The sequence below is a fragment of the Capra hircus genome, unplaced genomic scaffold, assembly GCF_001704415.2.
Source record: "Capra hircus breed San Clemente unplaced genomic scaffold, ASM170441v1, whole genome shotgun sequence".
NCBI lineage: Eukaryota > Metazoa > Chordata > Mammalia > Artiodactyla > Bovidae > Capra > Capra hircus.
In genome coordinates, this window is record NW_017189607.1 from 1 (window position 1) to 218310 (window position 218310).

Sequence of the window (218310 nt, forward strand, 5' to 3'; positions counted from 1 at the left end):
ACAATAATAAGTGGGAGACTTTTAATACCCCACTCACACCTATGGACAGATCAACTAAACAGAAAATTAACAAAGAAACGCAAACTTTAAATGATACATTAGATCAGTCAGACCTAATTGATATATATAGGACATTTCACCCCAAAACAATGAATTTCACTTTTTTTTCAAGTGCTCATGGAACCTTCTCCAGGATAGATCACATCCTGGGCCATAAATCTAAACTTGATACATTCAAAAAAATCGAAATCATTCCAAGCATCTTTTCTGACTATAATGCATTAAGATTAGATCTCAATTACAGGAGGAAAAACTATTAAAAATTCCAACATATGAAGGTTGAAAAACACACTTCTGAATAACCAACAAATCACAGAAGAAATCAAAAAAGAAATCAAAATATGCATAGAAACTAATGAAAATGAAAACACAACAACCCAAAAACCTGTGGGACACTATAAAAGCAGTGCTAAGAGGAAAGTTCATAGCAATACAGGTATACCTCAAGAAACAAGAAAAAAGTCAAATAAATAACCTAACTCTACAACTAAAGCAACTAGAAAAGGAAGAGTTGGAGAACCCCAGAGTTAGTAGAAGGAAAGAAATCTTAAAAATTAGGGCAGAAATAAATGCCAAAAGAAACAAAAGAGATCATAGCAAAAATCAACAAAGCCAAAAGCTGGTTCTTTGAAAGGATAAATAAAATTGACAAACCATTAGCCAGACTCATCAAGAAGCAAAGAGAGAAAAATCAAATCAAGAAAATTAGAAATGAAAATGGAGAGATCACAACAGACAACACAGAAATACAAAGGATCATAAGAGACTACTATCAGTAATTATATGCCAATAAAATGGACAACGTGGAAGAAATGGACAAATTCTTAGAAAAGTACAATTTTCCAAAACTGAACCAGGATGAAATAGAAAATCTTAACAGACAATCACAAGCACGGAAATTGAAACTGTAATCAGAAATCTTCCAGCAAACAAAAGCCCAGGTCCAGACGGCTTCACAGCTGAATTCTACCAAAAATTTCGAGAGGCGCTAACACCTATCCTCCTCAAACTCTTCCAGAAAATTGCAGAGGAAGGTAAACTTCCAAACTCATTCTATGAGGCCACCATCACCCTAATACCAAAACCTGACAAAGATGTCACAAAAAAAGAAAACTACAGGCCAATATCACTGATGAACATAGATGCAAAAATCCTCAACAAAATTCTAGCAATCAGAATCCAACAACACATTAAAAAGATCATACACCATGACCAAGTGGGCTTTATCCCAGGGATGCAAGGATTCTTCAATATCCGCAAATCAATCAATGTAATTCACCACATTAACAAACTGAAAAATAAAAGTCATATGATTATCTCAATAGATGCAGAGAAGGCCTTTGACAAAATTCAACATCCATTTATGATAAAAACTCTCCAGAAAGCAGGAATAGAAGGAACATACCTCAACATAATAAAAGCTATCTATGACAAACCCACAGCAAACATTATCCTCAATAGTGAAAAATTGAAAGCATTTCCGCTAAAGTCAGGAACAAGACAAGGGTGTCCACTTTCACCGCTACTATTCAACATAGTCTGGAAGTTTTGGCCACAGCAATCAGAGCAGAAAAAGAAATAAAAGGAATCCAAATTGGAAAAGAAGAAGTAAAACTCTCACTGTTTGCAGATGACATGATCCTCTACATGGAAAACCCTAAAGACTCCACCAGAAAATTACTAGAGCTAATCAATGAATATAGTAAAGTTGCAGGATATAAAATCAACACACAGAAATCCCTTGCATTCCTATACACGAATAATGAGAAAATAGAAAAAGAAATTAAGGAAACAATTCCATTCACCATTGCAACAAAAAGAATAAAATACTTAGGAATATATCTACCTAAAGAAACAAAAGACCTATATATAGAAAACTATAAAACACTGATGAAAGAAATCAAAGAGGACACTAATAGATGGAGAAATATACCATGTTCATGGATCGGAAAAATCAATATAGTGAAAATGAGTACACTACCCAAAGCAATTTACAAATTCAATGCAATCCCTATCAAGCTACCAGCAACATTTTTCACAGAACTAGAACAAATGATTTCAAGATTTGTATGGAAATACAAAAAACCTCGAATAGCCTAAGCAATCTTGAGAAAGAAGAATGGAACTGGAGGAATCAACTTGCCTGACTTCAGGCTCTACTACAAAACCACAGTCATCAAGACAGTATGGTACTGGCACAAAGACAGACATATAGATCAATGGAACAAAATAGAAAGCCCAGAGATAAATCCACACACATATGGACACCTTATCTTTGACAAAGGAGGCAAGAATATACAATGGAGTAAAGACAATCTCTTTAACAAGTGGTGCTGGGAAAACTGGTCAACCACTTGTAAAAGAATGAAACTAGATCACTTTCTAACACCCCACACAAAAATAAACTCAAAATGGATTAAAGATCTAAATGTAAGATCAGAAACTATAAAACTCCTAGAGGAGAACATAGGCAAAACTCTCAGACATAAATCACAGCAGGATCCTCTGTGATCCACCTCCCAGAATTCTGGAAATAAAAGCAAAAATAAACAAATGGGATCTAATTAAAATTAAAAGCTTCTGCACAACAAAGGAAAATATAAGCAAGGTGAAAAGACAGCCTTCTGAATGGGAGAAAATAATAGCAAATGGAGCAACTGACAAACAACTAATCTCAAAAATATACAAGCAACTTCTGCAGCTCAATTCCAGAAAAATAAACGACCCAATCAAAAAATGGGCCAAAGAACTAAATAGACATTTCTCCAAAGAAGACATACGGATGGCTAACAAACACATGAAAAGATGCTCAACATCACTCATTATTAGAGAAATGCAAATCAAAACCACAATGAGGTACCACTTCACACCAGTCAGAATGGCTGCAATCCAAAAATCTGCAAGCAATAAATGCTGGAGAGGGTGTGGAGAAAAGGGAACCCTCCTACACTGTTGGTGGGAATGCAAACTAGTACAGCCACTATGGAGAACAGTGTGGAGACTCCTTAAAAAATTGCAAATAGAACTACCTTATGACCCAGCCATCCCAGTGCTGGGCATACACACCGAGGAAACCAGAATTGAAAGAGACACATGTACCCCAATGTTCATCACAGCACTGTTTATAATAGCTAGGACATGGAAACAACCTAGATGTCCATCAGTAGATGAATGGATAAGAAAGCTGTGGTACATATACACAATGGAGTATTACTCAGCCGTTAAAAAGAATTCATTTGAATCAGTTCTGATGAGATGGATGAACCTGGAGCTGATTATACAGAGTGAAGTAAGCCAGAAAGAAAAACACCAATACAGTATACTAACACATATATATGGAATTTAGGAAGATGGCAATGACGACCCTGTATGCAAGACAGGGAAAGAGACACAGATGTGTATAATGGACTTTTGGACTCAGAGGGAGAGGGAGAGGGTGGGATGATTTGGGAGAATGACATTCTAACATGTATACTATCATGTAAGAATTGAATCACCAGTCTATGTCTGATGCAGGATACAGCATGCTTGGAGCTGTTGCATGGGGATGACCCAGAGAGATGTTATGGGGAGGGAGGTGGGAGGGGGTTCATGTTTGGGAACGCATGTAAGAATTAAAGATTTTAAAATTTAAAAAATAAAAATAAAAAAATAAAACATTTTAAATCTTAAAAAAAATAAATAAATAAAAATAAAAATTCCAACACACTTCTGAATAACCAACAAATCACAGAAGAAATCAAAAAAGAAATCAAAATATGCATAGGAACTAGTCCTCATGCTCACAGAGAGGGATTCCCACTCACGGGGCAAGAACCATCAACTGCACATGAATGGGTCCTCAAGGCTGTATGCTGCCCTCAACTGCACACCAAGGGTTCCCCACCTGTGGGCTGTGCGCCCTCAACCACGCATGAAGTTGTCCTCACCACAAGGCTGTTCACCCTCAACTCTCATGAAGGAAGTCTCCACTCGTGGATCACATGCTCTCTACTGGGCACAGTGAGGTCCCACTTGCAGACCATGAGCCCTCAACTGGGCACGGAGGTGTTCCCACCTATGCACTGGTGCCTTCAACTGCTCACGCAGTGGTCCCCACCTGCGGCCTGGGCGCCCTCAACCGCACGTGGAGGGGACTCCACTCTCGGGCCATTGACCCTCAATTGGGCATGGAGAGGTCCAGACCCCTTGGAAACACACAGATGGGTCCTTACTCGTGGGCCTGGCGTCCTTAGCTGCACCGGCAGTTGTCCAGACCTACGACTGGCCGTTCACCCCCAATTCCCACGAAAGGAGTCACCTGCGGCGGCCTGCACTCCGTCAACCTTGCGCGGAGGCCCACCCGCGGAGCACTCAAATGCGCATGTAGGTGCGCCCTGAAAAAACGCACAGACGTGTCTCTACTTGGGGGCTGGCCTCCTCACCCACAAACGGAGGGAGCCCTACTCGCGGGCTGCGCGTCAGTCCAACTGCCCTCGGAGGGGTCTCCACCTGCACAGTATGCGCGGGCCCTGAACCACGCACGGAGTAGTCCCAGGCCATGTGCCCTCACCTCCCCAAAAGGGGTCCCCACGGGTGGGCCGGGTGGTCTCACTCGCATACCGATGGGTACTGCCTCCTCCCCCGCCCTCACCAGTTGCGTGCAAAACCAAGCAGCTGACCAGGTTGCAAGCCGTGGCGGCCTGCACAAGGCGCACGGAGGCGAGCCGAGGTCGGTGGCGACCCCGGGACGCGGGCCGGCTCGGGGACGTGGGCCGGCTCTGGGCCGCAGCTGCAAGAGGCCCAGGGCCAGCGGAGTGCGCTGCTTCCCAGGCACAGCGGCTGGAAGGCCCGCCACTGGAAGCCCAGCGCAAGTTACATGGCAGTGTCCCACGTGGGGCAGCAGAAGGTGCCCAATTGCAGACGTGCATGGCTCCGGTCTGCCAGGACTCTGAGAACTGGCCGGGCGGCCTGAGTGTTGTGATGGGCGAGGGGCCCCAGGTCTCCCACTCTCAGCTTTACCAGCTGAGTCGCCAGGAAAGCCCAGGAATAGTGGAGTGGGTAGCCTTTCCCTTCTCGAGGGGATCTTCCTAACCTAGGGATTGAACCCATATCTCCTGCACTGCAGGCAGATTCTTCACCAGATGAGCCACCAGGGAAGTCCTGTTCTGAAGAGGCCGCGAGCTGCACGGTCTCTATGGCAGTTACCCACCACTGCCCTGGGAGCCCCAGAGTAGCCACTGGCAGAAGGTAACTGAATGGATGAGGTATGGTACCAATAAAGCTTTATTTAGAAAAAGAGACAGCCACATGCCACAGGGCATGTGGTATCTTAGTTTCCTGGAGATCTCACTTTCTTTGCGGGGGAATCCATGCCCCCTGCACAGAGTCTGAACCACTGAACCACCAGGTAAGTCCCCATCTAAAACGATTCTAAAATGTAAGCAACTGTATTGTTTTGAAAGCCAATCACACAATAGTTCCTGCAGGCTTTCTACAAGTCTAATTGTGCAGAAGTAAGAAATGATAACCTATGCAACTTTTAGAAACATGCTATGTGTGCCCAGAAGTCTCTCCGTTGTAGTAAAAATTCCACCACCTTTCAGACAGCGGACCTAGGTCATTTCCTGTTATTTCTACCACTAGTCAAATACGGCTCCATTCTTTGAAGGGGGGTCACATAGACTCAGTTGAAAGAAATGTTTTGGCCAGCGGCCAATGAAGGAGTTTCCAGCATCCAAAGCAACAACCCTCGAACACCAAAGAAGCAGAGGCTTCCTTTTCAGTGTCCTGCTTCCTGTGAAGGCCTTGAATTACCAGCTTTAAGGATAGATGACAAGTCCCTTTGGTATGTGTGCATGTGCGTGTGTGTATGACTGTGACTGTACTGGGAGTGAGAAGGAGGAAATGGGATATTCTTTGCGTGTCTGTGCTAAGTAGCAATCTTTGTGACCCATGGACCATAGGCCACAGGGCTTCTCTGTCCATGGGATTCTCCAGGCAAGACTAGTGGAGTGGGGTTGCCATTTGCTTCTCCTCTTCTTCTTTCTTCAGGGGATCTTCCCAACCCGGAGATAAACTTTATTGTGGTATAAAGGTATCTGGATTCTCCTGACTGTCATTTTATTCCCTGGTTCTTAACAATGTGTTGTCAAATGAACCAACAGACTCAGCACTATACAGAGAGCTTGTTAGAAATTCAAGTTCACCATGCCTTCCCTAACAACCTTTTTCTTTCTTATTTTTTTAAATCCCTTGTTACACATTTTTGGAAGGGGAAAATGCCTTTATTTTTTATCTTTTGATTATGCTGCACAGTGTGTGTGATCTTAGATACCCTGTGGGTGCTAAGTCACTTCAACGGTGTCCATCTGTTTGCGATCCCATATGTTTGCTAAGTCACTTCAGTCCTGTTCGACTCTTTGTGATCTCATGGACTGTAGCCTGCCAGGCTCTTCTGTCCATGGGATTTTCCAGGCAGGAATACTGGAGTGGGTTGCCATGCCCTTGAGTTCCCCTGAGCAGTGATCAAAGCTGTGCCCCCTGCATTGGCAGCATGGAGTCTTAACCAGTGGACCACGAGGAAAGTCCCATCTAAGAATCTCTTACAAGTATCTCTATTGGATTTTTTGGCTTCTCAGGTGGCCCAGTGGTAAAGAATCTGCCTGAAGGAGAAGCAGTTTCAATCCCTGGGTCAGTAAGATTGCTTAGAGAAGACAATGGCAACCCACTCCAATATTCTTGCCTGGAGAATCTCATGGACAGAGGAGCCTGGCAGGCTACCGTCCATAAGGTTGCAAAGAGTGGAACATGACTTACTGACTCAACATGCACTCACTGTTTTTGTTTTTCCCTAAAACGTGCCCTATGAAGCTAGAAAGGCATTTATTACATAATCACCCAAGTGATATCATAGCAAAGGAGCAGAAATTTCATTCTGCCTTTGGGAAAAGCAATACACTTGTGGTTATCTTGCTGAAATCTCAAATGTTTAATCTTTTTTTGCAGCTTTGTAATTGCTTGCCTTGATTTCCACTAGAACTGCCTTGATGACCCTGGTGTCACATTTTCATCCAGCAATTTCACTGGCAGAACTATCCCCAAGTTACGAGCAGGTTGGATCCCAGAAGGTGTGCAAGATTTGAAAGAGACATTCCCAAATATAATACAAGGGATGGAGGTAAGGGTGCCAGGTGGGCATCAGAGCTCCTGTGCTCTCAGGAGCCTTGAGCCTGCACCCTGGCCAGAACTGTGATCTCCAGACCCTGACCTCAGCCGAGGGTACTCCTGGAGTGGTGACCATCGCCCAGGCTAGGGGTCACTTCATACATCTTCTTTATCCATTCATCTGCTGATGGACATCTAGGTTGCGTCCAGTCTTGGCTATTCTAAATAAGGCTGCTATGAACCTTAGGACTGCATGTATTTTTTTGAATCATGTTCTTCTCTGGATATATGCCCAGGAATGGGATTGCTGGATCATATGGTAACTCTGTTTTCAGGTTTTAAAGGATCCTCCACAATGTTCTCTGTTGTAAATGCACCAACTTACTTTCCCACCAACAGTGTAGGAGGTTCCGTTTTTCCCTACCCCTTCTTCGGCATTTATTACCTGCAGACTTTTTAATAATAGCCATTCTGCCTGGTGTGACGTGATACCCCAGTGTGGTTTCGATTTGCATTTCCTTTTATTGGTGATGTTGAGCATTTTCTTGTGGCCTGTTGGCCATCTGTATGTCTTCTTTGGGGAAATGTCTGTCTAGGTCTCCTGCTGGTAGGTATCCCAGATCTTGGAGAAAGCAATGGCAAGCCACTCAAGTCTTCTTGCCTGGAGAATGAATAATAGGTTGGTCATAGCTTTTCTTCCAAGGAGCAGGAGTCTTTTAATAGCATGGCTGCAGTCACCATCTGCAGTGATTTTTGGAGCACCCCCAAATAAAGTCTGTGACTGTTTCCATTGTTTCCCCACTTATTTTCCATGAAGAGTGATGGGACTGGATGCCATGATCTGAGCTTTTTAAATGTTGAGTTTTAAGCCGACTTTTCCCACTCTCTTTCACTTCCATCAAGAGGCTCTTTAGCTCCTCTTCACTTTCTGCCATAAGGGTGGCATACTCTGAGTATCTCAGGTTGTTGACATTTGTCCTCAATGTCTTAATTTCAGCTTGTGTTTCATCTAGCCCAGCATTTTGCATGATGTATTCTGCCTGTAAGTTAAATAATCAGGGTGACATTATACAGCTTTGATGTACTCCTTTCCCAATTTAGACACAGACTGTCATTCCATGACTCATTATAACAGCTGTTTCTTGACCTGCATACAGATTTCTCAAAAGGCAGGTAAGTTAGCCTGATATTCCTATCTCTTGAAGAATTTGCCACAGTTTGCAGAGATCTACACAGTCAAAGGCACTGGCAAAATCAATACAGCAGAAGTTGATTGTTTCCTGGAGTTCCCTTGCTTGTTCTATGATCTAACGATTGTTGGCAATTTAATGTCTGATTCCTCTGCCTGCTCTAAATCTAGTTTGAACATCTTGGAGTTCTCAGTTCATGTGCTGTTGAAGCCTTGCTTGGAGAATTTTGAGCATTACTTGGCTAGTGTGTGAGATGAGAGCAGTTGTGCAGTGGTTTGAATATTCTTTGGCATTGCGTTTTCTGGGATTGGACTGAAAACTGACCGTCAGACTGGAAAAGGTCAGTTTTCAATGGAGTGTTACTCAGTCATAAAAAAGGACACATTTGAGTCAGTTCTAATGAGGTGGATGAATCTAGAGCCTATTATACATAGTGAAGTAAGTCAGAAAGCTAAAGATAAGTATTGTATACTAATGCATATATGCATGCAGAAGGTAATGGCACCCCACTCCAGTATTCTTGCCTGGAAAATCCCATGGATGGAGGAGCCTGGTGGGCTACAGTCCATGGGGTCACTAAGAGTCAGACAGGACTGAGCAACTTCACTTTCAGTTTTCATTCTCATGCAGTGGAGAAGGAAATGGCAACCCACTCCAGTGTTCTTGCCTTGAGAATCCCAGGGAAAGGGAGCTTAGTAGGCTGCCATCTATGGGATTGCACAGAGACGGACACAATTGAAGTGACTTAGCAGCTTATATGCAGCATCTAGAAAGATGGTACTGAAGAATTTATTTGCAGGCCTGAAAATGAAAAAGAGAAATAGAGAACAGAAAAAAAGATTTGGGGAGAGGGAAAGAGAGGGTGAGAAGTAGTGAGAGAGTTACAGGGAAACTTACATGAATAGGGAGCAATTGGATTTTGCTGAATGCCTCAGGAAGCTCAAACAGTGGCTGTTTATCAACCTAGAGGGGTGGGATGGGCACGGAGATGAGAGGGAAGTACAAGAGAGTGGGGATATATATATACATACATATATATACATATATATATACATATATATACATATATATATACATATATATACATATATATATATATACATATAGCTGATTCATTTTGAGGTTTAACAGAGAAAAACAAATTTCTGTAAAACTATTACATTAAAATTCTATTTACATTTTATATAAAAGCTGTTAAAGTAAAAACAATAAAATTATTAAATTATAAATAAAGTTTAACAAGAAATAAATTAAAAAGAGAAAAAAACAATTGAAATGACTCAAATGTCCATCACCTGTTGACCGAATAAGTAAATCATGCTATGCACTATTATTCAGACATCAAATAAAAGGAATTCTGATACACACTATAACATGCTACAGTTCTGAAATGACTATGTTAATTAAAAGAACCCAGATACGAAAGGTTGCATATCGTGTTATTCCATTGATATGAATGAAATTGTCCCAGATTAGGTACCTCACTAGACAGAAAATAGAGGAGTGGATGGCAGGGCCCAGGTGAAGGGGTAAATGAAAAAATCTAACAACTGGACAGTATTTCCATTTGGAATGCTGAAAATATTTTATGATGATGGCATGATTATTGCTATGCAACTCATGAAGAAATAAATAAATGAGTTATATAATTTAACTGGTAAATTCATGCTACATGTACAACATGTCAATAAATAAAACGTTCTCTTAAAAAAAAAAAAAACTACTGAACTTTGCTTCAGTGTCCAGGAAAATAATCTTTCATCAATAAAGGAGAAGCAGATATTCTCATATGAACAAAAACTTGGTAATTTATTCTCAGCAGATATCTGGTCTGTAAGAAATGTTAAAAGGAGTTATTTACACAGAGTAAGATGGTATTAATAAAACTGGAGCTGATTATACAGAGTGACGTGAGCCAGAAAGAAAAACACCAATACAGTATTCTAACACATATATATGGAACTTAGAAAGATGGTAATGAAAACCCTGTATGCGAGATAGCAAGAGAGACACAGATGTATACAACAGACATTTGGACTCTGTGGGAGAGGGAGAGGGTGGGATGATTTGGGAGAATGGCATTGAAACATGTATACTGTCATATAAGAAACAAATCGCCGGTCTAGGTTCGATACAGGATGCAGGATGCTTGGGGCAGGTGCACTGGGATGACCCAGAGAGGTGATACGGGGAGAGAGGTTGGACGGGGGTTCAGGATTTGGAACTCATGTACACCCGTGGTGGATTCATGTCAATGTACAGCAAAACCAATACAGTATTGTAAAGTAAAATTAAAAAAAAATAATAAATGAAGGCAAAGGAAAGTTTTTTTCCTTATTATTAATTGGTAAAAGATAAATGCTTGCTTAGCCTTTTTTTTGGGGGGGGGACTTTTTTCTTGGATTTATAATTTTATTTTATTTTTAATATAAATTTATTTATTTTAATTGGAGGCTAATTACTTTAAGTACTGTATTGGTTTTGCCATACACCAACATGAATCTGCCATGGGTGTACACGTGTGCCCCATCCTCAACGCCCCTCCCACATCCCTCGACATACTATCCCTGTGGGTCAACCCAGTGCACCAGCCCCGAGTATCCTGTATCATGCAGAGAACCTGGACTGGTGATTCGTATCACATATGATATTATACATATTTCAGTGCCATTCTCCTGCTTCATCCCACCATCACCCACTCCCACAGAGTCCAAAAGACTGTTCTATACATCTGTGTCTCTTTTGCTGTCTCACATACAGGGTTTTCATTACTATCTTTCTAAATTCCATGTATATGAGTTCAGTTCAGTTCAGATCAGTTCAGTTGCTCAGTCGTGTCCAACTCTTTGTGACTCCATGAATCGCAGCACTCCAGGCCTCCCTGTCACCAACTCCTGGAGTTCACTCAGACTCACATCCATTGAGTCCGTGATGCCGTCCAGCCATCTCATCCTCTGTTGTCCCCTTCTCCTCCTGCCCCCAATCCTCCCCAGCATCAGTCTTTTCCAATGAGTCAACTCATCGCATGAGGTGGCCAAAATACTGGAGTTTTAGCTTTAGAATTATTCCTTCCAAAGAAATCCCAGGGATGAACTCCTTCAGAATGGACTGGTTGGATCTCCTTGCAGTCCAAGGGACTCTCAAAGAGTCTTCTCCAACACCACAGTTCAAACACATCAATTCTTCGGTGCTCAGCCTTCTTCACAGTCCAACTCTCACTGCTGGAAAAACCGTAGCCTTGACTAGATGGACCTTAGTCAGCAAAGTAATGTCTCTTCTTTTGAATATGCTATCTAGGTTAATCATAACTTTTCTTCCAGGGCTAAGTGTCTTTTAATTTCATGGCTGCAGTCACCATCTGCAGTGATTTGGAGCTCCCCAAAATAAAGTCTGACACTGTTTCTACTGTTTCCCCATCTATTTCCCATGAAGTGATGGGACCAGATGCCATGATCTTCATTTTCTGAGTGTTGAGCTTTAAGCCAACTTGTTCACTCTCCTTTTTCACTTTCACCTAGAGGCTTTTTAGTTCCTCTTCACTTTCTGCCATAAGGGTGGTGTCATCTGCATATTTGAGGTTATTGATATTTCTCCCAGGAATCTTGATTCCAGCTTGTGTTTCTCCAAGTCCAGCGTTTCTCATGATGTACACTGCAGAGAAGTTAAATAAGCAGGGTGACAATATATAGTCTTGAGGTACTCCTTTTCCTATTTGGAACCAGTCTGGTGTTCCATGTCCAGTTCTAATTGTTGCTTCCTGACCTGCATACAGGTTTCTCAAGAGGCAGATTAGGTGGTCTGGTATTCCCATCTCTTTCAGAATTTTCCACAGTTTATTGTGATCCACACAGTCAAAGGCTTTGGCATAGTCAATAAAGCAGAAACAGATGTTTTTCTGGAACTCTCTTGCTTTTTCCATGATCCAGTGGATGTTGGCAATTTGATCTCTGGTTCCTCTGCCTTTTCTAAAACCAGCTTGAACATCAGGAAGTTCATGGTTCACGTATTGCTGAACCCTGGCTTGGAGAATTTTGAGCATTACCTTACTAGCATGTGAGATGCGTGCAATTGTGTGGTAGTCTGAGCATTCTTTGGCATTGCCTTTTTTGGGACTGGAATGAAAACTGATCTTTTCCAGTCCTGTGGCCACTGCTGAGTTTTCCAAATTTGCTGGCATATTGAGTGTAGCACTTTCACAGCGTTAGTATACTATATTAGTGTTTTTCGTTCTGGCTTACTTCACTCTGTATAATTGGCTCCAGTCTCATCAACCTCATTAGAACTGATTCAAACTTATTCTTTTTAATGGCTGAATAATACTCCATCGTGTATAGGTACCACAGCTTTCTTATCCATTTGTCTGCTGATGGACATATAGGTTGCTTCCATGTCCTAGCTATTATAAACAAGGCTGTGAGGAACATCGGGGTATACGTGTCTCTTTCAATTCTGGTTTCTTGGTGTGTATGCCCAGCAGTGGGATTGCTGGGTCAGATGGCAGTTCTATTTCCAGTTTTTAAAGGAATCTCCACACTGTTCTCCATAGTTGCTATACTAGTTTGCATTCCCACCAACAGTGTAAGAATGTTCCCTTTTCTCCACACCCTCTCCAGCATTTATTGCTTGCATACTTTTGGATCACAGCCATTCTGACTGGCGTGAAATGGTACCTCATTGTAGTTTTGATTTGCATTTCTCTGCTAATGAGTGATGTTGAGCATCTTTTCATGTGTTTTTAGCGATCTGTATGTCTTCTTGGGAGAAACATCTGTTTTGTCCTTTGGCCCATTTTTTGGTTCAGTTCAGTTCGGTTCAGGTGCTCAATCTTGCCTGACTCTTTGCGACCCCATGAATCGCAGCATGCCAGGCGTCCCTGTCCATCCCAACTCCCAGAGTTCACTCAAACTCACGTCCATCGAGTTGGCGATGCCATACAGCCATCTCATCTTCTGTCGTCCCCTTCTCCTCCGTTCCCCAATACCTCCCAGCGTCAGAGTCTTTTCCAATGAATCAACCCTTCACATGAGGTAGCCAGCGTACTGGAGTTTCAGCTTTAGCATCATTCCTTCCAGAGAACACCCAGGACTGATCTCCTTTAAAATGGACTGATGAAATTGGCTCGTTTATTTTTCTGGACTTAAGCTGCAGGAGTTGCTTGTATAATTTTGAGGCTAGTTCCTTGTCAGTTGCTTCACTTGCTATTACTTTCTCCCATTCTGAATGATGCCATTTCCCCTTGTTGTGCAGAAGCTTTTCATTTTAATTGGGTCCCATTTGTTTATTTTGCTTGTATTTCCATTATTCTGGGAGGTGGGTCATAGAGGATTCTGCTGTGATTTGTGTCAGAGAGTGTTTTGTCTATGTTCTCCTCTAGGTGTTTTTACAGCTTCTGGTCTTATGTTTAGATCTTTTATCCATTTTGAGTTTGTATCATGTTAGAAAGTGTTCCAGTTTCATTCTTTTACAAGCGTTTGGCCAGTTTTCCCAGCACCACTTGTTAAAGAGATTGTCTTTTCTCCACTGTGTATTATTGCCTCCATTGTCAAAGATAAGGTGTCCACAGGAGTCTGGATCAATTTCTGGGCTTTCTATTTTGTTCCATTGATCTATATTTCTGTCTTTGTGCCAGTACCATACTGTCTTGATGACTGTGGCTTTGTAGGAGAGCCTGAAGTCAGGCAGGTTGATTCCTCCAGTTGCATTATTCTTTCTCAAGATTGCTTTGGCTAGTCAATGAGGTTTTTTGCATTTCCAGAAAAATCGTGTAATTATTCTAGCTCTGCTCACTTTCCCTTTTCACTTTTGTGCGTTGGAGAAGGAAATGGCAACCTGCTCCAGTATTCTTGCCTGGAGAATCCCAGGGATGGGAGAGCTGGTGGGCTGCTGTCTGTGGAGTCACACAGAGTCAGACATGACTGAAGTGACTTAGCAGCAGCAATGGATCTATGCAAAACCGGAATATATGGCAGACTGGTGATAGAAGCAAGATCCGATGCTGTAAAGAGCAATATTGCGTAGGAACCTGGAATGTCAGGCCCATGACTCAAGGCAAATTGGAAGTGGTCAAACAAGAGATGGCAAGGGTGAACGTTGACATTCTAGGAATCAATGAACTAAAATGGACTGGAATAGGTGAATTTAACTCAGATGACCATTATATCTACTACTGCGGGCAGGAATCCCTCAGAAGAAATGGAGTAGCCATCATGGTCAACAAAAGAGTCTGAAATGCAGTACCTGGATGCAATCTCAAAAACGACAGAATGATCTCTGTTCATCTCCAAGGCAAATGATTCAATATCACAGTTATCCAAGTCTGTGCCCCAACCAGTAACGCTGAAGAAGCTGAAGTTGAACGGTTTTATGAAGACTCACAAGACCTTTTAGAACTAACACACCAGAAAGATGTCCTTTTCATTATAGGGGACTGGAATGCAAAAGCAGGAAGTCAAGAAACACCTGGAGTAACAGGCAAATTTGGCCTTGGAATGTGGAATGAAGCAGGGTAAAGACTAATAGAGTTTTGCCAAGAAAATGCAAACACCCTCTTTCCAACAACACAAGAGAAAACTCTACACATGGACATCACCAGATGGTCAACACAGAAATCAGATTGATTATATTCTTTGCAGCCAAAGATGGAGACGCTCTATATAGTCAATAAAAACAAGACCAGGAGCTGACTGTGGCTCAGATCATGAACTCCATATTACCAAATGCAGACTCAAATTGAAGAAAGTAGGGAAAACTGTAAGACCATTCAGGTATGACCTAAATCAAATCCCTTAGGATTATACAGTGGAAGTGAGAAATAGATTTAAGGGCCCAGATCTGATAGACAGAGGGCCTGTTGATCTATGGAATGAGGTTCATGACATTGTACAGGAGACAGAGATCAAGACCATCCCCATGGAAAAGAAATGCAAAAAAGCAAATTGGCTATCTGCAGAAGCCTTACAAATGGCTGTGAAAAGAAGAGAGGTGGAAAGCAAAGAAGAAAAGGAAAGATATAAACATCTGAATGCAGAGTTCCAAAGAATGGTGAGAATAGACAAGAAAGCCTTCTTCAGTGATCAATGCAAAGAAATAGAGGAAAAGAACAGAATGGGAAAGACTAGAGATCTCTTCAAGAAAATTAGAGATACCAAGGGAACATTCATGCAAAGATAGGCTCGATAAAGGGCAGAAATGGTCTGGACCTAACAGAAGCAGAAGATATTAAGAAGAGATGGCAAGAATACACAGAAGAACTGTACAAAAAAGATCTTCATGACCCAGATAATCATGATGATGTGATCACTCATCTAGAGCCAGAGACCCTGGAATGTGAAGTCAAGTGGGCCTTAGAAAGCATCACTATGAACAAAGCTAGTGGAGGTGATGGAATTCCAGTAGAGCCATTTGAAATCCTGAAAGATGATGCTGTGAAAGTGCTGCACCCAATATGCCAACAAATTTGGAAAACTCAGCAGTGGCCACAGGACTGGAAAAGTCAGTTTTCATTCCAATCCCAAGGAAAGGCAATGTAAAAGAATGCTCAAACTACAGCACAGTTGCACGCATCTCACACGCTAGTAAAATAATGCTCAAAATTCTCCAAGCCATGCTTTAGGAATACATGAACCATGAACTTCCTGAGGTTCAAGCTCGTTTTAGAAAAGGCAGAGGAACCCGAGATCAAATTGCCAACATCTGCTGGATCATGGAAAAAGCAAGAGAGTTCCAGAAAATCAGCTATTTCTGCTTTATTGACTATGCCAAAACCTTTGACTGTGTGAATCATAATAAACTGTGCAAAATTCTGAAAGAGATGGCAAGACCAGACCATCTAACCTGCCTCCTGAGAAATCTGTATGCAGGCTAGGAAGCAACAATTAGAACTGGACATGGAACAGCAGACTGGTTCCAAATAGGAAAAGGAGTACGTCAAGGCTGTATATTGTCACCCTGCTTATTTAACTTCTATGCACATGTACTTTCATGAGTACATCATGAGAAACTCTGGGCTTGGAGAAACACAAGCTGGAATCAAGATTGCTGGGAGAAATATCAATAACCTCACATTGGCAGATGACATCACCCTATGGCAGAAAGTGAAGAGTAACTAAAAAGCCTCTTGATGAAAGTAAAAGAGAGGAGTGAAAAAGTTGGCTTAAAGCTCAACATTCAGAAAACGAAGATCATGGCATCTGGTCCCATCACTTCATGGGAAATAGATAGGGAAAGAGTGGAAACAAGTGTCAGACTTTATTTTTTGAGGGCTCCAAAATCACTGCAGATGGTGATCACAGCCATGAAATCAAAAGACACTTACTCCGTGGTAGAAAAGTTATGATTAAACTAGATAGTATATTCTAAAGCAGAGACATTACTTTGCTGACTAAGGTCTATCTAGTCAAGGCTATGGTTTTTCCAGTAGTCATGTATGGATGTGAGAGTTGGACTGTGAAGAAGGCTGAGCGCCGAAGAATTGATGCTTCTGAACTGTGGTGTTGGAGAAGACTCTTGAGAGTCCCTTGGACTGCAAGGAGATCCAACCAGTCCATTCTGAAGGAGATCAGCCCTGGGATTTCTTTGGAAAGAATGATGCTAAAGCTAAAACTCCAGTACTTTGGCCACCTCATGCAAAGTGTTGAGTCATTGGAAAACACTTTGATGCTGGGAGGGATTTGGGCCAGGAGAAGAAGGGGACGACAGACGATGAGATGGCTTGTTGGCATCATGGACTCGATGGACGTGAGTCTGAGCGAACTCCGGCAGTTGGTGATGGACAGGCATGCTGCAATTCATGGGGTCACAAAGAGTTGGACACGATTGAGCGACTGAACTGAACTAAACTGAGTCACAGCTATAGTTTTTCCAGTGGTCATGTATGGATGCGAGAGTTGGACTGTGAAGAAAGCTGAGTGTTGAATAATTGGTGCTTTGAACTGTGGTGTTGGAGAAGACTCTTGAGAGCCCCTTGGACTGCAAAGAGATCCAACCAATCCATTCTAAAGGAGATCAGTCCTGGGTGTTCTTTGGAAGGAATAATGATAAAGCTGAAACTCCAGTACTTTGGCCACCTCATGAGAAGTGTTGACTCATTGGAAATGACTCTGATGTTAGGAGGGATTGGGTGCAGGAGGAAAAGGGGATGACAGAGAATGAGATGGCTGAATGGCATCACTGATTTAATGGATGTGAATTTGAGTGAACTCTGGGAGATGGTGATGGGCAGGGAGGCCTGGCATGCTGCGATTCACGGGGTCGCAAAGTATCGGACATGACTGAGTGAGTGAACTGAACTGAACTGAAGGGTCTCATCAGCTCCCCAAAGGCTCTAACTACAATACCATCATTTGGGGAACTGATTTTTATGCTGCATGCAGATGACTTTTTAAAGGTTTTAAAGAAAAAAATTTAAGTTTAAGGTACACTTAGAGAGTGTGTGTGTCTAAGCTGTAAAGTATGATCAATTTTGATAAACTTATTGTGGCCATTTTACTAGCACCCGGGTCATGAAGTAAAATGTTAGGTACAGATACAAACCTAAGGCCCTCTTTCAAGGCTTTAGGGCACACATACTATATTCCACAGTATTAATTTGCACCAATTTCTGTATCTATCCTTCTGGTTATAGGCATTTGAGTACTTTCCAGTTTGAGTCCAAGGTGTACACTTGCCAGCGTGAGGAACCCTGCCCATGGCAAAGGTAATGAGGAAGGAAGCCTGACAAAATGCAAGGCTGTGATCAGGCTTCAGGGGGAACCCCTGAAATTTCCTGAGCATCCACCCCCAAAACCAGAGTCTGCCTGCCATACTACATTATGCTTTTCATCCACTCTTCTAACATTAACAGGGGACCTATCCCCCCACCACCTTTCTCTGGGAAAGGTTAATTTAGAGCTTTTAGATAATAAGTCTCCTAGGCATAATAGAGTTTTCCAATCCAGACCCCTCTGATGGCTGTTTAGCCTGCCTGCAGAACTCTTACAGCTGCACATGTGATTGTTTGTGGCCTCCTGACTGAGAGGTACAGGAAGCTTAAAACATCCTAGGAATGCAGGGGCTTCTGAGGAGTCAAGATCATTAGAATAAAACTGATAAAGTGTCTTATTGTTGAGCCAATACTTGCTGCCAAATCTTCATATCTTTTATTTGTTGATATAGCTGGTATATAGAAAAAACAAGAAGCAACATAGATCTTTGAGTTAAGTACCATCTTTGTTATAACCCACTGCACCTTTGTTCTATAGGGATATAACTTTAGTGCTTTAAGGAGATGCAGATTAAAGAAGAACACTTCAGGGGAAATGAGATTAACATTCACTAAGGAAGAGAGCCAAAAAGTGTTAATAAGCCTCTTGGCCAGAAGATAATGTACATCACCTGAGACCTTTTGTATACAAAAAGATATAAAAAAGAGTCAGGACTGCTGCCCCTGCATGACTCTGTATCTTCCATTATGTAAAATTTAGGGTATATAAACACCTTGTATATAATAAAGTAGAGGAGAGGCGTGTTTGCACAAGCCTGGCCTCCACCATGTCGATTCTTTCTCTTGCTCCCTTTCCATCCCTCCCTCTCCTTTTCAGGCTGATCCCTTGGAACACGGAGGCTCACTGAATCTACTTACTTGCCCGGGCTTCTGAGACCCACGCGAGAGGGAGCCCAAGGCGGGGCACCCTCTGTTATTCAAGTGGGCACCTGTGGCCCAACGTAGACGGTGCAAGTTCCTTGTCTGGAACGTTATTTGTTTTCCACGTAAACAAAGTTAACCAGCATTTTCTCTCCACTCATTTTCCTTCTACACTATTTTTTCCTAATCTAATCTTATATTTCTAATCAAATAAATCTCTCCTCGCCGACTCCATCCACCCTTCGAATTACCCTGGATCCACCAGGGTTGGACCCCGGCATACATTACTGCTGTAAAATCTGTGTACATGTGTTATTTTGTGCATATTTTGCATTTCTGTTGAGTGTGTAAAAGAATAGGGTGAATGTATTGTAAGGAGTGCACTTGTTAAGCTCTGATAGAAAAATGTTAGTATTCCAAAATGGCTTTACTATCAACACTGCTGTTATTTTTCTTTCCTTGATTAGATTACCAATTAAATTGGAAAAAATGTAGAGAATAGGCACACACAAAAAATTTATTTTCCCGCAATTATGTATTACATGAGCAAACATAGACCTGGGAGAATATGTTGCTTACTTGATTCCTTGCTGCAAACTAAGGTTCTATCGAGACAGTTTCTTATACTCTCCAAAGAAATGGAAGCTTCTGTATATACATGCGCATATAAAAATTTCTAAGCAGACAAAAATTTGGAGAAATGTCTGAATCATGCTTATTATAAAATTGTTTTTTTAAATATAATGCATCTTTTAATAAAATGGGTCTTTAAATAATGAAGAATTTTTGCAAATCAATAAGAACAAAAGAGGATTGAAGACAAAATGAACAGATATCATGGTCTTTCAGTTTTAAACGTCATTTCTTGTTAATAATTAGACTGAAATGACTTAATAGCAGTAGTAGTAGTAGTAGCAGAGTCTGTTAATAACTTTTGAAGAGTGATTGATGCCTCCAGGAATTGCCTTGAACATAAATATGACTAGTTGGGTGTTTTCTCTTGTAAAAGACTCTGATCTTGAGATGGTAATTAAATATTGTTGACTGAATAGCAGTAGGTCTAAAGAGAGGAGATGGAAAGAAAAATATAGTGAGAAATGGAGAAAAATAGGAAGACAATCGGATTTGTGGTACTGAAAATCTCTCTCAAGGGCACTAGGTGATTTACTGCCAACACCTATTATGTAATTGTGTACACTGTTACTACACTGTCTGTGTTCAAATCTCAGCTCAACATATATCGTCAGAGTCATCTTGGCTTGCATTAGCACTTACATGTCTAAATTTTCTAGTCTTAAACATGGAAATAATTAGTACCAGCCTCGTAGAAATGTCAGGAAGATTATACAAAGAATGCATTGTCAACCCTTCACAATATCCACTGATCTCAAAATACTAAATTAAGATTAACGATGATAGTAATACTGTACATTATATCCGAATAGGCAAAAGAGTAGATCTTAATAGCTTTCACTACAAGAAAAACATTCTGTAACTATGTAGTATAGTTAGATATTATATAGATTTGGAATGGTGATCATTTCTTAGCATATGTAAAATATAAAATCTTTACATTGCAAACCCCAAACTAATATAATACACATGTTAATATACATCAACAAAAAGAAAAATGTTACATATAAACTGCTGCTGCTGCTAAGTTGCGTCAGTTGAGTCCGACTTTCTGCTACCCCATACATGGGCAACCCAACAGATTCCTCTGTCCCTGGGACTCTCCAGGCACGAACACTGGAGTGGATTGCCATTTCCTTCTCCAGTGCATGAAAGTGAAAAGTGAAAGTGAAGTCGCTCAGTTGTGTCCGACAATTAATGACCCCATGTACTGTAGCCTACCAGGCTTCTCCATCTCTGTCCTGTCCTTGGTCAATCCCCCAGGAAACACTCCAGATCCCGCATCTCTCTCTCTGCAAATGAACAAGGCTGCGACATGTCTTTGTGCAAGACCCCAACAAACACTCCTGAGCCCACCTCTCCATCCCTGCACTGACCATGCTCTGTCCTGCCCTTGTTCCAGCCCATGACTAATACTCCTGAGCCCACAGTTTCGTCCCTCTACTGAACCAAGCTAAGCCCTGCCCACCTTGAAGCCTCAACAAATCCTCCTGAATGGACATCTAGGTACCTGTACTGCACAAGGTGGAGTCCTGACCTAGTGCAAGACCCTTGCAAACAATGCTGAGCCACAAGCTTGGTCCCTACCGCAAACCAGTCTGGGTTCTGCCCTTGTTCAACTCCAGCAAATGCTCCTGAGCCCCATTTCGCTGCCTACACTGACCCTGCTGAGTCCTGCCCTTGTTCAAGAGCATGATGAATACTTCTGAGCCCACTTCTCAGTCCCTGCACTGAATCAGGCTGGCTTCTTCACAAGTCCAAGCAGGGACAGACAACCGTGAGCCCAAATCTCGGTTCCTGCATGAACGAGGCTGAGTGCTACCCATGTCCATGACCCCTGAAAACAGGCCTGAGCCAACATCTTGAGCCTAGCGCTGAAGTATTTTGGGACCTGGCCCTGTTGCACCCCAGTACACACTCCTGAGCCCACATCATGATCCCTGCGCTGAACCAGGCTGGGCCCTGCCTTTGTGCAACCGCCGACAAACACTCCTGAGCCCTCTTCTCTGTGCCTGCACTGAACCATGCTGGGTCCTGCCTTTGGTTATGCCCCCAAGAAACACTCCTGAGCCCGCATCTCCATCCCTGCCATGAACCAGGCTGGATCCTGCACATTTTCAAGGCCCCGACCAACATCGCCGAGCCTCTTTCTGACTCCTGTCCTCATTTCTGGCCTTAATCAAGCCACCGGCAAGCAATCCTGAGCCGACACGAAGCTCCATGCCTCGGAACTCTGGTGTATCCTGTCATTGTTCAATCCCCCAGGAAACATTTGCCATCCCACATCTCACATGCTGTACTGAAGAAAGCCCTGGTTATGCCTTTGAGCAAGACACAGATCAAAACTGCTGAGCCCCACAACTAGGTCCCTGCAGTGAACCAGGCTGAATCTTGCACTTGTTCCAGCCTCCGACAAACAGTCCTCAGCGCATATTTGTGGTCCATGCTTCTGACACATTGTCCAGAGCCCACCTCTAGGTCCATTCGCCGAATCAGGCTGGGTCCTGCCCTTGTAAGAGACACCTACAACACTTCTTAGCACACATGTGTGTCCCTGAATTGAACCAGGCTGTATCCTGCCCCTGTTCAAGCCCCTGAAAAATACTCCTGAGCCAACACCTAGGTCCCTTCACTGAACCGGGCTGGTCCTGCGCTTGTTCAGACCCCGAGAGACACTCATGAGCCCACATATGGTCCCTGCACTGCACCAGGGTGGGTCTTGTCCTTGCACAAGCCCTCGACAAATATCCCTGAGCCCACATTCTGGTCCCTCTACTGAGCCAGACTGGGTCCTTCTCTTGGTCAAGCCCCAGACGGCCCACACTGCAGTCCCTGAACTCAATTATGCTGGGTCCTGCACTGGTCCAATGCCCCGACCAACATTCTTGAGCCCATATCTCACTGCCAGAACTGAGGCAGGCTGGACCTGGCCTTTGTTTGAGCCCCGACAAACACGCCTGAGTCCACCACGTCATCTCTACACCAACCTGCACTTGTTCACGGTGCCAGCCAACACTGCTGATCCTCTCTGACTTTCAGACTAGTCCTGGCCATATTCTAGCCACCGACCTAAAATCCTGAGCCCGCAACTCACTCCCTGCCTCTGAGCTAGGGTGTGTCCTGCCCTTGGTCACTCCTCCAGGAAACACTCCCGATTCCACATCTCACTCACTTCACTGAATGAGGCTCAACATGTCTTTGTGCAAGACCCCAGCAAACACTCCTGAACCCACATTTTGAACCCTACACAGACCATGCTTTGTCCTGCCCTTGTTCAAGACCATGACAGATACTCCTGAGCCCACATCTTGGTCCCTGTACTGAACCAGGCTATGTTATGCCCTTCTTGAAGCCTCAACGAATACTCCTGAATCGACATCTAAGTGCCTGTACTGAACGAGGCTGGGCCCAGACCTTGTGCAAGAGACTTGCAGACACTGCTGAGCCTCCCTCTCAGTCCCTGCACCAAACCAGGCTGGGTCCTGCACTTGTTCAACCCCAACAAGTACTCCTGAGCCTCCTTTCAGTGCTTACACTGACCAGGCTAGGTTCTGCCCTTGTTCAAGCACCGACAGACAACCCTAAGCCCAAATGTCAGTTCCTGCCCTGAACGAGGCTAAGTGCTGCCTAGGTTCATCACCCCTAATAACAGGCCTGAGCCAACATCTTGAGCCTGGCACTGAAACATTTTCGGACCTGCCCCTGTTTAACCCCCAGCAAATGCTCCTGAGCCCACATCATGGTTCCTTCACTGAACCAGGCTGGGCCCCGCCTTTGTTCAAGCCCCCAACAAACATCCCTGAGCTCACATATTGGTTCCTGCACTGAACCATACTGGGTCCTGCCTTTGTTTATGCCCCCCAAGAAACACTTTGTGCTGGAATCTGTGACCCTGCCATGAACCAGGCTGGGTCTCGCACTTATTCAAGGCCCTGACCAACATAGCTGAGCCTGTATCTGACTCTCATCCTAGTTCCTGGCCTTATCCAAGCCCCAGCAAGCAATCCTGAGCCAACAAGTAGCTCCACACCTCGGAACTATGGTGTGTACCGCACTTGTTCAATCCCCCAGGAAACAAGTCCGATACCACATCCCACTCGGTGCACTGAAGAAGGCTGTCTCATGCCTTTGAGTAAGACCCTGACAAAGTCCTGAGCCCACCACTAGGTCCCTGCCATGAACCGGGCTGAATCTTGCACTGGTTCAAGCCTCCGGCAAACACTCCTCAGAGCACATTTGTTGTCCAAGCTTCCGAAAAATACTCCTGAGCCCACCTCTAGGTCCGTTCACGGAATCAGGCTGGGTACTGCCCTTGTGCAAGATACCTACAACACTCCTTAATGCAAGTCTGTGTCCCTGAACTGAACCAAGCTGGACCCTGCACTTGTTCAAGCCCCTGAAAAATATGCCTGAGCTCACATCTGGGGTCTCTTCACTGAACCAGGCTTGTCCTGCGCTTGTTCAGACCCCTAGAGACACTCATGAGCCCACATGGTCCCTGCAACGAACCAGGGTGGGTCCTGTACTTGCACAAGCCCTCGACAAATATTCTGGAGCCCACATTTTGGTCCCTTTACTGATCCAGACCGGGTCCTGATTAATGATGAATTCACGAGCATTCTGGCTCAATCACACTGAGCTGCGTTTGCTTCCTGTTCCCTGGATATGTTCTTGTTTTCCAATGTTTAGAATGAAGATTGAGTGTCTCCATTGTGTTGCCCATGAATTGGAGTTGATATTTCTTCCTGTGGGTCTGCCTATGCCTCCTGTCTTCTTTCATGTTGCACTCATGCTTGGGCCATTATGCACTGCTCTGCTGCCATAACTGTCTGAGTTCTTGTACGTCCCTATTCAACATACATGCATTGTGTTGCTCATATTCACTCATTTTTTTGTAAAGTTTCTGTATCTTTGTTAGATTGCATGTGAATTTGGCCCTTTCTTTCATTGCTGGATCAAGTGCTTCCAACATCTTGAATTGTGACTTTCTAAGACTTCCATGATATTTGTGCCCATCAAGAAATGCTGTATCACAAGAATAGTTAACAGAGACCCCCATCTGGAAACAAGAATACCCACGCACTTACAGTTAATGCCTGATGGGCAAGAATATCACTCTTTGAAGTGAGAATATTAATTAGGATCACAGAGAGCAAAGTTTTTTCAGAAAAGCATCTGTCAGGAAATTTTTTTATCTGTCAGGAAAGATTTCGGGTTGACTTGTTAAGTGTTCAATAAACAATACTGTAGCATTGAAATACATTGACTTTTACCCCTACCCATGTATTCTTGCATTGATCATTAAACTGACATTGCCCATGCAAAATTTCTTCATGATTGTCAGTAACTCATCACCCAGGTGATATGAATTGGGGCTGCCTTTCTGTAAAGAAAAAGTTGTTAAAGAATTCTTTTCCCAGAGAAAAGGTGTACATGATCAGTTTCAAGTTCAAAGTCCCTTGCTATTTCTGTGTCTTTCTGGAAGGAAAGCACAGGGAATGGAATCACTCCAACCTGACTGGTACTGTGAACCAGTCCAAGGTGATAGGAGTGGAGAACACAGGCACACATAACTCAACTGTCCACAGTGAGGACTGCCAACTGTGCCAGCCTCTTTGCATGTCAGTCCCCTTCTTGAGCAAATCCCATTCACCTTCCAGGATATATCATAAAAGTAGAAGAGGACACTGACTTGATCAACTAGTGAGTGAAAAAATTAACTGGGACAAGAAAAGAAGGCTGTTTACCAAAGCCCATTATACTGGACAAGTAAACCGATAGTTCCTCATGTGTGCAAGTTCATTTCAGAACTGTGTGTTTGTATGTGTGTGAGTGTGTACACACTCATGTGCACTGGCAAAATGTGTGGTGAGCTCTCTGAACTGGCCTGGCTGGGGGATGGATGAATGGACACTGAATGCATGAAAGAGCTTGTGTGAGGTACAAAGTTCTTGGGGCAGCAGAAGCAGTGACACTCTGGAAAAAGGCCTAGGGATCTCACCAACTGAACAAGCTGTACATGTGAACAGCATGTACGTGTAAACATGGATCCCTGAGCAGAAAGGAGAGGCAGGCCAAAAGCACCTGGAGGCAGTCACGGAAGATGTGAAGGAGCAGAGAGACAGAGTGGGCCAGATTCCCAGGCACAGAAGAGGGGCTACACGCAGCCCCTAGACACCCGGCTACAAAGGGTTTTCTGTCCTCAAGTGAAGGAGCATTCTTTCCGTTACATGACCAGCCATATGAACACAGCTTGCCCTTTTCTGTAAGATTTGGGAGACTGATGGCCCTGTAGCATAAGCAGCTGCTACATTCAGAGTGTGCCAGGTTGAAACATCACTCCTTAAAAGGATGTCTTAGGTTGATCCTCTCACCCCTCCCAGTCCCACAGGCCTGGGCTGATGGTGGTAGGCTGGGGTGTATTCTCACTTGGAGGCTGGATGAGAACAGAACTACTTTGAAAGAACCTGTGTACAATAAATGGGCAGATTTCAATTCCTCTGGCACTGGTGAGTCATGGCTCTTAGTGGGACGCTCTACTTAGCATCTCTCTATTTAGAGATGCTTCATCACTAAATCTTTCTCTACACAGAGAATTTCATCTTTGTGTCATATTTTGACACGTAGGCAAAAGTGTCCCACATGAAACATGGAACTCGGTGTTCGTGTATGAATATGTGCATAAAGCTTTCCTGAATGAAATGTGGAATTCTCTATATTTCTTTGGAAAACTCACCACAAACTTTCTTAAACAAAAATGGAGATCTCTATATTTTATATGAAAATGTATGCACATATTATTTCCTACTTGAAATATGAAATTCTATATATTTCACATATGAAAAACTGAGTGCTGACTTTTCCACATGAAATCTGGAATTTTGTATATTTCATTTATGAAAGTCAGGCCATTGATTTTAGTACACAAAATATGGAATTTTAATGATTTCATACAAATATTTGGGGGCACTGATTTTCCTCTTTGGGTATGGATTTCCCTATATTTCACATAGGAAAATCTTGGCAGAGAACTTAGTCCATGAGATAATGAATTTTTTACATTTCATTTAGGAAAATCTGTTTCGTGATTTTCCTACATGAAATATGCAGTTCTCTGTATTTAACTAATGAAAATCTGGGCACTGATTTTTATACCTGAAATTCAGATTTCTCTACTTTGGCATTTGAAACTCTAGGCACAGAGGTTTCCCCCATGAAATATTGAAATTCTTGTATTTCATGATGAATTGAGAATAAACAAGGTAACATGAAATATGGACTTTTTCATATTTCTCATTTGGAAATCTGTGTGCTGACTTTCCTTCATGAAGTACAGAATACTGTATATTTAACAATGGAAAGATTTGGCATCAATTTTCCTACAAGAAATATGGCAAAACCAATACCATATTGTAAAGTCTACCTACAATTAAAATAAATAAATTTATATTTAAAAATATATATGGAATTTTCTATTTCATACATAAAGTGATTTGCTTGCTTGAGGTATGAAGTCACCACAAATAAAAACATGAAGTCAATCCTAGTTCAAGGTGATGAACAGGTAAGTCAAAAACCTTGAGGACACAACCACACCTAACAGTTGAACCCTTCCTGTTCTGAAACTCTGAGACTTGAAAAAACCCTTCTTTTATTTAAAATGGGGGGACAGAAATACTAAAAAAGAGACGTAACCCTAAGAGTTGGATTTTATCTCTTTAGCCACACTGATTCTTCAGTGGGGTTGCTTTAAAAAGCCACATGTAAAAAGAATCAGTTTGTGGACACCAGACAGCTGTGGTCAGCAGGCCTGGTGTTAGCTCAAAGCCAGAAGAAGAAGGTATTCTAGATCCTGGCTGTTACCATTCAAATGCCAATTAGACATTCACAGATTATGTGACCCTGGACAAGCTGTGTGATCTGGCCAGATCTCAGTGTGCTCATCTATAAAATGGGTGCGAGGACATCCCCGGAAGTCCAGTGGTTGAGATCTTGCTTTCCAATGTGGGGGTTATGGCTTTGATTTCCTAATCAGGGAGACAAGATTCCACATGCCTTGTAGTCAAAAAACCAAAATATTTTAAAAGAAGGGAAATAAAGCAATATCACAACAAATTCAATAGAGACTTTAAAAATTGTACAAATTAAGAAAATAAAAATGTTTGTTCAAGCTGGTTTTGGAAAAGGCAGAGGAACCAGAGATCAAATTCCCAAGATTCGCTGAATCATTGATAAAACAAGAGAGTTCCAGAGAATCATCTATTTCTGCTTTATTGACTATGTCAAGGCCTTTGACTGTGTGGATCACAATAAACTGGAAAATTCTGAAGGAGATGGGAATACCAGACCACCTGAACTGCTTCTTGAGAAACCTATATGCAGGTCAGGAAGCAACGGTTAGAATTGGGCATGGAACAACAGACTATTTCCAAAGAGGGAAAGGAGTACATCAAGTCTATATATTGTCACTCTGCTTATTTAGCTTCTATCCAGAGTACATCATGAGAAACACTGGGTTGAAATAAACACAAGCTGGAATGAAGATTGCCGAGAAAAATGTCAATAACCTCAGATATGCAGATGACACCACCCTAATGGCAGAAAGTGAAGAGGAACTAAAAAACATCTTGATGAAAGTGAAAGTGGAGAGTGAAAAAGTTGGCTTAAAGCTCAACATTCAGAAAACGAAGATCATGGCATCTGGTCCCATCATTTCCAGGGAAATAGATGGGCAAACAGTGGAAACAGTGTCAGACTTTATTTTTGGGGGGCTCCCAAATCACTGCAGATGGTGACTGCTGCCATGAAATTAAAAGACACTCCTTGGAAGGAAATTTACAACCAACCTAGATAGCATATTGAAAAGCAGAGACATCTCTTTGGCAACAAAGGTCCATCTAGTCAAGGCTATGGTTTTTCCATTGGTCATGTATGGATGTGAGAATTGGACTGTGAAGAAAACTGAGCACTGAAGAATTGATGCTTTTGAGCTATGGTGTTGGAGATGACTCTTGAGAGTCCCTTGGACTGCAAGGAGATCCAACCTACCCTTTCTGAAGGAGATCAGCCCTGGGATTTCTTTGGAAGGAATGATGCTACAGCTGAAACTCCAGTACTTTGGCCACCTCATGTGAAGTGTTGACTCATTGGAAAAGAGTCTGATGCTTGGAGGGGTTAGGGGCAGGAGAGAAGGGGACGACAGAGGATGAGATGGCTGGATGGCATCACGGACTCCATGGACGCGAGTCTGAGTGAACTGCGGGAGTTGCAATTCATGGAGTTGCAGAGAGTCGGACACGATTGAGCGAATGAACTGAACTGAACTGAAAAAGCCCAGTGAAACGGGCAGGAACTTGCTTTTATTCTACAACTATGTAGCAGTTACTGTTCTAGGCCCCAGCTGGGAGCAGAAGGGACTCCCCAAAGAGCTGTAATTCTAGTGGGGATTTTTACTCCCTGGGTTCTACAGACATGAACCTGCACATTACTCCATAGCACTCTCATCTGACTGCAAGAAGATCTGTAAGCTTTACTTGCCCAAATTCAACAGTGAAGATTAAAGTGTTTGGCAAATTAAGAGAGAAGTAAAGAGGAGGGCTGGGGTGGTGGATGTGACACATTGGGAATCTGGAGTTAGCAGATGCAAACTATTATACATAGAATAAACAACAAGCACAGGGAACTAGAATCAATATCCTGTGATAAACCATAATGGAAAGGAATATGAAAAAGTATACGTGTATATAACTGAATCATTTTCTTATACAGTAGAAATTAATACAACATTGTACATCATCTATACTTCAAGAAAATAAATTTCAAAAGACAGACGACAGAAACTAATTGAACAGTGTGCCAACAAGTGAACACAGAGCAGGCAAGCCTGCCCACTGCATCCCTAACAAGGAACATGCCAAGAGGACAGGTGAGTTGGGGAGGGACTCCACCACTTCCCAGTGCCCTTTAATTCCTGGAAAGACCCAAGGCTGGCCCTCACCTATCCAACCACTGGCACTCACATTGATAGTGTACTTGGCGGTGTCTGCAGCGACATTAGCTGAAGCAGTGGTGATGGGCAGGCTAACCGAAGATGCAAGGGTGCTCATGGATCCTGAGCTGGTGACCAGGGGCAACAAAAAGTTGCTCATCACCAGGGTGATGGTGGAGATGGGTGGGTTCTGTGTGATCTCTTTCTGCTGGACAGCTGGGAAAGCGAAGTTTCATGGTCACCCCACTTCCTGGGGAAGGCTGGCCCAGCTGGAAACTGTGGTGGGAGCAAGGCCCAATCCACACTCTTCGAGTTTCCCTGCTTTCAGGAGACAACGATTCTCCCATGGGCCAAACTTGAGCAAAACTCCACGGAGCCTTTTTTCAAAAAAGCCTCCAACTGGGTGTTTAAGGACTAACACAGTTTCCAACAGCTCAAGGCTGCATCCTAGGATGACCACCACCCCTTTAAAACTAAGAAAACTCAAGGCTGCCAATAGAATTGCCTATTTGCTTCAGTCAACACCTAAGGAAAGGTCTCATTGCCCAGTCTCTATGGATGGGCAGAAGCCTACCTTTAAGATGTTACAGAGTTACCAAACCCAGATATTTCACCCCCTTCCCACTTTGTGTAAAATGTCATTTTCTGACTCTATAGAGTTCCCATGATTCCCCTCCATATTCCCAAATTCCCCCCTGAAAACCTCAGTCCCCTGTGTACACATTGGAGTTGACTTCAGTTCATGCTGGACATTTTGCCCTACTGCAGTAGTAAATAGCAGATTAAAATCTATCCTAACAACTTCAACTAGTGGTCAGTATTGTTTATCCTTAACAGGACAATCTGGGAATTAGGAACCATATCATCAATCCTTCTTGGAATTAGGAACCATCATCAACCATGTCATCATCCTTCTTGCCAGCTCTCAAGTAACCTGGAAGGCTCATTAAACTTAAGGGCTGTGAATTCAGGGGCCTGGAACTGCCCATCCCAACCTGAAAGATCCCAGACCCAGTTCTGCCCTAGCAACACTTCAGACAGCAGGATCAATCCGGCTGTAATCCCATACTCTGTGTTCAATCTTTGAGTCTTTCTCCACCCCAATCTTTGAAGAGTTTCACTGGGGGCAAGTTCCATCTCTGGCTACTCTTTCATTTCACAGCCTCCTACAACTCTTACCAGTTCTCCTCCCAATAGTAAATTCAGTATGTGAGAGTTTTGATCCAAGAGCCCAATAATGAAGGATCTCAATGCAGGTTTCCCCATGAAACAAGACCAGTATCAGCCTTCATGAGAACCAGACAAACTAGTCCCCATCAGATCAGCACTTTGTTCCACTTTTGTCAGCCCAGAAAAAGACTCCAGCTGGGAGCTGTCATTCTGCACTTCAGCAACGGTTCTTGATGCTTGCTCTTCTTGTATTGCATGGTGGGTGCTAATCCCTAGTTATTAAGGTATCCTTTACCATCCACTTCTCATACTGTACTCTTTCAAAACTAATGCCCAGGTGTTCATGGGGATGCACAGGGAAACTTATGCAAAGGTATTTATTGTAGCACTGCTTACAACAGGTGAAAACTGGAAGCAACCTAATGTCTATCAGGTGAATACTTTATTAATAAGCTGTGGAATATTTCACATCTACCCAATGGAAGCAGGGAGTGTGTGTGTGTATATATATATAAATAAATATATAGATATTTATAGATATACTATATATATCTATATTTATATAGATAAATATATATCTATATATCTATATATATCTATATTTATATAGATAAATATATATGCATACATGAATTAGAAAAACATCTTATGGTTAATAATACCTCTGAGAAAGGGTAGAGAATGAAATAGAAATTCAATAAAGACAACAGAGTTTTTTGTGTCCAGGCATCCATTTCACCCGTTTTAAGAAGACGTGTGTATAGCGTTTATACAATGAACAAGAAAAAATAAAAGTAGAAAAGCAAGCTGCAAAATAATTTAAAAAAATAATGCCAAATGGAATGTGTCAGGCTTCCAGGATACAGTGAGCAGGCAATCAAGTGGAACTAAACAAGGAAAACAAGGATTATTTTCCTCCTGTCCATGTGGCTAAAAAGTAGAGGGTGCCATGGAGAACAGAGCGGGGAGGCTTGGTACCTTTCACTGCCTGTCGGTTCTGATATCTCGTCCCCTGGGAAGACTGACGCTGCTGCTGGCTTTGCTGCTGTTGCAGGCACTGCATCTTCTGCATGTGACACTTTCAGGAGGGCGTTTGAAACTTCCCTGATGATTTCCACACCACCTACTGCATGGCCGGGGCAGTCTCCTTCGGCAAAAGCGGCCTCTGCTTTTTCATTGGTTTTCCCATGGTGCTGGCGGTAGTGATGGTGGCCATGCAGGTGGTGATGGTGGTGGCCATTATCCCAGCCCTGGAAGTTTGGGAGGATGAGCGGTTGAGGACCAGCATTTCGGGGGGAGACTGGCTGCCTGCTGTTGTGGATGGTGGAGCTTTACCTACAACTGAAGCCAACACATGAGGAAAAAAACAACAACAACAACAACAGAAAGTAGATAAGACTCAGGCTGACCTGCAAGATCTCCAGGCCAGTGAGTTCTAGGCCACCATCTAGGCTACCTGGTGAAGGACCTCCCTGTGAATGAGCAAATTTTCACTTTATATACTTAGACCTCTTCTACAGCATGTTCTAGCTTAAAACATCAGCCTCCCTGGGTTATGTGCTTGCTCACATTTGAGATATTTGCCAAGGCCTCTGGGGGACTGAGGCCAACATGACCCAGCCTCTGGCCTGGAGTTGCCCACCTGCCAGTCGATGACCCAGTGGATGAACAGAATCATTGCAAGTACCTTGTTTTACAAAGTTAGAGTTTAGCAAGCACTTTGAGAAAGACCTAGCCAAAGTCTATCTGGTCTTTAACAGGAACACTTTCCTTGGCAGGGAAACCTACAGAGTATGTACCCCAAGAAATCATACACATCCCCAATGGCCAAATCACTGAATAACACTGAATCACCCAGAAAGAAGAGTATTGTCTTTCATCTCTTCTATTCCTTCCAGAATAGTCTCAGCGTGGTCCTGGCACCTTGCACCTAATAGTCAAAGTTACCCCGCACCAAAGACAGAACCATCGCCAGCACAATGGTGCTTATGGAGAATTTAGAAGCCTTCTTTTTGTTTTGACTGCAGTTATCTATATTGTATCTTTTATGCAGAACACAAAATACGGTTTTACCTACTGTCTGGCAGTCAAGTTTAAGTCCAAAATGGAATTTTTTTTTCAAAGAACTTCTGCTTCAGATAAAAAAATATATTGAGGCAGTAATTGTACCAGCAGGTTGGGAATGTTAAAAAAAATTACGAGTGACTAGAGTTTGAAAAACGCTGCCTTTCGGAGTGTATCTACTGGGAGAAACTGGGCTATGAGTGTGGAGGGCAGGATTTCAACAGGCAGCAGGGAAAATTTGGAGAACAGTTTTAGCCAAGACATGGCCAGGAATAGGCAGAATTTTGGTTAGTGAGGACAGGCAGTGAGAAGGGCTGGCCAGAAGGCAGGTTAGAGCCAGAAGCAGTGAGCAGCAGAAAGAGGGTGACCATATGAGTCACCCTCCACCTGTGAGGGGAAGGGGGTCAGTTATGCCTGCATGGGGAGGGATGAACATACATCCCCAGAGAGGGTCCTCTCGGGTTCAGATGAAAAACACTGATGCAAGTCAGCATCCTTGTTCTCAGATGATGTGCCTGGACACATCATCAAAAATTTTAAAAAGGAGTGAAAGTGAAGTCGGTAAGTCGTGTCCAACTCTTTTCCAACCTCATGGTCTGTAGCCTGCCAGGCTCCTCTGTCCATGGGATTTCCTAGGCAAACATGCTGGAGTGGGTTGCCATTTCCTTCCCAGGGGATCTTCCCGACCCAGGAAAGAAAGCTGGGCCTCCAGGACTGCACGCGCATCCTTTACTATCTGAGCCACCAAGAAGCCCTTAATGACAACACCTCTTTTAGGGCCCAGCATGCTTCTGCCGCATGACTCCATGCCTGTCACTTTTAGATTTCTATCACCCAGAAAAGACAGGAGTTCTTGATTATTCTAGGGGAAAGTTTCAGTTAACTGTGGGTCCATGACAACCAAGGAGTGAGAAAGGAAAAGTGTGCTGACAGGCTGATTTTTCTGCCTGGGTGTGGGTTGTCTTTGTCGTTACACAACTGACTGGCCCTCTTGCTTCTCTGGGGAAGAATTCAGCCAACGTCCTGGGCAGGAACACAGAGTGGGGCTGGGAGCAGATCTCTACCTAGAGTGAGGAGCCCCCATCCTTGCCTAGGACACTCTTTCGGATATCAGTCACAGCCACTGCCCCTTCCCCTTGCAGGGCAGAAGTGGCTTTGAGTTTGGCCCTTCTAAAAGGCAGAGATCCCACAGGCAAGGCTTCTAACCTGCAAAACCAACTTTAGTGCCTTTCTTTTCTGCCATATGATTAAAAAAATATACTGTTGTAGTTGATTAGCTAGCCCAATACCTCCTTGGGCAAAGGGCAATCACAGATAGGTCCTTTTCCTCCCTCATCTTGCAAAAGCAAATAGCTGGCTTTGTAGCTTGGTTACTGCTTTGATAGAGTCCCACTGGAGTTCTTTTCCATATTAAAAGAAACAACAAACAACAAAAACAAAAGTATGCAATCTGAAAACATTCCAAGCTTGACACATTCTTGGGGAGTTTCAATTTAGACACTAAAACATTTTAATTTCTAAAGGATTCTGATGGTTTACTTGGGGCAGGGGGGTAGGAAACGCCATGGAAAATTCCATTTGTCCTAAAATTTTGGGAGGATATAATCACCTACAGTCTCATAAAGAAGTGAATTTCTTAAAGATCAACAGTCCAAAAGTGACCCCACCCAACTAGCCTGCATAAGTAGTAGTATCAGACTTAGGTCACTGTTTTGTACATTAAAAGAGAAGTTTTTAAGAGAAAGCTGGAAATACTGATTGTTATGCCCAAAGTCCGCATCCCCAAAACTGAGAGAATAAGACATCCACAGGAATGCAAATGCACCAAGGGGTTTTATTTGCTAGCTCGAGCTAGGGCTTAGGGCTCATCCAGGGCAGTGGAGTCTTGACAAGAGCCCTGAGCTCTGAATCACATCTACTTTTATACAGACGGTTCTCTGTTCCTGTAACAGCATAGTTGATTGGCTAAATCGTATGCGTGTGTGGGACTTTTAAACCTCGCATCCCTAACCGGATTGGTGCAGGCGGGGTTTTCCTGATTGGCTCAGGCTGAGGCTACAGTAATTCCTTCTGATTGGTCTAGCTACACTGCCTGTGGGAGTTCCCAGTGCCTCAGCTTTCCTAGAGATTAAAAACTCAGGCCTAGCCTGTCCCTTAGAGCCTGTCTTTGCTCCTGTTTGGTCCCAACATCCCCCCCACCCACCCCCCCGACCCCCGTCTTTTGAATCATACAGAGGAATCTTCCTCTTTATTTTGGGGCAAGGCCTTTAAGGCAGTGGGGGTAGTAAGAAGAACAACATAATGGCCCTTCCATCTGGATTCTAATGTTTTGGACTGGTGCCATTTGACCCAAACCCAGTCCCCCGGGCCAATGTCATGTGAAGGGATTGCCCCCTTGTCCTGGCCCTCGTGGATTTCTTTGACCAAAGCCCAAATGTGCGTATGCACCTTACTCAAAGCCATTAGAGCTTTTTGGAACAGCCACAATGAAGGAGGCAGCTTGATTTTTCCCTCCAAAATAGGGCATATGGGAGGGGGACCCCCATTAACAATTTCAAAGGGGGTCAGATTTAGCTGGCTCGGGGATCTGCAAAATAGTTTCTTTCATGGCCTCTCTTAGCCATCTCTGCCCCTGCTTTATCTCATACCCTAAGGAAGTGATCTCCTGTCTAGCTATGTGGGCTTTTTTCACATTGGCCCTGTATCCTAATGTCCCCAAAGTCTGGAGGAGATCACCTGTTGCCTCTAGGCATGCCTCCTTGGTAGTAGCAGCCAACATAAGGTCACCCACATACTGCAACAGTACGACATTGGAGTGATTAGCCCGGTACTCATGGAAGTCTTCACCCAAGGCCTCGTTGAACAACGTTGGTAAGTGTTTGAATCCCTGTGGGAGGTGAGTCCAGGTTAGCTGTCCTGTGGTTTGGCCGTCCTCGTCGGCCCATTTGAACACGAAGATCTCTTGGCTCTTAGGGGCCAGAGGTAAACTGAGACAAGCATCTTTCAGGTCCAGAACTGGTGTACCAGACACAGTCCAGTGGCAGGCCACTCAAAAGAGTGTACAGGTTGGGGACTGTGGGATGAATGTCACTCACCCATTTGTTGACCTCACGAAGATCCTGGACTGGCCTGAAATCCATTCCCCCGGGCTTTTGCACCAGTAGTAGGGGTGTATTCAATGGGGATTGACCTTCTGAGAATTCCTGCCTTCAGGAGCCATTGTATGTGTGGTGCAATGCCTCGTTGGGCCTCATGACTCATGGGGTATTGCTTCACCCGTATAGGGGTGGCATCCACTTTCAATTTGACAATGATGGGGGGATCTCCATTTTGCTAGTCCTACCCCTGCTGTTTCTGCCCAGGCCAAAGGGTATTTTTGAACCCAAGGTTGCACAGTAGGGCCCACAGCGGGGGTTGGGGGGGGGGCTTCCCGGCTGGTACAGTCAATATACATTTTCCAATGTGAGGGACGGGACGTGAATTGGATGTCCGGTTCCATCCGTAACCGATATCCCCCTGTGGGTGAAGTGGATCTGCGCATTGACCTTGGATAACACATCCCTTCCTAGCAAGAGTGCTGGGCACTCCGGTATCACTAGAAATGAGTGAGACACTCACCGGGCCCCTACGTCCACCTGACGTTTAGTAGTCCAGCAATATTGTCTTGTCCCAGTGGCTCCTTGTACCCAGCTAGTCTTTTTGGACATCGGGCCCTCTTTGCGATTGAGGACCGAGTGCTGGGCTCCCCTATCTACCATGAAGCCGACCGGTTTCCCGTCCACATAAATAGTTACCCAGGACTCGGGGAGGGGTGCTGAGTTTTAACTCCCCTAATCACTATTTTCTCCTGCATATAAAACGTGGGCTCCCAGGGAGGGTGCCTCTCTCCTGGGTGGTCCCCGCACTTGGTTTCTCTTAGGGCACTCATTCTTCCAATGTCCCTGCTCTCTGCAATATGCACATTGGTCCTTTTTCAGAGCCTGCCTGGCTGGTCTCCCTTTATCCTTTAACCTGGTGTCCTTAGTTCTCTGGGGATCAGGCCCCTGTCTGGTCCCCGCCAAGAGAATCTGAGCCAGTTCTTTCTGATTCTTCTGGTTCTCTTCGGCCCTATATTCCCTTTCTTCCCGTCTGATCTGTTCCTCCCTCTCCTGGGGAGTCTCCCTATTGTTTAAAACCCTTTCTGCCACCCTCACTAGATCTTGTATTGATTGCTCCCCTAGCCTGTCTATTTTCTGAAACTTTCTCCTGATGTCTGTCTGATCCACAAATGCTAGTATAACCGCTGCGTGTGATTCATTGGCCTGTGGGTCCATGGGTGTGTATTGTCTGAAAACTTCCATTAACCTCTATAGAAAGGCTGCCGAGCTCTTAGTTGGTTCCTGTCTAACTGAATTTACCTTGGCCAAATTTGTTGGTTTCCTGGCGGCTGCTCAAAGGCCAGCCATGAGTCTGGTGAAACACTCGGAGACACTCCATACCTTCCGTGCACTCAAAATCCCAGGGGTGTTGAGTCAGTGGAAATCCCTCATCAATCAAATTAGGCTGCATCATGGGTCTTCTGTCTACCCCTGGAACGTTTTTCCGTGCTTCGACAGAATCCGTTTGCATTCCTCTGCGGTGAAGAGCACCTGCAACAGCTGCTGACAATCATCCCAAGTGGGGCTATGAGTGAATAGGATAGATTCTAGAAGGTCAATGAGGCCCTGGGGTTTTTCTGAGAATGAAGGGGTTGGAGTTTTCCAATTATACAGATCACTAGTGGAAAAGGGCCAGTACTGGTATGTTCGTTCTCCATCCAGGCGGGCCATCCCCGCCTGAACGGGGAACACCTGGACCATTGAGATGGGGGCCTCTGGGTCACCATCGTCAGCCAAGCCGAGGACCCCCCGTGGTCCTTCTTCGAGTCCCCTGAGCAGGGTCCCCTTCCTGGGATGGGGCTGAAGTTTCAGTGTCTCTTCATGTTCCTCCGGAAGATATCTGTGGTACCTGAGGGAGCAAAGGCGGGTGTACATAAGGGGGTGGGGAGAGATCGGTTTCCAGGTCAATTAGGTTAGGATATAGTGAGGATTCCTGGAATACTGTCTTCGCCTGGCCATCGCGGTCTTTATGCTCTTCCTCTTTAGATGTCTCCATGACAAATACCTGTGGAACTAACGAAGTGGGGGAAGCGGGGAACAAAGGGTTTCAGCCAGGCCGGTGGATTTTCCACCAGATCCTGCCAGACTAAGATGTAGGGTGTCTGGTCCGGATGTCCGGAAGGGCTAGGAGTGAATACCTTTTCTTTAATGGCCCAGATGGTAGGCAGGCTAAAAGTCCCCTCTTGCGGCCATCCGACGTTAAGAGAGGGTCATTCAGAAGAGCAAAAAGTTATCAACCTGCTCTTTTTCATGAATAATGATAAGTTTTGTGCCCTAGATTTGAAATCAGAAAAGTGGTTAGTCATGATGGATAATGGAGTAGAGGCTCCCTGACTCATAGTCACAGAGTCAATTACAGGAAACAAAAGGAACACACAGAGAGCAGAGACAATGCTGGCACACAAAAAGACACGACAAATGGAGGACAAACAGACGTTGGCCGAGAACACAACACTAGGTTTTCTTTGGGCCTCCTGAGTTTTCTTGCCTCCTAAGGTTACCTTACAGAAGGGCATCCACTGCCCACCAGATTTGGGATCGAGAGAGAAGCACTCTCCCTCTCCCCTGCAAAGCCAGCTGCCTTCCAGCACATCTGCTGGAATTTGGCCTTACACTAGCTAGGGAGACTAACCCGCCTCTGACCAGACCTGACACCGGCGTTCGGATACCTTTCCTCCAAGTGAGGATACCCCTTCTTCCAGGAGGGAGTTATTCTTCCCAGTTGAAGGGATCCCAGATGAGCCCCCAAATGTTATGCCCAAAGTCCACATCCCCAAAACTGAGAGAATAAGACATCCACAGCAATGCAAATGCACAAAGGGGTTTTATTTGCTAGCTCGAGCAAGGGCTCAGGGCTCATCCAGCGCAGTGGAGTCTTGACAAGAGCCCTGAGCTCTGAATCACATCTACTTTTATACGGATGGTTCTTTGTTTCTGTAACAGCATAGCTGATTGGCTAAACTGTACGCACTCGTGGGACTTTTAAACCTCACATCCCTATCTGGGTTGGCACGGGCAGGGTTTTCCTGATTGGCTCAGGCTGAGGCTACAGGGATTCCTTCTGATTGGTTGAGCTACGCTGCCTGTGGGAGTTCCCAGTGCCTCAGCTTTCCTAGAACTAAAAACTCAGGCCTAGCCTGTCCCTTAGAGCCTGTCTTTGCTTCTATTTGGTCCCAACACTGATGTGACACATTTTAAGTTTAGTCATGGTCACAACTGATGCAAGGGCTTCTCGTTGCAGTGGGGTTTATGGTGGCCACAACTCTGTTCTTAGAAAAGAAGGAGCTGGTAAAGTTCTGGGTCTGGAGCTGTCTGTACCATCCCACCACCCCACTGCCACCCCCACCCCACTCTTGCCCCACCCAGAGGCCTGGGAAGTGGGTCGTTAATGTCCTAGAGTTTAATTTGGGGGACCTGATTTCTCCCTTCCTGCCTCAGAAACAGGTTCTAAGGAAATGCAAAAATGTTTAGGGTCTCAGCAGATGAAACCGACAAGAAGATGGAGGGTCCTGAGAGAGGGATTCAGGTGAGGGAAAGCTTAGAAAGCTTTGCATATATCATCCCAGCATCCTGAAAGGCTCCTCCTCTTGCCCAGCTCTTTGAACTCATCCTTTTCCAGCCTCAGCCTCACTCCAGAGGAAGCATTCCTTCCCAGCTCACACTCCTACCTTCCAGCTCCATTAGGCCTGCTTTCACTTCCCTCCCCAACTCCCCATGTTCCTCCTCCAAGGCGTTATCCCCTCTTGTCAAGAAAAAGTTGCCTTGGTGTATGTGGCATCATCACCGACCCTCCACGTGGAGTGTAATACCATTAGCTGAGCACCTACTATGTGCTGACCTCTCTTGCACAGTCGCTGCACATGGGCAGTGAGCAGAACACACTGGCCATCTCACCCCTCACTCAGCTCACAGCCTGGGGACAAGCAGTCAGCACCTACATGTAACAAGTGTGTCAGTTGACCACGAGAGCTTTGGAAAAAAATAAAGTGGAGAATGGAGAACAGAGGAGGCTCTAGGGGTGGGCAGGCTGGGAGTGTAGGTGGTGATCAAGGCCTGCCTGGTTTCGAAGTGACAGCAGAACAAAGGTGGGAGCAGAGGAAGTAAGCCAAGTGAGCATCAGAGGGAGGGAATTTTTGGAGAGGAACCAAGGAGTTCAAAGATCTCAAGGCTGAAGCTTACTGTGGAGAGCCAGAATGCCCTCAGGGATGCAAAAAGCAAACAGCAGGGCAGGTGGGGGCAGTGCAGTCATGGTGGTGCCTGGGGCCTTCAGAGGGACTTCAACTTTTAGTCTAAGCACTTCTTTTTTAAACAGATTCCTTTAACTTTAAAATTGAATTGATTTAAACTGACTTTGTTATCTGGCTGTCCTTAACAGGGGTGGTTCACTGGCCACAATACAGGGACACGTGTTTGATCCCTGGTTGGGGAACTGAGATCCCACATGCCACATGGCATGGCATGCATTCAATTTAGAGGAGACAACATTAATAAGAGCTATAAGGGTGACCAGGAGAAAAGCTGAGCACTGAAGAATTGATGCTTTTGAACTGTGGTGCTGGAGAAGACTCAGAGTCTCAAGGACAGCAAGGAGATCCAACCAGTCCATTCTGAAGGAAATCAGTCCTGGATATTCATTAGAAGGACTGATGCTAAAGCTCCAATGCCTAGGCCACCTGATGGGAAGAAGCGACTCATTGGAAAGGACTCTGATGCTGGGGAAAGATTGAAGGCAGGAGAAGGGGACTACAGAGGATGAGATGGTTGGATGGTGTCACCGACTCAATGGACATGCATTTGAGCAAGCTCTGGGATTGGGTGATGGACAGGGAAGCCTGGCATGCTACAGTCCATAGAGTCTTAAGTCGGACACCACTGAGCGAGTTAACTGACTGATTGGGTGATACAGCATTATCTGACCAACACAGTGTAGTGAACCTCATGAATTATCACATGAACCCAGAACTGGTGTGTCAGGTCAAGAGCTGGTCTCTGGTGAGCCTACCTGAAGTCCTAGTTGTGGTGGAAGTGGGAGTCTAGAGCCCCTTTACCAAGTACAGATCTAATTGAGAAGAACCTCTGCCCTGTGCATGTGACAGTGATCAAAAGAAACTAACTTTGCTTCTATCAAAGTTAGATTGAGAACCTGCTTAGGCCTCTGGTCGTGGGCATCTGCCTACATGCCCTCTCATTCTTACCTGGAGAATGAATGACAGAGGAGTCCATGGAGCTGTCACTGATTTTCACTTGCCTTCTCATGTTAAAGGGGGTTTCTTAGGATGGTGTAGCAGACCTTTTGAAATGATCATTTACTATCCTGAAATGAAATACTAATGGATAACAAAACCTCCTTAAAACCAAAATGTCCTACCCCAGGAAAATTTTCAATCAGGAGAAAAAAATACTGTCCCAGAGATCAACATCTAGGAACACAAAGAGAAATAGGGAGTGAACTCCCTGGTCGTCCAGTGGTTAAAACTTCACTTTCCAATGCAGGGGGTGCAGCTTCTATCCACAGGGAGCTAAGATCCCACATGTTTCAAGACCAAAACAAAATATGGTATGTGATACGATAACAAATTCAATAAAGAGCTCAAAAATGGAAGAAACTAGATGTCCATCAGCAGATGAATGGATAAGGAAGCTGTGGTACATATACACGATGGACTATTACTCAGCCATTAAAAATAGTACATTTGAATCAGTTCTAATGAGGTGGATGAAACTGAAGCTGATTATACAGAGTGAAGTAAGCCAGAAAGAAAAACATCAGTACAGTATACTAACACATATCTATGAGATTTAGAAAGATGGTAATGATAACCCTGTATGCCAGACAGCAGAAGAGACATAGATGTATAGAACAGTCTCCTGGACTCTGTGGGAGAAGATGAGGGTGGGATGATCTGAGAGAATAGCATTGAAGCATGTATGTTGTCATATGAGAAACAGATTGCCAGTCCAGGTTCGATGCATGAGACAGGGTGCTCAGGGCTGGTACACTGGGATGACACAGAGGGATGTGATGTGGAGGGATGTGGGAAGGGTGTTCAGGATAGGGAACACATGTACACCCGTGGCTAATTCATGTCAATGTATGGCAAAACCACAACAATATTGTAGAGTAATTAGCCCCCAATTAAAAGGAATACATTTATAAAAAGAAAACTATGTTGCAAAAATATGAGTAAGACAATAAAAATAACACAGTGAGGAAAAAAATTGTCCACATTAAAATAATTTTTTTTTTAAGAAATAAGAGAAAGTCATTTATACTCAAGGGTTCCTCAGGTGGCAGTAGTGGTAAAGAATCCACCTGCTAATGCAGGAGACGTTAAGAGACACAGGTTCGATCCCTGGGTCAGGAAGATCCCCTGAAGGAGGCCATGGCAACCCACTCCAGTATTCCTGCCTGGAGAATCCCATGGACAGAGGAACCTAGGGTCTATAGGATCACAAAGAGTTGGACTCGACTGAGAACACACATGTATTGATATTCACAATAGTGCTTGCTCCAGTAGGTAAATGTATGAGCACACAGCCTTGCACCCAAATGTGCCATCACTGAGGATTCAGCCTGGCAAATGCAGGAGGACACAAGTGTGCAGCCTCATCCATTCACAAACCCATCAAGGTACTGTGGCCATAATGTGATTGCCACAAACTGCAAAGAAGCCCATGGTTAGGCTCTGAATAAGAAAAAATATAGACTTCTCCAGTCTACACAATAATTGAAGCCCTGGAAAACGTTTATTAAATTTAGATGACAAAGTGCAAATAAAGGTTATTATGAACAACCCAGGTTATTATGAATAGGTTTGTACTTACTTAACTATCTGGCAGAACATTTGAAAATCATTCAAGCCTAAGGCATGTGATGCAGCAGGCACCTGCCCCCATGTGTAGTGCTCCCCATATCATGACATAGTCAAAAATCACACCCCTAGAATTTTTCACAGTCAACTCGTTCTTCTTCAAGAATTAGGGTCGCCTAGTCTAGGGTTGCCCTCCCTTAGTGAGCCAGGAGGAGGTAGAGCTGACAGAGATGCCTCTTTATAAACTAAAGTGAAGTGAAGTGGAGTCTCTCAGTTGTGTCCGACTCTTTGTGATCCCATAGATTATACAGTGCGTGGAATTCTCCAGGCCAGAATACTGGAGGGGGTGGCCTTTTCCTTCTACAGGGGATCTTCCCAACCCAGGGATCAAACCCAGGTCTCCAGCATTGCAGGCAGATTCTTTACCGGCTGAACCACCAGGGAAGCCCAAGAATCCTGGTGTGGGTAGCCTATCCCATCTCCAGGGGATCTTCCAACTCAGGAATCTGGCGTCTCCGGCTTTACAAGTGGATTCTTTACCTACTGAGTTATGAGGAAAGCCAAATAAAGTTCTTTTTCATTGATATCTTAGTTCTCCAACCAGAGATTGAACCCATGCTCCCTTCAGTGGAGGCACAGAGTCTTAACCACTGCACTTGCTGGGAAGTCCTGGAGGTGCCTCTTTCAATTTTATGTTTCGGGTGCCTCCCTCAGCTCACCCTACTGCCACCTGGCTCTCACAGAAACAGGTGACCAGGAGAGCACATTTTGCCCTAAATCCCTGCTCTGCCATTGTTGGCTATGTGGCCTTCAGCCAGTGGCAGCCCTCTCTGAGCTGCCTTTTAAACTGTCACACCTTCAGAGAACAGATCCCAAGGAGGGGCAGCAGAACTGTGCAGAGTTAGCCCTCAGTAACCCAAAGCCAGTGTGGTTAATGCTCCCTGTGACTGTGGGGGATGTGGGGCTGAGGGAGAAATCTAAATCCATCTTCAGAAACTCAGAGGAGGGTCTCTCTCCAGGGAAGCCAGCAGAGAAAGAACACAGGAGTCTGAATTTGCACAGAACAAAGGGGAAAGTCTGAATGAGCAAAGAATCTAATTAAAAATAAAGCAAAGAAGAGGGTATTCCTATTCCCCTGGTGGCTCAGTGGTAAAGAATTCACCTGCTGATGCAGGAGACACTGGTTTGATCCCTGATCCAGGAGGATCCCACATACCATGGAGCAGCTGAGCCCATGCATCACAACTATGGAGCCTGTGTTCTAGAACACCAGAGGCTTAACCACTGAGTCCACTTGGCCTGAGTCCATGCTGGACAACAATAGAAGCCACTGCACGATAACCCTGCATGCGATACAGCAAAAGAGACACAGATGTATAGAACAGTATTTTGGACTCTGTGGGAGAAGGCGAGGGTGGGATGATTTGGGAGACTAGCACTGAAACATGTATATTACCATATGTCAAACAGATCACCAGTCCAGGTTCGATGCATGAAACAGTGTGCTCTGGGCTGGTGCACTGGGATGACCCAGAGGGATGGGATGGCGAAGGAGGTATGAGGGGGGTTGAGGATTGGGGAGAGATGTATACCCGTGGCTGATTCATGTCAATGTATGGCAAAACCACTACAATATTGTAAATTAATTTGCCTCCAATTAAAATAAATGAATTTATATTAAAAAAAAAAGGAAACCGCTGCAATGAGAAGCCTGAACACCACAACTAAAGAGTAGCCCCTGCCACCTTCAAGTAGAGAAAAGCCTCATGGCAATGAAGACCAACACAACCAAAGATAAATACATTTTTTAATATGGCAGAGAAGTTATAAAAGAAAACAGGAGAAGTCTGACAAATAGAAAACACAAAGTAAACTGATATAGAAATAAAACCAAATTTCATCACAATATATGGGAATGAAGCAAAATTTCAAAGTCAGTGATTTTCTGACCACTTTTTTTTTTAAGCTGGCTGAATGTGAAAGATTCCTAATACATAGAATAGTTGAAAAATACAGAAAAATTTTTTATGCATATACTAACAATGAATTAATATTAAGGAAATGGATTTTAAGGTGAAAATCATTACTAAAAATTTAGAAGTATAAAAGTATTCATTTGAGCTAAATTTGCAAGAACCTAATAAAATACTTCAAATAAGGAAACAAAAACAAAAACAAACAAACAAGAAAAACTGCCCACATAATGAAAACTCACCTCAATGTCTTGTTTCGGCAAAGTCCGTAGGAGTAGTGTATCACTGAATCAAGGCTATGGGAGTGGATGAGGTAGTCCCCAGCGAGGCCAGGTTTTGTGCAATGGAGTTTGTGTTGCCCGAGATGCCGACCAGCAGCTTAAACAATCGAGAGCTGTCTCTGTCTCATTCGCTGCCCATAGAGCTGGGACAGCCCCAGGGACCCAGGCCCCTTCTGTCTTTGTTGCTCTTCCAATCCAAGTACTGCTCTTACCACACAGTCTAAGCTGCCCTCTCACCCCCTCAACCTCTGCAGTCCCCCTAGACCAGGAAAGTAAAGGGGGAGGGAAGAGGGACTGACTCCTCTTCCCTGTAAGAGCGCAGTTGACACGGGACAACATGACTGCTGCTCAAATTCATTTGGCCAGATTGTTGAGTCAGAAAATCACACCTTGCCACAAAGGGAGCTGAAAGATGTAGACTTTATTCTCAGCCACTCCTGCCTAGCAAGGAAAGAAACAAATATGGGAGCATTTTATGAGAGAGAAGGGAAAAACAAATGCAGGGAGCCAGGCAGCAGTCTCCATCACAGCCAGCAGGTGGTGGGGCTGTAACTGCCACCCTACCTAATCCCAGGCCTTACCCACTACTCTTTATTACTGATGTCATCATTTTATTCAATCCTCTAAGCCCTCCCCCCACAAAGTGGGTACTATCCCCTCTCATTTTATAGAGGACATGTTTGAGACTCAGAGAGGTTAATTAATTTGGTTAAAGTCACACAGCTGGTACATGTAAACTGCTATGTGTTTTGCTGCAAACACCTGGTAGGAAGGAGGTGGACTTAGGAATTTCAAACACTGTTGTTCCGCACCCCTGAGCTGGTAAGAAGAGTGGAGTCCACCAAAAAAACTAGGATACACCACCCGCATATGCCAAGCTCCCCTGAAAATTCCCACCAGTGTCTGAAGCAGCAGCCTCAGCCCATTAATGAGAAATTCTGGGCTCCAGCATCTCCCGTGGCCTGATGGATGGGCCTCATTAGCCCAGGCTGTGGACACCTGAGCAGTGTGAAATGCCACGACAGGACAGGGTGCTTTGGCTGTTCCAGCTGACAGTGTTGTTAATATCTCCATTTTAGCAGGTTATTTGTCTCCACCTCTCCACCAGTGATAAATCCACCTGGGCTCTGTAGCCACCAGGCCTGGGAGGGAAGCTGCTGAGACAGTTCCTTCTCCTTTGCTCATTTCCTCCAAGAAGAATAAATTACTTTGTTTAAACATGGACTAGATTGGCCAGGCAGCCACTAATATCCACCATTGCAGAGAATGAAAGGCTCAGCCAGGCTGAGGAGAGGAGAGTGGGGGAGCTGAAAGGCATGAAAAAGATGGCATCTGTTGCCCATGATGGGTCATTTTCTGCTTCGTTTGGGCAAAAGAGAAAAAGATGTGTCCACTGAGGACTGCTTTGAGAAACTCACCTTCCCTCTTTTTCTCCCTCCCTTCCTTTTTTCATTCATTCCACAACTATTAAGTGCACGCTGTGGGCCAAGAGGCATACTAGGCAGCAGTGAACATGACTTTCCAGGCTCAAACCCTCCTCAGGGCCTTTGCACTTTCTGTGCCTTCACCCTTGACTACCTTCCCCCACATTTGCATGGCCCCTGCCTTCCCATTCTCTGGGGCTTACTTAAATGTCACCCCTCCAGAGAGGCCTGCCCTGACCCAGCTATCAAAAGTATAGAGCCCCCAGAGGCAGGAAAGGGTTTTTTTGTGCTCCTGGAACCAAAATGACACTTGTATAGTTTCTACCCTGTAGGCATAGAACCTCACAGGGCAGCAGATACACCACTGTGTATATATGAAATATACACAAATACACCACTGTAGAGATGTGGAAGTGGGGGGACTCATAGATATTCTTCAAGCACCCCCTTCACTCAGGAAATAATTGAAGGCCAGTGACTGTCTTGAGGAGGCTCAGTATCTTTTAGCTGCAATGAAGACTTAAACACTTGCTCACCTAATAAGATTAGAAGTGGGTGTACCTTAGGTTGTTTCAGTTGGCCCCAAAATTCACCAAATATCACTTTCCATCATTTTACTCTACCTTTCTATACATCTTTGGCTGTTTCATTTCTGCTATATTGCCTCATGATTTCAAGTGCTGCCACAGCTCCATACATCACATACTGACATGCCAGCATTCAAATAAAAAGTGAAAGTATGGGGGAAAGAGATCTCAAGGTACTCTGTCTAATCATGGAGGAAAATCATTCCCAGACACCCCCAGCCAACTTACTCATTGGCTGCAATGGATCCCAAGTCAGAAGGTTCAGTTCAATTCAGTTGCTCAGGTGTATACAACTCTTTGTGACCCCAAGAACCACATCATGCCAGGCCTCCCTGTCCATCACCAATTCCTGGAGTTAACTCAAACCCATGTCCATTGAGTTGGTGGTGCATTCCAAACATCTCATCCTCTGTCGTCCCCTTCTCCTCCTGCCTTCAATCTTTCCTAACAGTAGGGTCATTTTCAATACTTAGCTCTTCACATCAGGAGGCCAAAGTATTGGAGTTTCAGCTTCAACCTTAGTTCTTTGAATGAACAGCCAGGACTGATCTCCTTTAGGATGGACTGGCTGGATCTCCTTGCAATCCAAGAAATTCTCAGGTGTCTTCTCCAACATCACAGTTCAGAAGCATCAATTGTTTGGTGCTCAGCTTTTTCTATAGTCCAACTCTCACATGCATACATGATCACTGGAACAACCATAGCCTTGACTAGACGGACATTTGTGGTCAAAGTAATGTCTCTGCTTTTTAATATGTTGTCTAGGCCGTCCAAGGAGTAAGCGTCTTTTAATTTCATGGCTGCAATCAACATCTGCAGTGATTTTAGAGCCCCCAAAATAAAGTCAGACGCTGTTTCCACTGTTTCCCCATCTATTTGCCATGTAGTGATGGGACTGGATGCCATGATCTTAGTTTTTAGAATGTTGGGCTTTAAGCTAAACTTTTCACTCTCCTTTTTCTGTTTCATCAAGAGTCTCTTTAGTTCTTCACTTTCTGCCATAAGAGTGGTGTCATCTGCATATCTGAGGTTATTGATATTTCTCCCAGCAATCTTGATTCCATCTTGTGCCTCCTCCAGCCCAGTGTTCTCATGATGTACTCTACATATATGTTAAATAAGCAGGGTGACAATCTATAGCCTTGACATACTCATTTTCCTATTTGGAACCTGTCTGTTGTTCTATGTCGAGTTCTAACTGTTGATTCCTGACCTGCACACAGATTTCTCAAGAGGCAGGTTAGATGGTCTGGTCTTCCCATCTCTTGAAGAATTTTCCACAGTTTACTGTGATCCACACAATCAAAAGCTTTGGCATAGTCAATAAAGCAGAAGTAGATGTTTTTCTGGAACTCTCCTGCTTTTTTGATGATCCAGCAGATGTTGGCAATTTCGCCTCTGGTTCCTCTGCCATTTCTAAAGCCAGTTTGAAAATCTGAACTTTCACAGTTCTTGTATTGCTGAAGCCGGGCTTGGAGAACTTTAAGCAGTATTTACTAGCATGCGAGATGAGAGAAATTGTGCAGAAGTTTCAACATTCTTTGGCACTGCCTTTCTTTGGGAGTGGAATGAAAACTGACGTTTTCCAGTCCTGTAGCAACTGCTGAGTTTTCCAAATTTGCTGGCATATTGAGTGCAGCACTTTCACAGCATCATCTTTCAGGATTTGAAATAGCCCTACTGGAATTCCATCACCTCCACTAGCTTTCTTCATCGTGGTGCTTCCCAAGGCCCATTTGGCTTCACACTCCAGGATGTCTGGCTCTAGGTGAGTGATCACACCATCGTGATTATGTGGGTCGTGAAGATCTTTTTTGTACAGTTCTTCTGTATATTCTTGCCATTTCTTCTTAATATCGTCTGCCTCTCTTAGGTCCATAACATTTCTGTCCTTTATTGAGCCCATCTTCGCAAGAAACATTCCCTTGGTATCTCTAATTTTCTTGAAGAGATCTCTGCTGCTAAGTTGCTTCAGTCGTATCCGACTCTGTGCGACCCCATGGACTGCAACCTACCAGGCTCCTCCGTCCATGGGATTTTCCAGGTAAGAGTACTGGAGTGGGTTGCCATTGCCTTCTCCTAGTCTTTCCCATTCTATTGTTTTCGTCTATTCCTTTGCATTGATCGCTGAGGAAGGCTTTCTTATCTCTCCTAGCTATTCTTGGAACTCTGCATTCAAATGGGTATATCTTTCCTTTCTCCTTCACTTTTCACTTCCCTTCTTTACACAGCTATTTGTAAGGCCTCCTCAGACAGCCATTTTCCTTTCTTGCATTTCTTTTCCCTGGATTGTCTTAATTCCTGTCTCCTGTACAATGTTACAAACCTCGGTCCATAGTTCATCAATGATTCTGTCTATCAGATCTAGTCCCTTAAATCTATTTCTCACTTCCACTGTATAGTCATAAGGGATTTGATTTAGGTCGTACCTGAGTCGTCTAGTGGTTTTCCCCACTTTCTTCAATTTTAGTCTGAATTTGGCAATAAGGAGTTCATGACCGGAGCCACAGTCAGCTCCCAGCCTTGTTTATGCCGACTGTGTACAGCTTCTCCATCTTTGGCTGCAAAGAATATAATCAATCTGATTTTGGTGTCAATGATCTGATCATGTGTAGAGTCTTCTCTTGTGTTGTTGGAAGAGGGTGTTTGCTATGAGCAGTGTGTTGTCTTGGCAGAACCATATTAGCCTTTGCCCTGCTTCATTCTGTACTCCAAGCCCAAATTTGCCTGCTACTCCAGGTGTTTCCTGACTTCCTACTTTCACATTCCAGTCCCCTATAATGAAAAGAATATCTTTCTTAGGTGTTAGTTCTAGAAGGCCTTGTAGGTCTTCACAGAACTGTTTAACTTCAGGTTTTTCAGTGTTGCTGGTCAGGGCATAGAATTGGATTACCGGGATACTGAATGGTTTTCCTTGGAAATGAAGAGATCATTCTGTCGTTTTTGAGACTGCATCCAAGTACTGCATTTCCTATTCTTTTGTTGACTATGATGGCTACTTCATTTCTTCTAAGGGATTCCTGCCCACAGTAGTAGGTATAATGGTCATCTGAGTTAAATTCACCCATCCCGGTCTATCTTAGCTCAAGGATTCCTAGGATGTTGATGTTCACTCTTGTCATCTCCTGTTTGACCACTTCCAATTTGCCTAGATTCGTGTACCTAGCATTCCAGGTTCCTATGCAATGTTGCTCTTTACAGATCGAACCTTGCTTCTATCCTCAGTCCCATCCACAACTAGGTGTTGTTTTTGCTTTGGCTCCATCCCTTCTTTCTTTCTGGAGTGGTTTCTCCAGCAATCTCCAGTAGCATATTGTGCATCTACCGACCTGAGGAGTTCATCCTTCAGTGTCGTATCGTTTTGCCTTTTCATACTGTCATGGGGTTCTCAAGGCAAGAATACTGAAGTCCTGCCATACGCTTTTCAGTTCAGGAGGGATACACAACAAATCCCTGACAAGCAGGGTTGGGGTTTCATAGCTTACTTAGGTGATTATAATTCACCTCATCTACCTCTCTGGCAAAGTGCTGCCAAATTCAGGATGCTGGAAGTAGGAAGACGGAGGACGGCTGTTGGACAAGTAACAGCTTTAGTCAGTGGTTGCATTTTCTGGTGATGAATATGCAGTCAAATTTTTTCTCTGGAGTCACAATTTCTATGTGCTCCAGTCTCCTCATTTGTAAAACAAGATAAATATAGTATACAGCAAGTATTGGCCGCATTTTAAAGACAAGCAGCAGAGAAAATCACCCAAGATCACCTAGCTAATTAAGGTTGAACAGAGCCTTGACAAGTACACTCTTAAATATTTAACCTTCACTCTATGGCAGTGTTTCACAAATTTCTCCTTTCACATGAGTGACTTCTTTCCATAATCAACATAGCAGGTTTTACACCAATGACAACTTCTGCTGTATCTGCATGCTGCCTGTACTATCATCTACTTCATGTGTCCCTTTAAGTCAACGCATTTAAGTTTAAAATGAAAAGCTTCATTGCATGACAATAACACAGAGCAGGCATCACCTGCTGTAAAGAAAAGATAAAAACAGCCTCTGGGACCAGACCTATCTGTCCACATGGATATTAGTGAGTGTTAGGGAGGGGTTGAAGATACAGAAGCATCTAGCCAAGACTTTCTATCTGAAATGTCATGAATGAGAACACATTTTAAGATGGAATAGATTTCCTGCTGTGTGATTTGATGCCATGTTAGTGCACTGCTTCCCTGGTGGCTCAAATGGTAAAGAATCCATCTCCAATGCAGGAGACTCAGGTTCTATCCCTGGGTCGGGAAGATCCCCTTGGATAAGGAAATCGCTACCCACACCAGTGTTCTTGCCTGGAGAAGTCCATGGACAGAGGCGTATGACAGGATATAGTCCATGGAGTTGCAAAGAGTCAGGCACAACTGAGTGACTAACACTTTCACTTTCAGCACACCAGGACATACAGCACACAGTGGTTGCAATGGAGGGGAAAGGGGTCAGTCAGTCCACATGTCGGACAGTGCAGGATAAGCTATCAGAACAGGCTCAGAAGGAAACTTCCCTGGTGGTCCAGGGACTAAGACTCCACACTCCCAATACAGTGGACACAGGTTCCATTGCTGTTGGGGAACAAATATTCCCCCATGCCACTGGGCAATGGCAAAAAAGAAAGATAATAATAAATAAATAATAAAATTTTAAAAAAAGCCTCCAAAGAAACAGAAAGGATGACCAGAACAATAGGTACTGACCACATGGGGATTCCACCATGATGTTTTGACTTGGTGACTTCTCCTAAAGCTCTCACCACAGGCATCGGATACAGGGAGTCTGCAGGAGGTACCAGCACAGCTGTAACGGCGTGTCTGACGTTCTATGTTCCAGCACAACACGCCTTTCTGTAGGCTATCCTGCCATGAGGACCTGAAGGTGCAGAGGCACTCCCTGGAGCAGGATTGTTTATAGCAGCACCCACGGCCTCACCATCTCCCATCAGAGATGCAGCCCACCAGCCCAGACCCCTGGTTTTCCTCGCCTCCCCCAGCAGATGATGGACACTAAGCAAGGTCCCTACAGCCAAGAGGTGTCCAGTGACCATCTCAGAAGTTGTCCTTTGAGTCCCAACATGGGTCCTGAGAAACAGTGCACCCAGCAGTGATTTTAGAATATTTAACTTTGGGGAAGAGGGCTGGCTTGGAGTCCAGACTTTTCTACAAGACTCACAGAATAAAAGCAAAGAAATGCTGATTTGGGGGAGGGCTGGTTGATGAGAAAGGACCAGGCTTTGGGTTTTTTTTCTTTTGTCTTTTTCTTCTTTAATATATGGACTAATCTCATTACTCTGGTATCATGCTCTTGAAACTGTGTGTTGCTTTCCTTAGCTGTAGATAATTTCTCAGCTGGCACAGGAGTGGTGCACAGTTCTAATTGAAGCCTCTCTGCTCTGAGTTGTGCTTTGGGGGAACTAGCAAGAGAGGCAATTCGGGACTGTGGGGAAGACTGTTGCTTACTTTGTTTTTAAGGACCTAATCTGACATCATGTGAACAGTGCATGTGTCTTAGGCTGTCATCTTGTTTTCTGGGAAGAGAGGACCCTGGGGAGGAGTGGTATTTTGCAACAGAAAGAGGCATTAAATGAAACATTATTTACATTTTGAAATGGAGGAGGGTGTCACTACTTGATGACTACCTTTGAGGCTTCTGAATATGTTGATCTTTTCCTCTTTCACTGCAGAAGTATAAAGTCCAACTAAAATTGGCTTAAGCAAAAAAAAAAAAAAAAAAAAAAAAAGAAAAGAAAAAGAAAAAAAAAGTGTCTCCAGGAACTTTAGTTCATATATGTCTTTAGGCATAGCTGGATCCTGGTGATCAAGTGATTTTCTCCTGGGTGGCTTTACTTCTCTGGTAGGCTCATCCTGTTGTGCCAGAAACGGCTCCAACAATCTTTCAGCAAAACAACATCAGTAGAAAGAACTGCTTCTGCCTCGAGGTTCTAACAAGAGACTGGATTGTGTCTCATTGGCCAAACCTGAGTCCTGAGCTACCCGTGGAGCTGAATTTAGGGTTCATTCTCTCATGAGCAGAAAGTTGGAGACTGCTGGTTTCCCAAAGGAGGAATCAGTAAGCTACTACTAAGAGAACTTGGGGGCTTGTATGGAAACAGAACTAACTTCCATGCCAATGGTAGTAGTTTATTTTCTAGTGGATGAACCGAGAATTTGGTGTAGAAAACAGGAAGGGAGCAGTTCCAAGGACATCTTGAGCTCTGTTGTTTGCCCACAGAGTTGAAAGTAGAGCATGGATCCATTTGACTGGATGCTAAATCTAAGTATAAGCTCCTCCCTCTATTCATATTGGTAAAATCCAGGGTCTTCAATGGGTTGGCATCCATGTCAGTGGAGATGGAAAAATAACCTGATGATTGGAGCCTCAGAGCTAGAATCTGAAACATAGAAAGCCACCACCAATGGTGAGACAGACTCCTCGCTAGGCTCTGAGCTCCCTGGGGGCAGGTGCTATTTATTTCATCTGTGTTTTCCCCAAAATCAAGCATGGAATGATGTTCTTGGAAGCAATCCACAGAGTGGATACTGCCACAAAATGGAATCCCATTATAGATGAGGTTCCTAGGACAAACCTACAAAGTATATTAAAAACATTACTTTGCCAGCAAAGGTCCATTGAGTCAAACCTGTGGTTCTTCCTGTAGTCATGTATGGATGGGAGAGTGAAAGGTTGTTGTTAAATCACGTGAAGACACCGGGATTCTTGGCCCCCAGAGGAGAAGAGTTCAATCTGGGGCCAGAGACAAGGCTTGATCGCAGAGCTTTTGTGTAATAAAGTTTTATTCAAGTATAAAGGAGATAGAGACAGCTTCTGACATAGGCATCAGAAAGGGGCAGGAAGAGCACTCCCCTGCTAGTGCTAGCAATGAAGTTATATACTCTAATGAATCCACAGAATGTCTGGAGGTTGTAAAGACCTCACCAGACCTACTCCCATAATTTACATTTTAAGATAACAGAATTAGCCAGAAGGTTTAATCCAGAGACTGTTCTCAGGCAGGATACATTATTGTTATATAATCCTAAGGAATGTAGAGAAGGGAAAAAAAGTTTGTCCTTTTTTCCTCCTTGAGAATTCCAGAACCTTCTCTCCTTGGGGGCCCCTCGACTTCTTATCAACCTGCCTAAGAAATAACCCTCTCAACAGTTGGACCATAAAGAAAGCTGAGCACCAAGAATTGATGGCTCTGAACTGTGGTGTTGGGGAAGACTCTTAAGAGGCCCTTAGACTGCAAGGAGATCCAACCACTCAATCCTAAATGAAATCAGTCCTGAATATTCATTGGAAGGACTGATGCTGAAGCTCCAATACTTTACCACCTGATGCAAAGGACTGGCTCACTGGAAAAGACCTCAGTGATTGAAAAGGTTGAAGGCAGGAGGAGAAGGGGATGACAGAGGATGAGATGGTTGGATGGCATCGCCAACTCGATGGATATGAGTCTGAGCAAGATCCAGGAGTTGGTGATGGACAGCAAAGCCTGGAGTGCTGCAGTCCATGGTGTCACAGAGTCGGACACAACTGAGTGACTGAACTGAACTATAGATGAGATAAAAGGATGATGAAAGTATCATTGAAATCATAGTCAGTAAGCTAATTGGTTAGGTGAATGGGATATTTGTAAAAATGGATGAATAGATATTTAAAAATTGGGTAGGTGGATGTCTGTTTAGGTAATTGGAGAATGGGTGGATAAACGGATGCATAACTCTTGGGATGAGTAGATAGATGGTTGTATAGATTATGAGTGGTTGGGTGATTTGATGGATAACTGAATTGATGACCAAATGGCAATATGATGAGATGGATGGATGAGCGAATGCTTGTCTGGATGAGTGAATGGTTGCATGGGGAGATGGAAAGATGGATGGATGTTTAAGTGGGTGAATGAGTGGCTAAATGGATGGGTGGGTAATTGAGTGAGTAGTTGGATAGAATGACTAATGGTTAATAGGTGCTTGATAGTAATACTGCGATGGTTGGATATGTAGTCACAAGAATGGTATTACAGTTAGATGGACAGATGGTTAAACGAAGGTAAAGAACCCCTAGAGTTAGCTGCCAAAAACATGGGTCCACCTCACTATAATCTGCCGAATTAGGTTTCTTCTAATGCATGGAAGAGTTGTAGTGGATGAATTGACATCTGGCTGGAGACGAAAAAGAGACTGGAGCAGAGCCACCCAGGGAATCAGTGATGTGAATGCTCCTGAATCCTCCCTGTTTTCTCAATTGTTTGGTACTCTAGCCACTTAGGTACCCACTTGAAATCACATGCTATCCACGCTTCCCTTCCAGCCACCATCACAACCTGCTCTCAGATAGAGAACAGAGTTGTGGTTGCCAAGGATGGAGGGGAGAGGGATGGGCTGGGGATATGGGGTTGGTTGATGCAAACTACTACATTTACAGTGGATAAACAACAAGGTTCTAATGTGTAGTACAGGGGACAATATTCAGTACCCTATGATAAACCATAATGGAAAATAATGTAAAAAAAGAATGTGTATATGTGTATAACTGAGACACTCTGCTGATTTGCAGACTGGGACAGCACTGTAAATCAACTATATATATATTTTTTAATTTTAATTTTTACTTTATTTTACTTTACAATACTGTATTGGTTTTGCCATACATTGACATGAATCCACCACGGGTGCACATGAGTTCCCAATCCTGAACCCCCCTCTCACCTCCCACCCCATATCATCTCTCTGGATCATCCCCGTGCACCAGCTCCAAGCATCCTGTATCCTGTATTGAACATAGACTGGCGATTCGTTTCTTACTTGATAGTATACATGTTTCAATGCCATTCTCCCAAATCATCCCACCATCTCCCTCTCCCTCAGAGTCCAAAAGTCCGTTCTATACATCTGTGTCTCTTTTGTTGTCTCGCATAGAGGGTTATCATTACCATCTTTCTAAATTCCATATATATGTGTTAGTATACTGTGTTGGTGTTTTTCTTTCTGGCTTATTTTATTCTGTATAATCGGCTCCAGTTTCATCCACCTCATTAGAAATGATACAAATGTATTCTTTTTAATGGCTGAGTAATACTCCACTGTGTATATGTACCACAGCTTGCTTATCCATTCATCTGCTGATGGACATCTAGGTTGTTTCCATGTCCTGGCTATTATAAACAGTGCTGCGATGAACATTGGGATACACGTGTCTCTTTCAATTCTGGTTTCCTTGGTGTGTATGCCCAGCAGTGGGATTGCTGGGTCATAAGGTAGTTCTATTTCCAATTTTTTAAGGAATGGCCACACTGTTCTCCATAGTGGCTGCACTAGTTTGCATTCCCACCAACAGAGTAAGAGGATTCCCTTTTCTCCACACCCTCTCCAGCATCTATTTCTTGTGGACTTTTGGATCGTAGCCATTCTGACTGGTGTGAAATGGTACCTCATTGTGGTCTTGATTTGCATTTCTCTGATAATGAGTGATGTTGAGCATCTTTTCATGTGTTTGTTAGCCATCTATATGTCTTCTTTGGAGAAATGTCTATTTAGTTCTTTGGCCCATTTTTTGATTGGGTCATTTATTTTTCTGGAATTGAGCTGCAGAAGTTGCTTGTATATTTTTGAGATTAGTTGTTTGTCAGTTGCTTAACTTGCTATTATTTTCTCCCATTCAGAAGGCTGTCTTTTCACCTTGCTTATAGTTTCCTTTGTTGTGCAGAAGCTTTTGATTTTAATTACATCCCATTGGTTTATTTTTACTTTTATTTCCAGTATTCTGGGAGGTGGATCATAGAGGATCCTGCTGTGATTTATGTTGGAGTGTTTTGCCTATGTTCTCCTCTAGGAGTTTTATAGTTTTTGGTCTTACGTTTAGATCTTTAATCCATTTTGGGTTTATTTTTTGTGTATGGTGTTAGAAAGTGATCTAGTTTCATTCTTTTACAAGTGCTTGACCAGTTTTCCCAGCATCACTTAAAGAGATTATCTTTACTCCATTGTATATTCTTGCCTCCTCAGTTGAAGATAAGGTGTCCATAGGTGTGTGGATTTATCTCTGGGCTTTCTGTTTTGTTACACTGACCTATATTTCTGTCTTTGTGCCAGTACCATACTGTCTTGGTGACTGTGGCTTTGTAGTAGAGCCTGAAGTCAGGCAGGTTGATTCCTCCAGTTCCATTCTTCTTTCTCAAGATTGCTTTGGCTATTCGAGGTTTTTTGTATTTTCATACAAACTGTGAATTTATTTGCTCTAGTTCTGTGAAAAATACCGCTGGTAGCTTGATAGGGATTGCATTGAATCTGTAGATTGCTTTGGGTAGTATACTCATTTTCACTATATTGATTCTTCCGATCCATGAACATGGTATATTTCTCCATCTATTAGGGTCCTCTTTGATTTCTTTCATCAGTGTTTTATAGTTTTCTATATATAGGTCTTTTGTTTCTTTAGGTAGATATATTCCTAAGTATTTTATTCTTTTCGTTGCAAAGGTGAATGGAATTGTTTCCTTAATTTCTTTTTCTACTTTCTCATTATTAGTGTATAGGAATGCAAGGGACTTTTGTATGTTGATTTTATATCCTGCAACATTACTATATTCATTGATTAGCTCTAGTAATTTTCTGGTGGAGTCTTTAGGGTTTTCCATGTAGAGGATCATGTCATCTGCAAACAGTGAGAGTTTTACTTCTTCTTCTTCTTCTTTATTTTTCCAATTTGGATTCCTTTTATTTCTCTTTCTGCTCTGATTGCTGTGGCCAAAACTTCCAGAACTATGTTGAATAGTAGCGGTGAAAGTGGGCACCCTTATCTTGTTCCTGACTTTAGGTGAAATGCTTTCAAATTTTCACCATTGAGGATAATGTTTGCTGTGGGTTTGTCATATTTAGCTTTTATTATGTTGAGGTATGTTCCTTCTATTCCTGCTTTCTGGAGTGTTTTATCATAAATGGACATTGAATTTTGTCAAAGGCCTTCTCTGCATCTATTGAGATAATCATATGACTTTTATTTTTCAATTTGTTAATGTGGTGAATTGCATTGATTAATTTGCAGATATTGAAGAATCCCTGCATCCCTGAGATAAAGCCCACTTGGTCATGGTGTATGATCTTTTTAAAGTGTTGTTGGATTCTGATTGCTAGAATTTTGTTGAGGATTTTTGCATCTATGTTCATCAGTGATATTGGCCTATAGTTTTGTGTGTGTGTGTGTGGCATCTTTGTCAGGTTTTGGTATGAGGGTGATGGTGGCCTCATAGAATGAATTTGGGAGTTTACCTTCCTCTGCAATTTTATGGAAGAGTTTGTGTAGGATAGGTGCTAGCTCTTCTCGAAATTTTTGGTAGATTTCAGCTGTGAAGCCGTCTGGTCCTGGGCTTTTGTTTGCTTGAAGATTTCTGATTACAGTTTCAATTTCCGTGTTTGTGATGTGTCTGTTAAGATTTTCTATTTCTTCCTGGTTCTGTTTTGGAAAGTTGTACTTTTCTAAGAATTTGTCCATTTCTTTCACGCTGTCCATTTTATTGGCATATAATTGCTGATAGTTGTCTCTTATGATCCTTTGTATTTCTGTGTTGTCTGTTGTGATCTCTCCATTTTCATTTCTAATTTTATTGATCTGCTTTTTCTCTGTTTGTTTCTTGATGAGTCTGGCTAACGGTTTATCAATTTTATTTATCCTTTCAAAGAACCAGCTTTTGGCTTTGTTGATTTTTGCTATGGTCTCTTTTGTTTCTTTTGCATTTATTTTTGCCCTAATTTTTAAGATTTCTTTCCTTCTACTAACTCTGGGGTTCTCCATTTCTTCCTTTTCTAGTTGCTTTGGGTGTAGAGTTATTTATTTGACTTTTTTTCTTGCTTCTTGAGGTATGCCTGCATTGCTAAGAACTTTCCTCTTAGCACTGCTTTTATAGTGTCCCACATGTTTTGGGTTGTGGTGTTTTCATTTTCATTCCTGCCTATGCATATTTTGATTTCTTTTTTGATTTTTTTCTGTGATTTGTTGGTTATTCAGAAGCGTGTTGTTCAGCCTCCATATGTTGGAATTTTTAATAGTTTTTCTCCTGTAATTGAGACCTAATCTTCATGCATTATGGTCAGAAAAGATGCTTGAAATGATTTCGAATTTTTTGAATTTATCAAGGTTAGATTTATAGCCCAGGATGTGATCCAGCCTGCAGAAGCTTCCATGAGCACTTGAGAAAAAGGTGAAATTCATTTTTGGGGGAGGTGAAATGGCCTATAGATAATCAATTAGGTCTAACTGGTCTATTGTATCATTTAAAATTTGTGTTTCTTTGTTAATTTTCTGTTTAGTTGACCTGTCCATAGGTGTGATTGGGGTATTAAAGTCTCCACTATTATTGTGTTATTGTTAATTTCCCCTTTCATACTTGTTAGCATTTGTCTTATATATTGCGGTGCTCCTATGTTGGGTGCATATATATATATATTCATAATTGTTATATCTTCTTCTTGGATTGACCCTTTGATCATTATGTAGTGGCCTTATTTGTCTCTTTTCACAGCCTTTGTTTTAAAATCTATTTTATCGGATATGAGTATTACTACTCCTGCTTTCTTTTGGTCTCTATTTGCATGGAATATCTTTTTCCAGCCCTTCACTTTCAGTCTGTATGTGTCCCTTGTTTTGAGGTGGGTCTCGTGTAGGCAGCATATATATGGATCTTGTTTTTGTATCCATTCAACCAGTCTTTGCCTTTTGGTTGGGGCATTCAACCCATTACGTTTAAGGTAATTATTGATAAGTCTGATCCCATTGCCATTTACTTTAATGTTTTGGGTTCAGGTTTATACGCCCTTTTTGTGTTTGCTGTCTAGAGAATATCCTTTAGTATTTATTGGAGAGCTGGTTTGGTGGTGCTGAATTCTCTCAGCTTTTGCTTGTCTGTAAAGCTTTTGATTTATCCTTCATATTTGAATGAGATCCTTGCTGGGTACAGTAATCTGGGCTGTAGGTTATTTTCTTTCATCACTTTAAGTATGTCTTGCCATTACCTCCTGGCCTGTAGTGTTTCTATTGAAAGATCAGCTGTTATCCTTATGAGAATCCTCTTGTGTGTTATTTGTTGTTTTTCCCTTGCTGCTTGTAATATTTGTTCTTTGTGTTTGATCTTTGTTAATTTGATTAATATGTGTCTTGGGGTGTTTCACCTTGGGTTTATCCTATTTGGAACTCTCTGGGTGTCTTGGACTTGGGTGATTATTTCCTTCCTCATTTTAGGGAAGTTTTCAACTATTATCTCCTCAAGTATTTTCTCATGGTCTTTCTTTTTGTCTTCTTCTTCTGGGACTCCTATAATTTGAATGTTGGAGCGTTTCATATGGTCCTGGAGGTTTCTGAGATTGTCCTCATTTCTTTTAATTCATTTTTCTTTTTTCCTCTCTGATTCAATTATTTCTACCATTCTGTCTTCTATTTCACTAATCCTATCTTCTGCTTCCATTATTCTACTATTTGTTGCCTCCAGAGTGTTTCTGATGTCATTTATTGCATTATTCATTATATATTGACTCTTTATTATTTCTCTAGGTCAGTCCTTGTCTCCAGGCTATTTATCTGTGATTCCGTTTTGATTTCAAGATTTTGGATCATTTTCACTATCAATATTCGGAATTCTTTCTCAGGTAGATTCCCTATCTCTTCCTCTTTTGTTTAGTTTGGTGGGCATTTCTCTTGTTCCTTTACCTGCTGGGTATTCCTTTGTCTCTTCATCTTGGTTATATGGCTGCGTTTAGGGTGTCCTTTCTATAGTCTGGGAATTTGTGGAGTTCTCTTTATTATGGAGTTTCCTCACTGTGGGTGGGGTTGAATCAGTGGCTTGTCAAGGTTTCTTGGTTGGGGAAGCTTGTTTTGGAGTTCTGGTGGGTGGAGCTGGATTTCTTCTCTCTGAAGTGCAATGAAGTGTCCAGTAATGAGTTATGAGACGTCAGTGGTTTTGGACTAACTTTGAGCCGCCTGTATATTGAAGCTCAGGGGTGTGTTTCTGTGTTGCTGGAGAATTTGCATGGTATGTCTTGCCCTGGAACTTGTTGGCCCTTGGGTGGTGCTTGGTTTCAGTGTAGGTATGGAGGCATTTGATGAGCTCATATCGATTAATGTTCCCTGGATTCAGGAGTTCTCTGATGTTCTCAGGATTTGGACTTAAGCCTCCTTCTTCTGGTTTTCAGTTTTATTTTTACAGTAGCCTCAAGACTTCTCCGTCTATACAGCACCAATGATAAAACATCTAGGTTAAAGATGAAAAGTTTCTCCACATTGAGGGACACCCAGAGAGGTTCACTGAGTTACATGGGGAAGAGAACAGGGAGGGAGTATTTAGAGGTGACTGGAATGAGATGATGTGGGATCAAAAGAGGAGAGAGCAAGCTAACCAGTAATCACTTCCTTATGTGCGCTTCATAGTCTGGACTGCTCAGAGATGTTCACAGAGTTATACAGGGAAGAGGAGAGGGAGGAAGGAGACCGAGGTGGCCAGAAGGATAAAAGAGGGAAATGAAAAGAAGGGAGCCAGATCCAGCCAGTAACCTGTTCCCTAAGTGTTCTCCACCGTCTGGAACACACAGAGATTCACAGAGTTGGGTAGAGAAGAGAAGGGGGAGGGAAGAGACAGAGGCCACCTGGTGGAGATAAAGGAGAGTCCAAAGGAGGAGAAAGTGGTCAAGCCAGCAATCTCACTCTTAGGTAAAACTGGGTACTGAAGATTGGGTTTTTAAATGTACAAAATTGACAACAACTACCAAAAAGCAAAGATTAAAAATCTAGAGTAGAGGTTGGATTTTCAAAAAAAAAAAAAACAAAAAACAAAAAAACAACAAAGAAAAACACAATATTAAAGAAAAGAAAAAGAAGAACAAGGAGAAGAAGAAGAACAAGGAGAAGAAGAAGAAGAAAACCAAAGCCACAAGAATTATTAAACAACAACAACAACAACCACAAAAAAATATACTGCATTTGCTTTAAAAATAGGGTCTTTTTTTTTGAAAAGTAATAGTAGGTTATAACAATTAAAGGAGAAATAGAGGACTTAAAATTTTTTTAAGTTAAAAAAAAGAAGAAAAAGAAAAGAAGAAAAAATAATCGCACAACAACAAAGAAAGAATGATCATAAAAATAGTAAAGATACATCTGGGACTTTCTCTGGTGGTGTGGGCAGTGTGGTGTCACTTCCAAGGTGGTTCCCTCTGTTTAGCTTCTTCTGTTTGCTGGTCTCTCCAGTGTCTGATTTCCACGCTGACACAAGGGGGGCGGTGGTGGACTTTTTTTTTTTTTTTTTAAGGCCCACTTGTTCAGTTGCGCTGTGGGGAGGGAGGAATGCTGCAAACAAATAACACTGGCGTGTGCTCGCCAGTGGGGCCTGCCATGATGGGCCTGCCCCTGCTCACAGCGCACACTGCTCAGGCTCTACGTTGCTCTGCCGGGAACCGTCTGCGGCCGGCTCTAGGCTGCATGCCTCTCCCCAGTCTGAGCTGCTCAGGTTTGGCACTCAGGTAGCCCTCAGAGGCACAGATTCGGTTGGGCCTGTGTCTTGCGCCCTTCCCAGATCCGAGTAGGTCAGGGGTTTGGTGACTGTGGTCGCTGCGACTTATCACCTCCCTCATCCCTGCTGCTCAGTTTTCTGGGTGTACTGCTGGCGTCCCTTCTCAGGCAGATGATGACTGTCCAGAACCCCAAGAAGTCTTAGTTAGCAAAGAAGCCTGCTTGCAGTTTGGTAGGTAATGTCTCTCTTGGGCTGCGATTGCCCCCTTCCAGCACTTATGGCTCTGGCTGCCTGTCACAGGAGGGGGATGGTCTGCAGCCGGCTATTTCTGTTCCATCCATTGTTCTGTGCGCAGTCCTGGCAGTGTCTATGTTAGAGCTTTTTGTGTGGTAGCTATCCCACAGTCTGGTTTGCTAGCCCAAGTTAGTTCACTCTGGTTACGCTCAGGGCGTTCCAGCCTGATTCTTAAAAAGCACTGCAGCCTGAGCCTCCCTGCCCAACCCCCACTTGGTAGTGGCGGATGCAGGCATCTGCACTGCTTCTCCGCTGGGGGAGTTACCATTGGGCTCGTAATCTGTTGGTTTTAATTATTTATTCATTTTTCCTCCCTGTTGCCGTCTGTGCTTCCAACGCTCACCACAGACTCAGAAGCGAGAGTGTTTCCTGGTGTTTGGAAACTTCTCTCTTCTTAAGATTCCCTTCCTGGGATGTGACTCCCTTCCCGGCATGGGATTCTCTTTCTGGGGCGGAGCCCCCTCCCTACCTCCTTTGTCTCCTTTTTCATCTTTTATATTTTTTCCTACCTGTTTCTGAAAACAATGATCTGCTTTTCTGGGTGCCTAATGTCCTCTGCCAGCATTCAGAAGTTGTTTTGTGGAATTTACTCAGCATTGAAATGTTCTTTTGATGAATTTGTGAGGGAGAAAGTGGTCTCCCCATCCTATTCCTCTGCCATCTTCAGACCAGTCCTCAACTATATTTTAAAATTAAAGAAAAAAGAATAAAATATCCTATCTCCAAATACTAAATAAACAAACAAGCAACAACAACAACGATAAGAAAACCCTGCTGTCAAGGAAACTTCTGTTGAGAGTTAACAAAGAGTAAATTACTTATAAAAAGGAAATCTTATTTTAAAAGGCTTCCATTTGTGGCACTAGTAGTAGATTCTTTCACCTGTCCACACAGAAAGAGGTTTGGGGTGAAACAGACTTGTCCCTTAATCCTGAAATTAACTACCCAGGTGGTCAACTACTTTTCTATTGTGATGACTGAATGTTGAAGGCTGGTGCTGATAGTCCACAGTCTGTAGATGTTTCATTCTGAATTCTGGATGACTTGGAGATCTCCGTGGGTAAAGATACTATCTTTCTCATTCTGTAAGAGAGAGCAACTAATAAATGTTGGATAATAGATCCATGGATGAATGGATGGTGGATGGACTGGTGGATGGTGGGCAGATGGATGGATAAATGGATGCATGGATGGATGAGTAACTAAGATTCATTGGTCCCAGGCTTCTTGCTGTCACTGTTTATCCAAAAGTATCTTTCAGCCCTCTGGAACCCTCTTAGAAGTAGAGTGGCTGGACTATGCAATACTCCCAGAGAAAAACCCTTTGGCCTTCTAGGAGTCTGAGCATGACACCAGAACTTCCTGGGCAGCTCAGGAGAAGGACAGAAAATCAAAGAAGTCTTCAGGTCAACCTCCAGGGCTGACGGTTTTTGTTTCATAAGGGACTTAGAAGTCAGAGAACTAACATGGGAATTTGTCAGCTGCAAATAGCATAAATACCACCAAAGTGGCTTAAAAGAAAAAAAAAAAAGATATTTGGCCTACTTGACTGAAAGATTCAGAAATGTGTGATCTCAAACCCCGTGACCACCAACACCCCAGATGCAGAATTCAACCAGTATCTTTAAATTCTTTTAAATTCAGTCTCTGTCTCTTGTGGGGCCCTACGTGGGAAACCTTAAAAAAAGGGGGCTAGCTTTTGTGGTTGGAAGCCAAGATGGTGTCCGTGGTCTATGTTAAAGTTTTGGATTGGCTCTCTTAACTTCCATACACGTGGACAGTGCGTGATTACCGTAGACTCCTGTTAAGCTCATGATGACTTGACCTTATATGCATATTATAATTTGACCTTTAATGTGATTGATGTAACTATGGCATATTATGACTTTACCTTTAATGTGATTGGTGCAACTATGGGAGGTCCCTCACAGAACTCCCTTGCTTGCTTATATAAACCAAGAGTTTGTGGCAATAAAGTGGAACTGCTCAGATGGAACCCCTGTCATGTCTGATTGTCTCTCGCTTGCCGAGGGGCTGGGCTGGTGGACAGCAGGCTCACCTCTCCTCAGGACCCCTTGGCTTTGCTGAGAGAAGTTCCACTGCCTCTCTCTTTCTGCCGAGCGCCCCCTGCAGTCTCTATCCCTGCGTATTGTTTCCTCTAACTTGGATTCATTTGTAGACAATAATCCACATGGGGTTAGGAGTGATTCAACAAAGATTTCTATTGATTGAACATTGGTTAATTCTTAGAAGGATAATTGCTTAGAAAGATTGGTTAAATTTATTATGTGAGATTAAAATGTCCTTATGGTTGAAATATCTTGAGTTCCTTCTTCCTTGGTTATTTGCAGCCAAAAGCATCTCAACATATATAGTACATAATAAACCATAGTCATGGTATTATACCACATGGACTCAGTTGTCTACTCAGGAAACCAATCATTCAAGTGGAATGGATATTTTTTCCATCAGATATTACTTGAGCATCTATAATGCACTGGCAGTGTCCCGGGCACAGCAGACACATATTTGAATAAGACATGGTGCTTGCAAGACAAACAAACAAACAAACAGACGAGCAATCTGACCACCTTAAAAAACTACAAAACATAAGTAAGTCTTCCCTGGTGGCTCAGTGGTAAAGGAGCTGCCTGTCAATGCAGGAAATGCCAGTTCAATACCTGGTTTAGGAAGTTACTACATGTCGAGGGGCAACTAGACCCATGCACTACAACTTACTGATCCTGTGTTCAGAGCCCAGGAGCCCCAACTACTGAAGCCCACTTGCCCTACAGCCTGTGCTCCACAACAAGAAAAGCCGCTGCAGTGATAAGACCGTGCACCACAACTAGAGAGGAGGCTCACTCTCCACAACTAGAGATAAGCCCCAGCAGTAATGAAGAGCCAGTACAGCCATAAATAGATACTTATTATAAAAATAAAAAACATGAGACTAAAGTCAAATTGAAATTCAAATCACAGACAACAGTAAGTGTTAATCCCTCTCGATATATAAAAACCTCTTAGAAATAAATAATAGACCAACAACACAAGTAAAAAACGATCAAAGGGCATGAACAGACATCTTAATATTTTTTTTTAAGTGCAACTGGTTCTTAAACATATACAAAGTAGTTCAAGTTCCCTCATAGTAAGAGAAATGCAAATATATTGAGACATCACTTTTCACACCGGATTGACAAAAGCTTGAAAGTTTTAGGACTCACAGTGCTGGTGGAGCTGTGGGGCTTCATGCATTGCTTGTGAAAGCTGAAATTGGCACAGCTCCTAAGGAGAGAAGGTGGGCAATATTCACCCAATTTGTAAGTTTGACTCAGTAATTCCACTTCTGAGAATGTATCTACAGATATATTTATGTAAGCATGCATGTTCTGTATAGTTATTTTTTACAATACTGTCTGTTATAGCAAAGAGTGAAAACAAACAGAATATCCATAAGCAGAGGGCTGGTATTTACTGGCTGTGGGACTTTTTATTCTGTTGGACGTTGCATCTTATTCCACATCCAGTGAGATGATGCCAAACAGTTTAAAGCAGGAGAGATGCATAATCTGACTTCCATTTTTAAGAATCATGCTGATCTGGGCGATGGGTACCCAGGTATAATCATCTGTAAGAAAATATGATGCACGCTTGAGCTTTCTTCAATAATGTGTGTAGGTTATAAAATGAGAAAACACCTTCACGATCATGAGAATGCCCATGACCAGCTGTTTAGGACCAGACACCCTGCCTCCATCCCTCCGGCTGGAAACCGTTCTCCCCGAAGCAGATGAGGAGGGACAGCGTCCCTCCTAAAGGGAGGTCCCCTAAAGGGCCCCTCATGGTCCTTCCTCGCGTCTCCCCGGCCTTCCACCTCTCCTGATTTCAGTCACCTTAGATCTCCAAGCTCCTATAAATGGACCCATACAGAAGGCAGCTTGGCCTCTTTACTCACAAGGATTTGGGTAGACAGACAGTTCTACCAAAGGGGTAGAGGGAAAAGGGAAATCTGAGTTCAGAGGGCTCAGGTGTTTTTCCGCCGCGTACACCCCACGGACGGTTTTGCAGGCTCAGCACCCGTGAAGCTGTGCTCGCTAGTGACCACCAGAGGGCAGTGCGACACCGCCATTAGCCCGAACTGACAGCAATTCAGTTCAGTCGCTCAGGCCTGTCAGATTCTTTGCGGCCCCATGAACCGCACCACACCAGGCCTCCCTGCCCATCACCAACTCCGGAGTCCACCCAAACCCATGTCCATTGAGTTGGTGGTGCCAACCATCTCATCCTCTGCAGTCCCCTTCTCCTGCTGCCCTCAATCTTTCCCAGCATCAGGGTCTTTTCCAATGAGTCAGCTCTCTGCATCAGGTGGCCAAAGTATTGGAGTTTCAGCCTCAACATCAGTCCTTCCAATGAACACCCAGGACTGATCTCCTTTAGGATGGACTGGTTGGATTTCCGAGCAGTCCAAGCGACTAGCATCTTTTAATTTCATGGCTGCAGTCACCATCTGCAGTGATTCTGGAGCCCCCCAAAATAAAGTCTGACACCGTTTCCCCCTCTACTTGCCGTAAAGTGATGGGACCAGATTCCATGATCTTAGTTTCCTGAATGTTGAGCTTTGAGCCAACTTTTCCACTCTTCTCTTTCACTTTCATCAAGAGGCTCTCTAGTTCTTCACTTTCTGCCATAAGGGTGGTGTCATCTACATATATGAGTTACTGATATTTCTTCCAGCAATCTTGATTCCATCTTGTGCTTCCTCCAGCCCAGTGTTTCTCATGATGTACTCTACATATAATTTAAATAAGCAGGGTGAAATATACAGCCTTGATGTACTCCTTTTCCTATTTGGAACCAGTCTGTTGTTCCATGTCCCTAACTGTTGCTTCCTGACCTGCATACAGGTTTCTCAAGAGGCAGGCCAGGTGGTCTGGTATTCCCATCTCTTGAAGAATTTCCACAGTTTATTGTGATTTACACAGTCAAAGGTTTTGGCATAGTCAATAAAGCAGAAGTCGATGTTTTTCTGGAACTCTCTTGCTTTTTCCATGATTCAGTGGATGTTGGGAATTTGATCTCTGGTTCCTCTGCCTTTTCTAAAACCAGCTTGAACAACTGAAAGTTCACCATTCAGGTATTGCTGAAGCCTGGCTTAGAGAATTTTGAGCATTACTTTACTAGCAGGTGAGATAAGTGCAATTGTGCAGTACTTTGAGCTTTCTTTGGTATTGCCTTTCTTTGGGATTGGAATGAAAACTGACCTTTTCCAGTCCTGTGGCCATTGCTGAGTTTTCCAAATTTGCTGGCATATTGAGTGTAGCACTTTGAGGCCTGGGGTCAGATCCCAGCTATTTCTTTTCCCGTTTGTGGGAACTTCACTCTCAGAACTTCAGCTTTCTCTCCTGCAAAATGGGATTGAAGAGAAAAGCCACCTCACAGCCAAGTTTCCATCATTGAGTGCATTCAGACATGAACAACACTTTGTTTGAAAGCTTCCTTTTCAGTCTCTCTGTATAAGAAATGCATATTGCATCAAGACCCAGTTTAACACAGATATATGTGTATATGCATATTATGTGTGTAAAACTGAAATATGTTCCACAAAGCAATGCTGACCTATAATACTATGACACATCCTCTTATTTTCCATCCTGTCCTGTTTTCTATTTGAAAGATCCAGGTTGACTTCATGACCCACTGTTTAGAAAATATTGGTTTAGTAAAAGCCTCTGCAGACCATGTTGTTCTCAGAAGCCCCATTTTACAGCAGGGGAAACTGAGGCCCAGACAGTGTCATTTGCTTCGTCTGTGACCCCCACCTGCTGGAAGGCAGCAGAACCCAGACCCCCCAACCCAGGATCACCGATGCCTAAATTCAGGCTCTTCCACACAAGATGCACACTGGCAGCTCACAGGCCAGAACTGACCCACAGAGAAGCTTGACTAATCTTCACAATACGTTTGCAAATTTATTGCAACTATATAAAACATATAGTTGGAAGACATAACACAAAATATGAATTTTCAACTTTTCACTAAAAGTGGGCAATCTGGCAACACGGGCACTAAGTATGCACCAGACCAGCAGGTGCCACACCAGAGCTGCCACTTTGAGCTGCTCTCCAGGTTCCTTAGTTTGCCCCAGTCCCCACCGTGCATGGAAAGAGGAGCCTGGTAAGTTACAGTCTCAGAGTCAGACATGAGTCTCAGAGTCAGGTCTCAGAGTCAGACACGACTTAGCAACTAAAAAATAACAATCACCATGCCATTTTGTGACCCAGACCCTGAAACAAGCCATCAATTGCCATAGTCTGTGATTTTTCTAAGAATGGAGAAATATTTTCAGAATGGAGGGGAAAAAAGGAAAAACAGGACTTCCCTGGTGGCTCAGTGGTTAAGATTCTGCCTGCCAATATAGGCAACACAGGTTTGACCACTGATCTGGGAAGATTCCACATGCTCTGGGACAACAAAGCCTGTGAAAACTACTGAGCTTGCATTCTAGAGCTCATACTCTGGAACAAGAGAAGCCGCCACAAGGAGAAGCTCTTGCGCTGCAACTAAAGAAAGCTCTCTCATGGCAACAAAGATCCAGCACAATCCAAAATAAATATATTTTTCAAAAAAGGCAAAACAAAAACTAAGGCAAGGGACCTACATTAAAAAAAAAATAGATGCACAGATCTTTTCTCACATATTGAAATACAAATAAAACACAGCAATATCAGCTTAAGCCCAAATCTGTTCCACTTGTTCTATTCCCTGACTTGTTTAGAGTTTACAACCCTCATCTTAGCCAATACCTTTATCTATCTCCACATGTTTTGCCCACCATCATGTCCCCAGCACCTGAAACTGCTCAGCCAAGAAAAAGTGCTTAATTAAGAATGAGTGGCTTTTAGACAAAAGCTTCTCCCAATATTAGCAGATATACAGTAATGGTGAGGAGCAGGCATTCTTTGGTCAACAGGATAGCTCAAGTCCAGCTTCTGCCAGAAGTAGCTGTGTGACCTCAGGCAGCTTCCTCAGTCTCTCTGGGCCTGATGTGTCCTCAGCTCCAAGATGTAGGTGATGAGGTACCATGTACATAAATGACCAGGAATGTGGATAAATGCTGAATAAATGAAGTTCCCTTCTCCTCCTTCATTTCATCAAGGTGAACCAAGGTCCATAGTCCATCATGTTAACAAGTCATCTGGTGATCAGTTAGCCTGGACTTGGATTATCTGCAGGGCTAGGGAGGCAATTGTCTCCCGTTAACATCATGGCCTGTAAAGGAAGCCCTGGGCCAGATGGCAACATCAACGATTCGATCCCCAGGCACATCTCTGGGTGAGAACTGGCTTTTCAACATCCAAGCATTCCTCTTGCTGCTCACCCTCCTGAACTGAAGAGGCCAGAGAGCTGAAAATTCAATTTCCCAGACTCCCTTGCAGCCAGGGATCTGAAGCCTTTAAGGGCCCACTCATCAGCTGTGTCCACGAGACACCTGTACTTATGCAGAGTTAACAAAGGAAAAAGGGCTGGGCAGAGGACACTGGCCTGCAAATGAGTAGGGCCTGCTGATCATGTGGCAGTGTTCCCTTGGGGCCCAGTCCTACAGTGTGGCTTCCTCAGCCCTCCTGTGATTCTGTAAATACTCATACTGTTATCTGTCATACCCCAGGAAATTTGAACAAACTCAGGGACAAAGTGGAGGAGAGAGGAGGCTGAGGTATTGCAGTCCACTGGATTGCAAAGAATTGGAAAGACTTAGTGACTGAAGTCGGAGAAGGCAATGGCACCTCACTCCAGTACTCTTGCCTGGAAAATCCCATGGACAGAGGAGCCTGGTAGGCTGCAGTCCATGGGATTGCTAAGGGTCGGACACAACTGAGCGACTTCATTTTTACGTTTCTCTTTTATGCATTGGAGACAGAAATGGCAACCCACTACAGTGCTGTTGCCTGGAGAATCCCAGAGATGGGGGAGCCTGGTGGGCTGCCGTCTACGGGGTCACACAGAGTCGGACATGACTGAAGCGACTTAGCAGCAGCAGCAGTGACTGAAGGACAATCAGTCTCAGGCAATCAGGGAAGCAGCTAGATCCAGCCCATGTGTTTGGGGTTTGGTAATAGTGATGAAGAAGCTGCGTGCAGAAGATACAAAAGATGCGAGTTCAATCCCTGTGTGAAGAAGATTCCCTGGAGGAGGACAGACATGGCAACCCACAGCAGTATTCTTTCCTGGAGAATCCTATGGCCAGAGGAAGCTTGGCGGGCTACAGTCCATAGGGGCGCACAGAGTCAAACATGACTGAAGCGACTTAGGACACACACATGCATGCACAATTTATTATGGGAATTATTAATAGGCCTCATAGGTCAGCTGTGGGAGGAGGTTGAGAAGTGAGGTCTGAAAAGGGAGCCACCAACCAGGTAAACTGAGAGGCCATAGGGTCTAACTAGTCACCAAAGTGAAGCTGCCGAGGGCCAACAGTAGAGAAATGGATAGGGAACCACTGCCTCTGCAGCCAAGCGTCCGGTGACAGGCCAGGTGCTGGTGCCCAGGAGTCGGGAGGAACTTTTGGATGCATCCCAGAGGACAGCCAGGACACCCCAGAACCTGCCGGCATGTCTGCAGCTACTTGTCACCACACAGAAACCTTGCAAGAGGAGAGACTGCTGCTCCCTTTCCACTTTCAAACTCTCTCCCAAGTTACCCTTTTGGTCAGTTCTACCTCGGAACTTGTTCATACTTTTCACGGGGTTCTCAAGGCAAGAATATTGAAGTAGTTTGCAATTCCCTTCTCCAGCAGAGATCACATTTTGTAGAACCCCATGAACAGTATGAAAAGGCAAATAATAATAGTAGGACAGCGAACTATGAACTCCCCAGGTCACTAGGTGCCCAATCTGCTACTAGAGATCAGTGGAGAAATAATTCCAAAAGAATGAAGGGAAGAAGCCAAAGAGAAAACAACACCCAGTTGTGGATGTGACTGGCGATGGAAGTAATGTCCAATGTTGTAAAGAGCAATACTGTGTAGGAACCTGGAACATTAGGTCCATGAGTCAAGGCAAATAGGAAATGGTCAAACAAGAGATGGCGAGAGTGAACACCGACACTTTAGGAATCAGAAAACTAAAATCTACCTGAATGGGTGAATTTAACTCAGATGACCATTATATCTACTACTGTGGGTGAGAATCCCTTAGAAGAAATGGAGCAGCCATCATAGTCAACAAAGGAGTCCAAAATGCAGCACTAGGATGCAGTCTCTGCAAGGACCAATAGATCTCTGTTCATTTCCAAGGCAAACTATTCAATATCGTGACAACCCGAGTCTGTGCCCCAACCAATAATGCTGAAGAAGCTGAAGTTGAACAGTTCTATGAAGACCTACAAGACCTTCTAGGATTAACACTCTCAAAAGATGTCTTTTTCATTATAGGGTACTGGAATGGAAAAGTAGGAGGTCAAGAAGTCCTTGGAGTAACAGGCAAAGTTGGCCTTAGAGTACAGAATGAAGCAGGGCAAAGGCTAATAGAGTCTTGCCAGAAGATTGCACTGGTCATAGCAGATACCCTCTTACAGCAACACAAGAGAAGACTCTACACATGGATATCACCAGATAGTTAATAGCGAGATCAGATTGATTTTATTCTTTGCAGCCAACGAGGGAGAAGCTTTATATATTCAACAGAAAGAAGACCTGGAGCTGACTGTGACTCAGATCATGAGTTCCTTATTACCAAATCCAGACTTAAATAGAAGAAAGTAGGGAAAACCACTACACCATTCAGGTATAACCTAAATCAAATTCCTTATGATTATACAGTGGAAGTAAAAAATAGTTTCAAATGATTAGATCTGACAGAGAGCCTGTAAAACTATGAACAGGGGTTCATGACATTGTACAGGAGGTAGCAATTGCGAGCATCCCCAATAAAAAGAAATGCAAAAAAGCAAAATGGTTGTCTGAGGAGGCCTTACAAATAGCCATGAAAGGCAAAGTAGAAAAGGAAAGATGTACTCATTTGAATGCAGAGTTCCAAAGAATAACAAGGAGAGATAAGAAAGCCTTCCTTAGGGATCAATGCAAAGAAATAGTGGACAACAATAGAATGGGAAAGACTAAAGTTTTCTTCAAGAAAATTAGAGATAGCAACTTTGCATGCAGGAACTTTTCATGCAAAGATGGGCACAGTAAAGGACAGAAACGGCATGGACCTGACAGAATCAGAGGATTCTAAGGCGAAGTGGCAAGAATACACAGAATAATACCCAAAAGGTCTTCATGACCCAGATAATCATGATGTTGTGATCACTCACCTAGACTCAGTCATCCTGGAATGTGAAGCCGAGTGGGCCTTAGGAAGCATCACTAAAAACAAAGCTAGTGGAGGTGATGGAATTCTAGTTGAATTATTTCAGATCCTAAAAGATAATGCTGTGAACGTGCTGTACTCAGTAGGCCAGCAAATTTTTCCACAGGTCTGGAAAAGATCAGTTTTCATTCCAATCCCAAAGAAGGGCAATGCCAAAGAATGTTCAAAGTACTGCACAATTCATCTCACATGCTAGTAAAGTAATGTTCAAAATTCTCCAAGCCAGGCTTCAATAGTATGTGAGCCATGAACTTCCAGGTGTTAATCTGGATTTTGAAATGGTGAAAGAACGAGATCAAATTTCCAACATCCATTGGATCATCGAAAAAGCAAGAAAGTTGCATAAAAACATCTGCTTCTGCTTTATCGACTATGCCAAAGCCAAACTGTGGAAAATAATCCAAGAGAGAGGAATACCAGATCAGCTGGCCTGCCTCCTGGGAAACCTGTATGCAGGTCAAGAAGCAACAGTTAGAACATGGAACTGGAACAGTTAGAACTGGACATGGAACAACAGGCTGGTTCCAAATAGGAAAAGGAGAACATTAAGGCTGACACCCTGCTTATTTAACGTATATGCAGAGTACATCATGAGAAACACTGGACTGGATGAAGCACAAGCTGGAATCAAGATTTCCAGGAGAACTATCAATGAGCTCCGATATTCAGATGACACCACCCTTTTGGCAGAAAGCAAGAACAAAAGAACATCTTGAGGAAAGTGAAAGAGGAGATTGAAAAAGTTGGCTTAAAACTCAACATTCAGAAAATGAAGATTATGGTATCTGTTCCCATCACTTCATGGCAAGTAGATGAGGAAACAACAGGAACAGTGACAAATTATAGTTTGGGCACCAAAATCAATGCAGACCATGACGGCAGCCCTGATATTAAAAGATGCTTGCCCCTTGGAATAAAACTTATGAGCTGCCTAGATGGCTTATTAAAAAACAGAGACATTACTTTGCCAACAAAAGTCCACCTAGTCAAAGCTTTGGTTTCTCCAGTAGTCATGTGTGGATGCCAGAGCTGGAGTATAAAGAAAGCTGAACACCAAAGAATCGATGCTTCTGAACTGTGGTGTTGGGAAAGACTCTCGAGAGTCCCTTGGATTGCAAGGAGATCCAACCAGTCCATCCTAAAGAACATCAGTCCTGAATATTCATAGGAAGGACTGATGCTAAAGTTGCAACTTCAATACTTTGGCCACCTGATGTGAAAGACTGACTCATTAGAAAAGCCCCTCATGCTGGGAAAGATTGCAGGTGGGAAGAGAAGAGGACAGCAGAGCGCGAGATGGTTGTATGGCATCATCGACTCAATGGACATAAGTGTGAGTAAACTCCGGGTGTTGTGATGGATAGGGAGGCCTGACTTGCAGCAGTCCATGGGGTTGCAAAGAATCAGACACAACGAAGCCACTGAGCAGACTGGCTGAACTCGAAATCAAGGAAAGGGGTTCTGGGAAATGTAGTCCCAGCCTAGCCAAATTAACACAGCGGAGCACAGACCATTTGACTTACTAAACCCTTCTGCTTTCATTAGTAGGGTGAATTTACCTTTGGAAAACTGACCTGACTGATAAACAGACTTTGGAGAAGTCTGCAGTGAGTAGTGCATCAGGGCTTACCTGGTAGCTTAGAGGATAAAGCGTCCACCTGCAATGCAGGAGCCCCGGAAGACTTTTTAGTCAGTGGTTTAATTTTTCATCTTATGAGCCCGCACTAGAAACAGCCTGAATCTCATTTTCCCAACCTCCCTTGCAGTCAGATGTAACCATGCGACCTAGGCTCAATCAATTAGATGCACCTAGATGGTACTTAAGACTCAATTACTTACAACCACATGGAATGTAGGCTTAGCCAGTGGATACACCTACTGGTTTTAGAAAAGGCAGAGGAACCAGAGATCAAATTCCCAACATCCACTGGATCATTGAAAAAGTAAGAGCATTCCAGAAAAAAACATCTATTTCTGCTTTATTGACTATGCCAAAGCCTTTGACTGTGTGGATCACAATAAACTGTGGAAAATTCTGAAAGAGATGGGAATACCATACCACCTGATCTGCCTCTTGAGAAACCTATATGCAGGTCAGGAAGCAACAGTTAGAATTGGACATGGAACAACAGACTGGTTCCAAATAGGAAAAGGAATACCTCAAGGTTGTATATTGTCACCCTGCTTATTTAACTTCTATGCAGAATACATGGGGCTGGAAGAAGCACAGGCTGGAATCAAGTTTGCTGGGAGAAATGTCAATAACCTGAGATATGCAGATGAAACCACCCTTATGCAGAAAATGAAGAGGAGCTGAAAAGCCTCTTGATGGGAGTGAAAGACGAGAGTGGAAAAGTTGGCTTCAAGCTCAACATTGAGGAAATGAAGATCATGGCATCTGGTCCCATCACTTCATGGGAAATAGATGGGGAAACAGTGAAAACAGTGTCAGACTTTATTTTGGGAGGCTCCAAAATCACTGCAGATGGTAACTGCAGCCATGAAATTGAAAGACACTTACTCCTTGAAAGACAAGTTATGACCAACCAAGATAGCATACTGAAAAGCAGAGACATTACTTTGCCAACAAAGGTCCATCTAGTCAAGGCGATGGTTTTTACAGTGGTCATGTATGTAAGAGTTGGACTGTGAAGAAAGCTGAGTGCTGAAGAATTGATGCTTTTGAACTGTGGTATTGGAGAAGACTCTTGAGAGTCCCTTGGACTGCAAGGAGATCCAACCAGCCCATTCTAAAGGAGATCAGCCCTGGGTGTTCTTTGGAAGGAATGATGCTTGAAGCTGAAACTCCAGGACTTTGGCCACCTCATGCAAAGTGTTGACTCATTGGAAAAGACTCTGATACTGGGAGGGATTGGGGGCAGGAGGAAAAGAGGGAGACAGAGGATGAGATGGCTGGATGGCATCACCTACACGATGGACGTGAGTTTGAGTGAACTCCGGGAGATGGTGATGGACAGGGAGGACTGGGGTGCTGCAATTCATGGCGTCACAAAGAGTCAGACATGACTGAGCCACTGAACTGACTGACTGACTGACTGACTGATGGCAGTTCTATTTCCAGTGGATTTTTTTTTTGAAGGAATCTCCACACTGATCTCCATAGTAGCTCTACTAGTTTGCATTCCTACCAACAGCGTAAGACGGTTCCCTTTTCTCCACACCCTCTCCAGCATTTATTGTTTCTAGAGTTTTGGATAGCAGCCATCTGACCAGCATGAGATGGTACCTCATTGCAGTTTTCATTTGCATTTTTCTGACAATGAGCAATGTTGGGCCCATTTTCATGTGTTTGTTAGCCATCTGTATGTCTATTTAGGAAAAATGTCTGTTAAGTTGTTTGGCCCACTTTTTGATTGGGTCGTTTATTTTTCTGGAATTGAGCTGCAGGTGTTGCTTGTATATTTTTGAGATTAATTCTTTGTCAGTTGCTTCGTTTACTATTATTTTCTCCCACTCTGATGGCTGTCTTTTTCGCTTTGCTTATAGTTTCCCTCGTTCTGCCAAAGATTTTAAGTTTAATTAGGTCCCATCTGTTTATTTTTGCTTTTATTTCACCTACTCTGGGATGCGGGTCATGGAGGATCCTGCTGTGATTTATGTTGGAGAGTGTTTTGCCTATATTTTCCTCTAAGAGTTTGATAATTTGTGGTCTTACATTTAGATCTTTACTCCATTTTGAGTTTATTTTTGTGTGTGGTCTTAGACAGTGTTCTAGTTTCATTCTTTTATGAATGGTTGACCAGTTTTCCCAGCACCACTTTTTAAAGGGATTGTGTTTTCTCCATTTATATTGTTACCTTCTTTGTGAAAGGCAAGGTGTCCATAGTTGCATGGACTTATCTCTGGGCTTTCTATTTTGTTCCACTGATCTATGTTTCTGTCTTTGTGCCAGTGCTATACTGTTTTGATGACTATAGTTTTGAGGTATAGTGTGAAGTCAGGTAGGTTGATTGCTCCAGTTCCATTCTTTTTTCTCAAGAATTCTTTGGTTATTCGAGGTTTTTGTATTTCCATACAAATTGTGAAATTATTGGTTCTAGTTCTCTGAAAAATACCGTTGGTAGCTTGATAGGGATTGCATTGACTCTATAGATTGTTTTGGGTAGTATGCTCATTTTCACTATATTGATTCCTCCAATCCATGAACATGGTATATTTCTCCATCTATTTGTGTCCTCTCTGATTTTCTTCATCAGTGTTTTATAGTTTTCTATGTATAGGCCTTTTGTAATGTTTTATAGTTTTCTATGTATAGGCCTTTTGTTTCTTAAGGTAGATATATTCCTAAGCATTTTATTCTTTTTGCTGCAATGCTGAATGGAATTGTTTCCTGAATTTCTCTTTCTGTTTTCTCATTGTTAGTGTATAGGAATGCGAGGGATTTCTGGGTGTTAATTTTATACCCTGCAAATTTGCTATATTAATTGATTAGCTCGAGTAAATTTCTGGTGGAGTCTTTAGGGTTTTCTATGTAGGGGATCATGTCGTCTGCAAACAGTGAGTTCTACTTCTTTTCCAACCTGGATTCCTTTTATTTCCTTTTCTGCTCTGATTGCTGTGGCCAAAACTTCCAAAACTATGTTGAATAGTAGTGTTGAGAGTGGGCACCCTTGTCTTGTTCTACTTTAAGGGAAATGCTTTCAAGGTTTCACCATTGACGATAATGTTTGCTGTGGGTTTGTCATATGTAGCTTTTACTATGCTGAGGTGTGTTCCTTCTATTCCTGCTTTCTGGAGGGTTTTTCTCGTAAATGGATGTTCAATTCTGTCAAAGGCTTTGTCTGCATCTATTGAGATAATCATATGGGTTTTATTCTTCAATTTGTTAATATGCTGTATTAAATTGATTGATTTGTGCATATCAAGGAAGACTTGCCTCCCTGGGATAAGGCCCACTTGCTCATGATGTGTGATCTTCTTAATATGTTGTTGGATTCTGTTGGCTAGAATTTTGTTAAGGATTTTTGCATCTATGTTCATTGATATTGGCCTGTAGTTTTCTATTTTGTGTGGCATCTTTGTCTGATTTTGGTATCAGGGTGATGGTGGCCTCATAGAATGAGTTTGGAAGTTTACCTTCCTCTGTAATTTTCTGGAAATATTTGAGGAGGACAGGAGTTAGCTCTTGTCTATACATTTTTGGTAGAATTCAGCTGTGAAGCCGTCTGATCCTGGGCTTTTGTTTGCTGGAAGATTTCTGATTACAGTTTCAATTTCTTTGTTTGTGATGGGTCTTACAAGATTTTCTATTTCTTCCTGGTTCAGTTTTGGAAAGCTATACTTTTCTAAGAATTTGTTCATTTCTTCCAAGTTGTCCTTTTTATTGACATATAGTTGCTGATAGTAGTCTCTTTTCATCCTTTGTATTTCTGTGTTGTCCGTTGATTTTTCTCCAATTTTATTTCTAATTTTGTTGACTTGAATATTCTCCCTTTGTTTCTTGATGAGTCTGGATAATGGTTGGTCAGTTTTATTTATCTTCTCAAAGAACCACCTTTTAGCTTTGTTGATTTTTGCTATGGTCTCTTTTGTTCTTTTTTGCATTTATTTCCACCCTAACTTTTAAGATTTTGTACCTTCACCTAACCCTGGGGTTCTTAATTTCTTCCTTTTCTAATTGCTTTAGGTGTAGAGTTAGGTTATTTATTTGACTTCTTTCTTCTTTCTTGAGGTAAGCCTGTATTGCTATGAACCTTCCCCTTAGCATTACTTTTACAGTGTCCCATAGGTTTTAGGCTGTTGTGTTTTCATTTTCATTCACTTCTACACATATTTTTATTTCTTTTTAAATTTCTTCTGTGATTTGTTGGTTATTCAGAAGAGTGTTGTTCAGCCTCCATATGTTGGAATTTTTAATAGCTTTTCTCTGACACTGAATCTTACTTCACTGTGGTCAGAAAAGATGCTTGGAATGATTTCAATCTTTTTGAATTTACCAAGGCTAGATATATGGCCTGGGATGTGATCTCTCCTGGAGGTTTCATGTCCACTTGAGAAAAAGTTGAAACGCATTGTTTTGGGGCTGAAATGTGCTATAGATATCAGCTAGGTCTAACTGGTCCATTATATCATTTAAAGTTTGTGTTTCCTTGTTAATTTTCTGTTTCATTGAACTATCTATAGGTGTGAGTGGTTATTAAAGTCTCCCACTGTTATTGTGCTATTGTTAATTTTCCCTTTCATACTTGTTAGCATTTGCCTTACATACAGTGTTGTTAAATGCCCACCTATGGTGGGTGCATATATATTTATAATTGTCATATGTTCTTCTCAGATCAATCTTTTGATCATCGTGTAGTGACATTGTCTCTTTTCACAGCCTTGATTTTAAGGTCTATTTTATCTGATATGAGTATTGCTACTCCTGCTTTCTTTTGGTCTCTATTGGCATGGAATATCTTTTTCCAGCCCTTCACTTTCAGTCTGTATGTGTCCATTGTTTTGAGGTGGGTCTCTTGTAGACAACATGTACAGGGGTCTAGTTTTTGTACCCGTTCAGCCAGTCTTTGTCTTTTGATTGGGGCATTCAACCCACTTCCATTTAAGTTAATTATTGATAAGTATGATCCCATTGCCATTTACTTTGTTGTTTTGGGTTCGAGTTTATACTTTCTCTGTTTCCTGACTAGAGAAGATCCTTTAGCATTTGTTGAAGAGCTGGTTTGGTGGTGCTGAATTCTCTCAGCTTTTGCTTGTTTGTAAAGCTTTTGATTTCTCCTTCATATTTGAATGAGATCCTTGCTGGGAACAGTAATCCGGGTTGTAGGTTTTTCTCTTTCATCACTTTAAGCATGCCCTGCCATTCCCATCTGGCCTGAAGAGTTTCTAGTCAAAGATCAGCTGGTTTCCTTATGGAAATCCCCTTGTGTGTTATTTCTGGTTTTTCTCTTGCTGCTTTTAATATTTGTATTTTTTGTGTTTGATCTTGTTAATTTGATTAATATATGCTTTGGGGTGTCTCACCTTGGGTGTATCCTGTTTGGGACTCTCTGGGTTTCTTGGACTTTGGTGACTATTTCCCTCCCCTTTCTAGGGACGTTTTCAACTATTATCTCCTCAAGAATTTTCTCATGGCCTTTCTTTTGTCTTTTTCTTCTGGGACTCCTTTCATTTGAATGCTGGGGCATTTAACAGTGTCCCAGAGTTCTCTAGGGTTGTCCCAATTTTTTATATCTTTTTTTCTTTTTTCCTCTCTACTTCATTTATTTCTATCATTTTGCCTACAACCTCACTTATCCTATCTTTTGCGTCCTTTATTATACTGTTGGTTCCCTCCAGAGTGTGTTTGATCTCATTGATTGCATTATTCATTATTGATTGACTCCTTTGTATGTCTTCTAGGTCCTTGTTAAACATTTTTTGCCTCTTCTCAATCCTTGTCGCCAGGCTATTTATCTGTAACTCCATTTTATATTCAAGATTTTTTATTATTTCTGAGTTATTTTTCAGGTGGACTCCCTATCTCCTCTTTTGTTTGGTTTGATGGGCACTTATTATGTTCCTTTACCTGCTGATTTACATGTTCTAAATCCAGCTTTGACTAATGTCAGTGAATCACACACTTAAAAATGATGAAAGGGACAATTTTTGATACATCCCATTTATCACAATAAAATAAAATGGAAACTACCCGAAGCACTTATACCCTTTAAATACTATCTCAATACAGGTTTTTTAAAATGCCAACCACCCTGGCTTCCCAGTTCCTTCGGATCATAATTCAACCTCCATACCCCTCGACTGCTCTTCATTCTCTGATCTCATCAGCCCCATCTCCAATGCTAAATCCCTCATTCTGGCCTCAGTAGCCTTTCTCCTCTTCTTTGAAGATCCAGACGCCCCCTCAGGCCTTTTTTATTTGCTCTCCCTTCTACCTGGGACGTTCTTCCAAACAGGGTACAGGCTCTGAGATCTAGCTGCCCAGCAGAATCACCCGATGAGTTTATGGATGCCCCAGCCCCACCTCAGAGAGTCAGATGCCATTATTTGGGGAGAGAGGGTGGCACCTGGACATTTATTGTTGGTTTAAAACTGCCAGGTGCTTCTAACATTCATCCAGCATTAGAAATCACTGCCCAAGACATCATGCTCAGTCCCCACCATCTTTAGGTTTCAATTCAAAGGCCAGTTGTACAGGAGGCTGTCTCAATCACACCATCTACCTCCCTACCATCCTCTACTTATTTGATTATATCCCACCTAGGATTCTATCATTTACAGACCTGCTTCCCAGTGAGAATGTCAGATGGCTGGAGCCAGTGTCCTCAGTGCTTGGCTCACAAAGATGCTCAGCACACAGCTGTTGCCTGAATGAACCTCCACTGGTGCCCTCCTGGGTCTAGTTCCAGCTTTAAGGGCTGGGGTTTTCCATGAAGACCATGAGGTGGCAATAGTGCCTGGCTGCATTAAAGGTCATCCCTAGACCCACCCCTGTGCAGGGCTGGGCGGTGGGGAGAGGTGGGTGGGTGGGGGAGTGGTGGCATCAGGGAGTTGTGGGTGCCCATCCTGCCCTGCACCCAGCCATTGTTCAGGGACAGGAGCAAGGACCATGGCAGACAGCATAGTGGCCTCCCTCTTCTCATTTCTAGACTCTGAGCCACCGAGCCCTGAAAACACCCAACTCAGGCTAAAGTCAGAGGGAGAAGGCCCTGCCTCACACTCTGGAACCTCCAAGTCCTTCCCCTCTTACCTGGCCAGTCACTGAGCCCTGGAAATAACCTCCTGGGATGAATCCCACAGACCCCTCACCTAGCTCATGACTCACACACAAGGCTGGTATGCTGGCTGTGGCTGGTGTCTGTAGGCAACTTGAATATCCATCATTCGGGGGCTGTGACACGACCTGTCACCTTCCACGTGGCAGGCTCCCATACCCAGAAAGAAGAACAGGGAAGCTCTTGTAAAGTCCTCTCTCAATCAGTCCCATTCCATTCCTTTTACAGCACCAACCAGGGATGGCCTGAAGGGCCTATGCCCTGCTTTTGTCCAGCCATGGAGCTGAGGAGTGTTCACATGTTTAAATGATTGAAAACAAACAAACAAACAAACAAACAAAACCAAAACACTTATGTGACCCATGAAGACGAAATGACAAGGGTATGCCTGGGCAAGGGCAAGGTCACATGTTGCCCACAGAGCTCCTTTCAGCCCAGGCTGCCATCTTGGCCACCGAGAGACAAATTCACTCCCTCCCAATGTTCTTCTGAGAGTGACCCAGGATTTCCCTTCTGTCTCCATCTCTTTCAGTAAATCCCCAAGAACTGGACTTCCCAGGAAAGCTCCCAGTGGGGGCCATTATTTATAATGTGGAGAAAAATGTTCCTGACCTCATGTGGCCCCGTCTCCATCTTTGGTCCAAACCTGATACAGCCATCCCGAACAAATGGAAAATTGCAAATTCGAGGATGACCAAGGCATTTTTTTTCTAAAACAGTTTAATTTAAATAAGGTGAAGAATTTGAAAAAATTAGGGCGTGGGGAGAACCCGAAAGAGCATACCACGTGAATCCACTGGTTCAGACACAAAGAAATACCATCATCAAAAAAGATATTTAAGTTTAATAAAAATGTTATATGAAGAAAATAAATGCTAAAAGCCATTATGCTTCACAAATAAGGCCAGCTAGGCTAGTTTTTTTGTTTGTGTGCTTTGTTTTTTGGTTCTTTTGACAACTGCAATTGACAGATGTTCTTTCCTGTTTCCTCCTAGTACTTTCTTTTTTAAATTTCTTTTCTAATATGAGTAACTAGCTGGAAACTGTAGAGTTTACATCCTCTTATCAACAATGAAGAGAAAGGAAACAAAACTAAAATGTACAACAAAATGTAATGGAATGATATTGTACAATTAATTTTTCTCATATACATACATCACCCTTTTGTTTTGTTCAATGCTGCTTGTTTTACACAACACACAAAATGGCACGACAGTACATGTAATGTAACAGCACAGTGGTGGTCTCCTTCTTGTCAAACTGCCTTTGTTTCATGCTGACATGAAACCATAAAATTCCACCGTATAAATATTACATACATACTTCATCTCAGGCTTAAATGTCCTCTGCGTGTGTCTCGCCTTTGACTTCTCACTTTTGTGAAGCATGGTCATCTCTTACCAAGAAGTTGTGAGTGTCTTTAAAGGAACCACAAAGCAAAGAAAAACTGTTTCAGAGCTTCTGACTTGAATACTTTCGACGGTCTTCTCTTCTGCAAACTGAGCTGAGTGGGGCTTGCTTCTAGTTAATCATCTGTAAACAAGGATGTGGAGTGTTTTTGTTTTTTCTTTTTTTTCCCTTTATTGAGTGGAGTCATCATGGAAATCACATCAAATTAATGAGCTCCTCCATGTACCCTTCAGGTCCAGAGAGCTTCCCTTTTATAGCATGGTAACATAGTATTTCAAAGGGGCCAATGGGTACACGTTGATGTGTCCATAGCAGCACTGAACTCTGTGCTGCAAATTCCTGATCCCAATATGCTGTGTACAGACATACAGATGGAAACAGCTCACAGGGCATCATAGAGGAGGAGCTGTGCATTCCAAAGTGAACCCTGTGCCCTCTTCTTACCCCTGTGACAGACGGCTGGCTGGCCATGCTTTCTCCAGCATCCAAACATCCTTTCTGTTGTTGGGTGTGTTTTTTTGTTTTTTATTTTCTCTCTCTCTGTCTCTCTTTTTTATAAGTTAAAGTTAATACAAATGTGAAAAGGGGAAGGTACTCTAGGCTTGATGACATCCACAAATTATACATTTATTTAGTTAGTTTAGTTTAGTTTAGTCGCTTAGTCGTGTCCGACTCTTTGGGACCCCATGAATTGTAGCGTGCCAGGCCTCCTTGTTCATCACCTTCTCCCAGAGTTCACTCAGACTCACGTCCATCGAGTCTGTAATGCCATCCAGCCATCTCATCCTCTGTCGTCCCCTTCTCCTCCTGCCCCCAATCCCTCCCAGCATCGGGGCCTTTTCTAATGAGTGAACTCTTCGCATGAGGTGACCAAACTACTGGAGTTTCAGCTTTAGCATCATTACTTCCAAAGAAATCCCAGGGCTGATCTCCTTCAGAATGGACTGGTTGGATCTCCTTGCAGTCCAAGGGACTCTCAAGAGTCTTCTCCAACACCACAGTTCAAAAGCATCAATTTTTCGGAGCTCAGCCTCCTTTACAGTCCACCTCTCACATCCATACATGAACACAGGAAAACCCATAGCCTTGACTAGATGGACTTTAGTCGGCAAAGTAATGTCTCTGCTTTTGAATATACTATCTAGGTTGGTCATAACTTTTCTTCCAAGGAGTAAGCGTCTTTTAATTTCATGGCTGCAGTCACCATCTGCAGTGATTTTGGAGCCCCCCACAATAAAGTCTGACACTGATTCCACTGTTTCCCGACCTATTTCCCATGAAATGATGGGACCGGAAGCCCATCGTTTTCTGAATGTTGAGGTTTAAGCCAACTTTTTCACTCTCCTCTTTCACTTTCATCAAGAGGCTTTATAGCTCCTGTTCCCTTTCTGCCATAAGGGTCGTGTCCTCTGCTTCTCTGAGGTTATTGATATTTCTCCAGCAATCTTGATTCCAGCTTGTATTTCTTCCAGTCCAGTGTTTCTCATGATGTACTCTGCATACAAGTTAAATAAGCAGGGTGACAATATACAGCCTTGACATACTCCTTTTCCTATTTGGACCAGTCTGGTGTTCCATGTCCAGTTCTAAGTGTTGTTTCCTGACCTGCATACAGATTTCTCAAGAGGCAGGTTAGGTGGTCTGGTATTCCCATCTCTTTCAGAATTTTCCACAGTTTATTGTGATCCGCACAGTCAAAGGCTTTGGCATACTCAATAAAGCAGAAATAGATGTTTTTCGGGAACTCTCTTGCTTTTTCTATGATCCAGCAGATGTTGGCAATTTGATCTCGGGTTCCTCTGCCTTTTCTAAAACCAGCTTGAATATCAGGGAGTTCCTGGTTCATGTATTGTTGAAGCCTGGCTTGGAGAATTTTGAGCATTACTTTACTAGCATGTGAGATGAGTGCAATTGTACGGTAGTTTGAGCATTCTTTTGCATTGCCTTTATTTAGAACTGGAATGAAAACTGACCTTTTCCAGTCCTGTGGCCACTGCTGAGTTTTCCATATTTGCTGGCATATTGAGTGCAGCACTTTCACAACATCATCTTTCAGGATTTGAAACAGCTCAACTGGAATTCCATCACCTCCACTAGCTTTGTTCATAGTGATGCTTTCTAAGGCCCACTTGACTTCACTCTCCAAGATGTCTGGCTCTAGATTAGTGATCACATCATCATGAATATCTGGGTCGTGAAGATCTTTTTTGTACAGTTCTTCCATGTATTCTTGCCACCTCTTCTTAATATCTTCTGCTTCTGTTAGGTCCAGACCATTTCTATCCATTATCGAGCCTATCTTTGCATGAAATGTTCCCTTGGCATCTCTAATTTTCTTGAAGAGATCTCTAGTCTTTCCCATTCTGTTCTTTTCCTCTATTTCTTTGCATTGATCGCTGAAGAAGGCTTTCTTATCTCTTCTTGCTATTCTTTGGAACTCTGCATTCAGACGCTTATATCTTTCCTTTTCACCTTTCTTCTCCACAGTAAGGCCTCCCCAGACAGCCATTTTGCTTTTTTGCATTTCTTTTCCATGGGGATGGTCTTGATTCCTGTTTCCTGTACAATGTCACGAACCTTATTCCATAGTTCATCAGGCACTCTATCTATTAGATCTAGGCCCATAAATCTATTTTCCACTTCCACTGTATAAGTATAAGGGATTTGATTTAGGTCATACCTGAATAGTCTAGCGGTTTTCCCTACTTTCTTCAATTTATGTCTGCATTTGGCAATAAGGAGTTCATGATCTGAGCCACAGTCAGGTCCTGGTCTTGTTTTTATTGACTGTATAGAGCTTCTCCATCTTTGGCTGCATAGAATATAATCAATCTGATTTCCGTGTTGACCATCTGGTGATGTCCATGTGTAGAGTTGTCTCTTGTGTTGTTGGAAAAGGGTGTTTGTTATGACAAGTGCACGTTCTTGGCAAAACTCTATTAGTCTTTGCCCTGCTTCATTCCGCATTCCAAGGCCAAATTTGCCTGTTACTCTAGGTGTTTCTTGACTTCGTACTTTCACATTCCAGTCCCCTATAATGAAAAGGACATCTCTTTTTGGGTGTTAGTACTAAAAAGTCTTGTAGGTCTACATAAAACCGTTCAACTTCAGCTTCTTCAGCATTACTGGTTGGGGCATAGACTTGGATAACTGTGATAGGGAATGGTTTGCCTTGGAGACAAACAGAGATCATTCTGTCTTTTTTGAGACTGCATCCAAGTACTGCATTTCCTATTTAGTACATACATTTACTTACATCTTAAGTAAAGGTTCCATATGGGTGGAACAGTCTTTATCAAGGGAAATGCCAGACATGAGGCAGTGTGGCCTGCCCTGCCTACCAGGTGCAGAGGCCAAGTATGACGGTGGCGGTCCTCCTGTTTCACGTCTTTTTGCTGGTACTGGTTTCTCTGGTGTCTGGGTTGTTCCTCTCCGCAGGATGGGTGGCTGTGTCCCAGCATGTCCTGAGTCTCAGAACGTGTCCAGATGGGACTTTTTTGGGATGCGGCTCTTTGAACTGGTACTAGTGTTATGCTCAGAGAAGGCTGACCCTTGCTTCTCCTCACTGCCTCTCCAACAACTGGATTTACTGCTCTGGAAATGGTCTGGGCAGGAGGGAAGCCAACGGGAAAGGGGGGTTTAGCATTCCTGCCCATCCCTGGCCATTCCTGCCCACCCCCTTCTACTTGATCTGCACCTGCTCCCCCAGGAAGCCACCTTCCTCTCCAGACTCCCCCCAACCCACAGGGGAAAAATCCTGCCACCACTTACTGACCTGAATTTTGGGGTCTTTAAGGATTTAACAAGAGCTGGTTGGAAAAAACAGAAGGGCATCATGCTCAGAGGAAATAAAGAGTGGGAAAGGTACTAACACATTGAGGAAGATGTTTCTTATGCAGTGCTTGTTTTAGGCACTCTTGCTGCATGAGCAGACATTAAGTACCCCAGGCCCTTGTTATGCTCAAACTTGGGCACTAAAAAAGGCACTGAGATTTGGCGTTCTCTATTTACTTCTGTTAATGGAGTTTCTTTCATCATTGTATAGGCAACTTGAAAACAGACTTATACCTAAACCAGCCAAAGGAAAAGGAGGGAGGACCAGAATGGTTGAACCCAGCTGGTTTAATGGTTAAGATCTACTGGCTCCCAGTAAGGAAAAGCTACAGGGCCAACTGAAGGATGAAAGAACCAGAGTAAGACCTAAGGGAGCTACAAGGACATGTGCATTGTAAGGAGCTACACTGTGGATGAGTAAGATGTAACAACACTGAAGGAAGAGCCAAATGAGTTTTCCGTCCAGCTGGGAGACGGCCCAGCCTGCAGGCTCAGTAGGGTGGCTGACTCTGAGACCCATCAGCACATGACTAAGATCCCATCATACCTTAGATCATTTACCAAGTTTAGACAGATTGGGACAAAACATTTTTTAACTTCTTGAGGTGGGATGATAATATTTGAACAAAAGAAGTTGGCTTCATTGACTATACCAAAGCCTTTGACTGTGTGGATCACAGTAAACTGCAGAAAATTCTGAAAGAGATGGGAATGCCAGACTATCTGACCTGTCTCCTGAGAAGCCTGTATGCAGGTCAGGAAACAGTTAGAAATGGACATGGAACAACAGACTGGTTCTAAAGGAAAAGGAGTATGTCAAAGCTGTGTACTGTCACCCTGCTTCTTTAACTTCTATGCAGAGTACATCATGAGAAACCCTGGGCTGGAAGAAGCACAAGCTGGAATCAGGATTGCTGGGAGAAACATCAATAACCTCAGATATGCGGATGACACCACCCTTATGGCAGAAAGTGAAGAGGAACTAAAAAGCCTCTTGATGAAAGTGAAAGAGGTGAGTGAAAAAGTTGGCTTAAAGCTCAACAATCAGAACGCAAAGATCATGCATCTGGTCCCATCACTTCCTGGGAAGTAGATGAGAAAACAGAGGAATCAGTGTCAGACTTTATTTTTGGGGGCTCCAAAATCACTGGTGACTGCAGCCATGAAATTAAAAGACACTTTCTCCTTGGAATAAAGGTTATGACCAACCTAGATAGCATATTGAAAAGCAGATATATTACTTTGCCGACTAAGGTCCGTCTAGTCAAGGGTACGGTTTTTTCCAGTGGTTATGTAAGGATGTGAGAGTTGGACTATGAAGAAAGCTGAACGCCAAAGAATTGATGCTTTTAGTGTGCCTTGGACGGCAAGGAGATCTAACCAGTCCATTCTGAAGATCAGCCCTGGGATTTCTTTGGAAGGAATGATGCTAAAGCTGAAACTCCAGTACTTTGGCAACCTCATTGTAATAAAGAGTAGTGGGCTTGACTCATTGGCAAAAGCTCTGATGCTGGGAGGGATTGGGGTCAGGAGAAGGGGATGACAGATGATGAGATGGCTGGAATGCATCACAGACTCGATGGACGTGAGTTTGAGTGAACTCCGGGAGTTGGTAATGGACAGGGAAGCCTGGCATGCTGCGATTCATGGGGTTACAGAGAGTCGGACATGTCTGAGCGACTGAACTGAAGTGAACTGAACTGACTGAACTGCGAAGCTTAGACACAGAATCAGAGTGAGGCAGCAAGGGACCAGACCATCACCTAGAAGGGTGACTACTCTTATCATCACCTAGTGATAGGCAGGCATGGTGATTTCCTGAGCTCTGGCTCTGGAAGAGAAGAAGCAAAGACAGTGATAAGGACCTCCCAAGTTATATATTCACTCAGGAGAGAACGCTTCCTCATCACTTCCATCTGGGACCCAAAGGGGGTGTTATTGTGGAGGGCAGAGCTGGGGTCCATGGTCAAGCTCTCTTATGGTTCTTGTCCACCTCTTCTTACATATTCCTCCCTACTCATGACACCTACACTGTTAGTCCTCTGGAAGGTCAGTGATGCAGCTGGTCATCACAACATGGAAACTCTGACAAAAATGCAGTGAAGTTACATTCAGTCTCCCCAGCTCTGTTGAAGGCAGAGACCAGCTGGACATCAGGGCTTAGCTTACTTAGCACAGAAGCCACATCCCAGAGCCAGGCTGGCCACCTGAGTAACTGAAGAGCCTGACCTCTCCCACGGACAGGACAGGACACGCTGGCTGGTTCAGCCAGTCACTGTGGAGGACAATGGGTGTTACTCCATGGTGCATCATGAAAAGAGCAAGGACGGAGCTCCTTCAAGAAGCCAGATTGGGAATTCCCTGGTTAGGGGAATTGGTGCTGGTTTGGACTTGATGCTTTCAACCAGGTGCAAGTCCTGGTTAGGATTTGGTGCTTCCACTGTCAAGGGTACAGGTTTACAGGTTCAGTCTATACATGGGGAACTAAGATCCCATGAGCTGCTTAGTCTGTTTAAAAAAAATGAGAGAGAGAGAGAGAGAAAGAAGCCAGACTATCCGTCCTCACTCTCTCATTTCCTACTTCAGCTTCCAATGGCCATCAGAGGCACAGCAAGGAAGAAACCAGGCACAGCCAAGACCCATCCCTCAGGAAAAGACACACCAGAAAGAACAGACACATACACACAGACACTCACAAGACGAGCTCTTTGGCTGCTGGGAAAAGTTCCCTGTTGGCCATGAGGTGGGTTCATACTTATACTTCTGGGCTGGTTAGTTTCGTTGAGGCAGGTCATCCATAGTGGTTGGGACAGAGGTACATTGTGTATCACACCTGTTGCTAACTGAAGACATAGCACAGCATCCTCAGAAACTGGCAGAGAGCTACAGTCTGGAAGAGAGCTTGAGTCTGTGCAACCCCAGCAGCTCTCTATCCTGGTCTCCTATAGGCTAGTGATCTTAGCAATGGAGAGCTGGTGGGTCAGTGTCGCCATTTTCCAACTTAAGGCATTCAAAGAAGGCTAACGCTTTTAAAAATGCATACTAAACCATGAGCAGGATCACTGGACACTGCACAAGATTACAGGTGGAAATAAGGACATCAGTTCAGTTCAGTTGCTCAGTCATGGTGCAGAGGGTGGAGTGGGGAGAAGAACGTCCCAGGGAGACTGATGACTGGGGTGGGGGGCTTGGAGGGGTGGGGGAATATCCTGAATTGTCAGTATTAGGGAGTGCTTCAGTATTACTCTAGAGTGTGAGCTGAGCTGGAGGTCTCTCGAGGCCTGTCCAGGACTGTGAGCTCAAGCCTTTTCATTTTCCCCCTGTTTGCACTCCACAGCTATCTGGCTGAAGGGTTGTGTCAAAGCAGACAGACCAGCTCATGTCTGACTCTCTAGGTCATCCCAGTGCACCAGCCCCAAGCAGCATGTCTCATGCATTGAACCTGGAATGGTACCCAAATTGTGGGGGAAGGGTTTGGAGGATTAAATAAAATGATGACATCAGTAATAAAGAGTAGTGGGTAAGGCCTGGGATTAGGTAGGGTGTCAGTAACAGCCCCACCACCTGCTGCTGTGATGGAGACTCCTGGCTGGCTCGCTGCATTTCCCAGGTCACTAGGTGTGAAATATGCTTGGAACTACAGACAGAGGTTTGTAACACTCTACGGGAAGAAGTGATGAAAACCATCCCCACGAAGAACTGTAAAAAGGCAAATGGTGGTCTGAGAAGGCCTTTCAAATAGCTGAGTGAAGAAGAGAAGTGAAAAGCAAAGGAGAAAAGGAAAGATATATCCACCTGAATGCAGAGTTCTGAGGCAGAGCAAGGAGAGAGAACATAGCCTTCCTAAGCATTCAATGCAAAGAAATAAAGGAAAATCATAGACTGAGAAAGACTAGAGATCTCCTCAAGAAAGTTAGACATACCAAGGGAACATTTCATGCAAAGAGGGGCACAATAAAGGACAAAAAACGGTATGGACCTAACTGAAGCAGACAATACTAAGAAGAGGTGCCAAGAGTACACAGAAGAACTACTGACAATGACTGGGATAACCACGATGGTGTGCTCACTCAGCTACAGCCAGACTTCCTGGAGCAAGAAGTCAACTGGGCCTTAGGAACTACCACTATGAACAAAGCTAGTGGAGGTGATGGAATTCTGGCTGAACTATGTCAAATCCTAAATGATGAGGCTATGAAAGTGCTGTACTCAATACCCCAGCAAATTTGGAAAACTCAGCAGTGGCCACAGTACTGAAAAAGGTCAGTTTTCGTTCCTATCCCAAAGAAACAGCATGTCAAAGAATGTTCAGACTACCAACAATTGCACTCATCTCACACACTAGCAAAGGAATGCTCAAAGTCTCCAAGTCTTCAACAGCAAGTGAACCAAGAACTTCTAGATAATCAAGAGGGATGTAGAAAAGGCAGAGGATCCAGAGAGTATATTGCCAAAAACCGCTGGATCACAGAAAAAGCAAGAGAATTCAAGAAAAACATGCAGTTCTGCTTCACTGAGTATGCTAGAGCCTCGGACTGTGTGGATCACAACAAACTGGAAAATGCTTAAGGAAACACCAACACTAGAACAACTTACCAGACCCTGAGAAATCTGTATGCAGGTGAAGAATCAACAGATAGAATCGGACGTGGAACAAGGGACTGGTTCCAAATTGGAGGAGAGGAGTATGTCAAGGCTGTTGACCTTGACAACAAACAAAACAAAGTATTGCCACTCTGCTTATTTAACTTCTATGCAGAGTACATCAAAGGAAAGGTCGGATTCGATGAAGCTCAAGCTGGAATCAAGATAGCTGGGAGAAATATCAACCTCAGATATGCAGATATGCATATTTCAAATGTGCAGACGACAACCTCAGATATGCAGATGACACCACCGTTTGTCAGAAAGCAAGGAGGAGCTGAAGAGTCTGTGCTGATGAATGTCAAACTGGACAGTGAAAAATCTGCCTTAGAACTCAACATTCAAAAAACTAAGGTCATGGCATCTGGTCCCATCACTTCTGCTGAATAGAAAGGCTAACAGAAATATGTCCTGAATTTCCAACTGGTGACACTGCACTTAGTCTAGTCTGGCATCAGTTCAGTTCAGTTCAGTCGCTCAATCATGTCCGACTCTTTGCGAGCACATAAATCGAAGCATGCCAGGCCTCCCTGTCCATCACCAACTCCTGGAGTTCACTAAGACTCACGTCTATCGAGTCTGGTATGCTGAGGCACTAAAACCGTAAACGCTCGGAGGGCAGTGGCCACATTTTTTTTAAATTAAATTTGGCAATAAGTCCCCAAGCCCTGCAGACATGTCTGAAGCAGCTCCTACCACCTCAGGAAGTCAGATCATAGCTCAGAAATCTCTCCTTCATTCTCCTTTCCAAATTCCTCCATCATATCACCTGCCTGTAGCAGATTTTCTGTCCCTGGCCTGGTAAAGATTCTCTGTTCTTAGAGTCTTCACTGAATTCCATGAGTGCCCATCCGTTGTCCATATTTTGAGCTGCCTGCTGACTGACTGGCAACATCTGAGGAATGGAAATGAGAGGCTGAAGATAGGCCAGCATTGAGATTAATTAAGTTCCAAAGAGGGAACCTGCACTTCCTTTTAGCTAAGCTGAGTGTTGTTAGTGATTTGAATCCTATTGATCTGATCATCTGGGAGATGAGCATTTTCTCTCTGAAACTGGCATTAAAGGCTTCTATATGGCTTCACTTTGGGTGTTCGTCTTCTCCAAGGCCTACTGTACCTTACTGTTACCTCCAATATTATTTGAGCATGGCTTGGTCCTGATGTGCTGCAGTAGAGACTCTTCCAGGCGTGGCTAACATCGACGGTTGAGAGGTCTTGCTAGCACAGTTTCTTGAGCTGGTAGAGGACTTTAAGTTTATACCCTTTATCAGTCCTGGGGATGTGCCCCTGGCATGGCTGAAAGTGTTAATGGTGAGCCTGCCTGGAGCTGTGGCTTTGCTGCTCACAGTGGCCCTTGTTGGGGTTGAGGACCATGTACCTCTCCATGGGTTGGGGCCCTTCAGTCTGGACTGGATTGTCTTCCTGTTTTCTCCATATATGTAGTTAGGAAGCTAGAATGGTGGCCTCTTTGGGGTCTCAGGAATCCAGAGGACTGGAGAGAAGAGTGCCGGCCATAGACAACAAACTCTGCTGTGGACAAGGTGACACCAACACGCCCACCTGGCCAACTGTGTGTGGGGCAGGCCCAGGCGGCTCCAATGGTTTGAGAAGACTTGTAATCCTCTAGGCTGCCTCATGGCTACTGCAGCCTACTGTCTTGGTGAAGGGAGGTTTAGGGAGGCCTAGACCTCCCTCCTTACCATGATGTCATGGTGACCATGACATCACAACTTTGTGATTTAACTAATGCAATAGGCAGCAATGCCTTGGTCACTACCATTTGCCTCCTAGGATTTAAAAGGAGAGGGCTGTATCTTTTTAATGAGGTCAGACTGCCTTCCTGATGTGCTTATTTTCATCTACCACTGCCTATGAATTATGCTCAATCTAATAGATCAACTTGACCTATGAAAGAGGAGTACGTTCTAGCCCAGCTGAATCTCTAAAATGACAGTGAAATCTCTTAGGGAGCACGCGGAATCCATGAGGATTATCAGTTGATGGGAAAAAGAGCTCTTTTGCATTTTCCATTCCCTGAAAATATATGTATGACAGAGCCAATACAATATTGTAAATTAATTAACCTCCAATTAAAATAAATAAAAATTTTTAAAAAGTATGAAAACGATGCCTGTTTTGGAACTGACAGTTTCTTTTCCAGAGAAAGTGCATGTACTGGTTTGCTAGTGTTGCCATAACAAAGTGGCCCATACCAGGTAGCTTCAATAAATGTCTTCTCCAAACCCTGGAAATCCAGTCAGTAATCAAAGAGTAGGCAGATTTGTCTTCTTCTAACGTCTCTTTTGGATTCTGACTGGCCATTTTTTTGCCTTTGTCTTCACATAGTAATGTCTCTGTGTTGATTGTGACTGATCTCCTGCTCTTATAAAGTGTCAGTGGTATTAACCCAACTACCTATACAGAGACCCTATTTCCAAAAGGGGTCAGAAATAAATGATAATTTATGCAGTTTGACTATACATAAAGTACTGTTAGAGCTTCAAGATACACATTCTGAGAGAATACAATTTATTCCATAATATCGAGTTTCTTCTTTCCACTTGGTACTGCTGTATCTTTCTCTCTCTGTTCACTCCTATGAAGTATGTCTCCACAACACAGAAAACAACTGGTTAAGAAAAACGGATTGTCCAGGGGTAATACAGATGAAGAAAAAATTCAGAATTTATAATCAATCTAGAAATTCTCTCCTCAAAGACGTAATGGGAGGAAAGCATTTCTATCTTGGAGTAAGTGTTAAAATATAATTTGATGCACACTCAATAAGCAAACTACTAAAAGACTGACAAGACAAAAGATATACTTTACATATGCATCCTAGAAAATCAGCTCATTACAAAATTTTCAAAATAGTACGTAGTCTTTGAGGAAGACCAGATGACAACCTTTGTCACACTTGGTCCTAAATTCACCTGGTAATTGGGGGAGCTATCAGTCTCTGCTAATTTGCTTTATACAGAAGGAAAAACTGCTCGTACTTTTCTGAGTGTATGTGGTTTTGAACTGAGTCATTCTCTCAGAGAGCCTGTTACCATCCATAGACTTGAAAGATAACTTGCTACTGTAACAAAATACCCATGCAACCAACATCCTTAGGCCAAGCAATATTGAAACACTGGAGTTTAAAGCAGAGATATGCTTTGTTGCAGAGCCATGCAAGGAGATGGGTGGCTTATGCCTTTAAAAATCACAATCTACCTACAGAAACAAAAGACTTTCATATAGAAAACTATAAAACACTGATGAATGACAAAAATAGATGGAGAAATAAACAGTGTTCATGGAATGGAAGGACTAATATAGTGAAAATGAATATACTACCCACAGCAATCTATAGCTTGAATGCAGTCCCTATTAAGATGCCAAGGGTATTTTTCAGAGAACTAGAACCAACACTTTCACAATTTGTATGGAAATCCAAAAAACCTCCAATAGCCAAAGCAATCTTGAGAAGGAAGAATGGAACTGCAGGAATCAGCCCGCCTGATTTCAGGCTATACTACAAAGCAACAGTCATCAAGACAGTATGGTACTGGCACAAAGACAATAAAATATAGATCTATGGAACAAAATAGAAAGCCCAGAGCAAAATCCACGCACCTATGGACAAAGGAGGCAAGAAGATACAATGGAGGGAAGACAATCTCTTCAACAATTGATGCTGGGAAATCTGGTCAACCACTCATAAAAGAATGAAACTAGAACACTTTCCAACATCATGAGCAAAAAATAAACTCAAAATGGATGGAAGGTCTAAACCTAAGACCACAAACTATAACACTCCTACAGGAAAACATAGGCAAAACATTCCCTGATGTAAATCACAGTAGGATTCTCTATGACCTACCTCCCAGAATAATGGGAATAAAAGAAAAAATAAAACAAATGGGATCTAATTAAACTTAAAAGCTTTTGCCAACGAAGGAAACTATAAGCAAGGTGAAAAGACTGCATTCAGAATGGGAAAAAATAATAGCAAATGAAGCAACAGAAAAATAACTAATCTGAAAAATATATCAGCAATTCCTGCACTCAATTCCAGAAAAGTAAGCGACCCAATCAAAAAATGGGCCAAAGAACTAAACAGACATTTCTCCAAGAAACACATACAGATGGCTATCAAACACAGGAAAAGATGCTCAATACAACTTATGATCAGAGAAATGCAAATCAAAACCACAATGAGGTGCTACATCAGGCCGGTCAGAAAGGCTGCTATCCAAAAGTCTACAAACAATAAATGTTTGAGAGGGTGGGGAGAAAAAGGAACTCTCTCACACTGTCGGTGTGAATTGAAACTAGTACAGCCATTATGGAGAACAATGTAAAGATTCCTCAAAAACCTGGAAATATAATTGCAATTCCTCTGCTGGGCATACACACCGAAGAAACCAGAATTACAAGATACGTGTGGCCCAATGTTCATTGCAGCTCTGTTTACAACAGAGAGGACATGGAAGCAATCTAGATGTCTATCGGCAGACAAATGGAGATCAAATTTGTGGTATATATAGACAGTAGAATATTACTCAGCTATTAAAAAGAATGCATTTGCATCAGTTCCAGTGAGGTGGATGAAACTGGAGCCTATTATGCAGAGAAAAGTAAGTCAGAAAGGAAAATCAATGCATATATATGGAATTTAGAAAGATGGTAACAATGACCCTATATGTGAGACAGCAAAAGAGACACAGATGTAAAGAACAGACTTTAGGATTCTGTGGGAGAAGGCAAGGGTGCGATGGTTTGAGAGAATAGCATTGAAACATGTATATTATCATATATGAAACAGATATCGCCAGTCCCAGTTCGATGCATGAGACAGGGTGCTCAGGGCTGGTGCAAGGGGATGACCCTGAAAGATGGGATGGGGAGGGATGTGGGAGGGAGAATCAGGATGGGGAATGCATGTGATTCACGTGAATGTATGGCAAAAACCACCACAATAATGTAAAGTAATTAACCTCCAATTAAAATAAAATTTTAAAAAGAGGTAAAAAATAAAGAAAGATTAGAAAATATTGTAACTGAGTGAGAATAAAACCACAGCATATCAGAATTCGTGAGATGCACTTCTAGAATTCTAGAAGTGCTTATAACTTTAAATGCTTGTATTAAAAAAGAATAAAAGCCTAAGTCAATGCAAAGAAAAATCGCAAACTCCCTCAAAGCTTTCAGCAAAGGCCACATGTAGGAAACGTGAGGGAGGAGTGTGATTAGCTGTGGCAAACTTCTTGCTGTCAGATATTGTCTTCTTGAGCTAAGGAGGTGGTCAGCTAACTGTGTCCTGTAATCCTCAAGGGAAACAAATATTATTCCCTATGCCCTGAAAGGAGATTCCAAAGATTGACTTTTACCCTCCAAGGTCCTGGTTGCAAGGAGGGGGTCCCTGTATAGCCTGGTTATCCTGTCTGAGAACATTCATCTAGTACTCAATCTTGTTAATTCCAGGAGTGCCTAGTACCAGCTGGAAGAGGCAGATCTCAGTTCTCCATGCCCTTCCCTTACCAAGGGCCCCACACACTGCCCAGCCACCTTCAATGAGGGAGCCAGGTACCCAGCATGCAGCTGACCCTCAGCCTCCTCAGTCTACCCAAATGGGGAGCTGGGTCCTATACACTGTGACCCATGGAGATTGCCACAACCATTCAGACACAGAGGTGGGGATGGGACACATTGGCCATTGCTTTGAAATCTGGGCCAGGCCAGTGAGTGGGTCCAGCAAGGGCTCCAGGACTCTGCAGGACACAGCCTGTCTTCAAGCTTGTCCAAGCTCCACAGTTCATTACCCAGCCCAAGGCCCAAGGGCCTGGAGGGCCCTGTGGGAAGGCTGTAATATATCTTTCAGTACATTCTGCTGAGAGGTTTTCTGTTGGTGGTGTTGGGTTTTGTAACTTCCCTAGTGGTCTTGGGCTGAGGCCTGCAGCTCTGTTTTCCATCCTGCCTCTATTACACTATCTTCCTTATGAGCTTATTGAACCTGTAAGTAAAAGTTGGTAACCTGGGCCATCATGGGCCATTTCCACTAGCCTGAGGACCACATTCTAATCTGTTTCTATAACACAGGGATATGAACTTGACAATGTCATGTGATGTAAAGGCTTTTGTCTGCCTCTAACTCAAGTATTTAACCTAGCATAATGTCCTCAAGGACATATACTGCAAACGGGGCTACTATTTATTTATTCACTGCTGGAATTATAGTTGACATGTAATGTATTTCCAACAATCATATTTGGACTACAGTTGCATAACAGTGTTGCTTTAGTTTCTGCTGTACGTATGTCACACTGAATCAATTTTAGGTGTACATCAGTTCAGTTCAGTTCAGACGTTCAGTCGTGTCCGATTCTTTGTGACCCCATGAATTGCAGCACGCCAGGCCTCCCTGTTCATCACCAACTCCCGGAGTTCACTCAGACTCACGTCCATCGAGTCAGGGATGCCATCCAGCCATCTCATCCTTTGTTGTCCCCTTCTCCTCCTGCCCCCAATCCCTCCCAGCATCAGAATCTTTTCCAGTGAGTCAACTCTTCACAGCCAAAGTACTGGAGTTTCAGCTTTAGCATCATTCCTTCCAGAGAAATCCCAGGGCTGATCTCTTTAGAATGGACTGGTTGGATCTCCTTGCAGTCCAAGGGACTCTCAAGAGTCTTCTCCAGCACCAGAGTTCGAAAGCATCACTTCGTCAGTGCTCAGCCTTCTTCACAGTCCAACTCTCACATCCATACATACATCCCATCAATTTTGGATTTCCTTCCCATTTATGCCACCATAGAGCAGTTGAGTCCCTTTCTTCTTTTACTTTTCTCAAAACATAGTAGTTTTTAAAATTTAACTGGGGGTTAATTACAACACAATATTGTGATGGTTTCTGTCATGCATCAACATTAATAAGGCATAAGTGCACAGGTGTCCCACCCATCCTGCAGCCGCTCCCACATCCCTTCCTACGCTATTCTTCTGGGTTGTTCCAGACCACTTGCTTTGCATGCCCTGCTTCATGCAGATGAAAACATGGATGATGATTTTTCTACACAAAATATGTAATTTCCTCTATTTCACATGTGAGAAAATGGGTGCAGATGTTTCTACCTGAAATAGGAAATTGCTATTTCACATTTGAAAATGTACTTGTATAATTTTCTTCATCATATGTGGAATCTTGTCTGTTTCACAGATGTATATCTGTGCACATGTTTTCCTACATGAATGGGGAATTTATATATTTTAGATATGAAAAGTTGGATACACTTCCCTTCTTGAATTATGAAACTGTATACATTTCCTATATGAAAATCTCAATGAAATTTTACTGACATGAAGTGTGTAATTAACATCTGGGGAACCAATATGGAATTGAAATTATCTCTATTTCATAAATGAAATTCTAGGCACCACCGTTTCCTTGTGAAATACTTAATCCTTTGTATTTCTAATGTATAAAACAAGGGCTGTCCACCATGAAATATGGAGTTCTCTATATTTCCTGTATCAAAATCTAGGCATTATTCTCCTCCATGAAAGTTGGACGTCTCTATATTCCATATCTGAAGACCAGAATGAACATTTCCCTGTGAGAAATAAAGAAATCTATGCATTTCATGCGAACCACTGGTTCTTCAGTCTCTGAAACACCTGCTTGCATTTGTGTCTCTGTGTGTTGCACACGTGTGTGTACCTGTGTGTACTTGTGTCACCTGTTTGTGTGTGTGGGTCTGTGAGTGTGTCAGGCCTAAGGTAGGTGCTCAGTGTGAAACACCAGACATCCTAGGAGACAGAGCGTGAGCAATGGAAACTGTCCAGGCACTTAACCTGAGTGTGCCCACCTTAGCTATGGAGCAGGGAGGTACGAGTAACTAATGGTCAGGAGGAGCACTTTGGGCCACTTGAAACACTTACAGGAATAGCTCTGTTCCTCTGCAAAGTGCATCCACAGGCGCACATCCTTAACTACCCAGGTGCCTGCTCTAAGCCGCAGGCCGGGGGGAAATGCCAAGAGCTGACAGAGTGTAAGCCAGGGCCTTCAGTGGGGGTTGGCTAGGGGCTGCACTGTGGGGTTCAGACAGCTAGCGAGGAAAGTGCTCTTCTTCTTCCTCAGAGGATGGCTGCATTCTTGACACTGCTCAAGCCTAAGGCACAAGTTTAGGGATGACTCTAAAGCACGTGCACATTGGTGAGGTTGGCATAAGCCCTCCCCCAGCCCGCCCACCTTCCCCCACCCACTCCACCGTGCACTCCCCTCCCAACCCCCCAACCCTGCCCCCCTCCCTCCTACTCCCCCCACCCCCAACCCGTGGCTTGCAGTTTGGATCGGAAGTGAGCAACTCTGTCTCTGACGTACCCAGGAAACCTGTCTCAACTGTGTGGATCCCTGAGCTCATGGAGTCGCCCACTGCCCCAGGGGCAATTTCAAGCTTGAGGATGATTGCAGCGGCAGGTGGCCTGGCTCTCCCAGTTGCTCCTCAGGCACTGCTATATTGTTAGGCATGCAAATAGCTTGCGAGGACACGCCCCCTTTGCACTGGGCTGGGTTTAGCGGATCTTCACCTGCTGCCAGAAGGCCCAGAATTCCAAGGGGCGTGTCCAAAGAGCTAACGCCTTTAGACTCCATTTGATTGGTTCTGTGATGAGGTCTGGAGGTCAGGGTGGAGAGTTCAACCCCTTCCCGCCGCCGTATTAGACGTGGGTGGTGGCACAGGGTTCTGCGCATGCGTCTCTCCCTTTCCCTGTTCGTTGGCTGTGGGCAAGTAACCCGTTGGAGTACCAGGTATACTGCGGCCAGTGGGTGGACTGTGAGGGCTGTTTGCTGTGCTCTAGTGTCCAGCTTGTTTGCAGCTCGGGGCTACGGTGAGAACAGAATGGAGAGACAGGGCCAGAGGAAGGCGGCAGCACTCCAGGATCCTGGATCTTAGTTGTGAGCCCGGGTTCTCACGAGGGAGGGGCCCTGGGGCCTACCAGCCTGGTGGGAGCGGCAGAGGCGATGCAGGCCCCAGGTGGTGTGCCAGGCTAGGAGGCCGCCCTTTTCTGGGTGGAGGCAGTGGAAGAAGGTGCGACCCTGGAGGAGGGGGAGGTGGCAGGAATCGGGCAGGAGTTCCAGCTGCTGGTGTGGACGTCATGGAGGACGCGGAGGTGGTGGTGTACCAGGAGCAGGAGCAGGTGTCCTCGGAGGAGCAAGGCCAGGAACATCCAAGGCCCGGAACCCCGAGTGACCGGCCTGCACTAGAGGCACTGGTGGCCCTGCAGCTGGAGTTGGATCCCGTGAATAAGAAAGCCCAAAGGGCGCATGCTCGCCTGAAACATAAGAACTGCCAGAGGCGGAGGGTGCATCTAGAACACAGAAGTGCCATCATCCAGGGAATCCCTGGCTTCTGGGTCGAAGTTGTATCCCTTGGTGTGGTGCTTGTGAATTTTTTTTTTTTTTAAACCTGGGCTACTGCAGGAGCAGTTTACAGATCTGGCAGTTTTGGTACAAAATTTTCTTTTTTGGATGATGGGTCCTGCATATCTGTTCCTGAAAGTAGGTGTGATGTCCTAGCATTCTGGTTAGCACAAACTGATACTTGGGCTTTATTTACAGAGGTCTCAATCAGAATTGTCATTAGCACCAGGGACTCTTCAGAGAAAAGGCTTGTCTGGAATCCATTTCTTCTCCAAAAAGCTGAGTGAATTTGGGGCGAGGTTGTGTTGAGTAAGTGATGATACTGGTTCTAGCTAGAAGTGCTGGTTTTCCACAGGTAAGCTAACTTTCAAGGGGCTATGATGAAGCTTATGCTGTTAGGAACAGAACCTCCTGGTAGTGCATGGATAGGCACAGCCTTGGACCTTATTCAGCATTCACAGTTTGTGTCAAGAAATGTGACGAGTTAACTAGTAGCAAGTTGAAGTCAAACAGTACCATTCTACTCTTTAGGCTAGCTTTGTTTTTCCAGCACTTTTCCCTCTAGCATCTAGAGGCTCCTTGACTTAAAGCAGTTTATGAACCACCCCCAAATGTCAATTTTGATGAGCAACCAAGATGAGGACATGCTTCACTTCATGACCAACTTGAAGGTCAGGCAGGGGACACTGATAATTGTGGATGGGAGGTTACTGGGCGGGGACATGGTTTATCCCTAAAACATGGAAGGACAGCTCTTCTGTAAAGGGGTTGCACACCTACCCCACCCGCAAGCTCCCCACACTTTGTCCTGGCAGGTGGAGGAATACAGGCATCCCACCCATCACTGCAAGATCACATTGTCCTTTTGGAGGAATAGGTATTTCCAGAATGAAGGGATTGTTAAGGAGTATCTGATTAACGTCACTGGTGAGAAGCAGCTCCCTGGATTTGGGAGGTGGGGGCAGAATAATGCAGGTTGAATTGGAAAGTGATTTAGGTCTTTCTCCCATATGCCTTTTCCTGCAGGATACCAAGCATCTTGTTCGACTCCAGTTCAGTGGTACCAGGGGTTTGAACGTAAGGCATACAGCCGCAGGCACCATGACAGCAGCATTAACTTCTTCAACTGGTTCTTTGACCACAACTTCTCAGGGTCTGACTGGATTGCTGAGGTGGGGTCCCATGTAGCCACTGGGCCAGAACTGATGATACATGTTGGAGTTGGTGGTGGTACATGGGAGGGCTCATGGTCTGGCCAGCCCTGTGCTGACCTTGCTCATTTCCCTGGCAGATCATTGTAAAGGATCTGTGGCCCAATCCTTTGCAGTACTATGTGAAGAAGAAGGCTCCACCACAGGTACCGGGAGGACAAGAGGTGAGGTGCCCAGGGTCTGAGCACTGGCATACGTGTTGTCCAGGAACTTGGGTCATTAATTTCACTTGTGGAGAAAGTGAGACTCTGTGGAATACAGAGTGACACCAGGGCATGAGGGAATCAGCAGGAGACAGCAAGGGTACAGAACTGTAGTGAAGAACAGGTTCTAACTAGAGAACTTGAGGCAGAGGAAGTGGCCTGGCCAGGCCAAAGTCACTCCAGTTTAAGTCAGCTGCACATCTCTGAACTGTCATTCCATGGCCAACAAGTCCACCGTCAGGCTCCTCTTAAATTGGGACCCACCTACTATTCCTCATGAAGTCCCCTTTCCTAAAAGATCTGTGAGTCTCCTTTGTGCAAGGCGGTTCCCCCACTGACCCATCATTTGATTCCATTTTGATCATCACACTTGTTTTGTGTTTTAATTTTCTTTTTCACCTTTTTCACCTGCTACCCTCATTCTGAGAATAGTAACCACTGTGCAGGATTATGGAGAACAGTCTTTTATTTATTTTAACTGGAGGATAATTACTTTACAATACTGTGACAGGTTTTGCTCTACATTGGCCAACATGTGTCCCCCTAAATGCTGAACCCACCACCCACCGACCTGCCCTACCTGTCTTTCTGGGTTGTCCCACAGCATGACTTTGGTTGCCTTACTTCATGCATCAAACTCGCACTGGTCATCTATTTTACATAAGCTAATGTAAATGTTTTAGGGCTATTTTCTCATGTTAACCCACCATTACCATCTCCCACTGAGACCAAAGTCTGTTCTTTTTGTGTCTGTGTCTTATTTGCTGCCCTGCATGTTGGATGTTCAGTACCACCTATGAGGTCCTCAACTCCATATATTTGTGTTAACATACAGTGTTTGTTCTTCTCTTTCTGACTTACTACACTCAGTATAATAGGCTCCACATTCATTCTTTATACGTCTCTTATTTGCTGCCCTGCATGTTGGATGTTCAGTACCGCTTACAAGGTTCTCAACTCCTTATGTTTGTGTTAACGTACAGTGTTTGTTTTTCTCTTTCTGACTTGCTACACTCAGTATAATAGGCTCCACATTCATTCCATCTCCTTAGAACTGACCTAGATGTGTTCGTTTTTAGAGCTGAGTAACATACCATTGTGTGCCTGTACTCCAACTTACCCCTTCATCTACCGATGGACATATAGGTTGCTTCCATGTCCTAGCTATTGTAAATAGTTCTATGGTGAAGACTGGGAAGCGTGTTTTTTACTGTGTTCTTAGAGGAAATGTAAAAGTTTACAGACACTCTCCCCTGGGAACTGACTTGAAAGATTCAAGGTGTCTTTAGTGTTTTTAGAGAGGGTAGGTTTACATATTTCTTTCTCTGTATGGAAAGGAACCCCCTCCCCTCAGATTTTGAGAAACTTATGATGGAGTGTCCCCATTTACCTAAAATAGAAAACCAAAGAAGCTGCTTCACTTGAAGATCAATGGCCAGCATAGTTCTCTTGGACGGGAAATTAATGAAGAGTGGTCTGGTGCTGAAATGGATTGAGCGGGAGACACAAATAAACCTGAAATAATTGTGAAGGATAAATAAAAAGCATCTACTGCGTGTGTCTGCGTATTGTTTGGGCAGGATTTCAGGACAAACACTTCAGCTGCATGTAGGATTCTTAGTTTACTGCATGTGAATTACCAGTCCATGGAAATTTGTAGAGGGGGTTAAATCATATGTTGGGGTTGTGTCAGGGATGCAGTTCTTCCTATGGGGTCTGGGTTGGAGAGGATGGAGAAAGAAGGTGAGGGGCCCATTAACTGTGTGTCTGGAAGTTTTACAAGAGAAATGTGGATGTTCATGGAGAGGGTCTGGTGAACAAGGACCAGAGATTGAAACAGTGGAACACAATTTTGTTGGAAGGTGGTGACCCAGGTATCTTCTCTGTCACATATCATCATAATTTTAAGAGTACAGAACAAGGAAAAGGCCTTAACATTCAACTCACTATGAACCTAAGAGGCTATATGTATAAGAGCAATTATATGAGTGCACGGTCAGCTTTGCTGAGAGTCCGCTTCCCAGAGCTAGGTTTCCAGGTAGCATCTTAGGGGATCAGGTATAAGGTATACAGAGGGGGCCTGTGGCCTAGGGAGAAAGTGAGGGGTGGGAAGGCAGTGAGGATATTAGTTTCGGGTAAAAGTGGCCAGGGGAAAAGATAAATTGCAAGGAATCAGATAAAGGAAAACAAATCCCATCATAGATGTTTGAGGTCATGTGAACTGTGTGTTTTAATTTTTTTTTCCCCAGGAACTCAGTTTAGGTACAAAGTGTGCAGGGGCAGAAGTGAGGGGAATGAGGATGTTAGGGCCAACCTACCCAGCCATGTGCTCTGTGTCCCATGCTACTGCTGCTGCTGCTGCTATGGCTCAGTGGTAAATATTCCTTTTTTCAAGGAAGGCTTAAGCTCTTTGCCCAAGGGCCTATATCAAGCCAAGGTGTAGAAATAACACTTTTCTCATGAGCCCTCTGGTGACAGTTTCTCTTCCTTGCTGACTGGCTCAGCACAGAATGTTTTCAACCACAACAGACTTGTCCTTCATCTAGGGCTTTGTCACTACTCTGTTCAAGGGCCAGCGGGAACACCTGGAGCATATGGAGCTCACTGAAGGACTGGTCAGCACTTAGGGTGGTCCTGAAGTAGATGACTGCTTTCCAGAATTGTGTCCACTTCTTGATTAGGCAAAGGACAGACTGGCACAAATGGGGTAGGAAGAGTTCAACATCTGTACCCCAAGTGTTGCCCTCTCATCCCAGATAGAATGGCTCCAACATGGGCATGCCTGAGGGTGTTGTCCCACATGAAGTTCTGTCCCACATGGAAGTTCTCTACAACTTTTCTCCCTGAAGCAGCATCTCTTTTGACAGCAAAGGGTAAATGTTGAATGTCAAAGTTCACGGGTTTATGGATGTTCCCTTCAAGATGTCCTGAATGAGATCTCCTGCTCAGGGCCAGCTTTTCCATTTGAATATCTACATCCCAGCTTTGCTCCTACAGAGATGCATCTACAGCTCGAGAAGGCAAGGCTTGGCCTTCTCTGGGTGGTTTCTGAACAAGCAGCCCAGGAGACACTGGAAACATGTCTTCTTACTTTCTTAATCTGTAAACTTCAAAGAATCCTTAGGGCTCTGGCAGGCTGGTACCTGTCTTTCTTAGTGCTAGTTCAAAACAAGACAAAGCAGAAACGACGGTGTAGTAAGTCTACAGCAGGTGTGAGATAGCATATTGGGGCATGGATCTCGGGACCTTAGACTGGGTCATTCTAGGGACTGCATGGCATTTATCCACATTCAGAAGTTTTAAGCATCGCAAAGATAAAGACAAGAAAAGTTTAGGACAGTGTCCCCCCAACACCTAATATTTCCTCCCAGTGCTTCAGGACCAGGGGTGGCTTTAGCTCTAACCTGTCCTGCAGTGAAGTGCAGAGATAGTCATGGATCAGTTAGTAAATCTGAACTGTGGATGGTTGACTGGATGGTCATTCTCTGGAAACTTGCCATGACTTGTGCCCAGACTCTTTAGGGCTTTCACTTGGGCCCTAAAGTCTAGGTGGTATTAGATTTGACTGCACACTCGGATGTTGTGTAAGGTTTTCTTCCACCGAATATCAATGCATGTGAGACTCGGTGGATTAGTGATGAATTCATGGCCTTCTGGCTCAATCATCCTGAGCTGCATTTGCTTCCTGTGCCCTGGATGTGTTCATGTTTTCCTATGTTTAGAATGAAGACGGGGTGTGTCCATTGTGTTGGCGCATGAGTGTGAGTTGATATTTCTTCCTGTGAGTCTGCCTATGCCTCCTGTCTTCTTTCATGTTGCACCCATGCTTGTGCCATTATGCACAGCTCTGATGCTATATCTGTGTTGCACGTTCCTATTCAACATACATGCGTTGTATTGCTTGTATTTACTCCTTTTTTTAAGTTTGTGTATCTTTGTTGGACTGCATGGGAATTTGACCTATTCTTTCATTCCTGGATCAAAGGATTCCAACATCTTGAATTGTGACTTTTTTAAAGACTTCCATGATATTTGCGCACATCAAGAAATGCTTTATCACAGGAATAGTTAACAGTGACCCACATGTGGGAAGAAGAATACCCAAACACTTACCGTAATGCCTGATGGGCAAGAATATCGCTCATTGAAGTGAGAATATTAATTAGGATCACAGAGGGCAAAGATATTGCAGGAATGCACCTGTCAGGAAATTTTTAATCTGTCAGGAAAGATTTGGGGTTGTCTTAAGTGTTCTAAAAACACTACTGCAGGACTGAAATACATTGACTTTTACCCCTACCCATGTATTCTTGCCTTGATCATTAAACTGACATTACCCACGCAGAATTTCTTCATGATTGTCAGTAAATCATCACCCACGTGAGAGAAATTGGGGCTTGCCTTTCTGTAAAGAGAAAGTTGTTAAGGAATTCTTGTCCCAGGGAAAAGGCGTGCATGATCAATTTCAAGTTCAAAGTCCCCTGCTATTTCTGTGTCGTTTCTGGAAGGAAAGCACAGGGAATGGAATCACACCAACCTGATTGGCACTGTGAACCAGTCCACAGCGACAGGAGTAGAGAACACAGGCACAGGTCTCTCAGCTGTCCACAGTGAGGACTTCCAAGTGCCGCCTCCTTGCATGTCAGTCCCCCTCATGAGCAGATCCCATTCACCTTCCAGAATATATCATAGAAGTAGAAGAGGACACTGACATGATCAACTAGCGAGTGAAAAATTAACCGGGGCCAAAAAGAGAGTGGTGCTTACCAAAGTCCATTATACTGAATAAGTAAACCAATAGTTCCGCATGTCTGCAAGTTTCTTTTCAGAATTATTTGTGTGTGTGTGTGTGTGAACGTGTGCTTGCCAAAATGAGTGTGTGAACTCTGAATTGGGCAGGCTGGGGGATGGAAGAATGGACACTGAAAACATGAAAGAGGTTGTGTAAGGTACAGAGATCTTGGGGCAGCAGAAACACTGACGCCCTGGAGAAAAGCCCAGGGATGTCACTCACAGAGCAAGCTGTACACGTAAACAGGCATGTAAGTGTGAACACGTATCAGAAAGGAGAGGCAGGCGAAAGGCACCTGGGGGCAGTCACAGAGGATGCGAAGGAGCAGAGGCAGAGAGGGCCAGATTCCCAGGCACAGAAGAGGGGCTACACACGCCCCAAGACACCTGGCTACAAAGGGTTTTCTGTCCTCAAGTGAAGGAGCATTCTTTCCGCAACATGACCAGCAACATGAACACAGCTTGCCCTTTTCTGTAAGGTTTGGGGGACTGATGACTCCGTAGCATAAGCAACTGCTACACTCAGAGTCTGCCAGTTTGAAACATCACTCCTTAAAAGGGTGTCTTAGGTTGATCCTCTCACCCCTCCCAGTCATACAGGCCTGGGCTGATGGGGTAGGCTAGGGTGTGTTCTCACCTGGAGGCTGGATGAGAACAGAAATACTTTGAAAGGGCTTATGCACAATAAATGGGCAGACTTCAATTCCTCTGGCACTGGTGAGCCATGGTCTTAGTGGGACACTCTTCTTAGCATCTCTGTATTTAGAGATGTTTCATCTGTAAATCTCTCTCTACACAAAGAATTTGTGTCACATTTTGACATGTGCCCAAATGTATTCTTTTGAAACATGGAACTCTATTTCACGTAAGAATACACACATTAAGTTTTCTTGAATGAAATATGGAATTCTCTATATTTCACCTGTGAAAATCTCACCACAATCCTTCCAAAACTTAAATAAAATTCTTTATATAAAAATGAATGCACATGTTACTTTCCTATATGAAATTTGGAATTCTATGTATTTCACATATGAAAAACTGGGTGCTGACTTTTCCACATGAAATCTGAAATTTTGTATATTTCACTTATGAACATCAGGCCACTGATTTTAGTACACAAAATATGGCATTTTGCTGATTTTATGTATGTAATTTGAGGCAGTGTTTTTCCTCTGTTGAGTACGGATTTCCTTATATTTCACATAAGAAAATCTTGGCAGAGACTTAATCCATGAGATAATGTACATTTTATATTTCATTTAGGAAAATCTGGGTTGTGACTTTCCTACATGAAATATGCAGTTGTCTGTATATAATGAATGAAAATCTGGGCACTGATTTTCCTACATGAAATTTGGATTTCTCTACTTTGGCATTTTAAAATCTAGGCACAGAGCTTTTTCCTATGAAATATGAAATTGTTGTATTTCAAATTGAATCATAACATGAAATATGGAATTTTTCAAATTTCTCATTTGAAAATCTGTGTGCTGACTTTCCTTCATCAAGGACAGAATACTGTATATTTAACAATGGAAAGAATTGGCATCAATTTTCCTACAATAAATACAGAATTTTCTATTTCATACATAAAGTGATTTTCACGCTTGAGGTATGAAGTCACTATAAATTAATGTATGAAGTCAATGGTAGTTCAAGGTGATAAACAGGTAAGTCAAAATCTTTGAGGATGTGACCACACCTAATAGTTGAACCCTCCCTGTTCTGAAATTCAGAGACTTGATAAAAATTCTTTTATTCAAAATGGGGGAACAGAAATACTAAATAAGAGACATACCCCTAAGACTTGGATCTTATCTCTTTAGCCACACTGACTCTTCAGCGGGGTTGCTCTAAAAAGCCACATGTAAGAACAATCAGTTTGTGGACACCCGAGAGCTGTGGTCAGCAGGCCTGGTGTGAATTCACAAGTCAGCTCAAAGCCAGGTCAAGAGGGTATTCTAGATCCTGGCTGCTACCATTCAAATGCAAATTAGACATCCACGGATTATGTGACCCTGAAAAAGCTGTTTAACCTGGCCAGATTTCAGTGTGCTCATCTATATATGGGTGTGAGGACATCCCTGATATTCCAGTGGTTGAGACTTGCCTTCCAATGTGGGGGACACAGCTTCGATTCCCTAGTCAGGGAAATAAGATTCCACAAGACTTTATTTTATTTTATTACTTTTATTTTTACTTTATTTTACTTTACAATACTGTATTGGTTTTGTCATACACAAGCCTTGTAGTAAAAAAACAAAAACGTTTTCCAAGAAGGAAAATAAAGCAATATTGCAACAAATTCAATAAAGACTTTAAAAATTGTGCACATTAAACAAGAATGTTACTGGTAAGAAGCCCAATGAGACATTAGACTTTCATTCAAAAGACATTAGATTTTCATTCAAAAACCTGCTTTCATTCTACAACTATGTGGCAATTACTGTTCTGGGCCCCAGTAGGGAGCAGAAGGGATTTCCCAGAGACCTGCAATTCTGGTGGTGATTTTCACTCCCTGGGTTCTACAGACATGAACCTGCAACTCACTCCAGAGCACTCTCATCCGACAGCAAGGAGATCTGCAAGCTTTACTTGCCCAGATTAAACAGTGTGCATAAAAGCACTTGGCAAATTAAGAGAGAATTAGAGAGGAGGGCTGGGGTGGCAGATGGGACCCTTTGGGAATCTGGGATTAGCAGATGCAAACTATGATGTATAAAACAAACAACAAGGTCCTTCTGTATAGCACAGGGAACTACAATCAATATCCTCTGATAAACCATAATGGAAAGGAATATGAAAAAATATGTGTGTATATAACTGAATCATTTTCTTATATAGTTGAAATTAATACAACATTGTACATCACCTATACTTCAATAAAATAAGTTTTAAAAGACCGAAGACAGAACCTAAATGGAGAATGAGCCTACAAATGAACATACAGCAGGTAAGCCTGCCCACCACATCCCTAACAAGGACCATGCCAAGAGAACAGGCAAATTGGAGAGGGATTCCACCACTTCCTGGTCCCCTTTAATTCCTGGAAAGATCCAAGGTTGGCCCTCCCCTATCCAACCACTGCACTCACATTGCTTGTGTACTTGGTGGTGTCTGCAGTGACATCAGCTGAAGCAGTAGTGATGGGTGGGCTGACAGAAGGTGCAAGGGTGCTCATGGATCCTGAGTTGGTGACCAGGGGCGACAAATAGGTGCTGGTCACCAGGGTGATGGTGGAGGTGGATGGGTTCTGTGTGATCTCTTTCTGCTGGATACCAGAAAAAGCAGTTTCTTGGTCACCCACCACCTGGGGAAGGCTGTCCCAGATGGAAGCTGTGGTGGGAGCAGGGCCCAATCCACACTCTTCGAGTTTCTCTGTTTTCAAGGGACAAAGATTGTCACATTGGCCAAATTCGAGCAAGGCTCCATGAAGCGCTTTCTCAGTAAGCCCTCCACCTGGGTCTTTTGGTTTCTGACAGCTCAAGGCTGCATTCTAGGATGACCCCGCTACCCCTTTAAAGTTCCCATCTAAGAAAACACAAGGCTGCCAATAGAATTGACTATTTGCTCCAGTCAGCACTTGAGAATAGGGCCCATTGCCCAGTCTCTAGGGAGGGCAGAAGCCTACCTTTAAGAGGTGTTAGCAAACCCAGATATTTCACATGGACCAACACCCCCTTCCCACTTTGTGTAAAAGTGTCACTTTCTGACTCTATAGAGTTCCCATGATTCCCCCTGCCTATCCCCAAATTCTCCCTTTAAAACCCCAGTCCCCTGTGTACACATTTGGGTTGATGTCAGTTCATGCTGGACATTTTGCCCTACTGCGATAGTAAATAGCAGATTAAAATCTATCCTAACTACCTCAACTCGTTTTGGACAGTTTTATTTATGTTTAACAGCACAATCTGGGAATTAGGAACCATACCATCAGTGAGCTCCTTCTTGCCAGCTCCCAAGTTCCCCTGGAAGGCTCATTATACTTAAGTGTTATGAATTCAAGAGCCTGAAACTGCCCATCCCAATCTGAAAGATCCCAGACCCAGTTCGTCCATAGCAAAACTTCGGACAGCAGGATCAATCCGGCTGTATTCCTGTACTCTGTGTTCAATATTTGGGTCTTCCTCCACCCCGATATTTGAAGAGTTTAACTGGGGGCCAGTTCCATATGTGGCTACTCTTTCATTTTACAACCTGCTGCAACTCTTACCAGTTCTCCTCCTGATGGTGCACTCAGTATGTGAGAGTTTCAATCCAAGAGCCCAGTAATGAAGAATCTCAATGCAGGTTTCATCATGAAACAAGACCAGTATCGATCCTCATGAGAGCCAGACAAACTAGTCCCATCAGATCAGCACTTTTTTCCACTTTCGTCCACCCACAAAGAGACTCCAGCTGGGAGCTGTCATTCTGCACTTTGGCAATGGTTCTTGACACTAGCTCTTCTTACACTGGGTGGTGGGTGCTAATCTCTTGGTATTAAGGTATCCTATATCATCCACTTCACACACTCTACTGTTTCAAAAATAATGCCCAGGGGTTCAGTAACATGCACAAAGAAACTTACACAAAGGTATTTATTGTGCATTGTCTTACAACAGATAAAAACTTGAAGCAACTGAAATGTCTATCAGTAGGCAAATGTTTTATTAAATAAACTGTGGAATATTACACACCAGTCCAAAAGAAAAAGAGTTATATGCACTCAAATGGATTGACCTCCAAAACATGCTGATAGGCGGGGGAGAGAAAGGCAAGGATAGTACAATTTTTATGTTTTTGAAGAGAAAAAAAAGTAATAACTTTATGAAGTCATTTATGTATATATATATGTATATACATATATATGTGCATTTATGTGTGTGTATATATATATATAAACAGGTAGATAAATATATATGCATACATGAATTAGAAAAAGATCTCATGTTTAACAATACCTCTGAGAAAAAGTGCAGAAAGAAACAGAGAGTCAATAAAGAAAACAGATTTTTATGTGTCTAGGCATCCATTTCACCCCATTTTAAGAAGATGTGTATATATTGTTTATAAAATGAAAATGTAAAAGAAAAAAGCAAGCTGCAAAATAATTTTTAAAAATAATGCCAAATGGAATGTGTCAGGCCTCCAGGATACAGTGGCCACGCAAACAAGGGGAACTAAGCAAATAAAACAAGGACTAATTTTTCTCCTGTCCATGTGGCAAAAAAGGAGAGGGTACAATGGAGAACAGATCGGGGAGGCTCGGTACCTTTCACAGCCTGTCTCTTCTGATATCTTGTCCCCTGGGAAGACGAGGCTGCTACTGCTGCTGGCGCTGTATCTTCTGCATGCGCCACTTTTAGGAGGGCGTTTGAAACCTACTTGATGAGTTCCACACAACCTGCTGCATGGCCAGGGCAGTCTCCTTCGGTAAAAGCGGGCTCAGCCTTTGCACCAGGCTTCCCATGGTGCTGGTGGCAGCACCAGCTGCTGAGCCGTGACTGTGCAGGTGGTGATGGTGGTGGCCGTGACCTCAGCCACGGGAGTTTGGGAGGATGAGTGAGTGAGGACCAGCATTTCAGGGGGCGACTGGATGCCCGCTGTTGTGGATGCTGGAGCTTTACTACGACTGAAGTCAATACATGAAAAAAACAAAACAGAAAGTAGACGGGACTCAGACTGACCTGCAGGATCGCCATGCCACTGAGTTCTATGTGGCCATCCCAGGCTGCCATGCCAAAGACTTCTCCATGAATGAGAACATTCTCACTTTATATCCTTAGGCCACTTCTGCAGCATGTTCTGTTCTGCCTTAAAACATCAGCTTCGTTGGGTCAGGCGCTTGTTCACATTTGAGATACTTGCCAAAACCTCTGAGGTTCTGAGGCCAACTGACCCAGCCCCTGGCCTGGAGTTGCCCACCTGCTAGCCGATGACCCAGTGGATGAACAGAATCATTGCAAGTACCTTATTTTACAAAGTTAGAGTTCAGTAAGCACTGAGAAGGACTAACCAAAGTCCATCTGGACAATAACAGGAATGCTTTCCTTGGCCAGGAAACCTACAGAGCATGTACCCCAAGGAAACTGACAGCCTCCCAATGCCCAAAGCACTGAATAACAATTAATCACTGAGAAAGAAGGGTATTGTTTTCATCTCTTCTAATTCCTTCCAGAATAGTCTCAGCATGGTCCTGGCACCTTGACACCTAACACTCAAGGCAACTCACACCAGAAACAGAACAATCCCCAGCAAAATGGTATTTATGGAGAATTTAGAAGAGTTGCTTTTGTTTTGACTGCAGTTATCCACATTGCATCTTTTATTCTGAGCAAAAATACTGTGTTAACCTACTGTCTGGTAGTCAAGTTTATGTCCAAAATTGAAATCATTCTTTTTTTTTTTTTTTTTCAAAAGAGCTGCTGCTTCAGATAAAAAATATATTAAGGCAGTAACTGTATGATCAGGTCTTGGGAATGCCAAAAATAATAAATACAAGTGACTAGAGTTTGAAAAACACTGCCTTTCAGAGTGTATCTACTGTGAGGAACTGGACTATGAGTGTGGAGGGCAGGATTTGAACAGGCAACAGGGCAAATTTGGAGGAGAACAATTTTAGCCAAGACATGCCCAGGAATAGGCAGAATTTCGGTGAACAAGGACAGACAGGGCGAAGGACTGGCCAGAATGCAGGTTAGAGCCAGAAGCATTGAGCAGCAGAGGTGTACAAGAATATTCATCTGTGAGGGGAAGGGGGCCAGCTCTGACTGCAGAGGCTCCAGGAACTGGAGAGATGAACATGCATCCCCAGAGAGGATTCTCTCGTGTTCACACACAAAAAAAAACAACAAAAAAAAAACCACTGGTGCAAGTCAGCATCCTTGATCTCAGAAGATGTGCCTGGACACATCATCACACATTTTTAAAAAGGACTGAACGTGAAGTCGCTAAGTCATGTCCAGCTCTTTTCCAACCTCATGGACTGTAGCCTGCCAGGCTCCTCTGTCCATGCAATTTCCTAGGCAAGAATGCTGGAGTGGGTTGCCATTTGCTTCTGCAGGGGACATTTCTGACCCAGGGAAGAAACCTGGGACTCCAGGATTGCATGCACATCCTTTACTATCTGAGCCACCAAGGAGCCCTTAATGACAACACCTCTTTTAGGGCCCAGCATGCTTCTGCCGCATGACTCCATGCCTGTCACTTTTAGATTTCTATCACCCAGAAAAGACAGGAGTTCTTATTCTAGGGGAAAGTTTCAGTTAACTGTGGGTCCGTGACAACCAAGGAGTGAGAAAGGAAAAGTGTGCTGACAGGCTGATTTTTCTGCCTGGGTGTGGGGGTGTCTTGGTCGTTACACAACTGACTGGCCCTCTTGCTTCTCTGGGGAAGAATTCAGCCAACGTCCTGGGCAGGAACACAGGGTGGGGCTGGGAGCAGATCTCTACCTAGAGTAAGGAGCCCCCATCCTTGCCTAGGACAAGCTTTCAGATATCAGTCACAGCCACTGCCCCTTCCCCTTGCAGGGGCAGAAGTGGCTTTGAGCTAAAAGGCAGAGATCCCACAGGTAAGGCTTCTAACCTGCAAAAGCAACTTCAGTGCCTCTCATTTCAGCCATGTGATTAAAAAATATTCTGTCTTTGTCATTATGCTAGCCCGATAGCTCCGTAGGCAAAGGGCAACCATGGAAAGGTTATTTTCCTCTCTCATCTTGCAAAAGCAAATAGCTGGCTTTCTGGCATGTTTACCACTCTGATAGAGTCCCACTGGAGCTCTTTTCCAATTAAAACAAACAAACAAACAACAACAACAGAAACAGAAATACGCAATCTAAAAATATTCCAGGCTTGACACACCCTTGGGTGGTTTTAATTTAAGCACTAAAATATTTTAATTTCTGAAGGATACTTGCAAACTTCTTGTCCCAGAGTTTTATTGGCTTTCCCTGTAAACCAAGTTATTCAGCCTCTTTTCTCCATTAAATTTTCCTACTATACTATTTCTTCTTAATTTCTTTTATATTTATAATTAAATAAACAAGCTTTCCTCGCCTATGCCGTTCACCCTTCAAATTTCCCTGGATCCACCGGGGCTGGACCCCGGCAAGTGACACCCGGAACAGGCTATTCGAAGGTAGCTTTTTCGGAGCAAATGCTCCCCCCGGAGCACTCTCTGTTGCTCCCCCTGGAGTGATTTAATCACTCCCCCTGGAGTACTTTGGTTACTCCCCCAGTGTTGAGTTTTCGGGATGGCTAGGACCCCACTCAGGGTGCTGCAGACCCCCTCTGTAGTATAGACAGGGTGCGTAGGAGTGGGAAGTGTTGAAGGCTTTAAGAGAAACCTGGTTCTGTAGAGGTTGAAAGAAACCTGCTTTCTTCTGGTTGAAAAGAAAACCCCCCTTGCCAAAGGTAAAATGCTTGACGAGGCAGACTTTTCCATAAGACTTAATTTTCTGACATGGGTAACAGTGAATCAAAAGAAAGACAGCTTTTTATAGGAGTAATCTTGCAGCTGCTAACTAAATGAGGAATTAAAGTTAAGAAATCCAATATTCTTTTTTTTTTTTTTTTTCCATTTCTACAAGAACAGTGTCCTTGGTTTCCAGAAGAGGGCACTGTTAACTTAGATACTTGGGAGAGCATAGGGAAACAATTAAAAACTTACCATGCTGAACATGGCTCAGAAAAGGTGCCTACTGATGCCTTTTCCTTATGGAACATAATTAGGGACAGTCGAGACCCTGCCCCTGAATCTGAAAACGTACATCTTAAAGAGGAAAGTGCAGAAGAAAAGGTATCTGTCAAAGAGGAGGGTGAGGAAAAGGAGGCTATACCTAGCCATTGGCAGTTGAACAAAACGCTAGCTGCAATGACTGCTCAGGAAAAGGCCAAAGATAGAGATGAGAAAAAAAAGATCAGTTTTTAGATGAGGAAGATTTCGAAGAAAAAGTAACTCAATACCATTCTAATGAGGATTGGCCTTTATTAAATAAAGATGCTCCAAGGAGTTTAAGGGAAACATCCCCTATCAGACTAAGAGACTTCCCCAGTTAGGCCTTCTGCTCTCAGGAGCTCAAGAGAAATGTCTCCTATCAGGCCATATGCCCCTAGGAGCTTAAGGGAGACACCTTCAGTTAATACATCTGTAAGATCCAAACATCAGACAGTTAAAAGATCTTTAAAATATGAAGACAAAGATATGGCATATTCTGGCCCTCTTCTGCCCCCCACCTCCCTATAGGGGTGAAGGGCCCCCCACTAGAAGTTCCCAGAAGGGTCCTTTTGAGCCCTAATGACGATTTTGATCCTCACCTGGAAGCTTGCTTTCCTGTAATATTTGATAGCAAGCAAGGGGAAAAGGCAGGAGCCATCCAATGGGAACCCATTCAAATGAAAATGATAAAAGAATCAAAACATGCTTGTGCTTCGTGTGGGTCTACAGCCCCATACACTTTACAATTATTAGAAATTTTAGCAGCCAGCTGGATGACACCCTAAAATTGGAAGGCAGTTGCTAAAGCTTGCTTATCTGGAGCACAATTCATACTTTGGAGAACTGAATCTGAGGACCTAGCCCCAAAACAGGCTGATAGCAACTTAATATATGGTCCAAAACATATTGTAAAAAATATGTTGATAGGGAATAATGAATATGCCTTACTTCCAGACCAAATGAAACTAGATAAAATGACCCTGCAACAAGTAGCCGCCCGCGCTACCGCGGCTTGGCGATCATTGCCTGAAGGAAATGAATCAACCTTCTCCTTCTCTAATATCAAACAAAAACCTGAAGAGCCATATGAGGATTTTCTCTCGCGGCTAACAGAAGTGGTAAACAGAGTAATTTCTAATTCTGAGGTAGCTAATATAGTGACAAAACAACTGGCATTTGAAAACGCTAACTCTACTTGCCAGGCTATTTTATGTCCTGTAAAGAAAACTGGAATTCTAAAAGATTATATCAGGCAATGCGCAGACATAGGACCCTCAATGATGCAGGGCGTTGCCATAGATGCAGCAATGAAAGGAAATTCTTATCAGCAGACAGTACAATCCTTCTTTACAAATAAAAATAACCCAGCACAGAGCAATTTCAGTAACCAACGTAGAGATACCTTCCCTAAAACCTGTTTTTCCTGTGACCAAGAGGGACATGTCTTCCGTACCTGTCCTCAAAAAACAGCCGATTCTTATCAGCCAAATTCTGCCTGACCGGCTGTTTCCACTCTGCAAAGTTTTCCCGTCCCCAAATCCCCTTGTCCTCGTTGTCCAAAAGGATATCATTGGGCAAAAGAATGCAGGTCACAATTTCATAGAAAAGGAGCCTTTTGGGGCCCTAAAGCAGTCGGGAAACGGATTGAGGGGCCAGCCCCAGGCCCCGACAACAATTGGGGCAGCCTCACTGAACCCATTCATTCCCTTTGTTCCATCGCAGAACTCATCAGAGCAACCCCAGGCAGCTTAGGACTGGACCTCGGTTCCATCACCTCAACAATATTAACACCAGACAGCCCCACTATAAAAGTCCCTACAGGAGTTAAAGGCCCATTAGCGGCAGGCTTGATGGGAATTATATTAGGCAGAAGTTCCTTAGCTATGCAAGGTCTCACAATTATCCCTGGAGTAATTGACTCAGATTATACAGGAGAAATTCAGATAATGATTTCACCCCCAACTAAAACTTTCCAAATCCATCAGGGACAAAGAATAGCACAGCTTTTACTTTTGCCTCACCGCGCTGCCTTAGGGCACACAGCTACTCAGACTGAAAGGCAGGAGAAAGGATTTGGGTCTAGTGATAAGGTTTTTCGGATAACAGAAATTACTCAGAAACGTCCTATGAAAACTATTCTGATCAATGGCAAGTCTATTGTGGGGTTATTAGACACAGGAGCAGATGTTTCTTGCACTTCAGGAAAAGACTGGCCCAGCTTTTGGTCCACACATACTACTGAAAATGACTTGGTGGGGATAGGAAGAGCTCCTACAGTAGCTAAAAGTGCAAACATTTTAGATTGGCAATTTCAGGATACCTGTGGACCTTTCCAACCTTATGTCATTCCTTCGCTCCCCTTTACACTGTGGGGGAGGGACGTGCTGTCTCAAATGGGAGTGTTACTTTTCAGCCCTGATGATAAAGTGTCCTCTCAAATGCTGCAAATGGGCTATGATCCATCGAAAGGATTAGGTAAACAACAGACAGGAATAATTGAGCCAATTTGCCCAACTCCTCGACAGTTACGTACTGGATTGGGCTATCCAAATTTATAATGGAGGCCATTGTTTTTGCTGCTGACCCCATTACATAGAAATCTCAAGATCTGGTGTGGGTGGAACAATGGCCTCTGCCTAAAGAAAAATTACTGGCAGCTAAAGCGTTAATCTTTGAACAACTAGAACTGGGACATATTGAGCCCTCCAATAGCCCCTGGAACATTCCTATTTTTGTTATTAAGAAAAAATCTGGCAAATGGTGGCTTTTACAGGATATAAGAGCAATTAATGCCATCATGGAGGACATGGGAGCCTTACAACCTGGGCTCCTATCCCCAGTAGCCGTTCCAGAGGGATATAATATAACTGTGATTGATTTACAAGATTGCTTTTTCACTATTCCCTTAAATCCTGAGGATAAAAAGTGATTTGCCTTTAGTCTTCCATCAGAAAATCTTAAACAGCCTTACTTATGGTTTCAGTGGAGGGATTTGCCTCAGGGAATGAAAAATAGCCCCAACCTATGCCAGAAATTTGTTAATGCCACTCTAGAAGAAACAAGGATTAAATATGAACAGGTATATATGATTCACTATATGGATGATATTTTAATAGCTCATCCTGATAGAGCTCATTTGCAATCTGTCCTCCAATATTTGATCCAGGAATTGACAGATAAAGGTCTAAAGATTGCCCCAGAAAAAATTCAAATCAGTCCACCCATAACTTACTTAGGAAGAGTCATAAATTCAGAAATAGTGACTCATGCCCCGCTACAATTGAGAAAAGACCGTCTTATTACTTTAAATGATTATCAAAAACTCTTAGGTGATATAAATTGGGTTAGACCATATTTAAAATTAACCACTACCAAATTGAAACCTCTTTTTAACATTTTACACGGGGATCCTGATCCAACCTCTGAAAGACAATTAACTGCCTTGGCTTGAGAGGCCCTAGGCAAAGTAGAAGCAGCCTTATCGAATAGTTATGTAAAAAGAATTGATTTGACGGTGACTTGGCAGTTCCTCTGTCTAGCTACTCCAACGGCACCTAAGGGAGTTCTGTGGCAAAGTGGCCCTCTAGAAAGGGTCCATCTTCCTGCCCAAGCTAAAAAAGTCGTGGCTTCTTATCCCGGTCTAATTGCCACATTAATACTAAAAGGAAGGAAGCAGAGCATTGAATTGTTCGGTAAAGAGCCATCAGAGATTGTAATTCCATATAATAAGGAGCAGCTTGATGCTCTTCCAATGTTTGATGAAGACTGGCAGATTGCCATAGGGAATTATTGTGGTCAAATTTTGCATCATTTACCCTCACATGTTTTGCTAAACTTTATGTCCAAACATCCAGTTATTTTTCCTGTTAGATGTAAACAGTTCCCTATTCCAGATGCTCAAATAGCCTTCACTGATGGGTCACCAAACAGTAAAGCCTCCATAGTTACAAGAAATCATCAAAGTTTTGGAAACACAAGAAACTTCAGCTCAAAGAGCTGAAATCACAGCTCTTATAGAGGCCTTTTTATGTTTGCAGAGGAGGAATTTAACCTTTACTCTGACTCTCAGTATGTGGTCAGGCTGTTTCCACACACTGAGACTGCAGTTCTGCCAAAAACAAAACTGCTGTCTTCCATTTGTTAACTAGATTACAGCAGCAAATTTAGGAAAGAAATCGACCATTTTTTATCGGCCACATTCGGGCTCATCCCAGTCGGCCTGGCCCTTTAAATGCTTTCAATGAATTGGCAGATTCGCTAACCAGGATTTCAGTGGTTTCTCTTTTCAAAGAAGCCCGAGCTTCTCACTTACTTAGTCATCAGAATGCTACTGCCTTACGATACCAGTTTCAAATTCCTTGAGAATCTGCTCAAGAGATTGTTTGTTCTTGTTCACGTTGTCCTACTATCGTGAATACTTTGCCTCTGGGAGTTAACCCTCATGGTCTCAAACCTAGTGCACTCTGGCAAATGGGTGTAACTTATGTCTCTTCATTTGGAAAATTTTCTTTTGTTCATATAACTGTGGATATCTTATCTCATGTTATTATTGCAACTGCTCGTACAGGGGAAGCAGTTAAAGATGGAATACAACATCTTTTTATGTGTTTTTCATATCTGGGCCTGCCAGAAGCTTTAAAAACTGATAATGCCCCTGCTTACACTTCTAAATCTTTTCAGCAATTTTGTACAAAGTTTCAAATTAAAACATAACACCGGCATTCCTTATAATCCACAGGGACAAGCCATTTTGGAAAGAGCACATCAAACACTAAAGATCCATATTCAAAAACTAAAAGAAGGGGAATTTAAATAAAGCTTCCCCCATCAGATTTTGCAACATGCTCTTTTCATAATAAATAACTTAAATGCTGACTCATCCGGAAACACTGCAATGCTTTGCCTTTGGTGCCTGGAGCAATCGAATGCAAAACCATTAGTAAACTGGAGGGACCTCCTCTCCAGACAATGGAAAGGTCCCGACCCTTTATTAACCAGCGGTCAAGGGTATGCTTGTATTTTTCCACAGGATGCAGGCTCTCCGATTTGGGTTCCAGACAGACTGATTCACCATGTCTCAACTCCCCGAATACCAGACTCCCCTGCAACTGCAGTCTCTAAAAAGGAAGAAGCCTCCTCTAACCCTGCTTCCTCCACTGGCACGGAACGTGCTGCTAACCCCGGGACAGCTGACATCAGAAATCCTGGATGAGCAAGGAACGGAGCCACCCACCAGACAGATGTCACAACTTCATATACGGGATATTGCTTCCCCTAATTCTTTGCCTCGCAGGAGACCACCAGGATGCCCAGCTCAGTCAACTCAACTAGCCTCCGTATCCACCTGGGGTCAGATTAAGGCGCTCTGTCACCAGGCACAGGGGATAGTTTCCCTACAGGGGTCTTCAGTCTCTCCTGAAAAGGTGTTTATTGCCATGCTTGCTTTGCTCTCTTGCCAGGTAAGTGCCTCTCCCATTCCAACCAAATATTGGGTGTTTCTCCTGGATCCTCCAACTTTCCAAGTTGTTACTTGGAACAGTGACCCCATACGGGTTAATACAGACCAACCTCACCTTTTGGGAGGATCTTATACTTTCTATATAAAAGATCAATACTCTATTAATTTCAATTATACCTTTAAGGGACTAGCAGATGATTTTCCTGTTTGCCTTAATTTTCCTTCTGGCCATACAGGAAACTTTGTTACCAAGAAAGGATGTGTTGGAGCCTCTAAAAAAGCAGTTATGACAGACTCCCCAACCTCTAAATTTGCGTCTAAAGGGGATCGGTCTGTTTGGACATTACAAGCTCCGATGCCTGGGGTCCTTGACCCCTATAGGTCCTTGTTTCTCAAAGCTCCACCAGAATATCCAAATTGTGATGATGTTGCTCCCTCAGATGTCAAATGGAAAACTATAGATGATCATTTAGGATATCCGACTTGGAAATCTTGTACTTATAATGTGAGAATTGCTTACAGAATACCAGAAGGAAGAAATTATACAATTCAGGACTGGAGCAACCCAAAGCCAGGTCAGGACCCAGTGTCTGACGATGACTTTATCAATAGATTGGACAATCGGAAAGAATATTCCGTGTCTTGGCAATTAGCCGCCACTAGATGGCATCATAATCAATTCGTTCCCCCTATGCCGTCTTATACGGCTAAAGGCAAAACCTTTTGGCAGCCAGAAATTTGGAGAGCCCTTGCTGCTACGGCCCGTATTACTTTAACATGACCGAAAAATAACTCTATTTACTCTGTTTTAGCTTGTCTACCCTCTCCTTATGTTTTTCTTTTTACTAATGACTCTGGAAGACTTAATATATGATTGAATTATACAGGTGGACCCAATGTAGTATCTTGTGAACAATGTATGCTTTCATCTTGTTTAACTCCTCAATATAATGTTTGTTCTTTTGTGATTTTAAAACATCCACCCTATCTCATGGTGCCTGTAACTGTAACCATGTATTGGTATGATAACCATGGCCTTGCTGTACTGCAACAGTTGCTACAAGATTTAATGTGGACACGACGGTTTGTGGGCTTACTTATTCTGGGAATATCAGCTTTGATAACTGCAATTACTTCTGTTACTGTGGCAGCAATATCATTGACTCAACAAGTGCACACTGCCCAATATGTTGATACTGTGTCCAAAAAATGTTTCTTTAACGCTGGCAACACAAGAAGTTATAGGTAGGAAACTAGAAATGAGTGTTGATGGCCCAGAAGAAGCAATAATGCATATTGGGACTGAATTACAGAGTCTAAAATTAAAAATGGCTCTTTCATGTCATGCTGACTACCGGTGGATATGTGTTACATCCCTGAAAGTAAATGAGGCAGATTTTGAATGGGAAAGAATCAAACATCATATTTTGGGTGTTTGGAACAGCTCAGATATTAGTTTAGACTTAGGGAGACTTCATAATCAGACACAGACCTTGGAACACTCCCAGTTAGATTTTACTGCCGCAGGAGAAGCCAATGACTTTTCCCACACCTTCTCTAACTTCATTTCTGGAAAGACTATTCTGTCTACTGTTTTCAGCTATGTTGCTAAGGGTGCTCTAATCTTGCTCCTTATAATCATTCTTCCTTGTATTGTCAGGATTCTTTGGCAGAGCATTTGGAATCTTGCAACTGAACTGCACCTGACTGTTTTAAAAAATAAAAAAGGGGAGATGCCAGGAGCCAGCATGGGAGAGCCCACCCATGACAAGGTCATGCGGAGAGGCCTGATGGGTAAGGCGAGTCAGGATTCAGGGGTTTCCCCAGGACTTTCCTGAACATCTACCCCCAAAAAAACAGACTCTGCCTGCCTTATTGTGCTGTGCTTTTCCACTCTTCTGACACTCTCTGGAAAAAGTTAACTTAGGGCTGCAGTCTTCTGTATTTGAAAGGAATGTTTCACCTCAAACCTTCGCTGATGCCTCTCCAACTTGCCTAATAGGTTCCCCCGGACTTTTTTCTTTTTTTTTTTTTTTTTACAACTTGTGAATTGTTTATAGCCCCGCAACTGCGAGAGGCACGAAGCTTAAAGCATCTTAAAGATACAGAACTTTTTCTAAAGAGCTAAAAATCATATTGGTGATGGGTTTTCACTGTTGAGTCAATGAGTGCTGCCAGGCCTCCATATCTTTATCTTTTAGGCACCTTAAGGATATTAATCAATGTAATTGGGATATAGAAATAGGAATATAGTAGTTTTGGTGTTAGCAACACTATACTTTTGAGTGAATTACTTTTATTTGTTATAAATCACTGTACTCCATTTACTTGTTATAAATTGTTGTGCCTTTGCTATGTAAGAATGTAACTTTATTTAGTACTTTCTGAGACTGGCATCAGACTTTGGGAAGAACAACAAAAATAAGTCTTCTGGTTGACAAACCCTTATCAGAGAAAAGGCTGTAAAATGCTAATTGGCTGTCTGGTCAGATGATGTAAATGACCTAAGACTTGTGTATACAAATAGGTAAGCAGAGAGGAAAGCCTGGTTTTGATAAGAGTTGGGCCTGCTGATGCTGTGTAACTTTGTATTACCTATTGATCTCTATGTACAATCAAAAGTATAAAAAACCTTCTGAACAATAAAGGATGGACTGGTTTCTCAGACTAGACACTCGAACTAGTTTCTTGAAAATCTGGCTTCCCCCGTGTCTCTCTCTCTCTCTCTCTCTCTCTCTCCCTTCCTCTCCTGTTTTGGCTGAATTCCCATCTGGAGTGGGGAGGCTCACCACGTATACTAACTTGCCCCGGCTTTTAAGTCCCGTGAGAGAGGGAGCCAAAGGCGGGGCACCCTCCACTATTTAAATGAGTGCCAGTGGCCTAACGTAGATGGTGCAGACTTCTTGTCCTGGAGTTTTATTGGCTTTCCCTGTAAGCCAAGTTATTCAGCATCTTTTCTCCACTAAACTTTCCTACTATACTATTTCTTCTTAATTTCTTTTATATTTCTAATTAAATAAATAAGTTTTCCTCACCTATGTGGTTCATCCTTCGAATATCCCTGGATCCACTGGGGCTGGATCCTGGCAGATACTGATGGTTTATTGGGGGCAGTGGTGGCAGGTGGAGGAAAGGCCATGTAAATTTTCATTTGTCCTAAAACTTTAGGAGTATATATCACTGCAGATGATGACTGCAGCCATGAAATTAAAAGACGCTTACTCCTTGGAAGGAAAGCTATCATCAACCTAGATAGCTTATTCAAAAGCAGAGACATTACTTTGCCAACTAAGGGCCATCTAGTCGAGGCTATGGTTTTTCCAGTAGTCATGTATGGATGTGAGGGTTGGACTGTGAAGAAGGCTGGGAGCCGAAGAATTGATGCTTTTTGAACTGTGGTGTTGGAGAAGACTTTTGAGAGTGCCTTGGACTGCAAGGAGATCCAATCAGCCCATTCTGAAGGATATAAGCCCTGGATTTCTTTGGAAGGAATGATGCTGAAGCTGAAACTCCAGTACTTTGGCCACCTCACGTGAAGAATTGACTCATTGGAAAAGACTCTGATGCTGGGAGGGATTGGGGGCAAGTGGAGAAGGGGACGACAGAGGATAAGATGTCTGGATGACATCACTGACTCGATGGACGAGAATCTGAGTGAACTCCAGGAGTTGGTGATGGACAGGGAGGCCTGGCATGCTGCGATTCATGGGGTCGCAAAGAGTCGGACGTGACTGAGCGACTGAACTGAACTGAACTGAAGCATTCAATGCAAAGAATTAGAGGAAAACCATAGACTGAGAAACACTAGAGATCTCTTTATGAAGGTATACATACAAAGGGAACATATCATGCAAATAGGGGCACAATAAAGGACAAAAACCGTATGGACTGAACAGAAGCTGAAGATACTAAGGCGAGGCAAGAATACACAGAAGAACTATTGATAATGACCAAGATAACCACAATGGTGTGCTCATTCACCTAGAGCCAGACTTCCTGGAATGAGAAGTGAGTTGGTCCTAAGGAACCACCAATAAGAACAAAGCTAGAAAAGGCGATGGAATTCCGGCTGAGCTATTTCAAATCCTAAATGATGAGGTTGTGAAAGTGCTGATTCAGTAGGCCAGCATACTTGGAAAACTCAGCATTGGCCACACTACTGGAAGAGTTCAGCTTTCATTCCTATCCCAAAGAAACGGCATGTCAAAGAATGTTCACACTACCAACAATAGCACTCATCTCACATACTGGAAGAGGAATGTTCAAAGTCTCCAAGTCTTCAACGGCAAATGAACCAAGAACTTCAGGACACTCAAGCGGGATTTAGAAAAGGCAGAGGAACTTAAGAGCAAATTGCCAACATCCGCTGGATCACAGATAAAGGAAGAAAATTCCAGTAAAACATGCAGTTCTCCTCACTGAGTACAAAACAGCCTTGGACTGTGTGGGTCACAACAAACTGGAAAATGCTTAAGGAAACACCAACACCAAAACACCTTATCTGCTGCCTGAGAAGTCTGTATGCAGGTGAAGAAGCAACGGCTAGAATTGGACTTGGAAAAATGGACTGGATCCAAATTGGTGGAAAGCAGTATGTCAAGGCTGTATATTGCCACTTTGCTTATTTAATTTATATGCACAGTACATCATATGAAAGACCAGCTTCGATAAAGTGCTACCCAGAATCAAGATAGCTGGGGGAAATATCAACCACAGATATGCCTATGAGATGTGCATATGACAACCTCAGATATGAGGATGATACCACCTTTAGTCAGAAAGTGAGGAGGAACTGAAGAGTCTGTGAAGAACCGATGTGATGTGAAGAACTGATGCATTGGAAAATGGACAGCGAAAAAGTTGCCTTAGAATTCAACATTTAAAAAATGAAGCTCATGGCATCTGGTCCCATCACTTCATACTGAATAGAAAGGCACACAGTGGAAACACTGACAGACTTTACTTTCCTCAACTCCAGAATCACTCCAGATGCTGAATGCAGCCATGGAATTCAAGGACACTTGCTCCTTGGAAGAAAAGCTACGACAAACCCAGAGAGCACATTGAAAAGCAGAGACATTAATCTACCGACAAAGGTCCATCCAGTCAAAGCTATGGCTTTTCCCACAGTCATGGATGGGTGTGAGAACTGGACCATAAAGGAATTGAGCGCCAATGAATTGATGCTTTTGAATTGTGGTGTTGGCCAAGACTCTTGAGAGTCTCCTGGATTTCCAGAGCATCAGCCAGTCGATCCTAAAGAAAATCAGTCCTGAATATTCATTGGCAGGACTGATGCTGAAGCTCCAACAGTGTGGCTGCATGATGTGAAGAACTGATGCACTGGAAAAGATGCTAACCCTGGGAAAGACTGAAGGCAGGAGTAGAAAGGGATGGCAGAGGATGAGATGGTTGCATGGCATCACTGATTCAATGCACACGAGTCTGAGCAAGCTGGTGGGGAGCTGGTGATGAACAGAGAAGCTTGTGGTGCTGTAGTCCATGGGGCCACAAAGAGTCGGACACGACTGAGCGACTCAACTGAACTGAACTGAATAATGCTTATGAGATCCAACCACTATAGCTGAGTCCTGGCTCCATCGCTATGAAGTATTCAAAGTGTTGGAACAAATCTGATACAGCAAGTCTCTCACAAGTTCCACAGAACTCCCTAAATATCCTAAATTTCTAACTGGTGACACTGCACTTGGTCTAGTCTAGTACGCTGAGGCATTAACAGTAAAAGTTCAGAGGCCAGTGGCTACATTTCTTTATTAAATTAGGAAATATGTCCCCAAGGCCTGAAGACACGTCTGAAGCATCTGCCACCACCTCAGAAAGCCAGATCATAGCTCAGAAATCTCCCCTTCATTCTGCTTTCCCAGCATATCACCCACCTGTAGCATTCTGTTCCTCGCTTGGGAAAGATTCTCTGTTTTGCAGGCTTCACTGAATTCCACGAGTGCCCATCCATTGTCCATATTTTGAGCTGCCTGCTGACTGACTGGAAACATTTGAGGAATGGAAATGAGAGGATGAAGACAGGCCTGCACTGAAATTTATTAAGTTCCATAGAGGGAACCTGCACTTCCTTTTAGCTAAGCTGTGTGTTGCTAGTGATTTGAATCCTATTGACCTGATCATCTGAGAGATGAGCCTTTTCTCTCTGAAACTGGCACTAAAGGCTTCTATATGATTTCACTTTGGGTGCCCCTCTTCTCCACAGCATAAGCATATCTATCTTGGAGCATGCATTAAACCATACTGTGATACACATGATAAGCAAACTACTAAAAGACTGACAAGACAAAATATATATTCTACATTTACCACCTAGCCAATCAGCTCATTACAAAATTTTCAAAATAGTAAGTGGTCCTTGAGTAAGACCTGATGACAACTTTGTCACACTTTGTCCTAAATTCACCTGGCAATTGGGAGAGCTGTAAGTGTCTGCTAATTTTCTTTACACAGAAGGAAAAAACCGCTCATACATTTTCTGAGTGTATGTGGTTTTGAAATGAGTCATTCTCTCAGAGAGTCTGTTACCTTCCATAGACTTGAGAGATAACTTGCTACTGTAACAAAATAACCATGCACCGAACTTCCTTAGGCCAAGCAATATTGAAACATTGGAGTTTAAAGCAGAGTTATGCTTTATTGCAGAGCAATGCAAGGATATATGTAGCTTATGCCTTTAAAAATCGCAATCTACCTACAGAAACAAAAGACCTATATATAGAAAACTATAAAACACTGATGAATGACAAAAATAGATGGAGATATATGCCAGATTCATGGAATGGAAGGGTCAATATAGTGAAAATGAATATGCTACCCACAGCAATCTACAGCTTGAATGCAATCCCTATGAAGATACCAAGGGTAATTTTCGAAGAACTAGAACCTATAATTTCACAGTTTGTATGGAAATCCAAAAAACCTTCAATAGCCAAAGCAATCTTGAGAAAGAAGAATGGAACTGCAGAAATCAGCTTGCCTGATTTCATGCTATATTACAAAGCAATAGTAATCAATACAGTATGGTACTGGCACAAAGACAGAAACATAGATATATGGAACAAAATAGAAAGCACAGAGAAAAATCCACGCCCTATGGACACCTTATCTTTGACAAAGGAGGCAAGAATATACAATGGAGAAAAGACAATATCTTCAACAAGAGGTGCTAGGAAAACTTGTCAACCACTCGTAAAAGAATGAAACTAGAACACTTTCTAACACCATACACAATAAACTCAAAATGAATTGAAAATCTAAATGTAAGACCACAAACTATAACACTCCTAGAGGAAAACAAAGGCAAAACACTCTGATGTCAATCACATGCTGAGAGATGAGCATTTTCTCTCTGAAACTGGCACTAAAGGCTTCTATATGATTTCACTTTGGGTGCCCCTCTTCTCCATGGCATAAGCATTTCTATCTTGGAGCATGTATTAAACCATACTGTGATACACATGATAAGCAAACTACTAAAAGACTGACAAGACAAAATATATATTCTACATATACCACCTAGCCAATCAGCTTGTTACAAAATTTTTAAAATAGTAAGTGGTCCTCGAGTAAGACCTGATGACAACAAAATGATCCACTGCCCAGAATAAAGGCAATAAAGGAAAACTAAAAAAAAAGGGGGGGGAGGGGGATCTAATTAATCTTAAAAGCTTTTGGACAACAAAGGAAACTATAAGCAAAGTGAAAAGACAGCATTCAGAATAGGAGAAAAATAATAGCAAATGAAGCAACAGACAAAGAATTAGTCTCAAAAATATACAAGCAGCACCTGCAGCTCAGCTCCAGAAAAGTAAGCGACCCAAGCAAAAAATCGGCCAAAAACTAAACAGACATTTCTCCAAAAAGACATAGAGATGGCTGACAAACACAGGAAAAGGTAATCAATATCACTCATTACCAGAGAAATGCAAATCAAAACCACAATGAGGAACCATCTATTTATTGTCACAAACATCTATTTATTTTATATTACCAAACATCTATTTATTACTACAATGAGGTACCATCTATTTATTGTCTACAAACAATAAATGCTGGAAAAAGTGTGGGGAAAAAGGAACCCTCTCAGTGTGAATTCAAACTAGTACAGCCACTAGTGGGGGCCAGCACGGGACAAGGTCATGAGGAGAGACCTCACAGGGCAAGGCGAGTTAGGTCTCAAGGTGTTCTCTTCCTGAGCATCTACCCTGAAACAAAATCTGTCTGTTTACTGACTGTTGTACTATACTCTTCTGACATTACAGGGGGCTATCCCTGACCACCTTTCTCTGGAAAAAGTTAACTTGGAGCTCCTACTGGTCTCCTGCATATGAAAGGAGTGTCTCAGCTCAAATCCCTCTGATGGCTCTCTAACTTGCCTGACAGTTAGAGAATTTTACAACTTGTGATAGTTTACAGCCCCCCAACTGTGAGAGGCACGAAGCTTAAAACATCTTAAAGATTAGAGCCTTTTCTAAAGAGCTAAAAATTATATTGGTGATGGGTTTCACTGTTGAGTCAATGATTGCTTCTAGGCCTCCATATTCTTTATCTTTTAGCTACCTGGAGGATATTAATCAATGTAATTGGGATATAGAAAAAGGAATATAGTAGTTTTGATGTTAGCAACACTAGACTTTTGAGTTAGTGAACTTTCTCTTTATTATGAATCACTGTACTCCTCTTTCCTTGTTATAAATTGTTGTGTCCTTGCTATGTAAGAATGTAAACTTAATTAGTGCTTTCTGAGAGTGGCACCAGACTTTGGGAAGAACAACCCTTTTAAGGTAAATAAGTTTTCTGGTTGATGGACCCTTAATCAGAAAAGGGCCATAAAATGCTTAAGGCCTCCTGGCCAGAAGATGATGTAAATCACCTAAGACTTGTGTATACAGATAGGTAGGGAGAGAGAAAGCCTGGTCTCGATAAGAGTCATGGCTGCTGATGCTGCATAACTTTGTATTATCTATTGATATCTATGTACAACCAAAAGTATAAAAAGTTTTCTGGACCATGAAGGATGGGCCAGTTCCTGGAAAGACTAGTTCCCCAATGTCTTCTTTCCTTTCTTACTCTATTTTCTGGCTGATTCCCATCTGGGGCATAGCGGCTAACCATGTCTCCAAATTTGCCCGGGGTTCTAAGACCCACGTGAGAGGGAGCACAAGGCAGGGCACCCTCCACTATTCAAGTGGGCGCCTGTGGCCCTATGTAGACGGTTCAAGTCCCTTGTCTCAGGGCTTTATTGGCTTTATATGTAAACCAAGGAATACAGCCTCTTTCCTCCTCTAAATTTGCCACTACATTATTCTCTCCTAATCTCTTTATATTTCTAATTAAATAGTCCTTTCCCAGATGCTGACTCCATCCCAGCTTCGAATTCACTGGATCCACTGGGGCTGGACCCCGGCAGGGAGCAACCTAAAGATTCCTTAAAAATCTGGAAATAGAATTGCCATATGATCCAGCAACCCCTCTGCTGGGCATACACACCGAGGAAACCAGAATTACAAGACATGTGTTCCCCAGTGTTCATCACAGCACTGTTTACAATAGATAGGACATGGAAGCAACCTAGATGTCCATCAGCTGGTGAATGGACATGAAAGTTGCGGTACATATAGACAGTGGAATATTACTCACCTATTAAAAAGAATGCATTTAAATAAGTTCTAATGAGGAGGATGAAGCTGGAGCCTATTATGCCGAGCAAAGTGAGAAAGAAAAATTAACGCATATATATGGAATTTAGAAAGATGGTAACAATGACCCTATATGCGAGATAGAAAAAGAGAAACAAGATGTAACCAACAGACTTTGGGTGAGACTCTGTAGGAGAAGGCAAGTTTGAGATGCTTTAAGAGAATAGCATTTAAAGATGTATATTATTGTATATGAAATAGATTGCCAGTCCAGGTTCCATGCATGAGACACGGTGCTCAGGGATGGTGCACGGGGATGACCCTGAGGGATGAAATGGGGAGGGAGGTGGGAGGGAGGGTCAGGATGGGGAACGCATGTACACCCATGGCTGATTCATGTGATCCTATGGCAAAAAACACCACAACAATGTTAAGTAATTAACCTCCAATTAAAATAAAAATTTTTAAGAAGTAAAAAATAGAAATATTAAAAAATATTTTAACAGAGTTATAATAAAAACAGCATGTCAGAGTTCGTGAGATGCATGTCTACAAGTGCTTATAATTTTAAATGCTTGTATTAAAAAAGAATGCAAGCCTAAGCCAATGGCGGGGGAGGAATCACAAACTCCCTCAAAGCTTTCAGCAAAGCCATATATAGGAAAGGTGAGGGAGGGGTGTGATTAGCTGTTGCAAAGTCGTTGCTGTCAGACATTGTTTTCTGGAGGTAAGGTGGTGGTCAGCCAATTATGTTCCTGTAATCCTGTGGAGGAGGAAATGGCAACCCAGTACAGTATTCTTACCTGGAGAATCCCTGGGAGCCTGGTGGGCTGCCGTCTATGAGGTCGCACAGAGTTGGACATGACTGACGTGATTTAGCAGTAGCAGTAATCCTCAAGCGAAACAAATATTATTCCCTATTTCCTGAAAGGAGATTCCTAAGATTGATCTTCACCCTCCAAGGTCCTGGTTGCGAGGAGGGAGTCTCTGTGTAGCCTGATTACCCTGTCTGGGAGCATTCATCTAGCACCCAGTCTTCTTACTTCCAGAAGTGCCCAGTTCCAGCTGGAAGAGGCAGTTCTCAGTTTTCTGTGCCCTCCTCTTGCCAGGTCCCCCATACTCTGCCCAGCCACCTTCAATGAGGGAGCCAGGTACCCAGCATGAAGCTGGCCTTCAGCCTCCTCAGTCTACCCAAATGGGGAGCTGGGTCCTGTACACTGTGACCCATGGAGATTGCCACAACTGTTTGGACATGGAGATGGGGATGAGACACATTGGCCATTGCTTTGAAACCTGGGCCAGGTCAGTGAGTGGCTTCAGCAAGGAATCCAGGACCCTGTAAGACACAATCTGTCCCCAAGGTTGCCCAAGCTCCACAGTTTATTACCCAGCCCAAGGCCCAAGGGCCTAGAGGGCTCTGCAGGAAGTCCGTAATATATCTTTCCATACATTCTGCTGAGAGGCTTTCTGTTGGTGGTGTTGGGTTTTCAAACTTCCCTAATGGTCTTGGGCTGAGCCCTGCAGCTCCATTTTTCATCCTGCCTCTATTACAATATCTTCCTTGGTGAGCTTATTGAACCTGTGAGTCAAAGTTGGTAACTTGGGCCATCATGGGCCATTTCCACTAGCATGATGACCAAATTCTACTTGTATCTATAACACAGGGATTTCAACTTAAGAATGTCATGTGAAGTAAAAACTTTCATCTTCCTCTAACTGAAGTATTTAACTTAAAATAATGTCCCCAAGGACATATATTGCAAACAGGGCTAAAATTTATTCACGGCTGGAATTATAGTTGACATGTAATGTATTTCCAACAATTATTTTTGGGCTATAGTCATATTACAGTGTTGCTTTAGATTCTGCTGTATGTATGTCAAAGTGAATCAATTTTAAGTGTACACACATCCCATCAGTTTTGGATTTCCTTCCGATTTAGGTCACCACAGAGCAAAGTCGAATCCCGTTGTTCTTTTACTTTTCTCAAAACTTAGTTTTGTTTTGTTTTGTTTTAATTTAACTGGGAGTTAATTCCTATACAATATTGTAATGGCTTCTGCCAGGCATCAACATTAATAAGCCAAAAGTATATAGTGGTTCCACCCATCCTTGAACCACTCCCATATCCCTTCCTATGCTATTCTTCTGGCTTGTTCCAGAGCACTTGCTTTACATGCACTGCATTGTGCAGATGAAAACCTGAAAGATGATTTTTCTCTATTTCCCATGTGAGAATATGGGTGCAGATGTTTCTACCTAAAACTGGACACCTGTATTTCATGTTTGAAAAGCTACGGGTATAATTTCCTTTATCATATATGAAATCTTGTCTGTTTTACATAGGGATATCTGTGCACATGTCTTGCTACATGATGGGGACTCCTATATATTTCAGATATGAAATTTGAGCATACACTTCCCTGCTTGAATTCTGAAATTGTATACATTTCCTATATGAAAATCTCAATGCTATTTTACTGACATGAAGTATGTAATTAAGATCTGGGAAACCAATATGGAATTGGAATTATCTCTTTTTCATAAACGAAATTCTGGACACCACTGTTTCTTTGTGAAATACTTAATTCCCTATTTCTCACATATAAAACAAGGAGTGCCCACTGTGATATATGGAGTTCTCTATATTGTCTGTATCAAAATCTAGGTATTATTCTCCTTCATGAAAGTTGGACTTCTCTATATTTCACATCTGAAATCACAATGAACATTTTCCTGTGAGAAATAAAGATATCTATGTATTTCAGGCGAACCACTGGGTCTTCAGTCGCTGAAACACCTGTTTGCATTTGTGTCTCTGTGCATTACATGCATGTGTGCACACGTGTGTACTTGTGTCATCTGTGTGTGTGTGTGTGTGTGTGTGTGTGTGCGCTCGCGTCTGAGAGAAGCTCTGTTCCTGTGGGAAGTGAATCCCCATGTGCACAACCTTAGCCACTCAGGAGTCTACTCTAAGCCTCAGGCCAGGGTGGGTGGGGGGAGGGTGGGGTTGGGAAGGCCAGGAGCTCACACCGTAGGGTGGTTTGGCATGGGGCTGCAGTGGGGGGCCCAGACAGCAAACCGAGGAAAGTGCTTTGCTTCTTGCTCAGAGCATGGCTGCATTCCTGACACTGCTCAAGCCTAAGGCACAACTTTAGGGATGGACTCTGCAAAAGATGGACATCTGTGAGGCTGGTGTAAGCCACACTGGGATTGCTTTAAAAAGCCACATGTAAGAACAATCAGTCTGTGGACACCCAAGAGCTGTAGTCAGCAGGCCTGGTGTGAATTCACAAGTGAGCTCAAAGCCAGGTCAAGAGGGTATTCTAGATCCAGGCTGCTACCATTCAAATGCCGATTAGACATCCACAGATTATGTGACCCTGGAAAAGCTGTTTGACCTGGCCATATCTCAGTGTGCTCATCTATATATCAGGTGTGAGGATGTCCCTGGAAGTCCAATGGCTGAGACCTTGCCTTCCAATGTGGGGGATACAGCTTTGATTCCCTAGCCAGGGAGATAAGATTCCACATGCCTTGTAGTCAAAAACCCAAAACATTTTCAAAGAAGGGAAATAAAGCAATATTACAACAAATTCAAAAATTTAAAAATTGTACACATTAAAAAAAAAGTAACTGATAAGAAGCCCACTGAGACATGAGGCAGCAACCTGCTTTCATTCTACAACTATGTAGCAATTACTGTTCTAGGTCCCAGCAGGGAGCAGAAGGGACTCCCCAGAGACCTGCAATTTTGGTGGGGACTTTGAGTCCCTCAGCTCTATGATATGAACCTGCATATCACTCCAGAGCACTCTCATCTGACAGCAAGTAGATCTGCAACTTTATTGCTCACACTCAACGGTGAGCAAAAAAGCACTTGGCAAATTAAGAGAGAAGTAGAGAGGAGGGCTGGGATGTGGGCAGATGGGACACATTGGGAATCTGAGATTAGCAGATGCAAACTATTATACATAGAATAAACAACAAGCTCCTCTTTAATAGCACAGGGAACTACAATCAATATCCTGGGATAAACCATAATGGAAAGGAATATGAAAAAGTGTATGTGTATATACCTGAATCATTTTCTTTACAGCCAAAATTAATATATTGTATATCACTTATACTTCAATAAAATAAATTTTAAAAGACAGAAGACAGAACCTAAATGGAGAGCTTTCCCACAAGTGAACACAGAGCAGGCAAGGCTGCCTGCCACATCCCTAACAAGGACCATGCCATGAGGACAGGCGAGTCAGGGAGGGACTCCACCACTTCCTGGTCCCCTTTAATTCCTGGAAAGATCCAAGGCTGGCCCTCCACTATCCCGCCACTGACACTCACCTACTGTATTTGGTAGTGTCTGCAGCCACATCAGAGGAAGCGGTGGTGATGGGCAGGACTGAATGAAGATGCAAGGCTGCTCGTGGACCCTGAGCTGGTGATGAGGAGCGACGACTAGGTGCTGGTCACCAGGGTGATGGTGGAGGTGGATGGGTTCTGAGTGATCTCTTTCTGCTGGACAGCTGTGAAAGCAAATGGTTCTTGGTTACCCCACTGCCTGAGGAAGGCTGTCCCAGCTCGAAGGTCTGTTGGGAGCAGGGGCCAATCCACACTCTCAAGTTTCCCTGCATTCAAGAGACAATGATTCTCCCATTGGCCGAACTTGAGCAACGTTCCAAGGAGCCCTTTCTCAGCAAGGCCTCCACATAGGTCTTTAAGGACTAATACAGTTTCCAGCAGCTTAAGGCTGCATCCCTAGGATGACCCACACCCCTTTAAAGTCCCATCTAAGAAAACTCAAGGCTGCCAATAGAATTGCCTATTTCCTCCCACAATACCTAAGGATAGGGCCCTTTGCCCTGTCTCTATGAGAGGGCAGAAGCCTACCTTTAAGAGGTAACTGAGTTAGCAACCTCAGATATTTCACATGGACTAACACCCCCTTCACACTTTGTGTAAAATTGTAGTTTTCTGACTCTATAGAATTCTCTTGATTCCCCCTCTGTATTCCCTCATCTCCTTTCAAAACCCCAGTCCCCTATGTACACACTGAAATTGACATCAGTTCATGCAGGACGTTTTGCCCTACTGCAATAGTAAATAGCAGATTAAAATCTATCCTAACTACTTCAACTAGTTCTGGCCAGTTTTGTTTATATTTAAGAGGACAATCTGGGAATCATGAACCATACCATCAATGAGCTCCTTTTTTGCCAGCTCCCAAGTTCCCCCCGGAAGGCTTATTATACGTAAGGGCTGTGATTCAGCAGCCTGGAACTCCCCATCCCAGCCTGAACGATCCCAGACCCGGTTCTGGCCTAGCAACAGTTTGGACAGCAGAATCAATCCAGCTGTACTCCCATACTGCGTGTCCAATCCTGTGGTCTTCCTCCACCCCAATCTTTGAAGAGTTTCACTGGGAGCCAGTTCAATATCTGGCTACTCTCTCATTTCACAACCTGCTGCAACTCTTACCAGTTCTCCTCCCGATAGTGCACTCAGTATGTGAGAGTTTCAATCCAAGAGCCCAGTAATTAAGAATCTCAATGCTGGTTTCCCCATGAAACAAGACCAGTATCAACCCTCATGAGAGCCAGACAAACTAGTCCCCATCAGATGAGCACTTGGTTCTGCTTACATCAGCCCAGAAAGAGACCCCTGCTGGGAGCTGTCATTCTGCACTTTGGCAATGGTTTGATGCTTGCTCTTCTTGCATTGGCTGGTGGGTGCTAATCCCTAGTTATTAAGGTATCCTTTACCATCCACATCTCATACTGTACTGTTTCAAAAATTATGCCAGGTGGTTTACAGTCATGCACAAGGAAACTTACACAAAGGTATTCATTGCAGGGCTGGTTACAACTGGTAAAAACTGGAAGCAACCTAAATGTCTATCTGTAGGTGAATACTTTATTAGATAAACTGTGGTATATTATACACCAGTGCTAAAGAAAAAGGGAGAGCTATATGCATTGACATGGATTAACCTCCAAAACATGCTGAAAGGTGGGGGGAGAAAAAGGCAAGGAATTTGCCATTTTGATGTTTTCAAATAGAAAAAAAACCCAACTAACCTTTATGAAGTCATATATACATAGATAAATATATATGCATATATGAATTAGAAAAAGACCTTATGGTTAACAATACCTTTGAGAAAGGGTGGAGAATGAAATAGGAAGTCAATAAGGACAACAGATTTTTGTTGCCTAGACATCCATTTCACCCCGTTCTAAGAAGACATGTACATATTGTTTATAAAATGAACCGGAAAAAAGAAAAGTTCAAAACAAAGCTGGAAAATAATTTTTAAAAATAATACCAAATTTTATGTGTCAGCCCTCCAGGATACAGTGGGCAGGCAACCACAGGAACTAAAGAAAGAAAACAAGAACGATTTTTCTCCCGTCCATGTGGCAAAGAAGGACCGGGTGCCGTGGAGAACAGAGCGGGGAGGCTCGGTGCTTTTCACAGCCTATCTGTTCTGATATCTCGTCCCCTGGGAAGACTGAGGTTGCTGCTGGCTTTGCTGCTGCTGCGGATACTGCATCTTCTGCATGTGCCACTCTCAGGAGGGTGTTTGAAACTTCCCTGATGAGTTCCACACAACCTGCTGCATGGCCGGGGCAGTCTCCTTTGGCAAAAGCGGCCTCTGCTTTTCCATTGGGTTTCCTGTGGTGCTCGTGGTAGTGATGGCGGCCGTGCAGGTGGTGACGGTGGTGGCCGTAACCCCAGCCCTGGGAGTTTGGGAGGATGAGCGGTTGAGGACCAGCATTAGGGGGAAGACTGGCTGCCTGCTGTTGTGGATGGTGGAGCTTTACCTGCAACTGAAGTCAACATATGAAAAAAATAAACAAACAAACAAACAGAAATTAGACGAGACTCAGGCTGACCTGCAGGGTCTCCAGGCCAGTGAGTTCTAGGTCACCATCCCAGGATACCATTACAAGGACCTCCCTGATAATTAGCACATTCTCACCTTATATGTATAGGCCAATTCTGCAACATGTTCTAGCTTAAAACATCAGCCTCCTTGGGTTACATGCTTCCTCACATTTGAGAAACTTGCCAAGGCCTCTGAGTGACTGAGGCCAACATGACCCAGTCCCTGGCCTGGAGTTTCCCACCTGCTAGTCCATGAACCAGTGGATGAACAGAATCTTGCAAGTACCTTGTTTTAAAAAGTTAGAGTTCACGAAGCAATTTGAGAAAGACTTAGCCAAAGTCCATCTGGACATTAACAGGAACACTTTCTTTGGCCAGGAAACCAACAAGAATCAGACAGCCTCCCAATGGCCAAAGCACTGGATAACAATGAATCACCTAGAATGAAGAGTATTGTGTTTCATCTCTTCTAATTCCTTCCCGAATAGTCTCAGCATGGCCTGGCACCTTGACATGTAACACTCAAGGGAACTCCACACCAAGGATAGAACCATCCCCAGCACAATGGTATTTATGGAGAATTTAGAAGCATTGCTTTTGTTTTGACTGCAGTTATCTATAGTGCATCTTTTATGCAGAGTGCAAAATACTTTTTTACCTAAAGTCTCGTAGTCAAGTTTAATTCCAAAATTGAAATCAATTTTTTTTTTAAAAAAGCTGCTACTCTAGATAAAACATATATTAGGGCAGTAATTGTACCAGCAGGTTGGGAATGAGAAAAAAAATGAATATGAGTGACTAGAGTTTAAATAACACTGCCTTTCAGAATGAAAGAAAGAACTGGGCCATGAGTGTGCACGACAGGCTCCCCCATCCCTGGGATTCTCCAGGCAAGAACACTGGAGTGTGTTGCCATTTTTTCTGCAATGCATGAAAGTGAAAAGTGAAAATGAAATTGCTCAGTCATATCCAACTCTTAGTGACCCCATGGACTGCAGGCTACCAGTCTCCTCTGTCCATGGGGTTTCCCAGGCAAGAGCACTGGAGTGCGGTGCCATTGCCTTCTCCCCCATGTGTAGTGACCTCCATATCATGACAACAGTCAAAAATCACACCCCTATAATTTTTCACACTCACTCATTCTTCAAGGACTAGAGTCCCCTAGTCTAGGAGACTCCCTTAGTGAGCCAGGAGGAGGTAGAGCTGTCAGAGATGCCTGTTTATAAACTAAAGTGAAGATAAGTTGTCCATAGGTGTGTGGATTTATCTCTGGGCTTTCTATTTGGTTCCATTGATGTATATTTCTCTCTTTGTGCCATTCACACCAGTCAGAATGGCTGCAGTCCAAAAGTATACAAACAATAAATGCTGGAGAGGGTGTGGAGAAAAGGGACCCCTCTTGCACTGTTGATGGGAATGCAAACTAGTACAGCCACTATGGAGAACAGTGTGGAGATTCCTTTAAAAACTGGAAATAGAACTGCTTTATGACCCAGCAATCCCACTGCTGGGCATACACACTGAGGAAACCAGAATTGAAAGAGACATGTGTACCCCAGTATTCACTGCAGCACTGCTTATAACAGCCAGGACATGGCAGCAACCTAGATGTCCATCTGCTGATGAATGGATAAGAAAGCTGTGCTACATATGCACAATGGAGCATTATTCAGCCATTGAAAAGAATACATTTGAATCAGTTCTAATGAGGTGGATGAAACCGGAGCCAATTATACAGAGTGAAGTAAGCCAGAAAGAAAAACACCAATACAATATACTTGTTACATAAGATGACCAGGACACCAAAAAGAGTGTCTAACAGGCTTTTTGATGGTGAAGCACTCCCGGGCAGGGTTCCCAGACCTGAACGAGGCAGGTTGAGGAAGTCTGTGCCCGGACAGTGTTGGAGGCGGCTTATATACATTTGTTGCGAGGGATGGTCAGGTTAATGGACGGGGGTTCAGATAGGTCACCAGGCTGAGGCGTCTCGGGCTGATAGGTCCTTCTACGTGGCTGGGGTGGGGCGGCTTTAGCTGATGAAGTGTGCTGAAGTTGGTCCCCAGGATCTGGGAGGCTCCTTCCATTAGGGACTTCCCCCGTCGGCAGGAGGAAGAGGAGGGGCGGCCCATCATGGCTCCTGGGGTCCAGCCTTACATATTGACCCTTTTGATAGGATAAGGGGTGCCATTATTGCTCCTGGCTACTTCCTGCTGAACTGGGGTGCCGCTGGGGCTGAGGGTCATGGCCAGATCCTGGTGAACTTTAGGGGGCCTCAGGGTCTCTAGACGGGAGTTTGGAGTATGTGGCCACCATCAACATCTGTCCAGTAGCCGTCTGGTCATCTCCCTGACCCTTCAGAGGATGATCTGAAAGGCACAATATCCTGTGGACAGGATGAAGAACAAGGCTGTGAGGGGTCTGAGAAGTGGGAGAAGCCATTTTGCCCAAGACCACTTCCACCATCCCAAGAAACTGAAACTGCCTGACTCGGCCTGTCTAAGTCTGATGTTCTCTATCAGCTCTCGGACATTGTTCTGAGCTATCCCTGAGACATTAACAAAAAAACAAGAGTCTGACCTTAGGAACTGACAGGTTCCCCCTTTTCAGCCGTTAGCAGGTCTAGGGCCCTTCGATTTTGGAGAGCCACTGCTGTCAGAGAGGTTATCTGGGTCTATAATGCCACTAGGGAATTGGCCACCTTGTCCAGGTCTCGATTGAGGTCTGCGGACAGCTTACAGTAGGAGTGTGTGGCTGATCCCAATCCTCCTGCCCCCAGTCCTAAGGCCGTGAATAGACCTCCCCTGAGGAGCAGGGGAATTGCTGCCAATGTCCTCCAGTGGCGACGGGTTTGGCTGGATCTGATCTTTCATTGCCTGTGGTGTCAGAATGGTCAGGTAGGGAGTAAGGAAGACTGGGGTGTAAGGCTGAGTCCAGTTGGGCGGGAAACATTGTAATAAGGAGGTTTGATTACGGAGAAAGAATATTCCAGGTTTTCCACATATCGGAGGGTTTGGGGATAGAGGGTCGTCACAGGCCACTGTGGTTAATGAGGTGTCGTTGGCCAGGATACAAGAGGCATTGGCTGGAAGGTACAGTATCTCAGTGGTCAAGGGCCCCATTGGCAAGGTTACTTCAACGACATTTCGAGTGAGATTTTGGGCCTCTATCCATTTGCTAGGGATCGGTTGAACAAGGAATGGTTGGGGTCTCAAGGGAAGATAGAGCCACCATGAGAGGTTTGGTGAGGTTTCAGTCAGGGTCTGATAGGTGTCACTGAGGCTGGTTGAAAATTTGGGATGAAAAATCTAGGGGTTTGAGTGCCTGATGAACCTGGTCTAGGAGTTTGTTGGGCTCATGGTGTGGATCAGAGGCTTCAGTTCCCAACTTTATGAGGTCCTCTTGGACCTTATGTTGGATTTGTTCTCATCTCTGTCATTCTGTAGTGAGTTTGTATGGTAAAACAGAGATCTTTGTCCCTAGCTTTTTAGCAGTTAGAGGCTGAGCTTGATTCGGCTGTTTCAAGGCTCTTGGCCGTTCAATACCATTTACCCCCATGGGAGCATGGGTGGGCGGGTGAGACATGATGGTCTCGGTGGACATAAGTGTAGGCTGTGAACCCAGTGCTTCAGCGGTCTTGTTTGGTGCAGCCCCGAGGGCAGGGCATAGGTTGCCCCGCCCGTATTATCATGGCCAGGAGGAATAGTGGCAAGAGCATGTTAAGCTCTAATATTAGAAGGAGAGAGATAAGAGTGAAGAAGTCATTTTGAGATTCTGTAAAAGGAAGAAGGTCCCCTGCAAGTGTAGATCAGAAATTGCCTGAAAGAAAGAGTCACAGTCGGTGATTGGGGTAGCCAGGCAAAGGTCTTGTTAGTAGGGCAAAGATAAAGTCTTCAAGGCAGGCCAGGGTGAGAGACATATGGCCAGGTCAGGCTGTCCCAATGGAGTAGCATCCCAGGAATAGTGAACAAATAATAAGGAAAGCACGGGCCAGTAAAAGTCAAAGTATGAGGGACCAGTCCTGGGGGGCTGTGACAGCCAGTCTAATGCCAAAGAGTATAGCCAGAGTTGCAATTGGCAATAGCCACAGAAGATGAGGCCAGAGAAGCATTGGATGGGGCGTGTCAGTCACTGGTGGGAGGCAAGGATGTCTTAGTAATGGTGATCTTGGTAGGTCCCAAGATTTTAGAGGTGTGTAAGTCTCCAGGGGTTTGGGAGAAGGTAGCTGTGTAGTGGAGCCCGCTTGAGCCATGTGATGTGATACCATGGCTCATGTCTCCACAGTTTGGCTGCTGTAGGGGTGGTGAGGACCACCGTGAAAGTCCCAGTCCACCGGGGTTGAAGTGGTTGAGGCATCAGCATTTTTAGGAGAACCTGATCTCCTGGCGCCAAAGCAGGGGATGGGATTGCCTGGGCATGGTCTCTGACAGGTTGAGGGAGGACATGGTCAGCGTGTTTTCTAAGTACGGACCTCAGGAGAGTGAAATAGGACAAGTAAGTCTCTAGAAGGGGGTTGGGGGATCCAGAAGTTTAGTCAGCAGATATGGCCTACCATACGGCAGTTCAAAAGGTGTCAAACCCGTCTTGACATGAGGAGTTGTCCATATGTGGGTAAGGGCTGCTGGAAGGAGATCAACCCAGGAGAGATGAAGTTCTGCCATTAACCTGGTCAGATGAGCCTTCAGAATGCCATTAGCTCATTTTACCTTGCCTGATGACCGAGGCCAGCATATACCAGAAGGTCTGATGTCTAGGCATGTGAGTAAAGTCTGTCTGCCAATCCTGCCCCTGCAGGTGTCCCCTCAGCTGGTGAGTTTCTTGTGGCCGCCTGAGTCCTCCTTGAGGAGAGGTCTTGGCACAGATTAGGCAGCGATGATGGACTGCCTGAATGGTAGGTCAGAGGTGTAATGGGGGAAAGAGAGGGCTAAGGAAGGTCAAAAGTGTGTGGGGCCCAATGTGTAAAGAGTCGTGGATCAGGGTGATAATGGACATTGTCTGTCTTTCAGGAAAGACTAGTTTGTCATGGAGCGTGATCCATCCCGAGGGGTGTTTGGAAGTGCCCTCCTGTGAGAAGAGGGTCTCCATTTTGGCCTTTGAGTAGTTAGGTGTAAGGGAGGTCTTAAGAAATAGTACAGGCAGAGGCCCTGGTTGTAAGGCTATCTGTCTGGCCATCTGGTCAGCCTCATTGTTGTTTAGGGAAACCGTGTCATGAGTCGTCTGATGTCCTTTGTGGTGCAGGATGGCTACCTGAGTGGGCTGTGAGATGGCCTCCAAGAGGTTGGCAATTAGGGGGGCATTAGAGATGGGTGATACCTTGGTGGTGAGGAATTTCCTCTCTCTTTTTTGCATTTGCATATAGAGAAGCTGCTGCTGCCAGGTCACATAGGCAGGGGAACCATCTCTGAGTGGTGGGGTCTAACTGTTTGGAGATAAATGTCATTGGCAGCATTTCAGGGCCCGCAGGCTGTATGAGGGCTCTAAAAATTATGCTCCCTTTTTCATCAGTGTACAGGTGATAGGGGAGGTTGGGATTGGGCAGGAACAGTGGGGAAGACGACAACAAAGCTGAGCGGAGGTTGTAGAATGACTTTTTGACCTCTGTTTTTGAAGATAGTGGTCTAGTAGGGGTGTCTTTTGTGGCTGTGTAGAGGGGTTTAGCCAGTGAAGCATAGTTGGGGACCCAGTGCCGGAAGAATCCTGTTAACACCAAAAAGGATAAGATTTGTTCCCCAGTGGAAGAGGGGCAGAGGTCTCGGAGAAGGCTGAGTCTGTCAGTAGTCAGAGCTTTAGTTGTTGGGATAATCTTTAGACCTAGGTAAGTTACAGAGGTCTGGGGTGAGTTGGGCGTTTTGTTGAGATGCTCGGTATCCTTTAGAGCTAAGGAAGTTAAGAATAGTGGTGTCTGAGAGAGAGCTTGTGAGGGGCTGCAGAGCAGAAGGTCATCCACATACTGTAAGAGGACACTAGGGGCCAAAGGGCATGTAGCACGATCCTGGGCCAGAGCCTGGCGAAAAAATGGGGGCTGTCTCTACACCCTTGGGGGAGGACTGTCCATGTTAGCTAGGAGGACTGTCAGGTTTCTGGATCGGTCCATGTGAAAGCAAAGAGGAATTGGCAGTCTGGGTGTAAGGGAATAGCGAAAAAGGCATCTTTGAGTTCTATGACAGTAAAGTGAGTCGTATTGCTAGGGATGTCACAAAGTAAGGTATAGGGATTGGGGACAATCAGATGGGCAGGGATCATGGCCTTGTTCATCAGTCGAAGGTCCTGGACCAGTTGGTAGCCGCCGGCAGCTTTCCGTACCGGGAGAATGGGGGTATTGTAGGGCGAGGTCATGGGTATTGTAGGGCTAGGAGGCCCTGGCCTAAAAGATGGGCTAGGATTGGTTTAAGACCGAGTAGGTGAGTCTGAGAGATGGGGAATTGAGGGTTATTTGGTAAGTGGGAAGGATCACGTAGTTTAATCAGGATGGGGGTGTGATGGGTTGTTACCAGAGGGATTTCAGTGTCCTAGATGTTAGGGTCAACAACTGGAGACTCAGGGGAGCAGAGGAGGAGTAGGGGAAAGGTGAGAGATTGGGAAAATGAGAGAGGTAGGTGAATGGTGGCCCTAAGCTTAGCTAAAATGTCCCGCCCCAGCAGGGGAGTGGGGCATGAAGGGATTATCAGAAAAGAGTGTGTGAACAAGAAATGGTCAAGCTGACAGGGCTGTGGCCCAGTCTGTAAGGGTCTTGAAGAAGTACCATCTATACCCACCACTGAGACCTGTGAAGGATGCAAGGGGCCCCCGAAGGAGGGAAGGATCGAGTAAGTAGCCCCTGTATCTATCAAGAAATTGATAGACTTACCCACCACTGGAAGCATTATCCTGGGCTCAGCTTGGGTTATGGGGGTCCCAGAGTCTGGGCACCATCAATCTTCATCAAAGGAGAGAAGTTCCAAGGTGGGGTGCAGGGAGGAAATGTCCTTTTGGGAGCCCAGAACTCAGCCCAGTATGGCTGGGGCCTCAGTCACCTGGTGACAATCACTCGCCCAATGTCCCAGTTGTTTGCAACGAGGGCATGGCTTTGTCGGGAGCTGGGGGTTTGGGCATTGGCAGGCCCAGTGGCCCTCATGACCGCATTTGAAGCAGGCTCCTGGTGGTGGCTTCTGAGGACCCAGCTTGTGTCCCGTGGCCAGCCACAGGGCTGCTACTAGTGCCTGGGTCTCCCAAGGAGGTTAGCCTGGAGGTTAGCCTGTAGTTTGGCTTTTTGTTTAAGCTTTGCCTTGGGGTTGGCTTCAGTGGCTTCCTCTCGGGCGTTATAAAGCTTAAAGGCCATTTTACCAGGTCTTGGAGGAGGGTCTGAGGCCCATCATCAACCTTGGAGAGTTTTCTTCTGATCTAAAGCTGACTGGAGTATAAAACGGTTGGCTAGGGTAGTAACCCCTGCCGGAGAATCTGGGGCAATCCAGGAATAGGTGGTGAGAGCCTCTGTCAGCCTGTTAAGAAAGGCTGCTGGGTTCTCATCAGGGCCCTGGGTTATCTCATCTAGTTCAAGTAGATTTATTACTTTGAAAGAGGTGGTCTCCATTCCCTCCAATAGGCATTTTGCCATGTATTGAATGTTGGCTCTTCCTCTTTGTCCCTCCTGATAGTCCCAGTCTGGGTCTACGTCTGGAATAGCAGCTGCTCCAGGTGGCTAGGCTGGGTCTGCTGGGTTAGCTAGATATTTTTGGCCAGCCACCACTTTTGTCGCAGCCCAAATGGGCTTTCTCTCCTCTAGGGTAGTGATGGACCTCAGAATGGCAAATACCTCCTGCCAGATGAGGGCATAAGACTGAGGCAGCTGGTGAAGTTTTTGATGTGGTTAGAGGGGTTGACCAAATAGGAGCCTAGCCATTGTTAAATATGGGCAAGATACTGGAGTGAAAAAGGCACATGGACATGGGCGAGACCCTTCAGGCCAGCCGCCTGGTGGAGAGGAAGCAGTCTGGGAACTTGTGTGTGAGCTGATTGGTGAGTCAGAAAGGGGTGGGCATGGAGGAAGGGGTGGATATAGAGGTGGAGCTGAGGGAGCAGCAGGAGGCATAGTCACAGGAGGGCTGGGCTGTAAAGATGATGGGGAAGGGGTGGATATGGAGGAAGTTGGCGAGAGCGATAGAGGGGGAGTTGGTGTGGGGGAGTTTGGTGAGGCAGGGCACAAAGGAAGTGGTGGATATAGAGGCAGAGCCGAGGGTGCGGTGGGAGGCATAGTCACAGGAGGGCTGGGCTGTGAGGATGATGGGGGAGGAGTGGATATGGAGGAAGTTGCTGAGGGCGATAGAGGGGGAGTTGGTGTAGGGCTAGGAAGGGCCCATGGTTAGGAGAATTTCAGAAGGGGAACAGTGGGTATACAGGGTGGGACGGGAGCGCAACAGCCAGAAAGCCTGTACACAGGGTACCTCAGACCATTTTCCTGTCCTCTGGCAGTAATTACCTAAGTCACGGAGGACGTTAAAATTGAAAGTTCTGATTGGCGGCCATTGTGAGCCATTATCTAAAGAATTTTGGGGCCATGCCTCAGATCAAAGGAAGGTTAAGCATTTGGAGAGAAGTTTTCCAGAGATATGCAGAGTTCTGAGGTTGGCGAGTAAACATTTTAGCGGTGTAGAGGAGGGTTGGTCAGCCCTGGAGGCATCCGTCCCCATGGTGAATATGAAATGAAGGTCCTAGACCAATCGTTAGCAGGGCTGGGAGTGGTCTGGTCAGGCGTCCCTGAAGTGGCCACCAAGCCAGTGAGGAAGAGGCCACTCAGCCAAGACGGACATCTCCGAGATGACTGGCGCCAAGGAATAGCAGGCCTGGCCTGTGGAGGAGGAGTACGGATGCGTCCACAATTTAAAAGGACAGAGAAACCCTAGGCATAATCACCATGGGGGCAACAACACCCAGAACCTGACCAATGGAACTTACCCCATATCCTGCCAGACGGTTGAATGGTCCCAGAGGGGTGACGGAGTGACCTGGTCTGGAGAGGGCCAGACCTGAGGAGGCCGCAAATCCCACTCATCGCGGGATAGCCCCTTGTCTCAGGTTCCACACTGGGCACCAAATGTTAGGTAAAGATGACCAGGACACTGAAAGGAGTGTCTAACAGGCTTTATAATGGTGAAGCGCTCCTGGGCGGGGTTCCCGGACCAGAACGGGGTAGGTTGAGGAAGTCCGTGTCCAGACCATGTTGGAGGTGGCTTATATACGTTCATTGCGAGGGATGGTCAGGTTAATGGATGGGAGTTCAGGTAGGTCACCAGATAGGTCAGGCTGATAGGTCCTTCTACGTGGCTGGGGCGGGGCGGCTTTAGCTGGCAAAGTGTGCTGTCATTGGTCCCTGGGACCAGGGAGGCTCCTTCCATTAGGGACTTGCCCTGCCAGCGGGAGGGAGTGGAGGGGTGGCCCATCTGGTCCCCGGGGTCCGGTCTTACAATACTAACACATATATATGGAATTTAGAAAGATGGTAATGACAGCCCTGTATGCGAGACAGCAAAAGAGACACAGATGTATAGAACAGACTTTTGGACTCTGTGGGAGAGGGAGAGGGCAGGATGATTTGGGAGAAAGGCATTGAAACATATAATATCATGTAAGAAATGAATCACTTGTCTAGGTTTGATGCAGGATATAGGATGCTTGGGGTTGGTACGGGGAGGGAAAGAGATGGTAGGTGGGAGGGGGGTTCAGGATTGGGAACTCATGTACACCTGTGGTGGATTCATGTTGATGTATGGCAAAACTAATACAGTATTGTAAAGTAAAATAAAGTTGAGAGAGAGAGAGAGAGAGAGAGAGAGAGATCTAAGTAGATTTTAACATAAAAATGGAAATATTTGAAATTATTCTGAGATTCAAAAACAGTTTCAAAACTCCACCATTGATATGTAAACAGATAAAAGGGCTGCAAAGAAACACCATTTCAAACTTCCAAGAAAAGCTGAAAATGGGATAAGAAATATGTATAACTTGATAAGCTTTCTGATCCTAAATCTAAGACTTGTGAGCACTAAGGAACTGGAATGCCATGAACATGTTATTTAAAGTGCATATAACTGTTCAATTTAGTTCAGTTCAGTTCAGTCGCTCAGTCGTGTCTGACTCTTTGCAACCCCATGAATCACAGCACGCCAGGCCTCCCTGTCCATCACCAACCCCCGAGTTCACTCAGATTCACGTTCATCGAGTCAGTGATGCCATCCAGCCATCTCATCCTCTGCCGTACCCTTCTCCTCCTGCCCCCAGTCCCTCCCAGCATCAGGGTCTTTTCCAATGAGTCAACTCTTCGCATGAGGTGGCCAAAGTACTGGAGTTTCAGCTGTAGCATCATTACTTCCAAAGGAATCCTAGGGTTGTTCTCCTTCAGAATGGACTGGTTGGATCTCCTTGCAGTCCAAGGGACTCTCAAGAGTCTTCTCCAACACCACAGTTCAAAAGCATCAATTCTTCGGTGCTCAGCCTTCTTCACCGTCTGACTCTCACATCCATACATGACTACTGGAAAAACCATAGCCTTGACTAGACGGGCCTTAGTTGGCAAAGTAATGTCTCTACTTTTGAATATGCTATCTAGGTTGGTCATAACTTTTCTTCCAAGGAGCAAGTGTCTTTAAATTTCATCGCTACAGTCACCATCTGCAGTGATTTTGGAGCCCCCCAAAATAAAGTCTGAAACTGTTTCTACTGTTTCCCCATCTATTTCCCATGAAGTGATGGGACCGGATGCCATGATCTTTGTTTCCTGAATGTTATGCCTTAAGCCAACTTTTTCACTATCCTCTTTCACTTTCATCAAGAGGCTTTTTAGTTCCTCTTCACTTTCTGCCATAAGGGGGGTGTCATCTGCATATCTGAGGTTATTGATATTTCTCCCAGCAATCTTGATTCCAGCTTGTGCTTCTTCCAGTCCAGCGTTTCTCATGATGTACTCTGCATACAAGTTAAATAAGCAGGGTGACAATATACAGCCTTGAGGTACTCCTTTTCCTATTTGGAACCAGTGTGTTGTTCCATGTCGAGTTCTAACTGTTGCTTCCTGACCTGCATACAGACTTCTCGAGAGGCAGGTCAGGTGGTCTGGTATTCCCATCTCCTGAAGAATTTTCCACAGTTTATTGTGATTCACACAGTCAAAGGCTTTGGCATAGTCAATAAAACAGAAATAGATGTTTTTCTGGAACTCTCTTGCTTTTTCGATAATCCAGCGAATGTTGGCAATTTGATCTCTGGTTCCTCTGCCTTTTCTAAAACCAGCTTGAACATCAGGAAGTTCACGATTCATGTATTGCTGAAGCCTGGCTTGGAGAATTTTGAGCATTACTTTACTAGCATGTGAGATGAGTGCAATTGTGCAGTAGTTTGAGCACTCTTTGGCATTGCCTTTTTTGGATGCTTCAGTTCAGTTCAGTTCAGTTCAGTTCAGTCACTCAGTCATGTCCGACTCTTTGCGACCCCATGAATCGCAGCACACCAGGCCTCCCTGTCCATCACCAACTCCCAGAGTTCACTCAGATTCGTGTCCATTGAGTCCGTGATGCCATCCAGCCATCTCATCCTCTGTCATCCCCTTCTCCTCCTGCCCTCAATCCCTCCCAGCATCAGGGTCTTTTCCAATGAGTCAACTCTTCACCTTAGGTGGCCAAAGTACTGCAGTTTCAGCTTTAGCATCATTACTTCCAAAGAAATCCCAGGGTTGATCTCCTTCAGAATGGACTGGTTGGATCTCCTTGAAGTCCAAGGGACTTTCAAGAGTCTTCTCCAACACCACAGTTCAAAAGCATCAATTCTTCAGTGCTCAGCCTTCTTCACAGTCCAATTCTCATATCCATACATGACTACTGGAAAAACCATAGCCTTGACTAGATGGACCTTAGTTGGCAAAGTAATGTCTCTACTTTTGAATATACTATCTAGGTTGCTCATAAACTTTCTTCCAAGGAGTAAGCATCTTTTAATTTCATGGCTGCAGTCACCATCTGCAGTGATTTTGGAGCCCAAAAATATAAAGTCTGATGTTGTTTCCACTGTTTCCCCATCTATTTCCCATGAAGTGATGAGACCGGATGCCATGATCTTCATTTTCTGAATGTTGAGCCTTAAGCCAACTTTTTCACTCTCTTCTTTCACTTTCATCAAGAGGCTTTTCAGTTCCTCTTCACTTTCTGCCATAAGGGTGGTGTCATCTGCATATCTGAGGTTATTGATATTTCTCCCAGCAATCTTGATTCCAGCTTGTGCTTCTTCCATTCCAGCATTTCTCACGATGTACTCTGCATACAAGTTAAATAAGCAGGGTGACAATATATAGCTTTGATGTACTCCTTTTCCTATTTGGAACCAGTGTGTTGTTCCATGTCCAGTTCTAACTGTTGCTTCTGACCTGCATACAGATTTCTCAAGAGGCAGGTCAGGTGGTCTGGTATTCCCATCTCTTGAAGAATTATCCACAGTTTATTGTGATTCACACAGTCAAAGGCTTTGGCATAGTCAATAAAGCAGAAATAGATGTTTTTCTGGAATTCTCTTGCTTTTTTCATGATCTAGCGGATGTTGAAGCAAATGTTTAATAATTCTCTGTTGTCTTAATATTAAAAATACATTTTAAATATTTCAAAAAAAAAAAAAACTTAAGTGAGGTGGAGTCACTCAGTCATGTCCAACTCTTTGTGACCCCACAGACTATACAATTCGTGGAATTCTCCAGGCCAGAATACTGGCAGGGGTGGGCTTTTGAGGGGATGGACTTTCCCTTCTCCAGAGGATTTCCCAAGCCCTTGGATCAAACCCAGGTCTCCCACATGGCAGACAGATTCTATAGCAGCTGACCCACCAGACAATAGATAATATTTTGTGCTCTGCATAAAAGATGCAATATGGATAACTGCATTCCAAACAAAAGTCAGGTGTCTTAGGGGCTGTGCATAACCCCTCTTCTGTGCCTGGGAATCTGGCCCACTCTGTTTCTCTGATCCTTGGCATCCTCCTGGACTTCCCCCAGGTGCTTTTTGCCTGCCTCACCTTTCTGCTCAGGGATCCACGTTTACACTTACATGCCTGTTAACACGTACAGCTTGCTCCACTGGTGAGATCCCTGGGCCATTGGCCAGGATGTCAGTGCTTCTGCTGCCCCAAGATCTTTGTACCTTACACAAGCTCTTTCATGTGTTCAGTGTCCATTCTTCCATCTCCCTGCCAGCCAGTTCAGAGAGCTCACACGCACATTTATTCCAGTGCACGTGTGTGTGTGTGTGTGTGGGTGCGCGCGCACACACACACACACACAGACACAATTCTGAAATGAAACTTGCACACATGGGGAAACATTGGTTTAGTTGTCCAGTATTATGGATTTTGGAAGCATCCCTGTTTTTTGTCCCAGTTAATTTTTTTCACTCGCTACCTGATCAAGTCAGTGCCCTCTTCTACTTCTATGATATATCCTGGAGGATGAATGGTACTTGCTTATAAGGGTGATTGACGTGCAATGAGCTTGGCAGGGTTCAAAGTCCTCACTGGGGACAGTTGAGTGACATATGCCTGTGTTCTCTACTTCTGTCACCTTGGACTGGTTCACAGTGCCAATCAGGTTGGTGTGATTCCATTCCCTGTGCTTTCCTTCCAGAAACGACACAGAAATAGCAGGGGACTTTGAACTTGAAATTGATCATGCATGCCTTTTCCCTGGGACAAGAATTCCTTAACAACTTTCTCTTTACAGAAAGGCAAGCCCCAATTCCTCTCACCTGGGTAATAATTCACTGACAATCATGAAAAAATTCTGCATGGGTAATGTCAGTTTAATGATCAATGCAAGAATACATTTGTAGGGGTAAAAGTCAGTGTATTTCAATCCTGCAGCAGTGTTTATAGAACACTTAACCAGTCAACCCAAATCTTTTCTGATAGATAAAAAATTTCCTGACAGATGCATTGCTGCAATATCTTCGCCCTCTGTGATACTAATCAATATTCTCACTTCAGCAAGTGATATTCTTGCCCATCGGGCATTACTGAGATGGCTGCATGGCATCACGGACTCGATGGACATGAGTCTGTGTGAACTCCGGGAGATGGTAATGGACAGGGAGGCCTGGCATACTGGATTCATGTAGTCGCAAAGAGCCGGACACGACTGAGCGGCTGAACTGAACTGAGCTGAACTGATGGGTTCTTGTTTCCACATGTGGGTCACCATTAACTATTCCTGCTGTAAACATTCCTTGCTGTGCACAAATATCATGGAACTCTTTTTAAAAAGTCCAATTCAAGATGTTGGAAGCACTTGATCCAGGAATTCACATGCAATCTAACAAAGATCAACAAACTTAAAAAAAAAAAATGAGTGAATACGAGCAACACAATGCATGTATGTTGAATAGGGATGTGCAAGAACTCAGACAGCTATGGCAGCAGAGCTGTGCCTAATGGCAAAGCATGTGTGCATCATGAAAGAAGACAGGAGGCATAGGCAGATCTACAGGAGGAAAATTCAACTCACATTCATGGGCAAACACAGTGGAGACACCCAGGCTTCATTCTATACAGAGAAAATATGAACACATCCAGAGAACAGGAAGCAAATGCAGCTCAGGGTGATTGAGCCAGAATGCTCATGAATTCATCACTAATCTGCAAAGTTTCACATGCATTGATATTCAGTGGAAGAAAACTATAAACAACACAGTCAAGTGTGCACTCAAATCTAATAGCACCTAGACTTTAGGGCTCAAGTGAAAGCCATAAAGAGACTGGGACACAAGTCATGGCAAGTTTCCAGAGAATGACCATTCAGTCAACCATCCACAGTTCAGTTTACTAACTGATTCATGACTATCTCTGCACTCTTCACTCAAGGACAGGTTAGAGCTAAAGCCACCACCCCTGGTCCTGAAGCACTGGTAGGAAATATTAGGCATTCAGGGACATTGTCCTAAACGGTTTTTGTCTTTAACTTCTTTGCAATGCCTTGCTAAAACTTCTGAATGTGGATAAATGTCATGCAGTCCCTAAAATAAGCCCAGTCCTGAAAGCCACGCCCCAATATGCAATCTCACACCCGCTGCAGAGTTATTACACCATAGTTTCAGCTTTGTTTTGTTTTGAACTAGCGCTGAGAAGGACAGGTACCAGCCTGACAGGGCCTCGAGGGTTCTTTGAAGTTTATAGATTAAAAAGTAGGAAAACATGTAATTGTCTCCTGTTAACATCATGGCCTGTAAAGGAAGCCCTGGGCCAGGTGGCAACATCAAAGATTCGATTCCCAGGCACATGTCTGGGTGAGAACTGGCTTTTCAACATCCAACCATTCCTCTTGCTGCTCACCCTTCTGAACTGAAGAGGCCAGAGAGCTGAAAATTCCATTTCCCAGACTCGTTTGCAGCCAGGGATCTGAAGCCTTTAAGGGCCCACTCATCAGCTGTGTCCACGAGACACCTGTACTTATGCAGAGTTAACAAAGGAAAAAGGGCTGGGCAGAGGACACTGGCCTGCAAATGAGTAGGGCCTGCTGATCCTGTGGCAGTGTTCCCTTGGGGCCCAGTCCTACAGTATGGCTTCCTCAGCCCTCCTGTGATTCTGTAAATACTCATACTGTTATCAGTCATACCCCAGGAAATTTGAACAAACTCAGGGACAAATTGAAGGAGAGAGGAGGCTGAGGTATTGCAGTCCACTGGATTGCAAAGAATTGGAAAGACTTAGTGACTGAAGGTGGAGAAGGCAATGGCACCCCACTCCAGTACTCTTGCCTGGAAAATCCCATGGACAGAGGAGCCTGGTAGGCTGCAGTCCATGGGATCACTAAGAGTTGGACACAACTGAGTGACTTCACTTTCACTTTTCCCTTTTATGCATTGGAGATGGAAATGGCAACCCACTCCAGTGTTCTTGCCTGGAGAATCCCAGGGACCGGGGGGGGGGGGCGGCGCTGGTGGGCTGCCGTCTATGGCATCACAGAGAGTTGGACATGAAGCGACTTAGCAATGGCAGCAGTGACTGAAGGACAATCAGTCTCAGGCAATCAGGGAAGCAGCTAGATCCAGCCCATGTGTTTGGGGTATGGTAATTTGGGGTATGGTATGAAGAAGCTGCGTGCAGAAGATGCAAAAGATGCGAGTTCAATCCCTGTGTGGAGAAGATTCCCTGGAGGAGGATAGACATGGCAACCCAATGCAGTATTCTTTCCTGGAGAATCCTATGGCCAGATAAGCTTGGCGGGCTATAGCCCATAGGGAGAGCACAGAGTCAAATATGACTGAAGCGACTTAGGACACACACATGCATGCACAATTTATTAGGGAATTATTAATAGGCCTCATAGGTCAGCTGTGGGAGGAGGTTGAGAAGTGAGGTCTGAAAAGGGAGCCACCAACCAGGTAAACTGAGAGGCCATAGGGTCTAACTAGTCACCAAAGTGAAGCTGCCGAGGGCCAACAGTAGAGAAATGGATAGGGAACCACCACCTCTGCAGCCAAGCGTCCGGTGACAGGCCAGGTGCTGATGCCCAGGAGTCAGGAGAAACTTTTGGATGCATCCTAGAGGACAGTAAGGCCATGCCAGAACATGCTGGGCTGAGATTTGCTACTCCCGTAGTGTTGTCAGAAGAGGCCAGAGTGCAATTAAAAAAAAAAAAGCTTGCATATAAAAATGCAAATAAAAAATGTCAGAGAGCCACCGCTCTGATTAGTGAGACCAGAAACATTATTGATTATTTGTAGGCTTGTCACAGCTTAGGATCAGAAACTCAGAAAATACAAATGTTAGCTAAAACAGTGGCTACTGTCTTTGAAAAGGAAAATGAAAGAAGTTTTTTTGTGGGAATAGAGCCATTAAAAAAAAAATTGCCCTCACACACACACACACACATACACACACACATTATAACTACTACAAAACCTCCAAGACTCTGCCTGCAATGTCATAAAGAGATACATTGGGCTAAAAAATGTCAATCTAAATATGATGTTGAAAGAAACCCTATTTCGAAAAAGTCAAAGATGGGGACTCCCTGGGTCCTCATCAACAAAAACCAGGGACAAACTCCATCTTTTCCCTCAAACCTTCAACATCCAGGCAGTGCTGCCATTGATAATCCAGCCCTAAATGATGTTCTTTTTCTTCAAACAGTTCCTTGTAAAATACCTACCAGCCTTTGGAATGGAAGAAAATAATAGCAAATGAAGCAACTGACAAACAAGTCATCTCAAAAACATACAAGCAACTTATGCAGCTCAAGTCCAGAAAAATATATGGCCCAATCAAAAAATGGGCCAAAGCACTAAACAGACATTTCTCCAAAGACAAATGGATGGCTAACAAAAACATGAAAAGATGCTCAACATCACTCATTATCAGAGAAATGCAAATCAAGACCACAATGAGGTACCATTTCACACCAGTCAGAATGGCTGTGATCCGAAAGTCCACAAGCAATAAATGCTGGAGAGGGTGTGGAGAAAAGGGAACCAACCCTCTTACACTGTTGGTGGGAATGCAAACTAGTACAGCCACTATGGAGAACAGTGTGGAGGTTCCTTAAAAAACTAGAAATAGAACTGCTTTATGACCCAGCAATCCCACTGCTGGGCATACACACTGAGGAAACAAGAATTGAAAGAGACATGTGTTCCCCAATGTTCATTGCAACACTGTTTATAATAGCCAGGACATGGAAGCAACCTAGATGTCCATCAGCAGATGAATGGATAAGAAAGCTGTGGTACATATACACAATGGAGTACTACTCAGCCATTAAAAAGAATACATCTGAATCAGTTTTAATGAGGTAGATGAAACTGGAGTGATTATAGAGTGAAGTAAGCCAGGAAAAAAAAACCCACCAATACAGTATACTAACACATATATATATGGAATTTAGAAAGATGGTAATGATAACCCTGTATGTGAGACAGCAAAAGAGACACAGATGTAAAGAACAGACTTTTGGACTCTGAGGGAGAGGGAGAGGGTAGGATGATTTGGGAGAATGGCATTGAAACATGTATACTATCATGTAAGAAACAAATCGCTAGTCTAGGTTCGATACAGGATACAGGATGCTTGGGGCTGGTGCACGGGGATGACCCAGAGAGATGATATGAGGAGGGTGGTGGGAGGGGGGTTCAGGGTTGGGAATTCATGTACACCTGTGGTGGATTCATGTCAATGTATGGCAAATGTAATACCGTATTGTAAAGTAAAAAAATTAAAAAAAGAAAAATAAAATAAAATACCTACCAGACTTTATAGACCCTTACCCCCACAAATCTTCAGTCATATACTTGGCTGATCTAGTCTGACTTCTAAGAAAATGACTATTCATCCTAAAATAATTGTTTCAGATTATATGAAAAAATTCAAATTATGATGTCATCTCAGATACTATGACAATTCAAAGAGGGGGACAAAATTGCTCAATTACTTCTTTTACATTGCATTTCTACTAACTCCTCTAATGATATACAGATGGGTGGATTTGGCAATACAGATAAAAACAATCTTTATGAGCATCAATAATATCTAAATATACACGACCAAATATAAATAACAAGATTACTGACAAAAGATTTTCTGGTTTTCTTGATACTAGCTCTGATACTACCAGTATTTCCAAATATGTATGACCCAAATCTCGGCCTTTACAAAAAATTTCTTGCCAAAATGCAAAAATATCTCAAACCAAAGTATGAGAGGTTTATCAAAGTGTCCAAATATATCCATATGAGAGGCAAAAGGCCAGACTACAGCATTACAACCTTATGTGATTGATACACCCCTTAATTTAATAGAAAGAAATTTACTTATACAATGACAAACTCAAATATATATTCCACACTTTTCCTAGGGGCCACTGCTCATTTAATAAACTATACAATTATTAAAATAATTTGAAAAAATGATGAGCCTATTTAGACAGGGCAGTGTCCCCTTACAAAAGAAAAATTAGAGGCTACCAAAAAACATATAGATACACAATTCAAATTAAAACATATTTAAAATTTTTGTTCCCCTTAAAATTCTCCCAATTTTGTGATTTAAAGAAGTCTAACAAGCGGTGTCTTTTAACAGACCTTCAAAAGGTTAATACATCCATAAAACCTATAGGTACGTTATAACCAAAAATTCCATCACCTACCACTATTCCTCAAAACTGACATATTATTATTATAGATTTACAAGACTGCTTTTTCACTATACCATTAAATCCTCTAGACTGAGAGAGATTTGCTTTCTCCCTTATCCTAAACATATCATGCCTTGCAAACGATATCCATAGACTATATTGCCTCAAAAAATGATGAATTCTCTCACCATGTGTCAACATTATGTAGCCAAAGCTCTTAAACCTGCGAAAAAGCAATTTCCTAACCTTGTTATTCAGCATATAGATGATATATTGTTTTCAGCTCCTTCTATTTTAAAAACTCAACAGATGTTTGACGTAGCTCAACAATACTTTAAAGAGTATAGATTAATCATTGCCCCTAAAATGATTCAAACCTCTACACCTTACCATTACTTGAGATTTATTGTTAATAGAAAACAGATTACTCCCCATCTGACACAGATTCGTGTTGATAAGTTATCAACCTTAAATGATTTTCAATAACATTTAGGCGATATAAACTGGATTAGAACTTCTTTGGACATTACAAGTTAAGAGCTGACGTATTTAACACTTTAAAAGGAGATCCTGATTTAAATAGCCCTCGTTCACTCTCCCAAGAGACACGAGAAAAAACTCTGCTTAGTACAAAATAAATTGAAAAAACAATTTCTTATCCTCTGCTATTTGCAGTGTCTTTGTTTTGGGAGAAGGAAATGGCAACCCACTCCAGTGCTCTTGCCTAGAAAATTCCACGAATGGAGGAGCCTGGTGGGCCACAGTCCATGAGGTCGCAAAGAGTCAGACATGACCAAGTGACTTCACTTTCTTACCTCTAGAGTTATTTATACTCCCCTCTCTCCATTCCCCTACAAGACTTCTTGCCCTACAAAAACACCCAATGAAATGGATATATACCCAGTTTTAGAGAGAAAGGTCACTTACACCCTATCTTGATTTGATTGCTCTAATAATTATCAACAATAAAAAACAAAACTAGAGCTCTAATTGGCTCTGATCCTCATAAAATTATAGTAAACCTCAATGTGAAATACAAACTTCTACTGACTTCCAAATAGCTTTTTTAAAACAGTTGGAAAATTTTTCATTTCCTTATCCTTGGAACAAACTTTGAAATTTCTTCAAAAATACTAAATTTACTATCTCTCACATCGTCACATCACAACTTATACCTCAAGCTGATGTTTTTTACATAGATGGGACAAAAAATGTTAAAGCCTCATTCTGGTCTCTCAAAGAATATAAAGTTTTTTAATACTAAATCTCACTCTGCCCAACAAATAAGTTATATACTCTCATTCAGGTTATTCACCTACATCCTGAACTTATGAACATAGTTTCTGATTCTTTATATTGTTTTTATATTATGATATATAAAATTCATAAAATTTATAAAATACATAAATCCTAATCAGTCTATTATTGAATAACTTTTTCTCAGACTACAATCTCTTATCAAAAAACCACACTTCCATTTATATTTACCCATTTATATTACCCATTTTCGCGCACATTCTTGTCTTCCTGGCCCTATGGCTTATGTCAATGAACAAGCTGATACACTTGTCTCTTTTACTACTCCTGCAAAGTATGCTCTATTACACAATAATGCTGGTTCATTACAACAAATTTGGAAAGTTCCATACTGCCATGCTAAAAAAAATAATAATTGTCTTTGTTGTAGGCCCTTATGTCTTTGAACTATTAAATAAGGTATTAACCCTCAAAGATTACAAGCTAATAAACTATGGCAAGTCGATGTAACTCATTGTCCTGAACTTTCTCCCTTTTCCTTCTTACATATCTCAGTCGATACAAATTCCTCTTTTATATGGGCCACACCTCTTCAAGGTGAGGCTACACAACATGTTATAACCTACCTGTTAGCTTCTTTTGCTATAATGAAAACACTTAATTCTTTTAAAACAGACAATGGCCCTGCCTGTATTTCTAGACGATTCAAACTACTCCTCCAATCATTTTCTATTAAACCTATTACAAACATTCCTCATAATCCACAAGTACAAGACATTGTTGAACGAGCACATCGTATACTGAAACTACAAATAAAAAAAATTAAAAAGGGGAAATATACAGGAACATTTTTATCTTCCTTATCCAGAGCAGGATTTACTAGATTCCAACGCAATATATTCTCTAATCCTATAACTACTGTTAATAAAGCATTGTTTGTTTTAAATTTTTTAAATTTACCGCAAGGAGATATTTTGACAAAAGCAGAAAAACATTTCTGCTGAAGGACTGAAGGACACTTCTCTTCCTCTGCCCATTTGGTAGCAAGATGGGCTGACTAAATAATGGAAATCTGGAAAATTAATATTACAGGGAAAAGGGTATGCTTGTATTTCTCCAGATGGATCCAACCAAGTCAGTTGGCTCCCTCTTCGGAAGATCCACCCCCGGGGAGCCACCAGTGTTCAAGACACAGAGGAAAAGGCAAAATCCCTGGGAGGAGGAGTTTCCAGTACAAGCCATGGCGGCTTTAAAGATTTCCAAGAAACGCTACACTCGACGTCATCAAACTTATGATCTCCCTACTTGGGGACAGGTTAAAAATCTTACTAATTAAGCTGAAAATCTGATTTCTCAACAGGAAACGCCATGGAATCCTGAGAATATTTTTGTAACTATGCTTGCTTTGCTTGCTTTTGCTTCCCCTGCTCAGGCTGACTTGATTAATCACACTTAATTGGGTTATACACCTAACCCCCCTTTATTGCAGGTTGTAGAATGGACAGATATAGGACCGATCATAGCCACTAATGACTCAGTATACATGCCTCCTCCTTGGAGCTTGGAGGGGCCCTCGCACCCTGAGGGAGAAGGAAGACTAATTAACATTTCTCTAGGCTATAACATCCTTCCTTTGTACTTGGACCCAGCAGAATTATGTATTAATGTTAGTCAACAAACGTGGGCTTTTGTCTTGCCTCCAAAAAATAACTTCCACACATTGCTTGGACTGTTTACTGCCCTGCCCTTTTATGCAAACCATGTCAACACTACCAAAACTCCAAGAAAAAGAGAAAAGTTGGAATTTAAGAGGTTTACTTATAAGGACTTTAAATATACTCCTGTTTATTGGAATAGATGTCAAGCTAAATCAGGAAAATTAATGTTTGTGGCCAATTACACCATTGTTGATTGGCGACTCCATGGTATGTGGCTATCTAACTGCTCAGATGATATTAATAGTACTATGTGTGATAATGTTACTCAAGTAACATGGAAGATTACCAACAGTTCAATGGAACACTTCCATGACAAAGGACTCCTTGGCTGGCTTGATAGTGGAATGGCACCTCCTTGCCCTCAAATCGTCCTCAATAAATGAATCGGGTCTAACCAATGGGACACCTGGAAACTTGTGGCAAGTACTGAAAAACTTTGAACTTGGACTGGATATTTCACAGAGACCAGTCATAGTCATAGTAACTATTCCTTCCGTTATAATCATTCATATTTTATACAAGCTTGTGTTCCCCTTCCTTTTGCTACAGCCATAGGAAACTTACAATTTAATAAGACTTTATGGTCTGTGACTTGTACAGATTGCAAATTGTTTACTTGCCTTAACTCCTCTATTTCTCTAAAAAACAAATCCCTTTTGATTCTTCGATCTCAACATAGTCTGTGGTTGCCAGTGGATCTCCAACGACCCTCCGAAGAAGGTCCCATGGAAGGGCCTGCCTCCCAGTTACTCATTAAATTACTCTGACGATATAAGCAATTCACTGGATGGTAAATTCTTGGCATTTGGGAACTAACAGCCATTTGCACCACTGCCGCTGTTGCAGATGTCACTTTACAAACTTCATTTCAAACACAAAACTTTATTCAAAATTGGACTAAAGATGCTCATCCTATGTGGGCCACCCAGGCTCCGACAGATGAGAAACTTCAGGGTAAAATAAAGAAATTAGAAATAGCCATCCAATGGATTGGAGATCAATTAATAGACTGATAAAAACAAGTATTATTAAAATGTCATTGGAATTCTACACAATTTTCCATTGCTCCTCTTGGGTTCAACCACAGTGCTTATAATTAGGAACAAATCAAATTTCATTTACAAGATATACATAATGCTTCCTTAAAAGTACAATTGTTGCAAATGAAAATCTTTGAAACTTTCTCTAAGAGTCTACCCTATTCCAACAATTTGGAAACCTTAGCCAAACAGCTAGCTGATCAATTATCTGGGCTAGACCCAAAAGATGGTTTCAAATAATTATATACAGTATTTTATCTGGAGCTATAACGCTGATAATTATCCTGGTGATTATAGTTGCAGTATACTGATGCCTTTCAACTAAAATAGTTCAAACTAAACAAACTCAATTGGTCAGGGCCTTTTTCACGAAAGTATCTACAGTTCAGTTCAGTTCAGTCACTCAGTCATGTCTGACTCTTTGCGACCACATGAATCGCTGCACGCCAGGCCTCCCTGTCCATCACCAACTCCCGGAGTCCACTCAGACTCACGTCCATCGAGTCAGTGATGCCATCCAGCCATCTCATCCCCTGATGTCCCCTTCTCCTCCTGCCCCCAATTCCTGCCAGCATAAGAGTCTTTTCCAATGAGTCAACTCTTCGCATGAAGTGGCCAAAGTAATGGAGTTTCGGCTTCAGCATCATCCCTTCTAAAGAAATTCCAGGGCTGATTTCCTTCAGAATGGACTGGTTGGATCTGCTTGCAGTCCGAGGCACTCTCAAGAGTCTTCTCCAACACCACAGTTCAAACGCATCAATTCTTCAGTGCTGTGCCTTCTTCACAGTCCAACTCTCACATCCGTACATGACTACTGGAAAAACCATCGTCTTAACTAGACGGACCTTAGTCGGCAAAGTAATGTCTCTGCTTTTGAATATGCTATCTAGGTTGCTCATAACTTTTCTTCCAAGAGGTAAGCATCTTTTAATTTCATGGCTGCAGTCATCATCTGCAGTGACTTTGGAGCCCAAAAAATAAAGTTTGACACTGTTTCCACTGTTTCCCTATCTATTTCCCATGAAGTGATGGGACCGGATGCCATGATCTTCGTTTCCTGAATGTTGAGATTTAAGCCACCTTTTTCACTCTCCTCTTTCACTTTCATCAAGAGGCTTTTTAGCTCCTCTTCACTTTCTGCCATAAGGGGGGTGTCATCTGCATATCTGAGGTTATTAATATTTCTCCCAGCAATCCTGATTCCAGCTTGTGTTTCTTCCAGTCCAGCGTTTCTCATGATGTACTCTGCATTGAAGTTAAATAAGCAGGGTGACAATATACACCTAACCCTTTTCCTATTTGGCACCAGTCTGTTGTTCCATGTCCAGTTCTAACTGTTGCTTCCTGACCTGCATACAGATTTCTCAAGAGATAGGTCAGGTGGTCTGTTATTCCCATCTTTCTCAGAATTTTCCACAGTTTATTGTGATCCACACAGTCAAAGGCTTTGGAATCATCAATAAAACAGAAATAGATGTTTTTCTGGAACTCTCTTGCTTTTTCCATGATCCAGCGGATGTTGGGAATTTGATCTCTGGTTCCTCTGCCTTTTCTAAAACCATCTTGAACATCAGGAAGTTCACGGTTCACGTAGTGCTGAAGCGCGGCTTGGAGAATTTTGAGCATTACTTTACTAGCATGTGAGATGAGTGCAATTGTGCAGTAGTTTGAGCATTCTTTGGCATTGCCTTTCTTTGGGGTTAGAATGAAAACTGACCTTTTCCAGTCCTGTGGCCACTACTGAGTTTTCCAAATTTGCTGGCATATTGAGTGCAGCACTTTCACAGCATCATCTTTCAGGATTTGAAATAGCTCAACTGGAATTCCATCACCTCCACTAGCTTTGTTCGTAGCGATGCTTTCTAAGGCCCACTTGACTTCACATTCCAGGATGTCTGGCTCTAGGTGAGTGATCACACCATCGTCATTATCCAGGTCATGAAGATCTTTTTTGTACAGTTATTTTGTGTATTTTTGCCACCTCTCTTAATATCTTCTGCTTGTGTTAGATCCATACCATTTCTGTCCTTTATCGAGCCCATCTTTGCAAGAAATGTTCCCCTGGCACCTCTAATTTTCTTGAAGAGATCTCTAGTCTTTCCCATTCTGTTCTTTTCCTCTATTTCTTTGTCTTGATCACTAAAGAAGGCTTTCTTATCTCTTCTTGCTATTCTTTGGAACTCTGCATTCAGATGCTTATATCTTTCCTACACAGTCACCCCCAATTATGAAAAACTAAAAAAAGGGGGAATTGTCAGGGGATGTTCAACTTTAAGGGATCCAGTATGTTTTCTTGCTTTGTGTGCTATTTCTCAAGGACTATATGTTCCTTATCAGTTCCTGGAAAACCGGAATGAGCAGGGCTGCATGCAGTTCTCAGGACTGAGATCATGGGAAAGAGCACTTGCTTGCATTCCCTTCAGTGACTCTCTTCAGTGACCTTTTATTTAAAGGACTATCCATTTTGAACTGAGGTGTTGGAGATGAGTCTTGAGAGTCCCTTGGACTGCAAGGAGATCCAATCAATCCATTCTGAAGGAGATCAGCCCTGGGATTTCCTTGGAAGGAATGATGCTGAAGCTGAAACTCCAGTACTTTGGCCACCTCATGCAAAGAGTTGACTCCTTGGGAAAGACTTTTATGCTGGCAGGGATTGGGCGCAGGAGGAGAAGGGGACAACAGAGGGTGAGATGGCTGGATGGTATCACTGACTCAATGGACGTGAGTCTGAGTGAACTCCGGGAGTTGGTGATGGACACGGAGCCTTGGCATGCTGCGACTCATGGGGTTGCAAAGAGTCGGACACGACTGAGGACTGAACTGATCCATTTTGTTGCCAAGGGTGGAATTCCATTCTTTTTAATGGCTGAGTAATCATTTTTTTGAAGATATATAAACATGCGTTTCTGCAAATAAAGTATCCTTGTTTCACTTGAGACTTTCGTCCCCTGTGTCCCTCTTCTTGTCAACTCCAGCCCCCAGTCCCTGTCTATGAAGACGGTGACACTCATGCACCTCACAACTGAGGATGCTGTATCTCCCAACCATGTTTCTACTTGCAAGCCTCCTTGTCCCACCAGATTCCATACCCAACAGCATCACCAATCCTCATCTTCCCATGTGATGGCATCACTTTGGTAATCCAAAACTTCAACAGGGCTCCCTGCCTGCAACAGTGTTTTCCCAACTTGAACCCTTCCCCAGGTCAATCACCTCGGTGGCTTTGAACATCCAAAATCCCCCTACGTATGCCTCAGCTGATGTTTATAAAGTCACTTTGCACTTAAAGCAAACAGAAACTCAAATCATCACCAAAAGCAGGAAAGCATAATACCTGCCATACACAGACAGTGATGCTACAAATCAACATAATGAAAACCAAACTGTAGCAGGAAACTTGAGGTGGGTGCTATGCTGCTGCTGAACTCTCAGGTCTGCTCTGCCTTTGTCAAAAGAGAAGCTAGAAGAAGGGATGAGAAAGATGCCTCAGCTCCAAAATCAGTGTGTGCTCAAGATGCAATCACAAGACCCTAGTGAGAGTGAGAAGGCAATTGACAGGCAATTCAGTCATAATTCCATGCCTATTCCTATTCATACTCCTCCTAAAGTCAGCTCATGCCACTCTCCCTTCATGTCTCCTGAACCTAAACCCCAGTTCCACTGCCACTGAGAAACCTCCAGCCACCCTAACAAGGGACATCATTTCTTCCTCCATGTACTCAATATGCAGAAGTGGAAAAAAAAAAAGTTTGGTTTTCAGCAGAAGAAAATGATCTGGGAAAGAGAAAGATCCTGGAGCTGAAGGACCCTGAAAAAGACAGAATTCTGAGGATGAACTGTTTTGGAATGCCCTAAAACTGGTGTGAGAGCATACAAGGGAAAGCCCACTGGGCTAGGAAAGAAGACAGCATAAACTCCACAGAAGATGAAAACTAGAGAAGTTAGTGCCACCCGAAACAGGCTGCCAGGTTATCCCTTGAGACGAAAGATTTCTACGGAAAGATCACTTACCTAGAAATGCTTTTTTCCTCTGAAGGCCTCCAAGGAATGTGGGTGCTGGGACCTCAGGGACAGTTTCACACAGTTTCATTTACTACAGTCATTTCTGAGGGCAGAAGAACTGCCCAAACCAAATGTATCTTCTACCCCACCCAAGGTCAGCAACAGAATCTGTCTTCTTTGATTCAAAACTCAAAAAAAATTTTTTTTCAAATAAGGTAAATACTGATCCCTTTGGAGAAATGCCACAAAGCTGCTTGCCCAGCCATCTGTCACCTCTACTGACTGGCCCAGGGTGCCCTGAATTATCCCTAAGGAGCCACAGTTTGAAAACCACTGACCTTAAACCTTCAGGCTTTCCCTGAGGACATGGCTCCCCTCTACCCTGGCAAAACATAAGAGTATATTCACCCATTAGGGAGCAACATACCAGAGCCTAGATTGGAGCCTAAGGAAAGGAGAGGGCATCTCCCTGGAGCCAGAGAGGTCAAGGGTCTAGAAATACAGAAAGAGAGAGATGTCGGCAAGGCACTGTGGGAAACAGAGCCACCCTCTCCCCTCAACCCCCCTACCCCCCTGCCCGCCGCCCAACCCAGGGAGGTCCAGGGATCCATGGACATGGCTCCAATGACACCGTCATGCCCCCTGCCTGGCATGCTCAGGGGGAAGGCCAGACCAGCCAGGGTGGCCTTAACCCTGTGCCCCTTTTTGCTCTGTCTCCCTGGACACAAAACTAGGGAGGCCCCTTACTCAACTATAGAGCCTCATCTTCAAGAACACTGTTCCTCAACTCCCCCCTCTCTTACCTACTGCTTCTCTGGATTTCTACTTTATCTCAAAAGGAAGTGCAGCCATCCCCTAGTACCCAAGGTGGAAAGGTTACAGGAGCCCCCAAGGATACTAAAATCCAAGGATGTGCAAATTCCATATATAAAATGGCCTAGAAGGATGAACACAACTGTGCCTTTTTATCTGAGGGTTTCACATTCACGGATTCAACCAAATGCAGAGGGAAATTTGGCTGGTTGCCTCTACAGGTGAGAAATCCATGGATAGCGAAGCCTGTCTATATATCATATTACATTGATTCACTTTTATTTCACAATAACCTCTTCCTAGGCAATGATATCAATGAAGTCAAAGACGTTTGACTTCTGGGATGACTTGATGTTTTTCCAATACACATGAAGTAAAATAATAATGATTACAAAAGTCAAACATGACCAATGCATCCTCTAAAATAATGTCTGCATACTATCCATATACCACACCCTCAGAATATAAGAGATTCGATCTCTGTGTCCAATATGGCAGTCACCAGCCACCCATGGCTATTGTATTTAAATTAATTTATTAAATTAATTTAATAACATCTGAAATCCAGGTTCTTGGTCACACTAGCCCCAGTTCAAAGGCTCACGGTTCAAGTGCCAAAAGAGGCCAGTTGGTGGCCCCACAATGGACAGAGGAGATGTAGAACACTTCCATCATCACAGAAGGTTCTATTGGACAACACTTGCCCTCAACACACACCTGGGGAGAAGAAGACCAACCTGCAGAGACTCTGTCACCTCTGCCTGCAGCCTGAAGACAGACAACCTCCCACACCATAGGAATCGCCATGGAGCTGGGAGGGGTACAGGTCTGAGATTCTGCTTGGCCCCAAGGTGTGTGGGATGGATCCTCACTGGACCACTGTCCTTGCTTTTCTCAGCTGGCGTCCCCTTCTCATTCAAGCCACTGGTTTCCAGGGGTTGCTGCCTGAGTATTGGAGGAGGTGCCCTGGGATGACTTATTTAGTGTTTCTGTGTTCACCTCAGGGTCTATGTCCTGCTGACGGGTGGTAGCTGAGTGCAGAGGGGGACAGAAGCCACATATAAGCTGAGCATAATAGCTCCCAGAACTGCAGGGAACCCTGCTCTGTGCAAACCACATGTTAAGAGATGACACACAGCCCACCAAGGTTACAGCGAGGGCCCAGAATAGTTGAAGCAAAGCCTTCCCAGACACAGGAATTCCAGACTGTGTGTGAAGATATGCTCATTTTTAACAAACTGTGATTTAAGTTTTATTAAATCATTCTGGAGAGAAAAGAATGTTCCTGAAGCAAACAGTATGGCTGTTCCAATTTCATAATTTCTGATTTTAGGCTAGTGTTCACCCCAATGCACTTGCTTTCACCCTGTAACAACATAATTGAGAGGTTTTGACAGACCACATGGACCACAAATCCTAAAACATTCATTCTCTGGACCTTTATAAAAAAAGCTTACCAACCCGAGCCTAGAGCTTCTCAAACTTGGGTCATTCATCTACCACCTTTGAAAAATGTGGCAATCTATTGACACATTCCCTTGTCACATTATTTATGTTATTTGTGTTTAAATAAATTCTTTGAAGTGGATGCTTTTACTTCTAAAAACAGAAATCTAATATTGGCCATAAATAGGCACTAACTATAAAATATTACTAATACATACTATTAATAAATTCTAACTAGATGTTGTTTCTAGCTAGAGTTTCCTGGCCTGGGATCTGCTTGCTGTTCATTAGAAAGAGATTTTAAAGACAGATTAGTTCCAAATCAACACTTTGTCCTTCACAAAAGAACTGGTGATTGTTTATAGCCTTGAGTCCAAGATGAGCTCCATGGTTTATGCACTGTACAATGTGCATTGTAGAATGAGGCAGAAGATGCATTTAATTTGTGTGTGTGTGTGTGTGTGTGTGTGTGCGTGCGTGTGTGTGTCTGCTTAGTCACTCAGTCATGTCCGATTCTTTGCAACCCCATGAATTACAGCCTGCCAGGCTCCTCTGCCTGTGGGATTCTCCAGGCAAGAATGCTGGAAAGGGCTGCTATTTCCTTCTTCATGGATCTTCTCAACCTAGGGATTGAACCCAGGTCTCCTGCACTGCAGGCAGATTCTTTACCAAGGGATGCCAACACTGGTTTGGGCAGAAACAAACACTGTCCCCAGTAGAGAACCACAGCAAACCACATGAAACTAAAGTCATCTGGGCTATCATTACAAGCTCCATTCACACAAGTGAATGCTGCCAAGGAAACCAGAGGGTGGAGACAATGGTGCCTGGAGACTTGGCTATGCGTCTGCCTGCTGCTCTCATGTATGTAGGAGTCACTGGTGATGAGTGAGTGTGGCAAGTGCTCTGTGCTCCAGGGAGAGCCAAGGGCCCATCCACCACAGTCTGGGCCAGGGGGCACGCCTAAGGCCCTACCTGACTGGGTACAAGACTTCAAGTGCTCAGGCCAGTGGGCCTGCTGGCAGGGGTAGTCACAGTAGCTGGTGTTCCAGCAGCAGTAGGAAATGGCCTCCTTCTTGCAGTTGGCACACCTCTGCTACTTCTTGGTCTCATCCACTGCCTGCCACTTCTCCAGCTCCAGTTGCTTCTTCATCTCAGCAATGAGCTGGTCCTGCTCCTGCTTGAGGTTCGGACACATCTCTGCATGGTCAGCTCTGCCAGAGGCGGGGAGAAAGAGGAGGCCAACTTCATCCCCATCCCAGGCCACGGGATTGTTCACACCAGGTCAGAAGGTGAATCCTAACAGGGGGAACCCCAGGGTTGCGGATACCCTGGTCATGTGAGCCAGTGCAGAGAGTCACTAAGCCTTCCCAAACTCCAATGTCTTCATCTGTAAAATGGATGTCCACCCTGCTGACCATGAATGTCAGCACAATTATGAATGTCAGGTCCTGAGGATACTGACAATGGGGCCCTGTGGTGATTCTGCAGGAAGTGCTCACAGAAATCCTCAGAAAAATTTCCACTCAATTCACTTCAAAATTTACCATTTGTATAGGCTTTCTTCTCTATCAAATACTTATACAGCACCCGTGATTGGTAGGCACTGTTGTAAACACTTTATAAAGAGGAACTCTTAATCCTTACTCTAATCTTAAGGAGGTGAATACTATTATAATACCCATTTCACAGATGAGGAAACTGAGGCACACAGCTAAGATGAACAGAGCTGGGGCTACAACTTAGATATACTTCCTTCTTGAAGCATTTAGTGGCAGCAGATCTAATCTGCCAGACAGGGCATCAGGACAGATCTTTAGACTGACAGGACAATTATCAAATTGTTGTTCAATTTTACAACAGGTCAGAGCTCACAAGCAGGATCAGCTACCACAGCTGTTGCGTTGAATTTGTTGCTGATGTTGGTACTTGGAAGAGAGGAAAAGTGGTTCCTGCCACCTCTTGCTTCATACCTGGTTTCTCCAGGTTAGACTCCCCAGGATGCTGTGTTCTCCCTAGGAGTGGTAAGTCGCCCCAGCCTACTTTTGACTCAGTTCACATCTGGACCCAACTCTAGACATGCCAAGAAGTTCCTATCCAGAACCTTTGTCAGTGCAGGCCAGATCAGCAGCACTTACCCAAGTTGTATTTCATGTCCAAGAACTGTTGGTACAGCCACTGGAGATTTTGTAGCTCTGTGGATCTGTAAGGAGACAGAAAGACTTACAAAGTGCATCTGGGTGCCTGTTGCCAAAAAATAGGGCTCGGAAGCTCCAGCTATCACTATGGGGTTAATGTCACGTGCTGAGTCAAAGGGTGGGAAGCCTGATCTCTCCTGGCCTTCCCCAGATGGTTCCCAGTAAGTTAATTAAAATTCAGGAGAAATTCTGCATAAGAAAAACAAATACAAATGCTCCATCTTTTCTAAGAGATGCTCCAGTAAAAGCCATTTAAAAGAGATGTGAACTAATTTACATGATTAGACATAAAAACATTCACGTCTTTCAAAATTGCCAACTTGAAGGTTCACACATGAGAGACTTCAGTCCAGTTCAGTTGCTCAGTCGTGTCTGACTCTTTGGGACCCATGAACCACAGAACGCCAGGCCTCCCAGTCCATCACCAACTCCTGGAGTGTACCTAAACTCATGTCCATTGAGTCAGTGATGCCATCTTACCATCTCATCCTCTGTTGTCCCCTTCTCATCCCATCTTCAATCTTCCTCAACATCACAGTCTCTTTAATGTGTCAGCTCTTCACATCAGGTGGCCAAAGTATTGGAGTTTCAGCTTCAACATCAGTCCTTCCAATGAACACACGGGACTGATCTCCTTTTATAATTTCTTTTGTTAATCGGAGGCTAATTAGTTTACAATATTGTAGTGGTGTTGCAAAGGGAGTACATGTGTTCCCCATTCTGAGCCACCCTTCAACCTCATTGCCCATTCCATCCCTCTAGGTCATCCCAGTGCAGCAGCCCCAAGCACCCTGTCTCATGCATCGAACCTGGAATGGTACCCAAGTTGTGGGGGAAGGGGTTGGAGGATTAAATAAAATGATGACATCAGTAATAAAGAGTAGTGGGTAAGGCCTGGGATTAGGTAGGGTGTCAGTAACAGCCCCACCACCTCCTGCTGTGATGGAGACTGCTGGCTGGCTCACTGCATTCCACCGGTCACTAGGTGTGAAATATGCTTGGAACTACAGACAGATGTTTGTAACATTGTATGGGAGGAAGTGATGAAAACCATCCCCAAGAAGAACTGCAAAAAAGGCAAATGGTGGTCTGAGAAGGCCTTTCAAATAGCTGAGTGAAGAAGAGAAGTGAAAAGCAAAGGAGAAAAGGAAAGATATATCCACCTGAATGGAGAGTTCTGAGGCATAGCAAGGAGAGAGAAGATAGCCTTCCTAAGCATTCAATGCACAGAAATAGAGGAAAACAATGGACTGAGAAAGAATAGAGATCTCTTCAAGAAAACTAGACATTCCAAGGGAACATTTCATGCAAAGAAGGGCACAATAAAGGACAAAAACAGTATGGACCTAATGGCACAATAAAGGACAAAAACAATATGGACCTAACGGAAGCAGACAATACTAAGAAGAGGTGCCATGAATACACAGAAGAACTACTGACAATGACTGAGATAACCACGATGGTGTGCTCACTCACCTAGAGCCAGACTTCCTGGAGCAAGAAGTCAATTGGGCCTTAGAAACCACCACTATGAACAAAGCTAGTGGAGGTGATGGAATTCTGGTGGAACTATGACAAATCCTAAATGATGAGGCTATGAAAGTTCTGTACTCAATACCCCAGCAAATTTGGAAAACTCAGCAGTGGCCACAGTATTGGAAAAGGTCAGTTTTCCTTCCTATCCCAAAGAAACGTCATGTCAAAGAATGTTCAGACTATCAACAATTGCACTCATCTCACACACTAGCAAAGGAATGCTCAAAGTTTCCAAGTCTTCAACAGCAAGTGAACCAAGAACTTCTAGATGATCAAGAGGGATGTAGAAAAGGCAGAGGATCCAGACAGTATATGCCAATAACCGCTGGATCACAGAAAAAGCAAAAGAATTCAAGAAAAACATGCAGTTCTACTTCACTGAGTATGCTAGAGCCTTGGACTGTGTGGATCACAACAACTGGAAAATATTTAAGGAAACATCAACACAGAACAACTGAGAAATCTCTATGCAGGTCAAGAATCAACGGTTAGAATTGGACATGGAACAATGGACTGGTCCCAAACTGGAGGAAAGGAGTACATCAAGGCTGTCTATTGCCACTTTGCTTATTTAACTTCTATGCAGAGTACATCAAAGGTAAGGTCGGATTCGATGAAGCTCAAGCTGGAATCAAGATAGCCGGGAGAAACATCAACCTCAGATATGCAGACATGCATATTTCAAATGTGCAGACGACAACCTCAGATATGCAGATGACACCACCGCTTGTCAGAAAGCTAGGAGGAACTGAAGAGTCTGTACCGATGAAAGTCAAAGTGGACAGTGAAAAATCCGGCTTAGAACTCAACAATCAAAAAACGAAGCTCATGGCATCCGGTCCCATCACTTTATGCTCAATAGAAAGGCAAACAGTGGAAATACTGACAGACTTTACTTTCCTCAGCTCCAAAATCACTCCAGATGCTGAATGCAGCCATGGAATTCAAAGAACTTGCTCCTTGGAAGAAAACCTATGACAAACCCAGAGAGCACATTAAAAGAAGAGACATTAATCTACTGACAAGGGTCCATCCAACAAAGCTATGGCTTTTCCCAAGTCATGGATGGGTGTGAGAACTGGACCATAAAGAAACTGAAAGCCAAAGAATGGGTTGACGCTTTTGAATTGTGATGTTGGAGAAGACTCTTGAGAGTCCCCCGGATTTCCAGAAGATCAGTCAGTCAATCCTAAAGAAAATCAGTCCTGAATATTCATTGGAAGGACTGATGCTGAAGCTCTGACAGTGTGGCTACCTGATGTGAAGAACTGACACACTGGAAAAGATGCTAACCCTGGGAAAGACTGAAAGCAGGAGGACAAGCGGATGACAAGGGATGAGACGGCTGGATGACATCACTGACTCAATATACACAAGGCTGAGCAAGCTAGGGGGAGCTGGCAAGGAACAGGGAAGCTTGGTGTGCTGTAGCCCATGAGGTCACAAAGAGTCGGTCACGACTGAGTGACTCAACTGAACTGAATAATGCTTATGAGAACTGTCCACTATAGCTGAGTCCTGGCTCCAGCTCTATGAAGTATTCAAGGTGTTGGAACAAGTCTGATACAGCAAGTCTCCGGGAAATTCCACTAACCCCAGAAATACCTGCATATTTCAGATGTTCATATGACAACTTCAGCTATGCAGATGACACCACCCTTTGTCAGAAAGCAAGGAGGAACCGAAGAGTCTGTACTGATGAAAGTGAAAGTGGACAGTGAAAAAGCTGGCTTAGAACTCAACCTTCAAAAACTAAGGTCATGGCATCCAGTCCCATCACTTCATGCTGAAAAGAAAGGCAAACAGAAATATGTCCTGAATTTCTAACTGGTGATACTGCACTTAGTCTAGTCTGGTATCAGGTCAGTTCAGTCACTCAGTCATGTCTGACTCTTTGCGACCCCATGAAACACAGCACGCCAGGCCTCCCTGTCCATCACCAACCCCCAGAGTTCACTCAGACTCAAGGCCATTGAGTCTGGTATGCTGAGGCACTAAGACCATAAAAGCTCGGAGGGCAGCGGCCACCCTTCTTTATTAAATTTGACAATAAGTCCCCAAGGCCTCCAGATATGTCTGAAGCAGCTCCCACCACCTCAGGAAGTCAGATCGTAGCTCAGAAATCTCCCCTTCATTCTCCTTTCCAACTTCCTCCTGCATATCACCTACCTGTAGCATTTTCTGTCCCTGGCCTGGGAAAGATTCTCTGTTCTTAAAGTCTTCACTGAATTCCATGAGTGCCCATCCATTGTCTATATTTTGAGCTGCCTGCTGACTGACCGGCAGCATTTGAGGAATGGAAATGAGAGACTGAAGGCAGGCCTGCACTGAGATTAATTAAGTTCCCTAGAGGGAATCTACACTTCCTTTTAGCTAAGCTGAGTGTTGTTAGTGATTTGAATCCTATTGATCTGATCATCTGGGAGATGAGCATTTTCTCTCTAAAACTGGAATTAAAGTCAACTATTGGCTTCACTTTGGGTGTTTGTCTTCTCCAAGGCCTACTGTACCTGTACTGTTACCTCCAATATTCTCATTTGAGCATGCCTTGGTCATGATGGGCAGTAGAGACTCTTCCAGGTGTGGCTAACATGGATGGTGGAGAGGTCTTGGTAGCACAGTTTCTCGAGCTGGTAGAGGACTTGAAGTCTATACTCTTTATCAGTCCTGGGGATGTGTGCCTGGCATGGCTGAAAGGGTTAATAGTGAGCTTGCCTGGAGCTGTGGTTTTGCTGCTCACAGTGGCCCTTGTTGGGGTTGAGGACCATGTACCTCTCCATGGGTTAGGACCCTTCAGTCTGGACTGGATTGTCTTCCTGTTTTCTTTTTTTCTTTTCCAGATATGTAGTTAGGAAGCTAGAATGGTGGCCTCTTTGGGGTCTCAGGAATCCAGAGGACTGGAGAGAGGCGTGGCGGCCACAGACAACAAACTCTGCTGTGGACAAGGTGACACCAACACGCCCACCTGGCCAACTGTGTGGGGGGCAGGCCCAGGCGGCTCCAATGGTTTGAGAGGCCTTGTGATTCTCTAGGCTGCCTCATGGCTACTGCAGCCTACTGTCTTGGTGAAGGGAGGTTTAGGGAGGCCTAGACCTCCCTCCTTACCATGATGCCATGGTGACCATGACATCACAACTTTGTGATTTCACTAATGCAATAGGCAGCAATGCCTTGGTCACTACCATTTGCCTCCTAGGATTTAAAAGGAGAGGCCTGTATCTTTTTAATGAGGTCAGACTGCCTTCCTGATGTGCTTTTTTCATCTACCACTGCCTATGAATTATGCTCATTCTAATAGTCAACTTGACCTATGAAAGAGGAGTACGTTCTAGCCCAGCTGAATCTTAAAGAGACAGTGAAAGCTCTTAGGGAGCATGAGGAATCCATGAGGATTATCCGTTGATGGCAAAAAGAGCTCTTTAGCATTTTCCATTCCCTGAAAATATATGTATAACTAAGCCAATATAATATTGTAAAGTAATTAACCTCCAATTAAAGTGAAGAAATTTTTTTAAAAATAATAAAGGATGCCTGTTTTGGAACTCACAGCTTATTTTCCAGAGAAAGTGCATGTGCTGGTTTGCTAGCGTTGCCATAACAAAGTGGCCCATACCAGGTAGCTTCAGTAAATGTCTTCTCCAAATCCTGGGGATCAATTCAGTAATCAAAGAGTCAGCAGATTTGTCTTTTTCTGACGTCTCTTTTGGATTGTGACTGGCCATTTTTTGCCTTTGTCTTCACATAGTAATGTCTCTGTGTTGATTGTGACTGATCTCCTGCTTTTTTAAAGTGCCAGTCGTATTAACCCAACTACCTATATAGGAACCCTATTTCCAAAAGGGGTCAGAAATAAATTACAATTTATGCAGTTTGATATACATAAAGTACAGACTGTTAGAGCTTCAACAGACACATTCTGAGAGAATACAATTTATTCCATAATATCGAGTTTCTTCTTTCCACTTGGTACTGCTGTATCTTTCTCTCTCTGTTCACTCAATGATGTATGTCTCCACAACACAGAAAACAACTGGTTAAGAAAAATGGATTGTCCAGGGGTACTACAGACGAAGACAAAATTCAGAATTTATAACCAATCTAGAAATCCTCTCCTCAAAGACATAATGGAAGGAAAGCATTTCTATCTTGGAGTAAGTGTTAAAATATAATTTGATGCACACTCAATAAGCAAACTACTAAAAGACTGACAAGACAAAAGATATACTCTACATATGCATCCTAGAAAATCAGCTCATTACAAAATTTTCAAAATAGTAAGTAGTCCTTGAGTAAGACCGGATGACAACCTTTGTCACACTTGGTCCTAAATTCACCTGGTAATTGGGGGAGCTATCAGTCTCTGATAATTTGCTTTATACAGAAGGAAAAACTGCTCATTCTTTTCTGAGTGTATGTGGTTTTGAACTGAGTCATTCTCTCAGAGAGTCTTGAGACTTGAGAGGTAACTTGCTACTGTAACAGAATACTCATGCAACCAACATTCTTAGGCCAAGCAATATTGAAACACTAGAGTTTAAAGCAGAGATATGCTTTGTTGCAGAGCCATGCAAGGAGATGGGTGGCTTATGCCTTTAAAAATCACAATCTACAAACAGAAACAAAAGACCTACATATAGAAAACTATAAAACACGGATGAATGACAAAAATATATGGAGAAATAGACAGTGTTCATGGAATGGAAGGACTAATATAGTGAAAATGAATATACTACCCACAACAATCTATAGCTTGAATGCAGTCCCTATTAAGATGCCAAGGGTATTTTTCAGAGAACTAGAACCAACACTTTCACAATTTGTATGGAAATCCAAAAAACCTCCAATAGCCAAAGCAATCTTGAGAAGGAAGAATGGAACTGCAGGAATCAGCCTGCCTGATTTCAGGCTATACTACAAAGCAACAGTCACCAAGACAGTATTGTACTGGCAGAAAGACAAAAACATAGATCTATGGAACAAAATAGAAAGCCCAAAGAGAAATCCACACACGTATGGACACCTTATCTTTGACAAAGGAGGCAAGAATATACAATGGAGGGAAGACAATCTCTTCAACAATTGATGCTGAGAAAACTGGTCAACCACCCATAAAAGAATAAAACTAGAACACTTTCCAACACCATGCACAAAAAATAAACTCAAAATGATTGAAGGTCTAAACGTAAGACCACAAACTATAACACTCCTACAGGAAAACATAGGCAAAACACTCTCTGATGTAAATCACAGTAGGATCCTCTATGACCCACCTCCCAGAATAATGGTAATAATAGCAAAAATAAAACAATGGGATCTAATTAAACTTAAAAGCTTTTGCACAATGAAGGAAACTATAAGCAAGGTGAAAAGACAGCATTCAGAATGGGAAAAAACAATAGCAAATGAAGCAACAGTAATAACTACTCTGAAAAATATACAAGCAATTCCTGCACTCAATTCCAGAAAAGTAAGCAACCCAATCAAAAAATGGGCCAAAGAACTAAACAGACATTTCTCCAAGAAACACATACAGACGGCTATCAAACACATGAAAAGATGCTCAAAATAACTTATTATCAGAGAAATGCAAATCAAACCCACAATGAGGTACCGTATCAGGCCGGTCAGAAAGGCTGCTATCCAAAAGCTCTCAAACAATAAATGTTTGAGAGGGTGGGGAGAAAAAGGAACCCTCTCACACTGCCGGTGTGAATTGAAACTAGTACAGTCACTATGGAGAACAACATCAAGATTCCTCAAAAACCTGGAAATGTAACTGCAATTCCTCTGCTGGTCATACACACTGAAGAAACCAGAATTACAAGACCTGTGTGCCCCAGTGTTCATTGCAGCTCTGTTTACAACAGACAGGACATAGAAGCAACCTAGATGTCCATTGGAGACAAATGGAGATGAAATTTGTGGTACATATAGATAGTAGATTACTCAGCTATCAAAAAGAATGCATTTGAATCAGTTCTAATGAGGTGGATGAAACTGGAGCCTATTATGCAGAGAAAAGTAAGTCAGAAAGAAAAATTAACACATATATATGGAATTTAGAAAGATGGCAGCAATGACCCTATATGCGAGACAGCAAAAGAGACACAGATATAAAGAACAGACTTTAGGATTCTGTGGGAGAAGGCAAGGGTGCGACGGTTTGAGGGAATAGCATTGAAACATGTATATTATCATATATGAAATAGATCTCCAGTCCAGGTTCGGTGCAAGAGACAGGGTGCTCAGGGCTGTGCACGATGATGACCCTGAGAGATGGGATGGGGGACAGGTGGGAGGGAGAATCAGGATGGGGAGTGCATGTGATTCACGTGAAATTATGGCCAAATCCACCACAATAATGAAAAGTAATTAACCTCCAATTAAAATAAAATTTTAAAAAGAGGTAAAAAAGAAATAGAAAAATTAAAAAATATTGTAGCTGAGTGAGAATAAAACCGCGGCATATCAGAATTCGTGAGATGCATATCTAGAAGTGCTTATAATTATAAATGCTTGTATTAAAAAAGAATAAAATGCTAAGTCAATGGAAAGAAAAATTGCAAACTCCCTCAAAGCTTTCAGCAAAGGCCACATATAGGAAATGCGGGGGAGGGGGGGAGGGGGGCAAAATTCTTGCTGTCAGATCTTGTGTTCTTGAGGTAAGGTGGTGGTCAGCTAACTGTGTCCTGTAATCCTCAAAGGAAACAAATATTATTCCCTATTCCCTGAAAGGAGATTTCGAAGATCGACTTTTACCTTCCAACGTCCTGGTTGCAAGGAGGGGGTCCCTGTATAGCCTGGTTATCCTGTCTGAGAGCAACCATCTAGCACCAATCTTGTTAATTCCAGCAGTGCCCAGTCCCAGTTGGAAGATGCAGATCTCGGTTCTCTGTGCCCTTCCCTTACCAAGGCCCCCACACACTGCCCAGCCACCTTCAATGAGGGAACCAGGTACTCAGCATGCTGCTGACCCTCAGCACCCTCAGTCTACCCAAATAGGGAGCTGGGTCCTGTATACTGTGACCCATGGAGACTGCCACGACCAATCGGACATGAAGATGGCGATGGGACATGTTGGCCATTGCTTTGAAACCTGGGCCAGGCCAGTGAGTGGATCCAGCAAGGGCTCCGGGACTCTGCAAGACAAAGCCTGTCTTCAAGCTTGTCCAAGCTCCACAGTTCATTAACCAGCCCAAGGCCCAAGGGCCTGGAGGGCCCTGTGGGAAGTCTGTAATATATCTTTTAGTACATTCTGCTGAGAGGCTTTCTGTTGGTGGTGTTGGGTTCTCTAACTTCCCTAATGGTTTTGGGCTGAGGCCTGAAGCTCTGTTTTCCATCCTGCCTCTATTACAATATATTCCTTGATGGGCTTATTGAACCTATGAGTAAAAGTTGGTAACTTGGGCTATCATGGGCCATTTCCACTAGCCTGATGACCACATTCTACTCTGTTTCTATAACACAGGGATTTGAACTTTACAATGTTATGTGACATAAAAGCTTTTGTCTGCCTCTAACTGAAGTATTTAACTTAGCATAACATCCTCAATGACATATACTGCAAAAGGGGCTACCATTTATTTATTCACTGCTGGAATTATAGTTGACATGTAATGTATTTCCAACAATTATATTTGTACTATAGTTGCATAACAGTGTTGCTTTAGTTTCTGCTGTATGTATGTCACACTGAATCAATTTTAGGTGTACATCAGGTCAGTTCAGTTCTGTCAGTCAGTCTGTGTCTGACTCTGTGACCCCACAAATCGCAGCATGCCAGGCCTCCCTGTCCATCACCAGCTCCTGGAGTTCACTCACACTCACGTCCATCAAGTCAGGGATGCCATCCAGCCATCTCATCCTCTGTTTTCCCCTTCTCCTCCTCCCCTCAATCCCTCCCAGCATCAAAGTCTTTTCCAATGAGTCAATTCTTCGCATGAGGTGGCCAAAGCACTGGAGTTTCAGCTTTAGTATCATTTCTTCCAAAGAAATCCCAGGGCTGATCTCCTTTAGAATGGTCTGGTTGGATCTCCTTGCAGTCCAAGGGACTCTCAAGAGTCTTCTCCAACACCACAGTTCAAAAGTATCAATTCTTCAGTGCTCAGCCTCCTTCACAGTCCAACTCTCACATCCATCCATACATCCTGTCAATTTTGGATTTCCTTCCTATTTATGCCATCATAGAGCAGTTGAGTCCCTTTCTTCTTTTACTTTTCTCAAAACATAGTTTTTTAAATTTAACTGGGGGTTAATTTCAATACAATATTGTGATGGTTTCTGTCATGCATCAACATTAATAAGCCATAAGTGCACAGGTGTCCCACCCATCCTGCAGCCGCTCCCACATCCCTTCCTACGCTATTCTTCTGGGTTGTTCCAGACCACTTGCTTTGCATGCCCTGCTTTGTGCAGATGAAAACCTGAAAGATGATTTTTCTGCATAAAATATGTAATTTTCTCTATTTCACATGTGAGAAAATGAGTGTAGATGTTTCTACCTGAAACAGGAAATTGCTATTTCACGTTAGAAAACCTTGTATAATTTTCTTCATCATATGTGGAATCTTGTCTGTTTCACAGATGTGTATCTGTGCACATGCTTTCCTACATGAATGGGGAATTCTATATGTTTTAGATATGAAAAGTTGAGCATACACTTCCCTTCTTGGATTCTGAAATTGGAAAAGGAAATCACATTTCCTATATGAAAATCTCAATGAAATTTTACTGACATGAAGTTTGTAATTAAGATCTGGGGAACCAATATGGAATTGGAATTATCTCTATTTCATAAATGAAATTCTGAGCACCACTGTTTCTTTGTGAAATACTTAATCCTTTGTATTTCTAATGTGTAAAACAAGGACTGTCCACCATGAAGTGTGGAGTTCTCTATATTTCCTGTATCAAAATCTAGGCATTATTCTCCTTCATGAAAGTTGGACTTCTCTATATCATATCTGAAGATCAGAATGAACATTTTCCTGTGATAAATAAAGAAATCTATGCAGTTCATGCTAACCACTGGTTCTTCAGTCTCTGAAACACCTGTTTGCATTTGGGTCTATGTGTGTTGCACACGTGTGTGTATACGTGTGTACTTGTGTCACCTGTTTGTGTGTGTCTGTGTGTGTCTGTCAGGCCTAAGATAGGTGCTCGGTGTGAAACACCAGACACCCTAGGAGACAGAGTGTGAGCAGCGGAAACTGTCCAGGCACTTAACCTGAGTGTGCCCACCTTAACTATGGGGCCGGGAGGTAGGAGTAACTAATGGTCAGGAGGAGCACTTTGGGCCACTTGAAACACTTACAGGAATAGGTCTGTTCCTCTGGGAAGTGCATCCACAGGCGCACATCCTTAACTACCCAGGTGCCTCCTCTAAGCCGCAGCCTGGGGGAAATGCCAAGAGCTGACGGAGTGTAGGCCAGGGGCTTCAGTGGGGGTTGGCTAGGGGCTGCACTGTGGAGCTTGGACAGCTAGCTGAGGAAAGTGCTCTGCTTCTTCCTCAGAAGATGGCTGCATTCTTGACACTGCTCAAGCCTAAGGCACAAGTTTAGGGATGACTCTAAAGCACGTGCACATCCGTGAGGTTGGCATAAGCCCTCCCCCAACCCGCCCACCTTCCCCCACCCACTCCACCGTGCACTCCCCTCCCAACCCCCCAACCCTGGCCCCTTCCCTCCTACTCCCCCCACCCCCAACCCGTGGCTTGCAGATTGGATCGGGAGTGAGCAACTCTGTCCCTGAGGTACCCAGGAAACCTGTCTCACCTGTGTGGATCCCTGAGCACACGGAGTCGCCCACTGCCCCAGGGGCAATTTCAAGCTTGAGGATGATTGCAGCGGCAGGTGGCCTGGCTCTCCCAGTCGCTCCTCAGGCACTGCTACATTGTTAGGCATGCAAATAGCTTGCGAGGACACGCCCACTTTGCGTGGGGCTGGGTTTGGCCGCTCGTCACCAGCTGCCAGAAGGCCCAGAATTCCAAGGGGCGTGTCCAAAGAGCTAACTGCATTAGGCTTCATTTGATTGGTTCTGTGATGAGGTCTGGAGGTCAGGGTGGAGAGTTCAACCCCTTCCCGCCGCCATATTAGACGTGCGTGGTGGAACAGGGTTCTGCGCATGCGTCTCTCCCTTTTCCCTGTTCGTCGGCTGTGGGCAAGTAACCCGTTGGAGTACCAGGTATACTGCGGCGGGTGGGCGGACTGTGCGGCTGTCTGCTGTGGTCTAGTGTCCAGCTTGTTTGCAGCTCGGGGCTACGGCGAGAACAGCATGGAGAGTGAGACGGGGCCAGAGGAAGGCGGCAGCACCCCAGGATCCTGGATCTTGGTTGTGAGCCCGGGTCCTCACGAGGGAGGGGCCCTGGGGCCTACCGGCCTCGTGGGGGCGGCAGAGGCGATGCAGGCCCCAAGTGGTGCGCCAGGAGAGGAGGCCGCCCTATTCTGGGTGGAGGAAGTGGAGGAAGGTGCGGCCCTGGAGGAGGGAGAGGTGGCGGGAATTGGGCAGGAGTTCCAGCTGCTGGTGTTAGACGTCATGGAGGAGGTGGAGGTGGTGGTGTACGAAGAGCAGGAGCAGGTGTCCTCGGAGGATCAGGGCCAGGAACATCCAAGGCCCAGAGCCCCGAGTGACCAGCCTGCACTGGAGGCGCTGGTGGCCCTGCAGCTGGAGTTGGATCCCGTGAATAAGAAAGCCCAAAGGGCGCATGCTCGCCTGAAACATAAGAACTGCCAGAGACGGAGGGTGCATCTAGAACACAGAAGTGCCATCATCCAGGGAATCCCTGGCTTCTGGGTCGAAGTTGTATCCCTTGGTGTGGTGCTTGTGAATTGTTTTTTTAAACCTGGGCTATTGCAGGAGCAGTTTACAGATCTAGCAGTTCTGGTACAAAATTTACTTTTTTGGATGATGGGTATTGGTTACTGTCCTGCATATCTGTTCCTGAAAGCAGGTGTGATGTCCTAGAGTTCTGGTTAGCACAAACTGATACTTGGGCTTTCTTTGCAGAGGTCTCAGTCAGAACTGTCATTAGCACCAGGGACTCTTCAAGGAAAAGGCTAGTCTGGAATCCAGTTCTTCTCCGAAAAGCTGAGTGAATTTGGGGGTGATGTGATGTGTAAGTGGTCATACTGGTTCTAGCTAGGAGTGCTTGTTTTCCAGAGTAAGCTAATTTTCAAGGGGCTGATTGAAGCTTATCCTGTTAGGAACAGAACCTCCTTCTGGTAGTGCATGCATAGGCACAGCCTTGGACCTTATTCAGCATTCATACAGTTTGCCTCAACAGAAATGTGACGAGTTAACTAGTAGCAAGTTGAAGTCAAACAGTGCCATTCTACTCTTTAGGCTAGCTTTGTTTTTCCAGCACTTTTCCCTCTAGCATCTAGAGGCTCCTTGACTTAAAGCAGTTTAGGAACCACCCCCAAATGTCAGTTTTGATGAGCAACCAAGATGAAGACATGCTTCACTTCATGACCAACTTGAAGGTCAGGCAGGGGACAACTGATGATTGTGGGGCGGAGGTGACTGGGCGGGGGCATCGTTTATCCTTAAAACATGAAAGGACAGCTCTTCTGTAAAAGGTTTCACACCTACTCCACCCCAGCTCCCCACACTTTGTCCTGGCAGGTGGAGGAATTCAGGCATCCCACTCATCACTGCAAGATCACATTGTCCTTTCGGAGGAATAGGTATTTCCAGAATGAAGTGATTGTTAAGGAGTATCTGATTAACATCACTGGTAAGAAGCAGCTCCCTGGATTTGGGAGGTGGGGGCAGAAAAATGTAGGTTGAATTGTAAAGTGATTTAGGTCTTTCTCCCATGCGACTTTTCCTGCAGGGTACCAAGCATCTTGTTCGACTCCAGTTCAGTGGTACCAGGGGTTTGAACGTAAGGCATACAGCCGCAGGCACCATGACAGCAGTGTTAACTTCTTCAACTGGTTCTTTGACCACAACTTCACTGGATCTGACCGGATTGCTGAGGTGGGGTCCCACACAGCCAATGGGCCAGAAATGGTGATATATGTTGGAGCTTTTGGTGATGCACGGGAGGGCTTATGGTCTGGCCATCCCTGTGCTGACCTTGCTCATTTCCCTGGCAGATCATCATAAAGGATCTGTGGCCCAATCCTTTGCAGTACTATGTGAAGAGGAAGGCTCCACCACGAGAGATACCGGGAGGACAAGAGGTGAGGTACCCAGGGTTTGAGCACTGGGATAAGTGTTGTCCAGGAACTTGGGTCATTTATTTCACTTGTGGAGAAAGTGGGACTCTGTGGAATACAGAGTGACACCAGGGCATGAGGGAATCAGCAAGAGACAGCAAGGGTACAGAAATGTAGAAAAGAACAGGTTCTAACTAGAGAAGCTTGAGGCAAATGAAGTGGCCTGGCCAGGCCAAAGTCACTCCAATTTATATCTAAGTCAGCTGCACATCTCTCAACTCTCATTCCATGGCCAACAAGTCCACCCACAGGCTCCTCTTAAATTGGAACCCACCTACTATTCCTCATGAAGTCCCCTTTGAAAAAAGGTCTGTGAGTCTCCTTTGTGCAAGGCGGTTCCCCCAGTGACCCATCATTTGATTCCATTTTGATCCTCACACTTGTTTTGTTTTTTAATTTTCTTTTGCATCTTTTTCACCTGCTACCCTCATTCTGAGAATAGTGACCACTGTGCAGGATTATGGAGAACAGTCTTATTTATTTTAACTGGAGGATGATTACTTTACAATACCGAGACAGGTTTTGCTCTACATTGGCCAACATGTGTCCCTCCAAATGCTGAACCCACCACCCACCGACCTCCCCTGCCTATCTTTCTGGGTTGTCCCACAACATGACTTTGGTTGCCTTGCTTCATGCCTCAAACTCACACTGGTCATCTGTTTTACATAAGCTAATGTAAATGTTTTAGGGCTGTTTTCTCACATTAACCTACCATCCTCATCTCCCACTGAGTCCAAAGTCTGATCTTTATATGTCTCTGTCTTATTTGCTACCCTGCATGTTGGGTGTTCAGTACCACCTCCAAGGTCCTCAACTCCATGTATTTGTGTTAACGTACAGTGTTTGTTTTTCTCTTTCTGAATTACTACACTCAGTATAATAGGCTCCACATTCATTCCTTCTTCTTAGAACTGACCTAGATGTGTTCCTTTTTAGAGCTGAGTAACATATCATCGTGTACACCAACTTCCTTATCCCTTCATGTACCGATGGACATATAGGTAGCTTCCATGTCCTAGCTATTGTAAATAGTTCTATGGAGAAGACTGGGAGGCGTGTTTTTTACTGTGTGCTTAGAAGTAATATAAAAGTGCACAGACACTCTCTCCTAGGAACTGACTTGAAAGCTTCAAGCTGTCTTTAGTGTTTTTACAGAAGGTAGGTTTACATATTTCTTTCTCTCTCTGTTTTGAAAGGAACCCACTCCCCCTAGATGTTGAGAAACTTATGATGGAGTGTCCCCATTTACCCAGAATAGAAAACCGAAGAAGCTGCTTCACATGAAGATCAATGGCCAGCATAGTTCTCTTGGATGGGAAATTAATGAAGAGTGGTCTGGTGCTGAAATGGATTGAGCGGGAGACACAAATAAACCTGAAATAATTGTGAAGGATAAATAAAAAGCATCTACTGCGTGTGTCTGCGTATTGTTTGGGCAGGATTTCAGGACAAACACTTCAGCTGCATGTAGGATTCTCAGTTTACTGTGCGTGAATTACCATCCATGGAGATTTGTAGAGGGGATTAAGTCCTGTGTTGGGGTTGTGTCAGGGGAGGCAGTTCTTCCTGTGGGGTGGGGGTTGGGGAGGATGGAGAAAGAAGATGAGGGGCCCATTAACTGTGTGTCTGGAAGTTTTACAAGAGAAATGTGGATGTTCATGGAGAGGGTCGGGTGAACAAGGACCAGAGATTGAAACAGTGGAACACAATTTTGTTGGAAGGTGGTGCCCCAGGTATCGTATCTGTCACATATCATCAGACATTTTAAGAGTACAGAACAAGGAAAAGACCTTAACATTCAACTCACTATGAACCTAGAAGGCCATATGTATATGAGCGTGTATATGACTGCACAGTCAGCTTTGCTGAGAGTCCGCTTCCCAGAGCTAGGTTTCCAGGTAACATGTTAGGGGATCAGGTATTAGGTGTATGGAGGGGGGCTGTGGCCTAGGGAGAAAGTGAGGGGTGGGAAGGCAGTGAGGATATTAGTTTCTGGTAAAAGTGACCAAGGGGAAAGATAAATTGCAAGGAATCAGATAAAGGAAAACAACTCCCATCATAGATGTTTGAGGTCATGTGAACTCGTTTTTTTCCAGGAACTCAGGTAAGTGTGCAGGGGCAGAAGTGAGGGGAATGAGGATGTTAGGGTCAACCTACCCAGCCATGTGCTTTGTGTCTCATGCTGCTGCTGCTGCTGCTGCTATGGCTCAGTGGTAAATATTCCTTTTTCAAGGAAGGCTTAAGCTCCTTGCCCAAGGGCCACTATCAGGCCAAGGTGTAGAAATAACATTTTTCTCATGAGCCCTCTGGTGACAGTTTCTCTTCCTTGCTGAATGGCTCAGCACAGAATGTTTTCAACCACAATGGACCTGTCCTTTATCTAGGGCTATGTCGCTACCCTGTTCAAGGGCCAATGGGAACACCTGGAGCATATGGAGCTCACTGAGGGGCTGGTCAACATTTAGGGTGGTCCTCCCCAAGTAGATGACTGCGTTCTGGAATCAAATCCACCTCTGGATTGGGCAAAGGACAGACTGGCACAAATGGGGTAGGGAGAGTTCAACGTCTATACCCCCAGTGTTGTCCTCTCATCCCAGAGAATGGCTCCAACATGGGCATGCCTGAGGGTGATGTCCCACATTAAGTCCTGTACCACATGGAATTCTCACTCTACAGCTTTTCTTCCTGAAGCAGCATCTCTTTTGATGGCAAAGGGTAAATGTTGAATGTCAAAGTTCACGGGTTTATGGATGTCCCCTTCAAGATGCCCTGAATGAGATCTCCTGCTCAGGGCCAGCTTTTCCATTTGAATATCTACACCCCAGCTTTGCTCCTACAGAGATGGAACTACAGCTCTAGAAGGCTTGGCCTTCTCTGGGTGGTTTCTGAACAAGCAGCCCAGGAGACACTGGAAACATGTCTTCTTACTTTCTTAATCTGTAAACTTCAAAGAATCCTTAGGGCTCTGGCAGGCTGGTACCTGTCTTTCTTAGTGCTAGTTAAAAACAAAGCAGAAACTATGGTGTAATAACTACAGCAGGTGTGAGATAGCATATTGGGGCATGGATTTCGGGACCTTAGACTGGGTCATTCTAGGGACTGCATGGCATTTATCCACATTCAGAAGTTTTAAGCTTTGCAAAGAAGAAAAAGCCAAGAAAAGTTTAGGACAGTGTCCCCCGACGCCTAATATTTCCTCCCAGTGCTTCAGGACCAGGGGTGGCTTTAGCTCTAACCTGTCCTGCAGTGAAGTGCAGAGATAGTCATGGATCGGTTAGTAAATCTGAACTGTGGATGGTTGACTGGATGGTCCTTCTCTGGAAACGTGCCATGACTTGAGCCACAGACTCTTTAGGGCTTTCACTTGGGCCCTAAAGTCTAGGTGCTATTAGATTTGACTGCACACTCGGATGTGTTGTGTAAGGTTTTCTTCCACCGAATATCAATGCATGTGAGACTCGGTGGATTAGTGATGAATTCATGAGCCTTCTGGCTCAATCATCCTGAGCTGCATTTGCTTCCTGTGCCCTGGATGTGTTCATGTTTTCCTATGTTTAGAATGAAGACGGGGTGTGTCCATTGTGTTTGCCCATGAGTGTGAGTTGATATTTCTTCCTGTGAGTCTGCCTATGCCTCCTGTCTTCTTTCATGTTGCACCCATGCTTGTGCCATTATGCACAGCTCTGATGCTATATCTGTGTTGCATGTTCCTATTCAACATACATGCGTTGTATTGCTTGTATTTACTCCTTCTTTTTTTAAGTTTGTGTATCTTTGTTGGACTGCATGGGAATTTGACCTATTCTTTCATTCCTGGATCAAAGGATTCCAACATCTTGAATTGTGACTTTTTAAAAGACTTCCATTATATTTGCACACATCAAGAAATGCTATATCACAGGAATAGTTAACAGTCACCCACATGTGGAAACAAGAATACCCATACACTTACAGTAATGCCTGATGGGCAAGAATATCACTCGTTGAAGTGAGAATATTAATTAGGATCACAGAGGGCAAAGATGTTGCAGGAATGCATCTGTCAGGAAACTTTATCTGTCAGGGAAGATTTGGGGTTGACTTGTTAAGTGTTCCGAAAACTCTACTGCAGGACAGAAATATATTAACTTTTACCCCTACCCATGCATTCTTGCCTTGATCATTAAACTGACATTACCCACGCAGAATTTCTTCATGACTGGCAGTAAATCATCACCCACGTGAAGGAATTGGGGCTTGCCTTTCTGTAAAGAGAAAGTTGTTAAGGAATTCTTGTCCCAGGGAAAAGGCGTGCATGATCAATTTCAAGTTCAAAGTCCCTTGCTATTTCTGTGTCGTTTCTGGAAGGAAAGCACAGGGAATGGAATCACACCAACCTGACTGGCACTGTGAACCAGTCCACAGCGACAGGAGTAGAGAACACAGGCACAGGTCACTCAGCTGTCCACAGTGAGGACTTCCAAGTGCCGCCTCCTTGCATGTCAGTCCCCCTCATGAGCAGATCCCATTCACCTTCCAGAATCTATCATAGAAGTAGAAGAGGACACTGACATGATCAACTAGCGAGTGAAAAATTAACCGGGGCCAAAAAGAGAGTGGTGCTTACAAAGTCCATTATACTGAATAAGTAAACCAATAGTTCTGCATGTCTGCAGGTTTCTTTTCAGAATTCTTGTGTGTGTGCGTGTGTGCGTGTGTGCGTGTGTGGTGTGTGTGTGTGTGTGTGTGTGCTTGCCCAGATTAAACAGTGAGCATAAAAGCACTTGGCAAATTAGAGAGAAGTAGAGAGGAGGGCTGGGGTGGCAGATGGGACACTTTGGGAATCTGGGATTAGCAGATGCAAACTATGATGTATAAAACAAACAACAAGGTCCTTCTGTATAGCACAGGGAACTACGATCAATATCCTCTGATAAACCAAAATGGAAAGGAATATGAAAAAGCATGTGTGTATATAACTGAATCATTTTCTTATATAGTTGAAATTAATACAACATCGTACATCACCTATACTTCAATAAAATAAGTTTTAAAAGACAGAAGACAGAACCTAAATGGAGAGTGTGCCCACGAGTGAACATAGAGCAGGTAAGCCTGCCCACCACATCCCTAACAAGGACCATGCCAAGAGAACAGGCAAGTGGGAGAGGGATTCCACCACTTCCTGGTCCCCTTTAATTCCTGGAAAGATCCAAGGTTGGCCCTCCCCTATCCAACCACTGGCACTCACATTGCTAGTGTACTTGGCGGTGTCTGCAGTGACATCAGCTGAAGCAGTAGTGATGGGCGGGCTGACAGAAGGTGCAAGGGTGCTCATGGATCCTGAGCTGGTCACCAGGGGCGACGAATAGGTGCTGGTCACCAGGGTGATTGTGGAGGTGGATGGTTTCTGTGTGATCTCTTTCTGCTGGACACCTGAAAAAGCAAAGTTTTTTGGTCACCCACAGCCTGGGGAAGGCTGTTCCATCTGGAAGCTGTGGTGGGAGCAGGGCCCAATCCGCACTCTTCGAGTTTCTCTGTTTTCAAGGGACAAAGATTGTCACATTGGCCAAATTCGAGCAAGGCTCCATGGAGCCCTTTCTCAGTAAGTCCTCCACCTGGGTCTTTAAGTTTCTGACAGCTCAAGGCTGCATCCTAGGAAAGTCCCCACCTAAGAAAACTCAAGGCTGCCAATAGAATTGACTATTTGCTCCAGTCAACACTTAAGAATAGGGCCCATTGCCGAGTCTCTATGGGAGGGCAGAAGCCTACCTTTAAGAGGTACCAGAGGTACCAAACCCAGATATTTCACATGGACCAACACCCCCTTCCCACTTTGTGTAAAAGTGTCACTTTCCAACTCTATAGAGTTCCCATGATTCCCCCTGCCTATTCCCAGATTCTCCCTTTAAAACCCCAGTCCCCTGTGTACACATTTGGGTTGATGTCAGTTCATGCTGGACATTTTGCCCTACTGCGATAGTAAATAGCAGATTAAAATCTATCCTAACTACCTCAACTAGTTTTGGACAGTTTTGTTTATGTTTAACAGCACAGTCTGGGAATTAGGAACCATACCATCAGTGAGCTCCTTCTTGCCAGCTCCCAAGTTCCCCTGGAACGCTCATTATACTTAAGTGTTATGAATTCAGGTGCCTGGAACTGCCCATTCCAACTTGAGATTCCAGACCCGGTTCAGCCATAGTAAAATTTCGGACAGAAGGATCAATCTGGCTGTATTCCCGTACTCTGTGTTCAATCTTTGGGTCTTCCTCCACCCCAATCTTTGAAGAGTTTCACTGGGGGCCAGTTCCATATCTGGCTACTCTTTCATTTCACAACCTGCTGCAACTCTTACCAGTTCTCCTCCTGATGGTGCACTCAGTATGTGAGAGTTTCAATCCAAGAGCCCAATAATGAAGGATCTCAATGCAGGTTTCCCCACGAAACAAGACCAGTACCAGCCCTCACGATAGCCAGACAAACTAGTCCCCATCAGCCGAACAAAGACCCAGCACTTTGTTCGGCTTTCATCAGCCCAGAAAGAGACTCCTGCTGGGAGCTGTCATTCTGCACTTTGGCAATGGTTCTTGATGCTGGCTCTTTTTGCACTGGGTGGTGGGTGCTAATCCCTTGGTATTAAGGTGTCCTTTATCATCCACTTCACACACTCTACTCTTTCAAAAATAATGCCCAGGGGTTCATCAACATGCACAAAGAAACTTCTACAAAGATATTTATTGTAGCAATGCTTACAACAGATAAAAACTGGAAGCAACCGAAATGTCTATCAGGATGCAAATATTTTATTAAATAAACTTATTTATTTATAAATTTATAAATTTATTTATTAAATTAAATAAATTTATTTATTAAATTAAATAAATATTACACACCGGTCCAAAAGAAAAAGAGAGTTATATGCACTGACATGGATTGCTCTCTGAAACATGCTGATGGGTGGGGGAAGAAAAAGGCAAGGATAGTACAATTTTTATGTTTTCAAAGAGAAAAAAAAAGTAATAACTTTATGAAGTTATTTATGTATATATAAACACACATAGATAAATATATGCGATATATGAATTAGAGAAAGATCTCATGGTTAACAATACCTCTGAGAAAGGGTGCAGAAAGAAACAGAGAGTCAATAAAGACAACAGATTTTTATGTGTCTAGGCATCCATTTCACCCCGTTTTAAGATGTGTATATACTGTATATGAAATGAAATTGAAAAAGAAAAAAAGCAAGCTGCAAAATAATTTTTAAAAATAATGCCAAATGGAATGCGTTAGGCCTCCAGGATACAGTGGCCATGCAAAGAAGGGGAACTAAGCAAATAAAACAAGGACTATTTTTCTCCTGTCTATGTGGCAAAAAAGGAGAGGGTACAATGGAGAACACAGCGGGGAGGCTCGGTACCTTTTACAACCTGTCTCTTCTGATATCTTGTCCCCTGGGAAGACTGAGGCTGCTGCTGCTGGCTCTGTATCTTCTGCATGCGCCACTTTTAGGAGGGTGTTTGAAACCTACTTGATGAGTTCCACACAACCTGCTGCATGGCCAGGGCAGTCTTCTTTGGTAAAAGCGGCCTCAGCCTTTTCACCAGGCTTCCCATGGTGCCTGTGGCAGCACTGGCAGCTGGATCGTGACCATGCAGGTGGTGATGGTGGTGGCCGTGACCCCAGCCATGGGAGTTTGGGAGGATGAGCGGGTGAGGACCAGCATTTCAGGGGGCAACTGGCTGCCCGCTATTGTGGATGGTGGAGCTTTACTACGACTGAAGCCAATACATGAAAAAACAAAACAGAAAGTAGACGGGACTCAGACTGACCTGCAGGATCGCCATGCCACTGAGTTCTATGTGACCATCCCAGGCTGCCATGCCAAAGACTTCCACATGAATGAGAACATTCTCACTTTATATCCTTAGGCCTCTTCTGCAGCATGTTCTAGCTTGAAACATCAGCTTCCTTGGGTCAGGTGCTTGTTCACATTTGAGATACTTGGCAAACCTCTGAGGTTCTGAGGCCAACTGACCCAGCCCCTGGCCTGGAGTTGCCCACCTGCCAGCCGATGACCCAGCGGATGAACAGAATCATTGCAAGCACCTTGTTTTACAAAGTTAGAGTTCAGTAAGCACTGAAAAAGACTAACCAAAGTCCATCTGGACAATAACAGGAATCCTTTCCTTGGCCAGGAAACCTACAGAGCACGAACCCCAAGGAAACTGACAGCCTCCCAATGGCCAAAGCACTGAATAACAATTAATCACTGAGAAAAATGGGTATTGTTCTCATCTCTTCTAATTCGTTCCAGAATAGTCTCAGCATGGTCCTGGCACCTTGACACCTAACACTCAAGGCAACTCACACCAGGAACAGAACAATCCCCAGCAAAATGGTATTTATGGAGAATTTAGAAGAGTTGCTTTTGTTTTGACTACAGTTATCCACATTGCATCTTTTATTCCGCACAAAAATACTGTATTAACCTACTGTCTGGTAGTCAAGTTTATGTCCAAAATTGAAATCAATTTTTTTTTTCAAAAGAGCTGCTGCTTCAGATAAAAAATATATTAAGGCAGTAATTGTATGATCAGGTCTTGGGAATGCCAAAAATAATAAATACAAGTGACTAGAGTTTGAAAAACACTGCCTTTCAGAGTGTATCTACTGTGAGGAACTGGGCTATGAGTGCGGAGGGCAGGATTTGAACAGGCAACAGGGCAAATTTGGAGGAGAACAGTTTTAGCCAAGACATGCCCAGGAATAGGCAGAATTTCAGTGAACAAGGACAGACAGGGAGAAGGATTGGCCAGAATGCAGGTTAGAGCCAGAAGCATTGAGCAGCAGAGGTGTACAAGAATATTCATCTGTGAGGGGAAGGGGGCCAGCTCTGACTGCAGAGGCTCCAGGAACTGGAGAGATGAACATGCATCCCCAGAGAGGATTCTCTCGTGTTCACAGAAAAAATACTGGTGCAAGTCAGCATCCTTGATCTCAGAAGATGTGCCTGGACACATCGTCACACATTTTTAAAAAGGACTGAACGTGATGTCGCTAAGTCATGTCCAACCCTTTTCCAACCTCATGGACTGTAGCCTGCCAGGCTCCTCTGCCCATGGGAGATCCCAGGCAAGAATGCTGGAGTGGGTTGCCATTTCCTTCCCAGGGGATCTTCCCGACCCAGGAAAGAAAGCTGGGCCTCCAGGACTGCACATGCATCCTTTACTATCTGAGCCACCAAGGAGCCCTTAATGACAACACCTCTTTTAGGGCCCAGTATGCTTCTGCCGCATGACTCCATGCCTGTCATTTTTAGATTTCTATCACCCAGAAAAGACAGGAGTTCTTGATTATTGTAGGGGAAAGTTTCAGTTAACTGCGGGTCCGTGACAACCAAGGAGTGAGAAAGGAAAAGTGTGCTGACAGGCTGATTTTCTGCCTGGGTGTGGGGGTGTCTTGGTCGTTACACAACTGGCTGGCCCTTTTGCTCCTCTGGGGAAGAATTCAGCCAACGTCCTGGGTAGGAACACAGGGTGGGGCTGGGAGCAGATCTCTACCTAGAGTGAGGAGCCCCCATCCTTGCCTAGGACAAGCTTTCAGATATCAGTCACAGCCACTGACCCTTCCCCTTGCACGGGCAGAAGTGGCTTTGAGCTTGGCCCTTCTAAAAGGCAGAGCTCCCACTGGCAAGGCTTCTAACCTGCAAAGCAACGTTAGTGCCTCTCATTTCAGCCATGTGATTAAAAAATATTCTGTCTTTGTCATTATGCTAGCCCAATAGGTCCATAGGCAAAGGGCAACCATGAAAAGGTCCTTTTCCTCTCTCATCTTGCAAAAGCAAATAGCTGGCTTTCTGGCATGTTTACCGCTCTGATAGAGTCCCATTGGAGCTCTTTCCAATTAAAACAAACAAACAAACAACAACAACAGAAACAGAAGTATGCAGTCTGAAAACATTCCAGGTTTGACACATCCTTGGGCAGTTTTAATTTAAATACTAAAATATTTTAATTTCTAAAGGATACAGATGGTTTAATGGGGGCAGTGCTGGTGGGGGGAGGAAAGGCTATGGAAAGTTTCATTTGTCCCAAAACTTTAGGAATATATAATCACCTGTAGTCTCACAGAGAACTTCTTAAATGTCAACACTCCAAAGTGATCCCACCCAACTAGCCTACTTAAATCAGACTTAGGTCACTGTCTTGTACATTAATAAAGGACTTATAAAGAGAAGGTTGGAAATGACAGATGTGATACAGGTTAAGTGTAGTCACGGTCCTGAAGTGAGCTCACTTAGCCTCTGCTCTAGGATCTCTAGCAAGAAAAGCCATCGTTCTATTTGAGGATTCAGATTCTGTGTATAAGCTGAACTCCTAACTGAAGATCAGTTGGAGGTTACCAAGCACTCTCAAAAACACCCATCACTTAATAAACTTATGAGTTAAAGCATACCTTTGAAAAGATGCTCAACTGCATTCTGATGTGAAGTCGATTCTTCAAGACTGCACTCTTACTCAGGTGGTTCTGGATTTCAACCTGTGTGAAGTTCCTCTAACTGAATTATTATTTCACAATCATCCATTGCTTAAAAGCCCCACACACTCAGGATTCTAGAGAAAATTCAGTCAGATACCAGTGAAAGGAAAAGCTCAGCTTCATTTTATCAACTGGAGTACTCTTTTATTTAGGGTGTGAAACACAAGCTCTTTTCACGCACTCATTTGTTTTTCCATTTTCACTTTGACTGCCAGGAAGCTTGGAGCCAAATGGAAGCCTCATGTTGCTAATTCTGAAGGCTGAAGTAGTTATTTTCATGTACAAACATTCCCCCAGATCTCTCACTATTCTATTTTCATCTTTCTCACTGTCTTGATTTCCATTTTATCAGTATATCACAAATCCTTTCTGGAAGGGGTGAAAACAACCACCAAACAAAACATCTATTTCAGAAAGAGAGGAATAGTATAAATGTATCATTCATAGGAATACTGTCACGGGCTGCTGCTGCTGCTGCTAAGTTGTGTCAGTTGTGCCCGACTCTGTGTGACCCCATAGACAGCAGCCCACCAGGCTACTCTGTCTCTGGGATTCTCCAGGCAAGACTCCTGGAGCAGGTAGCCATTTCCTTCTCCAATGCATGAAAGTGAAAGTGAAGTCACTCAGTATTGTCCGTCTCCTAGTGACCCCAGGACTGCAGCCTACCAGGCTGCTCCGTCCATGGGATTTTCCAGGCAAGAGTACTGGAGTGGGTTGCCATTGCCTTTGGGACACAACAATTCCACAAACTTCATGGAATAAATGCCACCCCTGTTGCTTTCTACAACATCAGATGTGGTCCCTCAAACCCCAATCCACACAGAGTTGGATGTTTCAGATGCCATTCATAATTTTAAGGGATGGGTGGTGATCCATCCTTCCTGACTGACTCAACTGCCTCTCTCTCTTGCTGCCCTGTGTCACTGAGAGATATTCCCTCCTCTTTCAATGAACTGCCAAACTGAGGTTCTGGAACAGTTCACAATGATAAAAACACAGAGGGAAAAATGCTCAAAACCCTTCCCCACTCCTGCTTTAAGTAGCCAGACTAGGAAAGCCCCAGGGGACACAAAATTGAGATGATAGCTCCTGTCAGAAACTGTGTGTTGTCTATTTAGTCACTAAGTCGTGTCCAGCTCTTTGGTGACCCCAGGGACTATAAAGCCCACCAGACTCCTCTGTCCACGGAATTCTCCAGGCAACACCACTGGAGTAGGTTACCATTTCCTTCTCCAGGAGATCTTGCTGATCCAAGGATCAAATTCGTGTCTCCTGCATTGGCAGATGGAGTCTTTACCACTGAGCCACATAATGAAACCTGACTATCCCTGTATGTGAGTCTGAGTGAACTCCGGGAGTTGGTGATGGACAGGTAGGCCTTGCATGCTGTAATTCATGGGGTCGCAGAGTCAGACACGACTGAGCGATTGAACTGAACTGATCCCTGTATGTAACTCACAAAGTACAAGAGGTTTTATGGCTATAATCACCAATTTGTCCTTAAGCCATGTCCCTTTGGGTCCTTAACTAATTCTTCTCTTTCTTGGGCATACCATCTCCCACTAGCCAAGCCAGCTGAGAAATTCTCTGACTGCTTTGCCAATGGGACAAATATCCTTCAAATATTCCTATGTTCTGTGGGGGGTCTGCCTGCATGCCTGGGGTGTGGCAGGTTTGAGAGCAGCCACTGCTGGTTCAGTCCCTAACAGCAGCAGCTGTTAAGACCGGCTAAGACTCAGGCAGCAGTTCACAACTAGGGGAGATTTCGCTTTGTCAAGACACTTTTCCAGGACACCACTGGGTAGATGCTACTGATATCCAGTTCGTAAAGGCCAGAGATACTGCTAAAAATCCTTCAATACACAGGACAAAGAATTATCTAGAATAAAAAGTCAATAGCACCATGGTTGCAAAACATCAGGCCCATGTCAGTTACATGCAAATATGGCAGACCACAGGCACAGGTGCATATCATACAATGCCCCTTGGATTTCTAAAGGCCTAAAGAAGAACTCAGCAGTCTGGTCCCACTGACCCAAAAGGTCTTATAGTCTAGTAAGAAGGTAGAATAAATTCATCAAGGTCTTTCACCTGAACACTTTCATCAGTTTCAGTTTGTCCAGTGTCTTAACATTGACAAACTCTTTAGGCATGTATGTGAACATACTGGAAAAAGAAACTGCTTAGGTTCAAAATGACTTGACTGCTAGAAGCAACTGTTCCTTCCTAACAGACTTCTCTTCCGGTGCTCAAAATCAACCACATTGGGTATCAAAAAGGTAAAAGGTGGGCAGGCCCAGCTTAAGTCCTTGTCCTTCTCAGTAACTAGCTACATGGCCAGGAGCTAATCCAAGCTTTGCCACACTTTCTGATGTCAGAGGGTGACATGACATGCAACACTACAAATGGCAAGGTGACATCCTCAGACCAAATCAAGAAACCAGAAACTGGTACAGTCACTCACCCTCCTCCTTGGGAGATGGTTCTCTGGCTTCCTTCCTAGATTTCTGACCCTCCTATGCAGAATGGTGTTTTCCTAAATCTATGTCAAGTCCACTCTTTGAATCGGAGTCCAGGCCCAAATGCACTGTTGGGGATTCCACTTCACCTTTTCCCTTCAGCTTATCCTTTGTGGGATGAGGCAAGGGTTTTGCTTTGTCTGAAAAGTCCTTCTCAAGCTGGGGGCTCATCTTCTCCTAGACTGCTCTTGGGTCCACTTTCTCACTGGCTGGTGACATGCTTTCAGCTCCTCTTCCATCTCCACTGGGTTCAGCAATTTGACCTTTTCTTTTTTGACAGCACATGGCTTTCTGTACATCTGAGCCCCCCCTTTTCTTCAGCATCTTCTGGCTCTTTCTTGGACCTCTGCTCCTCATCACTCATACAGTCATTTCAACTACTATCTGACTTCTCAGAGTCCCCTGAACTGCTATGGTCGACAGGCATATAAACATCTGCTGAGATTTCATGTATGCCTAAGTAAACGAACAGATAAACCTGAAATATTAAAAAAAAAAAAAACCCAGCACGTGGTGTAGTCACAGAATAAAGAGCAGGACCAAAACTCCACAAATATTTTCCATGCTCACTGCTGGAATAAAAAGGAATATACATGGCATCACACTGGCCTGGTGGGGTTAGCAGTAGACTTAAGTTGCAGCTGACTACAGGGAACAAATGGAACTTGCTGGCAGAGCATCATTTACTGACATTCAGAGATGACATGGGACCAAACCACATGAATTTCTGATTTATCCAGAGCTCAATCTTGCCCGCATATGTAACACACCAGGACACAGAGAATGGGAGGCATGGAAGCAAAAGCTACACAGGAGTTGTTAAAACTCATTTAACATTTAACTGAACATTTTCAGTTCAGTTCAGTTGCTCAGTATTGTCCAACTCCTTGAGATCCCATGACTGCAGCACATCCAACTGTTTTTCTATTTGTAATTGAGTCCAGAGGAAAGTCACCCATTTCCATGCCTCAAGCAAAAGGAAAAATGATAAAACAGCAGGAGTTTCCTGCATATACAAGCAAAAATGGGAAAATGTCTTTTCTAACAAGAATTTCATTGAACCCATTTATGTTTTCTGCTCCTGGTAGTGAGTCTCATCCATCTGTAGGTAAATAATCTGATACCCTACAATTGTGAAAAGAGGAAATCCCCATCAACTCTGTATTGTCTTCATTCTAGAGCAATGGTTACCCTGAGTGGGATCACAGAAGAGAAAATCATAAAAGGGTAAGAACCACCAACAGCCCAGCAGGATCAGGAGTGAATGATATCCACCTCCTCCAGGACTCAAACGGAAAGAATCTAAAAACCAAATCGGGTTTAATTTCTGGATCTCAGGGCTGGTGCAATTAGTAACTAAAGGTTGGCCAACAGAATGACAAGCATGGCCACACATGCTTGGATACTGGATCCCAAAGTAGGTGAATTCAGATCCTGCTTGTCTGCTTCTACTAGTTGTGTGACCCTGAATGAGTGAACTACCTATCTGAGCCTCTGTCCCTTCCCCTGGATAATGGGTGTGATAATAGTATCAACCTTCCAGGACAATCTACACACAGTGCAAGGGGCATAGGAAGTCCTCTGTAAATCCTTAATAACAATAACAAAATGAGGACCTGGACAAGCTGCCTGCAAGGACCCAAGACACACACCTCACTGTGCTTTGCAACTCTCTATATCTTGTCGCGATTTGGCTGGAATCTGCTGTGAATCTGCCCCTTGGGAGAGAGGAGAAGAAAAGGAGCAGACTGCTGCTGGACAGACTCACTCGCCTCCATCAGGTCCATCTCAGCCTTGCTTTGATCTTGAAGACACCACCACACTCTTGTGAGATCAGGCACTGGAGGGAAATAGCGAATAACACTCATCACTTGGCTTCTTCTAGAAAACACGTTCTTGCGTTCAGGAAGAAAAAACTTTAAATACCTCCATCGTTTATCCCAACAATATTATCTACTTGACTGCCTGGGCTGCCTTGGACATAAGAGGCTGAGAGAACATTTGACCGGTTTCTACTGAACTATCGCCTGGGTTCAATATGGAAAATGCACTACTCCAGCCAGATGGTTGGTTTCCATGAAGCTCAGCATCATTGCGGATCCTCCAAAGTCAAAGATTACACTATTTTCAACCTCAACAACAGCTAAAAAAGTGATACTGAGTCTGGCCACTTTGCTTTGAACTTCAGGCCCAGATTAGCATGGGTTTGTAACATACAGTGGTGCTGATCCTCGCAGAGAATATGGTGACAAAGACGGGGAGCTCAGCTCATTTACCCAGAGACTTCGTTCTTCGTCAACCTGGTCTGGAGCTCAAATTAGAAAGAAAGGGAATGTCGGGGTCCAGCCCCGGTGGATCTAGGGAATTCGAAGCGGAGACTGCACTGGCGAGGAAAAAGACTTATTTATTTATAAATATAAGATTAGATTAGGAAGAAACAGTGTAGTAGGAAAATTAAGTGGAGAAAAGAGGCTGAATAACTTGGTTTACGTGGAAAGCCAATAAAGTTCCAGACAAGGAGCTTGCACCATCTACATTAGGCCACCAGCATCCGTTTGAATATCGGAGAGTGCCCCGCCTTGGGCTCCCTCTCTCATGGATCTTAGAAGCTGGGACAAGTAAGTATACATGGCGAGCCTCCACACCCCAGATGGGAATTCAGCCTGAAAACAGAGTAAAGAGAAGACACAGGGGAAACCAGTCCTTCCACTGACTTGCCCGGCCTCTATTGTCTGGAAAGGCCTTTTATACCTTTTTGATTGTACATAGAGATCAATGGATAATACAAAATTCTGCAGCGTTAGCAGCCCAGACTCTTACCAAAACCAGGCTTTTCTCTCTGCATACCTAGTTGTATACACAAGTCTTAGGTGATTTACATCATCTTCTGGCCAAAAGGGCCAATTAACATTTTACAGGCTTTTTTTCTGATAATGGTTTGTCAACCAGAAGACTTATTTGTGTTGTTCTTCTCAAAGTCTGGTGCCACTCTCAGAAAGCACTAAATAAAGTTACATTCTTACATAGCAAAGATACAACGATTTATTGCAAGTAAAAGGAGTACAGTGATTTGCAACAAACAAAAAGTAATTAACTCAAAAGTCTAGTGTTGCTAAGATCTAAACTATTATTTATCCTTTTCCATATCCCATTTACATTGATTAACATCCTCCCAGGTGCCTAAAAGAAAAGGAATTTGGAGGTCTGGCAGCAATCATTGAGTCAACAGTGAAACCCATCACAATATGATTTTTAGCTCTTTAGAAAAGGCTCTGTATCTTCAAGATGCTTTAAGCTTTGTGCCTCTCGCAGTTGAGGGGCTGTAAGCAATTCACAAGCTGTAAGAGGTCTAGGGGAACCTGTTAGGCAAGTTAGAGAGTTATCAGAGGGGGTTTTAAGCCAAGACATTCTTTTGCAGGAGACTGAAGTCCTGAATTAACTTTTTCCAGAGAGTGTCAGAAAAGGCAGGCAGATTCTTGTTTTCGGAGGTATATGCTCAGGAAATACCAGGGGGAAACCCCGAGGCCTGATTCCCCTTGCCCATCAAGGCCTCTGCCGCATGACCTTGTCACAGGTGGGATTCCTCACGCTGGTCCCAGCAAGGGAAAATAGGAATTTCCCTGGTGGTACAGACGTTAAGACTCCATACTTCCAATGCAGGGGGCCCTGGTTTGATCTCTAGTCAGGGAACTAGATTCCACAGGCCGTGGCTAAGAGTTTGCATGCCACCAATGAGGGTCAAACATCCCGCATCTCACAAATAAGACCCCACCTAACCAAATAAATGTTTAAAGAAAGGGGAAATAGAAGACAGGCACACACTCCAGCTGGTGTGTGGTACCTTCCTTTGGCTCCTGGTATCTATCTGAGGAATGGGGACCGATCAGTCTTGGGCAGGAATCTGTGTCTTCTTGCTCAGGTCTTCCTCAATTCGGCCGCAGGCATTGGCCTCTACTTAATGACTCAGGTCCAAAAGCCCTGACTGCCCCTCCCACCACCCCAACCCCCATGTCTGCTCTGGGTCCTTGTTTGACCAAGCTGGCCCAGAATCCCAAGGATCCATGAGCATGCATTTCTTGATTCCTTCTCCACGTCCTCTGCTGCTGCCTCTGCTGCTGCTGCTGCTGCTAAGTTGCTTCAGTCGTGTCCGACTCTGTGAGACCCTATAGATGGCAGCCCACGAGGCTCCCCCATCCCTGGGATTCTCCAGGCAAGAACACTGGAGTGGGGTGCTACTGCCTCTAGTGACCCCCAAAACATAAAAAGGGGACAAAATGGTGGAAGCAGCAAAGGCCCAGAAAACAGTGAGAGACTCTGTGGGCAGGAAGCTTGGGCTTTCATCCTGACATCCCCTCCAATAAACCCGAATGCACTTGGGGTCTGATAAGGTGTGCCAAGTTCCTCTGACTAATCCCTGAAAGCAGGTCAGGAAGGATGTGGGATCTCTCAAGGATCCAACAAAAACAAAGATGAGCACCTTTGAGCTAGGTCCACTGGCTATGAGCTCACTACCTGCTTCTCCCATCTCTTTGCTACACCCATCCAGAATGTCAACTCCAACCACCAACCTGGTACAAAGACCAAGATACAGACTGACTGTTGGACTGCAGGGCTCCTCCATAGCCTTCATTCTCCCCCTTAACATGACCCTTGCACTCTGCCCAGCACCCAAGAAGGGGGATGCTCATAATACCACACACCAGAGATTTACCCTTTTAAGGGGCCACAGGTAGTCACCCCAAAGCCCCACCCAACCCACTCATAGAAGACTGAAGCCACAAATCGCTCCAACTTCATTCATCACCATAACGAGGGAAGATTAGGAAGGGCCCTGCCCCAAGGACACACTTGGGGTTGGCCACCAGGGAGATTCCAAAAGTGAGCTTTCAGAGCACACTGGGACAGCATCCTTGTCAGTAAAGAAATGGCTCTAAGAACCCTGAACCAAGGGCGCACGTGTGCATGCATGTGTTTGTCTGGTGTGTGTGCACATGCTGATCTGGGGCCTTTCAGAGAGCCTCTCAGGGCTAGGATTGAAGATGCTTGCAAGAAGAATGGCTGCATGCACAACTCCTTTTGAGGGCAAAGAATATTCATTCAGTTTTACTGGAGAGGCATCTTCCAAAGTGAACAGACAGCATGAAAGAGGGGAAAAAAGAGTAAAAAAAGAAGAAGGAGGAGGAGGACTGAAGAACATGGAAAAGAGGAAGGTCCAACTAAACAGCCGCATGATTAGGACTTCAACAGCTGAACTGACAATATGACAGTAAAAGGGGGAAGAGAGGAGGCCCATCTCATCATTTCTGCTCTCAGAAATGAGGAACCACTGCATTCCAAAGGGAAAACACAGGCAGCCTTTTCATGCAAAATGTTGGAAAGGAAGTGTCTCACAAAAATACTTCCCATGAAGCAGAGTAGCAGCAGATAATGGTGTTGCCCATGTTAGAGGAGGACATCCTGCTCTCTACAACATTCCTATGTGGTTAACAGATTCCACACAGTTGTCACGGAAAAACACAACTGGCCATATCAGGTAGGGGTCAATCAATTTTTTCCATAAAGAGCCACAGAATAAATGAACTTTTGCAGGAGTATAGCCTCTACTCCAAATGTGCCATAATATAATGCATGAAATGAATGTGGCTGCGTTCCAATAAAGTTTTTTTACGAAAACAAGTTGGGGGCCAGATTCGGTCCACAGGCTGGAAACTGCGCCAGCCCCTGACTGCTAACCTTGGCTTAACATTGAAATCGCTCCCTGTCCAGTCCAGAGGTTCAGAAGAATAACCCTGATTGCTTAACCCCACCCCAAAAGACTAAATTCACTGGCATGAGGGAAGGCCTAAGCATTGGCCATATAAACGTTCCTCAGGTGTTTACAATTGGCGGGTAAGGCTGTAAGCCCCTGTATTGGACCAATGTTGTCTGTGAGAAAAGACAATGCCTCATGATTTGCATTAACCCTTGTACACCTTGTATGAAACCTTCGGGTTCGTACAAACAGATCTACACATCACCACATTAATCAAGTATGAGCATGTGTGTGTACCTGTGCGTGTCGACACTGCATTTTTTAGTTTGTTTTTGCTCTTGTTTTGGCCTGTGTGCTCAGTCTTGTCTGATTCTTTGAAACTGCAAGGACTGCAGCCCACCAGGCTCCTCTGTCCATGAGATTTCCCAGGCTGGAATATTGGAATGGATTGCCATTTCCTTCTCCAGGGGATCTTGTTGACCCAGCAATCAGACCCACGTCTCCTGAATTTGCAGGCGGATTCTTTACCATGAAGCCACATGGGAAGCCTAAAGGGCATGTTGCCACCCCGTGTGTGTCTACACTAAGTGCAGTCTCTTAATTTTAGCCTAAAAACTGAATATTCATAATCAAGGGGAATGAAAAACAAAGCACTTCTTTTCACAATATATGGGGGTCAATGAGCTATTGTAATATTTATCCCAACGAGAAACCATCAAAAGCCAGGGAGGCGAATTCTCTAGGGTTCCCGGGAGTGGACCTTTAGGAGTTAAGTGTCTCAAACTTTCAACTTTGTATGGACTCAATTGTCCTCCACAGAGAGAAAAATGTGAGCTTATCAGGGCTTATCAGAAAAGTAGCTTATCAAGACTCCTTCTACCTCTGCCCTTCTATATCTGGAATATCTGCAGAATCCAACCTGGCTGTCAACATTTGAACTTCTCAGCTGACAGGAAGACAGCTTAGGCTATAAATGCAATCCAGGGATTAAAAGATAAAGAAAGAAAGAAATACACCCACATTAGAGGAAATGAGGCATGAACCTTACATTGCTGAAGGGAACATAAATCGGAACCACCCCTGTGAGGGCAATCTGGCAATATCTCTCCCAATAGCAGCAGCACAGAGCCTGTGACCTGCAGCTCCAATTCTAGGAACATATCCTGTGGATTCACTCCCACCTGGGCAGAAGGGTCCCCATCAAAGCTGTTTCCAACAGAAAAGTGGGAAACTACTCAATAACTAAAGTGTCAGGATGTATAAGTCACTCTTTACCTTTAAAGGGAATAAAATACAGCCACTAAAATAGCAGCGTGATAGCTCTGTGTGTGGTGATATGGAAAGTCCATCCGTTTAAGGAAAATAGTAAAGGACATTAGCGCTGGTGTAGGGGAGAAAAGGAGGAAAGGAAATGCAGATACTAATATATATGTTCTTGAGCTTCTCATGGAAATTTGGCCTAGCTCCTCCTGCTGCTGCTAAGTCACTTCAGTAGTGTCAGACTCTGTGCGACCCCATAGACAGCAGCAAACCAGGCTCCCTGGTCCCTGGGATTCTTCAGGTGAGAACACTGGAGTGGGTTGCCATTTCATTCTCCAATGCATAAAAGTGAAAAGTAAAAGTGAAGTCACTCAATCGTGTCCAACTGTGAGTGACCGCATGGACTGCAGCCTACCAAGCTCCTCCATTGATGGGATTTTCCAGGCAAGAGTACTGGAGTGGGGTGCTATTGCTTTTTCCACGGGTGGGGGTACCTTTACATGACTCATTCCTGTACTGCAGCATCCTTAATTCCCCACTTCCCCTATGTTATGAGACCTACTGCTTTGAATCCAATCCCATGAATAAATCTATATTCTCAGAATTACATGTTCTGCCCTGACCTGGCCTGATTCAAGCCTCCAACTGCCCTCATGTCCTCTCCACCTAGGAATCTAGCAGGCATCTCAAACTTGTAAAATTGAAAACTGAACCCATGGCCCTGTTTCTTGTGCCAAAACCAAATCTGTCTACCCAGGCACGACGCAGCAAATCTCTGTTGCAGGGCCTGCTCCAGATGCCAGTAGCAACAGCTTCTTCACCAGGCAGCAACAATGACTGCAGCAATCATAAAGTGGCTGGACCAAAACAGAAATGAAGCTCCACTAGGGATGTGTCTGGAGATCAAAGTAAAGATCTGACACTGTAAAGAATGGCACCGTATAGGAACCTGGAATCGGATGTACATGAATCAAGGTAAGTTGGATGCGGTCAACAGGAGAGAGCAAGAGTAAACCTCAACATCTTAGGTTTCAAGGAACTAAAATTGATTGGGATGAGCAACGTGCAGGTAAATGACCCAGATAAGTATGATGGTGTGATCCTTTACCCAGAGCCAGCCATTCTGAAGTGTGAAATCAAGGGAGGTGATGGAATTCCAGCAGAGCTACTTAAAATCCTAAAAGACAGTGGTATCATGGTGGTGCTGCACTCAAGACATCAGCAAATCTGGAAAACCTAACAATGGCCATAGGCCTGGAAAAGATCAATTCTTTCCCCATTTCCCAAGAAGGGTAGGACTAAAGAATGTTGGAACCACCACACAATTGTGCTTGTCTCCCATGCTAATAAAGTTATCCTCAAAATCCTTCATGCTAGGCTTCAGCTTTACACGAACCGAGAAATTCCACGTGTTCAAGGTAGGTTTAGCAACATCAGAGGAACCAGAGCTCAAGTTGTCACCATTTGCTGGATCACAGAAATAGCAAATTAATTCCAGAGAAATCTCTACCTCCTTTTCACTGCCCACTCGATAAAGTCTTTGGTTGTGTGAGTATAACAAATTGTGGAAAGCACTTCAAGAGGTGGGAATCCAGGGCCATCTTTACCTGGATCCTCAGAGATCTGTAGGCAGGTCAAGAAGCCACAGTTAGAACAGCCTAGGGAACAACTGACTGGTTCAGGATTGAGAAAAGATGACAAGACTGTTGACTGTCATCTTGCTAATTTAACTTAAGTGCATAGCACATCATGAGAAATGCCAGGCTGGATGAGTTACAGCTGGAATCATGATTGCTGGGAGAAATGTCAACCCCCTAAGATATGCATATGAATACCACTCTAATGATAGAAAATGAAGAGGGACTAAAGTACCTCTTGATGAGGGTAAAAGAGGACAGTGCAAAAGCAGGCATTAAACTCATTATGAAAAAAAAATCACAATATCCGATTCCATCACTTCATGGCAAACAGAAGGGGGGAAAGGGAAAGCTGTGCCAGATTTCCTCTTCCTGGGCTCTCAAAGTGCTGCAGATGGTGACTGCAGCCATGATATTAGAAAACAAATGCTCACTGGCAGGAAAGCTATGAGAAACCTAAACAGTGTGTAAAAGAGCAAAGCTATCACTTTGCTGACAAAGGTCCATACAGTTGAGGCTATGGGCTTTCTACATATGGTTGTGAGAGATGGATCATAAAGGAGGCAGAACACCGAAGAACTGATGCTTTCTGAACTGTGGGGCTGGAGAAGACCCTTGAGAGTTCCTGGGACAGCAAGGAGAACAAACCAGTCAATCTTGAAGGAAATCAACCCTGAATAGCCACTGGAAGGACTGCTGCTGAAGCTGAAGCTCTAATACTTTGGCCACCTGATGTGAAGAGCCAACTCACTGGAAAAGACCCTGATGCTGGGAAAGACGGAAGGCAGAATGAGAAGCCAGGGACAAGGATGAGAAGGTTGGGTGCCATCACTGAGGCAGTGGATATGAACCTGGCAGACTCCAGGAGACGGTGGAGGACAGGGAGACCTGGAGCGCTGCCATCCAAAGCTTCACAAAGTGTCAGACACGACTTGGCCACTGGACAACTAGAAGGGAGTGACCTAATTTCATTCTTTTACCGTTAGCTGTCAAGATTTTCCAGCATCATTTGTAAAAGAGCTTATCTTTTCTCCATTGCACATTGCTGCCTCCTTTGTCATAGATGAGGGGACCATTTGGGCATGAATGTATCTCTGGGTTTTCTATTGTGTTCCATTGGCCCATATTCCTGTTACTGTTTCAGTTCCATGCTGCACTGATTACTATAGCTCTGTAGTAGACTGAAGTCAGGGAGTCTGAATCCTCCATCGCTTCTTTTTCTCTCAAGACTGCATGCTTCTTTAAGGTCTTTTCTATTTCCATACAAGTTGTAAAAAAATTTTTTTCTGTCATCTGTGAAAAATGCCATTGGTACTTTCATAGGACAGGCACTAATCTGTAAACTGCATTTTGTAGTATAGCCATTATCACAATATTTGATTCTTCCAGTACATGAGAGTGGTATCTCTCTCCATCTCTTTGCGTCACCTTTGTTTCATCCATGCCTTATTCTTTTCTGTGCACCAGTCTCTTCCCAGCCTAGGTAGGTTTATTCCCAGGAATTTTACCCTTCTTGTTCCCATGGTGAATGGGACTGCTTCCTTAGCTTCTGTTTTTGATTTTTTGTTTTTATTGTAGAGGAAAGCAAGAGTTTTCTCTTTGTTAATTTCATATCCAGCAACCTCCCTAAAGTCCTTGGTTAGTTCTAGTCATTTCCCAGTAGCATCTTCGGATTCTCTGGGCATAGTATTGCGTCATGTGCAAATAGTGACAGTGTCACCTCTTCTTTTCCACTTTGTTTGAAAATTGTTTTCTTCTCCTCTGATTGCTGTCACTCGGAGTCCCAAGACTATACTGAATAACAATGGTGAGAGTGGGCATCTTTGGCTTATTCACAACCTTAGGAGACATGCTCTCAGTTTCTTACCATTGGGAATCATGTTTACAGTGGATTTCTCCATATATGGCAGCCTTCATTAGGAAGATTGAAGAAGATTCTCTCTGATCCCACTGCCTGTCCACGTTTTCCCATACACCCATCATAAATGGGTGTTGAATTTTGTCAAAAGTGTTTTCTGCATTTGTATCCTAAACAGTTTCAGGACCTCCTCTTGGAAAAGTTAGTTATCTTTCAGTGTTCTTTCATCCTTTCACCCCCTGATTCAAAGAGCTGACTCTTTCAGAAATGCCCTAATGCTGGGAAAGATTGAAGGTAAAAGGAGAAGTGGTCAGCAGAGGATGAGATGGTTAGATAACATCACCAACAGTATGGACATGAATCTGAAGAAATTCTGAGAGACAGGGAAGGGACGTCTGGCAGGCTAGATCCCATGGGATTCCAAAGAGTTGGGTATGACTTACTGGCTGAATAACAACACAAATTCTCTCATTCTTGACTACTTCTTTTTCTAACCCACTTCACCCTATCCATATCTCAGTTATGTTTAAATTTACTCCTTATCATGCATAAATATTCAGCCACATACCACTGTCTTTATTGCCACCCATCTGGCCCCAAATGTGTGGGTTTCTCAACTGCAGATAACTCAGTAGTCTCCTATTCATTCTCCTATCCACGTATGTTTCTGACACACTGTCTACCTTGCTACAATCACCAGCTAAGCCGTGTGACAGAAACCAACATACTGAGAAGAGCCAATGAGGACTCTGAATTGTACCTTACTCTCAATCTTCACACTGTTCCTTTAACTCTATTCTGCAATCAGAGTGACCTTTCAGTCTGTGCTCTGTTCTTCCTGGTCTCACTGACTGCCTATGCTATTCGTTCGGTTTCCCTTGCTTTTTTGTTTTTGTTAATGCCTATGGGATCACTGCAGATGGTGATTGCAGCCGTGAAGTTAAAAGACGCTTACTCCTTGGAAGGAAAGTTATAACCAACCTTGATAGCATATTGAAAACCAGAGAATTTACATGGCCAACAAAGTTCTGTCTAGTCAAGGCTATGGTTTTTCCAGTGGTCATGTGTGGATATGAGAGTTGGACTGTGAAGAAAGCTGAGTGCCAAAGAATTATGCTTTTGAACTTTGGTGTTGGAAAAGATACTTGCGAGTCCCATGGACAGCAAGGAGATCCAACCAGTCCATTCTGAAGGAGATCAGCCCTGGGATTACTTTGGAAAGAATGATGCTAAAGCTGAAACTCCAGTACTTTGGCCACCTCATGCGAAGCACTGGCTCGTTGGAAAAGACTCTGATGCTGGCAGGGATTGGAGGCAGGAGGAGAAGGGGACGACAGAGGATGAGATGGCTGGATGGCATCACTGACTCGATGGACGTGAGTCTGAGTGAACTTCGGGAGTTGCGGATGGACCAGGAGGCCTGGTGTGCTGCTGTTCATGGGGCTGCAGAGTCCACACGACTGAGCAACTGAACTGAACTGAACTAATGAGATCTTATTTTAACTTCCTCATGGAGCTTTTTCTGACTTTACAGATTGCTATTAGATTACTGTTTTAGATTGACCTGTTTTATGTGTTTTGATAGACTGCCTTCCCTGACTGGAACAGTCGATAAACTCCCAAATCTACTTTGTTTCAGATTTTATTCCATTCTCTTCTGGAGTAGAGGTCTTCATTTGAAACCCAAAACCTCCATAACGGAATCTATTTGAAACATGTTTGTTAAACTTGCTAATCTTAAGAAATTTAATAATCTCTGGAGTCACAGACAGATTATTGAGATCCTATCCCTCCAAAAAGAAGAAAAAGAATATTGTTTACAAGTTAAAACAACCAACTTTGGTTTTCTATCCCAGGATCAGCTAAAAAATATATCATCAGATTCCAAGAAAAGCATATCTTTCCATGACCTGTGGCCAAGGAACATCAAAAAGGTTAAAAAAAAAAGTAATCTCAGAGGCCTGTATCAAGGATAATCAATACCAGCAAACAGTAGCATTTCACCTTAAGAAAAATTGAAGCTAGAGCATGAATATGTTTCATTTTCCCTTTCTTGGCAAATGGTAGTTGCTCTTCTGCGGTGGGAATGGTTTCCATCGAATTCCCTGCAAGCAGAGTCCATGTTTGCAACTCACAGGACTAAATGCTGAGGGTCTTCAGGAGAAATGGAATGAGGGAAGCAAGATATAGCAGAGGGAAAACAAAATCTAATCTCAAGCAGAAACCAAGTTGCACCATGCTTTGTCTCACTTTGTATTACATCATTTGCTTCCATGTCACTCAGTCAAAATTTGTCCCATAGATGTGGGGTTTTCACCTCTGGGATGAGGAGGCTTTCATGTGACCAAAGGCAATTTTCCACAACAGGGAACCTTTCAGAAAGATTCGTGGCCAGGATGTAGAGTTGACGGATGCCTAGTCAAAGGGACCTGGGTGGTGCACTAAAAGAGGTATAGTCTGGTGCAGTCTTCCCAGCAGGCCACACTGGCTCCCTCTTTTTTACCACTGGTCTTCCTACTTATTGTATGCCTGATTCAGAGGCTACCTCTGACTCTTGGACCATGAGAATTTGCCATGAAGCGATTCTCCAAGCCAGGCTTCAGCAATATGTGAACCGTGAACTTCCAGATGTTCAAGGTGGTTTTAGAAAAGGCAGAGGAACCAGAGATCAAATTGCCAACATCCATTGGATCATCAAAAAAGCAAGAGAGATCCAGAAAAACATCTATTTCTGCTTTATTGACAATGCCAAAGCCAATGACTGTGTGGATCACAATAAACTGTGGAAAAGTCTGAAAGAGAAGGGAATACTAGATTACCTGACCTGCCTCTTGAGAAATCTGTATGCAGGTCAGGAAGCAACAGTTAGAACTGGACATGGAACAACAGACTGGTTCCAAAGAGGAAAAGGAGTATGTCAAGGTTGTATACTGTCACCCTGCTTATTTAACTAAGATGCAGAGTACATCACAAGAAATGCTGGGCTGCAGGAAACACTCGCTGGAATCAAGACTGCAGAGAGAAATATCAATAACCTCAGATATGCAGATGACAACCACCCTTATGGCAAAAAGTGAAGAACTAGAGAGCCTCTTGATGAAAGTGAAAGTTGAGAGTGAAAATGTTGGCTTAAAGCTCAACATTAAGAAAAGTAAAATCATGACATCCGGTCCCATCACTTCATGGCAAACAAGACAGGGAAACAGAGGAAACAGTGAGAGACTTTGTCAGGGAATCTTGACAAAGGGATCGAACCTGGCTCTCCCACGTTGTAGGCAGATATCTTACTTTCTGAGCCGTGCACATCAAGGACAGTGAGAATACCATGAATTCCACCGACTGACCGCCATGTTCAATGTCCAAGGTCCTGGGTCCAACTGTCCTATTGAATGGTTCCTTTAATGGCTGCTTCTAGTAATCCAGGCTCTAAAGTGAAAGTGAAAGATGTTCAGTCGTGTCTGAGTCTTTGTGACCCCATGGAATCAGCAGTCCATAGAATCCTCTAGGCCAGAATACTGGTGTGGGTAACCTATCCCTTCTCCAGCCAATCTTCCCAATCCAGGAATTCTCCTGCCTTGCAGGCAGATTCTTTACCAACTGCACTATCAGGGAAGCCCATTCCAGGCAGTGACGTCAACCTCTAAAATGCATGCCCTATACAAAGTGTTTCTCAAAGAATTAGATACTTACGAGTAAGAAGGCTTCTAAGGAGCAAAACAGTCAAGTGCTTGGTATTGAAAATATCTATATATGAAAGAGTTTAGAGGTTCCAGGGGGATGCCTTGCTTATGAAGCTTGCAGGAAAAGGAAAAATTAGAAGACAGAGATTTGCAGGCCCACATTCATTCCACAATTCAGCTTCAACAGCTTAAATATTATCGATTGTATACACTGTCCTCTGAGGCAGAAAAAGTTAAAGCTTACGGTTGTGCAATTGCTAACCTGGTCCAGTATCTTAATTGATCTTAATTACATAGATCCAGTATCTTAATTGATCTTAATTACATAGATGAAGAAACAGACATACAGGGATGTTGCTTGTTTAAGCCCAGTAAGTTATTAGTATGGATTTTCCTCAGACAAGTACGACCTGAGGAAATTGCAGCAAATCTCTAAGCTACTGTTAAGGCTTATGTTTCCATAAGGCTGGACAAGGGAGTACTCTAAGCAATCTGATACTATACATAAGCCACTATTATCATTGTCATCATTTTCCATATCATTACTATTTTTTCTCCTCAGCAGCAGTAACTATGCGGTTACATGCTATTGATCACATTCCGATTAGGAAGAGCTTTTCAATAGTAGTCCAGGGCTCTTAATGTTGAGTGGTAGATTTCTTGGATGAATATGTCAAAGATGAGCAGTAAGTTATAGGTCAGATTGTTGTTCTACCTGTGGCTATTCATCAGAAACAGAGAACCTATGTATAACTATGTCAGGAATTTGTAAGTGCTATGAATAAGTACTCTCAAGTGCTCTTCACACTATTAACAACTTAGTCTAAATAGAAGTGATAGTGAAAAACGATTGTAACGAGCATGTGTAATGCACAGACCCCAGCCAGACTATAGGTCGTGATATATTTGTTGAAGCTTATAGATGTTTCTGTAAGCTTCTGAATATGAAATTACATGTGAGTGAGATCTGTAAATATGACCAGGATTTGGTAGAAGAGACTGGGAAAGAAGGGCAATTCAGGCACAAGAAAGAATACTGACATGGTACAGAATAGGGAAAGAATAAACTATGGAGATTCAGGGCACCTGAATGACAGGCTATATGTAGACATATGCGATGGGCAGGGACAGCAGAAGAGATTTAGAAACATCATAATATGTAGGTAGTGAAACTCATTAGAAATGCTTAAGTGGAGGAGTGATAAGTTATGATATCTCTTCTGTGGAGTAGCGATGATAACAAACAGACTTTTCAGGACCCACTGCCCTTTCATTTCAGAATGCTGTATCTTCAACTTGCCTGAAATTAGCAGTACCAGTGGAAGAGACTAATGCTTGCCCTAGTCCCTAATTCAGGACATAACAGCAGCTCTAGCTGCAGGGCAGCAAACTAGTGGAATTTTCTCCTCCCTAAATATTTCTTGAAGGGATAGGATACAAGATGGAATAGGTATTAGGACCTAGTGAGGGAAAATGTTGGAGCCATTCTTGAAATTCTGCATCAGCAGCCATAGTTCCGCATAGTTCTAGCAGCATGATTAAAAGCATATTTACTTTCTTCAGCTGTTCACTACTGGAATTTGACACCAACAGCCTCGTAAGACTTCCTCATGGGCACCGGTGCTTCTAGATACACACCAGCCCCTCTTCAACCCAGCATCAAGCTGCATTTATTATTTTAACTGTAGGTACAAAGACTACCACTGTGCCTTATACCTATTGATCTTGTTGCAGACCATGTCCAGGAAAGGTAAGTTCTAAGAACCTCTTAATCTGCAGTTGGTTCTGCATGCCTATGGGTTCTGTGTTCATTTGGGACTTGCCAATACGTGGTCTCTAGAATCTACGACAAAGAACATAAACCCTAGACGTATTGGCTTATGCCTGGAGCCCTAAGGGGAAATCAGTGCCACTAGCTCATGGGCCTGATACTACTATCCCCAAGGCAACACAAGATCTGCAGCGTCATTATCTTTGTGTGAAAGTTTTGGGAGATGAAGTCTAGAAAAAAGAAATGTGAAAACATAAAATACATGGGTTAAAGTTTTCTTTAGCTCTAAATATCTAACTTAATAGAGTAGGGAGTAGCACACCACTCCTGTTTTCTTGCCTGGAAAATCCCATGGACAGAGTAGCCAAGCAACCTACATTCCATGGGGTTGCACAGTCAAACATGACTGAACAAGCGCGCGCACACACACACACACACACACACACACCTAATTTACATTCAGATACAAAATTATCCCGTTTTTGAACGAGTTATATTCAGTTCACATTGATGGATGAAATCTTTTCTCTAAATTACCTCTGTGTCTTTTTTATGGACTGCTGGCTGTTTCTTTCCCTTGAAGAGAAAGAAAACAAATCTGTTTCTTCCTATGCAGAGAGACTTTTGCTTCATTTCCTCTATCAACATTTTGGAATTTCTTTCCTGTTACCTGAAATAAGGATTTCTACCTTGTCTTGGCTTTAGGGGTTCTGGTCCATTGGTATATGTATTTCTTTTTTGGATCTGGGAATAATAACCTCTAATTTAATGTTTCCCTTGTCTAGAGCAATAGGGAGTGCGATGGAAGGCTCTGCAACTGAGACACAATGATAACCTTGAGAACCCCATATATCTTCCTAATCTAGGAGCAGCAGGCTACTTTACAGCTTGAACAGATCTCTCAAAGCACTAGAGAGCCACAAGAACTCATCTCCCAAGTGTATGTTGCTCTGTTTCCTGTTTTTGCCATGCTGTCATGCCTATTTTTATGTCACAAGTAAAGAAGTTTTCAATTCCATTGTACTCCACAATTATTTCCATAGCAAGAATGTGAATCTCCCACATATTCCTTTCTCAAAGCTAATAGACTCTGTCCAAGAATGTATCAAGAAGGATGTAAGTCCATTCTCTGAAGGAGTTCCCGAGTGTTAGTGAAGTTTTCACAGGCATTTCACATATTTGCCTATTTCATACTGTAATAGGATTAATAAGAAGTCATGAGGTTGGTCACGATTGTCTCCATGAGAAACATATCAGAAGTACTGCTTGAGGTATCTGGGTACTCAGAAGCTGACGTTAGCAAGATGAAAGCATGAGTTCCACAGTGACATATGTGAATGTGTCAGAAGCAATAAGCTAGACTGATTGATAGCTATAGTAAAACAAACAGAGATGGCCAGTAAGGTCAAAAGTGATCATGTCAAGAGTCTAAGCAAGAAGTTGAAATCTGTGGTTTCCATTTGAGAGCAAGCAGGATCGTCATATGCAGGCAGTGAGGGGGAAGACTTAACAAGAATTAACTGGGAGAAGTAGGATCTTATTGATATCTATGACAAATGAACTATGTATAATGGTTGCTGATTTCTCCTCAGAGTTTCCCCCACACTGTTAAGCCAATCAGCCAACTCACAGCCAACTCTCCCATGGCCTTTCTTTATTTACAACAGTCCTCTGAAGCTTGGCATGTCTGGACTTCTGCATTTTAATCTCCCTTTACGTTCACTTGTGCACGTCTGGTATGGTAGGAGGAGTTACTATAAAATGGTCCATGTTTAGTGGCAGGAAGTCATTCAGCACAATCGTTACAGATGGGGAACTGAGAGAAAAGTCCTAACACAAAAATGTGGCTTCCAAGTTAGTGTTATCTTCATTTTGTGTAAGGAGAGATGTATTCAAAGATAAAGGAAGAGAAATCCCAGATAGGTGTTTATATGATCTCGTAATTGAAATATTATGAGGATGCTCCAACAAAACTCTCATCCTTATCCACTGGAAACAGATGGAATGGAAACCACAGTTATAGAAAACTAACCATACTGAACACTTGGATCATAGCCTGTCTAACTCAGTGAAACTATGAGCCAGGCCGTGTACAGTCATTCAAAAGGGACTGGTCATGGTGGAAAGTTCTGACAAAATGTGGCCTACTGGAAAAGGGAATGGCAAACCACTTCAGTATTCTTGCCTTGAGAATCCCAGGAATCATATGAAAGGCAAAAAGATAGGACACTGAAAGATGAACTCCTTGGGTCACTAGGTGCCAAAAATGCTTGGAACAAAGACAGAGTTTCATAACATTGTACAGGAGGCAGTGATGAAAACCATCCCCAAGAAGAACTGTAAAAAGGGAAATTTTTGTCACTCAATAGCTGAGTGAAGAAGAGAATGAAAAGCAATAGAGAAAAGGAAAGATATATCCACCAGAATGCAGAGTTCCAAAGCAAAGCAAGGGGAGAGAAGATAGTCTTCCTAAGCATTCAATGCAAAGAAATAAAGGAAAATCATAGACTGAGAAAGACTAGCGATCTCTTCAAGAAAGTTAGACATACCAAGGGAACATTTCAATCAAAGAGGGGCACCATAAAGGACAAAAACAATATGGACAGCGGAAGCAGAAGATACTAAGAAGAGGTGCCAAGAACACACACAAATATTGATAATGACTGAGGTAACCACGATGGTGTGCTCACTCACCTAGAGCCAGACTTTCTGGAGCAACAAGTCAATTGGGCCTTAGGAACCACCACTATGAACAAAGCAAGTGGAGGTGATGGAATTCCGGTGGAACTATGTCAAATCCTAAATGATGAGGCTGTGAAAATGCTGTACTCAATACCCCAGCAAACTTGGAAAACTCAGCAATGGCCACAGTATTAGAAAAGGTGAGTTTTCATTCCTATCCCAAAGAAACGGCTTGCAACGAATGTTCAGACTACCAACAGTTGCACTCATCTCACACACTAGCAAAGGAATGCTCAAAGTCTCCAAGTCTTCAACAGCAAGCGAATCGAGAACTTCTAGATGCTCATGTGGGATTTAGAAAACATAGAGTTTCCAGACAGCAAATTGCCAACAACTGCTGGATCACAGAAAAAGCAAGAGAATTCCAGAGAAACATGAAGTTCTCCTTCACTGAGTATGGCAGAGCCTTGGACTGCATGGATCACAATAAACTGGAAAATGCTTAAGGAATTGCCAACACCAAAACACCTTACCTGCTGCCTGCAGGTAATCTGTATGCAGGTTAAGAAGCAACAGTTAGAATCGGACGTGGAACAATGGACTGATCCCTAACGGGGAAAGGAGTACATCAAGGCTGTATATTGCCACTTTGCTTGTTTAACTTATATGCAGAGTACATCATACGAAAGGGCAGACTCAACGAAGCACAACCTGGAATCAAGATAGCGGGGAGAAACTTCAACCTCAGATATGCAGATATGCATAACTCAGATGTGCATATGACAACCTCAGATACGAGGATGACATCGTCATTTGTGAGAAAGTGAGGAGGAAATGAAGAGTCTGTACTGATGAAAGTCAAAGTGGGCAGTGAGAAAGCTGGCTTAGAACTCAACATTCAAAAAATGAAGGTCATGGCATTCTGTCCCATCACTTCATGATGAAAGAAAGGCAAAGAGTGGAAACACTGACAGACTTTACTTTCCTCAACTCCAAAATCACTCCAGATGCTGAATGCAGCCATGGAATTCAAAAGCTCTTGCTCCTTGGAAGAAAAGCTATGACGAACCTAGACAACATATTAAAAAGCAGAGACATTAATCTACAGACAAAGGTCTGTCCAGTCAAAGCTATGGCTTTTCCTGTAGTAATGGATGGGTGTGAGAACTGGACCATAAAGAAACCAGAATGGCAAAGAACTAATGTTTTTGAACTGTGGTGTTAGAGAAGACTCTTGAGAGTCTCCTGGATTGCCAGAAGATTAGCCAGTCAATCCTAAAGATAATCAGTCCTGAATATTCATTGGAAGGACTGATGCTGAAGCTCCAACAGTGTAGCTACCTGATGTGAAGAACTGACTCACTGGAAAAGATGCTAACACCGGGAAAGATTGAAGGCAGGAGGAGAAGAGGATGACAGAGGATGAGATGGTTGGATGGGATTACTGTTTCAATGCACACGAGTCTGAACAAGCTAGCAGGAGCTGGTGATGAATAAGCAAGCTTGGCATGCTGTAGTCAATGGGTCACAAAAAAAGCCAGACACAATTGAGCGACTCAAATGAACTGAATGGAATAATGCTTATGAGAACCATCCACTATATGGCTATGAAGTATATCAAGTGTTAGAACAAGTCTGATACAAAAAGTCTCCACAAGTTCCACTGCTGCTGCTGCTTCTATGTTGCTTCAGTCGTGTCTGACTCTGTGCGACCCCATAGATGGCAGTCCACCAGGCTCCCCTTCCCTGGGATTCTCCAGGCAAGAACATTGGAGTGGGTTGCCATTTCCTTCTCCAATGCATGAAAGTGAAAAGTGAAAGTGAAGTCACTCAGTCGTGTCTGACTCTGTGCAACCCCATGGACTGCAGCCTACCAGGCTCCTCTGTCCATGGGATTTTCCAGGCAAGAGTACTACACTGGGGTGCCATTGCCTTCTCCAACAAGTTCCACAACACCCCCTAAATAGCTCTTGAATTTCTAAGTGGTGACACTGCACTTGGTCTACTCTAGTAGGCTGAGGCATTAATATTGTAAAAGCTTGGACGCCATATGTCCCCAAGGCCTGCAGGCATGACTGAAGCAGCTTCCACCACCTCAGAAAGTCAGACAGTATCTCACAGATCTCCCCTTCATTCTCCTTTCCAACTTCCTACATCATATCACCCACCAGGAGCATTCTCTGGCCCTGGCCTGGGAAAGATTCTCTGTTCTTGCAGCCTGCACTGAATTCCACAAGTGCCCATGCATTGTTCATATTCTGAACTGCCTGCTGACTGACTGGAAACATTTGAGGAATGGAAATGAGAGGCTGAAAACAGGCCTACAGTGAAATTTATTAAGTTCCATAGAGGGAACCTGTACTTCTTTTTAGCTAAGCTGTGCTGTTAGTGATTTGAATCCTATTGACCTCATCATCGAGGAGATGACCATTTTCTCTCCGAAATTGGCACTAAAGGCTTCTAAATGGCTTCACTTCCGGTGTCCCTCTTCTCCAAGGCCTACTGTACATATACTGCTACCTCCAAATGTTCTCAGTTGAGTATGCCTTGGGCCTGATGTGCTGCAGTACAGAGTCTTCCAGGTGTGACTAAGGTGAATGGTGGAGAGGTCTTGCTGGCACAGTTTCTCTAGTTGGTAGACGACTTGAAGTCTAGAGTCTTTATCATTCCTGGGGACGTGTCCCTGGCATGGCTGAAAGTGTTAATGGTGAGCTTGCCCACAACAACTGTGGTTTTGCTGCTCACAGTGGCCCTTGTTGGGGTTGAGGACCATGTACCTCTCCATGGGTTAGGACCCTTCAGTCTGGGCTGGATTGTATTCCTGGTTAATTTTTTCTTTCAGATATGTAGTTAGGAAGCTAGAATGGTGGCCTCTTTGGGGTCTCAGGAATCCAGAGGACTGGAGAGAGGTGCAGCGGCCATAGACAACAAACTCTGCTGTGGACAAGATGACACCAACACACCCACCTGGTCAACTGTGTGGGGGGCAGGCCCAGGTGGTTCCAATGGTTTGAGAGGCCTTGAGATCCTCTAGGCT

The 218310-nt window shown here is 43.6% G+C and overlaps 2 protein-coding genes and 1 pseudogene across 2 annotated transcripts; 2 read left to right on the forward strand and 1 right to left on the reverse strand.

Moving 5' to 3' along the window:
• Positions 1–86904: 86904 nt before the first annotated feature.
• On the reverse strand, positions 86905–218058 carry LOC108634560 (annotated as a pseudogene).
• LOC108634558 (testis-specific Y-encoded protein 3-like) lies at positions 99724–105355 on the forward strand. The gene is given in 8 exon segments (XM_018044548.1): positions 99724–99781; positions 100788–101039; positions 101042–101316; positions 101908–101985; positions 102130–102241; positions 102341–102486; positions 102606–102689; positions 105275–105355. Coding segments are annotated over 8 exon segments (1086 nt in total).
• On the forward strand, positions 181639–186055 carry LOC108634559 (testis-specific Y-encoded protein 3-like). The gene is made up of 6 exons (XM_018044549.1): positions 181639–182166; positions 182769–182846; positions 182989–183100; positions 183200–183345; positions 183465–183551; positions 185975–186055. Exons 1-6 carry the CDS (start codon positions 181639–181641, stop codon positions 186053–186055), a joined length of 1032 nt encoding a protein of 343 aa, XP_017900038.1.
• Positions 218059–218310: the final 252 nt, after the last annotated feature.

Excerpts from the sequence above, each read along its gene's own strand:
- LOC108634559 (XM_018044549.1), top strand. The coding sequence starts at position 181,639 with ATGGAGAGTGAGACGGGGCCAGAGGAAGGCGGCAGCACCCCAGGATCC. Across the intron at positions 183,101-183,199 it reads GTATCTGATTAACATCACTG|GGTACCAAGCATCTTGTTCG; the intron begins GTAAGAAGCAGC and ends CTTTTCCTGCAG. Across the intron at positions 183,552-185,974 it reads AGATACCGGGAGGACAAGAG|GGCTATGTCGCTACCCTGTT; the intron begins GTGAGGTACCCA and ends TCCTTTATCTAG.